The 279,143-nt window shown below is 41.9% G+C and overlaps 9 protein-coding genes across 21 annotated transcripts; 1 reads left to right on the top strand and 8 right to left on the bottom strand.

The window, feature by feature from the left end:
- Nucleotides 1-53,846: 53,846 nt before the first annotated feature.
- rbm6 (RNA binding motif protein 6) lies at nucleotides 53,847-67,156 on the bottom strand. Of its 8 annotated transcripts, none has more exons than XM_079265389.1 (23): nucleotides 67,058-67,156; nucleotides 66,062-66,135; nucleotides 64,333-65,869; nucleotides 64,138-64,227; nucleotides 63,951-64,020; nucleotides 63,001-63,074; nucleotides 58,814-58,888; nucleotides 58,204-58,495; nucleotides 57,894-58,051; nucleotides 57,686-57,786; nucleotides 57,520-57,589; nucleotides 57,355-57,430; nucleotides 57,213-57,271; nucleotides 57,001-57,121; nucleotides 56,541-56,638; nucleotides 55,758-56,108; nucleotides 55,521-55,670; nucleotides 55,335-55,400; nucleotides 54,920-55,147; nucleotides 54,752-54,832; nucleotides 54,578-54,666; nucleotides 54,429-54,480; nucleotides 53,847-54,333 (listed from the first exon to the last, which is right to left on the bottom strand). In XM_079265389.1, the coding sequence occupies exons 2-23, from the start codon at nucleotides 66,112-66,114 to the stop codon at nucleotides 54,238-54,240; spliced, it is 3,987 nt and encodes a 1,328-aa protein (XP_079121515.1). In that variant the 5' UTR covers nucleotides 66,115-66,135; nucleotides 67,058-67,156; the 3' UTR covers nucleotides 53,847-54,237. The 8 variants fall into 8 exon arrangements, with proteins under 8 accessions (XP_079121515.1, XP_079121517.1, XP_079121518.1 ...); XM_079265391.1 differs by having other exon boundaries at nucleotides 53,847-54,330; XM_079265392.1 differs by having other exon boundaries at nucleotides 54,758-54,832.
- Nucleotides 67,157-69,161: 2,005 nt separating this feature from the next.
- Nucleotides 69,162-72,212, bottom strand: LOC306775709 (caM kinase-like vesicle-associated protein; the record flags this gene model as incomplete). The annotated part of the gene is made up of 10 exons (XM_079266192.1): nucleotides 72,109-72,212; nucleotides 71,884-72,015; nucleotides 71,385-71,459; nucleotides 71,124-71,262; nucleotides 70,807-70,927; nucleotides 70,638-70,713; nucleotides 70,403-70,533; nucleotides 70,204-70,282; nucleotides 69,990-70,077; nucleotides 69,162-69,473 (listed from the first exon to the last, which is right to left on the bottom strand). Exons 1-10 carry the CDS (start codon nucleotides 72,201-72,203, stop codon nucleotides 69,162-69,164), a joined length of 1,248 nt encoding a protein of 415 aa, XP_079122318.1. The 5' UTR covers nucleotides 72,204-72,212.
- Nucleotides 72,213-89,951: 17,739 nt separating this feature from the next.
- Nucleotides 89,952-104,852, bottom strand: LOC306775742 (macrophage-stimulating protein receptor-like). 2 transcript variants are annotated; one of them, XM_079266230.1, is made up of 21 exons: nucleotides 104,713-104,852; nucleotides 102,704-103,990; nucleotides 100,689-100,865; nucleotides 100,357-100,476; nucleotides 99,654-99,824; nucleotides 98,679-98,842; nucleotides 96,144-96,273; nucleotides 95,903-96,039; nucleotides 95,622-95,798; nucleotides 95,377-95,473; nucleotides 94,919-95,149; nucleotides 94,621-94,767; nucleotides 94,358-94,520; nucleotides 94,099-94,188; nucleotides 93,643-93,852; nucleotides 93,466-93,546; nucleotides 93,191-93,372; nucleotides 92,976-93,085; nucleotides 92,038-92,203; nucleotides 91,818-91,954; nucleotides 89,952-91,619 (listed from the first exon to the last, which is right to left on the bottom strand). In XM_079266230.1, exons 2-21 carry the CDS (start codon nucleotides 103,904-103,906, stop codon nucleotides 91,400-91,402), a joined length of 4,113 nt encoding a protein of 1,370 aa, XP_079122356.1. In that variant the 5' UTR covers nucleotides 103,907-103,990; nucleotides 104,713-104,852; the 3' UTR covers nucleotides 89,952-91,399. The 2 variants fall into 2 exon arrangements, with proteins under 2 accessions (XP_079122356.1, XP_079122357.1); XM_079266231.1 differs by having other exon boundaries at nucleotides 94,114-94,188.
- Nucleotides 104,853-107,448: 2,596 nt separating this feature from the next.
- On the top strand, nucleotides 107,449-140,644 carry uba7 (ubiquitin-like modifier activating enzyme 7). The gene is made up of 24 exons (XM_079265457.1): nucleotides 107,449-107,576; nucleotides 107,659-107,827; nucleotides 108,268-108,402; nucleotides 108,744-108,850; nucleotides 108,951-109,041; nucleotides 109,390-109,522; nucleotides 109,704-109,801; nucleotides 109,893-110,042; nucleotides 110,189-110,353; nucleotides 110,486-110,590; nucleotides 110,697-110,777; nucleotides 111,260-111,415; nucleotides 112,067-112,232; nucleotides 112,376-112,572; nucleotides 113,214-113,278; nucleotides 114,643-114,853; nucleotides 117,042-117,116; nucleotides 118,432-118,633; nucleotides 118,729-118,820; nucleotides 120,915-121,007; nucleotides 122,183-122,374; nucleotides 136,636-136,734; nucleotides 138,137-138,219; nucleotides 139,711-140,644. Exons 1-24 carry the CDS (start codon nucleotides 107,530-107,532, stop codon nucleotides 139,841-139,843), a joined length of 3,045 nt encoding a protein of 1,014 aa, XP_079121583.1. The 5' UTR covers nucleotides 107,449-107,529; the 3' UTR covers nucleotides 139,844-140,644.
- A 665-nt stretch (nucleotides 140,645-141,309) lies between these two features.
- inka1b (inka box actin regulator 1b) lies at nucleotides 141,310-143,674 on the bottom strand. Of its 2 annotated transcripts, none has more exons than XM_079266200.1 (3): nucleotides 143,583-143,674; nucleotides 143,432-143,484; nucleotides 141,310-142,348 (listed from the first exon to the last, which is right to left on the bottom strand). In XM_079266200.1, the coding sequence occupies exons 2-3, from the start codon at nucleotides 143,432-143,434 to the stop codon at nucleotides 141,428-141,430; spliced, it is 924 nt and encodes a 307-aa protein (XP_079122326.1). In that variant the 5' UTR covers nucleotides 143,435-143,484; nucleotides 143,583-143,674; the 3' UTR covers nucleotides 141,310-141,427. The 2 variants fall into 2 exon arrangements, with proteins under 2 accessions (XP_079122326.1, XP_079122327.1); XM_079266201.1 differs by having other exon boundaries at nucleotides 143,432-143,451; nucleotides 143,583-143,664.
- Nucleotides 143,675-147,461: 3,787 nt separating this feature from the next.
- Nucleotides 147,462-174,736, bottom strand: gnai2b (guanine nucleotide binding protein (G protein), alpha inhibiting activity polypeptide 2b; the record flags this gene model as incomplete). The annotated part of the gene is made up of 9 exons (XM_079266136.1): nucleotides 147,462-147,646; nucleotides 148,449-148,641; nucleotides 148,738-148,891; nucleotides 149,338-149,467; nucleotides 150,831-150,959; nucleotides 153,744-153,904; nucleotides 155,793-155,934; nucleotides 157,617-157,659; nucleotides 174,619-174,736. 8 exons carry the CDS (start codon nucleotides 174,734-174,736, stop codon nucleotides 148,451-148,453), a joined length of 1,068 nt encoding a protein of 355 aa, XP_079122262.1. The 3' UTR covers nucleotides 147,462-147,646; nucleotides 148,449-148,450.
- Nucleotides 174,737-179,213: 4,477 nt separating this feature from the next.
- On the bottom strand, nucleotides 179,214-226,004 carry LOC306775481 (sodium-coupled neutral amino acid transporter 3-like). 3 transcript variants are annotated; one of them, XM_079265921.1, is made up of 17 exons: nucleotides 225,843-226,004; nucleotides 196,365-196,550; nucleotides 195,970-195,990; nucleotides 195,728-195,809; nucleotides 195,517-195,632; nucleotides 192,494-192,567; nucleotides 192,185-192,277; nucleotides 191,204-191,285; nucleotides 186,799-186,881; nucleotides 185,893-185,951; nucleotides 185,400-185,564; nucleotides 185,163-185,242; nucleotides 184,980-185,080; nucleotides 183,931-184,055; nucleotides 183,694-183,838; nucleotides 182,399-182,502; nucleotides 179,214-182,251 (listed from the first exon to the last, which is right to left on the bottom strand). In XM_079265921.1, exons 2-17 carry the CDS (start codon nucleotides 196,466-196,468, stop codon nucleotides 182,147-182,149), a joined length of 1,539 nt encoding a protein of 512 aa, XP_079122047.1. In that variant the 5' UTR covers nucleotides 196,469-196,550; nucleotides 225,843-226,004; the 3' UTR covers nucleotides 179,214-182,146. The 3 variants fall into 3 exon arrangements, with proteins under 3 accessions (XP_079122047.1, XP_079122048.1, XP_079122049.1); XM_079265922.1 differs by lacking the exon at nucleotides 225,843-226,004 and adding an exon at nucleotides 197,941-199,069; XM_079265923.1 differs by lacking the exon at nucleotides 195,970-195,990.
- A 2,937-nt stretch (nucleotides 226,005-228,941) lies between these two features.
- On the bottom strand, nucleotides 228,942-241,377 carry LOC306775654 (RNA-binding protein 5-like; the record flags this gene model as incomplete). Its single annotated transcript, XM_079266113.1, has 23 exons — nucleotides 228,942-229,435; nucleotides 229,554-229,683; nucleotides 229,801-229,901; nucleotides 229,994-230,068; nucleotides 230,157-230,342; nucleotides 230,460-230,543; nucleotides 230,644-230,784; nucleotides 230,923-231,099; nucleotides 231,183-231,271; nucleotides 231,716-231,851; nucleotides 231,957-232,048; nucleotides 233,584-233,650; nucleotides 234,052-234,120; nucleotides 234,208-234,295; nucleotides 234,411-234,508; nucleotides 234,716-234,876; nucleotides 234,982-235,047; nucleotides 235,454-235,514; nucleotides 235,805-235,888; nucleotides 236,587-236,660; nucleotides 237,095-237,164; nucleotides 239,282-239,301; nucleotides 241,260-241,377. The coding sequence occupies 23 exons, from the start codon at nucleotides 241,375-241,377 to the stop codon at nucleotides 229,310-229,312; spliced, it is 2,313 nt and encodes a 770-aa protein (XP_079122239.1). The 3' UTR covers nucleotides 228,942-229,309.
- A 4,558-nt stretch (nucleotides 241,378-245,935) lies between these two features.
- Nucleotides 245,936-277,436, bottom strand: LOC306775147 (sodium-coupled neutral amino acid transporter 3-like). 2 transcript variants are annotated; one of them, XM_079265429.1, is made up of 17 exons: nucleotides 277,237-277,436; nucleotides 262,220-262,405; nucleotides 261,825-261,845; nucleotides 261,583-261,664; nucleotides 261,372-261,487; nucleotides 258,364-258,437; nucleotides 258,055-258,147; nucleotides 257,074-257,155; nucleotides 253,636-253,718; nucleotides 252,730-252,788; nucleotides 252,237-252,401; nucleotides 252,000-252,079; nucleotides 251,814-251,914; nucleotides 250,765-250,889; nucleotides 250,528-250,672; nucleotides 249,233-249,336; nucleotides 245,936-249,085 (listed from the first exon to the last, which is right to left on the bottom strand). In XM_079265429.1, the coding sequence occupies exons 2-17, from the start codon at nucleotides 262,321-262,323 to the stop codon at nucleotides 248,981-248,983; spliced, it is 1,539 nt and encodes a 512-aa protein (XP_079121555.1). In that variant the 5' UTR covers nucleotides 262,324-262,405; nucleotides 277,237-277,436; the 3' UTR covers nucleotides 245,936-248,980. The 2 variants fall into 2 exon arrangements, with proteins under 2 accessions (XP_079121555.1, XP_079121556.1); XM_079265430.1 differs by lacking the exon at nucleotides 261,825-261,845.
- Between the last annotated feature and the right edge of the window lie 1,707 nt (nucleotides 277,437-279,143).

Below are 279,143 nucleotides of genomic sequence, written 5' to 3'. Positions count from 1 at the left end.
GCTGTTTAGCGCATACATTATACTACATATGAGTATAGTACTCATACATGCCTTTTGAGCTGCACTCTTGGAATTAATGGCATTCTTTTCTCCGTGCATCTTTTTCTCATCCAGATCTCCCCGTGCTTGGCTTGATTGTCATTTTCATGCTTGTTTTTTGTTTCTCAGTCTTTTGTCACACAAACTGACTGTGACTCAGCTGGAGCTCTGCGATGCTAAAAATGGGACAGATGCCTTTTTTTAAAAATGACACAAGTTCGTCTCATTGTATCTGTCTCACATGTCTCCTGCCTGGGAAATGTAGGGAGTAGGGCAGCTGTGGTGGGATGATTTGGTATGAATTAAAGCTGTTTCCTAACAGGCTCCACAGGGTCTGATCCTGTACCCTGCTTGTCTGGTGGATTCCCTCCACCAGTATCAACCAGAGGAGAGCATGTATTACGTTACACCAGCTCTTTTTTCGCCCTTGTCTATTTTTTTCTCCTCACAGTAAACTGTACTGCAAACAATAACAGTGGCTTTATATTTAGCATGACTTGGTGGTTGAAGGTGCCCCGGGTTGGTTGAGGGGGGTTTGTGTAATAGTTTTCCCATGCAGCGTTATTGGCGCTGGCCTCCTGAGGGTCCAGTCTGTCAGTGTCATTCTTCACCGGCATCCAGCCACAGGTCTCTGGCAAGAGGGAGAGACTGAAGACAGCAAGAGGAAATGACTGTGCTTTTTGTTCTACACACTCAAATGTGGTCAACTTTTGTAGTGGAGCTCAATCTAAAGTCGCCTGTGGTCTGATAGGGGAATACATGGGACTTTTCTGTTTTTGCCATGGCTCGTTCTTTAATTATTTAAAGAGAGTGAAAACCTTTTCAGTAGTTTCTTGTTTATTTTCCCAAATTCAGTTTGTTTTCATGCTACTGAAAGACTAAGAAGAAAAACGTTTGGCTTTTGCTGTTCCAAAACAAAACTGCATCACAGATTTCCCTTCTTCTTCTGCTCTTTTTTTTCTTTATCATTCATCTCATTCTTATGATTTGTGTGGAAATATAATATAAGGACAAGAACAATTATGAAGTTTTGTGCTATTAAGCTGGCGTAATCGCCTCTACCAGGTATTAGCTGGCGGCATGGCTCTGGTAGTGTCCATCACTGAAATATCTCAACAACTGTTGGATGGATTGACATTGGTTCCCAGAGGATAAATCCTAATAGCTTTGGTGATCCCCTGACTTTTCCTCTCGTGCCACTGTGAGGTTTGTGGTTTTGAGTAACATTTCTCAACAACTATATTGGAGGGATTGCCGTGGAATTTGATACACACATTCATGCCCCCCTCACGATGAATTAGAATTACTTTGGTGATCTCTGACTTTTTTGTTTCCTCTACCTTATTGTGTTTATTGCTGACCAGCAAACATTAGCATGTTAACACAATAAACTAAGATTAACATGGTGAACATTATACCTGCATCAGCATGTTAACATTGTCACTGTGAGCATGTTAGCATGCTGATGTTAGCGCTTAGCTCAAGTACAGCCTCACAGAGCTGCTGGCATGGCTGCACAAATCTTTTTTTTTTAATCTGCTGACAGAGACGGGGTTGTGTGTGCTCCTACAACTATACACTGTTTATAATATAATTTAAAATGCCTGTCATTAATTTACCTTCCATTTGCAACAACTCGCAACTGGACTATGCTATGAGTCCCTTGTCCTTCACCCTTCCCCTTGCTCCCCATCTCATCCTCCTGTCATCACTTGTTTGAAATGCATGAAACAGGTGGCTCAATAATTCAGTATGACATGGGAGGGATGGTGACCAAACAGTTGTGTGTGTGTGTGTGTGTGTGTGTGTGTGTGTGTGTGTGTGTGTGTGTGTGTGTGTGTGTGTGTGTGTGTGTGTGTGTGTGTGTGTGTGAGAGAGAAACAGAGAAAGATGTTCCGTGTGTTCATGAAAGAGAGAGGAAGAAAGGGAGGGGTTGCCCAAAAAAACAAGAACAAAATACAAAGTTGGTTGTTTTGCTGATAATTTCTGCAGAGCATGCTACCACTTTTCTTTCAGTTCTCTCTCAGAGTTATTTCAGATTTCTCTCTCTGCCAAGACTGTCAGAACACACCTTAATTGAATTAAAGTTAATGAAATCCATCTTGAATCAAAGCCTGGCTCTAAAGTAACACAGATGGAGAGCTGGAAGCAGTGACAAATTGGACAGTTTACACAAGACAAAAGCATTCATGACTGTGGCTGTGTATAGCTTAGTTGAAACAGATACAGTGACTTGCAATAGTTAGAAGAAATACTTTCGATGGAACATGAAAAATCCAACAATGGCCTAAAATAAAAGTTGTCTCAGCTCTGCAGAGAGAGAGAGAGCAAATCTCCCTGGACATCTGTGGCCAGAACATCCAGCAGCAGTTGTGTTGTAAAATATCCTGTAGTAAGTTATCTGGAGACAGTATGGCACATCAAGCGCATATTCTAAACTATGTCTTTCTCTGAGGCTTAGTTCTCAATTTAATTAACTGTGAAAATGTTGTAGGGGGGATGCCACAACTGTGTTTGGGTCCCCAGTCAATCGCAGAAGAAAGTCCCTCCGTCTTATCACCTTCTGATTGCCCATCAGCCCTCCCTCTTCCCACCACCCGAGCTACCGACCTAGCTCACACATTTTGTCTAAATTCTGTTTGCAGGATTGTTGTTGTTGTTGTTGTGTTGAATTATGGCTTTGTTTTCATGTAAAAAAACAGAAAGCAAAACAGAAAGAAAATGTCAAAAATGAATACAATGTCATGTTGACAGTTTAATGGTCAATCTCTGGGGACGGTGTCCTGCCTCAAACAGCTGCCAGTAAATGGCACATCTGGCTCCTAATTCTGCAAAATGAAGACGAGCCCACAGCCGAACCGGTTGAGCCAGCAGTCGCCAGCCAAAGTAAGCGAACCTCATCTTGTACTCTGTGTGAAGTTGACAGAAAGACACTTTGGTGTGTGTTTCCAGACCTGCTGCTGTTGTCCACTTTAATGAAGCGGACTGTGACTGCGTCTGTGTGCAGTTTATATGCATTTGTGGAATGGAGGTTCCTTCACGTTGTTGTTTGTAACTCACACAGAGCAGACAGATATTTTATTATCTTAGACCACATGGATACCAGCTTTCAAGTAGGGTAATAATTACTGAAAAAATTGGGCAATACTGGAGGAGCCAGGATCCCATGTGTGTCTCCTCTGTGTGTTGTATTTCATTGTTTCTGTCTCAGTCTCTCTAAATCTGAGGATGAAAAAAAAAAGAAAGAAAGATGTGTGGCAGAGGTTACACAACCTCCCAGCAAGATGTGTTTCTGATACAAACCAACAGGCCAAGTTAGTTCGGCCAAGGCTTGGATGCTCCAGCATTCTTCTTCTGGGCGTATGATGGATGTTGGCCTGTGCACATAGATTCCACATTAGCACATGCACGCTAAAGCGATGTTGACAAATTCGACTGTTGAATAAATACCCTCGCCTCCACAAACGTGGGGCACATTTTCTGCTGAGACACAATGTAAACGGCTCAGCATTTCCAGTATGTGTGTGAGTTTTGTACTGACTGGAAGGACATGAGCATGTGCTGTTATACAAAGCTGACTGGCTAGTTTTCAGAGTTAAATCAGCTGTTTCTGAAAACAATATTTCACTCAAAGTCTGGTGGCTAGCAGTTGAGTTGCGTTGAGTTTGACATGTTCATTCAGTTTTTGTCGGCGGTATCAACATCACTTCCTTATCTGAGACATTCTAACAGACATACTGAGCAGCTAACACACACATTATCCTCACACACACACAGACACATTGACACATTGACACACAGTCACTCTCACTCTGTGCGTAAAGCAGCAACACATGTAGTCAGTAATCTGATTGGAACAGAGGAGACGATCAGACAGACAGCCCAGGGAGCGGTGGCGCCTGTCATGTGCAATGGAACTCATTAAAAGTGAGCCCCAGGTTACACTTTGATGGACAGGGAGACGTCAGTCATCTGCCAACTAGATTAGCAGGGACAGACGGCCCCCCGTCCTTCCTCTCTGCCCCTTGAGAGCCCGCGGCATACCAAGTGGGTCCAAGCACACTCGTATGTGTGCCCCGCAGCCTCCATCAAACCTCTCACCTTGCCAATCGCAGAAACAAACGAGCACATCCACCTCAAATCTGAAGGAAAAACTACACCTGCTGCGTCAAAAGGCAGGTGACAGCAGACCTTTTCCTTCCCTTATTCCTGGTGTATCAGTCTCAAAGTCCTCTCTGAACCTGTACTGCTATATTTATGTGAACATCTGATATAATAATTCATATATCGCACTTCCAGAACACTAAAGTTTTCTTCCCACAGGTTCACTAAATTGAGGAAATGCTATGACTACGTATGTGCATATTTTGGTAATCTCTATTACTAAAATACAGTATAACTTACTAAACTCACACAGTTTAGTGTGGAGGTTTTCTCAGTGAATCATCCTCTGAACACAGGAAGTGATGCATTTTGTATTTCTGGCACTAGCAACACATTTAAAACAGATGCAGGAGGTAGTGGAGCAGAGGAGAGCCGCGCTCAACGTCACGAGGCTCTCTAAATGTAGTGGGCGCCAATAGCTGGTTAGCTTAGCTTAGCATAAAGACTGGAAGCTAGCCTCGCCCTGCATCTCCAATTAATATTATAATGATTAAAACAACAATTTGTGGTTTTATGGGAGCTTGTGTGCAGGACTATTTGGCAAGGAGCAGTGAGACTCCAAGTCACTGCGACCAAGCTTCATATCAGCATAAAAGGATGAGAGTGGTATCAATGGGCCGAAAATAGTCCCTCTTTCAATGAAAAAAAATCATGTGCATCAGTGGAGGAGGGTGGTCTGGGATGTCCAACAGTAGGTTGGTATCATTAGGCCTCCACACACAATCAGTTATCTAAATCAGATCTATCAGAGACATGTGCTCCTGCTTCAATGGAAAGAGCTGGTGGAGCCCTTTTCAATGAAAGCTTTCCTTACTCAGACAGGAGGGGATATACCTTTTAGAAACCCTCTGCTATCATAGAGACACCTGGCGAAGATCTCATCACATCTGTAACATGAATCCCTATTATGGAGACCAAAGGGTACCTGTTCTTACAAGTGTGTTCTTGGGTGAAACTAGCCCTCATAACGGGAAGCAGGATATATGTGCTGAGGCATTGGAGGCCAAAAGAGAAAATCAGCTTTAAAGAATGGAGAGATGAGCAGGCCAGGATTTCTTTATATCCACAGAGTTGATAATAGTTCTAATGTTTTCAGAAATATCAGGGGTCCTTATCTGGAAAATAGGTATAGATTATCACCATGACAATTGACCCCGGCACCTGCTGATACCCAGTGCAGCTGAAAAAGGAAAAAGTTCAATCGTAAAAAATAAAGACAGAAATATACTTTATTTGAATGCTTTTACCAAACTGTACACTTCTACTACCTTTGTCCTTTTATCAGTCTCTTCCTCTTTTCTGTCTTTTTGTCTTACAGGAGAAGAACATGTGCTGTAATCATACAGTGACCTACTGTTTATCCCAGCATTCCCAAGAGTTCATGTCTCCAGCAATAGAGCTGTGGCATGATACCCAGGACTGCGGCCATGCATGGCTCACATTGACAAGCATGCTAGTCAAGGCTGTGCTAGCTTCACTCACGGCAGATCAGGATTCCCAGGAATCTCTGACACGCTGGCTGACGTAATACAAGGTCCATTTGAATGACATCTAAATCTGGGGCTGGTAAAATTGAAAAAACAGTTTTGGCAAAAGATGAAAATAATTCGGGCTATTTACAGAGCTGAGGGTGGGCGCTGCAAAATGTGTCAGTGTTTAATAACCCTCATCGGCATTTTGATTTGTGACAACTCACAGAGATATATGAAGTATCCCACATTTAATCCATGCTGGAGTCCGATCGGCATGCAATGTGTCATGCTTGATGTATCCGTGGTTATAAAGGCCAACAAGACAGATATGAGACAACATCTTCTCCATCCTCCATGGCCAGCGACTTCTGTAGAGAGCACCACTTTTGAGCACAAAGTCAAAATGTCAACTTCTGTCTGTTTTTATCGAACGGCCAGTGACCGAAATGGAAGTATTACAACCCCAAACACCTCAGAGCCTTCTGTTGCTGTATGTTCTCATGATGGAGCTTGTTTAGCACTACAAACCTGTCGACTCAACCTGACTATGTTACATAGCCATCTTCCCATACATGCCAAACTGCTGCCCGTGTGCCGAAGAATACCCCAGACACCGCTCGCAACCTCGTCAGATTTAATTAATGTACCACAGTCATTCAAGTCTCTGTGCTTGTTAGCAGGTGGAGTTCGACAAGACTTCTGTTTGTGCCTAAGAGTTAATAATTGTCTCCAGGTCATTTCTTATTTCTGCGCGTCATGATGCGACATGGTTGAAAGATTTTTAATTATTTGCTGGAAAAATAATGCAGTGTAATATCAACACAATTGTCATAGTAAGTGAAGTAAAACATGTTTTCAGCTTTACGTAGCCTACAATTTACAACTACAACTATACAACTATAACACATTATGAAGGGAAAATTAAGCAATGATTGCTTAACTTCCATTCAATATCAGCGCATCTTTTTAGTGTGCCAAAGCCATACTAAAAAATCTGCAAAACTCAGAAGTTTGACATATTTAGAGGTCCGGGTGCCACAGCAACATATTACTCAAACATCCCGACACTAGCACCAACAAGTCAATGAATTTATGACTCTTCAAATTACAACTGAGCTGGTTGCTGGTTTGTTTTGTTTGATTAGAAACAGAAGATATGTTTTTTGCATGCATCATTTGGTCACTCGGGAAAATAAAGGCATTGAAGTCTTCGTCTATTTGACTGAGGGGGTCAGAGGTTTGCAGCAGTTGATGTGATATTAGCCTACTTTTTCTGAAGGATTGTGACTTTTAGACATCTTTGCAATATGAGCTAGTACAGAACGCCATGCTGGGACTTCCCTCCTGAGACGGCCCGGACCTGGGTCACTGGGCTCTGACACGACCCCTCACCTCTCTAGTACTCACTTGCCCAAAACAATGTTACGTAAACTGATACGTCTGGGAAATGTTAAGCGGCGTGCTTGCTTTTGTCGTTTTCCTTTGAAATGTCTTGAAGATTGGGTGAGGCGTATTCATTTGTGCAGAACATGGTAATTAATTAGTTGAGGTTATTAGTATAATGTGGATTAAATTCAAATGAGCTGAGATGCCTGATGAATGGCAGACTTTGGTGCTTTGTGTAGAACAAGAAATGAGGAGGAGAAGTTGAAGATAATGCAGTGGTAATCACAACAAATTGACTAATCGCTGAAAACAGTAGGGGGAAATCCCACATCCAGCTATTACTGAGGCACCAAGACCATCAGCTGCTACAGTTCTATAGTCCCCTCTGGACTGGGGGAGGAAACCCCTTATTATCCAAACAATAACTATCAGACTGAAAGAAGTTAGGGGGGGTGGTGGGATGCTTTTAGCCAATCAACAAATTAGCCAACCTCACAATGCATTCACTTAGGAGAGTATGTTAAGTCAATACTGTGATCTGCAGGTTTGCATATATAGGAAGGCAACTGTGGGAATTCAATACAAGAAAATGAGGAAGATCAAGCTGTGGTGGTATCCTCAAAGAAAAACAACATCAGCAACAATGATACGCTGCACAAAGGCATCATGCGATTTGCGTCACTGTGGTTTATTGTTCCTTTTTATGACATGCCACTGTGAGGATTTGTGTCTAACTCTGCTGTATTTCCCTCAGTAGTGTCCTCCTAGGAGTCCCGCCCACTGCTGCGCCTCTCTCCGTAACATCCTCAAGGAATGATTCACCTCAGCCCCCATCCTAGTGCAGCCAGATGAGAGCCGCCAGTTCGTGGTCGAGGTGGACGCCTCCGACACCGGAGTAGGAGCGGTATTGTCTCAGCGCTCAACCACTGACTCTAAGCTCCGCCCATGTGCTTTTTTCTCTCGCCGCCTGTCCCCGGCCGAGCGGAACTATGATGTGGGCAACCGGGAGTTACTGGCCGTCAAGCTGGCTCTGGAGGAATGGAGACATTGGTTGGAGGGGTCAGTCCACCCGTTCATTGTATGGACCGACCACCGAAATCTGGAATACATCCATTCTGCCTGGCGACTGAACTCCCGCCAAGCCCGCTGGGCTCTGTTCTTTGCCCGTTTCCACTTCACCATCACCTACCGCCCAGGGAGTAAGAACATCAAGCCCGACGCCCTCTCTCGTCAGTTTACCCCAGACGAGGCTAACCCAGCGCTAGACACGATTGTTCCACCTGCCTGTGTCCGAGGGGTCCTCACCTGGGTGATAGAGTCTGCAGTGCGGGAGGCTCAGCAGACCCAGCCAGACCCAGGAGGTGGTCCTCCAGGGCGTCTGTTCGTTCCCCTTTCCGTCCGTTCCCCTTTCCGTCCGTTCCCGGGTCCAACAATGGGCTCATGACTCCTGTCTCTCCGGCCACCCTGGGATAAGACGTACGATCAACTGGCTCCGGCGCTCCTTCTGGTGGCCATCTTTGGACAATGACACCGAGCTTACGTCTTGGCCTGTACCACCTGTGCGCGCAACAAGTCCTCGCACAGACCCCCTGTCGGACTATTACGACCTCTGCCGGTTCCCCACAGGCCTTGGTCGCATATGGCATTGGACTTTGTCACCGGATTTCCCCCCTCCGAGAGCAACACGGTCATCCTGACCATCGTGGACCGGTTTTCCAAGGCGGCTCACTTTATTCCCCTTCCCAAGCTCCCGTCGGCCCGCGAGACTGCAGACTTGTTAGTTCAACATGCCTTTAGACTCCACGGCATCCCTATGGATATTGTTTCTGATCGGGGTCCTCAGTTCTCCTCCCAAGTTTGGAAGGCATTCTGCCGCAGCCTCGGTGCCACTGCTAGCCTCTTCTCTGGCTTTCACCCCCAGACCAATGGGCAGACCGAGAGGCTTAACCAGGAGCTAGAAGCCATGCTCCGATGTGTAGCGGCGGCAAATCCATCGTCCTGGAGTCGTCACTTGGCCTGGATAGAGTATGCACACAACAGCCATACCTCCACGCCAACAGGTCTCTCCTCCTTCGAGGCCTCCATTGGCTACCAACCTCCCCTTCTACCCAGCCAAGAGGTCGAGATCTCCGTCCCGTCTGTCCAGATCAACCAGCGCCGATGCAGAAGAGTCTGGAGAGAGACTCGTGCCGCTCTACTTCGTTCTTCCGAACAGAACAAGCATCTGGCTGATCGCGCCACACACCCGCCCCCACCTATCTTCCCGGCCAACAGGTCTGGCTTTCCACCAAGGACATACCCCTACGCACTGAATCCAGGAAGCTCTCTCCCAGATTCATTGGCCCGTTCCCCATTGTCTCCGTTATCAACCCGGTCACGGTCAAGCTCAAGCTCCCGCAATCCATGAGGATCCACCCTGTTTTCCATGTGTCTCTGCTCAAACCCGTTCACTCCAGTCCTCTGAACCCTCCGGCCGAACCCCCTCCACCCCCCCCCCCCCGACTCATCGAAGGCGGTCCGGTTTACACGGTCAACCGTCTCCTGGATGTCCGCCGACAGGGTAGGGGTTACCAATACCTCGTGGATTGGGTGGGGTATGGTGTGGAGGAACGATGCTGGGTTCCTCGCTCCCGGATTATGGATCCAGTGCTAATCCGCACATACCATCGCCTGCACCCCGATAAGCCTGGCGGTTCGCCGGGAGGCTCCCGTTGAGGGGGGGGGGGGGATTGTGAGGATACTGTGAGGATTTGTGTCTAACTCTGCTGTATTTCCCTCAGTAGTGTCCTCCTAGGAGTCCCGCCCACTGCCGCGCCTCTCTCCGTAGGCACAGCTGTGCCTCATCTCCGGTGATCGCTTCCAGCTGACATAAATACTCCTGTCACTCTCATCCCAGTTGTCAGTCCGTCCGTTTACCTACCTGGTATTCCGACCCGTGAGTAGGCCCGCTGTTCACTCTCTGAAGACCCGTTACTGACGTTGTCTCTCGTTTCTTCAACCTGCCTGCCGTACAGTGTCGAGCCTCGGGTTTCCACCTGTACGTAGAAACCTTCCAGTTCGTTCCTCGGAGATCAACTGTTTAGTCTTGGCGTTCCTGTGTCGAGCCTCGGGTGTCACACAGACGATCCAGCCTGCCTGCCAGCCGCGGACCGGGCTCTTCCCGGCTAAGGATTCGAGCACGGGGTCGCGCCTCCGTAGTGACGTTTGACAGTTTGCCTGTCGGCTTCGTCTGCCGCTCCACAGGATGGCGGAGGCGTGGAGACGCTCCTATTGACTTTGTCCATTTCCTGTTTTTTCCCTTGACTGAGAGAAATAAACGAACCTTGGTTTTGAAATAGAACTTTGCTGTCTGAGTCTGCATTTGGGTCCGTGAAACACCCCACATCATAACAGCCATGGTTTAATGTCAAATGCAAGTCCTGAAATGCTAACAGCTAAAAAGTCTATAAATGGTCTCCTGATTCCTCTGAGGTGTAAAGTGTTGTTTTCTTTGCTGCATGGATAATACTACATGCCAAATTCATTCAATGTGTAATTTCCCTCCCTCCCAGTGCTAATAGAAACGTTAAGCGGCCTGACTATCTGCATCTGCATCTTTTTCTCATTAAAATTGACTGGGGAGCCTGCGTATACTCACAGCAGCCACAGAGAGGGAGCGATCAAGTAATGAAGCTCCTGCCTCTCACAGGTTGTTGCCTTATACTCGTTTCCCTCATTTGACTGTCACTCAGCGAGATACCACTTTCTGCCTCTCCCCTTTAATCATCTGTCACCCCTGTTAATGCAAAGCGACTGCCAGGGCCATGTAGGAAATCAGCCACATCTTTAGTGTCACTTCTCATTAACATAGGAAGTCAGGTAACAGAGGAGGACTCTCATTTACTGTATATCCACAGGGACCTGGCGGAATTATCTACTTGCAATAAAACCTGCAGTTATGGGTATTTCCTGTTGCATGGCATTTAAAAAAAGAAGAAGTGATATCCTAGATGTAACAGTCAGCCATTAGCTGTTCTGTAATTGTCTTCACACTTTATAGCTCCACACAAAGATCGTTTCTACACCTTCGCCAGCACTTTGCTGTCCCCAGCTCCCACAGTCTTTTGCAGATCTTCCTCTCACATCCAGTACTCAGGGCACAGCTGTTCTCGCTGCCTGCTGTTGGGTTCAATTTTTTAATATTTATGAAGCTTCAGCAGATTCAAGCCTGACACTCACCTGCAGTGCAACGTACTGTGCGTGCGGGAGGAAGGGAGGGAGACCTCGTTCATGTCTGACAGCCCACCGTGGAGACAGAGTTACTGACACACTGATGCTTTAAGTCTCTCCTCCGCCCTCCCTGCATGTATGTCGTCCCTCGGTGCAGCAGCTAAAAGCCCCTGCATGTCAGAGCAGCAGGAGCCCATGTGGGGTGATATGCGTTCACCTGTAGCGGCATCGCAATCCACCGTACACGCCCGACTATTTTTCTCCTGCCTCCAGTCCCAACTGAGTTCTGTTGCCAAGGCGATGTAAACTGTAGGCTACAACACTCTGGGATGCCTCTCTTGCAGTCTGCAGACACAGCGGGATTGCACATATTCTGAGATAGCGTGTCTCCAAAGTGGATTCACATTAAACAGTTCTTGTCATTATTCTGCAGAAACGGTTTCCGACAGGCTTTTATCACTTATTCCATTGAGCTGCTTCAGCTAGAAATTGTGCATGCTGGCTCACACGCTCTCATGGCTCCCTGATGTTGATGTTATTAACAGCTGTGCCTTTCCTACTGTGACTTGTCATAATGTCTGCTGTGAAAAAAATTACCCAAGAAGTCCTTTAAATGAACCAATTATAAGTCATTTGGGTGCCATTTAAAGCGACAAATCATTTATCAAACATATGTGATAAATGATATGATGTGATGAGGATATGGTTAAGGTTTGATAAGGTTTATGCAAAAACACAACACAAAGTTTGGATTAGAAAGAATAAGTCAAGGTTAGGGAAACATTGTGTTTTGGGTTAAAATTGCGATTTCATTCAGGCTTGGGATCTTTAAAACTGTGGTTACAATAATAACCATGTGATTAAGCTAAGGAAACGATCGTGATCATGGTTAAAAGAAAACAAAATGACTGTCGATAGGAAATGGGAATTTTCCATTTGTTGATTTATCCGTCCACTCCAAACTCCTCCCCTATGGACTGCCATCACTTTACTTCCTCCTCCAGATGGACAAGAGTCATAATTCCCCCATCCATTAGAGAGTTTTTGTCACTTGAACTTGTAATTTTGAGACGTTGAAATAACTGATTCTGTCATTTTTTCCCATCAGGACAGTTACAAGGTAGCTCAGCGTCTCAAGCACCATCTCATTCTAACCGTTGCAGCATTTCCCCACCAAATGAAGGTCTCTCCTATAACCCAACCAGGATACTGGTCATGCTCTGAATTGGGGTTATCCCTGCACCCACTCCAGCAGACCACCCTCCGGTTGTTTCTCCTTATGTGCACAAACAATCCTATCTGTTGTGGTAACATTAACAAAGGGGTCGGCTTATCCACTGTGGATTCATCCTGTCATGCCATCACATCCAAGCATTTCTTTACATCAGAGTATCGTCTTGGTTCAAAGTTCAAAAGTTCAAAGTTCAAAGTTGATTAAACCAACTGTTAGCTGTTAGCTTCCTTGACTTTCACTCACTGGCATTAGCTAGTGTCACCAGTCCACTTCATGTGTGCGTGTAAGCATGTTTATCATGATATTTTGATAATCCTGGCTCACATGCACACATTGACAAGCATGCTAGTCAAGGCTGTGCTAGCTTCACTCACGGCAGATCAGGATTCCCAGGAATCTCTGACACGCTGGCTGACGTAATACAAGGTCCATTTGAATGACATCTAAATCTGGGGCTGGTAAAATTGAAAAAACAGTTTTGGCAAAAGATGAAAATAATTCGGGCTATTTACAGAGCTGAGGGTGGGCGCTGCAAAATGTGTCAGTGTTTAATAACCCTCATCGGCATTTTGATTTGTGACAACTCACAGAGATATATGAAGTATCCCACATTTAATCCATGCTGGAGTCCGATCGGCATGCAATGTGTCATGCTTGATGTATCCGTGGTTATAAAGGCCAACAAGACAGATATGAGACAACATCTTCTCCATCCTCCATGGCCAGCGACTTCTGTAGAGAGCACCACTTTTGAGCACAAAGTCAAAATGTCAACTTCTGTCTGTTTTTATCGAACGGCCAGTGACCGAAATGGAAGTATTACAACCCCAAACACCTCAGAGCCTTCTGTTGCTGTATGTTCTCATGATGGAGCTTGTTTAGCACTACAAACCTGTCGACTCAACCTGACTATGTTACATAGCCATCTTCCCATACATGCCAAACTGCTGCCCGTGTGCCGAAGAATACCCCAGACACCGCTCGCAACCTCGTCAGATTTAATTAATGTACCACAGTCATTCAAGTCTCTGTGCTTGTTAGCAGGTGGAGTTCGACAAGACTTCTGTTTGTGCCTAAGAGTTAATAATTGTCTCCAGGTCATTTCTTATTTCTGCGCGTCATGATGCGACATGGTTGAAAGATTTTTAATTATTTGCTGGAAAAATAATGCAGTGTAATATCAACACAATTGTCATAGTAAGTGAAGTAAAACATGTTTTCAGCTTTACGTAGCCTACAATTTACAACTACAACTATACAACTATAACACATTATGAAGGGAAAATTAAGCAATGATTGCTTAACTTCCATTCAATATCAGCGCATCTTTTTAGTGTGCCAAAGCCATACTAAAAAATCTGCAAAACTCAGAAGTTTGACATATTTAGAGGTCCGGGTGCCACAGCAACATATTACTCAAACATCCCGACACTAGCACCAACAAGTCAATGAATTTATGACTCTTCAAATTACAACTGAGCTGGTTGCTGGTTTGTTTTGTTTGATTAGAAACAGAAGATATGTTTTTTGCATGCATCATTTGGTCACTCGGGAAAATAAAGGCATTGAAGTCTTCGTCTATTTGACTGAGGGGGTCAGAGGTTTGCAGCAGTTGATGTGATATTAGCCTACTTTTTCTGAAGGATTGTGACTTTTAGACATCTTTGCAATATGAGCTAGTACAGAACGCCATGCTGGGACTTCCCTCCTGAGACGGCCCGGACCTGGGTCACTGGGCTCTGACACGACCCCTCACCTCTCTAGTACTCACTTGCCCAAAACAATGTTACGTAAACTGATACGTCTGGGAAATGTTAAGCGGCGTGCTTGCTTTTGTCGTTTTCCTTTGAAATGTCTTGAAGATTGGGTGAGGCGTATTCATTTGTGCAGAACATGGTAATTAATTAGTTGAGGTTATTAGTATAATGTGGATTAAATTCAAATGAGCTGAGATGCCTGATGAATGGCAGACTTTGGTGCTTTGTGTAGAACAAGAAATGAGGAGGAGAAGTTGAAGATAATGCAGTGGTAATCACAACAAATTGACTAATCGCTGAAAACAGTAGGGGGAAATCCCACATCCAGCTATTACTGAGGCACCAAGACCATCAGCTGCTACAGTTCTATAGTCCCCTCTGGACTGGGGGAGGAAACCCCTTATTATCCAAACAATAACTATCAGACTGAAAGAAGTTAGGGGGGGTGGTGGGATGCTTTTAGCCAATCAACAAATTAGCCAACCTCACAATGCATTCACTTAGGAGAGTATGTTAAGTCAATACTGTGATCTGCAGGTTTGCATATATAGGAAGGCAACTGTGGGAATTCAATACAAGAAAATGAGGAAGATCAAGCTGTGGTGGTATCCTCAAAGAAAAACAACATCAGCAACAATGATACGCTGCACAAAGGCATCATGCGATTTGCGTCACTGTGGTTTATTGTTCCTTTTTATGACATGCCACTGTGAGGATTTGTGTCTAACTCTGCTGTATTTCCCTCAGTAGTGTCCTCCTAGGAGTCCCGCCCACTGCTGCGCCTCTCTCCGTAACATCCTCAAGGAATGATTCACCTCAGCCCCCATCCTAGTGCAGCCAGATGAGAGCCGCCAGTTCGTGGTCGAGGTGGACGCCTCCGACACCGGAGTAGGAGCGGTATTGTCTCAGCGCTCAACCACTGACTCTAAGCTCCGCCCATGTGCTTTTTTCTCTCGCCGCCTGTCCCCGGCCGAGCGGAACTATGATGTGGGCAACCGGGAGTTACTGGCCGTCAAGCTGGCTCTGGAGGAATGGAGACATTGGTTGGAGGGGTCAGTCCACCCGTTCATTGTATGGACCGACCACCGAAATCTGGAATACATCCATTCTGCCTGGCGACTGAACTCCCGCCAAGCCCGCTGGGCTCTGTTCTTTGCCCGTTTCCACTTCACCATCACCTACCGCCCAGGGAGTAAGAACATCAAGCCCGACGCCCTCTCTCGTCAGTTTACCCCAGACGAGGCTAACCCAGCGCTAGACACGATTGTTCCACCTGCCTGTGTCCGAGGGGTCCTCACCTGGGTGATAGAGTCTGCAGTGCGGGAGGCTCAGCAGACCCAGCCAGACCCAGGAGGTGGTCCTCCAGGGCGTCTGTTCGTTCCCCTTTCCGTCCGTTCCCCTTTCCGTCCGTTCCCGGGTCCAACAATGGGCTCATGACTCCTGTCTCTCCGGCCACCCTGGGATAAGACGTACGATCAACTGGCTCCGGCGCTCCTTCTGGTGGCCATCTTTGGACAATGACACCGAGCTTACGTCTTGGCCTGTACCACCTGTGCGCGCAACAAGTCCTCGCACAGACCCCCTGTCGGACTATTACGACCTCTGCCGGTTCCCCACAGGCCTTGGTCGCATATGGCATTGGACTTTGTCACCGGATTTCCCCCCTCCGAGAGCAACACGGTCATCCTGACCATCGTGGACCGGTTTTCCAAGGCGGCTCACTTTATTCCCCTTCCCAAGCTCCCGTCGGCCCGCGAGACTGCAGACTTGTTAGTTCAACATGCCTTTAGACTCCACGGCATCCCTATGGATATTGTTTCTGATCGGGGTCCTCAGTTCTCCTCCCAAGTTTGGAAGGCATTCTGCCGCAGCCTCGGTGCCACTGCTAGCCTCTTCTCTGGCTTTCACCCCCAGACCAATGGGCAGACCGAGAGGCTTAACCAGGAGCTAGAAGCCATGCTCCGATGTGTAGCGGCGGCAAATCCATCGTCCTGGAGTCGTCACTTGGCCTGGATAGAGTATGCACACAACAGCCATACCTCCACGCCAACAGGTCTCTCCTCCTTCGAGGCCTCCATTGGCTACCAACCTCCCCTTCTACCCAGCCAAGAGGTCGAGATCTCCGTCCCGTCTGTCCAGATCAACCAGCGCCGATGCAGAAGAGTCTGGAGAGAGACTCGTGCCGCTCTACTTCGTTCTTCCGAACAGAACAAGCATCTGGCTGATCGCGCCACACACCCGCCCCCACCTATCTTCCCGGCCAACAGGTCTGGCTTTCCACCAAGGACATACCCCTACGCACTGAATCCAGGAAGCTCTCTCCCAGATTCATTGGCCCGTTCCCCATTGTCTCCGTTATCAACCCGGTCACGGTCAAGCTCAAGCTCCCGCAATCCATGAGGATCCACCCTGTTTTCCATGTGTCTCTGCTCAAACCCGTTCACTCCAGTCCTCTGAACCCTCCGGCCGAACCCCCTCCACCCCCCCCCCCCCGACTCATCGAAGGCGGTCCGGTTTACACGGTCAACCGTCTCCTGGATGTCCGCCGACAGGGTAGGGGTTACCAATACCTCGTGGATTGGGTGGGGTATGGTGTGGAGGAACGATGCTGGGTTCCTCGCTCCCGGATTATGGATCCAGTGCTAATCCGCACATACCATCGCCTGCACCCCGATAAGCCTGGCGGTTCGCCGGGAGGCTCCCGTTGAGGGGGGGGGGGGGATTGTGAGGATACTGTGAGGATTTGTGTCTAACTCTGCTGTATTTCCCTCAGTAGTGTCCTCCTAGGAGTCCCGCCCACTGCCGCGCCTCTCTCCGTAGGCACAGCTGTGCCTCATCTCCGGTGATCGCTTCCAGCTGACATAAATACTCCTGTCACTCTCATCCCAGTTGTCAGTCCGTCCGTTTACCTACCTGGTATTCCGACCCGTGAGTAGGCCCGCTGTTCACTCTCTGAAGACCCGTTACTGACGTTGTCTCTCGTTTCTTCAACCTGCCTGCCGTACAGTGTCGAGCCTCGGGTTTCCACCTGTACGTAGAAACCTTCCAGTTCGTTCCTCGGAGATCAACTGTTTAGTCTTGGCGTTCCTGTGTCGAGCCTCGGGTGTCACACAGACGATCCAGCCTGCCTGCCAGCCGCGGACCGGGCTCTTCCCGGCTAAGGATTCGAGCACGGGGTCGCGCCTCCGTAGTGACGTTTGACAGTTTGCCTGTCGGCTTCGTCTGCCGCTCCACAGGATGGCGGAGGCGTGGAGACGCTCCTATTGACTTTGTCCATTTCCTGTTTTTTCCCTTGACTGAGAGAAATAAACGAACCTTGGTTTTGAAATAGAACTTTGCTGTCTGAGTCTGCATTTGGGTCCGTGAAACACCCCACATCATAACAGCCATGGTTTAATGTCAAATGCAAGTCCTGAAATGCTAACAGCTAAAAAGTCTATAAATGGTCTCCTGATTCCTCTGAGGTGTAAAGTGTTGTTTTCTTTGCTGCATGGATAATACTACATGCCAAATTCATTCAATGTGTAATTTCCCTCCCTCCCAGTGCTAATAGAAACGTTAAGCGGCCTGACTATCTGCATCTGCATCTTTTTCTCATTAAAATTGACTGGGGAGCCTGCGTATACTCACAGCAGCCACAGAGAGGGAGCGATCAAGTAATGAAGCTCCTGCCTCTCACAGGTTGTTGCCTTATACTCGTTTCCCTCATTTGACTGTCACTCAGCGAGATACCACTTTCTGCCTCTCCCCTTTAATCATCTGTCACCCCTGTTAATGCAAAGCGACTGCCAGGGCCATGTAGGAAATCAGCCACATCTTTAGTGTCACTTCTCATTAACATAGGAAGTCAGGTAACAGAGGAGGACTCTCATTTACTGTATATCCACAGGGACCTGGCGGAATTATCTACTTGCAATAAAACCTGCAGTTATGGGTATTTCCTGTTGCATGGCATTTAAAAAAAGAAGAAGTGATATCCTAGATGTAACAGTCAGCCATTAGCTGTTCTGTAATTGTCTTCACACTTTATAGCTCCACACAAAGATCGTTTCTACACCTTCGCCAGCACTTTGCTGTCCCCAGCTCCCACAGTCTTTTGCAGATCTTCCTCTCACATCCAGTACTCAGGGCACAGCTGTTCTCGCTGCCTGCTGTTGGGTTCAATTTTTTAATATTTATGAAGCTTCAGCAGATTCAAGCCTGACACTCACCTGCAGTGCAACGTACTGTGCGTGCGGGAGGAAGGGAGGGAGACCTCGTTCATGTCTGACAGCCCACCGTGGAGACAGAGTTACTGACACACTGATGCTTTAAGTCTCTCCTCCGCCCTCCCTGCATGTATGTCGTCCCTCGGTGCAGCAGCTAAAAGCCCCTGCATGTCAGAGCAGCAGGAGCCCATGTGGGGTGATATGCGTTCACCTGTAGCGGCATCGCAATCCACCGTACACGCCCGACTATTTTTCTCCTGCCTCCAGTCCCAACTGAGTTCTGTTGCCAAGGCGATGTAAACTGTAGGCTACAACACTCTGGGATGCCTCTCTTGCAGTCTGCAGACACAGCGGGATTGCACATATTCTGAGATAGCGTGTCTCCAAAGTGGATTCACATTAAACAGTTCTTGTCATTATTCTGCAGAAACGGTTTCCGACAGGCTTTTATCACTTATTCCATTGAGCTGCTTCAGCTAGAAATTGTGCATGCTGGCTCACACGCTCTCATGGCTCCCTGATGTTGATGTTATTAACAGCTGTGCCTTTCCTACTGTGACTTGTCATAATGTCTGCTGTGAAAAAAATTACCCAAGAAGTCCTTTAAATGAACCAATTATAAGTCATTTGGGTGCCATTTAAAGCGACAAATCATTTATCAAACATATGTGATAAATGATATGATGTGATGAGGATATGGTTAAGGTTTGATAAGGTTTATGCAAAAACACAACACAAAGTTTGGATTAGAAAGAATAAGTCAAGGTTAGGGAAACATTGTGTTTTGGGTTAAAATTGCGATTTCATTCAGGCTTGGGATCTTTAAAACTGTGGTTACAATAATAACCATGTGATTAAGCTAAGGAAACGATCGTGATCATGGTTAAAAGAAAACAAAATGACTGTCGATAGGAAATGGGAATTTTCCATTTGTTGATTTATCCGTCCACTCCAAACTCCTCCCCTATGGACTGCCATCACTTTACTTCCTCCTCCAGATGGACAAGAGTCATAATTCCCCCATCCATTAGAGAGTTTTTGTCACTTGAACTTGTAATTTTGAGACGTTGAAATAACTGATTCTGTCATTTTTTCCCATCAGGACAGTTACAAGGTAGCTCAGCGTCTCAAGCACCATCTCATTCTAACCGTTGCAGCATTTCCCCACCAAATGAAGGTCTCTCCTATAACCCAACCAGGATACTGGTCATGCTCTGAATTGGGGTTATCCCTGCACCCACTCCAGCAGACCACCCTCCGGTTGTTTCTCCTTATGTGCACAAACAATCCTATCTGTTGTGGTAACATTAACAAAGGGGTCGGCTTATCCACTGTGGATTCATCCTGTCATGCCATCACATCCAAGCATTTCTTTACATCAGAGTATCGTCTTGGTTCAAAGTTCAAAAGTTCAAAGTTCAAAGTTGATTAAACCAACTGTTAGCTGTTAGCTTCCTTGACTTTCACTCACTGGCATTAGCTAGTGTCACCAGTCCACTTCATGTGTGCGTGTAAGCATGTTTATCATGATATTTTGATAATCCTGTTGTAATTTGACCCAAATACAGCATTAAATCCTGATTAATTTAGTACACATAGTCATGTAAATACATATACAATAAAGAAATAAAGATATCTACATAACCATTAGCCTTTTGATAGTCATCACTAAGACATGGGCCTGTTGTGTTTTTATGATTAGATCCGAAATTATTGATTCTTACTCTTTTTATTAATTTACTTGTGGATTTTTATAATTTTGTTTCAATCTGATTGTCTTTGTAAATCACTTTAACGTTTGCCATTTTGAAATGTGCTCTATAAATAAACTGTCTTAATAATAATGACAAACTGGCAGATTGAATGGATTATCATCAAAAGCTCATAGTTCAAACCATATAATCTCTTTCTCCCCTGGCATCTCCGGAGATATCAAGGGAACAGCTGTACACGATGATAGGTAATGCACCCACGTTCTTGTGTGTCTTGTTGTGTGTTCAATTCATTCAGAGGTGTGTGTTGATAGTCCTGCAGAGGGACTGAGCTGAGCTACCTACAACACGAGCCTGAAGAATGAGGCAGCTGACACGTCCTGTCTCTGTGACCTCGCACTGTCCTGCCACAGCTAAGCCTGAGCGCAATCACAGCCAAAGCCCTACGCTTCACAGCCAACACAGGAAGCACACACACACACACACACCCGCACACGTTCCAAGATACGCACAGTTCCCCAAACCTTCCCCTTTGGAATACTGTCACCTGTTAGGTGTTTCCATGGAGACCGGGCACACTAATGAGGCAGGGTGTGTGTGTCAGTATGTAAATACTGTGTGTGTGTGTGTGTGTGTGTGTGTTTACATGCAAGGGGGGGGGGGGGGTCATTAGGTAAGGGCAGGTGATGGGAAGCAGCTTGGGTTATTATGCAGAGAAATAAAAAATACACCAAAATGTTTTTATTGCACGTACACATGAGTTACTTCACTAAAAGGTGAATTTTTAAGATATATCATTCACAAAGATATTTGTAAATACTATTTCTGAACTCCATTTGTGACATCAGACCGAATGAATCATACAGCTGTGTGTCCAGAGAAGGAACCTGCAGCTAATTAGCAGTGGAGATAAAGCAGATGGCTCGTTTGGCTGCTAAAATAGGATTTTCACTGACTCCCATGACCTTGAAGACTTTCTGCATTGTCAACAAGCAAACACCTCAAACTTTTGATTGGTCACTGGAGACAGCTACAAAGAAGGATGCAAATAATGTCAAATGTCATACAAAAACGTAAAGGTGTTGGGATTAGCCTGCAGTATTTTATTATAATAATGGCATTTAAATTAAACAATGATAATAATTATGCAGTTCATTTTTTGTGGCATTTAAATCACTGTGTCAAGTGTGTATTCATGCTCCGACAAGGACATGCATTTGTCATCTAGAAGTGTCGACAATGACATGTGGGAGTGGATTAGTGAAGTGCATGGAATAAGGCAACGCATGTTATTCGAGTGGCCTCCGAAGTAAAAAAAAACGCTGGATCGACGAGAAAGTTAACCATCAAGTCTGAACGTCTCACGGTCGGTTTAGATGATCTGATCTTGCAGAAACAAACATCGGATCTCTGACATAAAAAATCCTTTACTTCAGATAACAATGAAGATGTCATTGTTCACTGACACACAGTAAACATATGCTTAATAAATGGGCGAATTTCCTCTTCATTGATTGACCTCTTCAAATCATTTTGAATGATAATACTCAGTGCAAATTGTGCTCTATGTTACTACAGTCACATGTTTTAATTGGTCAGATAGAATTGATTTATTGTTTTTTTAAACCAGCTGCACATTGTCACAGTGACTGTTTTGCACATTCAGCACCTTTCTCAAGCACTGAAACCAGGTCATGTAATCAAAAACCCTGTGCAGAAAGCCCACGGCCCCATTTCACCATCTGTGAAATGGAGGCCCGCCTCCAGACTGGGATGACAGACCCCAGGTGCAATGGTCACAAAACTAAAAACCATATCTCCCCTGTACTCCTTTTGGTTCAATAGAGTTTGTGTGTGTGTCTGTGTGCGTGCGTCCGTACGTGTAGAATGAACTTCCTCTTTTTCAGTCAGTCGGACACCCAAAGGATTTGTGCTCAATAAACTCTCTGCCCTCTGCCCCTTAAAGGAAGTCCATCTGCTCTGGAGAGTGTTGAGCAGCCTCCAGGCAGCTTGTGAGGTGTGTGCGTACTGTACGGTTCACTACTGATGACTGTGAGGAGATTTCCCCTTCCTATAGCGGCACTCTCTTCCTTCCCAGATCCACTCCGGCTCTGTGACATGTTTAGCATTGCTTGTAATTAATGTCTGAGGCGCTGCAACAAGAAGTTCCAGGTAAAGGTCACAAGACCTCGAGGGGAATAATCAACAGCTTAGGAAAAAGACTCACCTCATCCACATCTGTTAGACTACTTTAGACTATTTCTGTTTAAAATTAATAAAAAAGGTCCCATAATTCTTATATTGTTTGAAATGTTCATACATTATAAATGTGTGATATTCTTGGTATCATGTTTAACAGCTGCACCAGTGTAGCTACTGTACAGGTCATCGTAGTTTGTTGTTTCATAAACTTTCTTTAATTTCTTTCATTCATGTTTGTAGATATATTTTCCTTTTTTACTGCACAGCAGCCTGCGAGGACCAATCATTGCCTCACATGTGCTACTTATGCCTAGCTACAGCTACACAGGAGATGGAGACAGCTTAACGTGTCTGTCAACATGAAGGCATTTTATTTGGTGCTCCTAGCATCCCATAATCCCCCCGGATCGTTCAACACACAGCCTGGTAGGGGAAGAGTAGCAGGGAGGTGGTGTTGGCATACCGGGGCTTGTCAGTGTTCATTTCCTGTACATTTAATACTGAAATATGTTCAGTGTCACTTCAGAACCATCAAATGTGACAAATGACATTAATAAATTGTGGAAATATCTGGAAGCATGACCTGTCTCTTTCATGATGACTTGAAACAACAAACTAAGGACTTACAGGAATATAATTAACTTTCTCTATTCTCTCCTATTCAGGCTGCTGTGGTACCAGCGAGTACTCTGACTAATTCAAACCGCTGTCACTGTAGATCTGCTACTCTCCTCTTCCTTGAAAGAGAGTAATGGATCAAAGCCTAATGAGCTGCCTCATGCATTTAAGGAGACCACCAACGGCATTGTTCCACTATTTACTCTCTTTGGTCTGGGTGTCACAGAACAAAAGAATAATGGGATTATAGGGACTTTGTCCCTGTGTGCCTTTGAGAACAAAATGGCTTGTCCACACCAACTGCACCTGGAGGTTTGGACCTTGTAACTAGCTGGCTGTTGACATCTGTTGGCCTTTTGAATCGCTCCTACAATGCAGAGCAGTCTTGACTTTTGCCTACAGCTCTGACCCATAGTGCAGTTCATAATGTTCGAAGAACAACAACATAACTTAAATGTTTAGATGCCCTCATTGGATGGATATTTAACTCGTGTCAGTGTCTCATAATTCCACAAAATTTGGGTTAATCAGTCAAAACTCTTTCACAGTTGCTGATTGAATGACTACAGTTGTATGTACTAAGTTATATACAGTATGAGGAATGTGAACCCATCAATTAAATTATGAATCATGACCTGCCAAACATTAATATTTCTCAAATGTAAAGAGTTCAATATGCCTGAAACAAACTTCATACTACATCATACATACAACATGTCACCTCACCACGTCTGAAAGCATGGCCATGTTTAAAGGCAGGGTGAAAAGCCACCTCTCAGCTGCATCACGCTGCCTCCATGATCTCTCTCTCTGCAACCTTTCTAGCCAATCGCTGCACAAAATCAGTGTGATTACCGGTAACTGTATTTCCATTCAATTGTCAAGCTAATTTTAAGTACATTTTTAGAATGATGCAAAAAACCAAATGCAGATTTGGCCCGTTTCCATCAACTGGTTAGGAGAAAATAAACTAGCGCTGTGCCAAGCGTGAGTATAAACAATGCTTGAGGCTACTCATGGCTGTAATCCACCAGTAAACAGAGTAGTAGAAGTAAAGGTTGCAAACTGGAAAGTCCCCTTGGCCACCTAACCCATCAGGAATTTGTTTCAATTGGGTTTTTAGTTTTAATTGTTCTTTCATGTCAGCTACTATTGGTTATGTTTCATGCTGTCGGGCTTATTGGAACATCAGAGAAGAAACAACTGATTAGTCATGTGAGATAACGTTCGCTACGTAACAATTTATTTGGCAAAGTTGTTTCAATAACCCATTTGGTGCATCTACTCTTTTTCAGCAAAAAAACACCTCAAAACGAGTGTAAAACTGATGATTTATCAAATGTTGCCGTTGCCAGACAGCTTTTCTAATGCGATGCCTCAAAATGTGCATTAAAACTTTGGAATAGAAACATGGTTACAACAGGTTGTGTGCTTGGAAAGTTAAAAAATATACATATATTCTGACTCTATTGACTTGTTCTTGATAGAGATGATACCAACATCTGTATCACAATAAAACAAAATTAAAAATTAAAATCACAATAGAAGGAACTTTTCCCTCCACCCATTCACTAAACACAATCATTGTACATTGAAATATTGCATTTAAAGCTGTATCTCTTATGCAATCGCAAAAGCCGCGGGACATTAAGATAACCCAGAGGCATATTGGTGTGGTAGTGGAAAACCACCTGGGTTTCTCAGCGTAGATTGCTGTTATTATTCAAGCTGCTGACTCGACCACAATCACAGCCGTTTCGGTGCCGTTCTGACAGATTAGGAGAGACAGACCTGCTTCACAGCTATCAAGCTAAAAGGATATTTTCACAGGGGAAAGGTGACCAGTTTAAATGCTCTCCAATCCCCTGCACATGTGTGGTAAAATATATCACCACTGCAAGAGAACTGTCAACCAGTGTCAGAATTAATCAACCTTTGCGACACAGGCCCAGGCACACACACATTCATCTGCACGTGCATGAAATCCAAACAAATACCTTTTAGCTCAGTGTTGATGGAGCTCCTTGTAGATGGGACCCATTTTTGTGTAATGTAGGAAACAGGAATTCGAAATGATTAAACTGCCAAGACAGCGACACACATCAAGTGTGCACTTACATTTGAAAGTTTATTGCAAGAATGTTGGAAACCAGAGGGGCAAGCAATGTTTACTGTAGCACTTTTTCTGCACGGGCAGGAGTCTAAAGGAGAGGGATATTCGTCGGAAGTGTTTACAGCTTTACTGACTTCTCCCCCTGCGCACTGGGGGTCTCTAATTACAGAGTCCACAGCATACTGTCCGTGCTTTCTCCTCCGGCTTCAAACATGATGCTCCATTCACAGTGTATTTAATAGCAGCCACAGCTGTTGCAGCGTCATCAGAGGCTCATCCAGCAGCATGAGGTCAAAGATCAGATACAGCTGAGTTCATGTTTACAGGGACATGCCAGATATTCAAATTCACATTATACAAAGGAATCACTGAGCAATGTTTCACTGAAGGAGGATTACATGATACAGCATATGGTCAAAAGTATCCACATTCATACATTTGGGTAATTTGGTGGCTTCATAGTTTGGGCTCGTTAAAATATGTCTGCGACATCACACACTGATATTTTAGACGATCATGTGCTTCCAAGATTGAGATGCGTTTGAGGACAGACACTTTTTCTGTTCCAACTTAACAATTTCAACTTCCCTGCATGCACAAAGCCAGGTCTATAGAGAAATGTTTTTCGGAGTTAAGTTACAGAACATGACTGGCCTGCAGAGAGCTCTGAGCTCAACCCCAACCAACACCTTTTGGGTTAATTTAATCGCCAATTATACTTTTGGCCATTTGGCAGCAGATATCCCCATAACACAATGATTATTCTCTATCTACCTCTAGTGAATATGAAGTGAAAGGATAAATAGCAATATTCTTTATTTTTGTAACCCATGAAAAGACCAAACCCAACAAAGTGTTAGTCCATCTTTCAGTACTTTCTGACTTCCCCACAATGCCTGTGGCCTTTCGCCAACCCAAGCCCATTTGTTAATGGCACTAAAACATTTCCTAAAACCGCTCGGCATTGTAGTCGTTTGTAAACTTTACTCAAAAAGGAGTAATTCAAGTATTTATTGGGAGATATTTTCAGCTGCGGTTTTGGTGCCCATGTTCATCATATCTTTGTCTTGTTCGACAAATATTGAGATCTATGGAACAGAGGAATACTATTTATTAGGCTTTGGAGGTAGTACTTGTACTAGGGTACTAGGATCAAAGGGTTTTGTTGACATGAAATACAGAATATCATCTTTTAGAAGGTAGTGTATAACACAATGAACAAGTTTGGGAACTATGCAGTCACAAAACTATTCAAAAATTACAGGTATGTGTGATTGGTTGAGTGAAGTGATAACCTCTCTCTGGGGGCGGCAGGAGGAAAAACAACGACTGATCATCAGTGATGGCCGGTCATGCATTCCTGAGAGAAAGTCTATCCAAAAACATTGCTCTGAAGACCCTGGAGTATTCTCTCAAAATGAATAACATGTCTCTCTTGAACTTTGACTCTCTGCCGTGCTGAGCTGTGATTGTTTTTGCCCCTGTTGGAGTATGATTGCATAAGGCCCTTGATTTTAAAACAAGCATCCACTTTCTGTTTGGACACACATGCTGGGTAAGAGGTGATGAAGTGAGGCAATGTTTAAACCTCAGGAGGAAAACACTTTTGCAGCTCCCTTTCTAACTATTGCACTTAGATTTGTAAAGGCATGACACCAAAACAAGAGTGCTCATGTTAATGACTGCAGCTGTCTCTGGGTCAGAATTTGAAATTTTTGAGGGAGCTTCATGAGATTGTTTTTGCAAAACTACAGTGTTTCGCAGAATGCAAGTGAAAGGAAAATGCCTGTTAAAATCCTGACGCATGTCCTTGGCAAATAAAATTAGGGAAATTAGATTACAACAATAAAGCCAATGGTTATCATAGTGGAGTCTCAGGCCAATCCACATGAAATGTCAGCTTCATAGAAATGGCTGAGTGTTCCCTCAATTAGATACATGCTCCGACATTTTTAGCAAGCTGAAATAGTGGTGAGGTCAGGACGGCTTCTACTAAGAATTCAGCTTTCTAAAAGTAATTTCACCATAAAGAGCAAAACATTCTTCATTATTTTGGGGATTTTTCCAGTTTCTATAACACTTGTGTTCATGAGATATTTTGATAGAATTGATGTAAGATGACACAACTTTGTCATTTAAAGAAACTTTGGTCCAAAAAGATGAAAGCGAAAGCTTTTTAATCTTTAAAATCTTTGGAGAGACTCGTAACTTAAAACTACAGCTCCACTGCTGTTGCGATTCTGGGAAATAATGCTTTTATCTGCAAGAAAATCACATGATCCACCGGTGACCTTCAAGCTCACTTGCAGAGTTCAGCGCTATCTCCAGTTTCCAGAAGCCGATTGTGTGTGTGTGTGTGTGTGTGTGTGTGTGTACTTGTCTGTTAAAATGTCTGCCCTTTGACCGCTGCAATAAACAGACTTATTGGGTTATGTCTGTTCCACCAACATGTAAAGGGATCTTGGAGCCTGAGGATGCCACTAACGAAATGGCGAGGGTTGAGGAATTAGGTGACTGGACAGTACTAACAGCAGGAGAGAGAGGGCTTTTGATGAAGATTGATTTTAAGAAAAATGCAGCCGTCTGAGGTGAATAACAGATGGATCCCTCTATTGAAGTCATCAAAACACTGAACAGACCTTGTATTATAGACAGTTTCCAACTGGCAGGAGTAGGATACTCAAAAACAAAATGAACATTTTCACACTGGCAAATCTGCCACTATTCAGTCAGCAAAGTCATGTGATTGTTTGATATTTTGCACAGGTGAGTTGATGAGTATTTGCCACTCTTTTTAAAAGGGGCTTGCGAGTGGGGTCTGCTCCCCATTGAACTCGCATGCTCCTCCAGATGACGTGGCTGCCGCTGAACAAACAGACCCCGCGCCACAGCGAGTGGATTTGTTGTAGAAGCACATTCAACAGCAGCTCATGAGCCTTGGAGAACTTGCCAGATTCCCTTTTGTTTTGGAGTACACAGCTGGATTACTCTGAGCAGCAAAGCAGTGAGGTAGGATTACATTTTGCTTAAAGCTATCCAAAGACAAACCAATGGGATGCTGATTCTAATGTGAGAGACAAATATGTTATCCAACACCAGATGTCTGTAACGAAAGAATCAGAATCAAGGTTTATAGGACACAAAGTTGCTCTATTGTGTCTCAACCATTTGTCATAAGGTCTTTCAGAGCTCCAGTAGAGCTCACCATCCGTGCAAACTTCCCTGCAAGCTTCCGACTTGGCATCCCCGGGGGAGACTTCAACCCATGTCTACACTAATTGCTCATTGATACAGATTGTGATTATCTGTGCTTACGGGGTAATTATGTAGTGTCAGAGTCACTAAATCAGGGTTGGAATGAGGCTATCGCAGTGTTGCCTCTCTGGGGATTAAGGGGGGTTTGTCTGGGCCTCTGCATTATCTCGATTCCTCTGCTGTCCTTATCTCCAGAGCGTGAGCTGGGAGAGAAACAACAGCCGGGCTACAGCCAAAGCAGACAGATAGTTGGAGTGCCAGGCATGCAATGCAAAGACACAAAGTGAGAGAATGATCCCGAAACAGACACACACACACACACACACACACACACACACACACACACACACACACACACACACACACACACACACACACACGGTTTGTCTCTGTTGCTTTTGTGGGAGCCATTATGAACAAATGCCATTTCACACTGAAAGATGACATTTTTTTCTGGAAAAGAAAACAACTCCAATTTAACAATTTAATTCAAATTTGAATTTGGCTCCAGCATCTTTTCAGCCTCTGTCCTTTTAAAAAACAAAATGTGTTTCACCACGCTTTTATATGGAGGCCAGGTCCAACAAATACTGACTAAACTGGTGGTCGACCATTTTATGGCAGGGTGTTTTGACATCACATCATGTGGTATTATATAGAGCCTGTGCAGCCGCAAAACTAGGCCAATGCTGAGCGAGTGCCACAATTGTCTTAGGCTCCATTTGTTAAACCGAATGAGAGCTCACGGCACAAAACAACACCAGCACAATGACCGCAGAGAAAACATTACGCCTAACTCAAGAGTTATTTTGTGCACTACTGTTTATTTAAATGCATAGAGGGAGAGGTACAATTACTCATATATGTTGAAAATGAACCAGATTTCACTTTGCGCCCTATTTACAAAGGCAACCACAATGATTTATTGTTTATGAACAATGAACAATGCTTCCCTTACAATGTCCTTTGTATCCTCTGAGTGTGTGTGTGTTGTATTGGCTCGATGCCATCACTGTCTGTGGTGCCTGTCAGTCAGAATAAGTGAGCCGAGGCCTCTACACAGAAATTACATGCATTCATTATTTAGATAAACAGTCTACCTCTAATTGAATTTTTCATCCAGGGACATTCGACGTGGATTTTATCAATCAGGGGTGGGGTCCTAGAACCGTGGAGCATCATCTGTAATCGCAGAGAAACACTTCTGTTATTTCTAGTGATGATGGGTCCTCTCTCTCTAACTATCGATCAGCTATTTCCACATTTTCAATACATTTTACAAACCGTTAGAAGGGATCACCACTGTTAGTGTCATCATGCACTGTGTTTTACAGCATTGTAAATCTTGATGGAACAGCTGATAAATATGTGTTCACTGTATCAAAAGCTTCACAACTCTTTCAAAAAGGTTTTTCTTTGTACTTTTCATGAAAACATTTTCAGGCCATGAATCTAAATATGGTCTTCTTTTCCCTCTTTGATCCTTTGCTGACTACACAATGGTGAAACTACTGAATTAGGAACAATATGTCCTTCTAAAATGTGACAATTGTGATGTGATTTTAGGGCTGATCTACCCGATTACCAGACAAAACATATCGGACCCTACTGGAAAACCCCAGATAAATTCTATGTTTTTTTTTTATATCCAATGCCAATGTTTTAAAGATTCCCTGTGCATGGCAAACACACGCATTGTACTGTTAGAGAAAGATCAAGGTTATAAAAAAGGAACTGTAGTTAGATTATGACACATTCATTTTAGGTCTGTGAGGGTACAAAAACCCTGATGTACTGCAAGAAATTCTCGTTTGGCATTCGAACATTCAACGTAAATTATGAGGTGCGGAATCATCAAATATGGATTCAATATGGATTCCTCGGATCCCGGGCTGGATTTTACTGTTTTACCAAAACCATTCAATGACGGCATCAAATAAAGAGCTTTACAAATGTCTTGTAAGTTGGAAACGAACCAAAAAAAGAATCAGAGTTATGCACCCCTGCCATGGGGAAAATAATATGGATTCCATATGTCAAAGGTTCCTCTAAATGAAGTCAAAAATGTTTCTCATGGAAACAGAGGACTAGGGAGAGTTTCATAGATGAATAATATTTCTCTGTAAGCCCTTGAACATTTCTGTTCCTGCATCTGTACAATGTCACAGCTACAATTTTTCATGACAAATATCAAGTCCCAAAGTATCTGCTCTGATGACAGAAGCTTCCCACGACCCTGCATCCATTCTTCAAATACTCTCTTCCTCTTTCCCCTCTCAGGTCCTCCTTCCTTCTCTTTAGAGCATTTAGAAAGTGTCTTTTTCTATCTTGGCATTAGCTCTTTCTTGTCTCTGGCAGCAGTTGTTCAGCTTTAATGGGGATCTGGATAATATTGTGGAAAACTATAATGTCACTTGGAGCACATCCACTTTGCTCAAGACATTAGATGAAAGTTGTAACATGTTGAGGGAACTGCACAGCAAGAATTTACACTTTAACCTCCCATGTCTCTGAAGTGAGATGTTAGACCATTTACTGGCAGTCATGTCTTAATAGTGGAAAAAAGCACTCAACCACTGCAGTAACAATGAAGCACAAGTGAATGAGTCGTGATTTGCATGCATCTTTTAACAGCAGCGATGGGAGCGATTGCCCTTAGCATATGTATGTTTGAAATCAGAATGAATACAACTTTTGGATTATGGGCCGTTTTCATTTAGGTCGACCAGGGTCCTGGTATTTTGCATCCTGGCTCACTGGAATGGCTGTGCCACTAAATAGAACGGGATATTAATACATTTGATCAATTGCACTTGTGTGTTATCTGCCATGACATTTCAAAATGGCTGCTGTGAAAAGGTCTTCTGACTTTGTCTCATTTAATGTCTGAATTTAACCTTCATGCATTATGATGACCATGCCATTGCTGTTTTGCCATTTTATTGTTTTGCCATTGCTTTGCACGCTATTTGCTTCATGGTTATTGCTGGACTCTCATCCTTTTTCTCTCTGATCTGCCTTTCTTATCTCCCACTTCAAACAAAAGTCACTCCCCCACAAAAAAAAAACATTGTCTAACAGCCACTAAACATGCTCCTGCTGCTTTCAACTCACTTTTAGCTGCTCCCCCTCCCTTTCACTGTCAATGCACGGAATACAGATTATCAGCAGAGCATCCCTTTGTTGTTGCGTACAGGGAATGGGGGTATTTGAGTTAGATCTCCTGGATAACATTCGGAGCACCCAGATTTCATTTCACGCAAGGCTCTTTCATGCTGACAGAGTTGCTCATACTGGGATGCTGATATTGTTATTATTATTGTTGTGGATGTCAGAGAGGGACGCCTTAAACTCATCAACTTCAGTGTGATACTAAAGAAAGCTTGCAACGTGATGACAAAACAAACGTGTGAATGTAGTTCATGTTTTTTCTTTCTCAAGCTCCCAAGCTGTCTGCCTTTTCATCTGTTTGCTTTACTGGAGGGGGAACTGGGAAAGCAGACTCCTGCAGTCAGACAGCTCAGTGATGTTGTTGCTTTTTATGGCACGATGGACTAGCCTTATCTGAGGCCATTCTGGCCAAGCTGACAGACTGAAGGGGGAGATGTGATCTGGCTTTTTGTTTTGATCTCCTCAGACTTCTTATCTCCGAGTGAGTTGTGTGGAATCCAGCCGCAGACGTAGCGTCCAGAGAGGAGACGACACGCTATGGTTACAGGTTATCATCTCTGCTCAGACACATCCGACCCACCTTGGCACCAGCTCTTGCATTTGCCGTCATGGTTGCCTCTCCAAAGTGTTCCACGCTAAAGCATTTTGGTCTGTTTCGCCATTTTGTTTACTATTGATTGTTTGGGTTGTAACTGCCTTTCTATTTTATTTTAGCGGCACATAGTTCTCAGCGTTCAGAGGAATAGTTTGACATTTTGGAAGATAAGCCTTATTTACTTTGTTCCTGAGAATTACATGAGATGTGAAGATCCAAAATGACTCTCATGGTTGTACAGCAAATAAAAAGTCACAGCCAGCAGCCAGTTAGCTTAGCTTAACATACAAACTGGAAACATGGGGAAACAGCTATCCTGGGGCTGTCCAAAGAGAACAAAATCCACCTACTGCCACCAATTAACACAACTAGCACATTCAATGTTGCTTGTTTAAGTAGTGAAAAAACAAATTCTTCGGTAAATCACAGACAGGTATTTATTTACACAATTATCTTTAATTGTATTGGCCAGTCAGGTGGCACAGTCTACTGTAAGCCATGTGACTGTAAAGTAAACACAATGAGAAGGTCGCCACATGAGGCAGAAACAAATATTTTGGTTAAATAATACATCACCTGGAGAGTGACTGTGAGGTATGATGGCCCACATCACCAGCCTCACATTGCATAAACCAATAACTCTCACCTCCATGTGTAAACCTTCTTAAAGCAATATTTACAACATCTGAACTATATCTCCAAATGAGGATAGTTTATTTTGGATTAAAGAGTGTTGACTAGGCTTCCTGTCAGATATGCTGTCATACATGAGAAGATTGTTTACAAGAGCAGAGGAGGCTCTTCAGAGCTATATACGGCATCTGTCTTCAGATAACACTATTAATAGACCACATTAGTACATATTCTGTATCTTCTTGTTAGAATAAGTAGTGGGCCGTTGGGTGCCTGGTACAACTGATAACGTAATGCACCCTAATAAAACAGGATAGGACTTAAAAGAGAAAGTGTCAGACTACACTTTATGTAGTCTAGTTCAAGGAATGCCCATATTTCACTGATTTCAACTTTCCCAGAGGAGACCTTTAGGGTCATGTCTCAAAGTGGAGAAGATATTTATCCATCCCTGAAAACAGAGGTCATCCATCCGGGCATGCCTCAATGAGGAGCAAAAACAAAACAGTTCATAGCAATCCAGAATTAGCTCATATACCGTGAAGCATATCACTTCACTTCAAAACAAAAGCAGGATCAGAGTGTGAGATCGGGCCGAGTGTCTTGCCAGACTCAGAGCTTTTCCATCTTTGGTCCACAAATGAGTTTCATAGACAAGTCATCACACTCATAACACATGCATTACCAATAAAACAGATTTACTCCCATGAGGAGGGTTCTCATAAATTGCTCAAAAATGAGTTAGAGTGAAAGCATCATTCAGGGATTATCAATATGATGAAGTGTTTTCCATTGTATTCGCCTGCCATTTTCATCCACCCACAAATGCAGGTATGTTGTTTCATCCCCATTCATCTGAAGAGATAAACCAAGCTTGCCCTGACCTGAGAGACATTGGCAGGATTGAATCAGAAGGCTGGCAGAAAGAGGAGGTATACAAGTTCAGTCTGAGTAGAAACTTACTACACTGCCATAGCACACGAGGAGAGATTGTGTTACATTGCAGGGATGAGCAACAGAAGTGTCCTCTTAGAAGTGGCGATGTCCTGCTCTCTTTCTCCGGGGCATTCCACATACACCAGGTCCAGGGAGCGGCCCACGTCAGACGATCTTCTTTCTGCTTCATACACCGCCGACAGAGCTGTCGTCAGAAGGATTTACCAGCGGTGTCTGTGAAACCTGAGAGTTGCTGGACAGGCTTCACACTGGGGGGCAAGAGGTGAGGGAGGGATGGGTTCGTACTGTTGAAGAGGTAATGCACACCTCAAGTAGTAGGGCAACCGTGGCTTGGTGGCTTGCCACAGGGCTGCCTGAGTGTGAGGAAAGCCAACTCGCCGCCCATAAGAGGATCAGATTTCCTCACAACTTGTTGCCCGATGCTATATAAACTCTGGCATGCGGCGTTGACACCCGATCTGGACTAAAAGGGCCGCTTCTCTGCACCCACTGTGTCCCCTGCTCTTTCAAGTCCACTGCCCCCCCACCCCACCCCCACTGCCCAACCCACTGGCATGGTCACCCTCTCTGGGGCCCCCAGTGGAACCTCCACCACACTGCTCTCACTCAATCTCAATCATCACTGCTCTGCTAATGAGGGTCCCAGGGGACAGTCTGCCCCAACTAAAGGGACACTGTGCGAGCAGGGAGTTCCCTCTAGCTACTGAGGGAACCTCCCTCGTCCACTTTAATGTGTCCCCGATGCGGGACAGCTGTCCATCTGCCTGCCAAAACACTCCAAATGTGAACCGAGACATGATGTCTTGACAGGCCCACACACAATCACACGAGCTGAATGTTGCTCTGAAATGGAGATTTAAAGGGGCACTCCATCAATTTTACACAACAAGATCAGTTTACTTGTCATGGGGAGTACCACCCAACATGTGACAACAGTTATGTGACAAGATGTGACAACAATGTTTTCTGATGCTCATAAAGAAAAATATCAAAATCTGGAAAGTAAAAAACCTGATGATGTCATTACAGTTACCTCAGCTCAGGCTTGGTGTCTACTTTTGAACAAAAAGCCCGTGTGACAAATGTTGTATGTGTATTTCGAAAAACATTGAGTCAAGTCAGGATATATTCACATCCGCTGCGTATGGGACTTGCAAATCCTTTAATTTATTGAAGTGCAATTCTAAATTACCAGCGTATCCTTTTAAAGTGACCTCATAATTCAATACATTAGTGGTAATGTTTAATATAAAATGCCAATTTCTCTGTTTACTTCTATGCATTCATATGATATCATGCATTCATTGCATTATGGAATTTTTCAATACAGTTGCACTAATGTTATTTCATCACTTTGTATTTGATTTATGGCTTACACAAAAGCTTATTTTGGGTTTGGGCCAAACATTAAACGTACACTGATTGAGTTTTGTGATTTGGCACCTTGATAGTTGCTGATAAGCATGTCACCAGAGTAAATTGACAACTGTTATTCATGAAGACCGTGAAGGATGTTCATCTTTATAATCTTGCAAACATATAGTAAATATGAATATGTCACTCGTGCAAACAAGCACCTGCATCAACCAAAGCCATTACAAACCATGATTGCCATTAATCAATAAACAACTCAAGGTTGGCCATGCCACGAGCACTGAATGCAGTAATGAGTGCTACAATCATCAATTATTCAATGTTATTGAGTGGGATCTTTGAGGAGAGTTTTCTACTCTCCTTACATCAGAGACCTGGTGAGCTGGCAGCTTCTGAGAGATGTGCACAGTCTGACATGGTTGACTGAGTGGTGGAGAGATTGGACATGAAGTGGGAAAAGAGGAACAATAAATGGCTTAATCCTGGAATAAATTCAGATGTGCAACACACCAGCAATGCCTGTCTCTACATACAAAGAAGTCCTTTAATGAACAAGAGAGTGGAAGACATGTTTTCTGTGCTTGCACCAATGATTTGTAATTTAGGAATTCAAAAAAGCAGCGGAAATTAAATGTTTTGGAGAACTCCTGTGAGTACACAGGCTGAAAATGAACTCGTCTGATGTGACATAGCAATTCACCTGGGTTACTTCTAATTGTTCAACAGCAACTTTAGTTTTGCAGCTATAAGGTTGTTGTGTCAGTGTCAGCTTGAACAATCCTGCCTGTGACCTCCAAGATGCCTTAAGCTCTATGGAGAGTCACTTCAGATGGGGATTAGGACCGGGTGTAGAAGAAGAATTCAGCAACAGGAGACAGCTCTTTTGTTTCAGCGAGCTGGGAAATGGAAAACGACCACATATTTCTGCAAAAGCTGCAAAGAAGCAGAACAAGTGGAAAAAGAGAGAGATTAAAACACTAGAGGGCCCCTCTTTCTTCTCTCGGGATGTTGTTTATATTGTTGACAGGCCTTTTAACCTCCCTGAGCTCATTCTGTGAGGTCTCTTTGGGAGCTCACTTTGCGTAGTCTCCATTCAACCTGTATCCAGTCAAGCAGCTGCATTATTTATGAGCGCTGCGGCTGTTATTCTGACTCCCTTATTGAGATTGTTGGTACCTCATCATGGAACAAAAATAATGAGGGGACAATAAATTGAAGTGCTGTCAACAGCCACTTGAGTGAACAACATGTCAGGTTCTCTTCCCCAGATCCTGATGACATCAGACTTCTCTGTGTGTAATGTGTTTTCCTTTTGGACAGGTCCAACAGATTGGCCTCAAGGCCCATTTCACACTAAGTTTCCATTTCAAGCCCCAGCCCAACCCCCACCTCCTGTATCTGAGTGATGAGGTTAGGTAAAATCCTCAGAAAGTCTTTCTTTTTAATCTTTTGTCATGGGTTTAAAAGCAATGTGACAAAAGTTTGCTTTCAGGGCATAAATTATGTTGGGTCAGGCCAAAAACAGACTCTAATCCACTTGTTTGAAATGGATTGTGAATCACAGTGTTGTGCTGAGATGTTGGATAAACAGGGAAAAGATGCAGTCTCATGCTGAGCCTTCATTGCTTGCATGCGAACTGGTAACAATATTCATCAGACCACCTACGTACAGTGCAGTACATTCCTGTCTTCTCTCATCAACGCGCTTTCTGTCTCCCACACTGTATATACACAGGTAAACAAACACGTTCATGCACATGCCTAAAGATGCACATTGCAAACATTAGAGAACAAACACACACAAGCACACACCTGCCTAGATGTGCAGACGGACTTAAAACGTACTGAACGTTTCTCATCAGGGAAGTGTTTCAGTAGACAGCTGTACATGTATAAGCCATGAGCTCCTCATCAGAGTGTTCTTCCAGATGTGAACACAAATCAGTCACTCAGAGCGGCCCCACTCTCCATCTCCTCACGCAAGCACACAACAGAATGGATGTTTGTACCAAGGGAAATCATAACAGGACAGGACCAAAGCGGGAGCATTATCCCAGTCGAGGGAAAGTTCCAGCATCTCAGACACCTCATTACCATACGTCCATGTAGCATCTGTGCATGACAGAGAATCAGCACACGCAACCAGTCATCTGACCGCATGGTAGCAGCAATGACATGTCCGCAATACCAAAAATGCACAGTCGTTTCAAAGCATTTCCGTATGATGAAATGCATAAGAATAATTGGTGTAATAATCAACAAGCTCTTTGTCCTGTTACTGAATCAGTATTAACTCTTGTCCCGTAACACCTCATCACAATAAACGTCCAGTCACACTACATTAGCCGTAGCTCAATGAGGCCAGTTTTGGGAGTAAAACCACTCTTGCTCTGACTCTTTGACTCCAGTTCAAGCATCCCTCACATTTTCTCACTTGCATGCTGACGGACCAGAACGTGATATGAAACGCTCAACTCTGAGATAGAAGAGGCATGTGTTTCTCACATCTGATGTGATTATCTGCATCTCTGATATCTACGTCGTCTAAAATGAGCATAACAGTTTTTATTTATTCCCAAAACACATGTTGTCTCATTCAAATCTCTTCTGTGTGTTTGATTGGCAACTGAACACGGATGACACAAGCTGTGCTGCCAAACAGTTGCTCAAACCTACAGATTTCTGTTTTAACTTCTAGTTGAGATTAAAGTTTTGAAACATACTAACTGTGTTGGGTTGAATTTTGGGGAAATTTGACACAATGCATCTACAATGTCTGATGGAAAGGTGCAGCCATAAAAACATGGAGCATGGGGTTTGAATAGCTCATTCAGTGTAAACATCATATAGCAGCTGCACCAACTTGATACACAGAGTAATACTGTGTATCTGTGTAAGACAGATATTCTTGTCCTTATCAGGTCTTCCTAAAAAGGGAAAACTGTAAGTTAAGGGTTCATTTGTACTGTTTGAACCATTTACTGGGAGTCTGTAAACTGGAGCTCTTCAGCAGTTTATCGTCTTTTGGCATAAAAGTCACTTAGTTGAAACTACCTCTGTTGTATTTTGATCGGCGTCAGTCTCAAGGAAGTAATAACTGAGCGGGCTCATTTCTCATTCGTGGTTTTGCTCTGGGGCTGTCTGTGGTGCTGCCTGCAGGAGCTTGGTAACAAGCATGAGGACCCTCATAGTCCAGCTCTCCAGCAGAGTGGCATGTGGATGACTTTGCCACAAAAACTCGAGGGGTTCTGCTGGCCAGCCTGCCTTCATTAGCGGAGTTAAAAATTAACCTTCAAAATGTACCGTTGCATCCTGCTCTGCCCTCAGGTCTGTTATGGCTGAGAGGAAGTTGGAGTAAGACTTGTGTCAAATATACTGTCAACGCGCTAAACAGGAACAGCTTGGACACAGCCAAGTGGCAGTCAAGAGTCCCGCTGGGCAGGGAAAAGTTTGCTAAATACCACAGGAAGTGTCGTGCTTGTCTTTGAAATAAAACTGCCTCCTGTCCGCAAGAAAATGTTTTAGTTCCAAGTTAAGCTTTTATCTGATAACATGCCACTGCTGAACTAACAGAATGAGGACCAAACATGTACACCAGTGGCTATAAGACACTGTAGCCTAACTTCACCACTGAGTGAATGGTAGTATTTATGGGACATCTATGTAAGGTAATGTACCAGCACTCTCTGATCATGGTTTCACGATGCAATTTTTGGATTAGCGGTCACTGGATCCAAAGACCATTTGCAATGTGGCATGGACGATATCACTACATGAAAGAGGAAAATAGCTGTCCTGTATGTATTAAGTACCGGTATACACAGTAATCATGATACCCACCCTCCATCTTGCACTGGTTTACCTTTCTCTGGAGACCAGACTCTTGCTCTGAAATACGGGAAGTATTATATGACCTGGAACTAACTCAAAGAATCTGTGGAATTTGTCCAAATGGATATATATTGATGTCAAATGATAGGAGCTGGTCTGAATCAGTCTGTTGGAGTCTAAATCCATTAAATGCAAAGAAGACCAGCTCTGAATAAAAGTCCTGTCTCATCACACAATGCTCAAACTCACATTTACCCCAGATCCCTTTCATGTTAATGTCCACACTGCTTTTATTTCAAAGCCACGTCTTTGACTTTGAGATGAGTCTGAACTCATCTGGACAAACTTAAATAGAAAATGAAGTGAGACCTAAGGCGAGGCCGGCTCACCCAGGTGTCACACCTTTGTGTCCTTAATTTCCTCTGCAGAGCACGTTTGTACTCCGTGTGAGGCTGTTTCACGCCTCCCCCTCTGCTGGCTGGATGCCTGATGAGGTCCAGATGTGGTCCAGATGATGCACGGACCTGAGAGGAGCTGTAGACTCCAGGGGCTCATCAAACTGCCATAGGTTCTGCTCAGTTTGATTTCTGACATGGATTCAGTGCTTGTTCTTCATTTGGTTATGCCCAAACATGATAAGCTACTAAATTATTAACTTGACCTATTCTATTTTAAAAGGGTCATATGAGCCTTTTGTATTCACTCTAAACCCTTTTGTAATTTTAATAAATCCACGAATTTTCATAAAATTGTCATATAAATGCACTCTCAGGCACTTTGGATGGAATATCTATACTTTGTTTGCACATACTCTGTCAGTGTGAGATTTGATGATTAATGCTGTTTTCTGCTTTGGTACAAAAAACAAACAGTGCATGCAAGTTAATCAAATGAAATACAACTTTTTTCAAAGGTTTGCTGGCCATGGGGTCATAGCTTCAATGTCAGAACCATTTTTGTAATTAATTACTGCAATATTTCTGCATATTAACTGGGCAGCTTCATTTTTCAAAGTACCTCTTTAATGTTCATGCTTATTTAGGACCAATCAATGAGACAGATGTATTTGAAAGAAATAATTTGGCTTGTGTAAGTGGAGCATGTCTAGATTGTTGTGTGTTTATTTGCTGGTAATGTTAGCTTTCAGCGCCTCAGACACAAGCAACAGTACTGATCCATAAACCCAATAACGACGTTCAGCCATTTAATTCATGTAATAAATCAAATAAAAGTACTGTTACACTTGGTGTTTGACAGTTTCTGCGTTCCCATTTCCACTGACACATGACGGAGAGACAGTGTGCTTGAGTGTGTTCATGTATATACCAGAGAGGACTGGTTATGATGTTACTGTAGCATTAGTAAACTGTGACTGTGGTACAGTGCAGGCAGTGCAGGCTCCCCATAGCAACAGCTGCATGATGTCAGATGTTGAGCAGAGATTGGACAGATGTGGTGATTTGAAGCGTGCAGGAGATTAAGCATGCAGTCTACAGAGAAATTAGAAATGTTAAGCGAGTGCACAGCGGGACAGCGATATAATTTGAAAAATATGAATTGGAGCTCTGGTCACAGTTTCAGACAATACATGACTTATTTATATGGAATTCAGTTATTTGACTTTTTCTGCAAAGTTTTTGATTTGCCTCATTACCAACCTGTGACATTTGTTATGCTTCTTATCCGTCAGTAAACCTTTACAGGAAATACTCATGTGTCTCTTTTCTTTCTTTTGTTTCACCACAGGTCACAGGTTGTGTCAGACATGCTTAAAGTTCACTTCCAGGCCATGTGAGTTCTTCCAGGCTCAGTCCTCAGCATCAAACTCCATGGACAGTCTCTGGAACAGGATTAGATACACAGAGATATGCTTAATTGCCCACAATTCCGGTCTGCTAATGTGTTTCAAGCTATTGCGTCAGCGAAATGGATCCCATGACAGAAATACGTTTTACAGACTTGAGGATTATTCAGTGCTGCATGGAGAAATGCAGCCTGATTTATCCAATTATCTTTTGTGTGTTGACATATTTCTCATAAGACTCAAGTGAAAGCAGTGGGACAAAGAGATTGTAGCCGTTTGTTTTATTTGTGTCTTTACATGCAAATGTAAAAAAAACAAAAAAAAAACAAGAACAAAACATAAAGAGTTGAGTCATTTGAACCTCTAATTTACACATTTTCTTATTTACCTCAAGTGACAGCTACATATCTGTGATTTCTGCTGACATCCACAAAAACTGCAATAAGGCTGAATGGATCCCAATGATGGTGATTAAACCACTGAAAGGTTCCATTTGAATGACTCAACAGCAGTGTGTCTTTCTGGAGACAATGCCCCGTTACTCTGCATAAACCGCAAACCACACTGAGCAGTTTTCATTGAAAACATTTTCCCAGTGAAAACTGTCTCTTTAAATTCATCCTTCCATTATGTCGAACATATAATTAGTTTGTTCTGTTAACATTTTAATGTGTAACATTAATATGTGCACACATTCATTCAAAAACAGCTTTTTGGACAAGGTACTGACATGACTTTTTTGTGCCCACATAATTTGCCATGAAACTTCTGCTTGTGTTTATTGTGTGAAAATAAGTAAAGCCACGGTAGAGTAAATAGTGAGTAGACACAGTTGAAACAGCTGACAAAGCACAAAGGAATTAGCAATGGGACTAAGAAATAAGAAAGGAAGTAGACTGAGTAGAAACTAGCAGTGTAGTTTGAGAAATGTGTTTTTGTTTCCATCCCAGTGATGGGCAGTTACCTTACATTGGGTAAAAGGCATTAGGTCTTTCCACTCGTCTTTGAAGTGAAAGCAATGGGGCAAACATGAAATAAAGGACTGAGCATCAAATGTCAATGTCCACATAAATGTATGCCTGATGGGCATCAAGGTAAGCTCAAATTCAATTGAAGGCTTCATAATCATGTATTTTGCCTTTACTGGCTGTCCAAAGCTTATCATCCATATGCTTAGCTCACACACAGATGAGGGGTTTTATTTTGTGCACAGAAATCTCAGTAAGCTTAGAAAAATATAAGTAAAGTTAAGTAAATGTAAAGACAAACGATAATGAAAATGTGACAGAAACCTGGTAGATCAGGTAACATCCTCTGAAGATTTTTGGTGATTAGAGCACCTAGAACAAGACTGAAAATGTGGTCTTATTATTCAATTATGAATAAAACAAATTTACCTTTAATAAAAAAACATACATGAAAAAATGTATGAGAGGGTTAAAAAAAAGAAGCTATTTCTTTTCCGTAAAGTCATGAAGTGCAAGCAGCCTGTTAAACATACGACTAAGTCCTTTACTCACAACGTGGCATTGTAGTTTTTAAAATGTTAAATGAGACTGTTCTTTGTTTAAATCTTGGCACATTTAGTCTCTGTTATAGCTGCATGTGGTGACACTTCTTTGGCCTTACATTGTTGTGTTTGGCACCTGATGCACAGAGCCACAGAAACTTAATACTGTGTTGATCTTTCATTTTACCTGAGAAAAAGAAAATTGACTGTTTCCTGTAGGCCAAAAAAAAGGTGAAAATTGTATGAGCCATTGTATTAACAGTTTGCAGAGGCTGAATTTAAAGATATATTACATTACATCTAATATATCAACCACATAGCTTATTACCCAGCACCTCAAAGCGGCTAAGAAAGCTGCCTTTTCCACTTTTCAATCAGAGGTTCTGAAATCTTATCAGCACCTATATCATGTAGTCCACCTTTATCAGCATATAGTCTCCAATATCAAAGCTTTTGTAATGATTGAACACCCAGAGAATCCAGGTAGATTTCTAAAGCAGAGGAGGAGAGAGACAAAAAGTACTGATAATTAATGGCTGTCACGGGATACGGTGTGGATGCAGAACGATTACAGATGACATATAAATTGCTGTGTAATTTCAGATGCTATGGGCGTTTTTCAGTTGGAGCAGGTCTCTTCTTGTACCGTCTGACAGATGATATTCAAATGGCAGCCGAGGCCAGAGGGATAGCATGCCATTGTTGAACCATTTGATATGCCAAGGACATATAATGGTCCGGGCCACATGCAGAACAGCAGATCAAATACCTTCTAGGATTTCAGGAGAACGCAGTGTAACACAAAACAAGACCCGCATCATTATATTCTAGTGGGAAAGTTCACATTGTGCCTTCTGACAGATATGTCAAGAGCAACAACATTTGTAGAACGTAAACTATCTTACCCTTCATTGACTGCATTAACAAACTTGCACAGTTGGTGGATTTGACATAATCCCGTTTGAGGCCATTCATGGTCACTGATTAGTCAAATATGCCCACACGCTTTCTACCAGAGAGCCTCATCAAGTTTCCTTCTTTGATTTATGTCTGAACAGCTGCAGAGGCGGCACGCACACCAGCCAGGCCTGACACAAACATAAAGGTGCGCCTGTAACACAATCGCCTCTGTCCCTCAGCTACTCCAGATACAGTTTGATGATCTATGAAGGTGCTTAGGTTCATGTCAAAGACAAGACATGCGAGGCACTGGGAGTCTTAGCTACTGATATAGTACTAAGTACTGATAATCTCTGTGTTCCTGGAGCATGAGCCCCAAACAGCACACCATGACTTTCACAATATTTTGATCAATAGTCAGAGAAACATGATCACTGAGCAGAATCGAACAAATCCATGAATTGAGGACAGACCACATGTGATGTGACCTTAATGTAAACTTTAACACAAATTCAAACTCGTTGACAGATCACGTGGGGAAAGTATTTGATTTTAAGAGCAAAAGTCATTGAATGCACACATATGTACAGATTGTGCGAGACTGCAGGTATCAGTAGATCAGAGTATCAGTGGTTTAGTACCGCAACAAATAGCATTGTATCAATATCAGAGGAGAAACGTGTTGTACATCTTACAAACTTAATTTTTCCATATTTTACTAAGCTGTAACTTCGGCAAAGCATGCTGACAATGACAATGTTGACATGTTGATGTATGATGGTTGTGTTGCCCATGCACACCATGTTAGTTTTAATGTGTAAGTACGCCGACATTTGCTAATTTGCACCAAATACAAAGTACAGTTGAGGCTGTTGGCAATGTCATTTGTAAATCCATGTATTTGGTCATATGGGAAAATATAAATTTTGACCTGATAATGACGCTAGATTAAAACTCATTAAATCCCCAAAGTCATGAAAATTCATTCTGAGGGAGATGTGTGAATGTATGTCCAAAACGTCATGGCATCCCAAACAGTGTTGAGATATTTCACTCTAAACCACAAATAACTTCATGTTGGCACTATAGGAAAAGTCAGAGGATTACCAAAGCATTAGGATTCATCCTCTGGATTTCATTGCAATCCATCCAATCGTTAAACTATTCCTGGACCAACAGACCAACGTTTCAATAAGAGTTTCAACACAAGGCCAGACCAGACGTTTCATTTTAAGGTTTCTATGTGATACAGACATCCTATTAAATAACTGTGAATCTATAAATCTTCCAATGTCCTAACACGCACAGATGAAGAGGAATCACACATTTAAATTGAATCATACTGCAATCATTGTGGTCCAGATTTGAACATTGATAACAGATTATCATGCGTGATATAGTGGATGTAGCTTTGGTTTTACAGTTTACTGGAATATGTATCTTAGTGTGTGCATGAAGTCGACATAATGGCAGCTACATGGGATCAGATCGAGATGTACTCTAGTGATAGATTTGTACGAGGCATCAACCAACAATTCATAAAGCACATTTAAAGCAGAAATATCTCCATAACCCTGACGTACTTGACTGAGATGCTTACTTTGACATCAGGTCTGTGGGCTACTTTGATAAAGATTTGATGTGAAAATTTGCATCAGTAATTTCTGTTCCATGGTTATGCTTATAGAGACCAGAGCAGGAGACAAGGGGAAATCTCCTCATCACCCCTGTGAAGCCATCAGTCCGACCCTGCTAACAGTTATCAACTGTTGAGGGGCTGTTAGCCCTGATAGGACCACCCACTCTGATCTGGGATTGAGGGTGGGCTGTGTCATGTTGACATACAGCCCCTCCTGTTTGGATGATAGTTGGCAGACTTGGTTCTTTAATGCACCAGCTCTACAGACGCAGTAGACGCACAATCTTTCATTTCTGCTTCGTGAGATTTCAAAGAGAAAAGATGCACCAATGTGACGAGCAGAAGAGAGATGAAAAGAACATGTGGAGGAATAAGCGGCAAGAGTCATGGTGTTGACACTAATTAGGGAGTGAAGGAACTTCGAACTGCAAAAAACACCAGACAAAAAAAGAGTCTGGGATTTCAAAGGTAAGAATCTGAGATCAGATGCAACGGGGCAGAAACAGCTTGAAAGACGCTCTCAGAACAGTTATAGATTTGCATGCCGGCGTTCTGAACGAAGATATTCGAAGACAGAGAGAAGGCCTAACGAGAAGTGACGGAGATGCCTCAAGTGTGCAGTGAGTGTGTATCACAATAAACAATCTGAAGTGGTTATGGTGATGTATTTTAATTCCATTTCAACGGATAAATCAAAAAACATGAGCCAAGAAAATAGTTTCAAAAGGAAGATCAAGAAAGCAGTCAGACTGTGTATAAATATACTTGTTTTCTGCTGTCTGATTATGTAACAATAAAAGAGATAGTCCCTTTATTTTCTTTGATACTTAGACAGTATTTGGGCAAGTGAAACATTTGGTTTCATAAGAAAGGTAAAATACACAAAACAATACTCAAATAGCACCAGATGCACAAATACACGATTGCAAACACATATACACATTTAAGAGACATACAAGTACAAACACACCTGCAGACACAAACACACAACACTGAAACTGCTAAGAAGATAATTAGAGGATATTATCATTGGAATGATTTATTTATTTATTTTCCCTCCCCTCATTTTATGAATTGTATTTATTTACCGGTACTCATTCATACACTGTTCTTCCTTTCTATCAACAGTCCTTTTGTTTGTTTCTATCGCTACTGCAGCCGCAAATATTATCAATGACTCAAATACTTTTATGCCCAGACTGAGTCCACTCAGCTGCTTCCCGACAACAATTATTCACCACACATCTTCTTCTCCATGCACATCTACAGTTCATCTCTCTATTTAAATATTCTGTATACACTCATGTCTGCCATTCCTGTCTTTGTTATTGCAAATACATTATGTATTAAAAATACGTTATGATCAGTGAGTGAGGACCCAAATGCAGGACACTGACAAGAGGCAGGTTAGATAAGAAGGTGTATTTGGTTGTGGATGGCAGACGGTTAGGCTGCATGTGTGCAAGCAGGAAAGTCACCAAGCAACGTGGGGAACACACTAAAACTCCTGAGGCCAGAAGCATAAACTGCTAGCTGAAACAACAACAATAATAATCATCATCATAATGAGAATACACTTTATTTTTAAAGCACTTTTCACACAAGAAATGCAGCACAAAGTGCTTTTCAATAAAGGAAGATAGACATAGAATAAACATAACCAAAACCTTCAGTGGAGGTCATTTGAGATTTAAACAGTGGTGGGCGGTCAGGACCAGCAAAGCCTTCTCTGCTGGCCGAGACAGAATCACAAAGTTATAGCGATATTTTATAATTTAATATTTTCACAAATACACTACATGTATTCTAAATATTTTTTTTCCATTAGCTTATTATCTCATTGCATAGCTACTGTCTTCCTCTGTTGCCCTGCTTCCAGCGCTGCAAATAAATGTCAATTCTGAAAGCAGAATCTGGTGAGGACTGGAGGACAGCCAGGGTCGATACGCTGTAGAGTTGATGAGTAGATTGCTGACAGGTGTGTGCAGAGCAGTGAGAAGTGATAAGCTGATTGATGGCAGGTGTGTAGGTGGACTGGGCCCAGGTTGATGGCAGGACAGGAAGACACACACACACACACACACACACACACAGACAAGCCAGGGACATGGACGACAAGAGGAGTGAGGAACGCTGAGAAACACGAGAGAAGGAGAAGCAAGATACACACAAGTCAGAGCATGGCCACGGCACTGACAATGTACACCTCATTTACAATACTCTCATTGTGAATCAGTAATCACACCCTTTCTACCTTTGTCTAATGGCCTGAAACACCTTGTTAGTGGATTATGACTGTGATACAATCTTAAATGAGCGGGTAAATGCATAGTTCACACTAAAAGCATAACTCAACCAACAGGAAATTGCTGGTTCATTACAATCCCAAGGTGGATGCATTTCATGAAAGACCAATTGCCAGGATCATTTCTCTTCTGAACCTAAGATATTCTCCAGCAACGAGACCCCTGCTGACATGCAGATGCGTCGACACACTTGAGGTTTAACAGGCTCCCATTAAGACACACATTTACAGCACTTCTCTCTTTGCTCTCACACCCACGCGGCATTCAGGGACCGGCTGTCCCAAGTGGCCGTGTTGTCGTCAGTTCACTCCTCTCCTGGGAGGTGAAAGTGTCTCAGATTGAGAGAGGCTCCGTGTGAGGCAGAGAGAGAGATGAGGCTGGTGTGTAGATGAAGTCATTTCAATCGTAAAGCTAAAAAGGTGCAATTTAAATATACTCAGAAAAAATAACCTTACATATGGAGGCATTTAGTTTGGCGCTTTACATCCTTGGCATAATGTACAGTTTGAGGTCTGCATTGTGAAAGACACCATGATTTATGGCCTCCGCTTGTCACCCACTGGGCCTCCAGCACTTCATCTGAAGACAAATGAAAAGACCTCTGTTCCTTTCACATATACAGGATGACTTTGTTATAAAAATGGTGTTTCTTTAAGTTGCTTTTTTCCCCTTCATGCACATATATAAACATTAAACTGATTTGATTTGCAAACTCCATTACATACAGTAGGTAAGCACAAATGGGGACTTACCTATCATGGTGAAAATCAAGGGAAGACAATCACATTTGTACGTTCCCCACCAGCCCTATCCATTCTCATTTGTTTAAGAGTGCAGGCAACATTACAGATTGCTATAATCCCTCAAAGCTGACAATGGTGATATGGCTGTTAATGTTGCCACTGTACTGGTTTGTGCCTCCAGGACAATGAATAATTTGTACAGTCATTTTCACTCGAGGAATTGGCTTCAATGCAGGTGATTGTGTTTCAACAATGCTGTGTATAAAACAAATGCACCGAACGTTTTAAAGCCAAGAGCAGGAATGAAAATATCCTGCAGCCAGCTTAGAGTGGATGAAGTTGTAATGTCGGCTGAATGAGAAAAGGCAGCAACACTACGTCTTCATCTGTTTCCCAACACTGTGCTGATAGGTTTATCAGCTGAAGAAAACAAATGTAAACCCACTGCTGATGAAACTAGCCATGTGTTCTCCGGTTGCTTCCACAGAGGGAAGACGGAGTTGAGGAGAGCTTTTGTTCGGGGGTTAAAAGCTGGTGTTGTGAGCACCTTTCAGCACCCTCTGATTCAGTGCACATTTACAGGGCCCCACTACACAGGTAAGGCCCTGTAAGGTTTAACAACATAGCCATGTTTCTGTCGTCAGAGGTCTACAACCAGGATCTCTGTTCCAGCTGTGACAATGCATACTTGGCATGTAAAACGTTCCTGATACCCTGAGAAATACGGCAGCAGCAAGAGAGGATAATTCTCACTTGTAACTTTCCAGAAGTATTTAGAGGAGGCTCTTCTGCCGTCTTATCTTAAACTGTCAAGGTGTTCCCTGCATAATATTTGTCAGTGAGCAAAAGGTGGGCATATTGGATGGGCAGGGCATTTACACTCCTGACTTACCAGATGTTGAACGCAAAAGAACACCAAGTGCTCCAACCAACTTTCAAGTGGCAATACATTGCGATATATCAGAAAAAGTCAGTTGAGGTTTTAGTCCTGAGAGAATTTGACCTGGATGGTCTGCTACTTTTTCAAGTCAATTCTCAAACAGCATAAAAAAGGCAGAATAATACCAATAAGCACAAGCGCAATCATGCTACAGAGGTAACAGCTGCCAGGTTGCAGTGATGCAGATTGATCCAACTGATTAACTGGATGAAGTAATGCAGGCAGGAGATGATAGATCGAAAGCAGCTAATATGCCATCAGAAGGGACGATTAGAGGTAACATTGTGTAAATGCACATTACAGCAGTAATGGCTGATTGCAAGGACGGTTATTTCCACTTCATGTGACTTGCAATAATAAACTGAGGCAGGGAATTGACCTGAAATGATGTTTCATCCATATGGCCCCCATGTGAAATTCATCAGACATATTCCCATGGGTTATGATTATTACTGGAAAATGTTAACAACATAACTGCCGGCTATTTCCACACCAAATGAACAAAAAAAAAAAAGAAGCCAAAACAATGACACAATTTCCCCCTGATAGAACACGTGCTACCTGGCCATGTCAGTAATTATAGACATTCCCTCCAGGTAATATTGACTCAGTATGTTATTGTTTCTTCCCTCAGCGTTATGGTCGCTCAGCCCTTTGCTCACTCAACCTTATATTACATTAAAAATTAAGCAGGCCATTAATAAATAATAATGTACAAGGATGAGTGCTTGAACTCCACAGCCGTGAGAAATTAGCTGGACAGAACCTGATTCTGAGAAAAAAGGTTGCTCACTCCAGTTAATCAATTAGTTTGGCAAGTTGTTATTTTTGATGTAGCTCTTTGGTTGCTTGAGCACCAAGCTGACTGGTAATTACCACACTAGAGTAATTAAACACTTCATGGTCCTGGTAGATGCAGTCTTCATCATTCTGGCATGTATGTATAGATAGAAAGTTACTCGCTTTTGTGGCGGGGTTTATGCTGCTCGCTTCGGGAGAATACAATGCTTCCTTATTATATTCATTTGACTATGGTGAAAAAATCCTCCTGGTGCGCTCCCACACAACAATTATAGTTTGAATGTATCTAAATATGTTTGTGTCTGGTGTAAGGGTAAATATGAGAACTGGTATAGGATAAACAGACGTGTGTGCAACGGAACCTAATCCCACTATACTATTGGCCTATACAGTATACAAACAAAGATGTTCTCATTATTTTGTCTTATTAGCTCATTATTATAAGCATTGTTATTATTTTTCATCTAATATTTTAGTGCAACTAGATTCACCTGTGTGCTTTTAATTTTCAAATGAGCGAGCAGGGAAGGTGAAGTCAAAGAAGTCTGTGACATTACTCTTTAGTCACTGCTGGCCTATTAGCTGCACCATAACTGAACAAAGCAAAACTAGCATTTAAAACCTTCTTTAAGATTAAGTTTCATCTCAAATATAAAGTGCGGAAAGAGTGCCAGTTAAAGAGTCTTGGGTCTAAACTTTGTCAAGTACATCTATTATTTGTCAGAAGATGATAATAATTCAAAGAGCATTCAAACCAGCTGCGAAGCTTCATGATGGACATAAAGAAGAACTTTCAACTTTATGGCAGCGGGGTTACAGTACGATTATAACAGTGTGAGTGGGTCAGATCTGCTTCACACATCTTTGACAGCTCTCATAGGGAATGTTTTTTCTCAGTGTGTTTACAAAATGTATAGTTGTAGCAATGTGCAAGAAGACTGCTTAGCTGTGAATCATCATAAGTCATCTGTGCAATAATTAAATGAGACAACTGTAAACTACACAAGGCCACAAAGTGTTTTTTTCAGTGTCAGAAACAAATAGATGGAAACATTCCAGATGTCTGTTTTCTATATTAATATACGACTACCGCTGCTGTCATCTCCCCGTCAGTGCTGGAGTGCAGAACCATGACATCATATCCAAATGTTTTGAATGCATATAATGTTCTCAGTGACAGTCTGCCAGTGAAATTGGTTCTGCTATAAGCTGTGCTCTGAAGTACCGTATGTCCCACACCTGACAATCACAAGGACATTTTCAAGATGATGTAATAGATTAGCAATCAATAACAGACATCATTTTTCAACTTATACTTGAAAGGACAAGCCAGATGGTGGAAATTGCTCAGACGAGCATTATTTTCGTATGAGCCTGTGCTGGTATAGTCTCTATTGTGTGCACGGCTAGACCACAAACACATGCTTCTCCTTGAGGGAGTCATTCTACATGAGATATGTTTTTTGATCGTTTGTCATAACGGACAAAGAAGAGCGATGACCACACAGTCATCCAACATGTAAGCATATTGTACAATAATCTGTTTCATCTTTAATACTACGTGGACTTTATTTCATGCAGGAATCAGCTTCTTTAAGCTCCTTCTTTGAAAGGGAAAAAAATGGAAACACTAGACGGTGTCTGGTGACCTGCCTGTCCGTTGGAGTTGATGTAAATGGATGTTTAAAAAAAAATCTCCAAAAGATATGCAAGTCTAATAAGATTATTGATGTGTTTTCAACATTTAGAGCATCTGTGTCCATCTGCAGCAGCTTGTTGTCAGACCTCCATTAAAAGCAATCAAATGATGCTTCTCCCTCCTCTTTTCGCCCTTGTGGACTGACAGCACATCTCAACATCTGAGAGTCCTGCTGACTGTGTTCTTCTTCTGTCTCGTCCCCAGACTGCCGCTAAGAGCCGTCCAGCTGAGCTAATTGGCCCCCCTGTCCACCTTTTTCTGACATTCACGCTGCCTGCAAGCTCTGCCTCCTCACACATGCAGGGGATACTAACACAGCACATTACACATTCATTTTCATCCCGCAGACTGTTAGGACTGGCTAATGACGACATCTGTCACTGGGAGCTGGGAGTGTCTTTGGGGTCTTGTGACAGAATGGAGAAAAGAGGTATGGAAATTAGTCCACATAGATTAACAGAAAATAGGCAGAGATTCCTCCTCCAAATGCCCCCCTTCTGCCATTTGGGTAAAAAAAAGGGAAATGCCAGCTTGTCCCTCACCCGCTGGCTTTTTTTGAGATGTCTACATGAATCAAAATTCTAAGATAATATTGTTGGCACTGTGTTCCATGGTATTTAGTATGTGGATGGTAGGCTAACCTTGGTGTCAGCAAATACTTTTCATTAACTAACAGCAGTTTGTGCTTTCACCAAGACTATAATCTGAAATTTGTATTTCATTCCAGTGTTTTTGACGTATCCACTAGGTCATGGAAAGATGCATGGAGCCTAAGTCCATGTGAATCCTGGTTATAAATACTCTATTTATATGCAAATACACAGATAGTGTGGTGAAATCTGTTGCTCTGAAAATGCATTCATTTGATTGATGTGATATGACATACTGACCTACATGGAATGCAAATATGTGATCAATTCACAAGCAGGATAGACGCCGATTCAGCAGTAATTTAAATGACCTCACATCTAAAATGTGATTAAACCTCAGGTTTCATTTCAGCAAATGTACCAGCAGTCAATTACTGGAACAAACTGACCACGGAAATAGGTAAAAGTTGAATGGTTTTCCTTATTCATGACACTAAATGTGATCCCCTCTTGCCATTAAATTATTGCAGAATCTGGTCAATTATGTTTTCTGTGTGTAAACAGAAAACACATCTTTTCATTAAAACAGCAACATTGGCTCATCTGATAAAGATGAAGCTGATAAAGTATAACAGTAAGAATCAAGATACATTGGATGCATAAAAAAAGACGTCTCTAAGGAGCACAGACATGTACACTTCAATGAGCAGAACAAGTTTAAACTCAATAGGATAATGTTTCCACCTAAGGGAAGGGTGTGATGCAGAGTTTTATAGCTTGTTGGAAAACTTGAAGAATGTGATTCAGACACAAGTTAAATAAAGAGACGTCTCCTTGAATCATGACAACAGCAGGCTGGAGGTTCCACCTTTAATCCTTCCGTTTGTCCTGTTGTGCCCTAGTGACTTCATGTTGTAGTTGTTACTTCTGTTCCCTTCGAGACAGAGTTGAGCTCAAAGTACGACCTGTTTAATATAAATATGGGTTGCTGACTAAGATTTTTACAACTGAAAAGAGAATGCAATGGCATGTTGATGTGTCAGGCCTTCACTGCACATCTGAACCTGCAGATAATCAATGTGGTTTTGTTCATTGTGCTTCCCTTTGTTTTGTTGCCAAGCCACAGAACAAGAGCAACACTACATTGTGAGGCTTTGTTTCCATGTTCCCCTGTATCCTCAGACATAGAGACTCCATGTGCTGTTAATCACTTTGAAAATAATTATGCTCACCTTTTTGCCATTTCATCCACTGCTGGTAAAAAAGAAAGAAAAAAGACCCGTGCGTGCGTGAGGGGGATGACGGCAAAAACCTAGCTACCTGTTGATAAACCTAGGTCCAAATTTCCTCATTTGGTTATTGTCCAAAAGTAAAAACACACAATAGGAGAGATAATTGCTCTTGCACTGATGAAAGGGTTGGCTCCCTGTTCTCCAGTGTTGAGTGTTTCTGCTGTTTGTCAGCGACTGCAGCTCCTCAGGCTCCCCTGTGTTCTTGTTTACTGCTCTCAAAGGAGCTAGTTATGTCAGCACACTGAACCCACGCAATCCTCTACACTCATTGAACCACAGCCATAGAGCAGGTGAAGGCTGGTTCCTTCATGTCAGTGAAGGTCAGAGGAAAGGCTTCATGTTCAAACTGCTGCAGTGCCCAACTGGGGAACATTAAAGCAGCATTTACTAACAACTGAAATTGTAGCTGCAAATGCACAAAGACAAGTTGGCAAGACCTGAATCCATGGGACAAGCTCCGAACTGCATAGACATTCACTTGAAGTTCATCATGTATTGTTCTTTTAACACAAAACAGAGCATGGTCCCTTGCTGCCACTTAGTGGACATGAGGTGTACACACACACACACACACACACCTTACTAAACATATTCTGCAAAAAAACAAAGAGACCAATACCGTACTAGCTCCTGACCTGTATTGTTCCCCATTGACCTCATTCAAGTATAATAAACACTTCAGAACAAGAAAAGTTAGTCCATAATACTTTTTACTTAAAAATGTGTACATAAAACATTGCAATACAGACAAATGAAAAAAAATTCAGTTTTAAAACAAAATGTAAATGTGGCCAGAATGACAGTATCATTTAAAAAAACAAAGACTACCTGGTCACATTTCATGATCCTACATACAGGCCACACATTAAACATGGGCAAAAATAATCAAATAAACACCTTCTGCACAAAATCAAATTTTTTTTCACTTAATGTCAGTGTAGAAAACTGGTTCTACAATGTAGTAATGTCTAAGGCAGAAGAACAGTAAAGACAGTCAAACATGGCATTTCTCAAGCTAAGGTGGGGAAGCGTGTCATATTAACAATTCACATATTATCAAAGTGAGGATGTGTTCAGATGAGATCACTCGAGTTCCTTGAACCGTGCAAACATGGCCTTGCGTACTGCTTGTTTGTAGGTGGTGTGGTCCCAAACGACAGCCTCTTTCTTTTTCTTCTGCTAGAGAGAAAAGTGCAACGAAAGGTCAAAAAAAAAGAAGAAAAAAAACCTAACAAGAAACGCCACATGACATGCAATAAAAGTGCCACACCTACCGGTACAGGTTCAGCTCCTAAACCAGGTCTATCACTGACTTTATTCATCTCCCTGAGCAAAGAGAACAAACAGTTAAGGCCCAAACGTTATACAATCACAACAAATGCTTTGACATCCATTTGATGAAGTCAGTTACAAACACACCCACCTGGAGCCTCCAGCCCAGCTATTGTGATGCTGCGGCTGTTGTTTTCTTCTTTTCGGCTCTGGTGACCTGGAAGGTTCTTTAGAATTCAACTGTGAACGACACATACCGCCTTAAGTGATCAACCGACTAACCTAAAACTCTCCTCAATGTATTTTCTCCACCATATTTATTTACCCGTACTTCTTTTTCCTGGTTCTCCAGTGCCTCTAGCTCCTTCTTTGACCTCTTGATCTTAAGGTGGATCTCCATATTTTGCTGTTGAGAGAATACATCAGAGTGTTAGAGGCTATATTTATAGAGTCACTGTCACCTAATGTTCATACAGAGGTTAATAGCTAGTACTTTGTGCAGGTCGGAAAGCTGCTGGTGGCGGAGCAGAGCGTCCTTGTTGGGGAACTGTCTCCGACACAGCAGGCAGGCCATCTTCTTCCAGTCCGTCAGCTTGGTGTCCGAGTCTTCAGACTGGCCTCCCTGACCGCTTTTAGCTCCATCCTCCTTATCTTCTTCCACCTCTTCATCGCTTCCAGCTGCATAGTCTGACGCCAGCAGACCCAGGGAGCCCATTGGACGCTGCGGAAGCAAACCAAACAAATGTCACAAAGTAAAAATGTATCCAAAGACATGAATAAATAATATGAATTATAATAATTTAAAAAACCACTGGCCACATTAAAAACGTTTCAATGGTGCTATGAAGGAAGTAACCAAAGTGAGTCGGGTACGAGGTACACCACGGGCTGAACACGAGGGTTCTTACCTTTGACTTTTCATCTTTCTTAAGAGGAGCAAGGGGCTTCTTAAAAAGATCATCTGCACCCGATATCTAAGGATGTAAAACGAGAACCGGGACAAAAATATTTACAAGATACAAGAAATAAATACTTCCATCATTGTAAAACATGATGCACAGAATAAATGTGGTCGTTGGAGACGAGTCTCTAACCTTCCTCTCAAAGATAGCGAAACCAGCGTCAGCAGTCTTGGATTGCCTCCTGTCATCGTCCAACCCGCCCCTCAGTAACGGTAACGCGGAGCGAACACCGTCCTTTTGACGATTCTGGATCTTTGCCCAGCGCTCCATATCTTTCATGATCTGCAAACAGCAACAAATGTCTAAACTCTCCTGTTCACACCGCTGCATTTCACATTGTGCGCACTGGTATTGTAACCAAAGTGCTACCTTGACAGCAGCAATACTTCTTGGCTTGTCGTTGTCCTTCTCTTTGTCCTTTTTGGAGTCGTCGTCGTCTTTCCTTTCAGGAGCTGCTGATGAGGAAGTTGGGACAGGCTCCGGAGCAGGGTCGCCATCGGAAATGGAAACTAGCGCTGGAGCTTCCGCGGTGTCTGGAGACTCCGACGCTTTCTTCATCTCCAGAGGAGCATCTGCTGCCGGGTTGGAAAGAATGGCATGGTCTTCAGCGGTCATGATGATAGGTTGGGTCGGTGTAGGACTGCCTCCTGGAACTGGGATGTAAGTCTTTGACGCAGCATCCCAGTACATGTACTCTTGGGTTTGAGCATTGTAGAAATACTATACACAAACAAACGAGAGAGAGAAAACGACAACTTAATGACAACCAAAAATAACTATTTAAGACAAGTGCATAAGAAGCTTAAACTGCAGTCTGGGTCCTTTTACTAAGAAATCATTCAAAACACACTATTATAACATAGTGGCTCCTTGATAGGTTTAGGTTTTTAAGTGTACAAGTGACACAAGTGGAATAAAAGTGTGAGGTACTTGCTGAATGTCTGCAAACTGACATAACATCATAGATGCATGTGCATGCTATAGGATGCAGTTACTTCTGGTTAGATGTGTAGGAGCTGTACATTATTTAATATTATCTGGTAGGTTAACAACTTTTTTGGATATACAATATTACAAACACTGTTTCTCCCTTGCTATCCTTCTGGCCGCTCATCGACCGGACAAAGCACTGGCTCGCTGTTGTATGCTCACCCTAGAGGTAGGGTCGTAGTAAAGTGTTGTCTCAGGATCGTAGTAGAAGCCTGACGTGGAATCGTACAAGTAGTTGGTCATGTCTGGAATCTCAGAGCCTGGAGGAATCGGGACAAATAGATATGACATTGACGTTACATGCATTCATTTGGCAGAGCCCTTTGTCCAAAGCAATGTACAAATGAGGTCCAATCCAACCACAGTGGATCAAGGAGAAGTCCTCGAGAAAAAGTGCCTCAACATTAAGCTCCACGTTCCCCGTCTTATACATTTAGGACCTTTTGTCTGGAGTTCTTACTTTGCTCTGATGTCAGATTGAATTTAAGGTTTGTCACCATTTACTAGTAGTTTAAATCACAACACAGCGACACTGGAGTTGTTCTTACTACAGTGTTGTAACTATACAGACATAACATGATTGACACCTTTTCTGGATTCAAACGCTTAATTGGATTCTTACCATAGACGTAGGGCTGTGATCCATCTGGGGGGACTGTCATCCCAGCTGATTCTGTGGGCACCTGGGGTCCTCCAGGCGGGTAAGAAGGATCCACAGCTGGAGTCTCACTATAGCCAACTCCCTACGAGGCATTAAAGGAGACGTTCAGTTTACATGCACAGCTTTGAGATCTATCCAAGATCACAGGCTTTGCGCTCTGCTTTGTAACCCACCTGTCCAATGATGGGGTCTGATGACAGAGCAGGAAGAGGGCTGCCAGATGTGAAATCACCTGGCGACAAATATCTTTAGGTTTAGTAATAATAAACAATAAACTTAGGGACCAAGATACCAGAATATGTGCCGGAGTCCCACCTTGCACTCCAGCGGGGGCACCAGCAGGTGGCTGCAGAGGTTGCAAGTGCTGTGGAGGTTGTGGGTACTGCTGCTGCTGATGGGCCAGGAAAAAAAACCAAAAACATCGGGCATCCTCTTCTTTTTATATTTTTGTAAAACACCACAATTAAGACCACAACTTACCCCCGTCGTGCTGTTCTCGGGTGGATACCCAAGGATGGAACAGTTTGTTTTATCAAATTCTCTTCTGAAACTGAAACAGACGGGACGATCATCAGGAACAAATGAGACGGGATTTCTCTACGGGACAAAGCGGAAAAACAACCCTTGCAAAAGATGGTTGACTTACTTTTGGTTCTTCAAAGGTTTTGCCACCTCCGCATAAACTCTGACTCCATCAACATAAAGGGGTCTGGGTTTAGTGAGGAGCTCAACCAGACGTGTCACTTGCTACAAAAGAAGACACAATTGGAAGTGCTGAGAAATGACAGGGAGCCTGGACAAAGACGGCTATCACAGACTCGGGGAGAAACTGTGTGCATTCAGATTTTAGATACCTCGTGGGAGTCCATGTCAACAAAGCAGAAACACTTGGCTCCTGGTGGCTTAGCCTTGACTAAGCGAACATTTCTTTCATCCAGATATGCGAAGGGATCCAAGGCTTTCAGGATTGTCTCTACTGTGGTGGTGGGCTTCACATTTTTTATTATCATGGCTGTACAGTGACACAAGGGAAAAGTGTTGTTTACCCGACATGGTTATGAATTACAACAGCACATAACAGATATCTTAAAGTTTATGTTAATGGATTGCTTGTGTTTACGGCTACAAGCTTTGAAGAACACCCAGGAGCTTAAGTCAACATACTTTTGCTGTCTTTAAAAACGGAGTCAAATTGGTGTGAAGCGTGATGAGGAAGGTTGCGGTTGGCCCAAGAATCTGGCTGCTGATCCGTTTCCTGCTGTTGGAGCTGTTGGTCCACCTGCTGCTGCCAGGCCTCAGGGGTCAGGTCGGAGCTACGCTGCCACTGGCCAAGGGGCAATGGCTCCGTGGGAACTTTTGGTTTGGACCCATCTAGGTTGGTCTTCAACTTTTCTAAAGGCTCATCTGGTCTGGGCAACTGGGGCTCCTGGAGTTGAGGTACTTTGTCATCCGATTCCTAATTCACAGACACAGGAAGGTAGGGACACTTAACTGTTGTACGGTAAACAATATGGTGGAGTGATGCTGTACATTGTGAACTGCTGTTATACAAAACAATTACTCCATCCAGGAGTTTCTTTACTGGCAAATACCTGCAGGAAGTGTTCAGTTTGTTGTAATGGCTATATTGTGATGCAATGATACTGTATGAGATAGGTCAAATTTAAATTTAAATAAAGCTAATTTTGTGTTTGTAGCGCCTTGTGACCCAACCATTATTCAAATACTGTTTTTTGTTTTAGAATGTCTGATAAAACATTAAAAAAACACTCACATGAACACTTCTTTCACACTCCTCCGGCTGTATGTACTTCATGGATGCCGTTCTACTGCCAACCTTTAGGGATCCCTGAAAGAAGAACAGAAATGATCCATCAGCATCATACAACATCTGTGACTTATATGTAAATAATACCAATGACACCCAACATGCACTGTGGCAGGTTAAGCCCTCCTCTTCACTGCCGAGGATGAAACGGGCGAACACTTATGATAGTGAGCAAAGCCCAGATTTGAGGATCATGCTTCACACAGGCAGGTCGCCCTGACACTACGCTGAATAGTTTGAAACTGAACTACTAATTAGGGCTGCGGCTAAATTATTTTCAGTATCGACTAATCTGCAGATTATTGTAACAATTAAACAAGTGATCATTTGGTCCAGAAAAAAAAAAACGTCTTCAAATTGCTGGTTTAATCCGACCAAAACACAAAGATAAGCAATTTGCTACACCAAAATACAAACAAAAGCAGCAAATCCATAAAAATGAAATGCAGGAACCAGGGAGTGTTTGGCTTCAAAAGAACTAAAGCATCAATTGATTTGCAAAAGAGGTGCCGGTAGTTGTCTGCAGCACAATCCAAAAGAACACAACTGAACTACATCGTGCAAAATGAGAACCATGCTCTCGGTAGGTGAAGTGTACTAACCAGACTAAGCCATCGCAAATAAGATATAAGCAAGACTAGGCTGCATTACTCTGAGAAATTAGCAGTTTCAAGGGGTTCATGCCAAATCTGTAGCACTGCGCTAAGCATCCATACTTCTAACGTGGGTTGTGCATCAAAAAAGCTGTCGGTGGATAATTCCAGAAAATACCTTATTTAAACAAAACAGATTAACTATTAAAACCATACATTAAGTCGCACCAAAGAGCACAAAGCAAAACATTCATGAGAGCTTCTAAGTGGTGATTTGAATCTTTGATATCAAGATTAATGACCTTGCAACTATCTGCATCATCTAGATTTGATCCTTTGTTTTCAAAGCAACAAAATGCACCAACATTAGCAATAGCAAAGGCAAACAACAAACTGCTACACATTTCAGCAACAATCAACCTGATCCCAACTACCCCGAGCTCACGGGCTACTCCATAGTTCCACACGCATCATCAAAAGCACATCATTTCTGGCCAGTGTTGAAGACTTCGTTCAGTGTCAAGATGCAAAATTAACTCACAAACTGCTCACAGCAGTTGAAAGAAAGTTAGAACTCCTGGTGCCCGACATTCAAAGACGATGAGTTCAAGAGAACACCATCAAGAGGACATTCTGAAGGAAAGTTTCAGATGACTGGAAATGCCATGAACTGCTGGAAGAAGGAATGCCGCAGACACCAGAGTCAACCAGAGTCTGCAGGCACGCCAGCGGCTTTGTGAGGCTCTGTTGCTCATTGTGAAGAAACCCAAACTGCCAAATAGATAAACAACAATGTTGACTTGATGGTCCAAATTGAAAGTGAGGGGGATCACCAAAGTGCACAAAGACCACAAATGTCTCCATCAAAAAGCATGATTATCCATCAAACAGTTATTTCACGAGAGGAGAAGTCAGGAGATCCCCAAAGTTATTTCATCCTCTTGAATGAATGAACATCTGTATCAAAATGTGTGCCAATCCATCAAGTGGATGAAGAGCTGCTTCCCTGGATAAGTCAAGAAGGTAACCACAACCATTAGGATTTGTACTCGGGACATAAGTATCTGCACCACATGTGACGAGAATGCATCGAATAAGCTGTTGAGGCATTTCACCAAACACCAAAAATGTGAACCTCATAATGCCGCCAGAGGAAAAGTCAGAGAATCACCAAAATCAGTAGGCTTCATCCTCTGGGCCCCACAATAATCTGTACAAAATGTCACTGCAATGCATCCTGTAGTTGTTGAGATCTTTCAGTCTGCACCAATAGACTGGCCGTCATCCATAAAGCCACGCCACCGGCATATCGAAATAAAATTTAAATTAAAAACGCAATGTAGACCCGTAACATGGCTGAGAAAACTACACCAAAGTTGTGAGCACTATGCTTTACCTGCCCTCAAATTGAAAAAATATTCTTCTTCAAGGTTACTTTTAATAAAATAAAAAATAAAAAATGCTAATTCTCTCTCTTTTGCAAATAAGAAAACTAAATTTGTATTGTGCGTTTACAGTTAAACTGTAGCTGCAGGGTTCTCACTAATAAGGTCGAGGTCGCCCTCTGTGAAAGAATGCAGCCTTCGCATTCATTTGAATGAGGCCAGTCTAGCAACATAGCAAGAGCCATCGCAGCAACCTCTGACTAATCGCAAGAGCCATCGCAGCAACGTCTGACTATTAGCACGAGCCATCGCAGCAACGTCCGACTATTAGCACGAGCCATCGCAGCAACGTCCGACTATTAGCACGAGCCATCGCAGCAACCTCTGACTATTAGCACGAGCCATCGCAGCAACGTCTGACTAATCGCACGAGCCATCGCAGCAACGTCTGACTAATCGCACGAGCCATCGCAGCAACGTCCGACTATTAGCACGAGCCATCGCAGCAACGTCCGACTATTAGCACGAGCCATCGCAGCAACCTCTGACTAATCGCACGAGCCATCGCAGCAACCTCTGACTAATCGCACGAGCCATCGCAGCAACCTCTGACTATTAGCACGAGCCATCGCAGCAACCTCTGACTAATCGCACGAGCCATCGCAGCAACGTCTGACTATTAGCACGAGCCATCGCAGCAACCTCTGACTAATCGCACGAGCCATCGCAGCAACGTCTGACTAATCGCACGAGCCATCGCAGCAACGTCTGACTATTAGCACGAGCCATCGCAGCAACGTCCGACTATTAGCACGAGCCATCGCAGCAACCTCTGACTAATCGCACGAGCCATCGCAGCAACCTCTGACTAATCGCACGAGCCATCGCAGCAACCTCTGACTAATCGCACGAGCCATCGCAGCAACGTCTGACTATTAGCACGAGCCATCGCAGCAACCTCTGACTATTAGCACGAGCCATCGCAGCAACGTCCGACTATTAGCACGAGCCATTGCAGCAACGTCTGACTATTAGCACGAGCCATTGCAGCAACGTCTGACTATTAGCACGAGCCATCGCAGCAACGTCTGACTATTAGCACGAGCCATTGCAGCAACGTCTGACTATTAGCACGAGCCATTGCAGCAACGTCTGACTATTAGCACGAGCCATTGCAGCAACGTCTGACTATTAGCACGAGCCATTGCAGCAACGTCTGACTATTAGCACGAGCCATCGCAGCAACGTCCGACTATTAGCACGAGCCATCGCAGCAACGTCTGACTATTAGCACAGGTTAGTCCAGCAGAAGTTGCACCTGGCTAAACCTCTGCCGGGCCGACAATGCAACTTCCTCTTCCACGGCCGTGTGGTGATCAATCGATCACATGTACATTCCTGGTAGACTACCGGTACTTTGGATCGCGTCACTCTCGCTCTACCGCTTACACCGCGAGTAAGATGAAATGAACGTCTCTTCCCCCCCCCCTCCCCCATGCACTGGTAAGAAAAGTGTCCAAATCTGCAGTTGCTTCCTTGACAACAGAAGCTTCTTTCGAGGGTCGCACAAAGCAAAGAGGAAACCAATATTCTCTAAGACACAAATACTTGAAAGAGCCGCAAGTGGTAATTTCCTTTGATCCTCTTCGTTAAAGGTTAAATCACATAGGGGTAATGGTGGCTTCACATTAGTACCTTCAAAGTCATCATTTAAGTCTTCCCGATCTCCCCCCCCCCGCAAAATATCTGTATCTTCATGGTTAAATCTATTCCAAGATTAAGCTATTTATAAATTAATTTGGAAAATGAGAACTACTTGGGCAAGTAAACAATGCCAGGGAAAACTGTTGTATTTCTGTGCACAGACACAGTTGAAAGTATTTTAAGTGTTAACAAGTAACCTGAAGTACTGCCATGGCATTGTGGATAACTACTTACAATGTAATTGATGTAAAACTAGGACCAACTGTTGAGGTTTAAAGCATCTAAAAATGTCAAACAACTGACATCTTCATCTTAACCAAAGTAAGCTCACTGAATAGTAACAGCAACCCCTGCCCCGGTTCTCTCCCTCCCCCATCTACTAAATGCCCTCTCAACCCCTCATAATCCTGATGGGAGAGACGGCCTTCGTAGAGTGACGGGGATGGGCCACCTTGTTGGACTCCATGAAGTGGACTGCATCCTCGAGGTTTAAAAACTCCACATAGGCCGTATCGTAGCTGTAACCTGGGGACAGCATTTGAAATACAGATGGGTTTTTGTTAGTCAATGCCAGCAATGACAGTCACCCACTGAAACATGAAAGACAGCAGTTCGTGAATACATCGAGATCAGCGTGAGCGAATTATTCACCTTGACTTACATACATACCTTTTCAGGAAAACACACATTTTGTTTTATGCTTTTTTTGTTCTATTTAGCCTTCCGATGACCGCCGTCATATCAGACTGTCAGACTAAGGCTCGGCTTTATCAAAGCAGATATTCCAAACCAGTGGCAGTGAACGACTGCGTGGTGCTCACCGTGGAGACAGGAAGTTTACCAGTCTTGTTTATATCTAATTAAAAAAGGCACCGAATATCTTTCTGAGATGACCATTTTGATGCATTATGCAAAATTAACAGCATTCAAGACATAATAATATTCACAGAAAAAGTCATGGCATCATCTATGACCATGATGATCCACTGTGGAAAGCACTCTAGAGCAGGATGAACAAAGCACTATCGAGACGGTCTCCATTTCAAGTTTGTGGCATTTTTCAGTACTTGAAGTGTCACGGTGACACATTCAGTGAGTCACTTGTCACCGATCTTTTATAACTGACACGCTCCAACGCTCCTTGTATTGAATCCATGGTGAATCCTCTATTTGACACAATGACCAGAAATCCTCAGATATGAAAAAGGATGGCATAACAACCCCCCCCCCCCTCCCCTCCCCACTGAGCGCGTTCACAAAGACCACCAACAACAACAAAAGCAACCAACAATGTAAAAAAGAAAGAATGCGAAGTTTCGAATGTCGTAAAAGCGAAATGTCGTGAGACAACGTTTGCGATCGACTGCCCCAAACGGCTTCACAAAGAAACGTAATTCTTACCTGGCATAACGTTTTTGATTTTCATCCCCTGCATTGGCACACCGTCACGGACCGCAAAGGCACCGAGAATCTGCCAAAGAAAGTGTCAAAACGGGTGAGCTGTGCCGTGGCTTTCTGAGCAGACTAATACAGACACAGTCTGGTAACCAGAATGATGAACACATGACTTTCCTGTTGGGTTATTTACCTGCTCCATTGTGGCAGTCTTTGGAATACCAATTATGGATATTGTATTGGAGAGTTTGTCCTCCACAGATGCATTCCTGTAATCTTGATCCTTTTGCAGAAATGTTGATTCAAATTCAGGTTATGAAACAGCAAAATATTATAACAAATACAATTTATAAACAAATACTAACACAAAAATAAAAAAAACACTTACCTGAGAACCAGACTCACTAAACTTTGAAGGTGGGATTGGTTTAGACTCTTTGATGAGTTTCTCTGGTGCTTGAAGTGCCTGGTGGTTGTAATCGAAAGCCCTCCCGGAACTGGTTCTGTAATCGATGTCCCTGTAGTCTTGATCTCTCGCCTGCACAGTGCTGCTGCTGCTGCTTTGGAAATCACCTTCTGTCCCCATCTTCCCCCTGGCAGGTCCTTGATTATGTGAGATATCCTTCAGCCCTTCGAAACAATCATTTGGCTTCTGAATCACATGCGAGGGCGGATTCTTCTCCTGGTGGTAAAGGAGCCTTTCGTCACAATTTGACTTAGTCGGCCTATGCTTCGGGTTCCTTTCTCCAAGCCAAGGCTCACCCTCATTTTCTCTCCCACGAGGGCCAGAAAGAAGACTTATTTCCTGGCGTGGATGGTCTTGCGGGGCTTTGCTGGCAATTGATGGTAGATTCATGGCGGGAAAGTGGTCACCATGAGGAAAGCCGACCTCTTTCCCCGGGAACTTGACAGGTGGCCTATCCCTTTGCTGAAACGGTGGTGGATCTCTAACATTCACATCTCGGCCAAAACCTACAGGGAAGCTAGGTTTTGGTACATCGCCCATAGCTTTACCGACTTCTAAGAGAGGAGTCTTCTCCTTTCGACGGTTCTTCCATTCTTCTGCAAGAGTCATCTCCTCACCGCATCGATAATCCATAAGGGGGCTGCCACTTGTATCTGTATATTCTCTCTCTCTGGGTATGTTTTCTGCACGCATGAACTCTGGTCTTTGACGGCCAGCAACATCTGTGGGTATGTTCGATCTTGCCCTGTCCACTGGCGGGACATCGCTGTCTCCAAATCGTAAGGGAGATCGATCCCTACCTCTAAATTCAGCTGATGGACGACTTCTGAAATCCATATCAGAATCAAATCCACCTCTTGGATTGAAAGGTGGCCCTCCTCTTCGGTCGGTGTCCATCACTCTCCTTTCACGTGGCGGTGCGTCCATATTAAAGCCATCACAGTTGTCAACGCCCACTGGGGGCCTGTCACGCATGTCCCTAAATCCATCGTTTCGCTCCATAGGAAACCCTCTTCTTCCATCAATATCGGGATTGTTGAACGGTGGCCCGTCATAATGACATGACTCTCTGTCTCTCATGTCCATAAATCTGCTGTTTGGCTCCCGTGGTGCCATACCCCTCCCTCCCATGTCTACTGAGTTCCTGCCGGGTCCCGGGAAACCAGAAGAATTCATCAGTTTGTCTCTGATGGAAATTTCATAGTGCCTTCTTAGACTGAAGTCCGGCTCTTCTCCAGCTCGGCAAAAATCTCTGTTTTGCTCTCTGTCCCTCATCTCACGTTGGTCCATATCACGCCCCCTGGTGGGCGGCCCATCCATCCTTCTCATGTCCATAGGTGGCATATCTTGAGGTCTTGGGCCCATATGACCCATGGGACCCATGTTCATCCCATCTCCACCTCTATAATCAGGCATGGGACGATCTCTGCCGCCAAACCTCTCTCCACGATGATCACCGCTGGAAGATGTATGTAACAACATATTAGGCAACGGATTTGTTTGAAATGCACATGAGCAAGGAACATCAGAAGTGGAGCCATATAATGCAGAACTGAGAACATTTGATATGCTAAATATGTGCACAGATGCTCAAAATCTCTCTCTCATATTTATATATATGGTTCTAAAATCGTGAATGATGCTCATTTACCGAAAGGGCGGTCCTCCCCGTGGTCCTTGCCCTGGTCCTGGTCCATCCCACATGTTTGTAAGTCAGTGTCTTATCTGGAGGCAAAGTTAAAGGTTTGCATTATTTCCTGGTAGATGAATGCACCACTTTTGACTTTGCAGTGGCAGATATATCCATCACTATAAACTGGAAAGAAATCCACGTTGACTGCACCCAAAATTACGGATAAGAAGTGATTAGAAATATATTAGGGCAGTTCATTTTTTATTGTAGTAGCCCAATATTACAAATCGCATATCTGCCTCAAGGGGCTTTAACAATCGGTACACCACACGACACCCTCTGTCCGAATTGGAGAAAAAAAACCTCCTTTAACGGGGAGAAACAGAAAATACCCCAAGAAGAGCATCGGAGGACTGACTCTCTACCAGGACGGACAGACGTGCGCATGTGCCGTGCGCATGTGCCGTGCGCACAGAATAGACCGACGTAAAATCACAGGACGAGAACATTATAAATAACATTATAATGTAAACATTATAACGAAGAAGTGATAGTGTAATATGTTAGCGAGTGTGTTATTTCTGCGCTTCGGTGACGACACTTAAAAAGATGGCAGCACACGTCACAGCTAGGCTCGTAGCACTGGGTGGTGTGATCGCTAACGTTGGCCCACAGAAGAGTGGCCCCCGCTACTTTAATCTATCACAAGGCCTTTCAATCTACGCCACAACATACATACACGTCGTTGGTGGAGAAAGTGACTGCACTTCAATAAACAAACTAATTTAATGAAACGATCGCGGCGTGATAACAACGTTAGGATGATCACATTAGCGAGCAAAGGCGCATTATTACGAACGTTAGCCCATCGCAGGAGATCATTCACAGGGTGCAGCGGTTGGAGCTAACTTGGCTAAGATTGACGTTTAGAAGCCGGATTATTTGCATCTTTGGATCTTCCACCGGTTGTATATTTTAAAATGATCGAGTGGATGTTGTTTCTTTAAGACCTACCTTGCTTGTTCTTCGAGTTCTGGGTGGATATTGCACAGGATTGTTGTTCAGGTCGTCGATGGCTTCAGGGAACTGACGACAAATGGAGACGAACGTCGGTCTTCTTCTTCTTCTGTTCCTACAGCGGAGACGAATCTCTTTCTTCTTCTTTGTAGCCCAACATACATCAGGCAAATTGCTGCCATCCAGCGGTTATTTAATGCAACTACTGTCACATTCGATTGTACAGTATGCATGGTTCGACCTTGATAACATATTTTTTTTAATCATGCTTTGTCACGCAAGGAGCAATGAAAAATAGTACATACATATATATATATATATACATATATTTCGGCTTTAAATAAACAAATCATAGAGGCAAAAATCAGTGCAAGAGCTTATATTGACATTCATCAAACTATTTCTTGATACACCACAAACCTGTAAAATTGAAGTCCAGATCCATTTTAGTTGACATAACAGTTCCTCTGCTGTCTAATTGGCCACTGTGTAGTTTGCTTAATTTGTTAAAAAAATATTATGGACTATATTAGTCCCTAAAAGCTATAACAAAGGTCTACTTTTGATATGGCTTTTAAGTCTTAGGTGGAAAATATGCACATCTATACATATGTTAAATGCATTATTAATTGTGTGTTAATTGAAAATAACTACACAAAAATCTTGATTTTACCCTCAAAACGTTGTGTTAATCTTGTTTTGACGAACAAGCATCTTGAAGCATCGGTATTGACCAATATTAATTCTGAAATGTTTTCTTTTTTAAATGCTGACCATACAGAAATATATTCTGTAACACTATTCTTAAGAGGACCAAGACTGCTTGCATTTTTCACAATAAAAAAGTGGGATGAAAGTGAAATGGTGGTTGGTAGTGTGGCCTGAGATGTCCCATACTAACACTGTCAGTGAGAGACAACTTGAGAAAAAATGTCACAGTTTCAGCAATATCAGTATTGCTCATTTTATTCATTCACAAGCGTAGTAGCAACCAGTTAGCTCAGCTAAATGTTGCTAAATATACACGTAAATAAAAAAATACACGTTTACAATGCAAAAATACATAATGGTACAGTGTATGGACTCAGCTATGAACTCTGAAATGTTCTTATTACAAGCGACAACACAAGAACACGACAGCTAAAACATCACTTCACATACAACTAAATATTCTTTTCATGTGTTTTATAGAGTCAAACGGGACGGAAAACAAGAATCAATACAACAGCGTAAAACTAAACAAAAGGGCAGCTAAAACGTTGAAAAGAAATCAGTAAGTAATAACATTCAAGTTGTTCCTTTTAAAACATTTCAGCACAGTACATTACTGCAACAAATATGAAGGCACTTTAACTTAAAAATATGCTTTCTTCCTGCCTTAAAATTGTAAGTTGACTGAAGTTGTACTGCACTGAAGATAAATCAGCAGACGTCTGTCTCTTTGTTAAGTGGAATTCCCTAATTGTTGACTGCATCTGTTTGTTACACAATAACTTTTTAGAATACTTTCAAGACAGTCATCAGTGAATCAAAGGTATTTACATTTTTTTAATCAAATATATATAACTAAATGTTTTCCAATTAGAGGCATGATTTCTGAAGCGTTAACACAAACACGCATTTGAATGTAAAGTGTTTTAATAAATTAACGAATTTTTAAAACTTTGATATGGTCAATTAATTAAATCTCTCAACTCATCATTTTAATTCACAAAACAGAAACTCAGGATTGTTATTTCTGAAGCTGAAAAGTAGCAATTTGTTGAAAGCAACAAATACACCTATATACAATGATTTCAAAAAATTACAGTTGTTGTTTTTTTACAGATTTTAGGGAAGAGGAAACAACAGAAGAGCTACTTTGCCACGAGCTTTAAATAGACTCGTACACAACATAACAAGGGAGAGTGGAGAACACTATTCAATAGACCAATCACTACAGAAGGCAAAAATGATGAAATGCATGGTGTTATGAAATAACTCTGCAAACTGGGGGGTAGTCGAACAGCATAGACATGGTATCATCAAGCCACATTTAGTGGCTCTACTGCACATGTGCTTGTTGGTTGGCAAGGGTCCTCTTCTTGTATTTGTTTGATGCCTAGTCTCCCTTTGCTTGTGGCAACATTTGGGGAACATCTCCATTGCACCGCGGCGGTGGCTGCTCTTCCTGTCTGGCCGCACTGGGCAGGGAGAGTGCAGAGATGCTGGCAGTCTGTGTGTCAGGAACCTTTTCACTCACAGCAGCCTTTATGCTGCCAGCAACACCATCACTGCTGCCAGCTGGAGGAGCAGGAGCCCCACCGGGTGCGTCGGGGTCGGCTGCAGCCCCTGCAGCGAGACCAGAGGCCCCAGAATCTCCCGGCTCAGACGCCCGAAGTCTCTTCATGAGGGTGGTCACTCTAACAGCTTTCTGTGAATAATTGAAATATGCGAGGGTCAAATTAAGTGACACAACACATGTTTGATGATTGATCCCGATGCACGCTCTGAGGTAGGGTTCTGACTGAAATTAAAGACATTTTGATAGAAATATGAAGGTGTACAGTTGTTGCTGCTTTGGTAGTGTGCCTCCTTCTTGATCACTAACTTTTTTTGCTATATCTTTTAGGCTAAATTCATAGTATCTATCTCTCTTTCTCTGTGGAATGCACACTTGCTTTTTGGGAAGGATATAAAATAAACCTTGTTTTAAACTTTAAGTCAAATTGGATGAGGGGAAAAGCGTCTGTATGGATAACATACGGAATTGTTACCGCAACTTATTGTACATGTAATGGTTGCCAATGGCAGTGAACACTATGTGTATATTAATATGTATTCAGTTTAGAATGGTGGTAATATGGGACCTGATCATGACCTGATCATTTTGTCCAACATGTGCAATGATATACGAGCAAAAATGTACGAGATATATGAAAAACAATACCTTCCATTTGGCTTTGGCAAAGTTCTTTTCTATTTGTGCACAAACGCCGTCCTTGATGTTCTTGTTGGAAGCAGCATTTCCAGAAATCCTGAGAGAAGGAACAAGAGGATTATTTTTTCCCAGCATGTTATTATATTTGTGGTTCCTGTCTTACAAAGTTCATCACTTCAGTTTTGTTGGTGTGACCATTGATATAATATCTTTTTTTTTTTACCATTCATGGGCAATAGCTTCCTGTGCAGTTAATCGCTGATCTTGGTCCACTTCCATCAAAGATGCCACTAAGTTTTTGGCTGTAAAAAAAATGAAATAAACAACATTTAAACTTGCTTGCCAAAATTCTAACTCTGAACACATCGTCTGTGAAATAGGATTGCATTGATATGCATTTTAGAAAACTAATTATCTCTTACCAGAATCTGAAATGTCATCCCAATATGGTGAGTCAAACTCGTAGTCCCCTGACAAAATCTTTAGGAAAAGATTCTTATCACGATCATCATCTTCAGCAGCATCATCATAGAAAGGAGGGTTTCCAGACAAACTATTGAGTTGGCAGAATGAGAGCATTATCCGACAACATACGTCTTGGTAAAGTCACTTAAATATACATTAGAAAATGACTGTTGTATATTTGTGAACACTTACAGTATATACATGGTGACACCTATGGCCCAACAGTCAACAGGTCTTCCATATCTCTGCCTCCCGACCACCTCGGGAGCTGAGCAGCAGAATAGAAACGTTTGTTTTTATACGACTACACACGTATCCACTGGAGTTAGTTAAAACTGCATTTATGTTTTATGTCACTTGCCAAGATATTCTGGGGTTCCACATGGGTCCTTGATGAGTCCATTTTCCAGTTTTGCCAACTGGAAGTCACTGACAACAATTTTGGAGTGCTTCAAACGATTAAAGTACACCAAGTTCTCCAGCTGTATGAGGAAACAAATACAGGTTAATCGAACTGTAACGCATTCCCAAAGAACAGTTATTTTATATAATACATATATATATATATATATATACACCGGTATATATATATATATATATATATATTATATGTATGTCATATATTGGCCTGGGTAGAAATGCTACTTTTTTTCACTAGGTGTCAGCAGTGTAATATACCTTAAGATTTCTGTGGACAATTTTCAGAGAGTGCAGGTACGCTACAGCTTCCAACACCTGCCTCATAACATTGCTGGTGTCCCTCTCGGAGTAGTATCCTTGATCTAAGATCCAGTCAAACACCTCTCTGCCTGTAGCGCTGGAGAGACGGGACATCCAAATTTAATGCATGTCACTTATTGAATAACAACACAGTCGGGGAAGTACAGTGCAAACCAGTCTGCGCCAACATATATCTCAAGTGCCTCGAATAATACTCACAGCTCCAGAAAAAGGAAGTACTCCTTCTTAGTTTCAAAAGTGTCAACCAGCTGGAGGATGTTATGATGTTTTATCCTTTGAAAAGCAGAAAAGAGGGGGTCAGAGTAATATGAGGGGGATGAGAATAGAGGGAGGTAGGTGAGTTTAAAAATAAGCAATAAGTAGAGTCAATGCGTAGTACAAGCTATAGAGCCATATGGTCTTATGCTGGACATTCAGGTCTGTTAAGGTACAATTAGTAACTGATGTTATTTTCATTAAATGTGTTAAACGTAACAAAAATCGACAACATCATTACACTCCTCCTTGTGCATTACTCGAAGAATGTCCAAAGGCAAAAATTTCAGGATGTTGGTTTTTGAGCTTTTGCACCACACTCTGCTTTGCCTTGAGCTCGACCTGAATGAATAACAATGCTGATCGTTTGTGATTACACTTTGTCTCGGTGCCAGGACAGCTCCTCTCCTCAGGCATCTATAATGAGGAGGACTTCACTTACATCTTTAAGATCATTATCTCATTCTTGGCAGCTTTCCTCACTTTCCTTCCATCCTTTTTGTGGAACTTTTTACAGGTGTACATTTTCAAGGTGTTCCTATCCTTCGCCCGGAATATCTCACAAAACTCCTCTCTGTTGAAATGAGGAAAGAAGACACGTACGTCATATTTTTGGACAGATCTCTTGAAAGTCTTTGCTTCAACATTACAACACAGATGTACTCACGATTTAACAATTTGCCCGAGGTCATATTTGTCGGCCACCTCTGAGGGATTGTTGTAATCCTTCTTCTCCCCGAGTGTCAGACAACCAAATGGCATGGCAGCTCGTGCCCTATAGCCAGGGAATTACCTGCCACAACACAACCTGTTGAAAAATGTGCAACATGTTACGATCACCTGAACAGTAGAGCATAATTTTGACGGCCATGCATCTCCACAGTACAAAGTGGATCTGAACACAGGTGAGCCTCTGAATAAAAAAGCCCACAGAGCTTGAGTTGTGTGCTCATTACTGTATGACGTAAAACAATATTACTGTAAATGTAATGTTGTAAAAAAAGAAGCAGAACTAATTGCTTTCCAGAGAAATAAACTTAAATTAATGGGAGTATTAGAAATGGGGGAAACTGTTGCTCAGTGAAGGCACTTAAAACAAAATGAATGCAGTAAATCAATGCACACATTTATAGGGAGCAGTGGAGGCACATGCTTATTTCTTTCTCTGAAACCTTTTTGATCATACATTTGAGAACAGATAAGTGTAATTGAGCTTGTGGGAGCAAATAATTTCAAATTAACACAAGAGAAAAACAACAACAACAAAAAATGTAATTTTTGAATAACATAATCATCCTTAGTGAACTCAGTCAGACTGCCAGGCTTGTTTCTTTCCACTCTGCAGTGAGTCAGCTCTGTACTGCAGCAGCAGCAGCAGCAGCAGCAGCAGCAGCAGCATTATTCATCTGTCTGCTTTCTACAGGAAAAATATTCAGATGAACTTGACACTGTGCCATTGCTGTAACTTTTGTCTCCTCTTTTTTTATCTTGAAAGAATATGGAAAGTTGTGAAAGCTGGAGGAACAAACGTAGAAGAGTTGTGTGTATTAATTAATGCAAGTCGGGGAAAGATGAAGTTGTAACTACCCATAGTCAAAATGCTTCAGACTAGACCGCAGTTTTCACATTCTCTGAGGTGCTCATCACAATCAACTGACAACTAAATGTTTGAAAATGGAGTCAGCATAATAACTATATGAATTACAAACGATTGCATGATCGCATACAATGTACCCTGTATAATATGCAGCAATATGGATAAGATATTGTATCATAGTGTGCACTTTGAGTTATAGTTTAGTTTAAATATTAATATAGTTACCATAAAGCTCTGCTTTATGGTAACTGATTTGCAACATTGCCCACAATAGATTGATACAACCAGAAATATTACTGTGAAACAATGTTTATGCTATGGTGGAAAAAAATCTATGATGGTAGACTAATTTAGACTAATTTATAATCTCCGAGTATATATTTTATTTTCATCCAACTATACCATACTTTGTACTCAAATACGGTATAAAAAATAACATTTACACTCTCAGTCAAACTGCAAGGTAACACATCTGACTGTATATCTGAACACACTGCAGGATAAATCATTGCATTCAACATAACATTTCTAACTGTAATAAAAAGCCCAATAAATGAAGTTCACCCACATGAAGTCCTTTAACACTTTTTATGCCAATTTCACAGTTTCACTAAATACATAAATGAATAAATAAATAACATAACCCACTGCTTTTTTCCCCAAAATGAAACCTGAAGAACGACTGCACCGTGACCATAGGGGGATGTAACACTGGCTGATTTGCTGTGAGATGTTTTTCTCATGTAGCTTGGGCAATAAGGCCTTCAGTGATTTGAATGAAATGTATACTTCTTCAGTAACATTCTGATACATGCTTTTAGTAAATCCGAGCTACAAGTGAACCATTTCGGTGCAGTCAACTGCAGAAGTGGAGTTACAACTTGAAATGAGGTCGACTCGAATCGCTGCAGCTGCACATCAGAGTACTATATGGGTCCTCCATAGCAGCTAAATATTACGGGTGAAACAGGATGGTTGTATGGGTAAAGAGACCCACTTTTTTGGCAAGCCTCACAGAAGAGAAGGCAGCCAGCACGAGGGAGTGGGAGTAGAAACAATTCTGACTGAGGTGCTGTCTGGAGCCTCAGTCAAGACCCTATCAGAGGCTTTAGCATCCATCGGCAGTACAACAAAGTGGTCTTATAAATATGAAAAAAAATATTTTTTGAAGACTGCACTAAGGAGATGGTCTATTTATGTGCTTTATTACCGTTTATTACTTGCAGGCAACAAAGCAGAAGGTCTCGTGGAGAAGATCTCATGTTTTGTGAATCGAGAGTAAGACCTTTCGTTGAAGACAGCAGGCTGTAGTGTATGCAGTGTGCTACTGCCCACAAGGGGACTCATTACTATATGATCCAGTCGTCTCAGATCTCTGCTGTGGAGCTCATTATAAAAAGTGTTAACTTGTGCAAATTGCTTGGTTATTATAACTTAAGAGAGTTTGTTTCCACTGATGTTCCTCATTTTAGCCTCTTTATTGATATTAATTTAATGGAGCATATCTGTATCGATCCACATACAGCAGGGAGAAAAACATACAGAGTTTATGATTAATGTGGATACAATGCTATACATTAATAACAGGTTATTGAAGTATGTGCTCCAGTGCTTCAGGTCTCTTTCTTCACCTGAAGACAGATTGCATGACCTTTTCTTGACATGGGATAGGTCAACGTGTGTCAGTGTATCTAGTCAAGTCTTTAAACCTGCCAGTCAGTTCGTATTGAATACTTTGTCTTTCAACAATTCCCAGTGGCGTTGGTTGATAATCATAAGACGTTACTACAGTACCTCAACATGTTCATTGGACTGAGAAGAATAATCTGAGATTGGTAACTTTACCCTTTCTGTTATGAAAAGCTGCCAATCCATAAGTATGAAGTGTGAAATGACAACAAGTATGTGCTCAAACTGAGAACTTGTTTCTCAAGGACAGGCATGTCACGCATCAACAGAAACGCTGTGTTCAACCATCTTCTGCCAGAAGATCTGCACAAGCAAAACAAGATACGATTTTAGCACATTTATGGTAATATTTCCATCCATAAGTGCTCATCCCAATATCAAGATCTGTTACTTGCATCTGATGCTATCCAAATTTCTTAGCAAGGCCACATATGTACTGATCTACATTTGGGTTATTGCCAAAGAAAGAGCATCAAGAAGTGACAAACAAAGTCATTTGAGATAAAAAACTAAAACAATCCCCTGCCATGTTCAATACTTACTGTATTGCAAAAGTGGAGCAGTGAATATCAAACAGGTGCTGTATTTGTACGGAGGTAAAATACAGTTTAATGCAAATTAATTTATGTAGTTTGATTTTTTTTCATATTAGGCTACTGATAATCTGAAATTTCAGAATGGAAACCATCAGGTGTTGTCTTAAACTTGGGTCCTGTAATCCAAAATATAAAAGAATAGTAAGGATTAGCCGGAAGTGGTCCAGAAGGAGGTTGACTTGTGTGTTAGTTTGAGAGCAGGTGAGCTCCAATTTTGCCTTTAATTTACATCTCTAATGTCTGTCTGTCGATCACAAAGCTTACCTTCCACAGACAAAATGATTCTTAAGTTAAAATTTCAAACACAAACTAAGCAAACGATGCATACGTATTTTCATGCCACTGATTCATGAACTGTAATGCATGTCACTGCAAGCAGAAACCGCCACTCTTTCTAAGTCACTATAGTAAAAAGTTAACCACACGCCACTTAAAAAATAAGCCAGACTTGCTTTAATCTTTTTGGTGAATTTGGAAGTCAAGTTGGAATAGCCAAAAGGATCAACTCCCTTCTATTCAGCCATTACGTTTATTGTTTAAGTTCATCCCACACAATCATTTTTACTCATGGGCTGTATTTGTTTCCAGCAGTAAAGAACACATTGTGAGTAAAGAGGGTCGGAGAATGTTGCAAACTACTTAAACACGCAGTCCATCTCTTACTGTGGCGCTCTAGTCCAAACAATGATGTATGTCAGAACACCACTTGCCTGATCAAAGTGTGGCGTACAACAGCATGCCCCGTCTGTCCTGAAGAGGAGGGCTGTTGGTCTGGAGTATGATAAGCATTATATGCTCCGACTAAATCACATCCTCTACATGATCCCTGCTAGAACAATACCCACACTCAGCCTAGTGTGTTCTGGCTCTCGTCCTAAATTCACACAACTGTGGCGCCTGGGTAGCAGAATTATTTATTTTAATAATAAATGCCTCACTCCAGTGCCATGATTCTCATTCAGACCAATATAAGCACGTAGATGATGCACACAAGATATGATATTAACACTCCTCAGTCCCTTTTTATCATGCCTAAACTCTTCAAGGTGTATTCAATCTACAGACATCATCAGATTAGTGGTCACATTTGAAAGGGTTTAAAGTTTAAATATTACTCCAAAAGTAAAAGAAATTTCTGAGTAATATTTCTTCTCATCTTGAATGGGCGTCTACACTTCGGTGGCTTCTGTTTCTCAAAAATAACCGCACCACCAAATAGCCAGCTCCCAAAGACATACAATACCCTGCATAACAAGCAGAGTTAAAGGGCGAGACTGATGCAAGACTATTATTCGAATCATCTCCCCTCCCAATGAATCATCCCTTCACCTGTTCTTCTTGGGTGCTTGACTCACAGTGCCACGGTGCACCAAACACCAAACACTGAGAATGATAAGTCAGACACAATTTTGCACGCACTTGTTTTTTCCCCCCTATTTCAAAGCAATCTTAGAGATAGAAGGCTGCAGAAGAAAAAGATAGAGAACACTTGACTGTTGCTGAATCAGGGCTCTTTTATCTTTGCCTTTTGAAAGATCTGAATGAAGTGTTCTTCACTAATGGGAATCTAAACGCTGTTCCAAATTCAGACTGTCGCAGAGCTCGGTATTGCGAAAGCTTAACTATGGACCTTGGAGGATAATGACAAACGCAGAGCTGTTGCATTTGATAATCAGATTTCAAATCTGTATCCAATTAATATTCCAGTAGCATAAAGAAGGTAAAGGTAAAACCTCTTCAATTCAGACTATTTTGTTTTCAAGTAACATAATAATATACAAACTTCAAGAGTCATATTGCTAATTTTTGCAATATGTAATGTTAACTGTGTGTAGGAGTGTAAGAGGACATTCATGAGGTAGCCTGTCAACTGGACTTCCTTAAGCATCTTCTGAATGCAGTTTGGGAACAAGATCCATCTCAAACAATCAATAATAATGGTAGATCACTGAATGAAGATGTAGGTTAAGATTATAAGTTCATAACAACACATGCGGTTTGGTAACATAATCATTATTTTAGCTATTTTAGAACTCAGGTTTGTTGGTCGAAGTCATGTCAGACGGCGGCAGCAGGCCTGAGAGAGCCGAGGATTTGGCAACAGACGAGCGAGTGAACGGCTTGGTGAAAGGGGGCAGATGGTGGTGGTGATGTTCGAGCCAAATTTTAAAGCCTGTAATGCCTCATTCATGGCCTAAATGTTGCACTTTCTAGCTGTGAACACAAAGAACACATTCACACCTCTAATTTCCAAGGACATTATACCAGACTCGAGCAGAAGCAGAGAAATGTGTCCAAAAAGGAAAGGAATATTCTGATGAAGTATCAATCAGACCTTTGTGCTTGAATCTGCTATGCATTGAGTCGACCATTCATCTCATCTTGGGCATCACTGGCTGAGCTGACCAGTTTCTTCTGATGTTGTTTTGTTGCCATGGTCACCAAGTGCTACTGTATGCACCACTGTCTGTGCAGAATAGCTCTCTGTGCACTCAGGGACATTTCTGCCCAAGACCACTGACACTGCATGTGGCTGCAATTCAAACACAGTTTACAAAACAAAATCCAGAATACGAACCAAACTAACAATACAAAATAATAGTTTTTTCATTTATTTATTTTACCATGTCAATCTGAAAACACTGTGTGCCCCAGTTATGTGAACATGGAGCAGCTTATTGTAAATCAGGTTTCCTTGAACATTAGATCTTGTTTAATTCATAAATAAGCCATGCATATTTCCAACAGCATTAACTTTTGTCTACAAACCCCCAACGAAGTGTTTCCTGTTCTCAGTGGGCTCCAACACAAGATTCCTTCTCGTCACATCTACTAACTGGAAGTGCAGCAGGGTTGCCAAACTTTTGGCACAGTTTGCATGCATGTTAGACTATCGATGTGATGCTTTGTGATTGATCTAAGTGCATTTTCCCAGTGCTGAAATTCCCAACACTGGAGCCCTGTGTGTCTCTCTTTTATGGTTTATTCAGGAGATGACAGGCAGCCTCACATCCTGACTTGTCAAAGCACTTGCCCTCCAACCTTCTGGGGTGTATGAAGTATGTGGCTTAGCATTGGCAAAGTAAGTGGCTGTTGCAAACACAAGCTCTTTGGGTGTGAAATGATGACAAATAATGACAAGGAAGGCAAGGACACCGCGAGACTGTAAGACTGAAAATGTGAACTGACGAGGTGCTGCAGTCTGAGTGCATGAGCAGCATTGCCTTATGTAAATCCGAAGCGCAGTTTGAGCAAGTCTGTATGAACTGCAAAGCACAGATTGTGAATGGACTTGTTGAGCGGCTCGCAATGAGCAGAAATATGCGCAAACTTTGGCTTTAACAGCAACACAGGTGTGACCGATTACGGTCTGGTAATGGACTGACAACCTTCGCCGCTCAAGCAGCTGGATAGTTTACACACGGTAGGCTGTTTGCGCATCGCCCAGGTTAGGTTGGTGTTGCAGAAAACTCCTGCAGGCTTCTTAAATCACGTGAGCGCGTCTGATGTTTTAACCCGAAAATGTGTTATCGTCGCAAAAGTTTTCGAAACCAATCACGCGTCCTCCGTTTTCGGATGCGAGGTGCAAGTCAAGACGTCAATTACTGAATGAATGAAGCTCAGAGAACATTCCTCGACATTCTTCACTTCAATCTCATGCTGGTTGAACCAAAGATTACGCAAATTGCGTATACTTACCTTCAATGAAGTAAACTGGTAATAATCAATAATCCAGCTATATCTATTATTTCAGTATTTTCCTGTTGCGGCTTCACTTTTTCTTCCACTGATTTTACAGTCAGCGTGCCTGGAGAGAGATTTCGGATCCTCCAGCATTTCCAACAAGTCAGCTTGTTCACGGGAGTATTACGTGAACGTGTGATGGTAACACTCACAGCGCGCTATGATGCAGGAAGGAGGGGAAGAGTGTGTGCGACATGCGCCACTACAACGCGCGTGTGTGTGTGCGAGTGCGTGCGTGCACAACAGTGCAGCAAATGTTTTGATAATAGTATCGTCATTTTAGCACTTTTACCAGTGATTGAGCAGGGTTAAAAGTTTTATTTTCCTCAGAGTCCTTCCGGAAGTTGGTTATTATCGGTCAACGACACCATTTGGTCCCAGAATAAGAGCATGTTATCGCCCAAAAAACCCTTTTTCATTATTCCTTGCACACTCAAAAGCTCCATCTCGGATCTCTTCCTACGGGACAGATGGCTATGTGGTCATGGGTTTGTTTGCTCGCTGATTTTCAATATCAGCAGTATAGTGGTTCCCTTTGATTTGACAGATTTTTCAACGTTTTCTTCAGATAGACCAAGACAGAGGCAGGATGGCGTGTTGATGTTTATTATAATGAACTTACATTATGTGATTTAAGACAAAGTATCACATAGTTTATCATGAACATTAAATAATAAAAGATAAGAGATTCAGTAACTAGGCACAGCACCATGGGGGCAGGAAGGTAGAACACACTGGTTGACCTTACATAATGCAAGTAAGTTATGATAATACCTGGTCCACGGGAAGAAATGCAATATGTGGGAGAGACAACGTACATTCATTTAAACTGTACTAAAATGAACTGAAACCAGGACTTATTGGAGGGCATGTAAATGCATTTCCAAAGCAGCTTGGACTTGGACTTTAAGCATCTACCATATGACTGAGACATGGACTGTATGCCTTCTTCAGAGTTGATGCATGACATAGAAATGTACCTGTAGCAAAATAAACTAAGTCTCATCATCATTGTCTCCTCTTTAGGTGATGGCTAAGCCCCTGGAGAGGTGATGAAGTGAGGTAGAAAACAACACCCGAATGCACACTCGGAGCAGTTACCACCTTCAACCTCCTCACTGGCAAGGTATGTGTGTGTTTTAACCATGCGTTATGGACGAGACTGCAATGTCCATGTGTCATGGTTCATGGGGCTTTAGTGTATTCTGTTGTAACATTTCTGTGAAAATGTACATTGTTTTGGTAGTAGACAGCATTGGAAACAATTGTTTTATGTTAACATTTGTCTTAGAAATCTCCAAAAGCTATCACAGAAATCTTTAATTTACAGAGACCCCCGTGTGCAGCGGAGCAGTTTCAAGAGGGAAAACTGATCTGACCGTCAGTAGCACGTTGCAATCATGTACAGGTATACAGAGGATATGCTGGGCTTTTAGCTGGTAGGCAGACTCTGTAGCATTAGGCTTATGTAACATGAGTGTCTCTTCCTAAAATGAGTAATGCCGCTAAAAGGCCATTGTGATAACAGGAAAGAGAGTGGTGGAGCATCTTTAACCTGCTCCCTACCTACCCACCAAAACACCTACTCTCTCTTTTCTGACTCCCGGTATCACACAGCTCACCAGAACTCATGGTTGTCTTAGCAATACAGGTTGTGCTGTATCACAAATCTGAGTCCTGGAATCCCTTATATGACCGTCATTATTTTAGAGCGGGAAGTTTATAATCCTCCTCAAATCCTCTGCTGCAGGAGGGAGTCAATCACAGCGGTCTAAGTTTAGGTCTAAATGTGTATTTGAGACATCTGCCTGGGATTGGAAACCTGAATTTGAATGAGGAAAGGCACATTTTAAATTGTTTAAATGTAAAAGTACACTTGGAAATAGAAGTATAACCCATTTGCTAAAGTAGAATGAAAGTATTTATTCACCAAAAGCAGTTAGATGGGGAGTTTGTAAAATCACAAATAGTGCTCATGTACACTCATTTGAATATTCTTCAGATAAAAGGTGAGGCAACTCCATTTTCGGAGACAGCTCCGACATATTGCCAGAAGCACAAATATGTCTTGCACAAGTCATGAATGATAGACGTATCATGACAGCATTAAGACTGAACTCTCCAGCTTCTTCTCTGAACTGCCGACCACCTCATGACTGTATATTGAAGGATTTTTAAAAATTCTGCAAAATATATCTAAAGTCCATTCTCATAGTATGTTTATGTTCTGATAATCTGTGACTTTGCATTTACAACAGCTAAATTGCCAGTGACATCCACCATTTTGGTGCGCTGTCACCATAGTAACAGCCTCTTCAGGGACATCGATATTGCAGTGTTTAGTGCCATATGATACAAATATAATAAAAATCATTTTTGCGCAAACAAATCACATGGCGAGGATTCCTAAAGCAACTTTAGGACCATTTTAAAATCTCTGAGACTCCAGGAGTATTTGGAACATTATGATTGTTGCTCAATTCTAATTAAAACTTTGGTGGCTGAGAATCCGCATCATCATATCAGAGGATTGAATGAGTCTTTAGTCAGAATAACTGTGTATCCCGTGGTCTTTCTCTGGTCTTTGACTCAGTACACTCTACTATTAGTAGATATTCTGTTGCCATTTACTAGGCGCAGTTCTAATTAAGTTAATCTGTTTATCTCAATATTTTAAGATGTGCCATGAAGTCAGTTCAAATTGTTTCAGTCACTTGCATTGCCAGTCATTTGAAAGTAGATCCACATGGAATTTTGACCTTTAACACTCATAGCTGCCTGATAAATGAGAAACTGGTAACTGTTGCTGTTTAGGTGACGCAATATGCAGGATCCCTACACTTCATAATTCATTAGCCATCACTCAAGTCATTTTTTACCACAAATAACTCAGTAGAGATTAAATGATCTCCTAAAAAAAGAAAGCTTTCTCGGTGCCTCCCAATAAAAACAGTACGTCCAATATCCCATGCAGCATATTCCTCTAATTTGATTCACATCCGTTGTAATTATCCACAAGAAAGCTTTTTTAGTCTGTCATACAGTAGAAGTAGATGCAAATACGGAATCTGCGTCACAAAGCTCGCAGGCAGTACCTCACTGTGCGTCTCTGAAACTATCAATGCTCTGCTCATCCTTACGTTACCATGGCTGCATCTAGCATTTGTAAGTCTATGAATGGACTCGAGTGACTCCCCTGCTTCACTGTTTCAACATGTCTGTCTTCTTGCCTGAAATCCCTGACAGTCTCTTCTTGGAGGATATACACACATATGTATGTGTGTGTGTGGTGTATAAACCAGCTTCATAATTTAGACATATTTAAGTTCTGAGATTCATTCTACGTAAAGTCAAGTTTTATTGGCTTTTCAGGCCTTCCTATAACATGCAGCATTTTCCATGAACAAGGAAAAGAATCTCAGGAGCTTAGTGTTATTTTATTCTTGCACCTTTTGGGGTTGTACCCACATGGCTGATTGCACTTATTGTAAGTTACTTTGGATACTAACTCAATAAATGTAATGTAATAACATTTTAGAATGCGAACATTTGTGTCAATGTTTTTGCAAATTCGGCTGCTTGCTTGAGTTGTTTCATCAAGTGTTTTGTGATGAATTCCAACACTACATCTATAAAATAAATTGTCTATTTTGATGGTAAAACTGCTGACAGTGTTCTGTGACTTATCCAGACGTATAACTGTGACACTGTTTCTAGAAAGACATGTTGCATTCGGGACTTTAAAATGGCTGAGAATGGCATTTTAATCACCCCCATTATTGGAAATATATCTCAGAAAGTAAATAAAACCGAAATTTTAGCGAAGTGCAAAAATGTGTTGTTTTTAGGAATGTGGTGCATTGGTCCGTTTAAGAGTAAATCATCTCGATAGTTGGAGAAGTCATGTGGGTCTCTACTGTTTTTCTTCCATACAGGGAGGAGGCACAGTGTCAGAGATGATACTCTCACACTTCAAGCAGAACATTTGGTGCTCTTTTGAGGTTACCATAGCTACCACAACACAGCAAGAGCGGATGTCCATAATGTTGATCAGCTCGTAACAGGTGGTGCATCTCTGGTTTCTGTGTCAAAGCAAACAGACCACAACAAGTCACTTCACTGTGACGAGAAATGAGTTAAATGGTGAAATATCACGTGCAACCCGAGTCCACGACTTTTAATGCAAAGCCTTCACTCAGTAAAAAGAGAACAATTCAACGGTAACAAACTAGTTTAGTCCATGTTTATTGGCTCGTGCTCTTGGGACAAAGCAGGAACAAATAAGTGAACGTTCTTCAAAGGTTTCACGCATCCTTGTAATTACTGTGGTCTCTCTGCTCATGTGGAAAGGCAATTTATCTGAGTTCTCTTGTGCGTCAGAGTTTATGAGGTCTGCCTTTGGGTCTGCACTTTTAATAAACAGTGGTACTCTTTTTCCTAATTGCTGCAGGTTACAACTGATGCATATGTTGTATCCACGGTTTAAAAAAACATATAGCTGTAGCTGATTAGAGTAATGCCAGAATGGTGATGGATTCTTTCTTTTCTGAAACACGATGACTTAACCCTTAAATGTCAAAATGTGAAGTTGCATCATTTTAGATATATAACATTGGATGTAGTTTCTGCTCGTCTCTGAAGTCATTTTTTGTTGATAACCATGTTTAATATTAAGACCTACTTATGTGCTGTGATAATTAAAGTGATTTTACTTTTGACTATATCGACATATCGGTTTAATGGTCACTGTTGATTACTTTGTAAACACTAACTCGTCTTTAATTAATACAAAAAATGTAAAAGTCCAAATTGAAATGCCTCGAAGGTATTTCTACTTACCAGTTTGAAATAACACATCATTTGATTTGACTATGTTACTCGCAGGAACTGGACTTATGCTGATTCTCATGAGAGATGTGGGTCACTAACTCATCTCCATAAAAAGGATGAGCCAAATATGCAATTTGAGTGAGTTAGTGAAAGACAGTATGTTTTCAACGTACCCACAGGAAAGTATTCCCTTTGACGCGTATCCAGTATAGTAATCCTTGAATTAATCATGGGAAGACATGGCCCAGTGTGACTCAGTAATGAATGTTGTTTTCTTGTATTACTCTTCCAAACCAATTTTATGCATTACCCTGAAACACACACACACACGTATGTGAAAGAATTATGAATAGATTATAGAACATGCATAAAGCCGTTTACTAATTTCCAACCATATCGCTATGCCTTCCTACACACCGCTGGTATTAAATGGTGGTTGTCATAGCAACAGGCTCCCAAGCCACAACAGGGCTTTTGGAAGACGAACACAGATCAGCATAACAGAACATCTCACATCCACCTTTTCTGTCAACCAACCTGTCTAAACCCCACTAGCGACAGCTTACACGATTGATTATTGCTTCTCTCATTTAGGACACAATGACACGACTGTTGTTGTCACAGAATAATAACACTAATAGTATCGTTGTATGCAGCATGTTAGGGATAGGTGGCATGGGGGCTCAGTCGCAGTGGGTTGCAAAGCCTAAAGAAGGTGCTGTGTTAGAACCCGATCTAGAAAGCTGGGTTCTGTGTGGAGTTGTGCATATTCTCTCTGTGTCTCGATGGACCAGTTAAAGTTTGAGCATCTTACAAAATTATTATTTCTCTGGGGTTGGTGGTGGAGCTTATATGTTTCAACATTGCGATACAACTTCCCATTGCAGGCTGCAGGCATCCAAGGTGAGCGATCTCCTGATCTTAACTACTTTTATTGAGGGCATTGTTCATATTTAACATATACTGTAGCCCACTGATAATTAAAGATCATTAGTATAGACAGAGTTACTCAGTTAAACAGTTTAAATGAACATTTTATGGATGTTAGCACTTTTGTTGGATTGATAATTAAACTTGAAGAAAATAGTTTGACTGAGCTTTGTAGAACAGTTGATGGCTCAGTGACTGGTGTGGACATTTTTGTTCAATGTGATATGACGCAGACAGGAAATGACTGAAAGTGTTGCCAGTCCATTACTCCAGGCACTGAAACCCATCACACACTGTTGAGCTGTTTCCAGAGCCGGGGCCTAGTGTGAAACGAAAAACTTGACACAGTTTCAGCAAATGTCATTGTGTGATTTTTGCAATCGGAAGGAGTCAAAACCAGTGTATAAGAGGAGGACGACGATAAAGGAGGAATTAGTCCAGCACTAGTTTTTACCTGATTAACCTCTCTGTGTAGTTGAGATTTCTTAGCACTGAGTGGATCAGATCATTATCATTCATTGTTACATTTGTTTATTGCATCCATTTAATTTATCTCACTAAAGCGGGAAAGTTCTTATTGACTAATTAATTTACTTTATTTCATACTTTATAATCCAATCATTCGCAATACTGCTTTCCAGAGAGTCCACAATACAAATATTAAAAACAAACAATAAAACAACAAAAGTGATGATATTTGCAGTTTTTCAAAGTGATCAAGTTTACTTGTGTCCAGATAAGGCGGTTAAAAGTCCGTTTTACAGGCCAGTAATCACATCGCTACATTAAGAAATCGTTCGCTGTTTCAGGAGGTTAGAAATAAAAACATCGCTGTGAACTTATTGTGATACTGTAGGTATCAAAGAATGTTTATGTGTCGAATATTTGTAACTGGTTTACTTTCCTAGGTTGATCATCCAAAATATTAAATTGTGTGTGTGTGTAAATAATTCATTATTTGGCAGGTTCATGCCAAAGTAATGTGTGCAAAGTAGTGCATAAATCACATTGTCCGTACTGTAGGTTTAACAGTATGTCAGCACAAACTACACAATTGTGCTTCTTATCTTGGTGCATACTAACTGCTATGTTTTGAGGTTCCAGCCAAGATTGCTTGCTTTCAACTTTACTTCTTCATGAAACCACTTGCTTCATTTTTAGTTTTACTGTAAACCGGTAATTTCCTTACTTCAAAAATACAATAAAACAGTATGGTTGCGGATTTGTGATACCAGCCATATGTGTACTTGTCTAACCTTGATGAACGACAGTAATGAATTGATTTGAATACATGCCGGTGTTGTCCTACTCTTAATTTCAGATAAATAAGCTGCATGTGGTTGTTTAATAAGGGTAGCATGACTGTGTCTCTTGCAGACAGTGAATACCAAATGCTGCCTTATTTAACATAACCAACTTGCCTTTCTGGAACGTGATAACAAGGGAAAGCCATCAGTGTGCCATGAGTATGGCTCACCTGGATTTTATCCTCTCACCCAAAAATACCATGGGCTGAAGCATTATCCATAAACAACCAAACTGAATGAATAACAGAAAAAGCATTACAGCTATTACTGCCAACACATGAACAAAATCGTTCATCAGGACAGTTACACTGCAAACCACGATGTCATCCACAAATGAGTATGCCGACAAACTAGAGAGATTCCATGTGATGGCATTTTCCATTGTTGTCTTTTCTGCATGCAATAAAATGAAAATGCCACCAGTACTTCCAAGTATTTTAAACTACTTCCAAGTGGTACAATTGCCAACATGAATTAATTGCAGCTAGACAGCTCCTGACATAGAGGTAGCTGAATCTCATTTATCTCCATCGTGTAGGTGCAGTAATTTCACACACACATAAACAATGTTCAACCTATCAATATGAAAGCAAGTTATAACAATGACCAACGTTGTGTGAATCCTTCAGGTTTCTGCCCTCTCCCAGAGAGACACTATCCAGTCTTTTCTCTGCTCGTCCATCATAAGGAACCGGGCAGGTAACATCACTGCAGACTCATCACATCCTGGATGTTTGAACTGGTAGGTGCTGCAGAACACTGTACACCAAAACAACCAGACACAGTTTCCTCCTGCCGGCCATCACTCGGATGAACCGTTCACATCGGCCTATACTAGTGCCAGGAAAATCCCTGGGTAAAAAACCTTATGACACCCAGCATCCACTTCACCAGTAAATACTCACTGTGATATCATCACGATCAATACCAATATAAGCATCTCTGTATACACTCTCGTTACGGTCATATCCACCTTCCTCAGAAACCTGTTTCATTAATCATTCCGTGTTTAATCCAACTGTATAAGTCGGTACATGAACAACAGCAATGAGGACATACAGTTTATATTTATATATATATATTTTCTGTATATTATTTGATGTATATTGGCAACACCTTTAGTTGCATTTGCGTGCTCATCTTGATAACATATTTAATATGTAGAATTTATTCAGCATGTGTGTATAACATGAATCTTTGCAGCAACAAAGTGTGCATTTGTAAACTACAGAATAGCTTGGCATACCGATAACAAGATGGATGATGAAAAACTGTATTTGTTACAGTTATCTGTACAACTGTACAAGGCCTTTTGCCGCTAAAGCACTTTCATTGCTCTGCAAATTTCTGTTTGCCTTTCAATATAATCCCATCTGTGGACACATTCACTGAGAGGGCAGAGACGGGAACAAACATAACACTTCTCTCTATCTGTGACCTTCCAGCTCTTCATCCTCCCTCTGAATGCGATGCAACACTGGAGAAGAGCAAGGGAGAGGGAGGAAGATTGCCTCACTATTCAGGTATCTACTGACGGTACACAAGCTCAAGGACAGCAGATTCAATGCACAGAACAAAAGTGTGAGAAAGGCTACAAACCCACTTGCAAGATATTTCGCACAGGAAGTTATAGGCTTTTAAGAAATAACAGATTCAGCCCATTTCTTAAGAAAATAGTGATTAAAAAAACAAAGGTTTATGAGAAAATGACAGATATGCAAGGTTTGATTTTCACTAAACTCACGAGCAGCAAACTTATTGTTAACATTTACTAGTAATTATAGTCTTTTTGAAGATGTGTTATATATGCATATTTTTTTTATAACCTTGTTTGTTGAGAATTGTATTGAAATGTATTGAATTTAGAATTGTTTGGTTCTCTTATCAAAAGTTCAAATTGATACATTGGTACATTGGTTGACAACTGATCAAATATGCATTATTGTGTTGCATTATTTCACTGTCTCCCTCTGCAGACTTTTTCACACCAAACCTTGAGCAATGTTGAAAAACTTCAGAATATGAATGCATATAGTCCAAAACACCTGCCAGGAAAGGCTCAACATCAGCGAATCAGGCATGCTTCTTTTTTTTCATACTCAAGTTAATTTATACCAAGTGGTGCAGAACATCTGATGCCGGTACTACCACTCATATTTGTGAGCTTCAACATGCACATCCAGATTGCTAAAGCTCCCTCAATCAAAATGAACGTTCATGTTTGGAACTTTAAAAGCAGTGATCCATTGACAATATTACCTCCTTATTCATCACTGTAGTTAAAAAAATAACACATACGCACAGAAGTGGATTTTGAACTCCACTCCACTTTTCTAAGGTCCCTACAGCAATGATTTATAGTTTAAGAATTACATTTTGACAACTACACTAAGAGTGCTAATTCACTGTCCTGATATTGTGTTCTTCCGTTTAGTCTGTTGAGGAAAAATGTGCACAAGTCTTGACAGTAAACAGCTAGACGCAGTTTATTTTCCCTTGCCCAGTTTGTCATGGATCACGCAACAGCTGCTGTATGATATTTGCAGTTTCGCAGATCTCAACCGAACCCTGCTTCAAAACCAGGGCAGTGTGAAATGAAAGTGTAAAATATTTATAAATATATACACTTGAAGACAACAAAAGGAATTTTAGACCAGACACTTTAGGGATCTGCTCTCAGATTGTTTCAGTGCAGATATTCCCCCCTCACTGTGCTACTGAGTTTAGATGGGGTTGTGTGTGTGTGTGTGTGTGTGTGTGTGTGTGTGTGTGTGTGTGTGTGTGTGTGTGTGTGTGTGTGTGTGTGTGTGTGTGTGTGTGTGTGTGTGTGTGTGTGTGTGTGTGTGTAAGTGGGGGAGGGACATATGTGGTGCTTCTGAACAAATAGACCATCTGCGACGTGGTGTAGGTGCTCAGGGACCTCAGGCTTTTCATTGATTCATTGATGGTTGGTTCAATCATTCTTCAATTAAAGATGCTTTCAAGTTGCATCATGGGAATTGCTGGATCCTATGTTTTTGAAACTTGATGCATGCTAGTGACGACACCTCAGGATATCATTGGCCTCTGCTGCTTCAATTTTGACTGTTATTTTCTAAGGTGTCCCTTGCAAGTCCCCCACGTTTATGACAATGTGTGTACTGCTAAATAAATGAAGTGACCCGTCAAGCTAGTTAGAGTTAAGAGCCCAGGAACTACCTTGATGATGTTCTACCAGCACACTTGTTTGTCCATAGTTGACTGAGAGTGTATTGAAAGAGCAGGTACTTTCAATTTAAACACATTACATCCCGTGTTTGCTTTTGCATTACTTAAATTAAATTAAATCTCAAATGCAATGGTAGGTCACTGTAAAAAATATCCACAATTTTGTCTTTCTTTTCGGTATCTAGCTGCAGACATCACCTTATTTTCAAATCCAGAACCTCTACCTGAATACAACAGAGCTTGTCATTATTGGTGCCAACATAATTTTTTTTTTAAGGCCCATAAATTATTCATAGAGAGTATTACAAATGCTAGATACACAGATGAGACAGAAGCCTGCAGTGTTCACTCTGATTGAGCTGACATCATTTAGACCTCTAACAGTGTGTGTTTTTCTTCTCACCCACCTGACCGAGCACAAGGGCTGTACTGGCTCCGACCGATGTCATTTGCTTTGATGATAAGCTTCTAAGGACTTCCGGGGAAAAAAACCTGTTAGGAATTTGAGGTGACTTTCTTTGAGGAAGAACTATCTTGTTTGAATTCTTCTTTGTATAAATTCAGGATACGGCTTGGAAAAACAGGTCTAGGGAGACTTTAGTTAGTTGATACCCTTTACTTGACATGTATTGCATCTGCACAATCGACCATTTGTCAGCGCGAAAACACTCTTTACAGTGAAACCTAGTGCAAAGAAAAATCAGGTGAAGCTTGGCAGGAAGGAGAGAAAATGCAGCAATGACAAAAATCAAGTATGCTAGAACCAAAGTTATTACCCCTGGTGGAAAGCTTGTTGGTCGACATAAATATATATTTCTTGTTAAACCGCACTGCACATGAACCCGCAGTTGGAAAATCAGTGCATACATTCTTAAATCTCATGAATTGTTTAATAGTCTGTGAAGATCATTGTAATTACATGCAGGAAACACGGAGAAATGCACAGTGTGGACAGCATGTTATGCTGTGTTGAAGTGAATGATGGAATGAGTTTGTTCAGGTGAATATATTGTAGTGGTACTGTTTGTGTAACATATTTGCTCTGAGCTATCTGCCGTAGTGCAGCAGACGTCACTGCAGCAGCCATTGAAGCATGCAGTTAAGAAGGAGGCATTGGTTGCCCTCTAGTGATAACGACAGGTACTGGACGTGTTTCTAATCGTTGACATCTGAACAGCACGGACAGTTTGCTGCATAATTCCGTAGGTGCAGAGCTTTTGCCAGAGTATCAATGGCTTGAGTTGTTCTGCATCCAGTAGGATGATTTCACATGCACACGTCCTTTTGTACTAAGTCCACATTCTATAGCCTATATGAAGAGATATCATCTTTATTATACCCCGGGACAATTGTGTAAAAAAAGAAAAGAAAAGGTTGACCCTTGAGTGCATGTCAGCATTTATAGACTGTGTTTAACAGTCCAATGCAATGACTTAGAGACATCAGCACATAGTCTCACATCCTATTCTGTCTGAGAACAATTGCACATTTTACATTCATTTTGTGACACTCCATTTTGCTACAAATAAAACCAGGTAACAAGGATGGGGAACTTCCAGCGTGGTTTTGTCTCAGCTGCAATAAGAGTTTATAGTACCTACAGTGTCTTTTAAATCAGTAGCCAAACCTTCAATGTGCTCAGGTTTGTAGAAAAGTTCAACGATGTATGTGACGCATGATTGGATCCAGGTTACCGTGTCACTTTTCTTGTGTGCTGTCGAACTTTAATCCGGATCCTGCGTTCCCATCGGAGAGTTTATTTCCCGTTGAATCACAGCCGAATCTGTTTATGTTGTGTTCCTGCGTTCCCATCGGAGAGTCTATGCTGCGTTCACACCGGTCGCGTTGATTTTTTGACGCGCGTCGAGATTACATACAAAGTCTATGCACAGACGCGATGAGACTGGCGCGCCGCGATTTTGCAATGGCGCGGCGGACGCTTTTTTGCGTTGGACTTTGGTGTGAAAACACGACCGGCGGCGCGTTGGACGCGATTTTGCAGTGCGTCAAAAAAAATCAACGCGACCGGTGTGAACGCAGCATTAGGACTTTGCACCCTCAGCTGCCATCAGGACTGTCTGAGGCCTCGGCCTCATCTGCAGATCCAGTCAAGGACGGGTAGGGCCGTGGCTGGTCTAAGTTGACATAGTTCACCTTCAGATTGATGTAGTGCTCTCCTTCCAGACTGGACAGGATGTGTTGCACTTCTGTAACTAGGCAGTTGAAGCTAGGTCTGCACTCAGGCTCCGGGTCCCAACATGTCAGCATTATAGAGTAGCTGTGGAATGAATAAATGTGTCAATTAGGGAATGAGCAAGTGCGTCAGTACATATGTGGGTCGGTAACTGAACTATTGGATGCCATTGTGAGTTTGAAAATAATTGATTCAATTGAGATAATGATGATAAGATACTGCAAAAAATGTGTTCAGTCATTGTGGCATGTGATGTTTACAGGGTGCAGTTATGATTCTTACAGAGTATCAGGGCAAAACTGTGGCTGGGGAAGCCGACGTCCCTTCAACAGGTAGTGTGCGATGTCATAGGGGTCCACATTTGGATATGGGCTCGCACCTCTGGTCAACAGCTCCCACATTAAGATGCCGTATGACCACTGGGAAACAGAAATGCAATATGTTGGAGATACGTAATAGTTGTGACAAGCATATTGCAGTAGACTGGAGAAAGAACACTCACCACATCAGACTTGGCCGTGAACTTTTGTGTTTGCAAGCTTTCGATGGCCATCCACTTCACTGGCAGCTTTACCCGTTTGTGATCTTGAATACTGTAGTACTCCTTGTCATAGATGTCCCTTGCCATGCCGAAGTCAGCCACCTTTACTGTAAAGGTTTCATCAAGCCTGAAATAAGAAGGCACCTTAAGAAAACATCTTCTCTCTGCCACTTCCTGTTGAGATGACACATCTCTAGACTCAAGGTGTGCTCAAGAGGTGAAGGCCAGGTGAACTTTAATTTACACCATTTTGGACAATCAGTGTTGATAAGCAGCAGTGAGGTCTCCTTAGAGATTTGCTATGCACAGGTGGGATGCAGAAATAGTGAAATGTGGGAGAGTGGCATCAATTGTATTATCTAATTCTTCTCAAAGAAAGCAAAAAGGTGTTCTAAAAATGTTCTACTATTCCTTGAATATGTTTGGGCAAATAAGCTGATCGAAACAGAAACACCACCAATATCTCAAATATGTATCGCCTTCAGATGGAAAGGGAAGTATATTTATATACAGGTGTACATACAATTTTAAACATACTGTCATACTTTTCATTTGGTGGGATCATCAGAGCAATTTATTTCTTTATCCATTTAAATCAAAAACACTTGAAAAAAAAAAAGTTTAATGCTGAAGAAAAATACAAGCTGCATCAGTAATCTGGTGTATTTATACCCTTTATGTCCCTTTTACTAACTTTGTGATGTTACCTTTAAGGATTAACAAATGTCTCTGTGCTGTAGTCAACCATAGATCGGTACAAACCAAGACTAATATTTCTGGCATATATTATATCAGTAAAGATATTCCAAAACTTAAATACACCTTTATAATACATCACCTCACAAAGGTTATCCACTGACATGCCACAGGCCTGTAATCAGTGTATGATTCACACTCACATGCAGTTACGGGCAGCCAGGTCTCTGTGGACAAACTTCTTCTGGGCTAGATACTCCATCCCCCTGGCAACCTGAAGGCCAAAGCCTATCAGGTCTTTCACTGTCGGGTTCTGTGAAGGACAAGGAAGTATCGAATAGACAAACATACATGTTCTGAAGTATTAAAAAAATACCCGCAAACCTCACGGGCCAGAAAGTTTCATTGCGTAATTTACCCTTTTCTCAGAGCGGATGAAGTGACGCACATCTCCATGCTTCATATACGGTAGAACCACCAGAGGGAGCCCTTCTTTAGGCAGCATGATGCCCAGCAGAGACAGTATGTTGGGGTGGTGGAAACCTTTCATGATGATGCCCTCTCTGAGGAACTGATCCACCTCCCCCAAATCTGTGATCCCTGTTCAACACATACAGATATACAGATTAATCCAACAGCCAGGAGCTCATATGATACTGATTTCATTTATTTAAAAAAAAGGTATTCACATACTGTTCAGTGATTTGACAGCACAGTGGGTCTCTTGATTTTTGCTGTCTATCAGGTATCCATGATAAACTGTACCAAAGTGGCCTGCATGAGAAGAAAATGTGGTCATTGTGAATATTTAGTGCTAAAGTATTGAAAGGAAAGAACAAAAACAACAAATATAAAAGACAAGAGACTTACCTTTGCCAATGATTTGGCTATCCTCAATTCGGAGCATCTCTGCCGGGATCAGGACATCTTTGACTTCTTCAAGAAGTTCAGAGCTCAGACTGACCATTGAGATATTGTCCCGGGACATTAGAGGAATGGACAGATGATCATAGCTGGCAGCATACGCTAAACCGTGGAAGGCCATTCCTCCTGAACCTGATGTTTGACTGGACAGATCCACTGCAGCACACAAGGGAACCATGTCACGAATATGTTGGACTCAACAGGCCATTGCATCTTTTGTTACTTCTCTTAGAAAACAGACTACAGTGTGTGATACAATCTTCACTTACAGTGAAACAAGTTAGACGAGACCATCCAATACTCGGAGGGAAACTGATTATGTTTGTTGAACATTTGTTTAGCAGCTGCTGCTGATGATTAAAAGTTACAGTAAAATGGATAATGAATGAATGAGTCTGTCACCTCGTCTGTAGTCACCTGTCGGAGAGATATCATGACCGCTGTCCATTCGGTTCCGTGAAAACACTGTTGACAAACGACTCTCTATGTTTGCTAAAAGGAGACACGTGATGAATTAAATTACTGTGCAATAAACTATGAAAACATGCCATAAAGTAAGTCAAAAAGGAAACGTCACAGTTGATCAGGTTAATAGTAAACAGGCCATTAGTGCCGGGTTAAAGTTAAATTGCAAGTGTTGTCGATTTCAGGATTTCCTAACCTCTCTTTTTCTTCCTCAAATGGATCATCACAAGTAATGCAAGGCCGGCACCTACTACCAATGCGGCTAAAATGCCCACCACAATGCCCGCAATCACAGTGTTGTTGTTGCTGTCATCGTTGACTACTGTTCCCACACCGTAAACTTCCCCATTCACGGACACCTACAGCAGTGGAACAGATGACGACTCTCGGTAAAAAACATTTAAATGAGTATGAAGTTACTCAGGTTGACGTTGATGATTTAAAAGCAGACTCTCTCACCTCGACAGGCAATCCCTCGCTGGGAATAACCAGGCCTTTAGGAATCCTGCAGGTCAGCTCATTTAACAGAACCTGGGCATTGCAGTCCGCACCCCCAATGGTCATTGTGATGTTCATACATGAACTCACTGTACTCAGTTTGCTGTGCTGTTCATTTGCGAAAAAAAGAGAAGAATGCACTGATATTAACAATTGTGCTGTTCAAGTGTTGTTGGGATTGAGATTTTAATACAACAAAACTTGTTGTATAAATAGATGTGGGAAAAAAACATAATGGTAGAGTGTGTACATTACATACATGCAGTGAAACTTCCGTGTCTCCTGGTTTTAGTCGTAATTTATTGTCATCATTTTCAATGGGAAAGATTTTGGCATCAGGGTGATAGTTGAAACGTTTCTTCCAGAGGTTACTTTTCCCATCCATGTGAATGGAAATATATCCCGGGTCAGACTTTTCTTCTGGCATTTCCTCTGGATAAGCAGGAGCCCAGCACTCCATATATGTGGCATTACTCATGCCGCTGCAGACCTGAAGTGAAATAAGCATATTATGTGTTGTTATTGTTAGAAATCACAACAACAGTTTGTATAAATATCCAGTTTCATTTGAAACTGAAAGAATGAGTAAGACTGGCAACTCATGGCTGAAATCGTTGAATGACCTGGTTTGAAGTTAACTGAAATGAAAGTAGTTTAATTGAATAATGTACTGTCTATACAGACTTACACAAGGATACAATCAAAGTGTTAACTTACTCGAACAATATGCACATTGTGATCTTTGGATGTGTACTGAACCACAGTTTTGTGGGCAGAGTCAAGATTCTGACCTTTTATCACCAGCTTGGAGCCACTGTATAACGGTACAAATGAGCAATATGTTATTATTTGCAAGCATTGTCTTTTTAAGTTTAGGCAATGAAAGGTATTTTTTTACAATGACATCACTTCATTTGGAGTCCAATAATACGACATGAGCAGACTGGGATCAGCGTCCTAACCTTTGGAAACTGCAATCAGGATGTACAGCGGTTATAACAGGATTTCTCTTGTAGGAGAACATCTTGGTGGTCGTCACTTGAAGGTTGTCAATGAAGATTATCACAGGAACCTTCCCAAGTCCTGCTGCAGCTGCTGTGAGGCAGACAATCGAAGAAGTCCCACTTCCTTCAGGAACACTGAAAAGAAAAGAGATAACCAGAAACCAAAACCAAATGAAATGAATGTGTTGTAGAGCATAATTCATTTGTTAGCAAAAGACGAATTATTCTATCTTGCGCACCTTTGGATGTTACAATTTTTGTCAGCAAATAAGATCTTTCTCTGTGTCCCAGAATTAAGATATCTGCCCGTCAGTGTAACCATCGTTCCTCCAAACACAGGTCCATAGTCAGGCCTGATTTCTGTTATGCTCGGCTCCTGGTTAGACAGAGGTGAAAGATTTTCACTAAACAATGTTACATTATATCATTTAGGCAAATAGAGACCATACACAGAAAACTGTTAAATGTTTCCATTCTCACCACAAAAGAGAAGCCAGACATCTGTGCTGTGCCTTCAATTGTGTAGCGGCCCTCCACTTCCCCCTCGTGTATTTCCAGAGTGATGTTGAGGTCCTGGTTTGGCGTGTTTTCCTGAATCTTGCATACTAGACTGTATTAAAGAAAACAAGGACTGACATGTCTATGAATTCAATAGATGAAGACATTCCAACGGCTAGTCAGACAGAAATGAACAGCAGTAAATGTGGCAAAGAGTATTTATAAGTTTCAACAATTTTGTTTAATTTTGCAGCAGCAACAACTGATCATATACCTTTTGCTATGTCGATAAATGTTGAACATCTACCGGCGCTATCTAGAAATGGAAATAGTGTCAACACAGAAAAACTTGACTGGTCAACTCTCACTGAAGAGGACGTCTTAGTGTATTCTGCTCGTACAGACCAGTCCTTCAGTCATATTCATCTAGCTAGAGATGCAGCTATGTGTACTGACGTTAACTGTAAGGATGTGGTGCATAGGAGAGATCTCTGCTTCATGTACAATGATATAGTAAGTGCTCTGTATAAAGACAGCAAGCCCTACTACAAGCATCATAATAAGACCCATAACATCAAACCTGGCTGGAACGAGTATGTAGCTGAGTATCGTGCTGAAGCCTGTGAAGCCTTCAACTCATGGGCTCTAGCTGGTAGACCCAGACAAGGACCAGTGCTTGAGTACAAGAAGCTCACCAATGCTAGATATAAGTATGCCATTCGCTTCATTTGCAAGAATGATCAAGCCATGAGGGCTGACTCCATGGCCAAGAAGCTGCTAAGCAACAACGTAGTTGATTTTTGGAAAGAAGTGAGAGCTCTTAACTGTAAAACATCTTTACCATGCACTATAGATGGAGTTTCAGGAACAGACAACATTGCTGAGTTATGGCAACAGCATTATAGCACCTTATTGAACTGCATCAAAAGTGATTTGTACAGCGTGGACAGTTCTGAGAGTAATGAGTGAATGGCAATTACATCATATGAGGTGCACCAAGCTATCAACAAACTGTCTGAAGGCAAAGCAAGTGGTTTAGACCATATTACTGCTGAACACCTTAAATATGCTAGTCCGAGGTTAGCTCCTCTCCTCGCTATTCGTTTTACTGGCTTCATGATTCACGGCTTGTTACCAGACTCAATGCTGTCTGTTCTCTTAGTGCCAGTCATTAAAAACAAAGCTGGTAAAGTATGTAGCCTAGAGAATTACAGGCCCATTGCTTTGGCCAGCGTCCTGTCAAAAGTCCTGGAAAGAATTCTGCTGGACAGAATACAGGACTTCATCACCTCCACAGATAACCAGTTGGGCTTCAAAGCCAAACATGGCACTGACTTGTGTATATACGCCTTAAAGGAAACTGTAAACAAATACAGAGGTCAAAACTCATCACTTCTTATGTGTTTTATTGATGCCTCCAAAGCTTTTGATCGTGTTAATCACAGTAAATTATTTTTTAAACTGAGCCAAAGAGGTGTCCCCACATACACAGTGAGAATTCTGGCTTACTGGTATGCGCACCAGAGTATGCAAGTAAAATGGGGTAAAAGTGTGTCAGCCCCATTTGGGGTTAGCAATGGTGTCAGACAAGTTCTGTTTAATCTGTATATTGATGATCTGTCCAAGCAATGGAAAGCCTGTAATACTGGGTGCATGATTGGAAATACTCTGGTTAATCACATCATGTCTGCAGATGATCTGGTGATCTTTAGTCCATAGCGCTGGTCTTCAGCAGCTCCTCACTATATGTACTGTGTACGGTGTGGAACATGACATCAAATACAACGCCAGTAAGAGTGCTATCCTGATCTGTCCAACTAAAGAGGACAAATGTCTAAACTTCCCTAACTTCAAATTGTCTGACAATAATCTTGGTGTCTGTAGTGAAGTAAAATATCTTGGTCATTTTTTAACAGAACACATGACTGACGATAACGACATTTCCAGGCAATGTCGTATGATGTCTGCACAAGCAAACAGTCTCTCACGCAAGTTTGGTCTGTGTACAGATGGAGTGAAGATGTCTCTGTTCAGAGCATATTGTACTCCACTCTACACTGCACACTTGTGGTCAAACTACAGAAAAAAGAGTTTACAGAGACTTCAAGTAGCGTACAATGACGCCATGAGAATACTGTTAAAGAGACCGAGATGGAGTAGTGCCAGTGAAATGTTTGTGGCTGCACGAGTCAACACTTTCCAAACAGTTTTAAGAAATCTCATGTACAAATTCATCTGTAGACTGAATGACTCTGTAAATGGGATCATACTTGTTTTAACCAACATAAGGTTTAGCACCACACGCTACCAGTCCCAGCTGTGGCGACATTGGTACAGCTGTCTCTTTGTAAGGCATTGCTAGGCCTATGTACTTTTATTGTTTGTGTCTGTCTTTTTATGTATCCGTCTGTATGGACCCCGAGTCTGAAATAAAGTATATCTGTCTATCTATCACTGTTCCCTCATTAACTGAGAGAATGAACTGTGTCTGACATCGTATGCATGTATGCTACTCACACTTTACTATTGCTCTTAGGCAGCACGGTACACAAGGTCCCAGAGCCCACTGTGATGATGTGGGTTTTGCCGCTGATGATGGCGGGTCGCAGAGGAGACTGAAAGTCCCTGCCACACAGTGTCACTTCTGTCTCAGCACCAGCAGGAACCATTTTAGGGAAAAACTGCAGAGAAAAGGGTTTTCATCCAGAGCAATCAGCGTCTCAGTACAATCAGTACTATTATTGTGATTGGTGTAACTTTATTACGCACAGGGCCTCATGCAGGAAACAATATTTGAAAAAGTCCTCTTATTTTTGTTCATATCCATGATTTGTTCTTCTTTTTGTTAGTACCCGTTCATTCCTGGGATTCACCAATGTTTTCTTATTTTATACTCTTTACGAGTGCTCAAGAGCCAAGATAAGGAAAAACATGTTGTTTTCCATGTTCGCAAATGTCCAATGCAAGAAAACATAAAGAAATATTTCATATCAAATTTAGATTATTATATGTTTTAGAGTAATCATTATTACTGGATTATTACATTTGTGGGCTGAATAAATACTACTGATCCCGATGAAAACTATAAAATCCTCGGATGATATTGTGTGTGTTCAGCCTCTGAATGGTTTACATATCTGCTCTTTGCTCTTTGGTGGCATCCCTCCGATTCTTGGGCATGTGCCAGAGTATTTTCAAACGAAACAACACCTGCCATTATATAGTATTTAGGGGAGGTTACCTGTGCTCGTAAAAAACAATCGGCTACATGCCTCAAATTAATTATCAGGTGCGATTCATCATTTAGCACACCTGGATGAGAGCAGATTTGGATGGTTAAGAACATTTGATGCATCTGGCATTGACTTCTCTCATTTTTTTCTTTTTTTACGGAAAATAAAGGACAAATTGAACTGGATGTTGATGCATGAGGCCCATGGCGTTTTAAACTTCATGCAGTGGCTAATCAGTTACGCCTAGCTGCAGATCTACCTCTGTTATGACAGGTGCACACGAGTCTGCGGTCCACTGAGAGGCACACTCATGCCGCCTTGAGCAGATTCCTGAACACCAGCCACAGTTCATGAAGAGTGGGGCCGTCAAACACATGGAGCACGTCATAAAATGTGCACACCCTGGTCCTGCAGAGGGCACCCTGAACATCTTGATGCAGGAGAGAAGAAGGCGAGGGTGGATTGAGCCAGAAACAGAGAAAAACTGTCAAAAGGTAAGCAGGGAAACATGGATCCTCTCCTACAAGTCAACCCACTGTTCTGCAGAAAAGCATTTCGGATTCATACTTTTAACACAGTTTAGCCTTTTGGCCTAATTAAAGAACAGAATTGATCATGAGTCCTCCAGCTGAGTATGGATGCAGTGCTTTTTGCACTTTATCTCCGTAACTTGAAGATATATCTGTGTTCATTTGTTACTGATCTGATTATAGTGCACGGGTTGTGGCACTTGAACCACTGAATCCACTATCCAATAGATTTGAAATCCTGTTCAACCAATTATCCACTGACAAATGGTTGTAGGTTGACTGTGTGTGTGTGTGTGTTTGCCTTGTGTCTTTGACCATTTTGACTCTGATGAAGACACAGTGGGGTCGAAATGTTGGTCTGTTTGCACTATTAAAGGCTGCAAACCCCCCAAAAAGACAAGCAGTACCTGCAGTGGATATTACAACATGTACCTTATTTCCCACTACGAAGAGAAGTGAATCGTTTGAGTACACATCTGCTGTCCTGGAGACTTGGCTTTCTCCAAGAGAGAAGTTGGCAAAAATAATAGGCCTGTACCGAGCAAGAATCACCTAAACCACACAAAACAGAGAGGTAATGTCACAAGGGTTTTCATTTTTGAGAGTCTTAATATACACCTGCTTCTGGCTGACGTAGAGTAACAACAAAAATTGTATGTTTACACATTTGAAATGATGTTTATTGTGACTACGGAAGAAGACACTTGGTATAATACATTCAAACTGCAGAGGCACACCACTTGATTACTATTCTATGCTGCTACCTGCAATATTCGGCCATCTGAGGTACCAAAGTGACCCAGCGTGTGATTCCCAATAGTGGTGACCAGGACAGCAGTAAAAAGGACGTCTCTCATCTGCGTGTTGAAGAGGTCTAGTCTGAAGTGCGGCTTTGACACGAGAGTGGGTTTGACACTGCATGTGTCATTACCTCCAGAGCTCTGTGCAAGCAGGAGAAAAACATACAGAGCAAGGGTGTTAGTTTTTACATCGACACATCTAAACTATCTGCCTCCGTCAGCATCAGTCTCCTTCTAGGAAGGATGTGCTGTACAGCATCGCCTCCAGTCGTAGAGTAACAAGCTGTGAGAGGAACAAGGTCATAAAACAGCAGTGACTCCGGCTCCATATGTTGACTTGGTGACGGATTCTCAGTGCAGATTGTCATATACTGAAACTGGACTTTCCATAATCATAAAACAGTTGATGAATGATGCGTGTGAATGGTTGGCAGAGTATAAGTTTGGTTGACAAAAAGTAATTACTCAAAAAAAGAGGATATGTTAAATAGGGGTGTAACGGTTCACAAAATCCACGGTTCGGTACGTTTCGGTACAGTAGAAAACTATAAATGCCAGAGAAATGTACTTGATTTTAAAATATATTTATTCATTACAACTAACATCATAAAGTTATTCTTTGACTTTGAACAATGATGGAACTATACCTGAGTGACCCATCTTCTGGGGTGTCTTCTTAGCAACACATAAGCATAAAAAACTAAAACTGCTCCTTAATGTTATGTAGTACTGTTACTTACATCTTGCTTACATCTTGTATCGTTACTTACATCTTGCAAAAGAGATTTTTATCTCAATGGGACTACCTGGTTAAATAAAGGTTTAAAAAAAAAAAAAATTCAAACGTATTCGGTTCGTCATGCGTACCGAACCGTGAGCCTCGTACCGAACGGTTCAATATGAATACGCGTACCGTTATGCCCCTAATGTTAAACTAATGATACACATTCCACTGCAACGCAATTTAGCTGACCTGCCCCATCATGCCCGTTTGTTTCCCACGATTTGAATGTCTCTATATTTACGTCATTTGATCTTTTCAGTCACTTAGTATTCCAGCATTTGAAGCTTGAATACATATGGTATCCATGTTATTTTTTTAGATGCAGCTTTAAGATAGATTCATGAGTTTTTCATTTATCGATTAAGTGAAATATTCTTTCCTCCCCACCCCTCACTTCTTTAATATTATACCCGTTTCCAACTCAAATAGCATGTGTAAAAGCCAGGCACAGTCGAACACTGTCCCTCCCCTTGAAATTCCACCTTTTTATCAGCAGGCTTTATAACTTGTGTTTCTTGGCACACATTCCTGTCGGTGTACAGATGACTGTACAGTTTGAACTCCACAAAGGGGAAAAGACCACACCTTTATCATTGTGTCGAGCACCACAGCCAAATGCTCTATTTCAAGAGGGTGTTTTGAGAGTGAACCCTGCATTTTATTTTAGGTTTATCTTCCAACAATTTTCTCAGTAACTCATAAATGAATTGTTCCGGGCAGGAAAATTGTAGCAACCGGAAGAATCCAACTTAGTCTAATCATTGAGCCTCTAATCTTGATAAAACAGTTTTCATATCAAATCTCTGTGCTGTAAACGGTTGCCACCCATTCACAGAGAAATACTGAAACTTAACAGAGCAGAGAAACAGTGTGGCAATGTGCAGGTCAGACGACTGACTCATCCACCCCTCCCAGTTCTCTGATATGACCTGCTCTCTCACACACCTTCGTCAGGGCCCACAGGCATACACTACTCCAGTCGTCAAGATTTACTTTACACTGTCCATTATTGCTCAAGAGGACGATATAAAACTGTCGGCTGAATGATAAACTTCATTGCTCCGATCAAAGGTGAGTTAATTACACAGCGTTTGTCAGAACAGGTCACTTCCTGTCTGGGCATAGGACCTTTGCACTGTTCCTCTGCTCTGACGACAGTCAGGCATAACAAAAAAAGAAAAGAAGAGTTACTCACTTCATGTGGGCAGCTCTCGCACGGCTGGAAGTGACAGAGACCTCTAGAAAGCTGCTCTGAACCCGACTTGCAGCAGTCCTCCACACCTGCGTCTATCGCTTGGTTTACATAAGCCAAAGGGAAGGCACACAGGGCGGAGTTTTTTTGAGGTTCGCCATGTGCATTCACCTCTGCAAACACCCCAAACAGAATGTCTTTTGTCTTTTTCAACCCCAGCTCTTCTGCCAAGTCCTTCCCCACTCGCCCAAAGTGTGCCGCCTGCAGCCCGTTGTACACAGTGTCTCCCGAATCCTCTCTCCGTCTCCTGCGCTTTGGTTTGTAGCGGCACTCCAGGACCACCTCTCTGTACATCCACACCTCTGGAATTAGTATCGGCAGTCGTCCAAGACGAGTCTGAAAAGCTGAGTTACTCTTGGATGGGGTTTCTCTCTGCAGGGACAGGAAGTAGACGTACTCCTCGGTGGAGAAGCTGTAGATGTAATCGATCTTGTAAGAGTCCCGTAGACTGGGGAGCACTGTCAGGCCATTCATGATCATATGAAAGCCATCTTCAGTTGAAAGTGGCCTCACCACTGATATTGACCTCCTTGGATACCTCTGTGCCACTTCGGCATTGACAGAGGCTGCGATAAAGAACAACGCTGTAGCTCCCTGATCAACGAGGGTGACTTTGGTGCCGAGGGGGCTGGCCAGGCAGTCTGTACAGCTGGTTGGAGAGTTTAGCTCCTTTTTGTATAAGCACACCGGCTCAGGCTTTGGAGAGCCAGTGTCAATGAAGTGACAGATCCCATGTTGAGTACTCCCACAAATGTACAAGTAGGGAGAGGGAAATGCAGAACGATCAAAAAGCAGAACCTCATTGTCTGTATCCACGGGATCCCCAGGATCTATTTCTATGTCACACAACAAACAAGTTTCACAGTCAGGACTGCCAACAGGTCCAGTTTTCACCTTCCAGATTTGTTCCATATCATAGTTGACTGCCTCTATTGCATTCTGACATGCAACATACACGTCTGACCGATTCTCCTCCAAGTTCACAGCTATGTTCTGTATAGGGTTGTCTGTCTGGAAGTGGGGGAGGGAATATTTTACAGAGAAATCCACCAGCCTGTGTGGAGTAGAAGCACATGTGTGCTGTCCCGAGGCTGTTTGTGTTTGTATCCATATGCATACTGTCAGCAAGGCGGCCCAAGTGACCATCTCCACGCCACAGCCCACCGTGATTGAGTATCACCTGGAAGATGCTTTCCTCAAAGAGAACATTCTGGAGAACCAGCAGGAGCTCTGTGAGGGAGAACACAGAAGGAATGTTGAGATTTAACAGACAGTGAGCAGCAACATTTGAATCTCACATTCAACAGAGATTCATTGCTTTTGAAGTGGAAGTGGATACTGTAAACATGCTTGTTTAAACTGAGAAATGCAGCATGGGGAACTGAGGGAAGAGGAAAAAGTATCAGCTGCTGAGCCCCGTGATTCAGTAGATGCTGCTTTTTCAGACAAATAAGACTTGACGTGCACAGATATGGCATAGCTGTGAAACTTATTGGGCTATAGAGCTGATAAAGCCCAAAATAACAAGTTGTAAGAGTCAAGATAAAATCGACTGTGGGCAAGACATGACTTGCTGCGACCTGCGGAGCAACTATGGAAATGTTCAGGCCCCAGAGCCATAGACAGAGTAAACTGAGTAATAGCTTACCCTAAATTAGTCAAAAAGTAAAAATTCATGGGTACTCATTTATGCAAATGATAATGATCCTGTATCAGAATCTGAATACACTATTATGGAATGGAGAACTATTTTAAAATGTCCAAAACTGAGTCCGCTGAGCATTAAAGTCAAGATGATCAGGATCATGTATTCATAATAACTGCTACCTGTGCAGGTAGGCGATGAGCTGTGAATTATGAGAAAATGTGTTCAGTCATTCATTAACATGAACAAATAGATACTAGACATCTTCCATAACAAATCTAGGCTGTTTAAAAATAAATCTTCTTACCTCACTTTGACAAGGGGTGAATGTCGTCGTGACTTGTCCAACAGTCTCAAAATGTGAATTATTTGAGAGATAAATTCCCTGTGTCAGTGAAGGTCCATTCATGGACCTGCAGCAGCTTTTCACTTGACAGCCCCGAAGTCCCACTGGCACCGAGTTTACCCTGATAATGAACTACATCTAGGCTTTGATATAAAACTACAGTCTACAGATGAAAACAGGATCTTACTCACCTTCAAAATAAAAGTGCGCATGGTGGGAGTGTGATGATTAATGATTAGTTTCTAATGCTTTTAGCAAGAATTTGAGGCACCATCTCCAATACCATTGTTCATTTGAATTATGATTTATTACTGATTTGATTTTAGTCAATGATAATAACAGTAATATTTTTTCCCAGAGGGGAAATTCATGTCACAGCAGTGAAATAGTCTGAAAAGGGAGAAACAATATTATGGAGATGGGATTCAAAATAAATTGTATACATTACAATTGAAAACATGATTTTGTTTTACATTACAAACATGATGTGTTGATATCATAAGCCTATAATGATGTTACTGATCTTTATAATTATGCTGTACCAATATTTATGCTGTAACAATTACACACACAGATCATGAAAATCTGACCTTACAGTTTACAGAATGAAGTTCAAGTGACCTTTATTGAAAAATGTAACAACTGAATTCAAACATCCTTAAATTTAAGCAGAACTGTGAGTTTAGGTTTGATTAAGTGTAACATTTATTCAGATTGTCCATATACCTCGTCATTGCCTGAGCTAACTTGGATAGGTTATTTTATTATTTGGCAACTAAATTGTTCCTTTATATTCTACAATTGGATTTTGCCTCCAAGTATAAGTACCAATCAGGAAACCTGTCCTTGAGTAAGATTTAAGATTTATTTTGAAAGTTGAAGACCGGAAATGCTACCGTCATTCTGACCTGCTTGACTGTAGAGTGGGTGCTCTCCTGTCAAGCCGCGCCCGCAATAAGGAAGTTTGAAATAGTTGCGAAATCTGACCGCCTCAAAATATCCTCTTCGTTTCCGTCCCAAGAGTCAAATCATATCAACAACTGGGTTTCCACTCAGGCGGCACTGTGTGGAATTTAGTGGAAAAACGTTCTCAACATTTAAAAGCAGTCTGAGCTCCGCCTGGGGGATTGTTGCCAAGACATGCATTGCTTTCAGATGATGGAATGAAGTTACTCCTCAAATATAGACAACTCCAGCCAGCAAGTTGTGGGAGGAATGTCTCCCCTCTCCAGTCACACCACCTCATATACTGTCAGCAATGTGACCTTTAACAGATAAAAATAAATGATTCACGGAAAGGAGAAAGTAAATAAACTCACTCATGTTGGCTGTAACGTAAAAAAAACAGACTATTCATCATCATAACAAAATGTCCTAGTAGAAAGGTTGTCATTGGTATGATGAAGCATTATAGATCCAACAGTTAAACATCTACCACTGAATCCAAAGGTCGGTAATCACAGACTGTTTGAAAAGTCACCGTTGCCATATTCACTGCCACTAGAGAACACTTTGATAAGTAATGCAGAACCAAAAACATGCATGGCACAGAGAAAACAAACAAACTGTCAAAACACAACAGTGTTAAGGACACCACATGTGTAACTGACTGAAAACCTGGCTCAATCACAGGGAGCAAACAAACATGTGCAATGGGCCTTGCAGCTTAAATCTACATTTGGTCCATACAAGGAATATTTAGTTTTTAAAGCACGAGTATCTCCAGAGATATATTAATGTCCCAGATTAAATTCAAGGAAGAAGTTTTTAAAAGAGTAAACTGCCATAAAATGGTTATTTCTCACAGGTTTAGCACACTTGAAATTGACTGTTTTATGATTCAGTGCAGTCATTTCAGTCATCATGTGATTATTGCATCTGATTTCAGGTTCCTTTTGACATCTCGAAGATGTATGTTCCTCATTCACACACCACGATGAGATAAGTGTGTTCTGCCATAATCACTGCCTCATTTGACACGTCATGAAGAATCATTTCTCGTTACTCCTTGGTATGCAGAACTTTCTTCTGGAGGTTTGTTTTTGTGTCCCCTCACCACACTGAGCTTGTTAAAATGAATGACAAACACATTAAGCAATAGTCCGTTTCATTGTTGTTATCACCACAGAAATGTTAAAGATCCTCCCCCCCCCCCTCAGACATGCGTTTAAAAGAAGAAGAAAAAACTTGCTTTGATGAATAAGCAGGGTATTGTTCTGTCTTTTTTTTTTTTTTACACAAATACATTTTCAGTTAGCTTTATTTTCATAGAAGTACATCTACTCCTTCTACCTAATTAGAAAAATACAGAAGCAGAATAAGCAGACTACAAGTTAATATACAAGAACAAATCTAAAAGGCTTTGGCAGTTACCTGACGACAACAACATTTTTATTTAGACTATCAGAAAGTCTCCACAATGAACAAATACATCAATTTATTAACTTTATCAACTTAAACTTGAAGATGAGGTTTTACTCTCTTCTACTTCCACCAGTTCATTGTAAACTCTAATGGTGTTTCCTTTACAGGAGCAGCTGGTGGTTGCAACCCAATAAACAGTCCCGAGTCGCCCTCTGGTGGCCAGACTAGAAACTATTGCTTGGCACGAGAGCAAACCCAAAGAATCAAGTGAAACGAAAGTGAACTACATTCATGTTAAACCGTCACTTGTCACGCCCGATTTTCATTCTGGTCCTGGTTTGATCTGTGTCAGTCAGGTGTTATTCCAGCTGATCCCTCACTGCAGACTGGTCATCTCATATCGGAGCGCGCGACATGTCAGAAATCGGTGAAATCGATGAAGGGTTCTACTCCAGACAGCTGTAAGTACTACCGACAAATCAATCAGTTTACCTCTGTACCCTTCCGGGGAACAGAGGTTCACTTCATCTTTTACCTGCACAGGTATGTTCTGGGTCACGAGGCGATGCACCGGATGGGCACAGCCGACGTCCTCATTGCAGGCATGCGTGGTCTTGGGGTAGAAATTGCCAAAAATGTGATCCTGTCCGGAGTGAAGTCTGTCACGGTCCAGGATGAAGGCACGGCGGTGTGGGCCGACCTGTCCTCCCAGGTAACAAGCCCTTGATGTTGATCTGTAAATAATTAGAAAGGTGAATCTTTCAGGAGATAAGCTTAACTACGATTTAAGTAAACGACTTCCTGTTCAGGGAACAGCAACTTGCCAAACCTGTCAGTACTTTCGCTTTTGTGTTTGAATATTAACATTACTACATGTCTTGATGTTTAACTTCGCCCATCATACAGGTTAATAAAGCACAGCTACTCTCCTCCCCATCCAATGCTCTAAATGTTTCCATAAAAGGATTGTTAATTAATTCATTTTGAGTTTGATAGTTAACTCCTGATCTTGGCTGTTGACAAAGCATTCAAAAGGTGCTCATGCTAATCATGGAAAGTTGATAAATGACACCTTTGCAGATGAAGACTGAGTGATACCGTCAAGTCGAGTTGAGATTGTCTTGTCAACCTGTAATTTCATTTTCCCACCAGTTTTTCCTGAAGGAGTCCCATCTTGGTCAGAATCGAGCAACATGTTCACTACAGCAGCTGTCTGCTTTAAACCCACATGTGCCTGTGTCGGCCCACACTGCACCACTGGACGAGGACCTGCTTCTGCAGTTTCAGGTGCATAAAGACTAGACTAGCTGCATATTAGACCTTATTGGGATTCTTAAAATGACATCTACTTCTTCTCCCTCATTGAAAAGGTTATGATCATGCAAATAATTGCCAATTTCAGAAGTTTAACTGCTGGACACAAGATGTCTCCAGCATCTTTACAAACATTACAACAGGAAATGCAAATGAGAAATGTACATTTAGAAATGTATCTTGTCAAGTTTGAAACGGTCTTTAATTTGTCTATTGGACGACTTAATCTCTGATTTAGGTTGAGCACAGACAATCAACAGTAGCAACAAGAAAAACACCTTTCTGAGTGGAGGGGGGATTGTCATTTTTTTCAGGTGGTGGTCCTCTCTGACTCCTCACTGGATGATCAGAAGCGTTTTGATGACTTCTGCCATTCACGTGGAATCAGGTTTATTGTAGCAGACACCAAAGGTCTCTGTGGGTAAGTGGGCAACACAAGCTGTCAAAAAAAGAAAGAAAGATTGAATGTACTTAATAATGCAAGGAAAGAAAGAAGTGAAAACCTTGTCTTAAATTTGCAGTCAGCTGTTCTGTGACTTTGGGGAGGAGTTTGAGGTCTTGGACGAGAATGGGGAGGAGCCGGCATCAGCTATGATACAAAGTGTCTCTCAGGTAATGCCCTCCTTTTGCTTTATGGTACTGGCATATTGAAAGCATTTCTAACTTATCAAGCCGTCCATTTTATAACCTGCTTATCTGGCGCAGAGTTGTGTTGGGTAAGATTCACTCCTGCTGGCATTTTAGAGTTGGCAGTTCACAGAAGCTGCATGTCTTTGGACTGTGAAAGGAAACCCAAATATGGACAGGAAGAACATAAATAACTCCACATAGGAGTCTCTGACCTGTCTGGTTCAAATGTAAATGATTCCAGGTTTTCTCAAAGTGTCAAAAATAAGCTCACTTTAAAACACTCAAAGATATCTTTCTAATTTGAAGGTTATCAACATAACTTTATTTTAGGCAAATCCTGGAGTGGTGCACTGCACAGATGACCGGCAGCATGGATTTTCAAAAGGTTCTAAAGTTGTCTTCTCTGAAGTCCAAGGCATGACGGAGCTCAACAGCATCGGCCCTGTGGAGATCAGAGACTGTGGTTAGTGTCACTTTGTTTCTGTACTGTTTCTTCTTTCCTCAGCTGCTGACACCTGAAACACACAGTGTAGGCATGAACCACACTTTGGCAACCCACAGGACACCCATCCATAGTTAACAACGGTCATGATGAGAATTCGTCATTGTCTCACTGTCTGTATATCTATCACCTGTATACCCAGGCAAATACTCCTTCAGAATTGGTGATACATCAGCATTTTCTCAGTATGAACGGGGTGGAGTAGTGACTGAGGTTAAACAGCCCTTCAACCTACGATTCGTAAGTGTCCATATTTAGTTTGAATCTTTTTTTCATTTTTCCTTTTGTACAAGTGTACTCGTTAATGAAATAACTACACCATCAATTGCAGAAATCACTGGGTGAAGCTCTATTGGACCATGAGCTGCTGAAAATGAATGACTTTGGAAAAATACAGAGGCACAATACCCTGCACTTGGCCTTCCAAGCCCTCCACGGCTTCGTAAAGAAAGAACAACGACTCCCTCGTCCTCGGTCTCAGGTCGGTGAAGGTTACGGGATATTACAGACAGTATTCAATTCATTTTACAAAACAAGTTGTATGATTCGTAAAACACATTTCAAGTTAAAATGGTGTAGTATGATCATTAAAGCAGTTTACATCTTGGCACGATCAACCTCACACAGTCAGATGCAGATGCTCTGCTTGCCATGGTGGAAGAGCTGAATGCAGTCGCAAAGCTGGCACAGCTGGATGAAGCTGCTGTGAGAACCCTTTCCTACACAGCCCGGGGTAACCTGGCTCCTATCAATGCTTTCATTGGAGGCCTTGCAGCTCAAGAAGTTATTAAGGTGAGGTCACAGGTCGATGCTTTTGACATTAGTTTCATCTCAATTATACAGAATTCAGCACTTAGTGCGTGATGGTGGTGGCGTATATAGCTGACTATGTTTTGCTCTGTGCACTCTACAACATTCCTGCAGGCATGTAGTGGGAAATTTACGCCTCTTTGCCAGTGGCTATATTTTGATGCACTGGAGTGCCTCCCTGAAGAGGACGACCAGCTGACAGAGTGCTCCTTTGCAGCAGTACGTTAACAGATCGCTCGATTTAAATGAAGCATGCCTACCAATCAGGAACATCTAAATCGACTTTGGTATTTAATTGAACGTTTTTTGCTTTCTTATCCAACAGAAAGGCACGAGATACGATGGACAGATTGCCGTATTTGGGCCAGCGTTCCAGGAGAAGCTTGAAAGGCAGAAGTATTTCCTGGTGAGGGCAGGTTTGGTGTTTGTCCAGCAGGGGGCACACTCTTCGTGGGAATGCAGGAGCTCCATCTGTGTTTACCTTTTTTGTGCAGTGTTAATGATGGCACATGCAGGAAATAGCTGTGATACAGCCAACATTTCCTGCCAGGCCCAGTGCTGACCTCCTGGTGTGCAGTGCCAAGCCCTTTCTCTGTTTCCTTTAAAGGTGTTACTTTTACTGTTGTTTACTGGCTGTATGTGTGAACGTTTTAGAGAAAGTGCATTCATGTGTTTCTTTTATCACCGTAAAAACTGCATGCAAAGTATCAGGAAGTGAAACAAGTAATGTGCAGCAATAGATGAATCCTTTTCTGCTGTGTTGTAAAAGCCTGATGATTTTTTTTTTTTAATATGTCAAATATAGCTTTAATTCAATGGCATTTACTTGTATGGCACCAGCTGATACATACATATAGTCTGACACAATCTCTCCTGTCATTTTTCAAGGTTGGAGCTGGTGCCATTGGATGTGAGCTTTTTAAGAACTTTGCCCTCATGGGGCTCGGTGCCGGAGAAGAAGGCCGAATCACCGTAACAGACATGGACTTCATAGAAAGATCCAACTTGAACCGACAGTTCCTGTTCAGGGCTCAGGATATCGGGGTGAGAAAAAGCACAACATCACGCTCTGTAGTGAAGAATCTCACGGACCATGATAGCTCACTGGTTCTTGTTTGACCTGGTTAAGTGGAAGGGTCAGAGGGCTTACTAATGGGACAGGTGGGGGGGTGAAGGTATTGTGACTGTCTACGATAGCTTGTCTCCGATTACGCATCCACTCGTCATTTATGGCAGCTTTGTTTTGCAGTGTACTTTAGGAGTATATCAGATAGTTGATCACACATGTCTGAGCAAACAACTACCACTGTCTGAACAACTGATGCACCACATCGTTCAATGCAGCTAGTGCGTATGTTGACAAGAAATCCTCAGCTGCTCTGAATTTCTGGAGATATAATGTGCTGATTCTACTGATATATAATAGAAGAACACAAAGTCTTGACAGTAAAAATAGGCAGTATGACTTACCATATTTCTTCTTTCGGTGTTATATTTTGCTCATTTGATGGAAAAGTTTCATACAAGGATCCTAAAACAAATCTGGATTTAGATTTTGTATGAATCAACATTTTATAAAATTCTCCCTCCTTCTGTTGTTGCCACTGCTTTCTGTGTCTGATTTCACCTACATTGCTCACATACATTATCTCCCAGACACCCCACCCCCCTAATTACTCACTTGTCTATAAACAGAAATCAAAATCAGAAGTCGCAGCCAAAGCAGTGCGTGAGATGAACCCACGGATGAACATCATCGCTCGCCAGGATCGTCTGGGCCCCGACAGTGAAGGAGTGTATGATTACAACTTCTTCATGGATCTCGATGGAGTGGCTGCAGCCCTTGATAATGTGGAAGCCAGTGAGGGCACTTATTTTGTCTTCGTAACTATTAATATATTAAGTTCTCGTTACCACAGTATACCAGAGCATTAAGCCCTACAGTACACGATTGACTGCAAATGCTTGGAAACAACATTCAGAATTCCTCTTTTTGCTGCCCAGGGGTCTATCTTGATGGACGCTGCGTTCAGCACCAGAAACCATTGCTGGAGGGAGGAACTTTAGGATGTCGGGGTCATACTCTGGTGGTGGTGCCTCACCTGACACAGTCTTATGGCCCGGACACATCAAGTTCTAATGAAGCCATCCCACTGTGCACTCTCAAGAACTTCCCTCACCGCATTGAGCACACCCTGCAGGTACCATGTCATTTAGCTTCATGCTTGAGTTACACTGATTGAATTCCTAAGTTTTGCTTCAAAACCTACTCTGAATGACGAGAAACAGAAGACATGTCTTACTTTAAGTGTTTAAAATGTTCCGTCTAAGGAAAGACTACTACTTCATTTATTTTGAAGGACAGAATCCTTTCGTACTTTATGGCGGTGTTGCATTGAACTGCATTATATGGAAAGATGTTTTTTAATAATTGAATGCACCTCATTAACATATACGGTGGGGTGAAACATTAGAAACACATTTTTATATAATGTAGTGCAATGCAGCTCTAGAATCCTATCAAGAGTCTGGCCATGCTTGACACAGTGGTGATTTGAGCGAAATGCTTAACTCGGCAAGCTAACCTGCTGATTCTAACATGACATTGTTCAGAAGGTTTAGCACCCTATTGTTCATCATTTTACTGCAGCATGTTAGCATGCTAACATTTGCTAAGTGACACTAAACACAAAGTATAGCCGCAGGTGATGGAATGTCATTTGTTTTGCAGGTATTTGGTCATAAACCATAATATATCTAAACAGGATTTCATGTGTTTTTCTGTGCACTCTGTGTATTCTTAGATTTTCTTTACACTCATTTCGCATTACAATTCTTTCAGTGGGCCAGAGACCAGTTCGAAGGACTGTTCAAACAAACACCTGGAAATGTGAATCTCTTCCTGAGGTAAGACATGATGCCATCGTCATGTGATTTAACTTTTTCCACAACATGTCTTGCCTCTGACAAACGTGAGAAATTCCACTGCTGCCACTTAATGACCACTTCTTGCTCATTTCACAATGCTTTTCTGTTCTTCTACAACACATTCCAGGAAACCTACAAACGCTAATGAAGTACCCGAAGCTCATTATTTTGTTTTATATACAGGGAAACATGTGGTTGGCTTCAAGCAGTAGACTCCGAGTAAAAACTCCACAAACAGTCTGTCATGCCAAGTGTGTACTATGCAATGTATCCTCCACAGCAGCTCTAACACTATTTTCTCCAAAAAACTGATGAAGTCTATCAACTAATTAGAGGTTTTCTGGTTTAGAAACATCTGCTGAATGGAAAAAAAAGAGATTAGATGAATGCAGAAGAGAGTTCTACATCATGTCAAAGGTCTTCGCTAGTGATTGAAAAAAAGAAGAAGCATTGACCGAATTATAATGTAACAGCACGTCAGTGACAGCTCTGAGCCCTCCTAATCCAGCCATGTTTTGAGATGTCTCTCTCTGTTTGTTTTGGTGAGATTTGATGTAATCCCCCCCCCCCCCCCCCTCATTGTAGAGCACTTGCAGACTTTCCCGTGTCTTTAATTAAACAGTTTGGGAAAAAAATCGTGACTAGAACAGAAATGGTCCACACAGCCATTACAATTCCTCACCTTTACGTTGATGTGTGGCAATAAGAAGATGTATTATGTGTTTCTTCAGAGGCCTCTTTGTAGTGCAGTCATGTAAAACCTTAATGGACATTTTCACGGGGCAGGTCAGCTACATGTTGTAGTCTGTTACATGTTAAGACCTGAATGAGGTTATGGAAAATAACCCATGCAGCGCAATGCAAAAACTGTGACGCTAAATGTTCTTGTTTAGACCTGTTTAGGTGAAACTGCACGCAGGAGGCAGATTCCTTTTGTTTACGCAGTACAAGGATGTGTACGGTGAGCTGGCACATGATAATGACGTGTGGTATGGAGTTGCGCTGACCAGCACACTACAAACTTACTAACCACTTCCTTCCCTTTCTATTAATCCTCAGCCAAGCGGCAAAGAAATCCCCTCAGAGTCACTAACAAGACTACACCCTAATTTACAAAGATCTGTTGAGTCATTCCTCCTCGAACCAAACATTTTTCCATGAGGACTTTTTCGCTTTCCAGGTCAAATGTTCTTCCCACAGCTCAAGTCATGCCAGTAAAATGGATGTCTAAGCTTTTTTAGAAATTGAGACAGTACTTGTCTTTTCTTTTGCCACATCATTGCCTTTTGTATGCTGCATGTATGTTATTTGATCAAAATGAATTGCTGCACTCTTTCCTGTAGCGATGAAGGGTTTGTAGAGCGGACTCTTGGCCTTGGAGACGCTGAGGCCCTGGAGGTTCTTGGGGGTCTGTGGAGCAGCCTGGAGGTCACGGAAGCTGGAGGACAACGTCCAACGAGCTGGAAAGACTGTGTGAGCTGGGCACGTTGCAAGTGGGAGACTCTCTATAACAACGATATCCGCCAGCTTCTGCACTGTTTCCCTCCCGAAGAGGTAAAATCACACCAGAGGAAATATAACTCCATAAAGCCAAGTATTGTAAAGCTTTGATTTATGTTTATGGCCACAGAGGGGCACTGTTGTGTTTTTAAGAGTAAGTGTTCCTTGCATTCCAATCAATGAAACACTGCAAAGAGGCATTGGCGAAAAAGGCGTGCCAATCAGTTTTTCACGTTTCACTTCATGGTGTAATGCAACATATTTCCCGGGGCTCAGAGACCACTATGAGCCTCGTCTGAAACCTGAACCACTAAAAACCATCGCTGATAAATATCTCTGAGCGGCTCTGAGGGTTTGTAATCTGGTGAAGCATGCAGACAGTGATGTCACATGTTGCTGTCACACCTGGGGGGGGGGGGCACAGATCAGTAACCCAAACAGACCCTCACTAACCCTGTCCCAGTCCAGCAACTGGCCGTTTATAGCCTCATTAGATGTCCCTGCAGGGTTATAGAAATTCCTAAGTGTGATTTTCTTCCATTCGTGTCTGCTTCAATATTTATAGTAGAGCACTACATTCCCTGTATTTCCCTTGAGAAAAACACAACTTTAAGTATTATGACTTATGCTGATAAAATGAACCATCATGTGTTACAATTAGAATTTTAACCAATCCGGAAAACAGCCGAACATTTTTGTTTATCCTTATCATCTCAACACAACACAGAGAAACTCTTTGGCAGTTATGATTATCATTTTTTACTTCTCTTTTTTCTTCCCCAGCTCTCGTTGTCGTAGCCTATATGAGTTATGGTTTCATTGTCTTCTTGGAAAGTCACTCTTGACCGCAAACTTTCTGAGGAACTACCGGTATGATAAAACCGCTAACGTCAGTTAACGTTCACAAACCAAACTGACGAATATGGGTACACACAAGTATGACAGATGGCCACACATTCAATATAACAGTTACTTTGTTGGGTGTGAACCTCCATATAGAAGTGAGCGTGCTCCTGCATGCGTGTTCAACTTTTACACATGGAACAATGGTTGGATTGGAACCAAAGACATTATGGGAGCATCTTCCATGCAAGGCTCAAGTCTATGCACAAGAGATAAAGATCGAGTGAGAGGCTGTCCAGAATAAGATATGGTTGTACCCCAAATGACATCCAAGATAAAAGGCCTTATATTGTTGATGCAATCCCATTCTTTACAGTGCCTGCTAATGAAAGTACTGCAGTGAAAGACCAAAGAAGAGGGCTGAAACTAGTTGATGGACAATCCGTTAAGTGAAGGCAGTGTTTAATCATAGTCCTTCAAGTTAGTGACGATTTTGTTTTTTTTCTGTACCATAAAATTGTAAATTTAACACCAGTTTTTCTTTTTTATAATGTCCAGACAAAAGAAGTACATTCAATTTTTTTTATTAAATTAATACACTTTAAGAAATAGTACGAAAGCAGGTGTTTCAGTATTGTTTTGCATTCTATAAATCATCAACTATGAAATAACAATGAATAGAAGTCAAATCAGTTTTATTTACAACAGATAATAATAAAAAAGTGTAAATCACAAATTCACCAACGATTTATTAATAAAATAACTGGACCTTGAGGTTGTAATCTTTAAAATTAGTATTCTTGGGCCATGAGTGCACCATATACATTCTAAAACTAAGTGGTATCAACCTTTTCAGGGATCAATCATTGTCGGTGCCCCAAAGCCGTCTGAATCCTGGTTGTGAGAAGGAGAATGCAGCTGATGCCTTTTGGCTGCTTTAGAAAGCTCCCCTGCAGCACCAGTAGGAGACTCTCTCTTTCCCAGCAGATGGACCATTTGGAAACATCAAAGCTCTCCGTTCCTTTGTTCCTTAATCAGACATACAAATTGTGTTGTCAACACACGACTGACAACAATATTAGTGTGGCTGTCTGACGGGACGGTTGTCATCCTCCTGCTGTGTCAGAGAACTGAAGGACCAAGTGATGTTTTATCGTGGAATACATTGAAACGGTATATTGTTTGTGATGAAAGTACACTGCGTAACAATTCCATCTCAAAGATAAAGCTTTTGGAATGAAGAAATTGATCCTTTTTTAATAGGGGACGAAGATCTTCTTGTGGCTGTCACCTTTGCATTTTGAATAACTACGGAGAGCTTTTATAAAAGAATATACTGTTTGTAGACGCAGTATTTTCAGCTGTTGATCATTGTGATAAAGACATTTTCTTCCTTTAGGTGACTGCTTCTGGTCTACCCTTCTGGGCTGGATCCAAGAGATGCCCTCGCCCACTGACCTTCGACCCCAACAGTGTGAGTAGCGTCCGCTCCAATTCCTCCTGCAGTAGCAATCATGAAATGCACCCTAAACCAGTGGACGGGAATGACTGAAAAATGACACAGTATTTGGTGATGACCGCTCGCATTCTTTCGTTATCTGGGCTGATGGTGTCTCTTCCCCACTCTGACCATATACTGGATTCTTATCTGAGCTGTGAATGCCACTTAACCTGCATATGGACAATGAAATGCAGATAATAATCTGCTCTTCACACACGTTCACGTCCTTTGATAGCCAAGCTGATTTCTACATACTCTCAGTTACAAAAGAGGTAAAGCTGATATTAAGCTTCACATACTGTAACGTGGAAGGTTGTAGTGATGCACCGATAGCCGAAAAACATTGACAATTTGCAACATCTCATTGTCTCACACAGAAGATTTGCTTCCCTCCCTCTGTCATTTGACCTCACCTTTTCCACCGTATCTGCACTGTCAGCATTTTTATTCCATCTCCTGTCATCTGAGTTTTATCTCCTTCACAATTCATTTTTGCCCCTCCACCTGCGTGACATGTTTGACAGTTAATGCTACAACTGCAAATGCCAGGGTCAGTGCCATTTTTCATTTATCTAGAAAGCAAAGCGTGTGATACGGTGTGATGTCACAATCTCACCTGTGTTTATTAACAGCACATTTGTTTTGTTTTGGATGTGTTGTCAATTGTCTTTGCATTTTTTGTGAATCAAAAAGTAATTTCTCTGTAAGATATTGTTTATGTTACAAGCTCTTCTATTCTATAATTGCTGTCTGGTTTTATTCATGCCTTGTAAGTTTGAGTATGCAGCATTTGCACACCCTGCAAATCTACTCATCAGTGAAATAAATAAAGGGTTGTGGAGACCTAAAATATCTGTAACATGTAAAGTCCTGTCGTGCCGTAAGCAGCAGTGACTGCAGTAAGATACAATGTGTGTGTGTGTGTGTGTGTGTGTGTGTGTGTGTGTGATGAGAGCGATAAAGAAAGTGACCTATTGTTACAGCTACCTGTTCTGCTCAGGGAAGTAATTTGGACTGAACGCACTACGTTAATATACCTTTTACAAAATGTCCCTTCTACAACTTCACCCTGCAGTTAGGTCTGCTGAGTCAGCGTTAAATAACCAATTTTATTTTAACCTATAGCTTTTTCTTTTCTATAGAAACAAAGAAACAAAGCTGTGTTTCAAAGAAATGCACAATGACATGGTCGTGTTTTAGTATATTTAGTTTCTATATGGACATTGTGTTTTCTGTGAAAACATGACAATAGTTTTATGGCAGTTTGTCATTTAATTCTGTGTTTTAGACTACCCATATGGAGTATGTTGTGGCAGCAGCTAATCTCTACGGGCAGATCTTCGGAATCAGCGGGATAAGAGACGACGCTTCTATCAGAGAAACCTTACAAAACGTCCACGTACCATCTTTCACTCCCAAGTCCTCCGTGAAGATTCATCTCACTGACAAGGAGATGGAGGAGGAGAAACAAGAGGACAGAGATGAAGCCGGTGAGTCATTTCATCTCTGATATTTTTTGGTATTACCTCACTTTCCTCCAGAATTTATTTTCGTAACTCTCGCTCTCTCTGCGTCCTTGCACCAGAGAAAGCCCGACTTGAGGAGTTGAAAGGGAAGTTGGCCTCATCATCTCTGAAAAGCTCATTCAAGCAGATGTACCCCACCGACTTTGAGAAGGTAGGGCATGAGTGCAGTGGCACCTCTGCTGCACGCTCTGCAGAAGCCACAGACAGATTGCCGGCTGAGTGTTAGCAGTGAGCTGCACTCAAATCTGTGGGTGCTTTCAGAATATGCTTCTTTCCCCCCCCCCCCCTCTTCTTTGGGTCCTCCGTGACCCGAATCTGTGCTATTCCTGAACACGTTCATGGAACAGAGCTTGCTTGTGCTCTTTGTTCGCTGTTATAACTCATTGGGGCTAAGATACAGTATATATACTCAGAAGTTTAAATCCTAGATGAAAAGAACACTTCATTCAGCCAGTTCACGTGGAACAAATTCATATCTATATAGAGACAGAGCGCAATTAAGTCCTGCACACACTGCAGGGGAAGACAATTCATCACTCCCTATTGATTTGTATTGTGTGAAGGTGCCTCCTTGTTACTTTCATCTGCTAGCAAACAACAGAAAAATGCCTAAAAGCTGCTGTGTGGTGGGTTGCACTACCAGCAGGGTAGATGACACAGAACTGGGTGCTAAATTTAACCCTTTGACATGCTAAAATCAATCATTTTAAACTAGCTACAGGCCTTTTTTGTTTGTTTCGCAATTTAGCCCTTGATGGCATATTGTGATGCCAATTGTTTTCCCCTTCAGTGGTTGTAGTTTTCATAGTATGACGTGTTCCACTCTGTCCCTATGGGCCTGTGTGAGAGCCTCGTTAGAACACATTTGGTGAAATGCATTACATTTAACAACTGCACGGATACTACTGTCCGCAACCGTGTCGACTGTGTCTTTGAAGTGGCTCCCTGAGCCCTGAAGGTAGATTTCCCTCTATGTCACAGTCTCACCTCACACTCTTTCACACCACCTCTCGCCAAATAATCATTCACTGTCTGGACATTAAATCCTGTTTAGCGCTCGGTTGAAATCTTGCAGGGTCTGTGGGATCCGAGTGTAAAGGTCTCTATTTTCTAAGAAATGATCTGGGAGCGCAGATTAGATCTGCTTCTTCCCAACAAATTCCCTGAACCAGTTGTTTCAGCACAGTCAACTAAGTAAGCAGAGAAAAAACAACTGCCTCTGAAGAGACCTTGTCTGTGTCACGAGGGCAACGATTCTTTCTATTTACATCTCAGCAGAGGGGATACATGAGGTGGACCATGATAAGGAACAACAGAATAATTAACCTGTGTCAAAAAATCATTTGTGGTCTTCGGTGCAGCGTGATGTTCATAAACAAATACAGTTATATCTTGAGCAATTGTGGATGTCTCTTCCCAAATATAGTTTTCATTCTACTTAATTAACCCCTGTGGGAAGGAGACTAATTCAAATCCCCACCTCCTTTACACGCCTTTGCTTTATCTTCATGGAGGTTGGGAGTGTGGAGTTGAAAGGTTTGTCACAGCGACAAAACCTTCACTTCAGGCCCGACGCCTCAACACAGAGCTATTAGAAGGCCAGACGGGGTGCAGTTGCTGCAGAAGTGAGTGTCAGAGGAATTTAGAGAGGCTGTGGAATATGACTCTCAGCCTGAGAGAGGTTCTGGTAAAGCATTTAGTGACTCAGGAGAAGCAGGAATGAAGGTGTATGAGGTAATTCAGGTACATATCAAATGTCATCTTGAATAAGAACGAGATCCCCTAACTACCTTGCTCCCCCTTCTCTTCATTTTCATCCCTTCGTGCCCAGGTCATGCTGTGGATAGATGGAATGTGTGTAGGAGGGTTTCAGATTCATCAGGTTGCCAGCTAGGAGCTTCCTCACACCCCCTAAAGCCATCCCTGAGTGACAGTCCCCTTATTAGTCTTTGTAGAGCCGCGGAAGCAGAGGCATGACCTCACTGGCCATGTCGATCATAACAGAAATCTGATTTCCCCTACATTCTGTTGGGGTGACCAAGTCATTTATTAGAGTGATGTAAGTGACACAACAACAAAGCCTTCAAAGCTCAAAGCAGCCAAACCGAGCATCACACCTCTGGGGATGTCACTTGGCATCGACATGGATGAAAACAGAGATATATTTTGTTCTTGTGTGTCAAGCTTTGGAGTGTGTTATATGAATGGCTCATATACTGTATGTTTAACATCCCACCTGGCACAGGATGACGACAGTAACTTCCACATGGACTACATTGTTGCTGCTTCTAACCTGAGGGCGGAGAACTATGTCATCCCTGCAGCTGATCGGCACGAGGTCAGCATTTTCACCGAGCGCATCATCTGAAAAAATCTCTGTGAAGGGTTAAAAGATATAGAGGCAAATAAGACGGATGAAGCTGAAGTGAGAGGCGGTATAGATTAGAAAAAGCATGAAAAAAAACCTCCCCCTCCCTTGGGGTCATGTTTTCAGTCGTTGCTGCACACACCTGCCCTAAAGCCACAGAAACAGCCTCCTCGCCTATTGTTCCTGGAGCAAAACTAATCACAGCACTTTACCTGACGCCTGGGAGGTGACACCTGAGCCAGGCCTTGTACCGGCCGCTGCTGCAGACACACACAGCCAAGACAATAGAGGGTTACCTGTGTGTAATCATACAGAGATTTCCACATGTGGCATCTTGTTTGGAAATAACTTTACTTTTACTCACCATTTGACCCTGTTCGTTGTATATCTACACTGCAAAACATACATAAGGTTGTGGCAATTTGTCAGTGTCAAGATCATAATAATAATAAGGATATTGCTCCTGTATTGATATATGACATAAAAAGCCTATATTAGATAATCAAATGAATGTGTAATGCAGTGAAATAGTATGCATTAAATACAACAGAAATCTTTACATGTAATGCAAAAAATATATAAATATACATACAATTTCCCTTTTACAGCAAAATAGCATTTTCAGCAAAGTATACTTGAACTATTTATAGTAAAAGTAGTTGTTATGCAGCTGAATCTGTCCCCTGTAATTGTTATATTATGCATTACACGATGCATTGAATACTGATGCATTACTGTGTATATGAATCATTTATGTTTCAGCTGGTTGAAATAAAGCTATTTTTTTACTACTTTGCATCATATTTTATAAGATGACCATTTGTTTTGCATGTAAAACCTTAAACTTCATGTAACTATAGCTGTGAAATGAAAGCAATTCAGTAAAAAGGAACAATGTTTGTCTCTGAAATGTGACCAGCGATGCAAAGTACATACATTCACTCCAGTACTGTAGGCCTAATTTAGTACAGTCTTGAAGTACCTGCACTTTACTTGAGTGATTTCATTTTTTTTGCTGCTTTAAACTATCCTTCCATTATCATGGTGAAATATTGTTAAAAATATCACTACATTTATCTGACATAGTAATTACTTTGCTGTATAAGATTTTACAAGACATATGATGTCTCCTGTCTCCTTCACAGAGTAAGCGCATAGCTGGAAGGATCATCCCAGCCATAGCTACCACCACAGCCGCGGTGGCAGGCCTGATGTGCCTGGAGCTGTATAAACTGGTGCAGGGTCACCAGAAGATCTGCTCTTACCGCACAGCTTATATGTACCTGCCAGTCGCGCACATTGTGTTTTCCCAACCGACCCAGACCAACAACTTTGAAGTGAGTAACGGCTCTTTACACCCACAGACATTTTTAGTTGCAGTCAGTGATTGTGGTGGGTTTAGGGACAAGATTTACAAAGCAGTCAGTCACATATAGGACCTGAGTAGGGCACTCTGTACAGCCTGACAGACTCTTACTGTTTGTACATTTAGAATTTAAGCCGGCCTACTTTGGGGATAAATCAGTTTGGTCCTTTGTAGATCTTTGTCCTTCCTTACTGGCTGGAGCGCATTAAGTCATGAATGTGTGCTCTCAGAGCAAGAGACCACTGTCAACTGTCAATTTCAGGGCAGGTAAGACTTAAACACACCCATGTCTGCTTCTGTGTTTGCACACATTAAGTGGATTTTAAGGCGTCTGTAGCTCAAAGCAAAAGTGACAGGAGCTTATTCTTGGAGCCCTTTCTGGATCAAATCCACCCCAACGTTTTAGGTTCTACCCGGTTTGCGAGGTCATACTAAGTTCTCCATGCTGTATTGGCCTAGCTTTAAAACACAAATGCAAAATGGCTACCAGCCAGATTCAAAAGCCAAGTAACTCTTAGGGTCACATTTTAGGGTCAAGTCAGAGAGAATATCCAGTCAAATAATTTTGCTGCCCCCTTACAGGCCCGACTGCTTCCCCCTGAATATCTCCGCTCTGGAGAAAATCAGATATTGGAGCTGCCCTCGCCAGCTCTCTGACTCCGAGCATTGAACCTCTGACAGACGGGGGTCATTGGGGGTCAGCGGGTGGGGTAGCTGTGTCCTCTGTTACGTGAGGGTGCAGCGGCAGGGAGCTCTGAGACAGTGTAGGTCTGGTTTCAGCTTTGGTTCCAGGCAAAAAAAATGCTACAGCTGCATTGAAGGCTGCTGTGATGACAGAGGCAGCTGTGACTTTCTGTGCAGTTCTGAAGTTCCAGGCGTGCCACCCTCCTAACTTACAAAGACCCCGGTGTTCTCACAGTTGTTGTCTTTACATTTGCTCAGTGAAAGTGTTTGCACATACTTCGGAAATTTGCTGGCCGACGCACAACATTGCTGAACCGGCATGGAACGTTGGATGCACTCAGTGATTGATTGCAGTCACACAGACCGAGTGCCTGACATCATCCTAGCCTGAGGTTATTTACTCAAGTGTTGAATCATTTAGAAAGAGGAATGGGCAGATATTCGATTTTCCAGACCCAGGCCTTTTCAGTTTGGCCTGCAGTGTTGCAGCATCAGCTTTAAGCTGGTGGGGACAAATTAAATGCGGAACACACATGTGCTGTTACACACTTGCTCACAGAAAGAGGGAGGAGAAAGATGGTTGGCTGCCAAAAGTCATCTGAGTGGGAGACGCTCTTATGTCTGCCAAAGAAAACATTTAGTCTTCATTATTAGTTGAAATTTGTCTGTAGCCTTTTTCTATGTAGTGGGTAATCCACATAGGTTTATCTGCACTTTCATTCTGAAAACACATAGCATCAAAAGCTAAGTATCAAACAGCATCAGTACTAGCAGTTGATATTATCACTCAAATTGTATGTTGTGAACACGGTAAATGTGTTGATTATCAGTTCCAAAGTAGAGTCTGACCCAAAAATGCCTTGCCAATATTATCAATTGATATTAGCTTGTCAAAGATATCATTATCTCTATATATGTTGGCCAATACGTTACAAAAGATTGCAGTGTTGAAATACCAAAAGCCACGTACAAACAGTGCTGTCATTAAATGATCACATAAATGTGATTCTTCATTACATTTTTGTGCGTTGCAATGTAGGATGTCAATGAAACTATGGATGGAAACATAAATCATTCAAAATAGCAGAAATTAGTCCACAGTAAGGGAAGCAGAAACGAAAGCAACATAGCTGTTAATATTCTCTTATCTCTCTAATCTGTTTAAGATTAGAGGTTTTATTAGTTGCTGTTTGAAGCAACCTCAGACGTGCAGCTGTTGAATATCACTGATCTGACATGCACAATCAAGAGCTCAGCTTACTTTTTGCAGTGACTTAGACCTCTCCCCTCATGAGATCAGTCTCAGTTCATTAATATCAAGTAACAACACTCACATCTTACTGGTAGTACTGGTGGCCCACCCGGTGTTCACTCAAAGTGGTGTGTGTTTAAACCACCACATCACAGCATTGTCAGATGTGTGGCAGTCATTGTACCGTAACCTGCATTATCACAACTCTGAAGAGGAAAAAATACATTCGTGAGTTGGTTGTTGGGATTGAAGGCTTTTGGAAAAGCTGTTTTAGATGTGGCTGTGTACCACTCTGTCCACAGATTTAGTCTTTAACTAAAATAAATTGCTGCTCATTCTCCCACCGTGCGAACCCTTTTCCAGAAACTGTTGCTTTAAAGCAGCTGTTTCCCAAAATAGGAAGTTCCCCCGGCCTTCCCCCGCTGCTGTTATGGAGGCAGAAATATGTAAACAAATGGGAGGCTGTCCTTGTCTGCTCAACACTGCGATTCTTTAGCATCGTTTTCCTCCTTGTGTTTATGTTTGTCAGTTGGGAGGCCAAGGCGCACAGGCCATTGCACTAGAGGAGTGGCAAGTCTGGCAAGTTCACAGAGATTGGATATCTCTAAAATGACCAGAAATGTTTGCGCAAAATCTGCATTAGACATTATCATATAACCATGAAAAGCTTGATGTTACTTGGGTCAGCTGGTGCTGCCATCGTTTTTAGGCTTGTAAGTCTTTAACGTAATATATCCTACTCTACTGTTGACACCTTATTTGTTATTGTGTTGAGAAGATTTACCGAAACTCTTCCACATGAAACTTTCCAACTCATTAATGAACTGCAAAATACAGCATGACAGCAGAAATATGTTATCATAAGTTCAGTGTTTCTTGTATTGTGCAGCCGCAAATGGGATAATGAGAAATGAATGCTGCTTGTAATGCACTCTCTGTTGTACATTACAGTGCGTAGTTGATGCTATAGCTGCAGGGTCATACGAAGGTCAGACAGTGCTTGTTATTGCAGGAAACAAAACCTCACAAGACACTAAAAGCTACTTCAAGTACAACAAAGATTAATGAGTCCTGCAGCTGTAACTGAGCTGCAGCCTCGGTAAAACATGTGAAGAGAAACATCACCCAAGGCCAGGACAGAGGAGGACGTGTTTCAGCTGGGTATTAAATAGCTCCATCCTCAACCCCTCCAGCAGCTTGTCCAACTCTATGTACCAATGTATGCTGTCTTTACTTGTCTGCTATGCTGCCTGCTGGTTGTGTGCCATGGAAATACTCCCTCTTCCATGTCACAAATCCTCCGCACCCAGCCATAACTTCGTTCATAACTTCCCTTTCACACTCCCATGGTGCCCTCTTCCCCGGCTGGCCCTTTCGGTCTCTAATTGAATTAGCAGTGTTGGAGGCAAGGCTCCTGATCTCAAGGAAGCCGCTCAGAGGTCGATGCTCACACTGGTTCTTTGTTAATTGCCTGCAGAAATGACGGCTATTTCCTGCCTTCACAGGAAGCAGTGTATTGAAAACAGATTTCCCTGTGAGCATTGATGTGATCTTGCTGCATGGTCTGTAGAGCACCAGGAGGAGGCAGGGATTATTCTGCTCCATTCTCTGTGTCGAATACCTTTTCAATCACAGCTTGCTCAGCGAAAAAGTCAGGAAGAAACAAGGATATTTGCACTTTTGCTGAGTGTCCAGGGTGGTTGTATGTTGTTTTACATGTAGAAGGCAAAACCTGCAGCTACTTGATTTGAGCACTTATATAATTGAAGGTCTCACATCTGTCACACACATGACAGGGATTGGCTTAAAGACAGAAAGAGAACACCAAAGGGGAGATTTAGGCTTCCTCACATGTGGTTAAATCTGTGTTGGCCTCCTCGGACTGTGCCAGTAAAGAAACAGGGTGAACATGATCCAAGGCCCTCAGTGCTCCTCTGGGAGCTCCCGCATGGACCTGCATTGTGCAGTTTGTAACTCGAGACCTAGACATGAATAGTGCTCACGGGATAATGAGTAATCTGTGATCAACATAGACAGCTTGTGCCTTCTGTTGTTCTTCAGTGTTATTGTGTGGTTGGCCTTTTGTTTTTAAGTCACGCTGCATTGTTCCATCACTGCTGCTTTTTAGTTCCCCACAGATCATTACTTTCTCATTTGTGTCATCAAAAACAATATCATGTCTGTACACTGGTTGTTTGTTGATGTAGCATCGGACAAAGACTGACGTTATCTCGAGAACATCGAGATAAAAGTCCACCTAAAGATAGCTATCGAGATCATTTATTTAGTAGCATATGTCGTACGGCTCATGAACTCAGCATGCATGCTCCCTATTTAGCCAAATTAAAAAAAAACAGAGGCATATAGTTAGCAGCTCTTTCAAATCATCCTCAACCATCTCCTCATGTCACAGGCCAGAGTCTTAAATGAGAAACACAAAAACAGGATGGCTTTTTGGTTCGACAGGTTGCCCTTCAACTAGCTGAATTAGAATTCAAACCTCTGTGTCTCTACTGAGGCCATATTCAGTTCTCTGAAGTGTCCTTGAGCAAGGCAGTTAATCTATTCCTACTCTGTTGCTCCTGACCTCTCCCCTTCCTGGAGGAGCCCATGCTAAATGGAATAAAGTATTCACAATTTATGGAAGAGCATTTAATACTAATTTGCAGCCCCCTTTGCACAAACAGTGATTGTCCAATCTAGCAATCATAACTGCAGCTCTAGCTTCAGTCTTTAAGCACATCACGAAGCCCAAAGACCCACAGGTGCATTGTGGGACATTTTATCATCGCCTAATACATTTGCAGAATTTCTTCCATGGTCTTTTATTCAACATTTATATCTGCAGTACATGAGAAAGTGTCAATGTTTGTATTGATCTGATAATTGTAGCCTACTTATAACATTGAATCGATATGAAAGGCCAGCGAACATGCTGTTTGTTTTGCTGATGAGAGGAAATTAAAGGAATATGAGAGCCTGAATGTTTTTTTTTTTCAATAACACAAGCATAAAACAAAGTTCTGATTTATCAAACATACAGTATATCTCTTCAAATGGCTGGTTTAATTTTTTTTAAAGTTAGTTCCCATAAAAAAAAGTTGAGGAAACGGTTATGTAGCCATCGACTTCATGTTTAAGATCCTTTTACACGGTTCCCTTCTTGAAATGGGTCAGTTTGAAACATTAAGAGACTGTTTTCAACCAACTCGTCACGCTAAAGTCAGCTTAATCAACTAGCTCGCTACAGCTGATAAAAATTGCTGTCAACGGTTGTCATTTCAGCCAGCAACATCAGCAGAAATTAGAAACGGGTTATCACTTTAAACTGAATGTTCCATGTGAGAACGGAAAGCTTGACGGGCATACCAACAGTGACTAAAGCTGAGCAAACAATCACATACACCACACTTAATGCATGTTTTCACCTAACAAGAACCTCAGAAATTATTTTTACAACCTTCACAAATTTCTGAAGCTAATTTCAATCAAGTATTTTCCAAGGTTTTCATACTTCTGCTGTGGGTTTGTCTGTTTTTCATGCAGGAAATGATAATAAAGTTGACTTTGTGAGGCATTTTCTAAACATAAATTTTGAATCATGTCTGTTTAAATAGCGTAAGAAAAGAGCTTTACATATTGACATTGTGTTGGTTGTGATACCTCAGCTATGTGCTAAGGTTGGGTCGAACTAAGGGTCGATGATATGGCTTTCCATCTTTCCATTTATTTCTCTCATCCATTGTTAGTCCCAGTATTTGCCATGTTTGTCACAAGTTTTTTCTGCAGGCCCGTTGGGCTTAGTGGAAGCATGTGGACGTTATTAGTGGTCTCTGTCCTCCTGCTTTGTTATTCTCTCATTAAAGTACCAAGCGGGAGATGGGCTGCAGGCTTCTCATTAGTGACATTAAATTAAAGTTTCTGAGCTGTTCCTGATGTCATGAGTTTCCAAATTTACACATAAAACTCTGAATTCTAAAGGCATTCTGTCATGTCTTTCTTCCCCCCCCCCCCTTCCTTTCTCGACCAACACACACAGGAACCGTTACCTCATGCATATACACAAACCCCCCCAGCTTGGATCACTGTATGTAAGGATAATGTCACATAGGGCTAATTGTGTCATCTGCTTTGTGAGGCCCTGCAGGAGAGTCTGTCTGCTTGCTGTCTGCCTGCAGACTGTATGTTCTGCTTTATGCAGTGCACATGGAGCACTGACTAACAGCATACACATGGCCAGGTTCTGTGATGGAAATATAAATAAACTGTTTTTTTACTGGTCTTACAAGCCACATGAATGTGCTCATAAAGGAAATGGAACAGTTTGTGTACATCCACAGACTGGGGCTTTAGGGTCATTAATAGCTCCTAATAAGTGTTTGTCATGGATTTTTTTTTGCTCATGTTGCTTAATGAGCAAATTAATGGTTTTGCCTCAATTTCCTTTGTAATGAACGACACAGACTGTTGCACCATTTGGCAACAGTCTGTTTGGCAAAGCTGAGTAACTCAAGCAGTGAAGGCTCAGGCATCTTTATGCCTGGCAGTTGAAATCAAAATGATGTTCCATGTTTACAGTCAAGAGAGGCCCTGCATTGGGCTTATGCTACTGATAAGTGATCACAATTAATGCTGAGGGGGAAATGAATGAATGTATAAGATTTTGTGGCAACCCATCTCATCTCAAAATCATAAAAGTCAAGCTGCTGGTGGCAGGAAATCACAGTCATTAGAATTCATCCCTCTTTTTAAAAAGTCTGAATCAGCACAGTTAAAATTAGGATAAAGCTGGAATTCATGCCTTAAAGTACGCAATGTTTGCTCTCCTGTATCTGGGCAGATGCAGCTTTAATTGGCTGCATTAAGTGTTTGTTATGTGACGGTATGTTAGTCTCATGTGTCTTATTTGTTTGTGTCCAGCATCAGATAACAAGAATTGCACATCAGATTGACCCACAGATATCAATAATGGTGGCAATGGAAGAGTTACATAATTGACTACTGCATTACACCATGTAACCAAAGAGTGGGACATCTGATTACTAAACCATTTAATCAATGGTACAAGCTGGGATGTAGCAACAGGGGACACACTGATCACAGTCAATGTTCAGAGCAGCAAATTGATCCTTGTGAGTGACGCGTGTCCCAAATCCATACTGCATGCCAATAAACAGCAAGTGCTGCAGTAATCACAAAAGTCACGGGGTACGTGTATACAAAAAATCTTTTGCATGGAATAATCAAATAGCCGTCAATTGAAGTCCATTTATGCAATATTTCAATTAACAAGACCTCTGTTTCATCAGTGCATCATTCCATCGTAAAATACGCCCGACCCTCTTACAAAATAAGTACTTAATAAGAAACTTGCATGTATTACAAAGTCTAATGTGTAATCCGTGGTCGTGTGTTGGGACTATCATCAGATCACTTCGAAGCCTTTTGATGATAATTCATTGCTTTATAACTCTGACTTTGTCAATCAGACATTTGTGTGTCTCTGCAGGCTCCAGCATGTTAATGGACCATTTGCAAGAGGAGCATTTTATTGACTCGGTCGTTCTGCCCCAGGTCATTTTCAGTCAGGCAGAGAGCTCTTATCTTCTCATTTGAAAGACAATCACATTGAGATTCTGTTTGCCGTTTTACACGTCAATGGAAGCCTTTCAAAGCTAACTGGCAGCTTTGAGTCTGTGTGTCAAACTCAGCACTCTCCTGAGAAGTGTCTCCTCCTTAACGCTGCACCAGTATAGTCAGCCTTCGAAACATACAGTTTACGATCGTAAATACAAAGTTTCTTTAATACGGATTGTATGCTTTTAGTTTGACGTATTGTTTAAATGTATTTCAATGTCTTTGGGATGCGTGTAAGGCTGGTATCCTGTCAATTCTCTGGGGTGTTATAGACAAATAATTGCAGTGGGCTGGTGGGAGCAGTTGGAGGTCTCAGCCATCTGTTTCTTCATTGCAGTCCAAAAAGGGAGGTGATCAATAGTGACCAGGTAGCAGATGACACTCCCGTTCAGACAAGGGCTCACTTTACATGAGAGTACTGTTGCCCCTTTGTTAAATACAGCAAAACATAAACAAACTGCTCTTCATCATCACTTCTGATTACTATCACCACAAAACAGGATTCACAGATGATATTACGATGGTGGTGTAGTTTACACTGAAAGATTCCTCCACCGGTTTTAGCAATACACTCCTATAACAATGTCAGAGATGGACAGTTGGAAAAAAGATCAAAACCAATGCAGCGGAGCCAAAGCTATTTTCTTTTATGTTCCCCACATTCTTCTTCCTTGTCAAAACCTGGTGCCTGCATTACCTACAATGCAACTTAACCACCAATAGTACTATCAGGGATTCATGGGCGTTATGTTAGTAGCCTCGAGTGTCTAGCTTCAGGCAGAAATGAGGAGCGGGCTAAAGAGTAAAAAGTTGTGGATTGAAATACGTCATTAGGTGAGTCTTGGTTTGCTTGCGCCACATGAAAGTTGTGTTCATCAGATGGATGTAACCCTTTCACTGCTCATCCATGCAATGATGCTGCTTTCATCCACAACACACAGCCATACCGGCATTTCCGCTGAAATTGTAAAAGGTGGGAAATTGAGGGAACAGATTTCCCCTGATTATCGATCCCTGCTCCCATTCACACATGACCCCATGCAGGTCATTTTCCTGAACGTTTCAGGGATAGACGGCATGTGTGAAAGGGACTGCAGTAATCTCATGGAAACAATTTGTGAAAGAGGCTTCAGTGACAGCATTGAGTGGCGCATCAACTCTCTGGTCTCATACGTGCAAACATTGCATCAACATAGTTTAATTGAATTCTACTGTTTCAGTAGAAGGAACATTGCATCCTGGATTTTCATTTGAAGGGATTTAAGATTTTGACTGCTTTGTCAGTTGCAACATCTCATACAAAAGTACCTACATGGTGCATCACTTCATGCGTATCCACAATGATAGGTCTGTATCACTAGTGTGTCACTCCTTACTGAACACACACACAATCACATTCACACAGATATACTGTCATTATCCAGAAGCACTTTGGTGACCTGGGAGCTTCCATCCATTGATGTTGTGATATTATCGGCAATATCACTGCGCATCACCATTGGCTCTGTGCTGTAGGTGACGTAAAGGAAGGTGTATTGATACTGGATGGGTGAAGAGGAAATTTATGGCCCGCATATATTTCCATTCAATGCAGTGGTTGTTTGAAACATACTTCCTAGATTTAGCTTTAAAGAATGCTGTTTACTTTATGAAATGTTGTTTAAGAATCTGAGCTGTTATGACTGAAACTCTGTCTCATACAACACTTAGCGATAACACATATGATTTTACATTTTAAAGAAGATAAAGTGCCAGCTCATGTTTAAAAAAGGTTTTTAAAGGTTAAAAAAAACCCTGACTTCTCCCATTTTCCCAGTATATCTGAAATAACCCAGATGCATTCCTGCTTGTACTGCAATGTACAGTAGTCAGCAGCATCACTACCATATGTTCAGTGAACACTTCATATGAAGGGAAATGCAGCTTTACTTGATGCTGAGTGAAGAACTAATCTAGGATATGATGTCCTGGTGAAGTTAACCAGATTGTCAACAAAAGGGAAGCTAAAGGAGCTTAAGATGAAAATATGATAAAAAGACCACACAGATTCCTCTCCTAAAGCCTCACTTTGAAGCCCTCCAAATGAAAAGCGTTGCCTTTGAAGGAACAGGCCTCTAGCCACAACGGGTTGTACAAATGTTTCCACTGTTGGGATTCTGTCCAGTTAATGAAGCTGAGGCAGGAGCGTGCCTGTTTCTTGTGGCAGACTGCAGGGAGGAGGACTTATCGAGGTTTGGCTGCTGATCCCAGCTTCCTGTCTCCAAAAATGCTCCATTGTCTTAAAGGGCGAGATTAAGAACTCACATTATGATAACACTCCACATGCAGTGACCTGTGCAAAATGACCAGCATAATTGTGTTCCCTGAAGGGGATCGCTAGCTGACTTGGATTCATTTTACCTCCTTATCAGGTTGACTTGGCTGAACTTCCCATGCCCCCACGTATATATCTCAGAGGCGTCTATTTTCTGGGTTCAGTCGGCCTTGTTATCATAAGTGGCTTAAGTGTGTATCGGGTCTTTATTGTGTTGGTAAACTGTCTCTTAATTTGTCCAGAACACAAATCTATTAATGTTTAGTTTGTGCACTCTTAATATTGAAAATACCTTCAACTGATTCTAAAATGTGAATGTGAAATGTGAATTCAAAATTTGGCAAAAAAAGAGACAATATGTTTAACGAAGGCTGTAGCATTAATTAGTAATTAATAAATAAATGAACTACAAAATGATGCTGATTTGAATTCCCTAATACTCTTTGATATGTTGTTTTATTTTGTGGGACCAGGCTGTGACTGTGAGTTATTTTTTACCACCTTATAAAAATGAGACCATTCGGTTATTAATAGCATTTCACCTTATAAAGAACGGAAGCATTTTCTTTCCTCTCTGTATTTACACAGCATACATGTAATGTATTGTGTGTTAAAGTAATCTGCTTCTTTATTCATGTGCAGTTTCACAGCTTTAGAACCAGACAAATGGAAAAGTGAAGGACTGTGTGTGTATTTGATATGCGGCTTATTTAATGGTGAGATTATTTTTGTCCTGGAAGCTGTTTCTGTCTCCATTCACATTTGTCAGGAAGAGCAGGGGAGCTTGACAGGCTTCCTGTCAACAAGAGGAAGTAGCTTGACGTTTGGGCTGTCCATGTCAGATATTCGGGTAACTTATAGGAAAATCTATCATGAGCATAATGTTTAATAATTCAGAAGCCACAAACACTGATGGAATATTCGTTTTAAAAAATACAAATATAAATCCCGTGAAGAAGAGTGAAGTCAATTGTTACAGTATTAAACATCCAGATGATTTGTGTTGCTGTTACAGCAAATGAAAATAATGCTGTTTCCAAATTGTGACTACAGTTGATACGACCACCATGCTCAGGAGAATTTACTGTCCATAGCATCAGGGAAACTATGACGGGCAAGATAGTGAAGTGAGAAGCGGTTAAGGTTTGAAATGTCATTCTGTTCCTTTATTGGAAAGACCAATTGTATCATGATTTAGGGGGAAGTCCAAAGCCCTATTTATAATACAGAGTACAATATGTGGACAGCATATGAGAGATTTGGCCACCCTCCAACAACAGAGCAGACCGAGTATAAACTTAAATGAACACCACCGTGGCTTTAATCCACTCGGGCCCGTGAAGCGGCCGTTTGTCTCGTTCTCATTCTCTGAAGTCGTCCTTAGTGTAGTTCAACCACCTAGAATCCCGATTGACAGACCTCTGGACAGTACATGAACCCAACATACTTGTAGCAAAATATTGAATAAATACTGTATATGAGGTTTTCCTGAGGTTGAAAAACGTGTCAAGTAGGAGACTATTTGTGTCCTTCTATTGCTGTGGTTGAGCGCCAACCATTTCTTATTGGCATAACCACGAGAGACTTCTTTCGAGGCGTTTACCTTGAGGACAATCCCAAAATTCCAGCCTGCCATTTTCCCCATGGACACTCCACTCCACTTTCTATCAGGTGTGATTAGCAACCAAGACGCACTTGCAGGGATTTGTCAATTGTCCGGTCGTCAGCATAACGGATCAGAAAGTAATGCGCCCCTGCAACCTCAACGCAATCTTGCCCGGCTTTAATTGCATGGACTTATGTGATATTATGTAATATTGCTACTGAGCTTTTGCGTTCGATTGGTCTTTTTATGACTGCAGTGTCCACTTTGAGCACGGTTGTTTTTTTCAAGATGTAACAGCGGATAAAGATGTGTCTGCATATTATACAGGAAAAGATAATTGCATTTGAACTTCCAATAAAGCTGATTTTGTGTTATTTTCCACACTGGTAAGTTGGTTCAGTGTTGTTTTAAGAGGGAAACAATAACTCTCTCCTTCACATTCCTTCTCTTTCCCCAGAGATAACTGTTTCTTTGGGCCATTTTAGTTTTTTATGGCTGAGGTTCCATGACAAAAAGAAAATGGAGTTGTGCTTGTGGGAAACCATTTGTAATTGTTTCAGCAGCCAGAATGGTTCCAGCGTTTGTCTCCTCTACTATAGTGTTGAATCGTTGACGTCACTGCACACACGGACTGATGGGGTAGTTGATTGGCTTCAGGTCCCTTCCAGAGTTGTGCGACAGATATGAGAAAGAGGAAGGGAGGGGAGAGAGTACAAATCGCCTGCATGCCTGCTTAGCATTGTGAAAAAATCGACACAAAAAAGCACTCGTAAAAAATTCACGAAACAAAAGAGTTCCTTTTTAAAGTCTGACAATGACTTTGCATTTGCAAGATCATTTTAAACAATGGTCTTTTGTTCTACAAGTGCATTTCATTTAAGGCTTGAGTTCTGTTTTGCCATAGAAAGTTTGAGGTTGGCCTTATAATTCACTCTGCATAAACTAAAGCAGAAACCAACATGACCATGGGGTAAGAAGTGCATCTTGCAAACAAAATGTGCTTTGTCTGAAAATTGGACAAAGGACCTCGACACCCTGTCAGACTTGAGGAGAAGTTTGCCTCGAGTGTGTCTCCATAACCCCAAACCCCATAAGTGGTGGGAGCTGTGAGGGCTAGTCGAAAAGTTCCCCTTGGCTGCTGGAGCAGAGATAATTGGAGCCAGGTTTATCCGGAGTTTTGGTATTCACATCTTGAGCCAAGTTTTGATCTTCACAACTTCTCTCACCAGACAGCGCCTGTGTCATCAGGGTCGTCTGACTACATGACACATTTTGACTTATTTCTGCATGGGAGGGATCCTGACTCATTTCGGGTCAGGTGACTTTTTTACCTTAGGTCCTACATGTGTGGATTAAGATGAGTAAGGTAAACACAGAGTGGCAAGTGAAAACCAATATCTGTCCAGTGACCAAAGAAACAGCAGCGTTAATGTTGGTCTACCTTAAAATAAAAGAGCGACTGAGATGTGAGGGCTGTGACGGCAGTGCTGCAGGGTGACAGTGGAGCCTGAGGCAGAAGAAAGAGATGCCTTGTTTGTGAAGTTTTCTAAATGAATAAATGTTTAAGCTTCATTTAGACTCCCAAGACACTCTCATCACGCTTCTAACATCATATGGTCTTAATGTGTCAAATTCATGTCAGCTATTGGCTTAATCTGAGTTATCCTTTACTTTAAAACAACACTTAGCAACTGTGCACTCATTTTTCATACATACATGCAATACAGTTACTTACATTATCGCTTACTGTTTCGCAATTCTTTTGATAAATCTTTGTCTGTAAAATATCTTTTTTGATATCTCACTTTGAGAAAATTATGTTTTTCTGCGAAACCCAATATTTCTAGAACTATTTAAGTTTTCATTTAAACGATCAGATTAAAGAAATAAGTACGCCAGATCACAAATCTGACCAGATGTTTGATGCCAGCTTTTAGAACTTGGTTTGGATGCCTTTTGTGACACATTTTGGTCAGTTCAAAAATAACATTAATGTTCGATGCACAGCCCTATTATTTACAACGGTCATAGATAAACGTTCTGCTTATTAATAACTCCATGAAAATTGGACAAATTGTGTCAGCACATCGTATATCTATCAGAAATAGACAGGAGATAAAAGCTGCTATTATAGACAGATTATCATTCCTCGTTTAAACAGCCAGATTTCAAGTGTGTCTCTTTAACACAAAGAACTACAGAAAACTCAAAATGACAATTGGCCCCTCAAAGCTCAAACTTCAGCTACTAGAAGTGCAATCTGGCAAGGTGTCTGTTATTTCTCAGCCCAGAGCTAACAGTGCTCACAGACGGTTTTTTTAAGCAGCATTCTTACATTTTTTCTGCAGTTGCACAAATATCATCCGCCCCAAACTGCACTGACGTGGCTGCATGTCTTTTTCACTCGAGCAGGATGATTGTAAAACTGTGAGAAGTCGTGTACATGGAAACTCGAGAAAAGCAAGAGGGTAAGTTCCTCATACATGAGGAAGCCCCTTCTTGACCTCTTCGTGGCTTGTTGGGGTCTACGCTGCACCTCTCTGAGAGCTGCTGATTGTTCTCAGCTGCTTTATAACGGTGATGAAATATGCAGTCCCTCTGCCTCTGAGTGCGCAGGACTCTTGCTGTTGACCCAAACATTTTATGCACACCCCTCACAGAAAGTAGTACTTCATCTGTCAACTTTGTGTGCGTGTGTGTGCGTGTGTGTGTTGGTGTATGTAACGTGTCTATCGGCAGGTCGCAGGAAAGAAATACACCCTGTGGGATGACTTCCTTGTTGAGGGCAGACGCGGTCAGCAGGAAATGACCCTGGGAGATCTGATCCAGTATATCAAGGTATGGCCACCTTATTCCTTTCAGCAAGGACACATACACTCTCCTCACACCCGCTGCTACTTCGTGCATATTTTGTGCATGTTTTAAATTAATTTGTTACCCCTAAACCTGTTCACCTTCCTCCAATGCACACAATGGCCGTTGTTTGAAATGATTGGCCACTTTACACCTTCTATTCACAACTTCAGGACTCTATTCTTCCATCCTGGAAAAAGTTTTTCAACCATCACATTTCTTCCAATGCCTGAACAACATTTGGAACCTTTCCCTCAGTTCATGTGTGTACTACTCATACATGCTCATCTGACACCAGATTCGTTTTGACACGTTAGTTTTTGAGATGTCATCGTGAGTTTAAGAGGTGCTAGTAATTGGATTTTGTTACCTTTGGACAAAGCCAGGCATCTGATTCCCCCTGTTTCAAGTCATTGTGCTAAGTTAGCCTGCTGCTCGTGGTCGTTTCATATTTAGCAGACGGACATGAGAGTTGTACCACCAGTCCTGTGAACTAACTCTCTGCAAGAAAGTGGATACATTTCCCAAAATGTAAAACTTTTCCTTTGAGGCCTCTACTTATCTTCATTCAACCTAGATTTTATGATTCATACGGATTGTGCTTACATGGGTGTACTGAGATCATTTAAAATAGTGTGTCTGTAATAACTAAGATGCTGACTTGCACAAAATTCACACCAAAGTACAAGTCATAGGTGAGAAGATAAACATGTCAGTTCCAATTCAATCTTTCGTCAAAGTCAAAGTGTTGGACAAGTGATACGAATTTTCACAACATTGACAAACGACAAGCTGTCGCATAAAAACACGGAGCAAGTAATTGATTAGAAACTAGATCTGGTGATTGCGCACCATAGTAACCCTGAATACAATGTATATTTATAGAAGATCTCATATCCTCCTCATATCCCAAATGCGACCAGGATACTAGTCTGCATATCCAGTAAAGTGCGAGTAAGTACTCTCCTAATGCTCTTACATATGCAGTATGTCTTTATTATATGACATAGGCCACTTGCAGTAGAAATGCCTGAGCATATGACTCCTAGCTTGTTTTTTTTATACATGCGCCGTCTTGCCCTGAACAGACGTTTGATTTTTTGATTCTGCTGCAGTTTGTTCTAAGGAGGCAAAGGGAAAATAAATTGGCAAGTGATCATATTTGCTCCAGGTTTCGTTTAACCTTTGACTTGTTGCTTTCCTCGTGGTTTGTTTGTGGAGACACTGAAGAGCTTCCTGAACTGCTGAAATAGTTTGAGGCCACAGGTCGTCATCAGACCTTTAAGCACTGCGGACTGCTGTCTGTGTAGAAATGACCTCTTTTACACTTTAACACACTGTTTGTTATATTGCACTGTGCATTTAATTGAATCCTTTCTTTGTGCAGGATAACTATAACCTGAGCATCTGTGAACTCTACTATGGAACAGCTTTCATATACAAGGGGCAAGAAGAGAGGCTCATGCAGAGGTATGTCTAGCTAAAACAAAGATTCAGTGCGATTTCCATATGCGTTGCTCCACATTGCACACAACCCTGCCACATAAACAATCACAACCAGCAGCCTCCCTTTGTTTGTTTAGAGGCTAATGGCAGGATGAGGTGTTTCCTCTGAGCCTGTGAGCAGACAGCCTGTTGACACACTCACATGCACCACTGAACACTGACGAGTGAGACCGATCCTCATCGGGTTTCCGTCTGCTTGTTGAGGACAAGAGTTTAAGAGTAAAATTAGTACAAACCTTTTTATGCTGCATGTCAGAAGCCACGCTGTATGGGCCTGTTCAGGGTTGCGGCACATTGTAAGCCCCGGGGTGTTTGAAATGAAATCAGGCGCCTTGTGCTGTGAACTCTCCACATCAAGAACTGTATCACAGCAGAATACGCACCCTTTAGGGATGTTTCGATTCCAGGAGGAGGAGGAAAACCGTAGTGAATCAGGTTTAACAGAAGTTTTAAAGGCAATGATGTGTACATCGAGATTGTTGACTGTTATTGTTCTTTGCTTAATTCTTGCTGTGATGTCTTCATGTTCATCTTGAAATGTGTATGTCCATGTCTGTTTATGACGCTCCAGCCTCTGGGGAGCTGGTGTTGTTGTTGAGGTGAGATTGAGCGGCGGTCTGAAAGGGGCAGAGTGCTTGGCATGTGGACAGCAGGCCACACGTGACAAATGCCCTCTCCAGCAGTCACTTCCTGTGCAGTCGCTCCCTGCTCCTAGCTTCCTGTGTTGGGCCCGTGACGGGGAACTTAGAACTTAAAAAGTCAGATGCCATTCAAAATCATTTTATTGTATAGTTGCTATTATTTCATGTTTTTGTTGTTGTCAAAAATTCCCATGAAAAGACCAAAGCCAGCAGTGTGTTCTCAATACTTTCCTGACTTCCCTAACCATGTCTGTGTCCCCAAGCCCGATCCTTCCAACTGATGATGTAAATCCTTAGGTCACCAATATTTAGTTTCATTTTTAAGAACAAATTAAATAGTTTCTTAAAACAGCTGGGCACTGTAGTTTGTCTCAAACCTTACGTGAACCGCAGTGAACAGTAAAAAGTAGTTTTGTTGGAGACTATTTTCAGCCACTGATTAATACACCTTTTGTGTGGCTCCTGAGTATTTCCAGCAGCAGAATGGTGTATATGGGACTGACAACAACTATGGTGGTCTATCTGACAGAGGATTACGCTTCATAAAGCTTTGGATACATAAATACTTGATAGTAGGGTGAATTAATTGCTTTCGGTCTTTTCATGGGATTTGTTGATAATAAGAAAAAGCGAATCTCCTTCCAGAAGACACCAATATTCATGGCCTTGTTGATGATGATTCGACACTTTTTAAAAGCTACATTAATGCAAATGTGTGTTAAAACTAGTTCTAATTATAACATTTTAGAATTTGTCATTTTTTTTCATTCATACTCTTCAAGTCAAAGCTGAAATATGCTGTGTATTTTTGCAGTGTTTCTGACGTGGTGAGGATGGTCACCAAGACAGACATCCCTCGACACAAGAAGATGCTGGAGTTGACCCCCTCGTTCACTGACGATGAGGACTGTGTGACAGTCCCACCTATCAGATACATGCTCTTGTGATGCAACGTTTCCACAGTTTCTATTGAAAATGCATCACATGGAACCCTTTCAATGTGACAAAGCAAACTTAACACTCCTGTGACATCACATCAGTTAAAAACATCCTGCTCATGTTGCTTTAGCTGTTGTTTACAAAGATTAATATCTGAATGATTTGTTCCAGCATCTATCTATTTCTTCCACAAATATTTTTGAATTATTTCACTGGCATACTTGCGTCATTTGTTTTTCATTTATCATCACGGAAAGGGAAAAATCCCAATGCACAAAGATTATGATCCCACTTCTCTTTTTTGATTTAACAGCAAAAGCATCAACTTTACAAACTGTAATTTCCTTCATGTTATCGCCAGAAATTTCCATTTGCCAACTTTTGGTTCTCATTTACAAGTAAAATGTGTCTTTCGAGAGGTCAGGCTAAGAGGTTGTGAAGATGCCAGCCAAGGTATATGGATTAGAGGATCTGGAGCTGCCGGGGCAGTACTGGCTTGGTTTCAAGGTTTAATTCAGGTCAGACTGAGCACGACGTTAAAGGAGTGCAGTCTGAACAGGCCATTGGCACAGTAGGTACAGTGCTTTGATGGTTCGGGGGTGCTCTAGCCATCTGGACACAGCTGTCTTGTTTAAATCTCACTCCAAACACACGAGCACCCCCCCCCCCCCCTCTTCCAGAAGAATCCCAGAGCTGGTCAGTGTGGAGAAGCTGGTCTCATCTGCTTTTCCAGTTGGCTGTATTTTACTCTGACATTATCGCTGGAACTACTTTTAAGGGTCTTAAGGGTCTTACCGCACTGTACTTGGGTCTGTTTGAAGGATGCTGTTTCATATAATTCAATAAATGTGTCTTTGAGGAACCATTATATCTGTGTACTTCACTGACAGACTTCAGTTCCTTCACAAACATACTTTACCAATGAGCACACTGCACCCAACCTCCCATTGTAACCAGAAAAGGGTCCTGTTGAATATACTTCGTTTACAAAGCTTAAGAAACGTAACTGTGTGGGTTTTTAATCACATGTTGATAGTTTTTTAAATTTTTTTTAAAGAAATTCAGGACAACCACCACTCCACCTGGCATAATCTTAAATAAGGTGCTGTAAGTATCAAACAGTTAAAACTGATGGAATAGATATCCGCACACTTATTCTATGCAGAATACAATGTATTTTAGCTTTCAGGCTTAAGGACCTGCTCTGATTAAGGTCCTTTAGACCGAAAGCTAAAATAAAGTGTACTCTGCATAGAATAAGTGTGCGGATATCTATTCTATCGATTTTCTTTCAGAAAAAAAGATTCTGCCCCCAACTACTAACTGTGAGCTTAAAAGCTGTCAAAAAATATTGACACCTTTCGCCCCTATAATATCACAACGGCACATGACCGATTGAGAAGACGCTTACAATCTGTCAAACTCAATGACACAATAATAATATTTCAGGCAGGAACAGAAAACTTTCATTAAATCCCCCAAAAAAAACTTTTATTCCAGATGTATCAACATTGTGGACACAATCCAATTATGAAAATAGAACAATTTTATTCTAATTTGTGTTTATGATCAGTCCGGAGCTACAGCATCACTTAAATGTATCCAATAATGTCATTGCATATGATGGGTTGTCGGCTGCCTGTCTTCATTAGAGCAGTGAACTGGTAGAGGTCAGTGTCCGGTTGATGTAGGCCTGTGTGGGACTGGTGAAAGAAGGGTTTGAGAGCCTGGAGTCCCACTGGACAGGACATCCGTTTGGGAGCCTCTGCAGCCCTGCTGAGCCTTGTGGAGTCTGCGGGCCTCTGCCTCACCTCCACACTTTTAGACATTCCTGCCAATCTCCGCCGCATGTTGATCAAAATGTCTTTGGCAAGGCGGCGGCCCGCATTGGGCTTTGGTTCTGCTGGCTCAGGACACTCTGGTAGGTCCATCCAGTTCTTTATTAGGTCAGCAAAGCTGTTGTCCCCAAGAACCAGAGGCTGTCTGTTTCTGCTGCGGCTCAGCAGCGATGTTGTCCAGTCCTCAGGGTTACTGGCCTCAAATGAGGTCCAGCGCTCCAGGCAAGCGTCAGAGGTGGATTTGGGCCGGATTCGGCAAGAAGGTCCTCTGTTTGTGCGGAGGCAGGCGGAGGAGGAGACTCGCACATTCCTGGTCCTCCTTAGCACCACACCTTCATCTTGCCAAGAGGCCTCAGAGTAACCCGAGTCAAAGTCCAGACTCTTTTCACTGCTTGGGGAGCCTTGTGCCAAACGCTCATGGTGCTGATGCGCTTCCTCTTCTTCCAGGGTGCTGGCCAGGCAGCAGGCAGAGTCATACGTACTAGCGTCAGACACACGTAGACGATTGAGTCGCTCTTGCTGTGCCCTCCGTTTGCAGAGCCGTGTGACAGCGAAGGACCGAGGACATGGTTCACTCAGTGGCCTAGGCCTGTTTATCTGCTTCAGGTCCTGCAAGGATCTCATCATGCACTGCATTTGGTCCCGGAGGCAGTCAGCAGAATCTCCTAAACAAAGCTAAAAGAAAGACCCAAAGAATCAGTGAGGCAGACAGAATTTATATTAAGTTAACTCGTCTAAACAAAAAGCTTTGTTCGACTTTTGCAAGAGGCGACAGAGCAGTTAGGCTGGCTTCCAAAATATCCCATCATGCCCTGGCTGGTCTAGCTAAAACACATTTGCCGCTTTTATTTCCATAACTGGGCCAATAAGATTTTTACCAGCTGAGATCACTCTGCTCTATGACCATATAACAAGTGAAGCATTCCTGTAAAACCTCAGAGCAGCTTTATGGAGACCATCCCATGCAGTATGATCCCAGAAAATGAAAAAAGCCGTGGCTCGGAGAACAGGATGCACATTTTACCCTGGGACAAACGCTCCCTGCCTCCTGAAGCATGTTGACTGGACTGTATTATAAAGCAGGAAATGACGGCAACATGTTGGAATTACGGAATTATAATGTTTCAATCATTTTCCAGCCTTCAGATAAACTGAAATCAATGCAGTCCACTTGACGCAACATTTCTTTATATTGTTCCATCCAAACCATTCCTGTGGCAGGAAGCAGACACTCCTAAAAATCCTCAAAAAATGAGTAGCTCGACCTTTTTGTTGTCATACAAGTTCTTATAATATTTAGTTTGTTGAACCACCTTGTCCTGTCAGTGTTTGGCTTGGAGATGTAGGGACGCCACAATGCCATGATGTTGTCACAGCTGTGGGTGCTGAACCATTTGGCCCCTGGGGGGGGGGGGGGGTATGTATCTGACATACAGAGACATCCTCAGTGGGACTCTGTGGTCGGTCTGCACCTCTTAAAATGCCCTGTTCTCCTTGGCTGCCTTCACACAACGAGGCGAAGTGATTCACCCAGTTGTGTGCATTTGGTAAGGACAGTTTGGTTTGAATTGACTGTGACTGTGAGGATTGAAACATTCTTGCTTTCATAAAAAGAACAGTCATTCGAGGAAAAACTTTAAGAGTCAGTACAAAATGTACGCTGCTTGCGCAAAAAAACCTTTGCAATCTCACAATCAAATCACTGCACGCATCTACAAAACATGTCGATATATATTAAAGTACGTGGATAAAACTTACCATCGCTTGTGAGGAAATGCCTGCAGTGAAGTTCAGAATCCTGTTAATTGTTTCTGCAACCGAAAACAATGCATTCGATAAATGGTGGGCGTTTTTCACAATTATTACACTTACACGTTTAGTAATTTATTAAAAGGCAAACAACACTCACCTTTGCATTTGATTCGGAGTTGATGCCAGCACAATCCACAACTGCACACACTTACAGTCAATCAGAGATGGTTTTGTCGCTCTGATAATTCCTCATCTGAGCTGGTTGAAGGTCCGGCAGCGGACTTTAACGATGCTGAGCTTCTCGCTGCAGCAAATCAGCGCAGGGCATCACAAAACCAGCCAATAGCAAGTCGCCTGGAACTCGATACCGCCCTGTGTAATTACAGCGCGTCCTACTGTAACTTTGTCGGGTTTCTCTGGTGACTCTACTGGAGTTGGATGAAAAGACAATTTTTCATTTACACGAAACAGAACATTTTAAAACGCTTTTCATTCAACCATTTAAACAGATACTATTAAGTGTTCCAAACCACTGGCATTGATTGCATTTAATACTTTACGTTTAAGACCACCGCTTCATTTTAATTGTACAATGCTGTGAAGGCCAACGTTAATGCAGAAAATGAAACGCCACTTCTGTAAACAATGTCTTTGCTGATAAGTCTCTGTGCATGTGCATACATGTGTGATTTATTAAAATCGACATACTGCCACCTAGTGGATCTTTGCAGACAAGACCTCTCAGTTTAACATTCCTCATATAGTCTTTGAATAAACCTTTATCTTTTTTTAAATATGAGCAATGCATAAGTCCTTTCTCCATTGTTCTCTTAAGTTGGTGTTTAGAAATACAAACATGGTGTTTTCATTTGAAGATGAGTAAACCATTCATGACTGCGCATCTTCACCTCACATGTTAACACTTTATTGTAACTGTTTTGTAATTCAGACAGTGGTAGGAGAGTACCAAGAAAGTACCAATTCAAAGTTATTTACAAGCAAAGGTCCTGCATTCAAAATCATACCAAAGTAAACGTACAGAAGTACAATGACTGGCAGGGAGACAGAGGCTTCCTGGCTACAGTTGTATCATTATGGAGAGGTAAAGGTCAAGGAGGCTGTGTCATTATTTAAAATGACAACACTGCCAGCCTGCCCTCTATCCTGGGCATGTACACCTCCAGAGTCAGGAAACAGGCAGGAAACATCACTGCAGACCCTTCACACCCTGGACACAAGCTGTTCCAACTCCTCCCTTGTGTACAGCTCTGTACCCAAAACCACCAGACACAGGAACAGCTTCTTTCCACTGGCCGTCACTCTCATGAACAATTAATCAGACCGACTGCACCTCCATTTGCACTGTCACCACCATTCTGCACTAAAAGCCATTGTCCATCGTCATCGTTGTTGTTCTTTGTGTTCATATATATTCTTCGATATATATTTATATTGTACATAGCAGTTAAATGTTTATGTTTGTCTGTTCTAATCTGTTGTCTTTACTGTCCTTGTTTTTATATTTTTCTTGTTTATTCTATGCATGTACGTTGAGAGCAATGTGAAAACCGGAGTCAAATGCCATATGCATAAGCATCCATGAAAGCCAATTCTGATTTCTGTGAAACTTGGGATCCAGCACCTGCCTCAGTTCCAGGAATAACAGGCAGACTCTGTGGTCAATTGTATCATATAAAAAAATGGGAGAATTAAAAAAGAAATAACAGACATGCTCACAGTAGTTGTAGCCTATGAACTGCCTCAAGAAGACACAAACACACACACACACACACAATAGATTTTTATAAGAATAAGCCTTTTCATCTAACTTTGACATGAGACAAAAAAACATTTCTGCCATTAGTAATTCATGAGCCTAACATTTTCGGACGTTGTACTTCTCACTTTAAATTGCTGGTGCAATCGTGTCCCTTTCAGAAGCTTTGTAATCCAGCATGGAACAAGTGTTTTTTTCATTTAACTAATAAATCCAACAACTGTCTCGATTAGTAATTAAAGTGATAAATGTACAAATATACATGAAAAAAGATGTTTATAACAGGACTGTGGATGACATTGTTATACATGCATTATTACAATAGGAGACCAGGCATAGCGAAAAAAAGGCTTGCTTTTCAATGGAGTAATTGAAAAGTAAAATTGAAAAGTAAAATGAAACTATGGAATTTGGAATGGTGTTTGTATCGTATTATTTTTTCATTATTTCTATTAATTTATCTCGTATACTTTTTATATTTTAAGTTGTACAAATGGAGAACGAACGAAAAGTATGGAAATGACAAAAAAATGTAAAACTGTGTCTAGTTTTTAACATTGGAGATACGTTTAGGAATCTCGAGCTCCAAAGGATTAATTGATGTAAAATTTAGTTTTTGACAACAAAACAAAAGTGGAAGTTTATTTTTGCTAACTTTGTTACATATTAACATAAGAATGTATTTTGAACCTCACTTGACACATTTTTCTTCACTTTAACGCCTTTGTTTTTGAACAGTTTCTTAATCAATGATGGCCTGAGCTGTGCATTAATTACACGTTATTTTCTTTTAAGGTTTCTGTGTGAAACTACCACCTATGACAAGTGTGTGCAGCCTCTAGCTTCCATATACAGTAAATACATATTTTTATATTTGATGGGTAGGGTGGATATCAGGGCACTATTAGTGCAAATTTAATTATATCCAAGCAATAGGTGAAAACACGTATAAGCTCACGTATATGAAAAATCTAACTCTGAAAAGTAACCACTAACTATATCTTTTTAAAATAAACAGTGTAGTAAAATATATTTCCCTCTAGTGGAGTAGAAGTATGAAATGGAAACACTCAAGAACCTATAAAACTATACTTACAATACTTCAGTATGCAGAGTTACCTTCCGCCAATGGCTGAATGGCACAAAACAGATTTACGACTCAACCTTAAAGAAATAAAACAATCGACCTCTGAGGTTCAGCTTCTACCATATCGTCCTCTTTCTATATTCGTTTTGGGAGAGTTTTGGTCCAAACATAGCAGATCAGAAGAGCATGTGTTTTATGCATTTTCCTTTGACAAATCACACTGTAAAATGAAAAATCATGTGAGTAAACTTTTATTTACATTTAACAAGTGAATTACTATTATCTTAACATTAGTGACTATCATCCATTTGTCTCTGTGTTGTGATGCAACTTAAATCATTAGTTATGTGAACCGAAGTAGAGTATATAAATAGCCCTAATTCACACTATGGAGATGGCATGTCTCTAAAGAACAAGTGTAAACAGATATCAAGGCACGAACATATGTAAAAAGACTTGGAATGGAACAAATACCACAAAACAATACATGTTAGGAACGGACATAAGCACTTACAAATCTTGCAGATTTCTTAAAAGTGACACATAAGCATTTCTGTTTTATTTCTTCAAAGGAGTTACTTAGGAATGTTATTCAGTTTGTGGAGAGTACAAGCTAATCTATGGACAGTCATGCAGGACAATGCAATATAATACATCTGTGAATATTGATTCTGTGTAAACATTGTACAAAAAAACACTTTCCCTTTATCCATCTCAGTCTCATGCTTGTTTGTTTTCTTCCAAAAATAAGCTCTAGGGTCAAAAGGTTCATAAAATGCCAACATTAGTTAACAGAAGTTAGTTATTTTTATAAAAAGTTGTTTTTGTACTGTCTTCTTACTAAACTGCAAAAGCAAATTAAGTAAAATGAAAACCAAAAAACAACCCGAGAGCTCTGTAGAGATAAAGACAGTGTACAAGTGGTTCTCAAATTGGTTCTTGAAGGCCTTTTGAGGATGAAAAATATTTTTATTTTTCTGAATTTTCATTTGCCAAGTTGCATGATAAGAAAATGGCTTATTATAATGATACGTGTTCCTCTTCCAACAATTATCTTCCACTTGGATAATATTATTTAGGTTACAAATTTAAAAACCAGTAAGGGGTCCTTGGTCAAATGTATATTTACAGGCACTCAGTATGAATAGTATGAGAACACCAAGACCAGTAAGAAATGTAGATATAAAAGGAATATGAACACAACTGATAATGTGATGGTTGCAAATCACTGATTGTTGAAGTTCTTTAAGGTTTCCCCGTCAGGAATCAAGTCTGTTATGGTTTTCATTATGAAAAGCAGTAATCATCACATGGCTGCTGCAGTCTCTCATGCAGTCTGTGTGCGCCAGGCGTTGCCCTGCATGAACAGAAAAACAACAGAAAAGCACCATTACACAAATACAATAAAAATAAAATGAGAGAAGAGCTTTTATTTCACTGTTTTAATGCACAGACTTAAATGTATGTTGACTAATTTATCCTGTTTTGGTTTGACTTGCTACCCCAACACATTTTATTCATTGAGCACAAATTTATAAAATCTCAAATTTGAAAAGGTGAGTGAAACCAGCACAACCAAAGTTAGCTACTTTGTTCCTGATTATAAAAGTTCTGCTTAAAGAACCAAATGCAGTAAGTACGTAGCTCCACACAGTGTTTCTTAGTTGCTCCAGTTCCAATAAACAAGCTGAATAACGGTTGGTGCATTTAGTCATTTTAACAGATTTAAAGCTGCTAAAAGTGAGAAAATTCTCACTTTTAGGATGCCAATCATCTGTGATTGCATTAGGACTGCTACTACATTCGTTATTGATTAATCGGGCAGTTTTTTCTTGATATATTGATTATTTGTCATTGTTTATAATATTTGCTTGTTTCCTATGGAACCAACAGTTCAAAGCACAAAGATATTCTGTTTATTGTGAAAAAGGGAAAAATATAAGAAAAGAAAACCCACCATTCAGGAAGCTAGAGGTTGTTTATCGTTGCATTTTTGCTTAAAAATTCCAAAAAGAATGAATCAATTCTCAAATTGTTCCCAATTAATCTTCTATTGAACGACTACGTGATAAGTTGACGATGCATCTCGGCTCCGAGCCACCTAAAATAGTCTAAAGCCGTTCCATAATGTTTTATATTTCATCGTCCCGCTGTCCTACCTTTAGAAAAGACCACAGTCTTTTAGGTTGTTCTTAATAATGACGTCAGTGACGGCATCGAAGACAAACTGCACGTTCTTGGTGTCAGTGGCACAAGTGAAGTGGGTGTAGATCTCCTTGGTGTCCTTTTTCTTGTTCAGGTCCTCAAACTTGGTCTGAATGTAACTTGCTGCTTCATCAAACTTGTTGGCTCCTGGGAAGCAACATTTTGGAAGGATGAGGAAGTACTTTTTCTTGTGTTGTGATTTGTTAGTAAGTCAACAACCTTTAACTTAAAAGCACTGTGTACCTGTGTATTCTGGAAAGCAGATGGTAAGGGGGCTGCGAGTAATCTTCTCCTCAAAGAGGTCCTTCTTGTTGAGGAAGAGGATGATGGAGGTCTCAGTGAACCACTTGTTGTTACAGATGGAGTCAAACAGCTTCATGCTCTCATGCATTCGATTCTAAAAAAAAGGAGCAAAGTCAGTCATGGCTGAAGTACAACAACGTATCAGAGCTGCCACCAGGGGACAATGTTGTTTAACATTGTACATGTGAGAAATATCCAGTGCAGAGCATCTTTTGGCCAGGTCTCTCCTTAAATTCAGAAGCAGTTAGAACAATTTGGGTAAAATGATTCAAGTCACTTGAAAAACTACTTTTATTACATAATTACACTCCAACGGTTCAACTGTAAATGGATCATTAAAGTCCACTGAGAAAATGTCACCACTCACTATCATTGAGCTATAATAAGAGGAAGGATGGGTGGTTTAAATGCCTTGTAATGCCTTACAGTCTAAACTATCTCGTACCGCAAATGAGCCAAATAGCAGCTTTATGAAGCGAGTAAAGTTGTATCATCCATGAAGATGAAGACACGCATGCTAGAAGGGGGATTTTTCCTTACCATCTCCTCATCCTCAGCCAGCACCAGGTCATAAGCACTCAGTGAAACACAAAAGATAATGGCTGTAACTCCTTCAAAACAGTGGATCCACTTCTTTCTCTCCGAGCGTTGGCCTCCAACATCAAACATTCTGCAACGGGGATGAAGCAAAGGAGATGCATTGTATGTGGAGGAAGGAGATCACAATGAAATACAGTAAGGTGAAGCTGATAGGGAACGGGGTATTGAAGAGGACCGTTCAGAAAGGATGACAGTGAAGAGGGAAGTAAATAGAAAGTTAAGAGCGACACTATCCGGGGATGTACACGTTTTGATGAGGCTTCTTTAAAAACCAATGGTGTGGTGAAGAGGTGGAGAGACGTCTGTCAGATATCTGACTACAGGCGTCAATGTGGGGCTACGAGAGGCAGGCCGGCCTCTATATTACCTGTAGTGATGTGAGGGTCCCGGGACAGAGATTGTAAAGCCATCTGAGGCAAATTTGTGATTTTGGGATATACAAAGTAAATTGAATTGCAAATTGGATATATGCAGAGCAAAGCCCTGGCTTATGGGGAAGCTGAGCACTGTGATCAAAGAGCAACGACAGTCCACCATATCCATTAGCTGCCATATTTGAATGATACAAAGGGCCATTTGCAGTGTTTAGGTTAGCAGACGCACTGAAAAATCGAAATGAAGTCATTGTGAAAAGATTTCCTTTCCATACTTGTTATGGCAAACAGGACAGAATTATAAAAACGTGACTTTCTTCTCATTGATTGCCTCCATGTATTATTCAGGCCAAATATTGAGGCTGTGACAGAAGGTAAATATCAGAGAGTTTATCAAGAAACAGGTCACACCAGAGCCATGTGGCTGACTTTTTCATAATCCAGATCCGTTTCGCTGCTTTGCAAAATGTATTTTACACTTCTCAAAATAAAAAAAGTAACAAAAACAACTGTGATCTTTGCACTTTTATAGGCCATGGTTTGTGTATTCAACGATACGCTATACCAGACTTGGATCTGTTTCAGTATAGGTCCCGTTAGCAGGTGTGGAGGAGGCTTGTAATGGACTGATTCAAATCATACATTTTTAAAAGTATGATGACATACCCGCATTTACTTATATATCCAAGTTGGGTTTTTGCCTTGCTGCGCTCCCAAAATAGCACCAAGGACAGTTATATTTTATTCAGTGTCTGTCATGTTTCATGTGCTCTTGTATGGCTGGTAAGACAAACTGACAACTGGCAACTCATCAGAGATGAGTGAGCACTGGGGCTATACTACCCCCGAGGCTTGTTCATGTCAAATACACCCTCTCACTTTGGGTGAGTTGCTCAGAGTTCCCTGGACTATCACAATGGCTATTTTTGATTTTAAAAAAGGGAGACCGTGTGAGAGAGGAGATAGCTGGGTAATTTCACGGTATTTATTCATTTTTTTGTTTCCAAAGTATCTGAAGTCCATTCACATTGAAATCAGGTCAGTGCTTTATGGCCTTACTTGAAGTGCAGTTCCTTGAAAGTGAAGTGAGTCTCCACAATGCCAGTGGTCTTAACCCGAGTTCGCAGCACATCTTGCTGGGAAGGAATGTAATCTGCTTTAGCTATCCTCTCCAGGTCATTTAGGTAACTAAGAACACGAGAGACAGAGAGAGAAAGAGGGAGGGGGAGAGAGAGATCATGTCATGGTTAGCAATTTGAGAGTGAACATGATTTGCAACCTGCAAGGGAGAGAAAGAAAAGATAAGTCACAGTCTGCATTTTACTGAACTGCCTTGAACTGCTGAACTCTACTGTAGCAGCTTGGTGTTCATATCGTACATTGTTTCCATATTGTTATTATTAAAGTATTGTTTAACCATGTCGGCACAGTTATTGCAGAGTGGCTATGGTTATGTTGCTGGGACTCCACACGTTAACAAATTCCCATGGTTGTCGTAAAGCGGGGCTAACTATAGCACAGGTACAGAAAGCAACTCTGTCTTCAAGGGACAACCTGCAACAAACCAGTAACACCAGTAGCATACCATTGTTAATCCTAAATGGAGCGAGGCCTGTAAATTGAAACAGGCAACTGGAGGACGCAACACATGACATACTCCATTTGATTAAAACATTTTGTAAATGTATGTAATCAAGCAGTCTATTTAAACTTCCAGTGGCCTGCCCATTGTCACTTGCTACTGCTAGCGCTCGTTGCTTTCATAAGTAAGCTCATTCTGACACTTCAGGCAGGCTTGTAGATGAAATGTTGGTGCTGCTGTTCCCCCAAAGCTCCGACAGGCATTCCGCATCACCATTTGTTACATCAGCTATTGGCCTTAAACATGCACTTCTAATTGGAAGCTTTCCTGTCCTGTTGATAGCCGCTTGGGAACCATAGCCTCACTTCCAAAATATCTTGATTGTCCTACTCTGTGAGTTTAATATGCTGATGGGAATTATTATACACTGCACAGCTGTCCTAGCCTGCTGCTGCATATCTGGTGTGTTTTCTGTTTCAATGTATTTATCTCACGATACAATTGTATCTCTTGCAATAGATGCAGGTAGTACCTGGTGTAAAACTCTGTACCTAATACAGTCTCTCTGCTTGATGTATGCTTGCGGGGACTTGTTTCATTTCATATATGAGTGAAAAAAAAGAGAACTTTTCCTTCCTACTGCGATTTGATTAAAATAATCTTAAATTCAATAAGACTCCAAATTGTCCATCAGATTTGCCTCTTAAAAGTAAGATAACGGGGTGTCAGTTACTTGAAAGAGCAGTGTTGCAAACATGTTGAAAAGAACATCACAAAAAGTTACATTTCTCACAGAGGAAAAACACATTAAGTTGTCTCCATTCATAACTCGTTTCACTCTCATATCTGTTTTTGCCCTTTTTCTGTTTTCTGACAGACGGTTGGTCAGTAGGAGAGTGTGGAAGCATCTTCGCCATGCTCAACACAACCTGCTCCACTTACACAAGCATTGCATCGTGATCCAAGGCCAGCCGGGAGCTTTAGTGGCCCAGCCAACCCTCGCTTCACAGACAGAAAGAGATAGATATATATATATACACCATGGGTGTAACGGTACGCGTATTCGTATTGAACCGTTCGGTACGAGGCTCACGGTTCGGTACGCATGACGAACCGAATACGTTTGAATAAAAACAAAATTAAAATAAAAACCTTTATTCAACCAGGTAGTCCCATTGAGATTAAAAATCTCTTTTGCAAGATGTAAGTAACAATAACACATAACATGAAGGAGCAGTTTTAGTTTTTTATGCTTATGTGTTGCTAAGAAGACACCCCAGAAGATGGGTCACTCAGGTATAGTTCCATCATTGTTCAAAGTCAAAGAATAACTTTATGATGTTAGTTGTAATGAATAAATATATTTTAAAATAAAGTACATTTCTCTGGCATTTATAGTTTTCTACTGTACCGAAGCGTACCGAACCGTGGCTCCACTGTATCGTACCGAACCCAACCGTGAGTTTCGTGAACCGTTACACCCCAAATATATACACTGCACTTCAGTTGTACAGATCTCATTATTCACACATCACGTCCATAGATGATAAATAACGAGCCCACAAAACCTCATACTTATTGATATATATATATATATATATATATATATATATATTATATATCAATATATATTATTATAATAACCATCTCATCATTTTCTTCGAGACTAATCTAGGTCTCTGCAAATCTTTCATCTCTGAAGACAAACTATTTTGTTCTCCGTTTATTACATTACAGTATGAAAGTATCAACCTCGGAGAGGTAGAGATACTCACTAAATGAAGGTTATTGGACTATCTTTCTCGTCTCTATAGCTCCCAAGAGAAGCAGTGCATATGAGAGCGGCTGAAAGGACTGCAATATTAGAGCCATCACAACACCCCTAATGGCAGGGGTATTAAACAGCCCTTTCTATGAGAGGAACATAGAATTAATCACCACGACAATGAACCAAATACAAACAAACACCCAAACCTTTATCAGCATCACTTTCTTGAGCGGTTTATACTCCTTTTAAAATAACATTTAAGTGCAGCGTTTCAGTTTTTCAGTTGCAGAAGATGTATACAAGATGAGAAAAAGAGCACATTTGACAGGTAGCTGTGAGGTTTCCAAATTGGCTACATTTATAATGGTGAAACACAGAGTCGGTGTATTCAGGAGCAGATTGCACAATGATTGATGTACAAGCAGTGGAGGATACGCAGGGACAACGTAGTTAATGACAGCCTGAATGTTACAAAAGGGATATTAAAAATGGAGTCAAGCAGGCCGGCGCATGTCTAGAAGGTATTACTACGTTTAAGTTATTTTAGAAAACATTTGTATTTGATGTATTTGATTCCTAAGTGGCATCACAGTATAAAATACACATACAAATTCACACTCACTATGCTGCAGAGTCGTTGAGTTGGTATTCTCGCGACCGTGTAAAGCAACTCTGTATGCCGCTGTCCCCCCACAATCGCTTGATCACGCTGGACAGGTCATCAGGAAAGAGGCCCTGTTCTTCAGCAGCGGCAGACAAGGCGAAAAGCTGCTGGGCATCGTCCTGCAGGGGGCGACAAGGACACAAGACAGGCCCGTTACAATGGGGGCATCGCTGCCAAGACATACATGGAAACTGTTACATCATTGTAATCCACTGTATAGATTTTGGTGTGGACTGAAACGATACTAATAGATCATTTCTTAATACAACACTCGCATGCCCATTGAAAAGGTTTGGATACTTTAGAAGATACCAACTTTATTTGTCTAACACAGACTGCTGAAGCCTCATATTACCTTTGGCTCTACTTTAAATGCATTTTTTGGAGTGAGCAATGACTGTTGATTTTGTCCCTTATGTCTTTTATTGAAATTTCTTTCAGAAGGCATTTGTTTTGCAGCCAGTATAGACAGGAGTAACAACTACAGCGTAGTTCAGTAATATTTTAAGGCAAACTTGTGAACCTATCCATTAAAGACACAATTAATTCAGTTTTGAACTATGTAAATTGAAAACAGTAAACATAGTAAACATAGAATAAGTGATCTACATTATAGCAAATCGGTTAGACTAGAGCTGTTAAAGCGAAAAATAAAGCAAATACAGCTCTTCAAAAACAATCACAATCACTTTCTCAATCATTCGTATTTGGATGAATGCTCAATAAATAATGTGTGGTCATAGAGGGCCGCGTCTCTAAACTACTGCCAAGGAAGCAACGGTTATGATAGTAGCAAAATAAGTTGACTCAAGGTAACAACATGCATGGCAGCAAAACAGATCATGCTTTTTAAATTTGCCTCTATGCTTCTTTCTCTACATTCTCCATCTTCTTGTTGGCATGGAATTTAAAATCTTCTCCAACCTTTTTTCACAATGAGTGACATGATAAAATACAAAAAGCAATAATGAATCACAGATCAAGGGTTTTGGTCAGTTTCTGACTGCAGGAGGGGCTGTTTCCTTGAATATGTTTGTAGTCATCATGAACATGAAAAATGATTCACAATGAAGAATACATTTCACAATTGTTACCGTCTGTGTATTTGTCACATTTGAGGAAAAGAATGGATTTTGGTCTTATGTTCCACGATTGGATCATAAGTTCCTGGAACTCTGCGTGTACAGACTGTCTGTCCGTCTGTATGTGTTCTATAATAGTTTATTAAACGCAATGATGAAATTGTGAATTTGTGTTAATTAGAGCTGCCCTTAATTATTCTCATTATTGATCAATGAAATTGTTTCGATGAATGGATGAAGCATATAATGTAGAAAATGTAAAATAATAATCACATTAAATGTTCAACCCAGAGATAGGTAACAGTACAATGCCCCAAAGATATAAATTATAATCATACAAGTCAAAGAAAATAATCATATCAGTAAAAGAAAAAAAAGTGACACAAAAGCAGGCAGATGCATCACCATCTTGTAATATTCTTTGTTTGCTTTGTTTACACTGGAATATACAAATAAGTAAGGGAGTAAAATGTTTGTTTCAGAGATAATGGGCAACTGAGAGGGACATGGTGTGTTTGTAGAAGCAAAGGCAAACTCTTGTGATATCACTTCTGGGCAAGCATGAGTCTTGAGGGGTGCAACTGATATACAACTAGAAGATGCTGTTGAGAAAACAGGCTTTGTTTTGCTGCGGCCTGAGGGAGATCCTGATCCGTCTATGGTTCGTAAAGCCAACAGAATTCTGCATTCTCACACAATGCAGACTTTTTTTTTAGGCTCGTCAGCTTTCTGCTCTCACCCTTATAAAACAACGGACTTTCAACAATTATCTCTTCATATTTGCAACAAATATGTGACTGGTATTTTATACGATTTTTAAAAGGATGAAAATAAAGAATAATAATGTTAAATCTAGTAGATATGTGGAAATTTCATGTCATAACAAATACAATTGTTTGAGTATCTGTATGCTTGTGTGTCTTACCAATCTGCCAGGGCTGCTGTAGTCTATCTTGAGACTGGCCATGGCTTTAACAATGGCCATAATAGACTGGATGGTATTACTATAAACTACTGCTCGGTACTGCTTGCACTCATCTTCTGAGTAGCCATCTTCATGGATGATCCTGAGAATGAAAAATAAAATATGCAACATCTATTAAAGTGTATATTGAAGGATGTGTTTATTCAAGTCTGTCCTTTGTCTGATTGTAAACACACTAAAACAAACAGTAATGCTGAGAGACACCGTGTAGTAGCAGTGTAACAATCATCTGTGGGTTCATCACTACAAGCAGCCCTATTCACAGACACGTCGTCATTTGATCCATTGCTAAAGTAAAATCATTGATTATATCAGTTTTAAATGCAAAATAGTTTGCCGACAAGTGGGTAGCTGGTTTTGCCACATTGAAATTAAAGTTTCACAGCAGTTTAACTGATTATCAGTGAGTAAATTTCAGCAACATTCGTAAAATCCATCACAAAATAAATTCTAAATCAAGTAATACATGAAGAGTAATAACATTGGGGTGTCCAGGGGAAAGAATTTGACGCTGACAAGTGGCTTTTTTTGTCTGCATACAATTGCTACCTCGTCTACCAAGAAGCAAATACTGTACAGTCTGCACCTCAATTATCATGTCAGCATGCTGTGTAGGATGAGGCGTAGCAGTGCGGTTCACACACAGTGAAGCTCTGCAGAATCCAGCGGATGCAGTATCCTGAGATTACTCTTGTCATGTTATTGTTCAGAACCTGAGAGATAGGGAACTAAGTGTCTGCGCAACCCATCATGAGATGCAATCATCCAGACTTCATCAGGCCGCAGAGGGAAGTGCAGAGAGAGCTTATTGAGATGACCTCACATTAATTCTAAAGTAAAACTCCCGACTGCTTTTAACAGCGTGTTGATGCGTATGATAAGGAACAGTAGTCATTTTTAAGCCGTTTTATGAAAATGGTTGCGTTTTCCCAACTTTCTCTCATGTAACGTCATGTTGACACAGGATACATCACTGTGTAATGTTACATAATAGGCCAGTGTTTCCGTCTTGCGGGCTGATTTCTCTGTATGCCTGTACGTGTTAATAACCTGGCTTCAAAAAGCGACAGACTGTTCCCTAAGCTCATAAAAATAGATTCAATGGCTGGCTAGCCCAGAGGAATGTGAACAATTAAGTAATTTAGGGTCCTGTGTGTGCATGTGTGTGTGTGTGCATACACATATATGCGTGTGAGTGTTCTGATTGGTGCACAGACACTACAACATCCTCTGTATTCACAAACTCTTCATACTACTCTTGTGCTATGAGAAGTAAAAGACAGAAACCAACAGTAGAGGCAATGCTGTCCCCCTAGAAACCAGAAAGGAGGAAGTCTTATTTATTGTATCCAACAATGGCTTCGTGGTTATTGCAAATTATTGAGCTATAATTTCTGATTTAATATGGTCAGTGCCTGAGTCTCTAAGCCAAACGCAGAAGATAAGATTAGTGAGGTACTGCAACTTTTACATTGAGCAGAAACTCACCAGGTGTAAGCGTATGCTCTTGTTTGCAGCTCTGCTGAGTAGCTGGCTTGTTAAACATATCACGATTTAACATGATTATTCTACCTTTAGATTATTTCTAATATATATTATTACTCATCAAGAGACCATAAGGCGAGTCTGTGGCATGTGTGTCACCATCACCGTAGCCAGGTTTCACAATGGAAACACTCATTTTAAAAAGGGTACATAATCCATTTCTGGGTTTAACAGAAGGCCTAAATATAAAGTAAGACGAAGATTGTTTTTGTAACTTACTTCATCTGCTTTACAATGGTGCTCTTCCCAGATTCCCCAGCACCTGTTGGAACATTAAAAGATTAGAGTTACAAAGGAACATCAAGTGCCGGTCACCGTTGTCTTTCTGTGCGTCTTTGTGGGTGGAATAGGGTTGAACTTTGGCTACAGACACCTGAAATGATCATCCAGTTTATAAAAATCCAGGAATATGTGATGAAAATGGGGGGAAATTATGGAAAGTATTTACAGTTCATGGACTGAAATCACTAGTATGAATGGATGACACACGCAAGACAAAGTCCTAGTTCTCTGGACTGAAAATAAAGAATTAATGATACATTAAAATGAAAAATGATCTGCATTTGATAGAGTTTTTTGTTTCTTAGCAAATAAACCTATACCTAATAAATAGTCGTTATCTTGTTGAAATGAAGAAGCCCAACTTTTTGGCACGTTTCTTCTGCTTTTAAGACCATGCCACCATTTACTGTCCCTTGACGCCACCTGACCCAGCCTGCCAACAAACATTAGCCCAGTCCGGAGCTGACAGAGCAAGTGGGACCAGCACTGCTGTCAACATTTATCAAATTCACGCAGAGGAAAGGGGAGCGGTGTAAAAGCAATGTCTGGGGTTGCATTTGCTGTCGTATGAGCCACCACTCATGATTTGCTGAGCGGTAGCTGGTAGTTAAATATCAGGGGATTTGCCTCTATGACAAAAAGTACACAATAACCCGACACACAAAACAAGATTTAACTGAACACAAATAACAGAATAATATATGGTTACATGTATTTTTTCTGGTAAGTTGTTTCATGTTCATCTCTTTGATCCTGTTTTTGTCCTAAAATACCCGAGTGAATCCTGAGGTAGAAGCTTTTCAATCTTAAAGCAAATCAAGATTAAATGATGAACCTAGGCTTCTATTCATTCACCAGCCCAATTCTAGGACCACAATGTTTTATCACAGGGCAAGTCTCTTCTTTTAGACTGCCATTTACTTTCATTTGGATTATCAAAGTTGACTTTTATAAAGATACAACAATATAGCAAAAACACAGCATCAGATTTACAAGCACGTCTTCAAAAATATCCTGTTACAGAATAAAAGGTGAGTGGTGTAAAGTGGAATATTGGTCTCCCTGCAGACACACACATGCGTGAAGGTCAACTTACTGACTCCAGAATAAAAGTCATCCATTAATATTTCAAGCCCAAAGGCAGGTGAACATTTGTGAGCAGCAGTGAAAAAGAAGAGTGCACCCTCTTTCTTCATGCTCACGGTGTGTTTGGAGAAACGGGCAGTGTTATTGTTCTGCTTGTGGGGAGAACTTTTGAACAAACTTTTGATTTCAGGTTATTTTGTCACAGCAGCCAGAGGGCAGTAAACAGTGCCAGGGCGGTGTTGGTCATAAATCATGATAAAAACAAACAAAATATGAATCCCTTTTCTGTGTTACAGTGAAAAACAAAAAGTAGTAGAGCCTAACCAACATGCGTTTCGGTCCATGATACTGTACTTGGACCATAGACCGTATATAAGAAGTAGACGTAGTCGTCGTGACGTCAACCATTGGTTTGTGGACTGATTGCCTCGAGTTCGGCATTTTGGCCATATTTCGATGGCCAAGGAGTGACGTAGAGACGCCGTATACAGCTGATTTGTGATTTTGGGCTGTACAAACTAATTGAATTTAATTGAATCAGTGAACAGCTACCCAGCAGAGAGTATCCAACGATAGTGCTAAACACATTCAGATCAGCTATTATGACTAAATCTGCAGAGTATTCTAAGTGAATAGATGTATCCACCGTACATGAAGGCCTGTACCTCCACAGTGTTGGAGCTGCAATGAGGACTGATTGGTATTACAAAGACCCCTCTGTGTGCTGCGCTGGCAGGGGGGACAAGCACTTTCTTTTTAGTGTCGTTGTGGCAGACCCAGAATGACTTTCTGGCAAGGAGAAGAAGACGTCCTCTTTCTGCTTCTTCAATCCCAACTATTCATACTAGCTCCTGAATTGGTTCTCAGTAAGCGCCAGAACACAGCATTGATAACATGATTTAAGGATCAACATGAACACATCCAGTACTCTCGCATGCCCACTCAAATCAATAACAACATGGCCACGGTCGCACCCACTGGTGATGACACAAAGCCTTCATTCACGGACCGATAAGAGATCCAAAAACTTGGCAAACACATAAACATCCACACAGACTCTCACGGCAGATAAGGTCGATCACCTGTCAACGCATGCCAATCTACATCTCAGCTGTAAACGTGGGCAGTGAATCGGGTTGGTGTTTTCTCTGTTGTAGTGCTGAAACAATTTGATAACCAAGTTGACAGAAAATTTACAGCCACAATTTTGATAATCCAGTAATAAGTATAATTTATTTATCAGGCAAAACAATGTGAGGAATTTGCAGCTTCATTGAAAATCTAAAATATTTGGGGTTTCAGACTATTTGCAATTTGAAAACGACACTGGGGAACTGTGGACATTTTTTTATCAATTATGACATCTCATTGTCAAGTACCGTAATTAATTGTAAAAAATAATCAATATGTCAATGTGTGATAATCATGTAGCTCGCAGGGCACAGATCCCCTTCGGAAAAGCTGACACGGTAGCACCTTAACCCTGGTGTGGAGATACTGAGACAAACCAGCATCTAGCAAACACTGAAAAGCATTAATAACATTTTTAATTAGAATGAGATGCAGGAAAAAAAAAGCTTGAGACGTGACAACACTAATTAAAAGGCAGTTAAAGAAGAAGACAGATAGCAAGCATCGACAGTAAAGGTAGACAAGAGTGACAAATGAGCCAGATATGGCGTGGGAGGATGACGATGCAGAGAAACTGTGAGGCTGTGAGCAGATTGTTGACCATAAAAGGCCCTGGTAAGAGAAAAAGTGGTGGGATGAGGACTAACACGAGTGCCAGGTAAATTAATGAATAGTCATAACAGGTTATCCATCGGTTTTTACATGAATAGAGTTCAGCAGCAAGTTCAGCAACTGTGAGCAAAATGAAAAGTGAGATTGCATGAGTAACATTGAAGTTCAAGCTGAAAAGCATTCAGTGAACAGCAGCAGGCAATCACTTGTTTTGTTCTTGCCTTCTGCGTTACTTAACTGCCAACAGATTGGTTTGCTTCACTTCAAGCAAATGCTAATAGGAGCAAGTCACGGGATGACAGACTGTTTTATAGAGAACTTTGAATCTCCCCATCCCATAGCAGACTGCTCTCAAAAGCGTTGCCACTACATGACCCAGTTAATATATTTACTTCCCAAGAAGCTTTTCCCATTATGGCAAAAACTATTTAATTGATGTATCGCTTTTTGCAGGCTGTTAATTTACGATATTAGTAATTTTCAGGCTTGTGATCCTAAAATGAATCTCTTCTGGTACGCGTCCACGGGATTTCCATCTTCCCATTCATTTGCTGTGTCCTGCTCCGGCTGCAGGCAAAACACACTCGGCACAATCTGTGAAATGAAACCTGTTTGCAGGCAGCATCATTCTGAATCTGAAGGGATAAAACAGGAGTAAGAGTCATGCTAGCAGCAGCAGCATGCTAACATGCTCACAATGACAATGCTAACATGCTGTTAGGCAGGTGTTCACCACCTTAGTTTAGAGTGGTACAAAATGGAATGCCAGTTTATCCTATAGATATTGAAATATTTCATTAAAAATCAAAAACATCAATCTCATGGTGGCGCTAAAGGAAGAGTCAGGGAATCATCAATGTCTGTAGGATTGTCTTAGAACTATGATTGTCTGTGCAAAGTTGTGTGCCAATCCATTGAATAGATATTGAGATATTTTGACATGCTAGTGGTATTTCCAAATTCTTCATCTTCTGGGGACCATGAATGTCATGGCAATCTATGGAACAGTTGTTGAGACATTTCAGTCAGAGCCAAAGTGACCAACTGACCAACATTGGCATATAGCCATGCTGCTGGCATGGGTAAAAAGAAATAATCTCAACCATTTTGAAAGAAAAAGAAAAAACTCACTGTAGCTGAAGTAGAGAAACATCTCAACACAGGCAGCGTCATAAATCCATTTCAAATCCATATCACATCACCCTTGGGAGGCCTATAATCACAAACACTGTGTTTCACAGCCCACTGCGGTGGCCTTTCTTCTGTGGAGACATGGAACACATCTCAGCATATGCCAGCATCATAGGCCATCTATTTTCCCAGTGATTGCCATGAGAGGATGACTCATTGGTCTGGCTGTGACACAATTCCTCCGTCGCTCCCCGTTGGTGTCACGACTGTTCACATCCAACTAGCTTTTACAGCCATTTAAAAAGGTTAACCTCCTCTGGGCGTTGACATTGAGCAGACTACACAACAATGATGCTGTTGCTATTTAAAGCCCTGTCGCAATGTGTACTGAGGGAGCTGACTGACACAAGCTGACGTGAGTGAATACATTTGTAAGTAAAGTTTTCCTCCTGACCCATAATCAAGTGTGTCTGGGCATACAGTATATTCAGTATATGTATAGAGATCTGTTGTAGTGGAAAAATATTCTTACTTCTGTGTGAGGGGTGTTTAATTGCATTTAATCAAAACAGAATCTAGTATTCATTATTAATTAATATATCGAATTGATCAAATGTCTAAGTTTAATGTGGAAGGTGTCACTCGTAGTAATGAACCCACAGAGAAATATCAAAAATAGAAATAGTCAAAAAAAACTTCTAAGTTCATTTCAGTTCTGCAGGGTGTTTTACCGTCTTATTTCATTATTTCAGGTTTATAGACCACAATTTAAAAAGGTGCTATTCACTGGATTGGGAGGGGTGTAACGATACGCGTATTCGTATTGAACCGTTCGGTACGAGGCTCACGGTTCGGTACGCATGACGAACCAAATACGCTTGAATAAAAAAAAATTTAAAACAAATTTAAAAACCTTTATTTCACCAGACAGTCCCATTGAGATTAAAAATCTCTTTTGCAAGATCTAAGTAACAATACAAGATGTAAGCAAGATGTAAGTAACAGTACTACATAACATTAAGGAGCAGTTTTTGTTTTTTATGCTTCTGTGTTGCTGAGAAGACACCCCAGAAGATGGGTCACTCAGGTATAGTTCCATCATTGTTCAAAGTCAAAGAATAACTTTGTTAGTTTTAATGAATAAATATATTTTAAAATCAAGTACATTTCTCCGGCATTTATAGTTTTCTACTGTACCGAAACGTACCAAACCGTGGCTCCAATTGTATAGCTGCCAACTGCTCCTAATACTAGGATGGGTTAAATGAAGAGGCTTATTATCAGTGTGTGCTGTGCTCTGTACATGTATCAAGTTGATTTACATACATACACGTCTAGACTAGTACATCATTTACTTGGTTGATCAGGCTCAGCCTCTGTGTTTGTCTTTGTAAGTGGATACAAGTTATGGTTATATGTGTGTGTGAGAGAGCAAGACACTCATTTAGAAGTGGAACACTTGGTTCTAGTCCATAGCCTTCTGTCGGCAGGATATTAACAATATTCCTCTTTTTCATTCTTTTTGAAATCAAGCCTTTCTCTACCGTTCTTTTATTAGCCCGCAGAATCAGGCTGCCAGGGGGAACAAAGACTTAGATTAGTTTACTGTATCACTACATGCCGGTTCTAGTGGGTAACTGTCAACGAACTAGCACCAGTAGCACAGGTGTTTCAGGCAGCCAGCTCCCTCCTCCAAACCAACCACACGACCCTTTTCACATGCACGGTGGAAAACGATGGAATTTTACATGGCTGGATTCGGTACAGTATGTTTTCGCCTTGAGTGGAACTGTAGGTCAGCAGCCTCACAGGGAGCAGTGGAGCATGCTTTGCTCTGCAGAATATGATGTTTGCTGAAATACTGTTTTAACAGTATTTAATCCTGTTTTACGTGTGCTCACAAGCAGCGTCAACACATTTGTGCCCTCGATGCTCAACATATACCACGCAATCCTACATTCAACATTGCTAAAGAGCATCTTAAAGTCACTGCAGTGTTCTTAAAAAAAACCCAAAGCAGTACATCAAGCAGAACATTATGTGTCGTAGTTTAACAGATTGTAAGCAAACAGCTTTATATATGCCATAATCATTATTACTTCTGCAGCTACCAATTACAGCAAATCGGATGAAAAGAAACCGGTGTAGTTTTTTATTATTTTAATCCTTTTCGATCTCAGTGCATCCTTCAGCCCTATCCATCCATCCTGCGTTAATGCATACAAGCAGTGGGTTGGTGTAACCGGCACTGCTCTTGACTGCTTCATACCTTTCCAATACAACCTTCTAGGTCACAATTGTCAACTCCTCTTCCTTGTTGTGCCTAACAACACATGCAATTAATAATACTTGTAAAAAACTGACAGATGTTATGTATTGCATTTTCTATGTTTAAAACCGAAACAAAGCACAAAGCAGTACTAACAAATGCAAACTTTTTAATGTTTTATACACAAACTGGTTGCAGGATAATTCATGGTACCCATTTGACCTGTTAAAAACCATACAGTAAGATACAGTAAAAACAGTGATGGGTTGTTTTGAAGTATCAGGTATCACAAAGAATACATACCAATCACCTGGATAATTTAGAACTAAATCAATATTTACATAGCCTTGAGTCCTTATTAATTACACTAACCAAGTGAATGCATATTGATCCCCGATAACACTTGATATGTGGAAACCAACAACTTGTATTCGAAAAGAAAGACGTTGGCCTTAGCCACTGTTCAATAGTTTTAAGATGACAATTCCAGATATTTAAGGTGGTATGAAAGCCAGTTAGAACAGGTTGCACAAAGATATTGATCACACTTAGATCATAGACAAAGCAGATCAAAGTCAGTCTAGAGTAGAGGCGTACTGTCCACTGCATCTTTTTGGCAAGACCAGTCCTGCATTGTTGGTTGAAGCAGAGATGGATGGTTAAGGTGACCTCGACTAGTTCGGTCAGGATAGCCCGTTGCTCGGGGCATAGGAGCTGAACAAATCCTCCTTTGCAAGCACTGACGCCTGACCAGTCCTAGCGCTAAATGCTGGAGTTGGGGCAGAGCTCCAGGATCAGACCCCTGGCTCTATAGAGTTTGTTCTGGCTGAATTTGTGTTACTATTATATTGGTGTTATCCGCTAACGGAAAGTCTGTCTCCCGGAGGGTAAGTTAACACACAGCGTACAAACAAGACCATAAAGAATCGCTCTTTGGCATAATTAACAGCAAAAAAAATACAAGTGCGGTATAAGGATTTTAAGCTTAACTACTAAGCTGAATCTATAGGTAAACAGACATATGACAGATAGAAACACAGAACAAATGAGTAAACAACAACTTTGCTGTTAAAATAATATCTATTTCTAGAACCTACCGGTACATTTCTGTCTCACGTCAAATCATGATCGAGAGATCTAATGTCTTTTAAATAACATTCATATCTTTCATAGCTCCTGCACTGGACAATGATGAATTACTGACACATTACTGGCACAGTAATTCAGGCTGGATCCAACCAAATTAGGTGTCCCACAAGAACAAACTAGGGCAAATAAAAAACGAGGGCATTTTTTACACAATTCCACTATGATAAAACGCACACTTGCAGACATCTTTCTCAATCCTGCTTGAAATGGCAATACTGAGGTTTTCAGACATGTGAGAGCACAATACCAAGATGCAGAATTTACATATTTTTTATCATTATTAATATATTTGGATCAGATGTAAATTGGCCATTACTAGCAAGCATAAACTCCAATGTCACTCTATCTCTCACCATTATCTGTTATGCTTGAATACTGTGTGTTTCTCATTTGCTTCACACTGTTTTACATTATTTTCCCTTAATAATTTAGCATGATGCTTTGCAGATCATGGGATATAGGATCTTTTTTTTTTTTTTTTTTTAAGTTCCTTGTTTATCTGCCCTCAAGTGATAAATTCGAAATTCTGAGTATATCTAATGCCTCCACATCGCTCTCAACGTGGCCAAGGCTGAGCCGGCGGCTTGCAGCCGACAGTACAGACAACAGGCAATAGTGGTGACAGAGTTAGCAGTGTTTACCCGAGGGGAACCAGAGGGTGGGTGCTATGCTTTGGCAATGATGTCGGTTGGGACAACGCTATCAGCTGTAGCCGCAGTATTTGCGGATTAACGTTCACTAAAAGCATGCACTGCTGGCCCAAATACGTAAACAAAGCACAGAGAAGTCCGGATTACAACTCATGCAGTGACTACATTCTCTGCTCAGGTAGACACTACTCCGCTATATCTTTACATTGTAAACGGTTGTTTGCTGTTACATCAATGCTATCGCATAGGTAACCTTTAAGTTACAATCAAACATTTACAGACATCTTTATGACTTTTGTTTTATCACCTGGTTTCTTTAATGCCAAAAACAACAACTTCAGATTCACCATTGTTAAGAGAGGGTAAGAGAGTCAGAAGGTAACTAAAGTTACACTAAAATTAATTTGTTTTTATATTTTTGGTCACACCACATTTAGCTGTACTTATTATCAACTCAAAGTTGTCATGGCTAACAACAAGCAGACACAAGCAACATTAGCATTCCTTTGAGTCACCCGACAAATCTAAGTCCAATATACAGTCTCATTTTAACTCTGTTTTGGTCTCCACCAACACTTGGGGAAATATCTGGCATTAAAACCAAAAAGAATGAAATACGCTATAAAGCAGTGATTCTCAACTGGTGGGTCGCGACCCAAAAGTGGGTCGCGGACCCGTTTTCACTGGGTCGCGGGCCTTTGCCTGACAAAAAAAAAAATTTTAAAAAAGTGATTTTATTTTGAAGGGCATTTTTTATGCAGCGGAATTATGACTTTGTGAGGAATTATTCCTGCATTTACGGCACTTGTGCAGGAAAACCACTGACACTGTTGTGAATCACATCACGTGATGCAGCGCAGCCAATCAAATAAGAGTATTCTGAGTTTCCTGACTAGAGTGAGATATACACACACACACCGTGACACACGGGGAGAGACGAGGATACAGAGAGCAGAGCAGGACTATTGAAGTGTGAAAGTCAAATCATAGGACGATTTCCAAAAGAGAATATATCCAGAGAGACCAGAGTCATTAGACGCTGACTGGACAGACTCATAGAAGTGAATTCTTCCAACACTACTTTCTCTTCTTAGAAGATGAGAAAAATATAATATCGTGGCTTTTTCACTTCACCCTGAATGAACTGAATTTAAAACTGCAGGGTAATTCAGTGAAAATAATTGATCTAAAATGAATTTTGTCACGCCATTTATTCTTTAATCCAGCCGTTATTTTACTTGAAATGAGAAGAACTTTTATTTACAGACAGACAGACAGACAGACAGACTAAATCTTTGTGTAGTGGGAAACTGTTACATGGTTTGTGTAACACATTAATTTGATCCATTGTTAATATAAATAATTGCAGCTTTAAATTTAAGGAAAGTAGAGACGAATCACGAGGGTTTCCATAAATTAATTTGACATTCAAACAAACAGCAACAGAAAATTGCCAGTTTACGAAATATGGTGCGTGTGGTTCCTACATATAATCAATTAAGATACTGCTATGTTAGTCCAAGCACAACAACTCCAAGAAAAAAATCATTCACCAGCATCGGATACTAAATGTGTGACTGTTGTCTTTGTGTATAGAACATAAACAGACACATTTATGACATTAATTGTTACCTAGATACAAATAATAGTTCAGGATTTTGTCACGAGACTATTTTTGGACAACTTTAGATAACGTTTTTGTAATTTTGGTCTTGATAATTGAAAAAGAATAGTTCAAACAACCTCAAATCTGTGAAGACTAAATTTAAAAAAATTATAATAATGATGCACTGTGTTGGCAAGTAATATTCAGGCCACAATCAGGTGGTGCTTACAGATTCTTATCTTCATAATGTTAAAATAGAGTTATTGGTTTACCAGCTAATCAGATGTATTGAAGCTGAAGGATTAGTGTTCCGTCAGCGGTAAGACTCAAATTATAATCACTTGGAACACGGTTGGCTTTTCTTTTCAGAGTATGACAGGAAAGCATAACACACTACTACTACTACTACTACTACTACTACTACTACTACTACTATTATGACTGAAACCATTATTTTAAGCTGTTTTGACAAAAGCCAACCCTTTCTTGGCAACACATCTCCATCTGTTACCTCTTGTGTGAACTTGTTGTTTGTATAAAACATGGCTCTGAAATATCTCAACAAGCAGTAAGTATTGACTTGTTCTACATTCAAATATATTCACTGAAACCATTTTAGCCCCTGCAGTTTTTGCAAAATGAAGAACGAAAAATCTATGAAGGCAAAGGTGTCATTCAGTAGGAATGTAACCATGGCAACCAGGCAGAGAGGGATGAAGACCGGTTCATCTTTGTGGCTCCAAAATTCAACATGCTCAATGCACTCATGATGTCACTTTTCCAGTGCAAACACACACAGTTAAAAAAAAAAACCTTTGGGAAATACAGATTTTATAGGATTTCGCTACATGGCGAAGACATCAGGCCTCTACAGCATAAGATGTGTCGTGTGAACAGATTATGTGTCGTGTCTTTAACCTAAAAACCTAAAAAAACCTAAAAACAACATCACAGTGCCTCTGCGATGCAGGTGCTGTCCATGTTTTTCCAGATGACACCAACTAAATCCCATTGACCACACAGCGCTCCTCCTGGTCTTGCAATTCCTGCCTTTACATAACGCACATCCTCTGTTGGCTTGTGTCTCATATTAAGAGTCGTCATCCTGGAGATTAATGTACGAGCTACATCGCAGACTCAGGAGCTACTTTGCCCTATTGAGACTATTATCTTGCCTTCGTTTACTTCTATATAGATAATTTTTGTTCTTCGTTTCAGGAGGTTTTGATTGTACCACTGAACAAATTAAGGTAACAATGAATACAGGGATGTTTGTGGAGAGGTCCATAAATCATATCTGATCACGCTGACATTTAATGTGCTCACTGCCCTTTAAAGTGTTCCCGACATCTTTTCCTACTGCAATTAGTTACTCACACCTATTTTCACAGTGAAAATGATCTGCAGAAAGGAAAAAAGCTCCCGTTTCATCTTGTTTACAGTCCAGGATCCAGAGTTGGTAAAGTATAAATGCCCTATTTACAGGGCAGAAGTAATAAAGTGTTCAGTTAGTGAACAGTGTAAAATGTATTCATTATTTAACTTTGATAATGTCAAACTTGCTGAAATGATTATTCCATTAATTGATTAGACAGTTGGTGGAAAATAATTAAATAACAATTAATCATCTAAACAATTATTAAATTATCAAACAAATAAGTCTAATGTTCTCTGGTTCCAGCTTCTCAAATGTAAGAATTTGCTGCTTGCTTGACTGTTGGCCAGTCAACAGACAATTTGAAGACGTCGCCTTAGACTTTGTTATTACCGTTTATAGACTTAACAATCAATAGATTAGATTAATAGTTGAAGAACTCAATCATTAGTCGGATATCTTGAGGCTTTATCTGATTGGGAGATCATTTCCACTCAGTGGTGTTTATCGCTGTGTGATTAGCCAGATTATGTTCCCTTGTTTTCTGTTGGCGCACACATCACGTCCTTGCCAGCTTAAGTTTTAATATTAACTTCCTGAATGTTGGATATTGTTGATTTCTTCATCTGAGACGACAGAATGTCTTTTTCTTGTCTTACATCCAGTACCCCCTACATCAACGTCTTTGGTGTCAAGTGTAACTAATGTGTGAGGAATGATGTTGACATCGGTAACTTTTTGGTACCAACACAACTTTGCTGCTTGCTGAGGCACTCTTGCACTATTCACCTTATGATTGACTGAAATATAAAAAGACAAGAAGGGAAAGAGATAAAAGAAGCCTCCTAAATTATAAATGTGGGGGGGGGGGGCTTATAGTGGAAATGTGTTTGAAACATGAAAGATTGGGAAGGATCAAGTTTGCCATCTGCACCGAACAGGATTGAAAATTGACTTTTACTTTGCATATATGCTGTATTCGTGAGCTGTGATGAATAAGTAAATTAATTAAAAGTCAATTAAACATAGATCTCATCTAAAACTTCCATGACAACTTCAAAGGCAGCAAATAACGACTGTATAACAACTGCAGGTATCACAATGTCAACAGATATATTTTCTGCAGCAACAGAAATTGCAGACTTATTGTAAATTACTTCAAAATCACATAAAGGCCTGAGGGCTTTATTCACTCTCTTTCATACACACAATCCAATCTTCTGTACACCAATCCATCACTACGAGGACAAACTACCAAGAGAAAGATTTCAAAATGAGTCAATGAAAAGAGACCTTCTTCAGCAGTATGTATCAAAATTGGGCAAAGATAAGGGAAGACGTGAAAGTGACCGGTGCATGCTAGCGTTCTAAAAACAACAGGAATATAGTAATTGTGGTTTGGATAATTGGCCCACTTACCAAAACTATCAGCAGTTGGAGACTTGCAGCTCATGGAGGCACTTGAGATGCTTCGCCTTATAATTCCAGAACTCAAACGGTCATCTGCACAACAATGGGCACAATGTAAACAGGAACTGCTGCTAGCTAATTCAACATACTTTTAATGGCACCAATTTGCCAAAATGTAAACGAATATAGGATTACATTAAAACCCACAGCATTACTCATTGACTCCATAGTAAAATTGTACTTCCTGTTTACAAACCCTCAAAGCATTATCCTAACCGTAGTTCTTGAATTTAAAACATGATTATCCCCATATATATATATATATATATATATATATATATATATATATATATATATATGATGGTCCATGTTTTGCTTGTTCAGCACAACAATACCCTCGCATTTATTGAAGAATTAGTGGTATTCAGCAGAGACATGACAAATTGTGCATAAGTATATTCTTTCAGTTTCGTGGGTAGCTGTGAAGTTGTCATCTCTGCATGGACAGTCTCACCCTGAGCCCTCCTCTCTGTCAGGAGAAGTGAGTCATGTCTGAGAAGCACTATTATTATCGTTGTCTGCCTGGGGTGGGAATTAGAGATAAGCTGCAGTGGAGGACTCATTTCAGAGAGTAAGGAAGTTGGGAAACAAAATTACGCAAGTGTATCCTCACTTCAAATCTCTGGGTGAAAATGTGTGACAGGGAAACTGAAACTACCCCTTAAGATAACTTTTAAAAGTGAAATTTCCCTCTGATAACATGATAGTAATTGGATATGATTAATGTGGCAGATAATAGTCTCATGCGCTTAAAGTCAATACTTTCTGATTACTGTATGACAGCTGGCATAGATTTGCTTATGATAAGGGATGCACCTTAATTGGTTGTTATTGATCCCAAATGCAATCAAACAACTAAGAAGGTTCAGGGGTTTAATTTCAGTTTGATTTACTCACTAATTGCTCTGTAAACAGTGTTTTCTTACTCTCCAGCCACCACAATTCAGAGGAGAAAAGATTTTGAAGCTTTACCGACAGCAGCAGCGAGTGCTTCCTGAGTTTCCCCTCTAAGGCTAGAGATGGCAGTTAGTCTCCAGGGCTGGAAATAAACACTGCAAACCATTCTGTACCTTTTCTAAAAAACATATAGTACATTCAGATTACATACTCCCATGTATTATATAGTTTTGATTACAGCTGTTTATTTATTTATACAATATTAATAATACTGCAATTTACATAGAATTCTTTATTATAAACAATTACTGTAGAAAGCCTGATAGCCGTTTTCATGATACTGGGCTATCGGTTTGTTCTTATAGTTTGCCCAAACCAAAATCCTTAAATGGAATGTTTACAAAATCTACGTCATAATACAGTTATTAAAAATCTCACAACTGGGAAATAGTGATATTTAAAAACCATTTACCAGGGGTAAAGTGCTCAATCATACCGTGATATGTGATACCAATCACATATATGGTTTGTCCGTCCAGAACTGGGAGTGAGTTAGTGCAGTCGGGCCAGTTCCAGTTCTGCCGTGCCCCACCAAGCAGAAACTGACAAGAAGCACCAGGCACAAAGACAGATTTACTCTCTACGAAGCAATACCTTTCAAGAGAAGAGATTCTATTCAGAATATGATGAAATATTGCAAAAATGTTATAAAGTAGACAAAGTTGACGTTGCCGTTATTGTGTCGGAAATAGAGAAAAAGACTAACTTCTTCTGTAAACAGCGCCCTCTGATGAGGCCGTGCCCTGAATGCAAAAACGCAGATGTATGTACGTGTATACTGAAGTAAAGTGCTGATGAGCCTCACTTCCCGAGATGCCGCATCATAGATTTATCATCATGAGTTTTTGTTCCTGCTGCCAGGTCCGATAAAGACGTCGAGTCAGTCAGTTGATCAGAGAGCTTCCGAGTATTGCACAACATGGTGAAATCTTACAACACTGAAAGTGGCGAGAGAAGCGTTTCCTCTGAAGCCGTCAAGGTTTCTTTTTAGCCCTGTGCTGATATGAGGCTTAAAGTATCATCCCAGCCAGTTAGAGGCCACGTGAAAGCTCTTTGTCGAGAGAGTTCATAAACTTTGTTCTCCACATAATTTGATCCTGACGTCCCTAGACCTCGCTGACACTCATCATGAGCTTTAATTAACACAAATCAGACACCTGGGAAGGAATCAGGTTGTTTTGCACTTTGCGACCTGAACATAATCGTTGGCAAAGAGAGAACTTACTCATTCAAGAAAAATAAAATGGCACCGGCTTTTTAGTTCCCTCAAGAAAGAATGAAAAAATAAAACCACTTGGCCGAATTCCGTAAAGCCATTAAAGCATCTTTTGTGCTTCAGTGGCTGCCATCAAGTGACTCGTCTTCTCTTTGCCAAAACATGTTGGTATCTTGTCAAACAGAAACAGATACACAACATAAGCCGTGTCCTTAGCTCTACCTGTAAGTGGCAATAGTGGGATTTGAAATGTTGTCCGTTTACACTTTAAAGTAAAAGTCAACAAGCAGCAACATCCTCCATCTTCTTACTGCTTTCAGGAAATGGCCACCTGGAACGAGCCAGAGGGTGCTGTAAGATATTATTTTTCTTGAGTGATTCTATTAGTATCTGTCCTAAGGCAATGACTTAATAATACATTTTATTTATATAGCGCTTTTCATGACACTCAAAGACACTTTACATTAATATTACGATGGGGGTGAATATTGGTGTGGATTCAAAAAGTTATTGTCTCGTGTTATGTATGAAAATCTTCAGACAGATGTTTTCTAAATACTGGACACTGTGTCAATAAATAACTTCTCCCAGTTAAAGGGGCTATGTTAATTGAGATGCTTTATTTCAGTTGAAGGAATTGTTCAAACTCTTGGGAAATACTCTTATTCACTTTCTTGCCAAGTGTTGATTAGGAAGATTGATACCACTCTCTGTTGAGCCGGTGGCTCGCAGCTAACCGCGCAAACAACGAGAAAAGTGCTGACAGAGCTAACGGTGTTTACATGAGGGGAAACCGACGGGTGGGTCCTACACTTCCATGGTACAGATGTTATCAGCTGTATGAGAACAGTGCAGAGCAGCTAGCCAGTGGTGCACGCTCACATTCACGAATATGCACTAAAAGTACACGTGGCCAGACCGGCTATGTCATCAAAGCAAGGAGAAGCTCCAGTCCGCTTCATCTCAACAGTGCAAATAGTTGTTCGCTGCACTATTAATGCATATGAATCCCGTATATTGCACCTTTAAAAAAGTTTGTGTTTGTGTGTGAAGAAGAGCAGATTGAGAGTGGCTGCCATGAGAAATTATACAGCGTATAAATATTCATCAGTTTACAAGTGGAGTGAAAAACTGCAGGATAATACAGGTTTGACTAACAGATGCCTTAGAAAATGAATAAATAAGTTTGCACCAAAGAGAACATATGGCGGAAAGACATTTATGTTGCACAGGGAGCTTTCTGTCTCGAGATAAACTTGATTCCCCCTCAGCTTTTATGAAGATTCTCTCTCACAAACAAGTTTGTTTGAAGGCTGAAAATCAATGAGCGAATATTAAAAACAGCCAAAACAACTAGCAATGATGCAACACCTATCTGGACCCATTCCTCTACACCTCATCAACTCCAACCACACCCAGCACACCCACCCACCCACACAGGTTTTAGATGGGTCAGCTGTTAGTGGAGTTGGATGCTCATTTAAACGATAAGAGAAAGAAAGAAATCAAGAACAAGATGATGTCAAACACAAACAGCTGAATTGGAGAAGAGGTAGAGACAGAATGTGATAGTGAGTGGGAGGGTGTGTGTGTTTTTGTCGTTTGTGTACAACAAAAAAAAGAGTGAAATGCAGGAGAAGGGACAGGGTGAGTGTTTTTCCAGCTCCAGAATCCATTTAATTAAAAAATTGCTTTTTTCCCCCACTGTTGTCAGGGGACAAACGGGGAATGTTCGTTGGAAAAAAAAAAACAGACTGATGTGTATTTAAGAGTGAGGTGCTGAAGTGTAACCATGATCATGTTCAGTCACAATCCTCAGGTTTGATAGACTGAATTAAGCTTCCTGGGCAAAACGCCAGCTCAAAGCTCTGAGAAGCTGTGCGGCATGTTGACGGGATGATATCTGACTTATCTCCAAGTATATGTATATGGACACTTGCGTTGGCTAATTAATAACACAATTACAGGCAGAGTTTCAATAGGACTACACGAAGATATGAGCATTGAAATGGCTGATTTGCACAGGCCCCTGAGCAATTATGGAGGTTTGTGGCCCTGTTGGACTTGGTACTTGGTCAAATCTAAACTTAATGTATACTTGCAAGTACAATTACATTTTTTTCCTTTTAGAATGTTTTCACTAAAACATAATACTGAGCTGCTTGGTTAATCATCAGATTGTTTTAATATTGAATCAGTTGGTCTGCAGTTGGATTTACTGGATCATACTCTAAAACTGTGCAGATGTTTTGTTATTGGCAGCAACAAGCCACCAGCTGTGACCTACCCAACAGCAGCAGTTTCACTTCTCGGGCTGCCTTCTCCCCGTCCTCTCGGAGGTTTTTGTCGATCATCTTTGACCTCTCTGCGGCAGCTTTATCCTCGGCGCTCACTGTACAACCCATGGCTCCAAACGCAGGAGCCAATTGCGAGAAGAAAAAATGCTTCAATGCTGATCTCAGCTGTACAAGCAGATGCTCAAGAATGGAGCAGCTCCTGCGTCCAGCACTGCCTTCGAGGAGCGGCCGATTCCAGAGGTTTTTTTAAACACACGTGTGAAGTCAATGTCCCCGCTCTCCTGTTCAAGCAGGAGATCAAAGATGAAGCAGATCTGCAGCCAAATAATTTGGTTTATTACACCAGGCTTTTTAGCACCACTTGGCCGTGCCGCACCGCTCACAGCCCTCCGTCCCGCAACCATTCACAGGACGCATGTGCTCGCTGCTCCGCTGCGGACCGCAACACTTGTCTTATCGGCCTGGTGAGCAGCGCGACTACTGCAGTCCTTTTCCGGTGCTCCTCAGTTATCCTCCTCAGATATCCTCCTCAGTTATCCTCCTCAGTTATCCTCCTCAGATATCCTCCTCAGTTATCCTCCTCAGATATCCCTCTGACGATTGGAATTGGTCGACCAGTCGCATCGACTCCCGTTGCGCAACTTCTTCTTCTTTAAAATTGATTGGCGGGTCGCAACCAACTTGTATAGGTGCATACCGCCACCTACTGTACCGGAGTGTGCAGTTTCAGGGTAACCTTTTCTTCACTGTTTCCACCTAAATCCTACGGTCTAATCCCGTTTATTTAAGAAATCGCAACAGTGCTCTGCAGCACTCCCGCCATTCTCCGTCCACTGCCAGAACTCCCTCCAAACTCCACTTCCGTCCCAACTGACATATGTTTTGCTTCAAGATGTTCCTGTCTGAATTGTATCTTTGACATTTCAGGATAACATGCTCCACGTCTTCCGTAACATTACAAATAGTGCACTTATCTGAGTCCATTTTTGCCATTAAATACAGCGTTGAGTTAAGTCCTGTATGTCCGAACCTTAACCTTGATATTATGACCTCCTCTCTTCTATACTTCCCTTTGTATGTCTTCACATTTATGGATTTCTGAATGTTATAATAATGTCTTCCTTTGTTATCATTGTCCCACTTCTTCTGCCATAACTCCCGTCCTGCCTCTCTTATGAATGCTTTAGCTTCCCCCTTTCCAAAAGGAATTTTCAATATCTCCTCTTTTAGTGTTAGTGCTCTCTTTGCAATCATATCTGCTCTCTCATTGCCCTCCACACCTACATGAGCAGGAACCCAGCAAAATTGAACATTAATTCCCAGTCTTTGAAGTCTCAACATTATCAGAGATATTTCCATCACTAAATCCTCTCTAATTGTTTGTTTTGTCTTCAGGCTGTTTAAAGCTGCAGCAGAATCTGAACAGATGACCACTCTCTCAGGCCTGACCTCTTCTACCCATTGCAGTCCCAAGATTATTGCAATAATTTCCGCTGTAAAGACAGACAATCTGTCATTAATTCGTTTGCATATTGTCACACTAAATTCTGGTATGAATACCCCTGATCCCACGTGTCCATTCCCGTTATCTTTAGATCCATCTGTATAAATCTGCATATAGTTATAATAATTATGATTGATGTATATTTGAGTCTGATGTCATACAATTTTCTTTCCATCCATTTGTTCCTCTCTTCTATGAGTGTTAAATCCACATTGTGCACTGGTAGTATCCACGGAGGAACATTTCCCCATATTACATTGGGCCCATACTCTAACCCAGTTAACCCGTATTCTTTGGCTATTGCACTGATTGTCCAACCAAACCCTTTGCCTTTACTTTGGGTGTATTCCCAGCATTCATACAGCACATTTGTTACGGGAAGTTCCTCTGCAGATCCCTTTAACTTCACCCAATATGCCAGAGCTAGTTTTGCTCGTTTTAGGCTTAATGGCAGTTCGTCGGCTTCTACCAGAAGTGCGTTGTTTGGGGTAGATTTAATTGCACCTACACTAAGTCTGAGAGCTCTGAACTGAATTCTATCTAATGCTAGTAATGTACTCTTGGCAGCTGTTCCATAAACCATACATCCATAATCTATACCTGCTCGTATAATAGCCCTATAGATGTCCATTAGTGACCGTTTATCTGCTCCCCATTGATGTGGGGAGCTAACTTCTGTATGTGCTGCTAAAATTTCTTCTTTTCTCTGTCTGTGCCTCTCGTGTAAATGACTTCTGCTATGAACACCAAATTTCTCTTTTCCCAATAATTCCTGATATCTCGTGAAACATTTCCATAGATAGCTTTTTACAAGGATTATAGAAGTTCACTAACTGTATATCTCCTCTTGGACTACATACTTCTATCATAACACATTCATACTGTTCTGGAACATTAATCTTTCTATGTGCTAAGTTATCCTTGATAAATGTTACACACCCTCCACCTTGTTTTCCAATTCTATCACATCTGACAGAGCTGTATCCTGAAGTGATAAAGTCCAACTGAGGTTTTAACCAAGTTTCTTGAATGCAAATAACATCTGGTGTAACTGTCAGATCAGCTACAACCTTCTTGAATTCTTGCCCATTTGCAATTAGACTTCTGGCATTCCATTGTAGGATATGCAACACCATTATGAGGTTAATCACCCTGAGCCTGTACATCATAGTTGGGAGGGTTCAACATCTTGTGAATCAGATCAGCCTTAACTTCTTTAATCCCCAGTATCTCTATGGCTGCCTCTACGATTGTCTTTATTCTGTCACTTTTTCTTTTTTGTTGAATTGCCAAATTCATAGTTTTGCAGATGAAGGCCACGAAACAGATTTTATCTACAATTAGCGTGTCCTCATTTATCTCTTTTATGCATGGATTTAACTCTGTTAGACTCTGATCTAGGACAGGGGGAAGGTCCACAGGAGGTTGTCTCATCCCAGCTTCTCTTATATCATTCCTGTGGCTTTCCCTGGGTGTAACTTTATCATTTTCCTTCACTTTTTTAACTGCTTCCGCATAAGACACTTGATTAAGTATTTTATATTTCTGCACTTCTTTTGCTTGTATTTGAACTGGGCATCCTCCAAAAGCAGCGCTGTGTTCACCGCCGCAGTTACAACATTTTATTTTTACATCTTGACCACATTTTCCGTATTCATGCTCGCCTCCACATCTTGCACATCTCTGCTTACCCTTACATTGCCCTGCAGTATGTCCCATTCTTTAACACTTGAAGCATCTTAAAGGAGCTGGAATAAACTCTTTTACATCATAGCTCATATATCCTATTCTTATTTTCTTAGACAAGATCTTTTCAAACTCCAGCAGCACTGATAGGCTATCAGTTTTCCATCCATTTCGATTGATTTGCAGTCTGGAAGCTTTCACTACCTTTCCTCCTTTCACTTCCTTAATTATCTCATCTATGGACACTGACAATGGCACATCCTGTATAACACCTCTCAGCTTTGAAACGCTCCCAGGAATATGACAGCTGGTCCTTTCTCCATTCAAAGTTTCAGCTCCGAGGATCTTCTCTCGTTGCCTTTGATCTGTAGCAAAGATCAAAAGACGCCTGTTGCTAAAAAACTTGGCAAACTTAATCTTTCCTATTTCCTTCTCTATTGCCTTTGTCAGTTTTAACGGGTGATAATGGGCCCCTTCATTCTTAAACGCAATCACAACTTTCCATTCAGTTGAGTCATCCTCCTTCCCCACACCTGATCTAGTAGCCTTCACTTTTGTGTAGTGATTTCAGCAGTGTGGTGTGTGGACTGCAGTGGGCGCTGTGCCAACTTCACTCCTCTGCATCTCACATGGACGAAAGAAACGCAACGTATACATCTGTCTGAGCTGCTCTCTGACTGACTGAACTGCGCAGGAGTAGGTTTGTCTTGGAGGAAGCAGGACGAGCTGTTAATATGGCTAAAAGGTCTTTGTGTCACATGTTAAAGAAATAGCCTTCCACACAATCAAGCTGGCTGACAGCGCCACCATATGGACATAAATAGACATTTTCTCTGGCGGCAGATACTGGGCCAAATGCTCTGGAAAGCCATGAAGTGAAAATGATAATAAATGATATGTTTAAATAAATAAAGAAATAAATATATGTTTATCAAATAATTAATATATATTTATATAATACGAAATGCAGCTCAAAGTGTTTCACAAAACAAAACCGAGGAAAAACAGGCCATTCTAACAAGAGTTAATATTGAAATATACTGAAAAAAGAAGGGTTGTAAAATAATAAACACAAACAAATTAAAATTAAATAATTAATTAAATAATTACAGTAACAACGGTTTCATCCGAAATGTCTCCCATCGCCCCAATTCATTCAGCCACAAGTACATGTGTGTTGTATTCTTTAAGTCTTAAAGTAAGGTCAGCAATGAAGGATCATTATGACCTAAATTAGTGTTTTTTTATGTAAACACAACTTAGCCTCGACAGATTGACACCATAAGAACACTGACCAGGTATAGAAACTCTGCGTTTAAACCTACTACACAAATGCGTTTGGGGATGCTTAAATAAGAATTAGTTTCAGTGAAGGGGAAATGATGACAATGTAAAAACATCTACAATTATTTTATTGGCAAACTAAAACTGTCCCTGCTATTTACACTTTACAAGCTATTGTAAATATGCATCACAAATATAAAAGGTTTACATTTATATACATTATTTATATAAAGCCACTTCTTATTCACCAAAATTCATATACCATATTATATTATAGTTGTGTCATTTTCATAAAGCTATGTCTTGAACAACAGCTGTAATAAAATATCACACAGATTTGTTTAGGTACAAGAAAAATGCATATTTGATATACGGCGTCTGGTATTAAAACTGTGGTACCTGTTAAAAGGTTAAGGCACTTTAAAGCAGTATGTAGTCAGTTCTCGTTTTGGCATGATACCTTTAAGTGAATAAAAACTCTGTTCACTAAACATGCCAAAACTAAACTTTCATTAACACCACTACAACCACTGTAAATACATGTGGAAAAGCAAGGGACGGAGGTTGATATGTGCATAAGTATTTCCGACTTATTCACAATTCATCGGTAAAAATCAAAACTGCTAAAGGAATAGATACTTTATAAATATATTTGGAGAAGTAATGATTTACGCAGGACTGTTACGAAGCCTGAAACTTGCGATACAATATACCTTTGGATAAGAGCAGAAAATATTTGTGATAAAAGTTTTGTGATAAAATTTATTTTTATTAAAAGTTTAAACAGTTTGTGTTGTTTTTTAAATTGTTAATTTGTGATTTATATATAATGAAATGTAATTTGTAAAAAAAAAGAAAATAATGTATATGCATGTTGTTGTGCTTTTGTGAGTCTCAAAATTCACCTGAATAATGAAAGTATCCATGAATGTGTCATCACTGACAGATCACCACAACAGTAATGTTTGAAATATTATTTCATGTAGCATCTTTTAAAGAAGGGCTTCATAATACTAATGTTAACTATAGCACAGAATGATACTTCAATACACTTCACTGTAAGATCAAAATACTACAAACCAGTAAGCTGTTACAACAGAATCCCAAAAGCATAATACATCTTCAAATGAAAAACACATGAACTCCCACCAGCGGGTTCATCTTTACAACTCATGTTGCATGGACAAACATTGTTCGAGCTCAGGTGGGTTCAACCAAATTATTTTTAAAAAAATCACATTTTCTAACCGATCCAAAGTGGTGTCTAGTCAAGATAGTTTTTTATTTTTGTTTATTTGCATACGTTTTTAAGATATGTACATTGCTTAGGTGTCCACATACTTTTGTCATTATAGTGTAACTCAAGACCTGAGCAATTACAACCAAAACTACCGGTATCTGCATGGCTGGAAACCATGTTTCAGGTGAGCCCTATCTCCTAAAAATTACGTTCCCCCGAAACTAAAATGCATTCTCAATTACGTTTGACCATAAACGTATTTTCTCCCTGAAACATATTTTCTCCCTGATTACGTCCCTGTCCTTACTCTTACCCTCACCATAACCACTAACCATAACCACGTCCCCCCGTGCGTGGATCAGCGCATTTCTGCCGGAGACAGGCGGCGTGTTGCGGTCGTATTCTGACCGCATAATAGGGAGGAGAGGCGGTGGTGGAGAGGGAAAAAAGGTTCGTGTTAAAATGTTGATTTGAAACGTATTTTGTAATACGTCAAACACAAACATAATCAGGGAGAAAATACGTTTATGGTCAAACGTAATTGAGAATGCATTTTAGTTTCGGGAGAACGTAATTTTTAGGATTCAGGGTTGTTCAGGTAGGTGACTTCCAGTTAGTGAGCTTTAGAAGGTCTGGAAGGCGTTTAGCCTTTGTAGTGATGTATCAATCGTCTAATCTAACAGTTTATAAGTATGTGAATAAGTATATTTTCACAAACATATCAACATTCAGTGTGGGAAAAAAGAGATTTCTGAATTTTAAAGGGGGTGTCTAGAATTTAAGAGATTTAGGAGCTAGACTCACATGTGAACTGTCCGTTTAAAACTTGAGCTGTTCTTGGTTTATATTCAAGTAGTCACAGTTTGGCATACGTGAGCTGAAAGTTCTGCAAGGGCATGCATGAAATGCTAAGATCAAGCTCTTTGTATTTTATAAAAAAAATCAGAATATCATCATTCGTAACTCCTTCCATTATTTATGTACGGTAAGCTAAAACAAAAACTGATATGCGATCAATTTGGATCATTGCCTTTATCATATACAGTAGTTAAATATAGTCCATTTGAAATTAATAGTGTCTCAATAAATATACAATCCTGTTGCTGTGTGTTTGTGTGCTGTTCCAAATGCTATAAGGCACCAAGGTTTCTGAAGAGAGTTAGCAGATCTGGAACAAAAGCTTAGTGGGATGCATTACATAACACCGCCACAGACCATGAAATGAAATATCACCTGCACTCTAAGGCCTTAAAGCACTTTTTTTGTTTTACATTACATCATGATGGACAGTTCCGAGAGCAGCTGGTCAGGATGAAATCATCTGACTATTCTCTTTTGTGTGTCTTATGAAAAATAATTGAAATTGGTGTGAAAAATAACAAGTTATTTCTCATGCATATCTTCATGTATTCCCGTCTTCAGCCTAACAGACGATCATGCCTTCTGTTTCTGTACAGTACCAGCTGCAGTTGTTTGTGTGTCAATAAAAAGGAAGCAACAGGAAAGGAGGACCCAACAGATGGTAATAAAAAAGCCCCTGTTTAGTCCTGATTATTCATACAAATTGCATTACGTGTTGTGTTAAATGAATTATGTCGTTATGCAAGGACTTTGTTCACAAAAAGCTAATTTAACTCGATCAATTACAGTGTGATCTCAACCGACATCCTATACTGTATATTTTGTTACAAACCCCTGCAGGCTCTGTGCAGCCCTGTAGCGATCCCACTGAAGTGACAGTGTTCCCTTTACATTGACCAGTTATTTTCCCCCTTTCCAGAGCTCACAAACACCGAAGCAGCATCTAGTGGCCTCCAGCAGCATGGCCGCCCCCTGAAGTCCAGTCGATGATTATGAAGCTCAGACTCATTAACATGAAAATGGCACCCAAAGCTGCAAAACAGGCCGCCTAAGAACGAGGGGGAAAGAGCACATCGATGGCATTGATGCTTAATTATCAAGAACACCATTCCATGACAATAGCCTTTATCACATGGGATAATCACCAACTAAGCATAATGAATGACTGAAGTGGGGAAAGATTTCAAGGCCTCACCAGTATCTTAGGAACAGAGTTCATGGGTTCATCTTCATTGGGAACAATGCGGATGTAAAAGACAGCAGGGAAGATGAAAATGAGGCAGGGAGCCGACGTTGCGCCTGTAAGGAGAACGAGGAAGGGCTGGTGAAAAACAAAGCAAATGGCACTGCAGCGATATGAAGACAAAACATTTGGAAGTCTAATTATAATCAGTTTGTAAGTAATGAGTAACATGACTCAACACTGAGAATATTTTAGCAATCTTACCAAGTTTTGTTGAAATGTTATTTTTCAGGGTGCTTGATGCATCATTTGTTGTTGGTTTTTTTGTTTGTCATTATATTTTTTTCTATTATTATTGTATTTTATTTGCCCATTACTGGGCAACAAGTGTTGCCGTCCTCTTAATTTGTTCCTGCATCTGATTTTTTTCTTCTTTTCATTCATGAATTATTTATTTAATGACCCAAAAAAAAGGTTTTGAAGAGAATACACAGCATGTTAAATATAGTTTACAGTGATAGACAGAGTGATACAGTGGTGATAGAAAGTGAGGGAGAAAAAACAAAGACAGGCCCTATGCACCCCCTGTGAGTTAAAACTAAATCAAAAACGCCCCAGAAGGCTTGCTTTGCGAATTATATTTTCATTCAGATTTTTTTACATTCATGATTTTTTTCTTCATATCAGATTCACCTGTTTTTTAAATTCAAAATTGAAACAGACAAGTTTCAGGATTGTAAGCCCTAACAATATCCAAAAGTTGTTGCAAACAGCTCCATATATTGCGTCATCTGCATGCACATGTTTGTCAAAGCAGAAGCTGCCTTTGAAGATGCCCGTGGCGCTCTTTCGACTGCAATTTTTTCAAACTTTGACCTCTAACCTTTGAAACACGAGGACAGAGCGTGACAATAATATTGACTTGTTTTTCCGTGAGCAAACATGCTCTGGTAAGGTTTTTTTGTTTTGCTTTAATGTTTTTTTGTGTGTGTCAGAAATGTGAACGCTTGAAATACAACAAACACTGCTAGATCAAACAAGGGTTGTACACAGCGACAAAATAAGTAACTCATCATAATGACATCATATGTAGAATATCTAGTCGAATAAATCCAGACAAGTGGATAAATAAGACCTGCAGGATATGTTGTTTCCTATCATTGTTGTAATGTTTTTTAGTGATATATATGATATAGCATATGTTTGCTACTTGTCTGCAACTTTTAAGTCTGTCATGGTGACAATGTTTCTGTTTTTCTACGATACTTTTGATACAATTTCATCTTTTTGTACTGTGCTGTACTAACCAATGATGCCGAAGATGCCTAGAATGTTGGGGGCAAATATCACCAGCATATTGATGATGCTGAGCAGAACGACAGCAATGGCAATGTGACGCAACCAGTTGAAAGACTTTGTGGGGAATGCCATATGCTGGATGGCTCTACGTACCTGTAGACAGAGCAGACAGAGGATTCAATGAGGAAATAATACCACGATATCGTCATTGAGAAACACAGGGAACAAATCAACAACAAACTTACAGGGAACAACACAATAGGGACGGTCAGCGTCACAGCCGTGAGGACGGCCACTCTCACACACAGGATCAAGGTGTCGTAAGGATCGATCCGGCTGTATGTGTGCAGCAGTTCAGGCTCCACATTGCCTAAAGAAATATGTGAAAAATAGATACAGAAAAATGTACTTTCTTGATCTCATGTGAACTTCACTGAGTAATAATCTAATGTAGCACTGGCGAGCCACAAACTCTAGCTTGTCACCACAAGATGGAGCTTGTGCTCTACGTGGAGGATGAGACACTCTACCAGGCTCTGTTTTTCGTCAATGCAGAAAAACACTAACCATTAATACCGCATATTATTATATGACTCAACAACATGCAGTAAATTAAAACCATAGATTAGAACATTTGTTTAAAATCTGAAAATGATTACATATTTAATCTAATTGCTTCTATTGCATTTTGCCACAAAACATATTTGAGCATTTTTAAAAGCTGCATTATGGCAAGATTTTCCTTTATGTACTATAGTGTTCTATATAAAGCAGAATCCCCTCATCATAATAACGGGCCCTGTTGATTCCTCGATTTGGACAAAATTATTGCTCTTTTTCTCTTTTTTCTTCTAAAAACAGCAGCAAAACAAAGTATTTTTTATATTACTGTGACCTAATGTCCGTCCCGTTCTTGTGAACGCAATATCTCAAGAACACCTTGAGCACATTTCTTCAAATTCGGTGTAAACGTCCACTTGCACAGATGAACTGATACGATTTTGGTGGTCAAAGGTCACTGTGACCTCACAAAACACATTTTTGGTCATAACTCAAGAATTCATATGCTTTTTATGACAATTTCACACAAATGTCTAACTGGATAACATTATGAAGTTATGACATTTTGGACAGACATGGAGGTAAACTGCAACATGACTGGTTGACGAATGCATACAATCACAAGGCGATAATTCTAGTTTAACAAAAAAAACCATCTCTCTTGTTTTCCTGAATATTATTTTTCCAACGATATTGTAAAGACAAACTCCCAAAAAGTAAGAACTCTTCTCACCATAAAAGGTCAGGTAGCCAAAGAGCGCTGCCAGAAAGTACATGATGTACATGACAAGGATGGAGATGTTGGACACCTTCTGCATCTTCTTCTGCGTTGGACTGAAATCAGACAGTTGAAAGTCATTTGAATGCTCCATTATGCAATGACATGTAAAATATATGCAGGTGAGGGGTGACTCACTTGCGGAGCTCGGTGTAGATGGGGAGGACCTCAGGGTGGCAAACAAAGGCGAAAGCCAAGATGGGGATGGTGTATGCTGTCTGTTAAGAACATATTAACAGGTGACTTTCTATGATTAGAAGTGCAACCGAGACTCTCAAAATAAGTGTGGGAACTCTGCAGACATCAACGTTTCTTGCTTTACTGTTTGAAAACAATCCAGATAAGCAGACTGTGTTTTTCAGCTCAGCCGCTTACCTGTGAGTTCATGGTGATCATGCGTGGGGAGCAGTGGGAGTCAATGTCTTCGTGAACCAGACCATTGTTGTACTCGTGGCCGTGGCTTGAGACATTCAGGGCAGCAGTAGTGTTGGCTGAGAACTCTTCGAAAGGGCAGGGGATCTGAAACTTCTTATAGATAACCTGCAGGGGATGCGGAAAATTGAAGAAACTAACAGGTGGAATCGAAGAAAAGACGTAACCACGAACAAACCAAGGGCTCAAAATAACCACTGCCTACGTCAGGTTAGTGTGACTCAGTCTCTAAGTACTTAGGTTTTACATTTAACCTTTGATGTGCATTGAGCAGGTCTTATATGAGCCTTATCAAACATAGCAAGACACCACCAAAAAATGAGATGAGCGTGGGAAGAAAGTGATTAACGTGCCAAGATGACATGCCAGAACAAATTAGTCTCCTTGTGAAGAGTCACTGTGATGATGTTCTACTATGTGAGCAGGACCAACTTACTGCAGAGAGAAAAAACACCATACAGCTGAGCGAAAATCCACTGGTATAGCCGAGGTAACCTGAAAATGAAGAGGAAAAGACAGTTAATGTTAGAGCTCCTGATCCACTTGGCCTTCATGTGTTGTTTGTGACCACTGCGATCTGTAATAGTTACACAAGAAAAGCTAAGAGTCAGACGAATGACCTCACAGCACTATGGGACCAGAAAGAGCATGTTTATATTATATTCATGGATAGTTCAGAGGGAGGGATCAACTCAGAGAAAATTATGTCTAATTGGGCACCTACTGTTCCCTCTGCCAGAGGTCGGACTAAGACACACTAACTGCTTGACTCTGAGGTAACTGCTGCATGAAAATGCGCTTACCTAAGCTCAAAGTCAAAAGAAAAAATAACTTTAATGAACAAGTCCTAAAGATAGAACATGTTCCTGGAAAGAGCTAAACTACAAATGAATTAACTTCAGCTTGAGGATCTTCCGCTTCGCAGCAAAGCGTGTGTAAAAACAGACTGATAGGCAAAGAAGTGCAAGGACGTCATTGACTTATAGTCTCTTAATATTAGGAGGCAGGAACTAAGCCCAGTAACAAAAACTGGAACTTTTGGAACCACATTTCCAACACATAAAGAAAAGATAAACAAAAAGCTGTGGGTGACAATATAAAAGCACCTACCATAAACCAAAATGACGTTTTGACTTACTGTGTGATTATTTTGACCTACCATAAGTATTTTTACTATGCATTATTTTGGGCACTTGGGCAGATCTGGGCTTCCATTGAAACTAGACCCCAGTGGTCAAAATGCAGGTGAGTTCCTAAAGATGTCCCTGGAAAAGTTCCGGTGGTGAAAAGAACCACAAATGTTTCCCTTGCTTGCAGCTCCAACTGCACTAGTTCTACTCACCGAGCTGTTTCATTAAAGCCAGGGGCAGGATGATACTGGCAGAGACCATGATGACCAGGTAGTTTCCATTCAAGTACCACAGACTGTTTGGAGAAAACTATAGTTTACTTTGGTGAGCTCAATATTTCAAACATTGGCACAGAGAGACACAGCACACAGAGAGACGGGGACAAAATTACAGCGGAAAATGTGTTAGATGGTAAGATATGGTTGAACATATTTTGTGAAACGTTAGTACTACTTTCTCTAAAATCACAAAAATCGACTGGTCCAAACGGATGACGTGCTGCATTTTGCCTGACCAAACAAAGCAACCTGCTGGGAACATCCATGGCCACAAAAACTGTGGGAAAAACATGTGTGCTTATGTTGCTCTCGACAGAAGTACTGGAGTAGACTGTATGTAACTCTGAAGATTCATGCGGCTGTTCACAGTTGCAGAATAGGAAAACAGTGGAGCCTCATCAACACAGCACCAAGACAAGACGTCAGTAAACATTACCAGCTTATTCCATCACACCATCGTCACTTATGTCCCTTTAGTTGTGTCACATCAACCCCACAACAAACATCTCCATTACTCACCCGAGACCATAACAAACATATTCAATCTGGTGACGGGTTAATTCAAAGGGTGGCATATGGTCTCAAAAAAGTATAAAATGCAAGTCTCCTTCAAAAACAATCCAAGGCACATTGTAGGGATTGTGCTAAATTAAAATGCCTTTACCCAACAGTGCAATATGTATTTAAAATGACCTACGCATTGCGACCGACATGGGTCTTCATCTGGGTCATTGTCTGCAGTAGCTTGAACCGATAGGGGGACCATGCTGCTGTTTCATCATTGGCTATATGTGGGCACCATTAGACAACGTCCTGTGAACGCCGTTCATAAAACACAACACCCTCACATAACCTAAAAAGCCGCCACAACATGTATATGTGTCTTTTTAACACATGTTTCAGTCCTTGAGGTGGGCAACCACCAGTTTACTTAAAGGAATAGAAAAGACAAACGCCCCTTGTGTGTCTTTTTCAGGAAAACAAATATACATTTAATTAGTAGCTGTAGACCTGGGATGAGCACCAGCAACAGGAAGCTTAAAGAAATAATTGTCAATCATCAAAGACCACTGTCTCCTAAATCCTGTGTATAGAACAGTCTTTGTGTCCTACAGCCCCCTTTTTAAGCTGCTAAACATGTTATTCTTAACCGTCTGGACAAAACACAACCAGTCAACTGTCTGCCATCGCCCTACAGTGATCTATGAGGCTAGCTCTGTGTGTATGTGGAACGTGGAGGAAGTCAGGCACGTCACAGGTCATGTGTCCTCTTACGACATTTAGCCAGTAGGCCATTTGAGACGATCAGCTTTCTGCTGTGATGCGATTCCAGAGCTGCTGAGGGAAAGTCTAATCTAAAGTCAAACAACACCAATCCAAGTCAAGTGAAAAGGGGTAGGGTTAGTTTGCATAAGCAAACTGCAAGTGCTGCACTTAAACATTTTTATTTGAGATGTCTTAATGCACAGCTGGGTGTTTGCAATGTATAGTTATCAAATATGTAAGATGGGTGGTTAAGAATGGCCTATAGCACTGTTTTATTATTCCTTGGATTTTACAGTGTCAATGATATTAGCTTGTGATGTGAAGTTATAATAGAAATATTAGCAGAAATAATGTGATGAATCATAAGTAACAGAAAATTGTGATCACTGACAGAATTCATTTTATCCTATTCTATTCTGCTTTTACATTGAAACTGTAAAATGTCCTGATATATAGCACATATTTAGGTCGGAATTTTTAAATAACCAATTTAGGGGATCCTATTGTGTTATTGTATGTGTTTGTATATAAAAAATAGTCTTTGGACGATACAGAATTCTCTAATTCTTTTAGCTCCCAAATATTGGGATTGCTATGTTGTAGCTGCATCAAAAGTCTTCATGGAGTCAAGTGTCACAGTACAGCAGTAAGTCCAAGTCCATGTCTCAATCTTAAATTCTAACTTTTCTGACTTGGTCTCAAGACGACAGTTCTGAGTGAATTCCTCCTACTTCCAAATATCTGACCCTCTTGTGTGACCCCCCCCCAGCACCACCTCCCGCTCCTCAGTACACCCTGTTCTCCTGATGCCATGGATCTGAAGAGAAACAGGCTCATTGAGTGGAAACGAACAGTCTGTCTTGGTTGCTGGGTGCCAGCCCTCAGCTGACCTGTCCTTATGCTCGACCACGAAATTTGGCACCCATGTTTAACCACCTGCTGCTGTCATTTGTAAGTGCGGGTGTGTGTGTGCTTGCGTCAGACACAGAAAGAGCATGAGTCACAATGCTTGTGAGTCAATTTCGATTGTAGCTAAGCCCCTGAAATGAACACACGCAAACATAGACATGTGCATTACTTCGTCCCACTCTAAAATGACTCAATGATAAAAGGTAGCGTGCCCTTTAGAAGGCTTAGATGTCAGAATTCTTTCTAAATGGTATGGCATAAAAAATGTAAAAACACACTCTGCTGAGTATTGTGTATTGCATTGGATGCATTAGAGCAGGGGTCGGCAACCCGCGGCTCGCGAGCCGCATGCGGCTCTTTAGCCCCTCTGTTGCGGCTCCCTGAGTCTTTGTGCAAAAATAAATTTAAAATGTTTTAAAAAATAATTTATTTTAATGTTTTTTGTCAGTGGACACTCTTTAAAAGGGAACACCTCATATCTTGGAGTTTGAGGTGATACTGTGTCAAGGAAAATAAAAAACGTTTTAATATTTAGTCAACTAAAATGTGCGTCACATCCTATTACGTCGCCGTCAAGCGCCTTCCCCTGCAGGTGGCTCGTCGTGATTGCAGACTCGGTAAGGTTATCAATGGATAAATCCAAAAAAAGAAAACTCCTGGAAGAAAATAGAAAATAGAGAATTTAATTCTGCGTGGACGTATTTATTTGCGTTCACTGCCAACAACGCTGGCCTACCTGTATGCTTAATATGTGGCGAGAAATTTGCAAACAACAAAAAATCGAATGTTGAAAGACACTTTCAGACCAAACACACAGCATTTGCTGAAAAAGATCAAGCTGGAGATGCGCCAAATATCGCTCCCGCCTCACAGATGACAGCCAGCAGTCCTGTTTGAAGCTGAAAGTCACATCTTACAGCCCTGACATAGAGAAACTCTGCAGCGATGTTCAGAAACAAAAGTCACATTAAACAGGTGAGAACACTATCATTTAACAGGCTATTATCTTGGAGAAAAATATTTATTTTAGATCCTGAACTGATGTAGTTGTTTTTATGTTCAGACGCGACGGTTGATGGCTGTACGTGTCTGAGGAAAGAAGAGGATGACATCGCACTGAAATGGACTTTAGTATATAATACAAACTGCCTCTTTTTTTATCTTCACTCATTTTAAGATATTAGGCTGCAGCTATATGTTATATTTATTTCAAAGTCAGCTACTTTTTATTTAATATTTTTTCCACAAACATGGGGAGAGGACCCAAATAGACTTGACTTGTGTTTGATTCACTTCTGCAGCTATATGTTATATTTATTTCTAAGTTATTTCCCACAACTATGGGGAGGACTCAAGGCCTGCATAGTTCTGTGTTTAGTTCTGTGACCTCAATGTAGGCCTACACATGCCAGTGTATTTTTTTTCTCCTCTTCATGAAAGTTAAAATAGCAATAAAATGTCAATAATGTCTTTATTCTTGTTCTATTATTTCATAAATACAACAAACTATAGTTTTTGTATGTATAATATAACTATATATAAAACGTATATAAGCTGTGATATCTAATAGCTTTTGCGGCTCCAGACACATTTCATTTGGTGGAAAATCGAGCAAAATGGCTCTTTGGACAGTAAAGGTTGCTGACCCCTGCATTAAGGCAAGGCAAGGCAAGTTTATTTGTATAGCACATTTCAACAACAAGGTAATTCAAAGTGCTTCACATTAGAGGATGGTCCAGATGTTTAGCTTATTTTTTTAATCTTTAAGACCTGAGATGTTTTAAGAGGGACTGCTGCAGTCGCTGCAATCCCTTTTCGAGCACACGGTTTGTTTTTAGATTCGAACAGGCAGAGCGTCTGTGTCTGTGGCAAGACTCTGACGTGAGCTGACAAGCGCTGAGGGTTTATGTGTGTACACATAACTGACAGATAGTACTCAACCGAGGGCCCCCTGCAGATCAGCCAATTACAGGCTGCCATTCTCATCACACCCCCACACCCACTGAATCAATAAATCGTGCAAACTATTCACTGCCCACATAGTCTGCCAGGCCCTTCGGCCTTGCACACAGTGCCTGAGCTGGACAGCAGGCAGGAGTTGAGTGCCTTTCACTCGCAGCACAGAGGTTTTGATGTTGAAAAGCGCTTAAGTGATAAAACTCACTCAGAGTTGGGATCCGCCTTCAGGAAGGTTTGGATGACCAGCGGTAACTCAGATTTAACAATGTACAGGTAACTGGAGATAGCTGTAACAGACGAGACAGAGAAAGGGTGAAAATGTGGCCAATCATGATTCGCTAAGCCATGTCACATTATGTTTGTGTAAGTGACAGAGCAGTAGCTACTATTGAGGACACTGAGGTCATGTACTCGTGTTTTAGCAGCATGGGGGAGGTTACTGTCTACAGTTTAAAATAATTAACACATAGCGGTAATTTATCGGCAGATTGACACTGTATATTTAAAAGACTTAGTCTGACAAAAAGGCCAGAATTGTATTGCTTTCATACAACATTAAGACTGTCAAGTTGGGGAACATAAATATACTGTTTCAGTCATTTTTCAAGCAAAATTTCCAAACATTGCCAAGCTTCTCCAGATTGTATCTCTTTTTCCTCCCAGGATTATTGGCATTTTATTGGCACTATTTTGATATAGTATTTGTATTATAGCCATGACCCTGGAAAGTGAGTTACTGGTTTCAGTGAGCCAATCACAACACCAATCAACGTCAATCCATGTGTAGTTATTGCACCTACTTAGGGCTACTCATGAAAACCCATGCATTAAGTTTTTAAGCATTATAAATGCAACCAACTTAAATCATGTTCATCGTGCCTCTAATGTGTCTACAAAGCTTTGGTCAGAAACAACCAGCCATACATGCGGCTCAGTGAGTCGGTGAAACTGTTGTTATTGCCAGCAGACAGCAGCGGGAAAGCAGCTATTCACCAACACTTCTCCTGATCTTTGCTCTTAGTACATCCTCATGTTCCGGCACATACAGCCAGGAATACAAGTCACAATAGTAACGGTTTGAGGAATGTAGTTGTGTATGTGGTTGAGTGGGGAATATCATCATAACTCGTGTATTCTACTACAGGGCATCCACCAACTGAATCACAAAGTCACATTGGCTCCTCACCTCCAATATTCTGCAGGGTAATCGCTATACCAGCAGCCATTTTTCCAGGAGTACCAAAGGCCCTGTACCCCAGCTCTTCATAAGCTCGAATGCCTGTAAACAGTAATACTCACTCAGTTATGTTTGCTGAGACCTCCCTTTGAGCAACAAAACAAATTACAAAAATGTAAAATAATAAACAAATTAAAATGTTGTACAACTGTGACTGTTGGGTGAATGGGTTAAATGTATCAGATGTTGCAGAACTGTTTTTAAGTACATATCCTTTTGATTTCTTCACAAAAGGCAGAGACATGACACAAATCTTACCCACAATGCCAGAGGATTTCAGCAGGAGATGAATGGAGTAACATGACATGGCTGCTACTGCAGTCAGGAGAAACCTATCACACAATTCAGAAGGAACAGTCATATACTGAAGGTTTATATATGTCAACCGTGTATTTCACCAAATTCTACATTGCTTCTGGGATTATAATCCTGCCCTTACTCTTCTGACCATTTCCATGCACATTACAATAAAACAGTCGTGATGTATTGTGCATGTTCTTAGATGCTACCGCCAATGTGACATCATTTATTTACACAATTTATTGTTTGACCTGACATTGTGTATTAATGAGAGAACAAAAAACATTTCACTAAGCCTGGGAAGTTGAACTTCAGTAGTGGCTGATTTTTCACGTCACTGTCCCGCCTTTGCATGACATTTGACAGCTGATGGTGTTCATTGCTTGAAAATGTTGATTGTACAGTATGAATGTTTATTGTACAGTATTATTGTGAGACTTAACCAAAAGTTGAGGCAAATGTTCTGCATTAAAGACGAGGCATTCTTGTAATAATACTTGTTTTTTGAATATAAATGCTCCCGATTGATTGACCTCAACAGTCCTACACATGGATGAAAACCATATTTCCCACAACCCGAGTTGCAGTGGTCCTCCTACAGAGTCAAGTCAGCAGGGTTGTGAGGTCAGCATTATGGGTCAAAGGTCGATCCAAAATCCATCCCCTTTCTCAGACCTTTTCCCAGCATTTCTGTACACTCTGCATTTCCTATAGCCACAAAATAGCGAGAATACCACTGGCCCTTGTGTGTAGGCAGAGGGATGGAGGCCGAGCCCTCACATTACACTGAACAGTCATTAGCAGCATTACAACTGTCCAACCTCCCTCAACTCAAAAACAAGCAGTTAGTTGATCTGCTTTTTAGTATATTACATTACTTGTGTCAATGAAGAAATATTCTTCTCTGGATCCTGATGCCTACTTGACTGCTCTATTTCTGTCTCACTGGAAACAAGCTGGCGTGGAGTGAGAATGTCTATTTGTATCTCTGCTGGTGGATCAATGGTTCTCGTGACACTATCGGCTATAATCTCCACCAGAGCCACAATGAGGGGAATAACGTTTGTAGCACAAAGAGCCACTGAGGCAGCAAGGACCAAACATATAGACTCTCGAGCAAACATGTACGAACAAAGATGAATAAACATGCTTTGAATCCAAAACACAAAAGTGACTATGGGGTCAAATATTGCAGATATTCTTAGCACATGACGCTCTGAAGCATGTGTAACAATACCAATGCAGTCAACTAGGTGACATGTATCAATGCTTGATGGTCTTCTTTTAATGAAGTGCTCGTATAGAGAAATTAATCCCCCAAGAGTGTTTCTCTTGAAATAATACATCAATAACTGGGCTCATGTGCCTGGAAAGCTCTTTTGTTTGCTTTCTAGGAATTACACTTTTGAAATGCCTCTGGTCTAGTCCGTTCAAAAGAGCCACTTGCCTTTAATCGCATCAGAGATTAAACAGATTTTAAAAAGCAGTGCTGTCTAATGCATAAAAACACAGACTTAAAGCAAGACAAGCATTACACTGAGATACAGTGTAATGATAATAAGATATATGGATAACATAGAAAATAGTGAAATGCAAATTAACACCGGCAATCTATAATGCTTTAATACTGATTGTAATGTAGCCATACTACTAATACTAATAATCTCCATATGTCATGCTGTTAATCATACTAGAGGATTATATCTGGTGACTCAATCAAACCTACAGTTTTTCAATAACTCTCAAGTCTGTTTTGTGCTTCTTAGAACAGGCATAATGTCTCACTGTGTATTGGCCTTAAATACAAGCAGTTCACCATTACATCTTTGTTTAACTTTGACATGCACATGCTGTTTATTGAATGTTACGTTTGAACTAAGTTGTCATGATATTAAAGACTGTTAACCTGCAGGTTGGTTGCCTCAGGTTGCTTTGAAAACTCATGTAAATATAAATTTCTGTTGCACCTACTGCCATAGCAATGATAAGATCCCCAAGCATATATGGTTAGAATAACTCTGCTCTAATTCCGAACAGGAATTTCATAGGAAATTACCTTTCAGCCTCCTTCATGAGAGGAGTTGAATCTATTACACTGGGGCCGTTCTAAACCTAAGTCTCGCTACTTGCTCTCTGCAGCTACGTAGACACAGACAACGTGACCAAGACAACCAGGGTCACGATCTGACACCAACATTGTGGTAAGAGCAGAAGGAAGTACACGAGCAATCCAGATGCCTCACACAGGGTCTGGAGGATCGGTTATTCTGGGCTGTGGCCTTTCTGGGTTCTGTATGTGGCAACGGGAGCGGGGATGGGAGCTTTGAAAAAGGTATGAGTAAAGATGAGCATATCATGGTACACGATATGTTCCAAGAAGTCATGACAGATAGTAAATCACTCCTGTAAGTAACTGGCACCACTCTGGCCCTCAATCGTACCACCAAAGCAGCTCACTCCTCAAGTGTAATCCCTAAGGAAGCACATTAGAGAATCTCAGGATTCTATAATGCTTTTGGCAAATAGTTTGATAGTTTTTTTTACCACTCTGAAGTAAATTAAACTAATAGGATGTTGTAGTCATGACCACCTAAACCGAGACCAAGTCATGAGCAAGACCAGAGTGTATCGAGGCTGAGACAAGACCAAGACTTTGAGGGGGCAGGTCCGCGTCAAGACCAAGACCATACCAGTGTGAATCCCACACTGCATACACTCCTACGGTAAAATGTGAGACATTGACACTCCTCAAATGGACCTGAAAGATCCACATTCCCATAAAAAAAACACTCAGATGAAGATTCCTCTTCATTCTTATCTTTTATTGCCATATATACTGTGTGTGTGTGTGTGTGTGTGTGTAATGAAACTGACAACAATGCAGCATTGAAACCATTGACATAACTGACTTTGCCTGTATGCAGGTTCTAGCTCATATTTTGTAATTTGCCACCAGTTGATAAACACACTTATTTACTCACAAGAAGAGGAGTATGCCAGTGTTGGCCATGGCATACGCCAGTCCCAGGATTCCACTGCCCATAATAGCATTACCCAGGTTGAAGACGGACATGCCAAAAGACATCTTTCCTTCAGACTAAGAGGGGGAAGAAACAAGAGCACACAATAAATGTACAATTTGAAAAAGCATAATCCTCACTCTGTTGTTTTTTGTCTGTAAACTTGACTCACATCTTTGAAGCAGATTTGTTTTTCTCCCTCCGCACTGGGCAAAAACTCCTCATTCTCCAGTCCTCCATCATTATTATCAAATCTACAGGGCAAAGTTATAATTGTCAATGGATGTTCTCTCTATCTATCTCCTACAACTGTGCACATATCTCCTGTAGACTTGCTTATTTTCCTGTATCATCATATGCATGGAAACAAATATGCAGTTTAAAAAGTCTTCGTACAAAGCTGCACAGACATACCTGACTGTTTGAGTGCCATTTCTGAATAAGGATCCACCCGATGACGTGAGCAAAAAACAAGGTGAACATGTATTTAAAAAAAGTCAAGTTTATGTAGGATGTAAGTCATACTGTATGTTCCTCGCCACATCCATTATCCTGGTCATTATTAAATGATAAACTCTTATCACAAGGACAAAGGTATGTATGCAAATCAAAGCGTCCAAAAGTGTCTTTGTTTAGTTAACTTAAACAACAGTTGTTTGAATAATCCAGGATGTGCTTTCAAATATAATACAGAAAGATAAAATGTATAAAAAGTGCAAGGCACATGCTGTGTTATAATGACATTAACAGTATGTAAACGACAAAGGGCAGCCATTCGTCTGTGTTTAAAATGAAGGGGGAATACTCACTGATCCTCTTCTGGCAATGTCTTCATTGGCATCCCTAAGTCACCTTCGAGGTCGTGACTTTTCCCGTTGGATAAGATGTTCATCTCTGACTGAGTTGGTTCCATAGTCCAAGTAGGAACTGATTATTTTTGGCTTGTATGTATACAATGAAGATGATCCTTTATAGTTGCTCAATATCTTGAACATCTGGGACAGAGAAAGAAAGGACATGAATTATTACATACAGTATAGGTCATGTAAAAAGTCAAAGGCTCTCTCCAGAGCCATTGTTTGGTTTGCCTGTATTTGCCTTTTTTTTTGCCAAATTGCCAAATTATTTACAATTCATTTTCAATTTCAAAGAGCAGTGTTCTATCTAATAGCTCAAGGTTCTAGTTTTACTGTACCTACACTTCTGTGAACTCTGCGGTCAATGACGGACGTCATGAAGCCTTATATTCAACATGTGTCTGTACAACATCTGGGTAACGATGACTCAGTTCTACTGTTGACACCGGGACTTCCAACACTCGAGGCCTGACCTCATTCTCTCACTCGTCCAATCTGTTCACTGAAACTTTTGCAATAAATACACCAACATGAACGGTACGTACGTAGCTGGAAGTGATCAAAGGCTGAGGTCAAATGTTGGAAAGTATGGCACATATTTTGTGCTGTCCAGAATTTCAGTACTGAGCCAAGCAAACAAGTACAGACTACATGGCCAACGGTCAAAGTCTGCTTGAGTTTTTTACTTTGTTTGCTCTTGTCCGTTGAGTATTTAATGTCACAAACCTGCAGATTCTCAGTGCTACTGTTCACATCCCACACAATGACGTGGTGGTCTTTAGGACGAATATAAGCACAACGTGAGTAAACCAAATGCTAAATCACTCACAACAGCAGGCCTCAAATTACTGAGAAAGCCGTTTGCAAAACTGTTGTTACCGTATTACTATAATCATACAATTCAACAGTATTTTTCCTTAATGAGCATGGGGCTTTCTGTAACAATAGTTTGAGGAGAAAGAAGGTATATTTTTGTCAACCGATGAATCACTATAAAACTATGAAGACTTCTGTGGGAGAATTCACATCACTCACATCCAATCAAATTATCAATAACTAAGAACTATTAATAATATGTGATTGCATCACATAGCGTTGCGTCACACCCAAGTGACATATTGAATAGTCTTCACCAGAACTCAGAGAGACAATGTGGTGTTGTTTGCTGTTTCCTCTGTGACAATTGTACAGCAGCTCAATTGTGTTCACGGTGTCCTCTCAGCCAAAAGATCCCTATTACTGCTATTCAATTCAATTCAATTCAATTAATTTTTGTATAGCCCAAAATCACAAATTACAAATTTGCCTCAGAGGGCTTTACAATATGTACACGTTTGACATCCTCTTGTCCCGGGACCCTCACATCAGAACAGGAAAAACTCCCCAAAAACCCCTTTAACGGGGAGGAAAGAGGAAGAAACCTGTGGGAGAGCAATAGAGGAGGGATCCCTCTCCCAGGATGGACAGAAGTGCAATGATGTCATGTGTAGAACAGGATAGTGAATTACAACACATTCAATGTAATTACAGCACATTCAATGTATGACACAGCCATGACAGGAGGCAACACCTGGTCCAGGTAAACCCGGATACACAGGAACCTGTGAGGCGAGAAAGCACAGAGACTCTGGTGAAGAAGCCGGTCAATAATGTGCATTAATGGTATCGGTAGTATGAAATAGTAATGTGAGTAATAATAAAAGTGATATTAGCAGTTGGAGTCAGCAGGGCCATGGTAGGAGGAAGGACCAGGGTCCCGATGAAACCATGCTCCATGGAAACCTGTGAGGAGAGGAAGCACAAGGACTCCGGGGAAGAGACAAAATCAGTACTGTGCATTAATGGTATCGGTAATAGGGTTAATAATGTTAACAATGAAGATCGTAGTAGGTGTCAGCAGGGCCATGGCTGGTTGAAGAACCAGTGTCCAGATAAAACTGCGGTCATCCTGTGAGGCGAGAAAGCACAAATACTCCAGGGAAGAAGTAAAGTTAGTAATCAGCATTAATGGGACATCAATGCATACAGACGGAGGTGAAGAAGAGGAGGAGAGAGGTGCTCAGTGTAGGAAGTCCCCCTGTAGTTTTTGCCTATACCAGTTTGTCCATGGGCCGGTCCAAGGCAAGCCAGAGCCAGCCCTAACTATAAGCACTATCAAAGAGGAAAGTCTTAAGCCTACTCTTAAATGTGGTGAGTGTGTCTGCCCCCCGGACTGAAACGGGAAGCTGGTTCCACAGAAGAGGAGCCTGATAACTGAAGGCTCTGGCTCCCGTCCTACTTTTTAAGACTCTAGGAACCACAAGTAACCCTGAATCACTGGATCGCAACTCTCTAGTAGGGCAGTATGGTACTATAAGCTCTTTAAGATATGATGGAGCCTGACCAGTTCGGGCTTTGTAGGTAAGTAAAAGGATTTTAAATTCTATTCTAGATTTTACAGGGAGCCAGTGCAGAGAAGCTAATACAGGAGTAATATGATCTCTCCTCTTAGTTCTTGTTAGTACACGAGCTGCAGCATTCTGGATCAGCTGGAGAGATTTAAGAGACTTATTAGAGCAGCCTGAAAATAAGGAATTGCAGTAATCTAGTCTAGAGGTAACAAATGCATGAACTAATTTCTCTGGATCGCTTTGAGATAGGATGTGCCTGATTTTTGAAATATTACGTAGGTGAAAAAAGGCAGTCCTAGAAATAAGTTTTATCTGAGAGTTGAAAGACAAATCCTGATCAACGGTAACTCCAAGATTCTTGACGGTGCTGCTGGATGCCAGCGCAATGCCATCTAGAGAAACTATATCATTAGTTAACTGATTTCGGAGGTGTTCTGGGCCGAGTAGAATAACTTCAGTTTTGTCTGAGTTTAACATCAGGAAGTTGCAGGTCATCCAGGTTTTTATGTCTTTAAGACACGCTTGCAGTTTAGCAAGCTGGTTGGTTTCGTCTGGTTTGATCGATATATATAATTGAGTATCATCTGCATAACAATGAAAGGTTATAGAGTGTTTTCTGATAATATTGCCTAAAGGAAGCATATATAAGGTGCTATTCACACTGTTGAAGAGGGCCATTGATACAAGGACACTGCAGCTACAAAAGAAGGCCGAGTAGAATAAAACAAAGTCCCACTGCACAACATAAACACAATAATCAGGCACAGATGCCAATCAAGAAATGAATAATTTCCTCCAATAAAGAAAATGTATTTAAACCTAAAAAATATCATCTAACTTCAATGAGACCTTCCATTGCCACATCTATTCAGTCATTTTATCTGCCCTAAGTTAACATGTCCCGTAACATAGCAACACATAAAAGCCCCTAATGTCAATACTTTCTGTTGCAACACCAGACTTTGATAATGATCATTTCCAGAGAAACTGGGGGTAAAAAATGTGCCGCGTAACTCATTCTGAAATGAAGTTCATCGTGTTTTATATTTTTGCATCATCAGTGATAAACAGGCTTATTTTAAGCGTCACATCAAGATATTGCTCCAGTCTTCCCCACTATAAATTATAAAAGATGTGCCTGTTGGGGCCTCCAGGAGAATCCAATCACTGTTTAGGTGCTTTAAAAATCAGAAAAACACAGATGAGCTTGGAGCCACTAACGTTTACAGTAAATACAGTAGGAGGCTCATTATGAAGTCTCATGATGTTGCCGGTGTTCTGCCCATATGATCACTGTTTTGCACTGTTTACCCTGACAACAGCTACGCCTTGAATAATGTTTGAATAAAGAATTCTGGACACTACTGTTGCAGTGTGTACTGACAGGTAGAGCTCAGGAGGCTTATTCATCTTTAACTCTGACCCAGAGCTCAGATTATGACATCGTTAAGGCAGCCATCTTGCGTGCCTATGAGTTGGTCCCTGAGGCCTACAGACAGGGGTTTAGAGGGTATCGTAAGGTGGAGAAGCAGACATTTGTGGAGTTTGCTAGAGAAAAGGAAATCCTTTTCACTAGGTGGTTCACATCACAAAAGGTTGTGACCAAGAAGGAACTTCTGTAGTTGATTATTCTGGAAGAATTTAGAAAAGTGGTGGCCATCTATCTGACTGAGCAAAGAGTGACTAAAGTGGAGCAGGCCGCTGTGCTTGCTGATGAGTATGTCTTGGCTCATAAAACAGTCTTTAGTGGTAAAACTGGCGAGACTAAGAGCTTAGCCTCTCCTCACACCTTTTGTTTAAGACCTGGAAGCAATGGGTCTCCTTCAGTTCCCATTAGGACTTGCTTTTATTGCAAAAAGCCTGGTCATTTCATGGCAAACTGTCACGCTCTCAACAAAACGTCAGAAGGTACTAAGCCTGTAGGGCTAATAGCTTCAGTACCACAGCAGTTGCCCTGTGTAGTTGGTCCTTGTCAGACCAATAAAAAAACGCACTGAGCATGACTTCTTTGCACCATTCCGTATGGAGGGTTCAATAGCAATTTCTGATTCTGAGAAGCTCATCCCAATTCGCATCTTTAGGTATACAGGAGCCTCTCAGTCCTTGTTTTTGGCAGGAGTTTTGCCTCTCTCTCAGAAGACCTCCACTGCAGTGCTTCAGTCCAAGGATGTGGGATGAGGTGGCGTAAAGCCCCATTGCATGTTGTGTATTTGCATTCTGGGTTGGTTACAGGCCCTGTCGTGGTGGCGATTCGTCCCCAGCTTCCTTTAGGGGGAGTAGACCTGATTTTGGGTAATGATTTGGCTGGAGGGAAGGTGTTTCCTGCTCCCATTGTAGTGGATAGACCACCAGGCTCCGTAGTTGACAATTACCAGAGTGCTGATCTGTCATCTCGGTTGCCTAAAGTCCTTCCTGCTTGCATTGTAACTCGTGCCCAGTCAAGAAAGTCTGAAGATATAGTGAATTTATCTGAAGTGGCTCCACCTGTTGACAGTAGAGGCTGATCCTGATCCTTCTGTAACTTCAGCCCAGAAGGCTGACCCTCCTTTGGCCAAGTGTATGGCAGCAGTGTTGCCTAAGGATGAGAGTGGTACTACTCATGCCACTTTTACTGGGAGGTTGGTATCCTCATGCGTAAGAAGGTTTCTTCTGTTAAAACAGCATGGTTTTGGATGACACCCTTATGGCTGTCATCTTAAGGAAGGGAGTGTTACATATGGTTCTATGTCCTGCTGTGAATGATTGTGCTTGGGTGTGTGCATGTGTGTGTTGGGCTCTGGCCATATGGCTTAAACATGTGCTGTGGACAAAGACAATCAGGCCTTCGCTTTTTCAAGCAAAGATCTCATCCTGACTTGTAGTTTGAGGAGAGCAAAGGGATTTCACACTCAGGTGTGAATTCCCCCCCCCCAAATAACCATGGTAACCGCGGCAATCTCATTGGCCGAGAGCCAGGCGAACCCAGGACCCCTGTGGTTCGACCCCTGTTCTATAAAACTATCTGCTTCCCCCAACTCAAAGCTTTCCCCCTTCGACCTCGGTTGAGTTAGGAAGCACACAACCGCTCTCTTCGCCCGGACCCCCCCCCCGTCCAGGCCACAGAGAATCCAGCTTTTTCCCGTCGACCTCCGTCGAACAGGGAGCACACGCAAACGCTCTCTTCGCTCGGACACCCCCGTCCAGGCCACAGAAGAACCAGCTTTCCCCCTTCGACCTCGGTTGAGTTAGGAAGCACACAACCCCTCTCTTCACCCGGACCTTCGTCCTGGACGCATGAAGACACCTCGGCCTCTCCTCCCCCCTCCAGCACGCACGAGGCCACGAGGAAACAACGGCCCTTCTCCCCTCATCAAACCCTGACAAGCCGTTTCGCTGGATGAAACAGCCCGCGATAACGAATCTGCTTCAGTGATCAGTTCAGCGCTTTTTGCTCCTTTTCCTTTTGGTGCACACATTCCGGCGAAGGAAAGACGACAACGCCTCCCTCCTTCACCGACGATTCCCGGTAAGACGCACGGACCACGCCGTCAGCCGAAGTTAGATCACCCTCCCTGCCGCGAGGACAGATCACGTCTGCGTTTGCTCCAGAGCGAGCTGCGCCACGACAGACCGAAACAGCGCCAGCTCAACGCCGCGCTGAGAAGCACCCCCCCCCCCTTCCTCTCGAAGAAAAAGGACAACTTTGCTCACGAACCCTTCAACGTTGCAACGAAGCATCTACAAGTAAGATTCTTGGCATTTGGGCATAGCTTAGCTTAAATTAACTTAAGTTTAATTCAGGCCATTCATTTATATGTTGATATTCCCGTGTTTTTGTGTGTTTAAGACTGTCGCGTGATATTGAGGTATTACGCAATCATTACGGAGCAGAGAAGCTCCGCTGTATGTGTGTATCAACTATGACTATTTGTTTGGGATTTATTTGATTATTTGATTCATTGTCTTCCACTCCGTGTGGAAGTTCTCTTTTCATTAACTCGACTCGGTGAGTGAGCTGAGGTGCGTGGCTTATCACGGCATAAGTTACCGGAAGTTCAAAAACGACAGCGGTATATTTATGCATGATAGAACCAGCACTCAGGCTCCCTACCACATCGCACGCCGAAGCGTGATTCACTTCGAGTTCTCGCTCCTTTTTTCTCTTTCCTCCTTTCACGAAACACACGTGAGTACATACAGCAGCCTAACTGCCATTTTGGTCCGCATCACTCGACTCCGCCATCTTTGTAGTTTTTAGCTGTAGTTCTTAAGGCCCCTCCCCTTTGGCCAGCGTCACTCGACGCCGCCATCTTTGTAGTCTTTAGCGTAGCTGTAAGACTCCTTCCTGTTCACCCACAGACCCACACACACACATACACATACACACACAGACATACACCCTCATCCACTTTATTCATTCTTTAGTTTAGGCATATAAAATTGTATGATAACGTTTGTTGGTTGCAATATTAATTGATTTGATCATTTATTATTTTGATTCAATAAACTCTGTTATACTTTCAGGAGCAGTCGTCTGTGATTACTTGTGCATATGTATTTGATAAGACTGTATGTAGTAGCCTGTGCTCGAACTTAAAAACCTTCACTGTCACTGAATGTATAGTCATACGCAGACTATTGATATTATGAGTGACTACTAATTATGAGACTTAGTTTTATCGTTTGGTTATTGGTCCCTGTTCGCAGGGTGGTGCCCCGTTTATATTAATAATCATTAATAATTGTTACATACATCAATAATTCTATTGATGTCAAGAATTCAGTTTCTTAAATGCTGATAACCCAAACACGCTCCTTTAGTTCCCAACATAATGGTGCCCCGTGTGAGGCTACGTTATTCCAGTTTTGTTACAGTATATATGCACATTAATCCATAATTATTTTTGAATAATTAATTTTCCAAAAAATATTTTTTTTTCGAAAAATTATTTTTTCTTCTTCTTTTGAATGATCCAAATTCCTGAAACTTATTTCCCAAAATAGGTAGGCTTTGATATTCAAAATCTTTTCTTATTGTAATTAAATTTTTGATTTTAAATCCAGATTTTTAATCTTAATCTTTAATTCCCTTCTCGAAATTTTATTTCGTTTCCAGGTTTAATTATTCGTTTCATTTCTTAAACTAACAGCCAGCTGTGTAGTAGATTTGATCGTTTTATTTGTAATACCTTGCTTGTTTTCTTAAATCCCTCCAAAGAAGTTACACACAGCTGTCACAGGCCCAAAGTGCTAAACCACATTAGCATTTTCGCACCTCTGGCTGCAAAGCAGTAGTGATACCTCAGAGCAGCAACCGTAGAAATGTAAGTCACAGAGCTAGACATTTCACTGTGCGCCTGCATGAACCGTAACACTAACAGTAATTAACATCTAACAGTAGAAATCCTAAGTTACAGAACTAGACATTTCACTGAGAACCGTAAACACTAACAGTTTCCGTTCTAACACTAGGGAATTAACAACCACTGGGAGTCGTGCTCATTAGAGAGAATGAGCGACGAGAAATTCCCCATTCCTGGAGCTGTAGCTCCAGAAGACACCGCATTACGAGATGCGGTGGCTGATGTCCTTGGACTCACAGCAAAGGAAAGAGAGTACTTTGAAAAATACACTGCTGTCCTATGCGACGAGCAATTAGAGCAGCTGGTGGCTTATGTAAATAACCCAGCAGGTAACAGAGAGCGCCTGATTCAGGACGTAATCGGCGAAATACTGCTCATCTACCATCAGAAAATGCAGCTGCAAGCTGCCCGAACCCGGGCACAGAGCGACGAGCAGCAACGCGAGATCTGGACACTCCGAACAGAGGTGCAGGAGTTGTCACGTGACTGTAGAGCCCTACAGTCAGAAAATAGTAGCCTGCGCAGTGACCTCAGAGAGGTCAACCTAAAACTCTCTAAAGCATCAGAGAGTGGTGACAAACTGAAAGCGCTTCAAGGTGTTCCAGCAACCCCGGTAGGTACTGCTACCCCCTATCGAGCCTTTCAGCCCAGTCATTTCTTGGTCTCGGCTCCCTCAGTCCCCGAGACCCGAACCACCTTGCATTTCTTGAAAGCGACATCCCCAACCAGGAGGAGAGAGGACCAACACCAGGTCCTAGTCGGCCCAGGTGGTTTCAAAACCACCTCAGGTGAACGCAATCCTCCACGCGGTTCACGCGCGCGGCAAGATCTGACCCCATCCCCCTCAGGGAGGGAGGATGATAGTCGTTACCACCATCGCGAGTATGGAGACTCAGACGACTCGGACGGCTCAGGCCCCTTCAACCTTGGAGGCCTGCGTACTCGACAGATTGAGTCTCTGGCAAAAGACGTAGAGCGCTTCAATCCCGATAATTACGACTCGAGCATCGATGACTACCTAAGGGAGATCGATCGCTGCCTCCTCGACCTATCGTGCCCCTCATCGCGCGAAAAGCTAAAGCTAGTGTGGAAAACCACTGCGCGAAGCGTCCACGCTTTCGTGGAAACGCTCCAGCCGAGCATCCGCGACTGCTATTCATCCCTTTGTCACGCCCTTAGGGAGGAGTACTCCCTGTACACCGACCCAGCTTCTGCCACCCTCTGCGCCTTTGCCATTTCCCAGGAAAGGCTAGAGTCTCCGAGAGACTACTTCAGGCGTTTTAGATCTGCGTACTTCCAAGGACGTAACGCCCCAGGTCTAGAAGAAGACCATGCCTTCAAGTCGCTATTCCTGCACAATCTCCACGACAACGTGAGATACGATGTTACTATGCACTGCAGAACGAGTAACCTCACCATGCCAGAGATTAGGAAATACGCGCAACTTGCATGGGAGCCACGCGGACGGCCGACAAATCGGTACGAAGACACCGCCATAGTCTTAGGCATCCAACAGTCGAGCGACTCCGACCTAGCGTCGGAAGACGACGAGAGGACTTGGCCTAGCGAGCCCTGGTCACCCCCGAGGAACAAACGACCCTGGCGGTCAAAAGACCAACGGAACCAGGGGGGTGAAAGACACCCTCAAGGTCAACACATCAGGTAACGCTGACTCGCAGCCCACCTGACTAAGCCGAGTGACCTTTCCCCCTGCTGCCAAGTCGACGTGGTAGGGGGGGGGAAAGAGAACTCAACACACTTCCGGAAACGACCACTCCCATTTCGCACCTCGTTCTTCAACCTTCTTGGGCGACCTTGTTCGCAAAGGCAATGCCCGTTATGTATATATCTATACATATTCTTCAGTCTTACTGGGGGGTCATAACACTCTTGCTCTACCCGACTCCGGGTCAGAAACGAGCCTCATGTGTTCCCCCACCTTTTCGCATACACCTCTAGGGTGCCACAACCTTAGAGGCCCTTCGAGCACCCCTTCGAGCACCCTAGCTCGTAAGACCGTTTGTCAACTAAGCCTTGTTCTCCTGCTCTGTCAGCATGAGCCACCTCCAGCTTGTTCAACGAAGCCACCGCCTTCTTTCAGCCGAGTCATCGGCCGGTTCTGTCAAGTCGCCAGTGCCGTAGGTAACTGAACTTGACCTGTGCGCCGGACCTGTCTCCATCTCTAATTAGGAGGGTGGGGGAAGGGAGATATCACCAGCCCGCCATGACACACTCCAGAGTGAAACTGTTCGCGACGTTTCCCTGAGTGCTGGCGGTAATGTGGGATATCTGCCCTCGCCACTTGAACAGCGCGAGGGGGGTGGGATCTCTGACAACAGAAACTTAGAGAGATGCACTTCACAGGAAGTACACTCTAATCTCGCCAGTGCCGAAACCAACCGGCAGAATGGCGGCTTACTATTGACTACTAACGTTTAACTGCATGCTCCAACTCACCCTGTAGACATGCACTAACCGCTAACACAGCCAACTTCAACCAGAACAGTTGCATGACCTGACAAACCATTGTGACTGTAAACTGATGCTCCACGCTCATAGAGAACCCTTTGCATGCTTTATAGACTCTACCAGAAGTAACCAGAGAAGACATAACCTCTGCCGTAGCAGTCAGATTTAACCCAGGACCTCATCCGAGAAGGCTCAGCTGTCAACAGCGGGAGCAGCGAAAGACCAGCCTAGCTAGTCACACTAGCCGTGCTAAGAAATCTGTAAATCTGCTACCACTACTGTTATGCAACCCTCACAGGTACCTCTGGCCTATAGTCTTGGCAACGCAACTCCAATATCGATAGATTCCAAAACTTAGACACAGGACTCGCTCTAAATCTACCGATCAGAGAGAGATAGACGCACATATCATGTACTAATAGATCCAGAAGCGACAGACTAACTGGATTCCCTCCTATTCATAACACCACGTAGCCAACCTACGACTGCTCCGCCGACGGACTCCAGTCCTGTCTAGGAGTTGAACCAGTAACCACTGTTTGCCCCTCACCTGCTTCTTGTCTTTCTATTCTTTCCTTCTCTCTCTTTTGTTTTGTTTATTTGGGTTGTTACTTTCTTTGACACTGTGCCACAATGCTAGATTATCACAACATCATAATAGCGATTGAATTATTTGGGAATAATGTTTTGCTCACCTATGATTTGAATTGTGTATGATAGTAGATGTAGGTAGAAGTAGTTAAAGTCATCTGCCCAGATGCCACCTTAGTCATCTGCCCAGATGCCAATGAACTCTGAACTTGAACACCATGAACTTGACCACTATGAACTTGAACTCTATGAACAATGAACACTGCCTGTTTTAACCACTGCTTTTGGTCTCAGGAACACTTGGACTGTCTCACCTCTTCAGGTTTCCCCACCACATGGATGCACATGCCAGCCCTTGGTTTGCTCTAACGACCGAAGCCAACACCTCGCTCTTCAGAACAAAGGGGGGATGTTGGGCTCTGGCCATATGGCTTAAACATGTGCTGTGGACAAAGACAATCAGGCCTTCGCTTTTTCAAGCAAAGATCTCATCCTGACTTGTAGTTTGAGGAGAGCAAAGGGATTTCACACTCAGGTGTGAATTCCCCCCCCCCCCAAATAACCATGGTAACCGCGGCAATCTCATTGGCCGAGAGCCAGGCGAACCCAGGACCCCTGTGGTTCGACCCCTGTTCTATAAAACTATCTGCTTCCCCCAACTCAAAGCTTTCCCCCTTCGACCTCGGTTGAGTTAGGAAGCACACAACCGCTCTCTTCGCCCGGACCCCCCCCCCGTCCAGGCCACAGAGAATCCAGCTTTTTCCCGTCGACCTCCGTCGAACAGGGAGCACACGCAAACGCTCTCTTCGCTCGGACACCCCCGTCCAGGCCACAGAAGAACCAGCTTTCCCCCTTCGACCTCGGTTGAGTTAGGAAGCACACAACCCCTCTCTTCACCCGGACCTTCGTCCTGGACGCATGAAGACACCTCGGCCTCTCCTCCCCCCTCCAGCACGCACGAGGCCACGAGGAAACAACGGCCCTTCTCCCATCATCAAACCCTGACAAGCCGTTTCGCTGGATGAAACAGCCCGCGATAACGAATCTGCTTCAGCGATCAGTTCAGCGCTTTTTGCTCCTTTTCCTTTTGGTGCACACATTCCGGCGAAGGAAAGACGACAACGCCTCCCTCCTTCACCGACGATTCCCGGTAAGACGCACGGACCACGCCGTCAGCCGAAGTTAGATCACCCTCCCTGCCGCGAGGACAGATCACGTCTGCGTTTGCTCCAGAGCGAGCTGCGCCACGACAGACCGAAACAGCGCCAGCTCAACGCCGCGCTGAGAAGCACCCCCCCCCCCTTCCTCTCGAAGAAAAAGGACAACTTTGCTCACGAACCCTTCAACGTTGCAACGAAGCATCTACAAGTAAGATTCTTGGCATTTGGGCATAGCTTAGCTTAAATTAACTTAAGTTTAATTCAGGCCATTCATTTATATGTTGATATTCCCGTGTTTTTGTGTGTTTAAGACTGTCGCGTGATATTGAGGTATTACGCAATCATTACGGAGCAGAGAAGCTCCGCTGTATGTGTGTATCAACTATGACTGTTTGTTTGGGATTTATTTGATTATTTGATTCATTGTCTTCCACTCCGTGTGGAAGTTCTCTTTTCATTAACTCGACTTGGTGAGTGAGCTGAGGTGCGTGGCTTATCACGGCATAAGTTACCGGAAGTTCAAAAACGACAGCGGTATATTTATGCATGATAGAACCAGCACTCAGGCTCCCTACCACATCGCACGCCGAAGCGTGATTCACTTCGAGTTCTCGCTCCTTTTTTCTCTTTCCTCCTTTCACGAAACACACGTGAGTACATACAGCAGCCTAACTGCCATTTTGGTCCGCGTCACTCGACTCCGCCATCTTTGTAGTTTTTAGCTGTAGTTCTTAAGGCCCCTCCCCTTTGGCCAGCGTCACTCGACGCCGCCATCTTTGTAGTCTTTAGCGTAGCTGTAAGACTCCTTCCTGTTCACCCACAGACCCACACACACACATACACATACACACACAGACATACACCCTCATCCACTTTATTCATTCTTTAGTTTAGGCATATAAAATTGTATGATAACGTTTGTTGGTTGCAATATTAATTGATTTGATCATTTATTATTTTGATTCAATAAACTCTGTTATACTTTCAGGAGCAGTCGTCTGTGATTACTTGTGCATATGTATTTGATAAGACTGTATGTAGTAGCCTGTGCTCGAACTTAAAAACCTTCACTGTCACTGAATGTATAGTCATACGCAGACTATTGACATTATGAGTGACTACTAATTATGAGACTTAGTTTTATCGTTTGGTTATTGGTCCCTGTTCGCAGGGTGGTGCCCCGTTTATATTAATAATCATTAATAATTGTTACATACATCAATAATTCTATTGATGTCAAGAATTCAGTTTCTTAAATGCTGATAACCCAAACACGCTCCTTTAGTTCCCAACATGTGTGTATTCTGTGTCTTTTGACTTCTAGGTGCAGCTCCCTAACGAGTGATTGAGGGCACCTGGATGAGGATGTGGTTTACCTATATAGTATGGAGAACCAGATCCTGGCTGGCCATAAGGGGGCCACTAACAAGAGTCTGTGGCCCTGTTGAAGGACTCTGAGAAGTGTTGGCAAGATCAGAGGGACCGGTGGAAAGGCATAAAGAAGCCCCTCTGGCCACGTGTGAGCCAGGGCATCCTGACCCAGAGGACTGGTCCTCTCCGTCAGGGAGAACCAATGGGGACAGTGGGTCGACATCTCCGAGGCAAAGAGATCCACCTCTGCTCTGCCGAAGAGACCCCAAATGTTCTGCACTACATCTGGATGAAGCCGCCACTCCCCCGGTGGAGGCTTGTGATGGGACAGGAAATCTGCGACCTGGTTCCGTTCCCCTGGTAGGTACATTGCCCGAAGGCTGGTAAGACGAGGGGCAGCCCAGGTGAGAAGGGCACGGGATACCCGTAGCAATTCTGCAGATCTGGTGCCCCCTTGATGGTTTATGTGAAACACCGCCGAGGTGTTGTCCGACCGGACAAGCACATGCTTTCCCCTCAAGTATGGCAGAAAATGTTTGAGCGCTAGGTGCACGGCCCATAGCTCTAGAACATTGACATGCTCTATGTGGTCCTGAGCAGACCACTGCCCCTGAGCAGTCCTGTTCTGACACACTGCACCCCATCCTGAGAGGCAGGCATCTGTTGTGACCACCTCTCGGTGGAATGGGACCGAACCCATGGGGACACCGTTTGCCAGGTATGCTCTCTCCCTCCATGGGGATAGAGCGAGTAGGCACTGCTCTGATACTACTATTGCCCTGTGTCTGTGCCACTTGGCATCCAAGTGAAAACTGTTCAGCCATCTCTGCAGGGGCCGCAGTGACAGTAACCCTAATGGAACGACCGCCGAGGCAGCTGTCAGTTTGCCCAATAGGCTGAGAAAAAGAATGTAGGGCACCCGCCTGCCCCCTCGGAAGGGAGAGAGGTTGTGGACACCTGGAGGATGTCGTCCACCCGTCGGGGTGACGGACAGGCACTCATAGTGACTGTATCCAGAGCCACACCAATGAAGGTTATACTCTGGGAAGGGCTCAGGGAGCTCTTCTCCATGTTTACCCTGAGGCCCGACCGGGCCGCGTGAGAAAGAAGGCGAGCAGTGTCCTGTGCCGCCTGAAGCCGGGATGGCACACAGATCAGCCAATCGTCCAAGTACGGCAGTATTTTCATGCCCTGTGATTGCAGGGGGGAAAGGGCAGCAGCGACACACCTTGTGAACACCCGTGGGGAGAGGGAGAGCCCGAATGGGAGCACCCTGAACTGGAAGTGACCGCCTTGAAAGGCGAAGCGTAGAAACCGCCTGTGGTGAGGTACAATGGGAACATGGAAATAGGCATCCTTCAGGTCGACAGACGTGAACCAGTCTCCCCTGGAAACCGCCCAAAGGATGTCTGCTGTGGTCAGCATGTGAAATGGTAACACCTTCAGGAACTTGTTTAGTCCCCTCAGGTCCAGGATTGGGCGCAGTCCGCCGCCTCTCTTTTTCACAAGAAAGTAAGTTGAGTAGAACCCCCCGGGCTGTGACAGTGGGTCCACCCTCTCGATTGCACCCTTGACCAAGAGTGCGGCTAACTCCTGGTTCAGGGCTAGGGATTTTACCGGATCGGTGATACTGGTCACTTGTACCCCCGGGTTAGGGTTGACACCACCCAGGGGTCTGAAGCATGAGCTGCCCAGTAGCTGATGTGCTGCTGGGAGAAATAACCGACAGCCGGCCGGGAGACATCATCTCCTGTACCCCCTGCCTCTCGAGGCTCTGGGGAGGGCGCCTGGTAGTCCCCAAGTCCGGAGGTTGTCTAGGGGGAACGTAGGTAGGGTTTTGTGGGTAGCGGTCCGGCCTCCCAGCGGTATGCTGAGGCCTGTGGCGGCTACTGGGGTGAGCTGGGGGCTGAAAATGGCCCCGGGGGGATAGAGTAGCACACCTACGTCTGCAGGGTGCGGGCATGTCCCTGCGTAGACCAGAAAACTGCTGCCTGGTCTGGCTAGCCTCAACAGTCCGCTGAAGCGCCTGTATAGCAGCTGACCCAAACAGCTCACCCGGTTCCACTGGGATAGTACGGAGGGTCCTCCTACATGCCTCAGACAGGGGTGACTGCGCCAGCCAAACCTGGCGGCGAGTCTGGACCAGGGTGGACATCAGCCGTCCAAGTTCCCTCGACATGAGCGCAAACGCCTGCAGTGAGGCATCACTGAGGCTGGTCGCGGAAGGGTCGGAAGTAGCCTGCTGCAGAGAAGCTGAGAGGGCAAGCATGAGGTGGGAGAGGGAGTTGCCAATACGACCCATGCATGCTGCTGTGTCATAAGCCCTGGATAACATGTCATCCGTGACCCGACATTGGGGTCGAGGGCACCTGGCATCGGGCCTCAGGGTCTCCTCAGGGGAAACTATGAGGGACGCAATAGTCGGCTCAACAGCTGAGGCCAAACTTTGCCGCGTCCTGCATGGCCGCCAGGGTTTGGCCCTCTGATGTAAGACGGGACAGAGCCCCGGTGTCCCTCCAGCATGCATGTAGCTCCCTCAGATATTCATCGGCGGGAGGAACAGCAAAGGTGGTAGGGGCGAGAACACGCCTGAAGAAGGCACTCGCAGGCTGGGGTTCCGGCTGCTGCGTATCTAACTGCAGGCGTGCCATTGCCATGCGAATGACAGACCCCATGGAGCTATCGACTGCACCTTCCGAAGAGCCCTGAGCTGAGGAATGGGAGGCAGGTCCAGAAGCATGGGAGGGCCGCTCTTCACTGTACTCAGTAAAGAGCGTGGCTGACGCCGCCAGTGACATCACGTCCTCCTCTGAGCAAAGCTCAGCCGCGGGTGGATCTGGTGCTTCAGCCCCCCCTACACTAGGTTGGAGGGCCAGTAAAAGCGACTTCATCTGAGCTAGCTCGGAGGTCAGCAGATCCACTCTAGAAGACAGCCCGCTGGGTTTAGCCCTCTTGGAGGGAGCCCCTGCGGTTTCTGTGGCCCTGCGCTTGGAACGGGTAGGTAGGGCTGGATTCAACTGACCCGAAAGGGGGAGGTCGACCATACCCGTCAGGTGTTCCGCCTCGGCGAGCCTAGCAGTCCTTACTGCTCGAGGCATGATACCACAGTTCATGCATGGGTTCTCAGAGAGGCCCTCCCTCAGATGCTCGAGGCCAAGGCAAGCGGGGCAGAGGTCATGGCCATCATCAGGCTGCAGAGGAGCCATACAGGTCCTACAGACGGGAAAGTCAAACATGGCCGACTCTCTAGGCCAGTCTGAGCGGATGCTCTGCTGAATGTTTGAGAACGGCCGGGGACAGTCAGTGAGAGGGGAGCGAGGACACTCTTCACTAAGATAGTTGCTGCCGATATTGGTGTCCCACCAGTTAGCTTGAGCGAGAGCACTCTGCCACTGTGGAAACAGGTCAGGAGAACAGTCCTTCTAGTGAGAGGGGAGCGAGGACACTCTCTTCACTGGGATAGTTGCTGCAGATATTGGTGTCCCACCCGCTTGAGCGAGAGCACTCTGCCACTGGAGATAGGTCAAAAACACCATCCTTCTAGTGAGAGGGGACTAGGATAGTAGATAGCCGATAGACAGTTGCTGTAACTCCTGGTGTGCTACCCGTTAGCCTGAGCGAGGGCACTCCGCTAACTGTGATATCCGCTAACTGATATGGCCGTAATGTTCACAACAATCAATGGACACAATCAGAGTATTTAGCTTAGACACACCCGAGTATCAGCTTAGTCTAATAAGCCGGAGCGAACGCTCTGCTAACTGATCCGGCCGTAATGTTTACTGTGAAGGGCGGCCCGACAGCGTACTCAACGCTCACGTTAGCACGCCACTCGATTAGCTAGAGCGGAACGCTCTGCAAACCGAGGAACAACAACGAACAATGGTTTCAAACAATGTCAGTCGATCTCACCGATTGCTGCCCATTTGGGTCCGCCAGACTAAGTCTGGGGCTCGATGGTCCGCACGGCACAAACGCCGTTCCCTCCCAAGAGGGACCGCTTGTCGCAGCCTTTGGAGGGCGAAGATCCGCAACCCCGACCGGTGGTCACAAGGCTACCGCGACAAACTCTAATACATCTTGCTCGTAGGCAAAAATATATATTTTTTCTACTACCATGGTAGTCAACCTGCGTAGCGAGAAGAAAAAAAGGACTGAACTCAGGATGACACCGGAACTTATAGACGACGGGAGTCATCTGAGGTCACGAGTGACTTTGTTGATGTAAATATTCGACCTGCGCATGCGCGAGACGGAAGATATCCAGTGTTAAGCACTGCCTCTGGCGGTCAGTAAGGATGAAATAGAACCACTATTTACAGATATGATCCGTGTCCATGTGAAAAACTGCATAGAGCATATCCTCTTTTACTGAGCACCACGGGAGTCCCCTTACACTCTTACACCTCTACTGCAGCCCACTGTGTTATATAATAAATGAGCCCCAAAGGAGCATAAGAGTGAAAGGTCTCATTCTGAGTAACTGGACTAAAGTGACATTTGAAATCTTTGAACAGGTGGGAAGGTGAATAGTGATTAACTGTTAGATTTTTCCATCTGTTGGACATTAATGTAAGAGAATCTTTATAAAAACACTTTACTCCCACAATTATTTCCGATCTCTTCTCGTGTCAGTTGGACATGAAACAGGGCAGGCACGGGACAAGTGGGGCCACAGTGGGCGCAGGAACAGGCACGAGGTTCAGTCAACAGTGCCTGACAGCACCAGCTCATCTCAGCCACGTGCTGCTGGGGACAGAGGAACACATGCTCATGTCCTATGTGATGTCGGCCAGCACCTGAATCACATATTCTGCTACGTGGCAAAGCAGGCTGGTTTTTATAATGGTCAATTTGTCATGAACTACAACCCTTTTAAATGCTCCGAACAACTCTTTAGGTCAAATGAACAACAATCTGGAGCAGTGAATTGTTTTTGTTGTTTGGATATTCAATCTGTAATAAAGTATTCGTTTTTGGAATAAACACCAGCTATTTCTCTGTTCTCATTTGGAGAATGTAAAGAAAGGAGAGACTTGTTATGAAAATATCCATATATGCAAGTCATTATAAAATTCAAAATAATTCTGAGAGAAAGATAATTAATGTAATAATACACAAAAAAAATACTTTCAATCACAACTCAAACTATATAACTGTATAAAAATTTAACTTCAACAGCTTTGATACTGCATCAAATAGTTGAATGAAATAGATGATGTCATTTCACCTGCTACGGATCGATCCGTGATCCGTTTGGATCACCCCTCACGGTTCGGATCACCCCTCACGGTTCGGATCACCCCTCACGGTTCGGATCACTCGTGAACCGCGGATCAATCGAGTATTTATTTATTTATTTATTTTTTACAGTGTAATCATAGTGTGTAAAGTTCTACTGCTGCTGTTCCTTTTCAAGTAACAAGTCCCCGAATATCAATGCAGAGTGTCAGTGAACAGATATAAAGCAGTAGTGTGTTCACGTGAACGGAGAAGCTTAGAAGCATTTAACAGAAGAACATCTTTGTCACAGGCGTTGAATCAGTGAAAGATCAAATCAAAAGGGACAAGGAAATAAAGGAATCTCCCATAAGTGGAAAGCAGTGTTCTTTATGCCACAAAGGTCATGAACTGGAGTTCTGCAAGCTTATGAAACAAATGTCTCACAAAGAAAAGCTGGACTTTTTGAAGTCTAAGGGCTTGTGCTTTGGATGTTTGTCACAAGGACACATGAGTAAAGGCTGTCAACAGAAGCTTACCTGTCAAATATGCTCGCTCAAGCATCCCACTATTCTGCACATAGCCAACAAGAAATGTGTTCACTCAACTGATGAAAGTGAGAACAGCAAGCTATCTGATGCAAACTTGTCTTTCACTATAGACACAGAAACATGTGGTTGTACTGGGGCCGGCAAGGCGGAGTGTGTGCTTTCAATTGTTCCAGTCAAAGTGAAGTCTGTGAAAGGGAACCGAACAGTTGAGACATGTGCGTTCTTGGATCCTGGCAGTACGGCAACATTCTGTACAGAAGACCTGATGCAAGACCTGAAAGTAACAGGAAGAAAAGCCAACATCTTCCTCAGTACTATGGGACAAAAAGGACCAGTTCGAACACATGTTGTCATGGGACTGGAAATCAGTGATTTGGATGGGAACAATTTCTTGGAACTCCCTCAAGTTTTCTCACAAAAAGAGATACCGGTCAAACTGGAAAATATTCCACAGCAAACCGATGTTGACAGATGGCCATATTTGAAGGAAGTTTGTCTCAAACAAATCAACACAGGCATTGGATTGTTAATCGGAACAAACACGCCCAAGGCATTGGAGCCGTAGAAGGTCATCAATAGTCAAGGAGAAGGTCCTTATGCGGTGAAGACCATCCTAGGCTGGACTATCAATGGACCTTTGAGCAGAGCAGACACTGGCAAAGGAAATACTCACTGGCCACAGGTGACTGCAAATAGGATTTCTGTGTAAAAACTAGAGGAACTCACAAAGCAGCAGATGAAGCATGACTTTCCAGAGTCTCGACAGGCTGAAAACTTGGAAATGTCTGGTGAGGATAGACAATTCATGGATTCTGTGTCACAATCGGTGAAGCTAATAAATGGACACTACAGCATAGGCATGCCGTTAAAGAAAAAGGAAATAACATTTCCAAACAACCGTTCCGCAGCAGTACAGAGAGCTGAATCCCTGAAACGGAAGCTTATTAGGAATGAGAAATTCCACCAAGACTATGTCAAGTTCATGGAGGAAACACTGCAGAAGGGTTATGCAGAACCAGTTCCCACTAAAGAAGCCAACGGGAACGGTGACAGAACATGGTACATTCCTCATTATGGGGTCAACCACCCAACAAAGAAAAAGATAAGAGTTGTGTATGACTGTGCAGCCACGTTTCAAGGAACGTTTCTAAACTCACAGCTTTTACAGGGACCAGACCTTACAAGTTCCCTCATCGGTGTGCTGATGAGGTTCAGACAGGAGCCAGTTGCTTTCATGTCTGATATTGAAAGCATGTTCCACCAGGTAAGAGTTCCTGCTGAAGACTGTGACCTGCTGAGATTTATCTGGTGGCCACAAGGGGACCTCAGTCAAGAAGTGAAGGATCACAGAATGACAGTTCACTTATTTGGTGAAACTTCATCTCCAAGTTGCGTGACCTACGCGCTCAGGAAATGCGCTGAAGATAATCAAGCAGACTTCAGCCCAGACGCAACAAACACTGTGCTAAGGAGTTTTTACGTCGACGACTGCTTGCGGTCTGTTGCAAGTGAAGAGCAGGCAGTTGCTTTGATGCAGGAGCTGAGGACCTTGTGTGCATTAGGGGGTTTTAAACTGAACAAGTGGATCTCCAATAGCCGAGCTGTGCTTGCTTCTGTATCTGAGGATGCCAGCGAAATGGGTTATGGCACAGTCACATACCTGCTTTCAAGAAACCGCCAAGAGCAGTTACACTGCGCTTTCATCATGGGAAAGGGTCACGCCCCTAAAACCTGTCACAATACCACGACTTGAACCCACTGCTGCAGCTGTAGCATCCAAAATGGACAAGATGATGAGAGCGGAACTGGATCTGGATCTCAAGGAGTCTGTGTTCTGGGCCGACAGTACTGCTGTTCTTCACTACATCAAGAATGAGAAAACAAGATACCGTACCTTTGTTGCAAATCGGATTGCAATGATTAGAGATCAGTCAGAGGTTTCTCAGTGGCGGTATGTTGGCACAGCAAACAATCCAGCAGACTTTGCCTCACGAGGTCTCACTATGGATGCCTTTTTAAAGGCAAAGACTTGGATAACCGGACCGGAATTTCTGGCAAAGCCTGAAGCAGACTGGCCTGACATGCCAGACAGTACATGTCAGCCTCTTTTGAATGACCCAGAGGTCAAACAAGCCACGGTGTGTGCTATTACAATGGAAGAGAACATGGATGCAACCTCTAGGCTTCTTCAGCATTTCTCAAACTGGTTTGACCTAAAGAAAACAGTTGCATGGCTTCTCAAGCTGAAGAACATACTTAAGATACTCGTTCAGAAGAGAAAGGACTTAACAACCTCACTGATGAACAGGAGTATGGATGAGAAAGGCCAAAAGACAATGTAGGACAGCGGAGGCAGAGTTCGCCAGGTCCAGGTGAAAACCAGCACAAATGTTCTTCTTAACAAAAACAAGAAGTAATTGTTTTTGGTACCAAGGACGAACAATTGAAAATCACCGCTCAGCTTCAGTCACTGATGTTAAAACCCACAAACCAAGCCAGAAATCTAGGTGTAGTTATGGATTCAGACCTCAACCTGAACAGCCATATCAAGACAATTACAAAATCAGCCTATTATCACCTGAAGAATATATCAAGGATTAGAGGATTTATGTCTCAACAGGATTTGGAAAAACTTGTCCACGCATTTATCTTCAGCAGACTGGACTACTGTAACGGTGTGTTTACAGGTCTCTGTAAAAAGTCCGTCAGAAAGCTGCAGCTGATTCAGAACGCTGCAGCTCGAGTCCTCACTAAGACCAGGAGGGTGGATCACATCACTCCAGTTCTGATGTCTTTGCACTGGCTTCCTGTCCAACAAAGAATTGACTTTAAAATCCTGCTGTTGGTTTACAAAGCACTGAATGGTTTGGGACCAAAATACATCTCCGATCTTCTACTACCTTATGAACCATCCCGACCCCTCAGGTCGTCTGGGACCGGTCTACTTTCTGTTCCCAGAGTCAGAACTAAACATGGAGAAGCAGCGTTCAGTTTTTCTGCTCCACATATCTGGAACAAAGTCCCAGAAAGCTGCAGGTCTGCTGAGACCCTCAGCTCATTTAAATCAAGATTGAAGACCTTTCTGTTTGCTGCTGCCTTTAATTGAACCACGTTCAATTAATATATTAATCAATTTCCTGCATTTCTGCATTTTACTACTGCATTTTATTTCTTACACTGTTTTTTAATTGTTTTTGAAATCTCCTTTTCTTTTGCCTTGTGTTTTGATGCTTTTAATGGTTTTATGTGAAGCACTTTGAATTACCTTGTTGTTGAAATGTGCTATACAAATAAACTTGCCTTGCCTTGCCTTCTGAGACCTGTCACTAAGATCTGCTTATTGCTTGAAGGTGACATGTAACACTTTTGACTCTCGTCCACAAAATGGACATAAAAGCGTTCATGAAAAATGATAATGATTACTGGACGTTAATAGAGTTCCTGGTTAATGGAGTTCCATTTAAGGTATTGCTGACATTGGTCTTAGTTTTGCCTTTGTATTGTGCTCGCACTATGGCTCTTTATTAATGTGCATGAGAATAATTGTTTTGTTAGCCAGAAAGACAATTAGGGGCCGGAGTGTGAGAGCCATTTTGTATTCTTAACAGTTTTTGTATTTTATGTTTATTGCAAAAGTATGTGTGTTATGCTCTTTAGAATGTTTACCATATAACAGAGTTAAGATAATTGGTCATGTTGTAAAATGTGTGCTTTGCCCTTTGAAGTTAAAAGGCTCCTCTATTCTGTCCTGCTATTGGATATTTATTGGTTGACTCCTTTAAGTGAGTTCAGTGTAAGTTAGGCTTTGATGGAGCAGGATGTGGAGCAACAATTTTTCTGACTGCAGATTCTAGATTACAGATTCTAGAACGCAGATTATCGACTTTTTAGTTATAGCCAGTGTTTTAGTACTCCAATTATTACGGAAATTGTTTTGTTTATTTTTTACATGGAATAAAACTACTTTTAACTACGAGCTACGAGCCTCATCTTTGGACAGCTAGCAAGAAAAGTATAGCCTGCAAGAGCACGTAAATTGGACATGGTAGTCTACGCGAGTCAGAACCCTTTACATCCTGCAAGAAGTGGCCAAGAAGGACGGTCAAATAAACTGCCACTACAGTATGTTCAAGTTCAGCCCCACATATTATGAGCCCCATGACAAGGACAATAATAACCTCTGGAGTGTCTGACACTTGGGCTGAGTCAAACGCAGATATTCACAAGTCTCTTCAGTGTGACAGAGGAGAACAGCTGGCTGGTTCCCACATGGTTAAAACATCGGCGTCCACATGCCGCGCACCTGTCCAGCTTGTGCTCAAACTCTCAGCCACTTTGATCACTGCACATGCTGGGGTCACTGGCCGCAGTCGAGCTTATCTGCTCGTTCTCCACTGTGATGAACCCAGCATGACAACCCATATGGGTTGGTGTTTAGATAGGGGCCAAAGTCAAAAACATGTCCCCCTCAGCCACCCCACCTTAAGTACACACACTGAAGTTCTCTGGACAGTCGATCTGTATCCCAGAATCTCTGAGGTTTCCAGTCTTAATATGGTTGGTATTTAAAAATATTTTTATAATTTAACTCTAAGAGCCTTACACTTGGAAAGTTACATGTTTTTAGAAGTACAACTACAGTTTTCCATGATGCCCACTCAACACCTGCATTTAAGCAACAAGGGGTTAAGTGTCTTATTTCACACAATCTGTCCAACAGTTGTTTCACAGGAATATACACATTTCTACACCCACCGTTTTCTAAGTAAGTCAAAGACTGAAACTGGCAACGTGCAGGGTACAACACATGGTGCCGATCCTCATCAAGGTAAACTCAAGATAAACTCATCAAGCAGTCTGCATAGCAACGGCTATGTGGCGGTAGTTTCTCTAGCTGTTAGCCGATAGCCAAACACACCATCAAAAACTCTGAAAGCTGTATTACCTTCACTGTGTCACTAGTTGGCCCCAGTGTCCGGGACCGGATATGAGCAGTGAGTGAGGAGTCATGAGAGGTTCTTCAACATGCAGCTATAACTGACCACCCAAAATATTATGCAGTTTGATGCAGCAAAGAATGTGAGATTGGCTGTGGACAGACACAGAGGTGCACTCTTACTCACGGACACCCTCACTCACACACGCAACTGATCGCATTATCCTCCTGGCGGAGATAATAATAATAATAATAATAAAAGCAATAATAATAATAATAATAATAATGGAACTAGTGCAATACAGTTTGGTTATGGAGTGATCTTTTGGTCAATAAAATGTCAATAAAATATCTTTACAATTTCACTAAAAATTACAATTAGCCTAATTGATTCAAAACAGTTGATTAATTTATTGTTGATTGACGATTAATTTCACCCCTAAATGTGCCACTCATTTCATATTGTTAGTTGAAATAGTAGATGGTATTCAACATGATAAATATAGACAAGAAATAGCAGGGCATTCAAATCACTGGCACACATTCATTTATGAACACAGCTCAAAGAAAACATTAAGAATCACAAAAACACTGTCTCTCACTCATGAAGAAGAATGAAGGGGGGGGGGATAACATTTCCTCCAAGCCAGTATTTTAAGGCAATAACACAATACCACATGGAACAGGCTCATTTAGCAACGAGTGCGCAGCATTAACTTCCCACACAGGGAGCTCTTCTTGTATATTTAGCCGACAACAACAATGGCAAAGCGCTTTAAAAAGCTGCTACTGGTGCTGTCTATATTAGGCTGTCCTGACGCAGACCAAATTGTGCCATTAGTGTGGGTCGGATATGATTTTGGTGGTAGGAGGAAAGGGAAACTGTCTTTGCGTTTACTCGATGCCATGTGGCTTAAGTCACTCCCAGCAAAGTAAGGTATAAACTGAGTACACGACAGGAAAGGGATTTTCTTTTTTTTACTAATGTAGCAGAAGGGAGCATCTGTGTCCCTTTAATTGCCAGGCCAATCGCAGTGGGCGGGCATCGCATAAATGCGCCAGGGATCCCCTCTGCTCCCTCCTGACGTCAAACGCGTGTCCCGCTTCCGGTTTGCCGGACATCCGCCGCTGTGCAGACTATCTCTGGGGCTCCCCTCGTCCTGCACAGGTGATTCACCTGCGGAGCTGTCGGTGAGTCTCGATTGGGTCCTGATTTAAATATACTCGTGTTCTGTTAGTGACAGTGCTTTGCTTGTATAGCTGCCGGTAGCTACGCTACATGCCCTCCTCCCCCCCCTTCTGGAGCCGACGCACATTGCCTGATCGGTAAGGTGCTTTTATTCTGTTAGTTTATATACTTTGTGTTACTTATCCTTTTATTCATTTTTTGCTATCCCGTATTACAGGGGACTTTTGGTTGGGTTCAAGCGGAACGCCGCCAGAGCTGCGGCTACAGCTAACTCTGCGTAAATTAAGGACGCTGCTGTTTTGTGTACCGTGTTTTGTCTATGGCCTGGGTTCAACTAACTGCGTTGGCCTACGGGGATTGGTGTACTTTGACCGGCGCTGTGTCGCCTACAGAGTCTGACGCTGCTGTTATCAGCACTGCGCCCCTGTCTTGTGCTGTTGTTAGCAGCACCCTTGTTTTAATGCACCACCTCTTTTTAGCCTGAGCCATTCACTTCGTGTATTCTGACCAACGGATGTGAAGGCCCACTTTGGCTTTTAGTGTATAGATTGGGTTACTGATCACCCCCCGTGGCTGATCAGCCAACCCGAACTATTATTGTTGTTTTCCTTTTTGCTTATTTTTGTTTTGTTTCCTTTCTTGAGAACCAGAGCCTTTTTATAATTGTGTTCTTTGTCCGAGTAGGAGCTGCTAAGCCAAGGTGGTGGGGTTGGCTTTCCAGGTGGTGGTGTCTCCCTTTGTGTGCTGTGTCGTTTGGTGTGCCCCGGGTTGAGACCCTCACGTGTGGTTGTGTGTGTGAGTGTTGTGTACACGGGTGATCGGGGTGCCTCCTCTTTCGGGATCCTCACCTGCGCTGGTCCACCTCGCCACTGGTAAGCCGCAGTCCTCCTCTTTTTAAATGTATAACGGCTCTCTTAGATTTTGTGTATAAACTGTAAACAGTGCATTGTTTAGCAGAATAAAGATAATTTTGTATTGGAACCACGTCTCCTGCTCATTTGTATAATGAACCTGAGTGTCTTTGGTACCCTGATACAGATCAGGGGAAAGTGAATCTCTAGGTGCAACTCCTAGGGTGGCGTTGTTGTGCGCTCTAAAACAGTTCGTCCAAGTATCGCCACATTTGGCGTTGTTGGCAGGGTCTACTTTTTGAAAGCAGAGACGTGTGTTCCATTTTTTTTCTTTGTTTCCTTGAGTAAATGTTATTTGGTGTATTGTGTGTTTACTTGTGTACTTTTTATTTATTGGTGAAAGCAAAACAGCAGCTGGTTCTTTGGGTTTTTGAATGTAGCGGGTTCTGGTAAGGTGTTCGGCTAGCCTATTTTAATTTTTTTTCCTTTCCTTCAGTGCTACTCCACCCCAGTATAGAGTCCTCCTTCCCTGACCAATTTGTAGTGATGGCGGAAGATCTGCAAGAGTTGAGGGACTTAATTGCCCAGTTGACAGCAGATAATGTGAGACTACGCCAGGAACAGACTTCCACCCTCCCTGGCTCTAGTGATATGCTCTCTACTTCTGTGCCACCGAATGCTCCTGTCACAGAGAGGCTAGTGTTCATGCCCCGAGACAGGAAATGCCCTATGTTTAGAGGACGGTCAGGTATAGGGTTGAATGAGTGGATTGAGGAGGTGCAGGCATGTATGAGGGCACGAAGGTTATCTAATTCCGATCAGGCATTCTTTTTATTTGATCACTTAGAAGGAGAGGCACGGGAGGAAATAAAATTTCGCTCTAGTGCAGAACGAGGGGATCCAGACCAAATAATTGCTGCGTTACAGGAGGTGTACGGGTGCTTCGAGTCATATGTAGCCTTACAGGAGGCCTTCTTTTCTAGACGACAACAAGATGGCGAGACCCTACAAGAGTTCTCCCTCGCCTTGATGAGCAGTATGGAGGCTGTAAAACAGCGCGCGCCTAGCGAGATGCTAAATGCTGAAGTGTTGTTGCGAGACCAATTTGTGGAGCACGTTCTAGATGGTGCACTCCGCCGTGGCTTAAAACAGTTTGTCCGTGGGAAGCCGACCGCAACTTTGCTTGACGTCAGGGGGGAGGCAATTAGGTGGGAACAGGAGGGTTTGCCAGGTAGCATGAGAGGCCGAAGTCACTCTGTTCCCTCTGTCCTTGGTATACAGTACGGCGTTCATGGTGGTTCTCCGGGGATGGTTAACTCACCCCAGCTGCCCGAGATGCTTGAAATGTTGAAGAAGCAGCAACAACAGCTAGATCAACTTACTCAAAGCATTGCTCTGTTACAGAACTCCCAACCGCGCAATCGTGCACCTTGTCAGGGCCCCATCATATGCAGGCGCTGTCAACAGCCTGGTCACTTTGCCAGAGAGTGCGACGGGTTTCGCATCCCTCCCCACCCTCCGTCCTCGCAGGCCCCGCCACCATCTGGTAGGCAGCCCTATTCAGCTCAGGCTTCGGAAAACTAGCACCCACCGGACTGCAGAGCCACAGTTCGGTTGGGCCCTCGGCTGGCTCCGGGTTTGTTTTATGTGGTGCGGCGGACGCCTCAAAGTTGATGTCCTCGTGTCCACATGTTGATGTGGACATGGGTGGAATTAAGGTGCCTTGCTTGGTGGATACAGGATCCATGGTGTCTACTGTCACAGAGAGCTTCTTCCTCCAGCACTTCGAGCCGTGGGGTCAAGAACGACTCCAATCTTGTCACTGGCTGGAGCTTAGAGCCGCTAATGGGTTGCCCATTCCCTACATTGGTTACCTGGAGCTAGATGTGGGGCTGTGTGACAAATTGATGCCACGCTGTGGGGTGTTAGTCGTAAAGGACCCCCCGGGTGATTTGTCCCGTTCGGTGTCTGGTGTGTTGGGGATGAATGTGATTCGCAGGTGCTACAGAGAGCTCTTTGGGCAGTATGGCCAAGCTTTGTTTGACTTTCCCCCAGTATCTGGGGCACCAGAGTCTCTCGTGCAGGCGCTGCAAAAGTGCCATCGTGCCAGTGTGCAGGCCCCGTTGGGCGCTGCAGGAAAAGTGAAGATCCGGGGTAAGAAGGCTTGTCGTATCCCAGGTGGCATGATGCAGGTAGTGGCGGCTACATGTGCTGAGCAGTACTCTGGTGCCACTGTGTTGTTCGAACCCTCTGACACTGGCTTACCTGCTGGATTGCTTGCGTCACCTGCCTTGGTCCGTGTGATAGGGGGCACAGCCTACATACCGATTGTTAATGTAGGATCCACTGATGTGTTGCTTTATCCCCGCACAATTGTGGGCACCTTGGATACTGTGAATGTTGTCAGTCTGCCCACAGGAGTTACAGAGAGGTCATCTAGTGTAGCCACAGTGGCATCTCAGTCTGTTGGTCCAATGGTGGATGAACAGCTGGAGGCCATTGACCTGTCTTCACTGTCTGCTGAAGAGAAGGATCAGGTGAGGTCCCTTCTTGGGAAGTACTCCTCAGTATTCTCTGCTTACGAGGGGGATTTGGGTTGTACCAACTTGATGGCGCATGACATTCCGCTCTTGGATGACATTCCTGTAAGACAACGCTACAGGCGTATCCCTCCATCAGAGTACGAGGTAGTAAAAGAGCACATCAATCAGCTACTGGAAACGCAGGTAATCAGGCGTCATAAAATGTCTATTTTTGATTCAGTGACGAGAACTGCTTGTGAAAAAAAGAAAAAAACATGTCAACTGAAAGTAGGAAACATTTGCGCAACAAACAAAGGTATCTGCTTGTGAGTCACACATTGGCCACGTAGACTAATCCCATTCATCCGGCGGGTTCTTTTACCTGTTGCATGACGAACTTAACCTGCAAGCTGATCCGACGTGTAGCTACTCGAGAGACTCAAAAATGCAACACGAGTGCTCAGACAATGGACAATTTGTCAGTGAGTCCTTAAAGCACATGGTCCTCACATCTGGAGTTGGCGCTCACTGCGGGAGGACCAAACATATACCATTCTTTCTTCATTGATCACCCCTCAATAGGAAGCAAAACTATATGCCTATAGTGTGCCATGTGATCATATAGGCTACAATATTCATAATACCCTGTCTGTTTTCATTATACCCATTACACCCCAGTGTGATTGGGAAAAATCATATTACATCCAAGGTTTTACCATACTACTTCACCTCAACCTTTCAATAAAACCGGTTAAACACAAACATCATGTCAAAGACAGCAGCAGCATCTCAAGCAAACCATCTTTTTTTCTGTTTAAAGAATCCAATTTGTTCTTACCAACGGTTCTTGTCACGAATCTTCCAAATGAATTCCTGTGATGAGTGCGAGTAAATCTGATGGTCAGAATCTGTTTCTCCTTGCGTATCGTCTCTTTCTTTTTCTCAGTGAAGGTGGAAGTAACTACCTTCACTGAGGTGTGCGTTTTCTATACGCACACCGTCGCTCTTTAAGTCAGCGGCAACAAAATGCGCTCTAAGAAATGGAAGGCATTGTAAAACCCTCTGAAGCTCAACTGTGGGGGTTGCATTAGATCCGCCTCCTTCACCACCGCCCCCTACCCCCTCTATATCTGCGCTGGTGGGTTCTGCATAGGTGAGAGAGATAAGAAAATCAGAGGTTGTGGCAGCGGTTACACTTTCCTTTGCCATGAAATAACTGAGCATATATGGGAGTGATAATGCGCACAACGGTGTGAAAATACAGTGCGTAAAACAAAGCGGTATCATAATGGAGAGAGTTGTAGTCAATATCGTTGTCATCGTAGTGGGAAGTAAATAATTAAAATTTGAATAGGACGTTTTTCCCTTTCTCAGATGATTCTACTTCTCTCTACCTGGTGCATCTGATCCAGCAGCTCCCAGCACGGGGCAGCCTGAGATTTGGCAGCCTGAGATTTGGCTTCCCCCTACTCACTCATGAGAGAACAAAAACTGCTTGGACACGGAATACTGATGTGAGGAGGTCAGCCTTCACCTCTGTCAGACAAATACCATGTAATAAATGAATTCACTAATTTATTTAAATTGCACAGTTGCACAGCAAGCTCAAAGCTCAACCAAAGTCCATACAAACAATGATGAAGATGGTTATGGAATAAGGCATATATGAGTTCACCAAGTTGGGAATATTTACAATTAAAGTATCAGCAGTAAATAACTTTTCTCACATATACATCAGCATAGAATAGAACTGCACTGTCCAGTAAAACTGTTTGTAAAATAGTTTTTAGCCCACCAAAACATAAGCAGCACTAAAACATGTAACAAACAGCACAAAAGTCCCACAGAAATACAAATGTAAAACGTAAAATAAAGTACAGTTTGATATTCAAACCCATGACTGACACTGATGATTACATATACACATATTCAATGTCTTTTACCACAGTAGCTTAAAGTGCCCAGCACAAGTTCACCAAGAAGCCACCAAACAGAAACTAGTCTATATTCATTGGAGTGGATAAGTGTTTCTTCTAGCGACCTCTAGAGGCCACGTTGGCTTGATGAGGTTTGAGGATACTAATGTTCAACAGTTTACATTTAATATTTGTTTACACCTCCATCAACTGGGCCATCTCTGCAGAGAAAGGGCTTAATGAGTGGTGATCTTCACAGACAGTGACACTTTTCTTCTGAGCTTTCAGATCAATAGACTCACTGTCTAATGTCAGATAATGTCAGATAATGTGCATGTCGAGTGTTTTTTTGGTGTGGCATCTTAACTCAGCCTGAGAAACTCTAAAATAATTGATCTTTATACGCAGATTCCTATTATTACATACAGTACTTATCTTGCACTGATCATCAGTGTAAATAAACAGCAAAAGACTCCAATGGATCGCTTACGTTATTGCAGAAAAGTGCCTCAAATGAATAGACAGAGAGCACCAGCACCGTGACAGATATGGTGCTATCAGTGATTATAATGGGGTTGAGCAGGAAGCAGGACATTCAACCTCTTGACATAATGTGTGCTAAGACCTGCAGAGACGCTCACTCCATTTATCTATAATGACTGACAGTGTAACACAGTCCTGGATTCTGGTTTTCCTGCTTTGTGTCACTGGGCAAATATATTTTCTGTGTCACATTCAAAAGGAGATTAGAGTGCAAAGTCAATAACCGAATCCACAGGATCTGAAAAAGATTTGGTGTCTGGGTGAAGATAACCTGAGCAGGGTGAATGCCACTCAGGACATGGCATTCAACAGGTGTCCTCTTGTGGAAGGGCGCCCTCACTACTACACTGACAACAGCTGAACAGAAGACATGCATGCAGCAAAGCTTTGAAGAATGGTTGGATGAAGCATTCAATTAATTAACTATCGTGAAAGTAGCAATTCTACAGTATAAAAATACTCCTTTACAATTAAAAGTTGTGCTTTCAAAATTTCACTTAAGTCAGAGTAGATGTAACAAAATGTACTAGAAAGCAAAATAACTCATAATGCAGAGTGGCTACTGTCAGTGTTATACTATATTAGTTTTTAATAAGTTAAGCAGTACTTTAATGTTGTCATTGGTCAAGGTGTAGCATATTGTGATTTAATATACTTCTGGTAGTTTAATCTGTAACAATGGATTATATTTTATTCAACTGATCATGTTTTGTTTGCAGACAGAAGAACGTCTCGTCTGTCTGCGTTTTCTGCCAAACTCAGTGAAGCAGGTCAGTTCTTCTAAATGTTGAATGAGGACCTCTGTCTTTTGTGGGAACCCTTGCTGTGTCTTCTAGGTTTTTTAAATGTCTGATAGTCACACAACATGAGCTGTTCTATGCTCAAACCTTTGGATAAAACACCTGCATTCAAATGTTCCCTTGAGGAACAGCAGAGAAGAAATTTAAGCGACACCCATTTTGTCTTTAATCTCACCAGATAAGGAGGTAGCCGATAGAGGTTTAGGCACAAGTCGACTAAAAACGTAGTCGAGATTAAAATAGACTATTGCAGTCCAATATCAGAAATCACCAACCACCTGCATATTCACCAGGCATTTTGTCCAGTTGCAGGTTTTATTATATATTCTTCAAAAATGCAGCAGTGTAATTTTGCAGTGCATCATTGTAGTCTCAGAGTATAATTCAAAGGTTTTTTTCCCCCACTATGAGAAGCGAGCTCAGATATACATATTAAGAATGATTTTGCTATGCAGGATGCACACAAGACTTCAGTCTGTAAGTTCTGATAGTGACCATGTTATTTCACTACTCTTGCTTTTTAATAAATTACAAACGGCACTGTAACTAGATATTCTACATCAGGTTTAAAATATAAATATATATGATGAAGATTACACCTCCTCCTTAATAATACATCCATACTTTGTTAAATAATATTTCTGCCATGGGTGATAAAATATGATAAAGACCATCATAAACCGCTTATTTCATTTATTTTCTGTATAAACAGACAATACTTTTGTAAAAACTGTACATTTCTTTTTAACATGCCGAGACAAAAAAAAAAATTGGCATCAAGATGGAAGAAAAATGTAAACAAGGGAAGTAAATTTACTTTGTCTATGTACAATATATAAATTATATTATCTTCCATCTTAAGCCTCCATTACAGATTTGTTCTATCATCTGGTTTAACCAAGTTGACAAAAGGCATATAGAGTGAAATCAATAAGGGAGATCGTCTCTTATGCTTCACTGGTCATTGATGATGCAGACATGATGGAGCTCTCCTTCAAAAACAATCAAATCATCTTCATGACGATTAATCACTTGAGCTCGACGACTCATTCCAATTCAGTGAAGCGAGCAAACATGGCTTTGCGGACTGCGTCTTTGTACGTGTCAGAAGCAGAGAGGGAGTAGTTGGTGCCTTTAGTACCAAGTCCAGCTCCTTTTGTTCTCAACTGTGCCTGAGGAGGAAAAACACAAACTTTACAACTCAGCTAAAAGTAGTTTAGAGAATTATACAGTTGCTGATGCCAATGGGTACCGGTAACTCCCCGACAACTCCAGCTGATTGTCGTTTACCTCAATAGGCGTAGTGATCCCCTGCTGGTTGCGGCCGAGACCTTTACCCTCCTTCCATCCCATGGCCTGCAGCATTTTGTTCCCAATATTGTCACTGTTCAGACCGTCTTTAGTGGGCTGCTCATAGTTACTGCACACAAAAAGGCACATTTTAATGCTTTATATATCACAAAAAAACAAACAACTAGAGCTCTGCAGGGACCGCAGCATTTTACTCAAATTGGGGAATTAAAACAAAGATCCTTACATGACGGGTGCTGGTTGGCTGAACTTCTTCTTTTTGGGTGCTGGAGGTTCAGGGATGCCATATTTTTCTCTCCTCTCAGCCGCACGGTCTCTATATTTCAGCTAATCACCAGCAGGACAAAACATTTTAGCGTCAGGAACAACAGGAACACTTTGACTCACTAGCAGCTGGTTAATTCTGTATTAAGACGAACCTCAGTTTCTTTTCTCTCCAACTCTTCCAGCTCTGCTTCGGTCATTTTGGATCGCTGGAGAACCTCCAGGTTTTTCTTGGAAAGACGAGATGAATATCTCAATGAATTATTGGTCTTTTTTTATTATTCATTTTAGGCCTGAAGACAATATGTGTGCTGTTACCTTGTGGAGGTCAGAGAGTTGCTGATGTCGAACTAGACTCTCTTTGTTGGGAAACTGTCTCCTACACAGCAAGCAGGCCATCTTTGTCCAGTCGGTCAGCTTGTCCTGGCCTCCATCACCAGCATCCCAATCTGCTACCCCTTCCTCAGGGTCACTGTCTCCACTGTAGGCTGCCACAAGGCCACACTAACCACGCCATGGACAGATAAAGGCAGTGAATATGAATACATGCATTTACGATGCAATTAAAATAGCTTTGACAATAATTGCTTGAACACGGCAAAGGATGTAGGAAACACTCACCTTGGAACTCTTGACTGAGCTGGTTGGTGGCTCCTCCTCGGGGCCTCTTGGCACCTCTGGCATGAGTCTCTCTAGACTGCCTGCCTACTAAAAGAAAGAAAAAAATAATAAAAATCAATCAATCCATTTAGGATATTGAAGTCTAAAGCTCTCTTTGATTTTAGACATTATCCCACTGGTGTACCTTCTTTTCAAACAGTATGAAGCCAGCATCAGCGGCGGCTGCCTCCTTCCTCTCTTCTTGACTAACAGGCTGAAAGCCACCCCTGAAGTTGTCTTTGTGCTTGTTGAGACTTTTAGCCCACCGCTCCATGTCTTTAGCAATCTGAAAGAATCAAACCGGTTTGAACACGAGAGCTGGAAGTGCAAAATATTCAGAAAAGGCTCCACAGAAGTTGAAGTAGACGAAGCGACATGCTTTTAAAAGACAATATGTTCTGATGTAGAATTCACATCACAATACCTGCTGAGCAGTCTTGCTTTTGGGCTTTTCCTTTTTCTCCTTTCCCTCTTTAGATTCTTTGCCGCCTGCTGCCGCGTTATCATTTAGTGCAGCATTTGCGTCGGTTGAGGCGGGTACGTACGTCTGTTTCTCACTGTCCCAGTACAGATACTGCTGGGTCTGAGAGTTGTAGTAATACTGAAAAGCACATAATCAAAACAATATGAACTCCTGGGACTCTCACCAACACGACTCACACGTGGTGGCTGTGCACTACTTACATGAGTGTTTGGGTCATAGTAGAGGCCAGTTTGAGGATCATAATAGAAGCCAGAGGACTCATCATACTGATAGGTGGATGTGTCAGGAGCTGTTGAATATAAAAACATACAATTACTGGATCAAACTGGACAATCTTTGATACATTTCCATGCAATTAAAAACTAACATTTTAGTTTCCAATATTACACAATCTACAACAACAAGTGGTCCCAGCCCTACTTCTCACTAAACTTTCCCACTGAAGTCATTCTAAAGGCTGCAGCCTTTTATTCCTTTGAGCTCTAGCGGTAATCCCAGGTACCGCTACATGGTCCACACATTCAGTCATAGACTAGTCGTTGCCGTCTTGTATGAAAGGCTTATTATTAAACTACAGACAGAACCAAATTCTCGTATCTCTGTCTTTCAAGCTGTAACCAGGAAAACACTATAATATAACAGATGTACATTACAGTGACCTCAAGAGGATGATCTCTTTATGTGCATCACACTTCAACAGGGACAGGTGGTAGGGGAGCTAGTGTGCTCATACCAGTACAGGTGTCAGCTGTCTGTCCTGAGGCGGTTAACGTACTGGCAGCAGCTACAAGGCCAACAGGCAGAGAGTCCCTGCCTGAAAGATGCCCCATGTGCGCTTTAGCTTCCAACTGCTGGGCAAGTGACAATGCCTGCATGTAAAGCAATAGTTATTTAGAGATTATTACAGCATGCATTTGAATACCACAAAAGCACTATAGCATAATTAGACAATTAACAACAAAAACGCATGTTACCTGAACAGCAGGGTGAGCGATTATATGGGGTTGGTAGACTTGTGAATTCTGTGCCATTCCTACTCCAGCTGGAATCTTTACACCCGGAGCCGCTACAATTGAAAACACAAAGATCCATAACAATGTTTCCAACAGTTAACATCACTACAAAACCAGAGTCAATGTTTTACTTTGTTCAGAGTCAGTCTGTGCTTGTTGCTTCGAAAAGAAAAGCTTTACTTACAGCATTGCTTTAAGAAAAACAAAGATATTAGGATAAACGGAGACAGTGAAGTGAGTGCTGCGTCGCTTGCTGTGTGTGAGAGAGAGGGTGGACTATTGCACAGTGTTTCTATCATTTTTTACATAATAATTTGGATGTCACGTTACAAATGAAGCATTGAACTATTCGGTAGAGCCCGAACAAATTGATTGCTCACTTGATTTGTTGGCATTTAGCATTTTAAAAACTGCATTTTCACTCCAATCAACAACTTAATTCCCGCACGCACCTGTGATAAACGTATGGTAGTCTAGCAGAACCATAAATTACCTTCAGAAAACCTCAATCATTGCTTTAAGCGTAAAAAATTAAAAAAACAAGAATTTGATACAACTCTTATATCAGCCGAGCTTACTTCCCACGATATGCAGCGACAAACTCTGCTGCATATCAAATCAAGAGCTTCCTAAATGAACAGCCAGCCACTCGAGGCTTCCAAAATATTTTGGCTTAACTTTTGGGAAGATGTCATGCAGCTGTGCTTTCACGCTGCAGCTGCAGTCCAGATTAAAAGATATCTTAAGCAAGACGAGAATGAAGTGAATTCAGATGAAGAACCCAACTTTAACTTTAACTCTTATTTTGATGCAAAGATTAGCAGGAATGTAGCAAAACATGGAAGTGAAAGCAGTGCTGTTTAGTTAAATGTGAAAGTGCAATTAAAATATTTTGTCCCTAAAAATCAGTGAATAATTGTGCAAACAAAGTGTGATCCAATATCGATCAAAAATAAATCGCGATAATCATTTGGGCCATGGTGCGGACCTACTAAATACAAACTAATATAATTTTTTTCCAATATCATTCCATAATTAAGAGTCAGTAGCTGCACCAACATCTATTTAACGCCCAGGAGACACTGCCTGCATGAGCAGGGCATGTGCGTCGAGGAACCTCGTTTTTTTACTTCAGCGCCCACATGCTGAAGTAGATCCGGTACGGCTCGGCTGCATCTCTTCTACAGATTCAAGGTCCAGTTAATTTATTCGCTGCGTGCCTTTCACACACACACCAGACAGTGAAAATGATCGTTTGACAGCATAATGACTGTACCAGCAATATTACTACAGTTTTGACGACCATGTCTGTAGAACATGTCACAGATAAGAAACAAGTTCATCTTTATTTTTAACTCAACACTTCCTGTTTCCATTTCTAAAGAAAAGCCACCTAGAGCCTTTCTGTGAACAAAATCCCTTCATTTGTTAACACAAGGCTTATATTCTGAAATATTTACAGGACAGTGTTGCAGTGGCTCCATACACGGAGTACCGGCTTTGAAGTGTAGTTCAGCTAAGCAGCCGATAAACACCGTTCACGCAGACAGTGTCTCGCTTTGACGTAAGGCCTGGAAGCATTTCATACCTCCTAGTATCCCGTTTCCCTGGGAGGTGCTGGCTCCCGCTGCTTGCTGGTAGTACGCCTGGTAGTCCTATTGAAGAAAGTAATTTGTTGAATTACATAGTTCATTTGGGAACTTCAGTGGTACAAAAATACCTCACTTAAGTCAGTCTTTACCGAAAGGAAGCTGTAGATACTTGCAGATGTAAATGTTTTCTTCGTATTTAAAATATGTAAAGCACTGTTATGATATACAGGTACAGCCTTATCTCTTATCTCTTATCTGCAGTATATATATTGGTCAGTAAGCTTGACAGCGGTGAATCAAATCAGGACATTTATTTCTGTGTTGCCTTCTATAGCTGCCACTAGATTTACAAAAAGATTGACTGAATGCATCTTTAAACTAAACAAATTGAAAGACATTGGAATGTATCTGCTCTTAAATTACAGTTAATCAGTTACAACGTTTGCTTCATTTGTTCGACTGACCTGTGACATCGGCAAATAGCCTTCTTGCAGGTAGCTGTACTCTGACATTCCCTCTGAGCTCTGCTGAGGCTGAGAAGGTAAAGCGTACGTTATGAGCCCGTTACGCTGACGCAGGGAGACCATAAGTCACAGGACATTGACAGGAAATGGACCTACCTGACTTGAGGACCACTGGGCTGCAGCAATGGCTGTGCTGGCCACAGAGAAGGCACTGACACGATTCCCATCAGAGAGTAAAAGGTCCCTAAAACAGCCAAAGGTTGATTCCCAACTTGAATTTGAGCATTGCTGTATCTCAGACGATATGCCAGGTAAATCTTTTCCCAAAATGAATGCACATTATACACTATTATACTCACTTTCTAGCACTCTTAGCATAATCCACCCCAATTGTTTTTCCATCCAGTTTGAGAGGCGGCTGCAGTCCCTGTAAGATGGTTAGCAGCTGAGAGGCCTCCTGTGAAAAGGAGGAAATTCAATTTGAAGTGATATGCAGGCATCAATGAGATAGCAAGTTCATTAAGGAGAAAACTTAAAGACAACCAAGGAGTAGCAGTAGAAAGCCCAATGGAGGCCCCTGATAAGCAGTTATAAATGATGACGCTAAATAACAATAAATTGAGACAATGTAATAATCTGTTTTACATGTCAAAGAACGTCTTACCAGAGGAGAGGACAGCTGTACAAAGGCAAAGCCTCTGTTCTGGCCCGTCTGCTTGTCCTTGATGAGGCGAATGTTGTTCGGTGAAAGGTTAGCGTACGGTGCCAGGGATGTCAAGATGGCTTCCACAGTGGCCAGAGATGCAACATTTCTCAAGATGATCGCTGTGCAGGTCAAAAGTCTATATTTAACAACAACCTACCATGGATAGGGACACTTTTCGTTCCAAACTAATTAGGACGTTGCGTCTGTAAAAGAGAAGTCCTTACTGTCGCCATAGAAATCTCCGCTGGGTTGAGTTTCGGAGACTCCAGTGTTATTGCAGGCTTCACTTTCTGTTGAGAGAATAACAGAGAAGTAAGAGGGGCATTAACAGAATGTTCCGAACTGTGCAATTAGAAGAATCAAAACTGGGGTATACGGTGAGAATTGTCAAATCGGGTCACTGTGTTATAATGAGTTAGTATTTCCAATATCAGCCTATTTCATGAACTCCATTGTGTTTTGTCCCCACTTTGGATTATTGACAGGTAGCAAAAAAAAAAGAAAAAAAAAAGGCATGCTGTTTTCAATCTATGCAGTTTACCTACGTCGGACAGTTACAACACTTATGAATCCATATCATTTGGTTTACTGGGCCTCTACAACACCAACAAGAAACTTTGCTTTGCATCCCAGCACTGTAGACTCAGGCTGCCAGATGTCTGCAGTCAGCGGCCTCTGGTTGATTTAACTACTTACCGGCTTTGGCTGCTCCACACCTGAAGCACTTCAGCCTCCTCCGGAAATTGTACAGGCCACACTGCAAGTAACCGTTCACATCATTTTTATTATACACCTACTAAAGCCCTGAACAGTGCTGCCTCAGAAAACAGGCAAGCTATATTGGTGCAGCATACCATACTTACCTGAGACACAACCTAATCGTTACCGCTTATTCAAATCTAGATGCACCACAGAATAAGCTGACTGCAACAGTTGTAACGTGTGGGCCTAAAATATGTACTTATAGGCGCGTGTGTGTTTGAAGTGTTCTGTAGTAGCATTTTTGGGATATTGCAGCCATGAAACCAAGACGGATCATTAACTTACAGTGTTGCAGAGCCAGTCTTCAAACTTGTTTCTGGGATGACTGTAGTGCATGTCCACGCTTTTGCCTTGGATGGTCAGACATTTCTGAAAGAGGATGACAAAAGTCACTCAAGCATTCCTGGCGAGTATCAATCTCATCAATAGAGCAAGCAGTGTTGGAAGGGAGAGGAGGGGGAGAGGGACCCCCAACAGACAGCCTTTGTGTTAAAGACAAGACAGGCACATGATGTATATGTGAGCATGATGTATAGAGGGGTTTAGGTGTTTGGGACCCGAGTGCTCAGGCTGAGCTGGAGCAGAGTGTACAATGTGACCCTAACAGACATGTTGACTGCTTTAAAGAAAAAGAAACAAAAGGAAGATTAAAAAGAAATGTCCTCTTCTAGTTAGAGGTAGGCTTAAAAAGAATAGGCTGAGCTTAGATTCAACTCTGAAATATCATTGCAGATGCATCAGCTATCAGCAAGGTAAAGATAGTGTAATCATTGTCTTAAATGCAGATTACTTCAGGAGATAACCTCAAAATATGAGTCCAACTGGCAGCTTTTATGCTACTGCCATTATAGTTAATTAAACAAAATATTTGTTACAACATTAAGTTGTAAATCACTCATATTATAATCTCTACAAATATACAAATCAAACCTTTTGCTCTGTGGCATACAATCCATGAGGTTGTTTGTTTTGTTTCCACACTACTTATACAATGCACTATGGTTGCCTTTTGAGTTATTTTTCCAGATCCCCAAGATTAAAACTAGACTTGGCGATTGTGAAGCAACCTGATTGGTCTCAATCCATCGGGTAGCATCTTGCAAGTGATAAAAGTCCACGAAGGCGAAACCACGGCTTATACCTAGAGACAGCATTCAAATATAGACGGGAGGCGTGTTAGTTAAGAGTCCATGGGCATATTATTCAAACTCTTCCACAAACTGCTTCACGACCCAGGCCCTGTTTGGTACACAGTAGGCCACTCCTTAGGAGTTTTACCATAGCAAGAATTCCTGCTGAATAGCACTTTTTGAAACACACTCTACAACAAAGTGTGTCTGCCAATTGAACTTCTGTTTAAACTGATATTGCAGCTCTTACTTACCTTTAAAAGTTCCACAGTGAACTGAAATGTCTTAAATCAACATTTTGAAACTTTTTTCAAGTACCTTGATAATATTCTCTCCTAGCTGCTATGGGAAAATGGGTCTGAATGGAAGCAGATTTGCCCTACGGTCACAGACTTGGGGGGGGGGGGAGGAGGAGGTAGAGTTCCGTCATATATAGAGTTCTCACCGGTTTTCTTTTTCATCAGCCTGACATCCACTGGCTGCGGTCCTTCCAGTTGGTCTATGGCAAAACAAACCTGAACAATGTGCAGATGGTGTTAATGTTCTGATTCTGCTGCGAGCAGTCTCTGTCCTCACTTCAAATCTCTGGGTGAAAATGTGTGACAGGGAAACTGAAACTACCCCTTAAGATAACTTTTAAAAGTGAAATTTCCCTCTGATAACATGATAGTAATTGGATATGATTAATGTGGCAGATAATAGTCTCATGCGCTTAAAGTCAATACTTTCTGATTACTGTATGACAGCTGGCATAGATTTGCTTATGATAAGGGATGCACCTTAATTGGTTGTTATTGATCCCAAATGCAATCAAACAACTAAGAAGGTTCAGGGGTTTAATTTCAGTTTGATTTACTCACTAATTGCTCTGTAAACAGTGTTTTCTTACTCTCCAGCCACCACAATTCAGAGGAGAAAAGATTTTGAAGCTTTACCGACAGCAGCAGCGAGTGCTTCCTGAGTTTCCCCTCTAAGGCTAGAGATGGCAGTTAGTCTCCAGGGCTGGAAATAAACACTGCAAACCATTCTGTACCTTTTCTAAAAAACATATAGTACATTCAGATTACATACTCCCATGTATTATATAGTTTTGATTACAGCTGTTTATTTATTTATACAATATTAATAATACTGCAATTTACATAGAATTCTTTATTCTAAACAATTACTGTAGAAAGCCTGATAGCCGTTTTCATGATACTGGGCTATCGGTTTGTTCTTATAGTTTGCCCAAACCAAAATCCTTAAATGGAATGTTTACAAAATCTACGTCATAATACAGTTATTAAAAATATCACAACTGGGAAATAGTGATATTTAAAAACGATTTACCAGGGGTAAAGTGCTCAATCATACCGTTAAATAATCGACACAAGTCATCACCACTGTTGTAAAGTTAACATAAGTACAATATCAGTCCCTCTTTAGCTAGCTAGCAACATGTGTAGACCCTTGCACCATTAAAATAAACAAATGGGATGCTTATAGGGGCCCTGGCCATCAGGCCTCACGATCTGAAAGTTCACGTTGAACGCGGGTATACACACACACACACACACACATATATGGTTTGTCCGTCCAGAACTGGGAGTGAGTTAGTGCAGTCGGGCCAGTTCCAGTTCTGCCGTGCCCCACCAAGCAGAAACTGACAAGAAGCACCAGGCACAAATACAGATTTACTCTCTACGAAGCAATACCTTTCAAGAGAAGAGATTCTATTCAGAATATGATGAAATATTGCAAAAATGTTATAAAGTAGACAAAGTTGCCGTTGCCGTTATTGTGTCGGAAATAGAGAAAAAGACTATAACTTCTTCTGTAAACAGCGCCCTCTGATGAGGCCGTGCCCTGAATGCAAAAACGCAGATGTATGTACATGTATACTGAAGTAAAGTGCTGATGAGCCTCACTTCCCGAGATGCCGCATCATAGATTTATCATCATGAGTTTTTGTTCCTGCTGCCAGGTCCGATAAAGACGTCGAGTCAGTCAGTTGCTCAGAGAGCTTCCGAGTATTGCACAACATGGTGAAATCTTACAACACTGAAAGTGGCGAGAGAAGCGTTTCCTCTGAAGCCGTCAAGGTTTCTTTTTAGCCCTGTGCTGATATGAGGCTTAAAGTATCATCCCAGCCAGTTAGAGGCCACGTGAAAGCTCTTTGTCGAGAGAGTTCATAAACTTTGTTCTCCACATAATTTGATCCTGACGTCCCTAGACCTCGCTGACACTCATCATGAGCTTTAATTAACACAAATCAGACACCTGGGAAGGAATCAGGTTGTTTTGCACTTTGCGACCTGAACATAATCGTTGGCAAAGAGAGAACTTACTCATTCAAGAAAAATAAAATGGCACCGGCTTTTTAGTTCCCTCAAGAAAGAATGAAAAAATAAAACCACTTGGCCGAATTCCATAAAGCCATTAAAGCATCTTTTGTGCTTCAGTGGCTGCCATCAAGTGACTCGTCTTCTCTTTGCCAAAACATGTTGGTATCTTGTCAAACAGAAACAGATACACAACATAAGCCGTGTCCTTAGCTCTACCTGTAAGTGGCAATAGTGGGATTTGAAATGTTGTCCGTTTACACTTTAAAGTAAAAGTCAACAAGCAGCAACATCCTCCATCTTCTTACTGCTTTCAGGAAATGGCCACCTGGAACGAGCCAGAGGGTGCTGTAAGATATTATTTGTCTTGAGTGATTTTATTAGTATCTGTCCTAAGGCAATGACTTAATAATACATTTTATTTATATAGCGCTTTTCATGACACTCAAAGACACTTTACATTAATATTACGATGGGGGTGAATATTGGTGTGGATTCAAAAAGTTATTGTCTGGTGTTATGTATGAAAATCTTCAGACAGATGTTTTCTAAATACTGAACACTGTGTCAATAAATAACTTCTCCCAGTTAAAGGGGCTATGTTAATTGAGATGCTTTATTTCAGTTGAAGGAATTGTTCAAACTCTTGGGAAATACTCTTATTCACTTTCTTGCCAAGTGTTGATTAGGAAGATTGATACCACTCTCTGTTGAGCCGGTGGCTCGCAGCTAACCGTGCAAACAACGAGAAAAGTGCTGACAGAGCTAACGGTGTTTACATGAGGGGAAACCGACGGGTGGGTCCTACACTTCCATGTTACAGATGTTATCAGCTGTATGAGAACAGTGCAGAGCAGCTAGCCAGTGGTGCACGCTCACATTCACGAATATGCACTAAAAGTACACGTGGCCAGACCGGCTATGTCATCAAAGCAAGGAGAAGCTCCAGTCCGCTTCATCTCAACAGTGCAAATAGTTGTTCGCTGCACTATTAATGCATATGAAGCCCGTATATTGCACCTTTAAAAAAGTTTGTGTTTGTGTGTGAAGAAGAGCAGATTGAGAGTGGCTGCCATGAGAAATTATACAGCGTATAAATATTCATCAGTTTACAAGTGGAGTGAAAAACGGCAGGATAATACAGGTTTGACTAACAGATGCCTTAGAAAATGAATAAATAAGTTTGCACCAAAGAGAACATATGGCGGAAAGACATTTATGTTGCACAGGGAGCTTTCTGTCTCGAGATAAACTTGATTCCCCCTCAGCTTTTATGAAGATTCTCTCTCACAAACAAGTTTGTTTGAAGGCTGAAAATCAATGAGCGAATATTAAAAACAGCCAAAACAACTAGCAATGATGCAACACCTATCTGGACCCATTCCTCTACACCTCATCAACTCCAACCACACCCACACACCCACCCACCCACACAGGTTTTAGATGGGTCAGCTGTTAGTGGAGTTGGATGCTCATTTAAACGATAAGAAAAGAAAGAAATCAAGAACAAGATGATGTCAAACACAAACAGCTGAATTGGAGAAGAGGTAGAGACAGAATGTGATAGTGAGTGGGAGGGTGTGTGTGTTTTTGTTGTTTGTGTACAAAAAAAGAAGAGTGAAATGCAGGAGAAGGGACAGGGCGAGTGTTTTTCCAGCTCCAGAATCCATTTAATTAAAAAATTGCTTTTTTCCCCCACTGTTGTCAGGGGACAAACGGGGAATGTTCGTTGGAAAAAAAAAACAGACTGATGTGTATTTAAGAGTGAGGTGCTGAAGTGTAACCCTGATCATGTTCAGTCACAATCCTCAGGTTTGATAGACTGAATTAAGCTTCCTGGGCAAAACGCCAGCTCAAAGCTCTGAGAAGCTGTGCGGCATGTTGACGGGATGATATCTGACTTATCTCCAAGTATATGTATATGGACACTTGCGTTGGCTAATTAATAACACAATTACAGGCAGAGTTTCAATAGGACTACACGAAGATATGAGCATTGAAATGGCTGATTTGCACAGGCCCCTGAGCAATTATGGAGGTAGTTTTGTGGCCCTGTTGGACTTGGTACTTGGTCAAATCTAAACTTAATGTATACTTGCAAGTACAATTACATTTTTTTCCTTTTAGAATGTTTTCACTAAAACATAATACTGAGCTGCTTGGTTAATCATCAGATTGTGTTTTAATATTGAATCAGTTGGTCTGCAGTTGGATTTACTGGATCATACTCTAAAACTGTGCAGATGTTTTGTTATTGGCAGCAACAAGCCACCAGCTGTGACCTACCCAACAGCAGCAGTTTCACTTCTCGGGCTGCCTTCTCCCCGTCCTCTCGGAGGTTTTTGTCGATCATCTTTGACCTCTCTGCGGCAGCTTTATCCTCGGCGCTCACTGTACAACCCATGGCTCCAAACGCAGGAGCCAATTGCGAGAAGAAAAAATGCTTCAATGCTGATCTCAGCTGTACAAGCAGATGCTCAAGAATGGAGCAGCTCCTGCGTCCAGCACTGCCTTCGAGGAGCGGCCGATTCCAGAGGTTTTTTTAAACACACGTGTGAAGTCAATGTCCCCGCTCTCCTGTTCAAGCAGGAGATCAAAGATGAAGCAGATCTGCAGCCAAATAATTTGGTTTATTACACCAGGCTTTTTAGCACCACTTGGCCGTGCCGCACCGCTCACAGCCCTCCGTCCCGCAACCATTCACAGGACGCCTGTGCTCGCTGCTCCGCTGCGGACCGCAACACTTGTCTTATCGGCCTGGTGAGCAGCGCGACTACTGCAGTCCTTTTCCGGTGCTCCTCAGTTATCCTCCTCAGATATCCTCCTCAGATATCCCTCTGACGATTGGAATTGGTCGACCAGTCGCATCGACTCCCGTTGCGCAACTTCTTCTTCTTTAAATTTGATTGGCGGGTCGCAACCAACTTGTATAGGTGCATACCGCCACCTACTGTACCGGAGTGTGCAGTTTCAGGGTAAGCTTTTCTTCACTGTTTCCACCGAAATCCTACGGTCTGATCCCGTTTCTTTAAGAAATCGCAACAGTGCTCTGCAGCACTCGCGCCAGTCTCCGTCCACTGCCAGAACTCCCTCCAAACTCCACTTCCGTCCCAACTGACATATGTTTTGCTTCAAGATGTTCCTGTCTGAATTGTATCTTTGACATTTCAGGATAACATGCTCCATGTCTTCAGTAACATTACAGATAGTGCACTTATCTGAGTCCATTTTTGCCATTAAATACAGCGTTGAGTTCAGTCCTGTATGTCCGAACCTTTACCTTGATATTATGACCTCCTCTCTTCTATACTTCCCTTTGTATGTCTTCACATTTATGGTTTTCTGAATGTTATAATAATGTCTTCCTTTGTTATCGTTGTCCCACTTCTGCCATAACTCCCGTCCTGCCTCTCTTATTCATGCTTTAGCTTCCCCCTTTCCAAAAGGAATTTTCAATATCTCCTCTTCTTTTAGTGTTGGTGCTCTCTTTGCAATCATATCTGCTCTCTCATTACCCTCCACACCTACATGAGCAGGAACCCAGCACAATTGAACATTAATTCCCAGTCTTTGAAGTCTCAACATTATCAGAGATATTTCCATCACTAAATCCTCTCTAATTGTTTGTTTTGTCTTCAGGCTGTTTAAAGCTGCAGCAGAATCTGAACAGATTACCACTCTCTCAGGCCTGACCTCTTCTACCCATTGCAGTCCCAAGATTATTGCAATAATTTCCGCTGTAAAGACAGACAATCTGTCATTAATTTGTTTGCATATTGTCACACTAAATTCTGGTATGAATACCCCTGATCCCACGTGTCCATTCCCGTTATCTTTAGATCCATCTGTATAAATCTGCATATAGTTATAATAATTATGATTGATGTATATTTGAGTCTGATGTCATACAATTTTCTTTCCATCCATTTGTTCCTCTCTTCTATGAGTGTTAAATCCACATTGTGCACTGGTAGTATCCACGGAGGAACATTTCCCCATATTACATTGGGCCCATACTCTAACCCAGTTAACCCGTATTCTTTGGCTATTGCACTGATTGTCCAACCAAACCCTTTGCCTTTACTTTGGGTGTATTCCCAGCATTCATACAGCACATTTGTTACGGGAAGTTCCTCTGCAGATCCCTTTAACTTCACCCAATATGCCAGAGCTAGTTTTGCTCGTTTTAGGCTTAATGGCAGTTCGTCGGCTTCTACCAGAAGTGCGTTGTTTGGGGTAGATTTAATTGCACCTACACTAAGTCTGAGAGCTCTGAACTGAATTCTATCTAATGCTAGTAATGTACTCTTGGCAGCTGTTCCATAAACCATACATCCATAATCTATACCTGCTCGTATAATAGCCCTATAGATGTCCATTAGTGACCGTTTATCTGCTCCCCATTGATGTGGGGAGCTAACTTCTGTATGTGCTGCTAAAATTTCTTCTTTTCTCTGTCTGTGCCTCTCGTGTAAATGACTTCTGCTATGAACACCAAATTTCTCTTTTCCCAATAATTCCTGATATCTCGTGAAACATTTCCATAGATAGCTTTTTACAAGGATTATAGAAGTTCACTAACTGTATATCTCCTCTTGGACTACATACTTCTATCATAACACATTCATACTGTTCTGGAACATTAATCTTTCTATGTGCTAAGTTATCCTTGATAAATGTTACACACCCTCCACCTTGTTTTCCAATTCTATCACATCTGACAGAGCTGTATCCTGAAGTGATAAAGTCCAACTGAGGTTTTAACCAAGTTTCTTGAATGCAAATAACATCTGGTGTAACTGTCAGATCAGCTACAACCTTCTTGAATTCTTGCCCATTTGCAATTAGACTTCTGGCATTCCATTGTAGGATATGCAACACCATTATGAGGTTAATCACCCTGAGCCTGTACATCATAGTTGGGAGGGTTCAACATCTTGTGAATCAGATCAGCCTTAACTTCTTTAATCCCCAGTATCTCTATGGCTGCCTCTACGATTGTCTTTATTCTGTCACTTTTTCTTTTTTGTTGAATTGCCAAATTCATAGTTTTGCAGATGAAGGCCACGAAACAGATTTTATCTACAATTAGCGTGTCCTCATTTATCTCTTTTATGCATGGATTTAACTCTGTTAGACTCTGATCTAGGACAGGGGGAAGGTCCACAGGAGGTTGTCTCATCCCAGCTTCTCTTATATCATTCCTGTGGCTTTCCCTGGGTGTAACTTTATCATTTTCCTTCACTTTTTTAACTGCTTCCGCATAAGACACTTGATTAAGTATTTTATATTTCTGCACTTCTTTTGCTTGTATTTGAACTGGGCATCCTCCAAAAGCAGCGCTGTGTTCACCGCCGCAGTTACAACATTTAATTTTTACATCTTGACCACATTTTCCGTATTCATGCTCGACTCCACATCTTGCATATCTCTGCTTACCCTTACATTGCCCTGCAGTATGTCCCATTCTTTGACACTTGAAGCATCTTAAAGGAGCTGGAATAAACTCTTTTACATCATAGCTCATATATCCTATTCTTATTTTCTTAGACAAGATCTTTTCAAACTCCAGCAGCACTGATAGGCTGTCAGTTTTCCTTCCATTTCGATTGATTTGCAGTCTGGAAGCTTTCACTACCTTTCCTCCTTTCACTTCCTTAATTATCTCATCTATGGACACTGACAATGGCACATCCTGTATAACACCTCTCAGCTTTGAAACGCTCCCAGGAATATGACAGCTGATCCTTTCTCCATTCAAAGTTTCAGCTCCGAGGATCTTCTCTCGTTGCCTTTGATCTGTAGTAAAGATCAAAAGACGCCTGTTGCTTAAAAACTTGGCAAACTTAATCTTTCAATTTCCTTCTCTATTGCCTTTGTCAGTTTCAACGGGTGATAATGGGCCCCTTCATTCTTAAACGCAATCACAACTTTCCATTCAGTTGAGTCATCCTCCTTCCCCACACCTGATCTAGTAGCCTTCACTTTTTTGTAGTGATTTCAGCAGTGTGGTGTGTGGACTGCAGTGGGCGCTGTGCCAACTTCACTCCTCTGCATCTCACATGGAGGACGAAAGAAACGCAACGTATACATCGGTCTGTCATCAGTCATCGGTCGATGACTGACTGAACTGCGCAGGAGTAGGATTGTCTTGGAGGAAGCAGGACGAGCTGTTAATATGGCTAAAAGGTCTTTGTGTCACATGTTAATGAAATAGCCTTCCACACAATCAAGCTGGCTGACAGCGCCGCCATATGGACATAAATAGACATTTTCTCTGGCGGCAGATACTGGGCCAAATGCTCTGGAAAGCCATAAAGTGAAAATGATAATAAATAATATATATTTATAAAATAATTAATATATATTTATATAATACGAAATGCAGCTCAAAGTGTTTCACAAAACAAAACCGAGGAAAAACAGGCCATTCTAACAAGAGTTAATATTGGAATATACTGAAAAAAGAAGGGTTGTAAAATAATAAACACAAACAAATTAAAATTAAATAATTACAGTAACAACGGTTTCATCCGAAATGTCTCCCATCGCCCCAATTCATTCAGCCACAAGTACATGTGTTTGTATTCTTTAAGTCTTAAAGTAAGGTCAGCAATGAAGGATCATTATGACCTAAATTAGTGTTTTTTATGTAAACACAACTTAGCCTCGACAGATTGACACCATAAGAACACTGACCAGGTATAGAAACTCTGCTTTTAAACCTTACAAATGCGTTTGGGGATGAAGATGGTATATTCCTACAAGGATCAAATGTGGAAATGTCCATTCAATTTAAAAAAAAATCTGTTAAGTTGCATACAAATAAAAATCAACACACACAAAACCCATATGATTGAAGTTAGGCTGATTTGTTCATTTGCGCTTAAACACAACAAGCAGAAAAATGTGCTGCTTAAATAAGAATTAGTTTCAGTGAAGGGGAAATGATGACAATGTAAAAACATCTACAATTATTTTATTGGCAAACTAAAACTGTCCCTGCTATTTACACTTTACAAGCTATTGTAAATATGCATCACAAATATAAAAGGTTTACATTTATATACATTATTTATATAAAGCCACTTCTTATTCACCAAAATTCTTATACCATATTATATTATAGTTGTGTCATTTTCATAAAGCTATGTCTTGAACAACAGCTGTAATAAAATATCACACAGATTTGTTTAGGTACAAGAAAAATGCATATTTGATATACGGCGTCTGGTATTAAAACTGTGGTACCTGTTAAAAGGTTAAGGCACTTTAAAGCAGTAGGTAGTCAGTTCTCGTTTTGGCATGATACCTTTAAGTGAATAAAAACTCTGTTCACTAAACATGCCAAAACTAAACTTTCATTAACACCACTACAACCACTGTAAATACATGTGGAAAAGCAAGGGACGGAGGTTGATATGTGCATAAGTATTTCCGACTTATTCACAATTCATTGGTAAAAATCAAAACTGCTAAAGGAATAGATACTTCATAAATACATTTGGAGAAGTAATGATTTACGCAGGACTGTTACGAAGCCTGAAACTTGCGATACAATATACCTTTGGATAAGAGCAGAAAATATTTGTGATAAAAGTTTTGTGATAAAATTTATTTTTATTAAAAGTTTAAACAGTTTGTGTTGTTTTTTAAATTGTTAATTTGTGATTTATATATAATGAAATGTAATTTGTAAAAAAAAGAAAATAATGTATATGCATGTTGTTGTGCTTTTGTGAGTCTCAAAATTCACCTGAAGAATTACTGAAAGTATCCATGAATGTGTCATCACTGACAGATCACCACAACAGTAATGTTTGAAATATTATTTCATGTAGCATCTTTTAAAGAAGGGATTCATAATACTAATGTTATAGCACAGAATGATACTTCAATACACTTCACTGTAAGATCAAAATACTACAAACCAGTAAGCTGTTACAACAGAATCCCAAAAGCATAATACATCTTCAAATGAAAAAAAAATGAACTCCCACCAGCGGGTTCATCTTTACAACTCATGTTGCATGGACAAACATTGTTCGAGCTCAGGTGGGTTCAACCAAATTATTTTAAAAAAAATCACATTTTCTAACTGATCCAAAGTGGTGTCTAGTCAAGATAGTTTTTTGTTTTTGTTTTATTTGCAGATGTTTTTAAGATATGTACATTGCTTAGGTGTCCACATACTTTTGTCATTATAGTGTAACTCAAGACCTGAGCAATTACAACCAAAACTACCGGTATCTGCATGGCTGGAAACCATGTTTCAGGTGAGCCCTATCTCCTAAAAATTACGTTCCCCCGAAACTAAAATGCATTCTCAATTACGTTTGACTATAAACGTATTTTCTCCCTGAAACATATTTTCTCCCTGAAACATATTTTCTCCCTGATTACGTTTGTGTTTGATGTATTACAAACACGTTTCTAATCAACATATCTTTGCCATACTCTACTCTTTATTATTTTCCTGTGATCTGCCTTGCCTTTATTTACTGACCCTAACCCTGTCCTTACTCTTACCCTCACCATAACCACGTCCCCCCATGCGTGGATCAGCGCATTTCTGCCGGAGACAGGCGGCGTGTTGCGGTCGTATTCTGACCGCATAATAGGGAGGAGAGGCGGTGGTGGAGGGGGAAAAAAGGTTTGTGTTAAAATGTTGATTTGAAATGTATTTTGTAATACGTCAAACACAAACATAATCAGGGAGAAAATACGTTTATGGTCAAACGTAATTGAGAATGCATTTTAGTTTCGGGAGAACGTCATTTTTAGGATTCAGGGTTGTTCAGGTAGGTGACTTCCAGTTAGTGAGCTTTAGAAGGTCTGGAAGGCGTTTAGCCTTTGTAGTGATGTATCAATCTTCTAATCTAACAGTTTACAAGTATGTGAATAAGTATATTTTCACAAACATATCAACATTCAGTGTGGGAAAAAAGAGATTTCTGAATTTTAAAGGGGGTGTCTAGAATTTAAGAGATTTAGGAGCTAGACTCACATGTGAACTGTCCGTTTAAAACTTGAGCTGTTCTTGGTTTATATTCAAGTAGTCACAGTTTGGCATACGTGAGCTGAAAGTTCTGCAAGGGCATGCATGAAATGCTAAGATCAAGCTCTTTGTATTTTATAAAAAAAATCAGAATATCATCATTCGTAACTCCTTCCATTATTTATGTACGGTAAGCTAAAACAAAAACTGATATGCGATCAATTTGGATCATTGCCTTTATCATATACAGTAGTTAAATATAGTCCATTTGAAATTAATAGTGTCTCAATAAATATACAATCCTGTTGCTGTGTGTTTGTGTGCTGTTCCAAATGCTATAAGGCACCAAGGTTTCTGAAGAGAGTTAGCAGATCTGGAACAAAAGCTTAGTGGGATGCATTACATAACACCTCCACAGACCATGAAATGAAATATCACCTGCACTCTAAGGCCTTAAAGCACTTTTTTTGTTTTACATTACATCATGATGGACAGTTCAGAGAGCAGCTGGTCAGGATGAAATCATCTGACTATTCTCTTTTGTGTGTCTTATGAAAAATAATTGAAATTGGTGCGAAAAATAACAAGTTATTTCTCATGCATATCTTCATGTATTCCCGTCTTCAGCCTAACAGACGATCATGCCTTCTGTTTCTGTACAGTACCAGCTGCAGTTGTTTGTGTGTCAATAAAAAGGAAGCAACAGGAAAGGAGGACCCAACAGATGGTAATAAAAAAGCCCCTGTTTAGTCCTGATTATTCATACAAATTGCATTACGTGTTGTGTGAAATTAATTATGTCGTTATGCAAGGACTTTGTTCACAAAAAGCTAATTTAACTCGATCAATTACAGTGTGATCTCAACCGACATCCTATACTGTATATTTTGTTACAAACCCCTGCAGGCTCTGTGCAGCCCTGTAGCGATCCCACTGAAGTGACAGTGTTCCCTTTACATTGACCAGTTATTTTCCCCCTTTCCAGAGCTCACAAACACCGAAGCAGCATCTAGTGGCCTCCAGCAGCATGGCCGCCCCCTGAAGTCCAGTCGATGATTATGAAGCTCAGACTCATTAACATGAAAATGGCACCCAAAGCTGCAAAACAGGCCGCCTAAGAACGAGGGGGAAAGAGCACATCGATGGCATTGACGCTTAATTATCAAGAACACCATTCCATGACAATAGCCTTTATCGCATGGGATAATCACCAACTAAGCATAATGAATGACTGAAGTGGGGAAAGATTTCAAGGCCTCACCAGTATCTTAGGAACAGAGTTCATGGGTTCATCTTCATTGGGAACAATGCGGATGTAAAAGACAGCAGGGAAGATGAAAATGAGGCAGGGAGCCGACGTTGCGCCTGTAAGGAGAACGAGGAAGGGCTGGTGAAAAACAAAGCAAATGGCACTGCAGCGATATGAAGACAAAACATTTGGAAGTCTAGTTATAATCAGTTTGTAAGTAATGAGTAACATGACTCAACACTGAGAATATTTTAGCAATCTTACCAAGTTTTGTTGAAATGTTATTTTTCAGGGTGCTTGATGCATCATTTGTTGTTGTTTTTTTTGTTTGTCATTATATTTTTTTCTATTATTATTGTATTTTATTTGCCCATTACTGGGCAACAAGTGTTGCCGTCCTCTTAATTTGTTCCTGCATCTGATTTTTTTCTTCTTTTCATTCATGAATTATTTATTTAATGACCCAACAAAAAGGTTTTGAAGAGAATACACAGCATGTTAAATATAGTTTACAGTGATAGACAGAGTGATACAGTGGTGATAGAAAGTGAGGGAGAAAAAACAAAGACAGGCCCTATGCACCCCCTGTGAGTTAAAACCAAATCAAAAACGCCCCAGAAGGCTTGCTTTGCGAATTATATTTTCATTCAGATTTTTTTACATTCATGATTTTTTTCTTCATATCAGATTCACCTGTTTTTTAAATTCAAAATTGAAACAGACAAGTTTCAGGATTGTAAGCCCTAACAATATCCAAAAGTTGTTGCAAACAGCTCCATATATTGCGTCATCTGCATGCACATGTTTGTCAAAGCAGAAGCTGCCTTTGAAGATGCCCGTGGCGCTCTTTCGACTGCAATTTTTTCAAACTTTGACCTCTAACCTTTGAAACACGAGGACAGAGCGTGACAATAATATTGACTTGTTTTTCCGTGAGCAAACATGCTCTGGTAAGGTTTTTTTGTTTTGCTTTAATGTTTTTTTGTGTGTGTCAGAAATGTGAACGCTTGAAATACAACAAACACTGCTAGATCAAACAAGGGTTGTACACAGCGACAAAATAAGTAACTCATCATAATGACATCATATGTAGAACATCTAGTCGAATAAATCCAGACAAGTGGATAAATAAGACCTGCAGGATATGTTGTTTCCTATCATTGTTGTAATGTTTTTTAGTGATATATATGATATAGCATATGTTTGCTACTTGTCTGCAACTTTTAAGTCTGTCATGGTGACAATGTTTCTGTTTTTCTACGATACTTTTGATACAATTTCATCTTTTTGTACTGTGCTGTACTAACCAATGATGCCGAAGATGCCTAGAATGTTGGGGGCAAATATCACCAGCATATTGATGATGCTGAGCAGAACGACAGCAATGGCAATGTGACGCAACCAGTTGAAAGACTTTGTGGGGAATGCCATATGCTGGATGGCTCTACGTACCTGTAGACAGAGCAGACAGAGGATTCAATGAGGAAATAATACCACGATATCGTCATTGAGAAACACAGGGAACAAATCAACAACAAACTTACAGGGAACAACACAATAGGGACGGTCAGCGTCACAGCCGTGAGGACGGCCACTCTCACACACAGGATCAAGGTGTCGTAAGGATCGATCCGGCTGTATGTGTGCAGCAGTTCAGGCTCCACATTGCCTAAAGAAATATGTGAAAAATAGATCCAGAAAAATGTACTTTCTTGATCTCATGTGAACTTCACTGAGTAATAATCTAATGTAGCACTGGCGAGCCACAAACTCTAGCTTGTCACCACAAGATGGAGCTTGTGCTCTACGTGGAGGATGAGACACTCTACCAGGCTCTGTTTTTCTTCAATGCAGAAAAACACTAACCATTAATACCGCATATTATTATATGACTCAACAACATGCAGTAAATTAAAACCATAGATCAGAACATTTGTTTAAAATCTGAAAATGATTACATATTTAATCTAATTGCTTCTATTGCATTTTGCCACAAAACATATTTGAGCATTTTTAAAAGCTGCATTATGGCAAGATTTTCCTTTATGTACTATAGTGTTCTATATAAAGCAGAATCCCCTCATCATAATTACGGGCCCTGTTGATTCCTCGATTTGGACAAAATTATTGCTCTTTTTCTCTTTTTTCTTCTAAAAACAGCAGCAAAACAAAGTATTTTTTATATTACTGTGACCTAATGTCCGTCCCGTTCTTGTGAACGCAATATCTCAAGAACACCTTGAGCACATTTCTTCAAATTCGGCGTAAACGTCCACTTGCACAGATGAACTGATACGATTTTGGTGGTCAAAGGTCACTGTGACCTCACAAAACACATTTTTGGTCATAACTCAAGAATTCATATGCTTTTTATGACAATTTCACACAAATGTCTAACTGGATAACATTATGAAGTTATGACATTTTGGACAGACATGGATGTAAACTGCAACATGACTGGTTGACGAATGCATACAATCACAAGGCGATAATTCTAGTTTAACAAAAAAAACCATCTCTCTTTTTTTCCTGAATATTATTTTTCCAACGATATTGTAAAGACAAACTCCCAAAAAGTAGGAACTCTTTTCACCATAAAAGGTCAGGTAGCCAAAGAGAGCTGCCAGAAAGTACATGATGTACATGACAAGGATGGAGATGTTGGACACCTTCTGCATCTTCTTCTGCGTTGGACTGAAATCAGACAGTTGAAAGTCATTTGAATGCTCCATTATGCAATGACATGTTGTAAAATATATGCAGGTGAGGGGTGACTCACTTGCGGAGCTCGGTGTAGATGGGGAGGACCTCAGGGTGGCAAACAAAGGCGAAAGCCAAGATGGGGATGGTGTATGCTGTCTGTTAAGAACATATTAACAGGTGACTTTCTATGATTAGAAGTGCAACCGAGACTCTCAAAATAAGTGTGGGAACTCTGCAGACATCAACGTTTCTTGCTTTACTGTTTGAAAACAATCCAGATAAGCAGACTGCGTTTTTCAGCTCAGCCGCTTACCTGTGAGTTCATGGTGATCATGCGTGGGGAGCAGTGGGAGTCAATGTCTTCGTGAACCAGACCATTGTTGTACTCGTGGCCGTGGCTTGAGACATTCAGGGCAGCAGTAGTGTTGGCTGAGAACTCTTCGAAAGGGCAGGGGATCTGAAACTTCTTATAGATAACCTGCAGGGGATGCGGAAAATTGAAGAAACTAACAGGTGGAATCGAAGAAAAGACGTAAGCACGAACAAAACAAGGGCTCAAAATAACCACTGCCTACGTCAGGTTAGTGTGACTCAGTCTCTAAGTACTTAGGTTTTACATTTAACCTTTGATGTGCATTGAGCAGGTCTTATATGAGCCTTATCAAACATAGCAAGACACCACCAAAAAATGAGATGAGCGTGGGAAGAAAGTGATTAACGTGCCAAGATGACATGCCAGAACAAATTAGTCTCCTTGTGAAGAGTCACTGTGATGATGTTCTACTATGTGAGCAGGACCAACTTACTGCAGAGAGAAAAAACACCATACAGCTGAGCGAAAATCCACTGGTATAGCCGAGGTAACCTGAAAATGAACAGGAAAAGACAGTTAATGTTAGAGCTCCTGATCCACTTGGCCTTCATGTGTTGTTTGTGACCACTGCGATCTGTAATAGTTACACAACAAAAGCTAAGAGTCAGACGAATGACCTCACAGCACTATGGGACCAGAAAGAGCATGTTTATATTATATTCATGAATAGTTCAGAGGGAGGGATCAACTCAGAGAAAATGATGTCTAATTGGGCACCTACTGTTCCCTCTGCCAGAGGTCGGACTAAGACACACTAACTGCTTGACTCTGAGGTAACTGCTGCATCAAAATGCGCTTACCTAAGCTCAAAGTCAAAAGAAAAAATAACTTTAATGAACAAGTCCTAAAGATAGAACATGTTCCTGGAAAGAGCTAAACTACAAATGAATTAACTTCAGCTTGAGGATCTTCCGCTTCGCAGCAAAGCGTGTGTAAAAACAGACTGATAGGCAAAGAAGTGCAAGGACGTCATTGACTTATAGTCTCTTAATATTAGGAGGCAGGAACTAAGCCCAGTAACAAAAACTGGAACTTTTGGAACCACATTTCCAACACAAAAAGAAAAGACAAACAAAAAGCTGTGGGTGACAATATAAAAGCACCTACCATAAACCAAAATGACGTTTTGACTTACGGTGTGATTATTTTGACCTACCATAAGTATTTTTACTATGCATAATTTTGGGCACTTGGGCAGATCTGGGCTTCCATTGAAACTAGACCCCAGTGGTCAAAATGCAGGTGAGTTCCTAAAGATGTCCCTGGAAAAGTTCCGGTGGTGAAAAGAACCACAAATGTTTCCCTTGCTTGCAGCTCCAACTGCACTAGTTCTACTCACCGAGCTGTTTCATTAAAGCCAGGGGCAGGATGATACTGGCAGAGACCATGATGACCAGGTAGTTTCCATTCAAGTACCACAGACTGTTTGGAGAAAACTATAGTTTACTTTGGTGAGCTCAATATTTCAAACATTGGCACAGAGAGACACAGCACACAGAGAGACGGGGACAAAATTACAGCGGAAAATGTGTTAGATGGTAAGATATGGTTGAACATATTTTGTGAAACGTTAGTACTACTTTCTCTAAAATCACAAAAATCTACTGGTCCAAACGGATGACGTGCTGCATTTTGCCTGACCAAACAAAGCAACCTGCTGGGAACATCCATGGCCACAAAAACTGTGGGAAAAACATGTGTGCTTATGTTGCTCTCGACAGAAGTACTGGAGTAGACTGTATGTAACTCTGAAGATCCATGCGGCTGTTCACAGTTGCAGAATAGGAAAACAGTGGAGCCTCATCAACACAGCACCAAGACAAGACGTCAGTAAACATTACCAGCTTATTCCATCACACCATCGTCACTTATGTCCCTTTAGTTGTGTCACATCAACCCCACAACAAACATCTCCATTACTCACCCGAGACCATAACAAACATATTCAATCTGGTGACGGGTTAATTCAAAGGGTGGCATATGGTCTCAAAAAAGTATAAAATGCAAGTCTCCTTCAAAAACAATCCAAGGCACATTGTAGGGATTGTGCTAAATTAAAATGCCTTTACCCAACAGTGCAATATGTATTTAAAATGACCTACGCATTGCGACCGACATGGGTCTTCATCTGGGTCATTGTCTGCAGTAGCTTGAACCGATAGGGGGACCATGCTGCTGTTTCATCATTGGCTATATGTGGGCACCATTAGACAACGTCCTGTGAACGCCGTTCATAAAACACAACACCCTCACATAACCTAAAAAGCCGCCACAACATGTATATGTGTCTTTTTAACACATGTTTCAGTCCTTGAGGTGGGCAACCACCAGTTTACTTAAAGGAATAGAAAAGACAAACGCCCCTTGTGTGTCTTTTTCAGGAAAACAAATATACATTTAATTAGTAGCTGTAGACCTGGGATGAGCACCAGCAACAGGAAGCTTAAAGAAATAATTGTCAATCATCAAAGACCACTGTCTCCTAAATCCTGTGTATAGAACAGTCTTTGTGTCCTACAGCCCCCTTTTTAAGCTGCTAAACATGTTATTCTTAACCTTCTGGACAAAACACAACCAGTCAACTGTCTGCCATCGCCCTACAGTGATCTATGAGGCTAGCTCTGTGTGTATGTGGAACGTGGAGGAAGTCAGGCACGTCACAGGTCATGTGTCCTCTTACGACATTTAGCCAGTAGGCCATTTGAGACGATCAGCTTTCTGCTGTGATGCGATTCCAGAGCTGCTGAGGGAAAGTCTAATCTAAAGTCAAACAAGACCAATCCAAGTCAAGTGAAAAGGGGTAGGGTTAGTTTGCATAAGCAAACTGCAAGTGCTGCACTTAAACATTTTTATTTGAGATGTCTTAATGCACAGCTGGGTGTTTGCAATGTATAATAATCAAATATGTAAGCTGGGTGGTTAAGAATGGCCTATAGCACTGTTTTATTATTCCTTGGATTTTACAGTGTCAATGATATTAGCTTGTGATGTGAAGTTATAATAGAAATATTAGCAGAAATAATGTGATGAATGATAAGTAACAGAAAATTGTGATCACTGACAGAATTAATTTTATCCTATTCTATTCTGCTTTTACATTGAAACTGTAAAATGTCCTGATATATAGCACATATTTAGGTCGGAATTTTTAAATAACCAATTTAGGGGATCCTATTGTGTTACTGTATGTGTTTGTATATAAAAAATAGTCTTTGGACGATACAGAATTCTCTAATTCTTTTAGCTCCCAAATATTGGGATTGCTATGTTGTATCTGCATCAAAAGTCTTCATGGAGTCAAGTGTCACAGTACAGCAGTAAGTCCAAGTCCATGTCTCAATCTTAAATTCTAACTTTTCTGACTTGGTCTCAAGACGACAGTTCTGAGTGAATTCCTCCTACTTCCAAATATCTGACCCTCTTGTGTGACCCCCCCCAGCACCACCTCCCGCTCCTCAGTACACCCTGTTCTCCTGATGCCATGGATCTGAAGAGAAACAGGCTCATTGAGTGGAAACGAACAGTCTGTCTTGGTTGCTGGGTGCCAGCCCTCAGCTGACCTGTCCTTATGCTCGACGACGAAATTTGGCACCCATGTTTAACCACCTGCTGCTGTCATTTGTAAGTGGTGTGTGTGTGCTTGCGTCAGACACAGAAAGAGCATGAGTCACAATGCTTGTGAGTCAATTTCGATTGTAGCTAAGCCCCTGAAATGAACACACGCAAACATAGACATGTGCATTACTTCGTCCCACTCTAAAATTACTCAATGATAAAAGGTAGCGTGCCCTTTAGAAGGCTTAGATGTCAGAATTCTTTCTAAATGGTATGGCATAAAAAATGACACAGATGACAGCCTGCAGTCCTGTTTGAAGCTCAAAGTCACATCTTACAGCCCTGACATAGAGAAACTCTGCAGCGATGTTCAGAAACAAAAGTCACATTCAACAGGTGAGAACACTATCATTTAACAGGCTATTATCTTGGAGAAAAATATTTGTTTTAGATCCTGAACTGATGTAGTTGTTTTTATGTTCAGACAATGTAGAAAGTTAAAATAGCAATAAAATGTCAATAATTGTCTTTATTCTTGTTCTATTATTTCATAAATACAACAAACTATAGTTTTTGTATGTATAATATAACTATATATAAAACGTATATAAGCTGTGATATCTAATAGCTTTTGCGGCTCCAGACACATTTTATTTGGTGGAAAATCAAGCAAAATGGCTCTTTGGACAGTAAAGGTTGCTGACCCCTGCATTAAGGCAAGGCAAGGCAAGTTTATTTGTATAGCACATTTCAACAACAAGGTAATTCAAAGTGCTTCACATTAGAGGATTGTCCAGATGTTTAGCTTATTTTTTTAATCTTTAAGACCTGAGATGTTTTAAGAGGGACTGCTGCAGTCGCTGCAATCCCTTTTCGAGCACACGGTTTGTTTTTAGATTCGAACAGGCAGAGCGTCTGTGTCTGTGGCAAGACTCTGACGTGAGCTGACAAGCGCTGAGGGTTTATGTGTGTACACATAACTGACAGATAGTACTCAACCGAGGGCCCCCTGCAGCTCAGCCAATTACAGGCTGCCATTCTCATCACACCCCCACACCCACTGAATCAATAAATCGTGCAAACTATTCACTGCCCACATAGTCTGCCAGGCCCTTCGGCCTTGCACACAGTGCCTGAGCTGGACAGCAGGCAGGAGTTGAGTGCCTTTCACTCGCAGCACAGAGGTTTTGATGTTGAAAAGCGCTTAAGTGATAATACTCACTCAGAGTTGGGATCCGCCTTCAGGAAGGTTTGGATGACCAGCGGTAACTCAGATTTAACAATGTACAGGTAACTGGACATAGCTGTAACAGACGAGACAGAGAAAGGGTGAAAATGTGGCCAATCATGATTCGCTAAGCCATGTCACATTATGTTTGTGTAAGTGACAGAGCAGTAGCTACTATTGAGGACACTGAGGTCATGTACTCGTGTTTTAGCAGCATGGGGGAGGTTACTGTCTACAGTTTAAAATAATTAACACATAGCGGTAATTTATCGGCAGATTGACACTGTATATTTAAAAGACTTAGTCTGACAAAAAGGCCAGAATTGTATTGCTTTCATACAACATTAAGACTGTCAAGTTGGGGAACATAAATATACTGTTTCAGTCATTTTTCAAGCAAAATTTCCAAACATGGCCAAGCTTCTCCAGATTGTATCTCTTTTTCCTCCCAGGATTATTGGCATTTTATTGGCACTATTTTGATATAGTATTTGTATTATAGCCATGACCCTGGAAAGTGAGTTACTGGTTTCAGTGAGCCAATCACAACACCAATCAATGTCAATCCATGTGTAGTTATTGCACCTACTTAGGGCTACTTATGAAAACCCATGCATTAAGTTTTTAAGCATTATAAATGCAACCAACTTAAATCATGTTCATCGTGCCTCTAATGTGTCTACAAAGCTTTGGTCAGAAACAACCAGCCATACATGCGGCTCAGTGAGTCGGTGAAACTGTTGTTATTGCCAGCAGGCAGCAGCGGGAAAGCAGCTATTCACCAACACTTCTCCTGATCTTTGCTCTTAGTACATCCTCATGTTCCGGCACATACAGCCAGGAATAAAAGTCACAATAGTAACGGTTTGAGGAATGTAGTTGTGTATGTGGTTGAGTGGGGAATATCATCATAACTCGTGTATTCTACTACAGGGCATCCACCAACTGAATCACGAAGTCACATTGGCTCCTCACCTCCAATATTCTGCAGGGTAATCGCTATACCAGCAGCCATTTTTCCAGGAGTACCAAAGGCCCTGTACCCCAGCTCTTCATAAGCTCGAATGCCTGTAAACAGTAATACTCACTCAGTTATGTTTGCTGAGACCTCCCTTTGAGCAACAAAACAAATTACAAAAATGTAAAATAATAAACAAATTAAAATGTTGTACAACTGTGACTGTTGGGTGAATGGGTTAAATGTATCAGATGTTGCAGAACTGTTTTTAAGTACATATCCTTTTGATTTCTTCACAAAAGGCAGAGACATGACACAAATCTTACCCACAATGCCAGAGGATTTCAGCAGGAGATGAATGGAGTAACATGACATGGCTGCTACTGCAGTCAGGAGAAACCTATCACACAATTCAGAAGGAACAGTCATATACTGAAGGTTTATATATGTCAACCGTGTATTTCACCAAATTCTACATTGCTTCTGGGATTATAATCCTGCCCTTACTCTTCTGACCATTTCCATGCACATTACAATAAAACAGTCGTGATGTATTGTGCATGTTCTTAGATGCTACCGCCAATGTGACATCATTTATTTACACAATTTATTGTTTGACCTGACATTGTGTATTAATGAGAGAACAAAAAACATTTCACTAAGCGTGGGAAGTTGAACTTCAGTAGTGGCTGATTTTTCACGTCACTGTCCCGCCTTTGCATGACATTTGACAGCTGATGGTGTTCATTGCTTGAAAATGTTGATTGTACAGTATGAATGTTTATTGTACAGTATTATTGTGAGACTTAACCAAAAGTTGAGGCAAATGTTCTGCATTAAAGACGAGGCATTCTTGTAATAATACTTGTTTTTTGAATATAAATGCTCCCGATTGATTGACCTCAACAGTCCTACACATGGATGAAAACCATATTTCCCACAACCCGAGTTGCAGTGGTCCTCCTACAGAGTCAAGTCAGCAGGGTTGTGAGGTCAGCATTATGGGTCAAAGGTCGATCCAAAATCCATCCCCTTTCTCAGACCTTTTCCCAGCATTTCTGTACACTCTGCATTTCCTGTAGCCACAACATAGCGAGAATACCACTGGCCCTTGTGTGTAGGCAGAGGGATGGAGGCCGAGCCCTCACATTACACTGAACAGTCATTAGCAGCATTACAACTGTCCAACCTCCCTCAACTCAAAAACAAGCAGTTATTTGATCTGCTTTTTAGTATATTACATTACTTGTGTCAATGAAGAAATATTCTTCTCTGGATCCTGATGCCTACTTGACTGCTCTATTTCTGTCTCACTGGAAACAAGCTGGCGTGGAGTGAGAATGTCTATTTGTATCTCTGCTGGTGGATCAATGGTTCTCGTGACACTATCGGCTATAATCTCCACCAGAGCCACAATGAGGGGAATAACGTTTGTAGCACAAAGAGCCACTGAGGCAGCAAGGACCAAACATATAGACTCTCGAGCAAACATGTACGAACAAAGATGAATAAACATGCTTTGAATCCAAAACACAAAAGTGACTATCGGGTCAAATATTGCAGATATTCTTAGCACATGACGCTCTGAAGCATGTGTAACAATACCAATGCAGTCAACTAGGTAACATGTATCAATGCTTGATGGTCTTCTTTTAATGAAGTGCTCGTATAGAGAAATGAATCCCCCAAGAGTGTTTCTCTTGAAATAATACATCAATAACTGGGCTCATGTGCCTGGAAAGCTCTTTTGTTTGCTTTCTAGGAATAACACTTTTGAAATGCCTCTGGTCTAGTCCGTTCAAAAGAGCCACTTGCCTTTAATCGCATCAGAGATTAAACAGATTTTAAAAAGCAGTGCTGTCTAATGCATAAAAACACAGACTTAAAGCAAGACAAGCATTACACTGAGATACAGTGTAATGATAATAAGATATATGGATAACATAGAAAATAGTGAAATGCAAATAAAGCAATCTATAATGCTTTAATACTGATTGTAATGTAGCCATACGACTAATACTAATAATCTCCATATGTCATGCTGTTAATCATACTAGAGGATTATATCTGGTGACTCAATCAAACCTACAGTTTTTCAATAACTCTCAAGTCTGTTTTGTGCTTCTTAGAACAGGCATAATGTCTCACTGTGTATTGGCCTTAAATACAAGCAGTTCACCATTACATCTTTGTTTAACTTTGACATGCACATGCTGTTTATTGAATGTTACGTTTGAACTAAGTTGTCATGATATTAAAGACTGTTAACCTGCAGGTTGGTTGCCTCAGGTTGCTTTGAAAACTCATGTAAATATAAATTTCTGTTGCACCTACTGCCATAGCAATGATAAGATCCCCAAGCATATATGGTTAGAATAACTCTGATCTAATTCCGAACAGGAATTTCATAGGAAATTACCTTTCAGCCTCCTTCATGAGAGGAGTTGAATCTATTACACTGGGGCCGTTCTAAACCTAAGTCTCGCTACTTGCTCTCTGCAGCTACGTAGACACAGACAACGTGACCAAGACAACCAGGGTCACGATCTGACACCAACATTGTGGTAAGAGCAGAAGGAAGTACACGAGCAATCCAGATGCCTCACACAGGGTCTGGAGGATCGGTTATTCTGGGCTGTGGCCTTTCTGGGTTCTGTATGTGGCAACGGGAGCGGGGATGGGAGCTTTGAAAAAGGTATGAGTAAAGATGAGCATATCATGGTACACGATATGTTCCAAGAAGTCATGACAGATAGTAAATCACTCCTGTAAGTAACTGGCACCACTCTGGCCCTCAATCGTACCACCAAAGCAGCTCACTCCTCAAGTGTAATCCCTAAGGAAGCACATTAGAGAATCTCAGGATTCTAAAATGCTTTTGGCAAATAGTTTGATGGTTTTTTTTACCACTCTGAAGTAAATTAAACTAATAGGATGTTGTAGTCATGACCACCTAAACCGAGACCAAGTCATGAGCAAGACCAGAGTGTATCGAGGCTGAGACAAGACCAAGACTTTGAGGGGGCAGGTCCGCGTCAAGACCAAGACCATACCAGTGTGAATCCCACACTGCATACACTCCTACGGTAAAATGTGAGACATTGACACTCCTCAAATGGACCTGAAAGATCCACATTCCCATAAAAAAAACACTCAGATGAAGATTCCTCTTCATTCTCATCTTTTATTGCCATATATACTGTGTGTGTGTGTGTAATGAAACTGACAACAATGCAGCATTGAAACCATTGACATAACTGACTTTGCCTGTATGCAGGTTCTAGCTCATATTTTGTAATTTGCCACCAGTTGATAAACACACTTATTTACTCACAAGAAGAGGAGTATGCCAGTGTTGGCCATGGCATACGCCAGTCCCAGGATTCCACTGCCCATAATAGCATTACCCAGGTTGAAGACGGACATGCCAAAAGACATCTTTCCTTCAAACTAAGAGGGGGAAGAAACAAGAGCACACAATAAATGTACAATTTGAAAAAGCATAATCCTCACTCTGTTGTTTTTTGTCTGTAAACTTGACTCACATCTTTGAAGCGGATTTGTTTTTCTCCCTCCGCACTGGGCAAAAACTCCTCATTCTCCAGTCCTCCATCATTATCATCAAATCTACAGGGCAAAGTTATAATTGTCAATGGATGTTCTCTCTATCTATCTCCTATAACTGTGCACATATCTCCTGTAGACTTGCTTATTTTTCTGTATCGTCATATGCATGGAAACAAATATGCAGTTTAAAAAGTCTTCGTACAAAGCTGCACAGACATACCTGACTGTTTGAGTGCCATTTCTGAATAAGGATCCACCCGATGAGGTGAGCAAAAAACAAGGTGAACATGTATTTAAAAAAAGTCAAGTTTATGTAGGATGTAAGTCATACTGTATGTTCCTCGCCACATCCATTATCCTGGTCATTATTAAATGATAAACTCTTATCACAAGGACAAAGGTATGTATGCAAATCAAAGCGTCCAAAAGTGTCTTTGTTTAGTTAACTTAAACAACAGTTGTTTGAATAATTCAGGATGTGCTTTCAAATATAATACAGAAAGACAAAATGTATAAAAAGTGCAAGGCACATGCTGTGTTATAATGCCATTAACAGTATGTAAACGACAAAGGGCAGCCATTCGTCTGTGTTTAAAATGAAGGGGGAATACTCACTGATCCTCTTCTGGCAATGTCTTCATTGGCATCCCTAAGTCACCTTCGAGGTTGTGACTTTTCCCGTTGGATAAGATGTTCATCTCTGACTGAGTTGGTTCCATAGTCCAAGTAGGAACTGATTATTTTTGGCTTGTATGTATACAATGAAGATGATCCTTTATAGTCGCTCAATATCTTGAATATCTGGGACAGAGAAAGAAAGGACATGAATTATTACATACAGTATAGGTCATGTAAAAACGTCAAAGGCTCTCTCCAGAGCCATTGTTTGGTTTGCCTGTAATTGCCTTTTTTTGCCTAATTGTAATTATTTACAATTCATTTTCAATTTCAAAGAGCAGTGTTCTATCTAATAGCTCAAGGTTCTAGTTTTACTGTACCTACACTTCTGTGAACTCTGCGGTCAATGACGGACGTCATGAAGCCTTATATTCAACATGTGTCTGTACAACATCTGGGTAACGATGACTCAGTTCTACTGTTGACACGGGGACTTCCAACACTCGAGGCCTGACCTCATTCTCTCACTCGTCCAATCTGTTCACTGAAACTTTTGCAATAAATACACCAACATGAACGGTACGTACGTAGCTGGAAGTGATCAAAGGCTGAGGTAAAATGTTGGAAAGTATGGCACATTTTTTGTGCTGTCCAGAATTTCAGTACTGAGCCAAGCAAACAAGTACAGACTACATGGCCAACGGTCAAAGTCTGCTTGAGTTTTTTTTACTTTTGTTTGCTCTTGTCCGTTGAGTATTTAATGTCACAAACCTGCAGATTCTCAGTGCTACTGTTCACATCCCACACAATGACGTGGTGGTCTTTAGGACGAATATAAGCACAACGTGAGTAAACCAAATGCTAAATCACTCACAACAGCAGGCCTCAAATTACTGAGAAAGCCGTTTGCAAAACTGTTGTTACCGTATTACTATAATCATACAATTCAACAGTATTTTTCCTTAATGAGCATGGGGCTTTCTGTAACAATAGTTTGAGGAGAAAGAAGGTATATTTTTGTCAACCGATGAATCACTATAAAACTATGAAGACTTTTGTGGGAGAATTCACATCACTCACATCCAATCAAATTATCAATAACTAAGAACTATTAATAATATGTGATTGCATCACATAGCGTTGCGTCACACCCAAGTGACATATTGAATAGTCTTCACCAGAACTCAGAGAGACAATGTGGTGTTGTTTGCTGTTTCCTCTGTGACAATTGTACAGCAGCTCAATTGTGTTCACGGTGTCCTCTCAGCCAAAAGATCCCTATTACTGCTATTCACACTGTTGAAGAGGGCCATTGATACAAGGACACTGCAGCTACAAAAGAAGGCCGAGTAGAATAAAACAAAGTCCCACTGCACAACATAAACACAATAATCAGGCACAGATGCCAATCAAGAAATTAATAATTTCCTCCAATAAAGAAAATGTATTTAAACCTAAAAAATATCATCTAACTTCAATGAGACCTTCCATTGCCACATCTATTCAGTCATTTTATCTGCCCTAAGTTAACATGTCCCGTAACATAGCAACACATAAAAGCCCCTAATGTCAATACTTTCTGTTGCAACACCAGACTTTGATAATGATCATTTCCAGAGAAACTGGGGGTAAAAAAAGTGACGCGTAACTCATTCTGAAATGAAGTTCATCGTGTTTTATATTTTTGCATCATCAGTGATAAACAGGCTTATTTTAAGCGTCACATCAAGATATTGCTCCAGTCTTCCCCACTATAAATTATAAAAGATGTGCCTGTTGGGGCCTCCAGGAGAATCCAATCACTGTTTAGGTGCTTTAAAAACCAGAAAAACACAGATGAGCTTGGAGCCACTAACGTTTACAGTAAATACAGTAGGAGGCTCATTATGAAGTCTCATGATGTTGCCGGTGTTCTGCCCATATGATCACTGTTTTGCACTGTTTACCCTGACAACAGCTACGCCTTGAATAATGTTTGAATAAAGAATTCTGGACACTACTGTTGCAGTGTGTACTGCCAGGTAGAGCTCAGGAGGCTTATTCATCTTTAACTCTGACCCAGAGCTCAGATTATGACATCGTTAAGGCAGCCATCTTGCGTGCCTATGAGTTGGTCCCTGAGGCCTACAGACAGGGGTTTAGAGGGTATCGTAAGGTGGAGAAGCAGACATTTGTGGAGTTTGCTAGAGAAAAGGAAATCCTTTTCACTAGGTGGTTCACATCACAAAAGGTTGTGACCAAGAAGGAACTTCTGTAGTTGATTATTCTGGAAGAATTTAGAAAAGTGGTGGCCATCTATCTGAGTGAGCAAAGAGTGACTAAAGTGGAGCAGGCCGCTGTGCTTGCTGATGAGTATGTCTTGGCTCATAAAACAGTCTTTAGTGGTAAAACTGGCGAGACTAAGAGCTTAGCCTCTCCTCACACCTTTTGTTTAAGACCTGGAAGCAATGGGTCTCCTTCAGTTCCCATTAGGACTTGCTTTTATTGCAAAAAGCCTGGTCATTTCATGGCAAACTGTCACGCTCTCAACAAAAAGTCAGAAGGTACTAAGCCTGTAGGGCTAATAGCTTCAGTACCACAGCAGTTGCCCTGTGTAGTTGGTCCTTGTCAGACCAATAAAAAAACGCACTGAGCATGACTTCTTTGCACCATTCCGTATGGAGGGTTCAATAGCAATTTCTGATTCTGAGAAGCTCATCCCAATCTTTAGGGATACAGGAGCCTCTCAGTCCTTGTTTTTGGCAGGAGTTTTGCCTCTCTCTCAGAAGACCACCACTGGTTGCAGTGCTTCAGTCCAAGGATGTGGGATGAGGTGGCGTAAAGCCCCATTGCATGTTGTGTATTTGCATTCTGGGTTGGTTACAGGCCCTGTCGTGGTGGCGATTCGTCCACAGCTTCCTTTAGGGGGAGTAGACCTGATTTTGGGTAATGATTTGGCTGGAGGGAAGGTGTTTCCTGCTCCCATTGTAGTGGATAGACCAACAGGCTCTGTAGTTGACAATTACCAGAGTGCTGATCTGTCATCTCGGTTGCCTAAAGTCCTTCCTGCTTGCATTGTAACTCGTGCCCAGTCAAGAAAGTCTGAAGATGTAGTGAATTTATCTGAAGTGGCTCCACCTGTTGACAGTAGAGGCTGATCCTGATCCTTCTGTAACTTCAGCCCAGAAGGCTGACCCTCCTTTGGCCAAGTGTATGGCAGCAGTGTTGCCTAAGGATGAGAGTGGTACTACTCATGCCACTTTTACTGGGAGGTTGGTATCCTCATGCGTAAGAAGGTTTCTTCTGTTAAAACAGCATGGTTTTGGATGACACCCTTATGGCTGTCATCTTAAGGAAGGGAGTGTTACATATGGTTCTATGTCCTGCTGTGAATGATTGTGCTTGGGTGTGTGCATGTGTGTGTATTCTGTGTCTTTTGACTTCTAGGTGCAGCTCCCTAACGAGTGATTGAGGGCACCTGGATGAAGATGTGGTTTACCTATATAGTATGGAGAACCAGATCCTGGCTGGCCATAAGGGGGCCACTAACAAGAGTCTGTGGCCCTGTTGAAGGACTCTGAGAAGTGTTGGCAAGATCAGAGGGACCGGTGGAAAGGCATAAAGAAGCCCCTCTGGCCACGTGTGAGCCAGGGTATCCTGACCCAGAGGACTGGTCCTCTCCGTCAGGGAGAACCAATGGGGACAGTGGGTCGACATCTCCGAGGCAAAGAGATCCACCTCTGCTCTGCCGAAGAGACCCCAAATGTTCTGCACTACATCTGGATGAAGCCGCCACTCCCCCGGTGGAGGCTTGTGACGGGACAGGAAATCTGCGACCTGGTTCCGTTCCCCTGGTAGGTACATTGCCCGAAGGCTGGTAAGACGAGGGGCAGCCCAGGTGAGAAGGGCACGGGATACCCGTAGCAATTCTGCAGATCTGGTGCCCCCTTGATGGTTTATGTGAAACACCGCCGAGGTGTTGTCCGACCGGACAAGCACATGCTTTCCCCTCAAGTATGGCAGAAAATGTTTGAGCGCTAGGTGCACGGCCCATAGCTCTAGAACATTGACATGCTCTATGTGGTCCTGAGCAGACCACTGCCCCTGAGCAGTCCTGTTCTGACACACTGCACCCCATCCCGAGAGGCAGGCATCTGTTGTGACCACCTCTCGGTGGAATGGGACCGAACCCATGGGGACACCGTTTGCCAGGTATGCTCTCTCCCTCCATGGGGATAGAGCGAGTAGGCACTGCTCTGATACTACTATTGCCCTGTGTCTGTGCCACTTGGCATCCAAGTGAAAACTGTTCAGCCATCTCTGCAGGGGCCGCAGTGACAGTAACCCTAATGGAACGACCGCCGAGGCAGCTGTCAGTTTGCCCAATAGGCGGAGAAAATGAATGTAGGGCACCCGCCTGCCCCCTCGGAAGGGAGAGAGGTTATGGACACCTGGAGGATGTCGTCCACCCGTCGGGGTGACGGACAGGCACTCATAGTGACTGTATCCAGAGCCACACCAATGAAGGTTATACTCTGGGAAGGGCTCAGGGAGCTCTTCTCCATGTTTACCCTGAGGCCCGACCGGGCCGCGTGAGAAAGAAGGCAAGCAGTGTCCTGTGCCGCCTGAAGCCGGGATGGCGCACAGATCAGCCAATCGTCCAAGTACGGCAGTATTTTCATGCCCTGTGATTGCAGGGGGAAAGGGCAGCAGCGACACACCTTGTGAACACCCGTGGGGAGAGGGAGAGCCCGAATGGGAGATACCCTCCTACATGCCTCAGACAGGGATGACTGCGCCAGCCAAACCTGGCGGCGAGTCTGGACCAGGGTGGACATCAGCCGTCCAAGTTCCCTCGACATGAGCGCAAACGCCTGCAGTGAGGCATCACTGAGGCTGGTCGCGGAAGGGTCGGAAGTAGCCTGCTGCAGAGAAGCTGAGAGGGCAAGCATGAGGTGGGAGAGGGAGTTGCCAATACGACCCATGCGTGCTGCTGTGTCATAAGCCCTGGATAACATGTCATCCGTGACCCGACATTGGGGTCGAGGGCACCTGGCATCGGGCCTCAGGGTCTCCTCAGGGGAAACTATGAGGGACGCAATAGTCGCCTCAACAGCTGGCATACGGGTGAGGCCAAACTTTGCCGCGTCCTGCATGGCCGCCAGGGTTCGGCCCTCTGATGTAAGACGGGACAGAGCCCCGGTGTCCCTCCAGCATGCATGTAGCTCCCTCAGATATTCATCGGAGGGAGGAACAGCAAAGGTGGTAGGGGCGAGAACACGCCTGAAGAAGGCACTCGCAGGCTGGGGTTCCGGCTGCTGCGTATCTAACTGCAGGCGTGCCAGTGCCATGCGAATGACAGACCCCATGGAGCTATCGACTGCACCTTCCGAAGAGCTCTGAGCTGAGGAATGGGAGGCAGGTCCAGAAGCATGGGAGGGCCGCTCTTCACTGTACTCAGTAAAGAGCGTGGCTGACGCCGCCAGTGACATCACGTCCTCCTCTGAGCAAAAATCAGCCGCGGGTGGATCTGGTGCTTCAGCCCCCCCTACACTAGGTTGGAGGGCCAGTAAAAGCGACTTCATCTGAGCTAGCTCGGAGGTCAGCAGATCCACTCTAGAAGACAGCCCGCTGGGTTTAGCCCTCTTGGAGGGAGCCCCTGCGGTTTCTGTGGCCCTGCGCTTGGAACGGGTAGGTAGGGCTGGATTCAACTGACCCGAAAGGGGGAGGTCGACCATACCCGTCAGGTGTTCCGCCTCGGCGAGCCTAGCAGTCCTTACTGCTCGAGGCATGATACCACAGTTCATGCATGGGTTCTCAGAGAGGCCCTCCCTCAGATGCTCGAGGCCAAGGCAAGCGGGGCAGAGGTCATGGCCATCATCAGGCTGCAGAGGAGCCATACAGGTCCTACAGCCGGGAAAGTCAAACATGGCCGACTCTCTAGGCCAGTCTGAGCGGATGCTCTGCTGAATGTTTGAGAACGGCCGGGGACAGTCAGTGAGAGGGGAGCGAGGACACTCTCTTCACTAAGATAGTTGCTGCCGATATTGGTGTCCCACCAGTTAGCTTGAGCGAGAGCACTCTGCCACTGTGGAAACAGGTCAGAAGAACAGTCCTTCTAGTGAGAGGGGAGCGAGGACACTCTCTTCACTGGGATAGTTGCTGCAGATATTGGTGTCCCACCCGTTAGCTTGAGCGAGAGCACTCTGCCACTGGAGATAGGTCAAAAACACCGTCCTTCTAGTGAGAGGGGACTAGGATAGTAGATAGCCGATAGACAGTTGCTGTAACTTCTGGTGTGCTACCCGTTAGCCTGAGCGAGGGCACTCCGCTAACTGTGATATCCGCTAACTGATATGGCCGTAATGTTCACAACAATCAATGGACACAATCAGAGTATTTAGCTTAGACACACCCGAGTATCAGCTTAGTCTAATAAGCCGGAGCAAACGCTCTGCTAACTGATCCGGCCGTAATGTTTACTGTGAAGGGCGGCCCGACAGCGTACTCAACGCTCACGTTAGCACGCCACTCGATTAGCTAGAGCGGAACGCTCTGCAAACCGAGGAACAACAACGAACAATGGTTTCAAACAATGTCAGTCGATCTCACCGATTGCTGCCCATTTGGGTCCGCCAGACTAAGTCTGGGGCTCGATGGTCCGCACGGCGCAAACGCCGTTCCCTCCCAAGAGGGACCGCTTGTCGCAGCCTTTGGAGGGCGAAGATCCGCAACCCCGACCGGTGGTCACAAGGCTACCGCGACAAACTCTAATACATCTTGCTCGTAGGCAAAAATATATTTTTTTTCTACTACCATGGTAGTCAACCTGCGTAGCGAGAAGAAAAAAAGGACTGAACTCAGGATGACACCGGAACTTATAGACGACGGGAGTCATCTGAGGTCACGAGTGACTTTGTTGATGTAAATATTCGACCTGCGCATGCGCGAGACGGAAGATATCCAGTGTTAAGCACTGCCTCTGGCGGTCAGTAAGGATGAAATAGAACCACTATTTACAGATATGATCCGTGTCCATGTGAAAAACTGCATAGAGCATATCCTCTTTTACTGAGCACCACAGGAGTCCCCTTACACTCTTACACCTCTACTGCAGCCCACTGTGTTATATAATAAATGAGCCCCAAAGGAGCATAAGAGTGAAAGGTCTCATTCTGAGTAACTGGACTAAAGTGACATTTGAAATCTTTGAACAGGTGGGAAGGTGAATAGTGATTAACTGTTAGATTTTTCCATCTGTTGGACATTAATGTAAGAGAATCTTTATAAAAACACTTTACTCCCACAATTATTTCCGATCTCTTCTCGTGTCAGTTGGACATGAAACAGGGCAGGCACGGGACAAGTGGGGCCACAGTGGGCGCAGGAACAGGCACGAGGTTCAGTCAACAGTGCCTGACAGCACCAGCTCGTCTCAGCCACGTGCTGCTGGGGACAGAGGAACACATGTTCATGTCCTATGTGATGTCGGCCAGCACCTGAATCACATATTCTGCTACGTGGCAAAGCAGGCTGGTTTTTATAATGGTCAATTTGTCATGAACTACAACCCTTTTAAATGCTCCGAACAACTCTTTAGGTCAAATGAACAACAATCTGGAGCAGTGAATTGTTTTTGTTGTTTGGATATTCAATCTGTAATAAAGTATTCGTTTTTGGAATAAACACCAGCTATTTCTCTGTTCTCATTTGGAGAATGTAAAGAAAGGAGAGACTTGTTATGAAAATATCCATATATGCAAGTCATTATAAAATTCAAAATAATTCTGAGAGAAAGATAATTAATGTAATAATACACAAAAAAAATACTTTCAATCACAACTCAAACTATATAACTGTATAAAAATTTAACTTCAACAGCTTTGATACTGCATCAAATAGTTGAATGAAATAGATGATGTCATTTCACCTGCTACGGATCGATCCGTGATCCGTTTGGATCACCCCTCACGGTTCGGATCACCCCTCACGGTTCGGATCACTCGTGAACCGCGGATCAATCGAGTATTTATTTATTTAATTATTTTTTACAGTGTAATCATAGTGTGTAAAGTTCTACTGCTGCTGTTCCTTTTCAAGTAACAAGTCCCCGAATATCAATGCAGAGTGTCAGTGAACAGATATAAAGCAGTAGTGTGTTCACGTGAACGGAGCAGCTTAGAAGCATTTAACAGAAGAACATCTTTGTCACAGGCGTTGAATCAGTGAAAGATCAAATCAAAAGGGACAAGGAAATAAAGGAATCTCCCATAAGTGGAAAGCAGTGTTCTTTATGCCACAAAGGTCATGAACTGGAGTTCTGCAAGCTTATGAAACAAATGTTTCACAAAGAAAAGCTGGACTTTTTGAAGTCTAAGGGCTTGTGCTTTGGATGTTTGTCACAAGGACACATGAGTAAAGGCTGTCAACAGAAGCTTACCTGTCAAATATGCTCGCTCAAGCATCCCACTATTCTGCACATAGCCAACAAGAAATGTGCTCACTCAACTGATGAAAGTGAGAACAGCAAGCTATCTGATGCAAACTTGTCTTTCACTATAGACACAGAAACATGTGGTTGTACTGGGGCCGGCAAGGCGGAGTGTGTGCTTTCAATTGTTCCAGTCAAAGTGAAGTCTGTGAAAGGGAACCGAACAGTTGAGACATGTGCATTCTTGGATCCTGGCAGTACGGCAACATTCTGTACAGAAGACCTGATGCAAGACCTGAAAGTAACAGGAGGAAAAGCCAACATCTTCCTCAGTACTATGGGACAAAAAGGACCAGTTCGAACACATGTTGTCATGGGACTGGAAATCAGTGATTTGGATGGGAACAATTTCTTGGAACTCCCTCAAGTTTTCTCACAAAAAGAGATACCGGTCAAACTGGAAAATATTCCACAGCAAACCGATGTTGACAGATGGCCATATTTGAAGGAAGTTTGTCTCAAACAAATCAACACAGGCATTGGATTGTTAATCGGAACAAACACGCCCAAGGCATTGGAGCCGTAGAAGGTCATCAATAGTCAAGGAGAAGGTCCTTATGCGGTGAAGACCATCCTAGGCTGGACTATCAATGGACCTTTGAGCAGAGCAGACACTGGCAAAGGAAATACTCACTGGCCACAGGTGACTGCAAATAGGATTTCTGTGGAAAAACTAGAGGAACTCACAAAGCAGCAGATGAAGCATGACTTTCCAGAGTCTCGACAGGCTGAAAACTTGGAAATGTCTGGTGAGGATAGACAATTCATGGATTCTGTGTCACAATCGGTGAAGCTAATAAATGGACACTACAGCATAGGCATGCCGTTAAAGAAAAAGGAAATAACATTTCCAAACAACCGTTCCCCAGCAGTACAGAGAGCTGAATCCCTGAAACGGAAGCTTATTAGGAATGAGAAATTCCACCAAGACTATGTCAAGTTCATGGAGGAAACACTGCAGAAGGGTTATGCAGAACCAGTTCCCACTAAAGAAGCCAACGGGAACGGTGACAGAACATGGTACATTCCTCATTATGGGGTCAACCACCCAACAAAGAAAAAGATAAGAGTTGTGTATGACTGTGCAGCCACGTTTCAAGGAACGTTTCTAAACTCACAGCTTTTACAGGGACCAGACCTTACAAGTTCCCTCATCGGTGTGCTGATGAGGTTCAGACAGGAGCCAGTTGCTTTCATGTCTGATATTGAAAGCATGTTCCACCAGGTAAGAGTTCCTGCTGAAGACTGTGACCTGCTGAGATTTATCTGGTGGCCACAAGGGGACCTCAGTCAAGAAGTGAAGGATCACAGAATGACAGTTCACTTATTTGGTGAAACTTCATCTCCAAGTTGCGTGAGCTACGCGCTCAGGAAATGCGCTGAAGATAATCAAGCAGACTTCAGCCCAGACGCAACAAACACTGTGCTAAGGAGTTTTTACGTCGACGACTGCTTGCGGTCTGTTGCAAGTGAAGAGCAGGCAGTTGCTTTGATGCAGGAGCTGAGGACCTTGTGTGCATTAGGGGGTTTTAAACTGAACAAGTGGATCTCCAATAGCCGAGCTGTGCTTGCTTCTGTATCTGAGGATGCCAGCGAAATGGGTTATGGCACAGTCACATACCTGCTTTCAAGAAACCGCCAAGAGCAGTTACACTGCGCTTTCATCATGGGAAAGGGTCACGCCCCTAAAACCTGTCACAATACCACGACTTGAACCCACTGCTGCAGCTGTAGCATCCAAAATGGACAAGATGATGAGAGCGGAACTGGATCTGGATCTCAAGGAGTCTGTGTTCTGGACCGACAGTACTGCTGTTCTTCACTACATCAAGAATGAGAAAACAAGATACCGTACCTTTGTTGCAAATCGGATTGCAATGATTAGAGATCAGTCAGAGGTTTCTCAGTGGCGGTATGTTGGCACAGCAAACAATCCAGCAGACTTTGCCTCACGAGGTCTCACTATGGATGCCTTTTTAAAGGCAAAGACTTGGATAACCGGACCGGAATTTCTGGCAAAGCCTGAAGCAGACTGGCCTGACATGCCAGACAGTACATGTCAGCCTCTTTTGAATGACCCAGAGGTCAAACAAGCCACGGTTTGTGCTATTACAATGGAAGAGAACATGGATGCAACCTCTAGGCTTCTTCAGCATTTCTCAAACTGGTTTGACCTAAAGAAAACAGTTGCATGGCTTCTCAAGCTAAAGAACATACTTAAGATACTCGCTCAGAAGAGAAAGGACTTAACAACCTCACTGATGAACAGGAGTATGGATGAGAAAGGTCAAAAGACAATGGAGGACAGCGGCGGCAGAGTTCGCCAGGTCCAGGTGAAAACCAGCACAAATGTTCTTCTTAACAAAAACAAGAAGTAATTGTTTTTGGTACCAAGGACGAACAATTGAAAATCACCGCTCAGCTTCAGTCACTGATGTTAAAACCCACAAACCAAGCCAGAAATCTAGGTGTAGTTATGGATTCAGACCTCAACCTGAACAGCCATATCAAGACAATTACAAAATCAGCCTACTATCACCTGAAGAATATATCAAGGATTAGAGGACTTATGTCTCAACAGGATTTGGAAAAACTTGTCCACGCATTTATCTTCAGCAGACTGGACTACTGTAACGGTGTGTTTACAGGTCTCTGTAAAAAGTCTGTCAGAAAGCTGCAGCTGATTCAGAACGCTGCAGCTCGAGTCCTCACTAAGACCAGGAGGGTGGATCACATCACTCCTGTTCTGATGTCTTTGCACTGGCTTCCTGTCCAACAAAGAATTGACTTTAAAATCCTGCTGTTGGTTTACAAAGCACTGAATGGTTTGGGACCAAAATACATCTCTGATCTGCTGCTACCTTATGAACCATCCCGACCCCTCAGGTCGTCTGGGACCGGTCTACTTTCTGTTCCCAGAGTCAGAACTAAACATGGAGAAGCAGCGTTCAGTTTTTCTGCTCCACATATCTGGAACAAAGTCCCAGAAAGCTGCAGGTCTGCTGAGATCCTCAGCTCATTTAAATCAAGATTGAAGACCTTTCTGTTTGCTGCTGCCTTTAATTGAACCACATTCAATTAATATATTTATCAATTTCCTGCATTTCTGCATTTTACTACTGCATTTTATTTCTTACACTGTTTTTTAATTGTTTTTGAAATCTCCTTTTCTTTTGCCTTGTGTTTTGATGCTTTTAATGGTTTTATGTGAAGCACTTTGAATTACCTTGTTGTTGAAATGTGCTATACAAATAAACTTGCCTTGCCTTGCCTTCTGAGACCTGTCACTAAGATCTGCTTATTGCTTGAAGGTGACATGTAATACTTTTGACTCTCGTCCACAAAATGGACATAAAAGCGTTCATGAAAAATGATAATGATTACTGGACGTTAATAGAGTTCCTGGTTAATGGAGTTCCATTTAAGGTATTGCTGACATTGGTCTTAGTTTTGCCTTTGTATTGTGCTCGCACTATGGCTCTTTATTAATGTGCATGAGAATAATTGTTTTGTTAGCCAGAAAGACAATTAGGGGCCGGAGTGTGAGAGCCATTTTGTATTCTTAACAGTTTTTGTATTTTATGTTTATTGCAAAAGTATGTGTGTTATGCTCTTTAGAATGTTTACCATATAACAGAGTTAAGATAATTGGTCATGTTGTAAAATGTGTGCTTTGCCCTTTGAAGTTAAAAGGCTCCTCTATTCTGTCCTGCTATTGGATATTTATTGGTTGACTCCTTTAAGTGAGTTCAGTGTAAGTTAGGCTTTGATGGAGCAGGATGTGGAGCAACAATTTTTCTGACTGCAGATTCTAGATTACAGATTCTAGAACGCAGATTATCGACTTTTTAGTTATAGCCAGTGTTTTAGTACTCCAATTATTACGGAAATTGTTTTGTTTATTTTTTACATGGAATAAAACTACTTTTAACTACGAGCTACGAGCCTCATCTTTGGACAGCTAGCAAGAAAAGTATAGCCTGCAAGAGCACGTAAATTGGACATGGTAGTCTACGCGAGTCAGAACCCTTTACATCCTGCAAGAAGTGGCCAAGAAGGACGGTCAAATAAGCTGCCACTACAGTATGTTCAAGTTCAGCCCCACATATTATGAGCCCCATGACAAGGACAATAATAACCTCTGGAGTGTCTGACACTTGGGCTGAGTCAAACGCAGATATTCACAGGTCTCTTCAGTGTGACAGAGGAGAACAGCTGGCTGGTTCCCACATGGTTAAAACATCGGCGTCCACATGCCGCGCACCTGTCCAGCTTGTGCTCAAACTCTCAGCCACTTTGATCACTGCACATGCTGGGGTCACTGGCCGCAGTCGAGCTTATCTGCTCGTTCTCCACTGTGATGAACCCAGCATGACAACCCATATGGGTTGGTGTTTAGATAGGGGCCAAAGTCAAAAACATGTCCCCCTCAGCCACCCCACCTTAAGTACACACACTGAAGTTCTCTGGACAGTCGATCTGTATCCCAGAATCTCTGAGGTTTCCAGTCTTAATATGGTTGGTATTTAAAAATATTTTTATAATTTAACTCTAAGAGCCTCACACTTGGAAAGTTACATGTTTTTAGAAGTACAACTACAGTTTTCCATGATGCCCACTCAACACCTGCATTTAAGCAACAAGGGGTTAAGTGTCTTATTTCACACAATCTGTCCAACAGTTGTTTCACAGGAATATACACATTTCTACACCCACCATTTTCTAAGTAAGTCAAAGACTGAAACTGGCAACGTGCAGGGTACAACACATGGTGCCGATCCTCATCAAGGTAAACTCAAGATAAACTCATCAAGCAGTCTGCATAGCAACGGCTATGTGGCGGTAGTTTCTCTAGCTGTTAGCCGATAGCCAAACACACCATCAAAAACTCTGAAAGCTGTATTACCTTCACTGTGTCACTAGTTGGCCCCAGTGTCCGGGACCGGATATGAGCAGTGAGTGAGGAGTCATGAGAGGTTCTTCAACATGCAGCTATAACAGACCACCCAAAATATTATGCAGTTTGCTGCAGCAAAGAATGTGAGATTGGCTGTGGACAGACACAGAGGTGCACTCTTACTCACGGACACCCTCACTCACACACGCAACTGATCGCATGACCCTCCTGGCGGAGATAATAATAATAAAAGCAATAATAATAATAATAATAATAATGGAACTAGTGCAATACAGTTTGGTTATGGAGTGATCTTTTGGTCAATAAAATGTCAATAAAATATCTTTACAATTTCAATAAAAATTACAATTAGCCTAATTGATTCAAAACAGTTGATTAATTTATTGTTGATTGACGATTAATTTCACCCCTAAATGTGCCACTCATTTCATATTGTTAGTTGAAATAGTAGATGGTATTCAACATGATAAATATAGACAAGAAATAGCAGGGCATTCAAATCACTGGCACACATTCATTTATGAACACTGCTCAAAGAAAACATTAAGAATCACAAAAACACTGTCTCTCACTCATGAAGAAGAATGAAGGGGGGGGGGGGGATAACATTTCCTCCAAGCCAGTATTTTAAGGCAATAACACAATACCACATGGAACAGGCTCATTTAGCAACGAGTGCGCAGCATTAACTTCCCACACAGGGAGCTCTTCTTGTATATTTAGCCGACAACAACAATGGCAAAGCGCTTTAAAAAGCTGCTACTGGTGCTGTCTATATTAGGCTGTCCTGACGCAGACCGTGGGCTTCTATTTAAAACAAATTGTGCCATTAGTGTGGGTCGGATATGATTTTGGTGGTAGGAGGAAAGGGAAACTGTCTTTGCGTTTACTCGATGCCATGTGGCTTAAGTCACTCCCAGCAAAGTAAGGTATAAACTGAGTACACGACAGGAAAGGGATTTTCTTTTTTTTTACGAACACAAGCTACCTAGAAATAGACGACATAAAATGTCGATTTTTGATTCAGTGACGAGAACTGCTTGTGAAAAAAAGAAAAAAACATGTCAACTGAAAGTAGGAAACATTTGCGTAACACACAAAGGTATCTGCTTGTGAGTCACACATTGGCCACGTAGACTAATCCCATTCATCCGGCGGGTTCTTTTACCTGTTGCATGACGAACTTAACCTGCAAGCTGATCCGACGTGTAGCTACTCGAGAAAGACTCAAAAATGCAACACGAGTGCTCAGACAATGGACAATTTGTCAGTGAGTCCTTAAAGCACATGGTCCTCACATCTGGAGTTGGCGCTCACTGCGGGAGGACCAAACATATACCATTCTTTCTTCATTGATCACCCCTCAATAGGAAGCAAAACTATATGCCTATAGTGTGCCATGTGATCATATAGGCTACAATATTCATAATACCCTGTCTGTTTTCATTATACCCATTACACCCCAGTGTGATTGGGAAAAATCATATTACATCCAAGGTTTTACCATACTACTTCACCTCAACCTTTCAATAAAACCGGTTAAACACAAACATCATGTCAAAGACAGCAGCAGCATCTCAAGCAAAACATCTTTTATTCTGTTTAAAGAATCCAATTTGTTCTTACCAACGGTTCTGGTCACGAATCTTCCAAATGAATTCCTGTGATGAGTGCGAGTAAATCTGATGGTCAGAATCTGTTTCTCCTTGCGTATCGTCTCTTTCTTTTTCTCAGTGAAGGTGGAAGTAACTACATTCGCGTTTTCTATACGCACACCGTCGCTCTTTAAGTCAGCGGCAACAAAATGCGCTCTAAGAAATGGAAGGCATTGTAAAACCCTCTGAAGCTCAACTGTGGGGGTTGCATTAGATCCGCCTCCTTCACCACCGCCCCCCTACCCCCTCTATATCTGCGCTGGTGGGTTCTGCATAGGTGAGAGAGATAAGAAAATCAGAGGTTGTGGCAGCGGTTACGCTTTCCTTTGCCATGAAATAACTGAGCATATATGGGAGTGATAATGCGCACAACGCTGTGAAAATACAGTGCGTAAAACAAAGCGGTATCATAATGGAGAGAGTTGTAGTCAATATCGTTGTCATAGTGGGAAGTAAATAATTAAAATTTGAATAGGACGTTTTTCCCTTTCTCAGATGATTCTACTTCTCTCTACCTGGTGCATCTGATCCAGCAGCTCCCAGCACGGGGCAGCCTGAGATTTGGCACCTGTTAAGAGGGTGGAATGTGGTGAGCTTCCCCCTACTCACTCATGAGAGAACAAAAACTGCTTGGACACGGAATACTGATGTGAGGAGGTCAGCCTTCACCTCTGTCAGACAAATACCATGTTATAAATGTATTCACTAATTTATTTAAATTGCACAGTTGCACAGCAAGCTCAAAGCTCAACCAAAGTCCATACAAACAATGATGAAGATGGTTATGGAATAAGGCATATATGAGTTCACCAAGTTGGGAATATTTACAATTAAAGTATCAGCAGTAAATAACTTTTCTCACATATACATCAGAATAGAATAGAACTGCACTGTCCAGTAAAACTGTTTGGAAAATAGTTTTTAGCCCACCAAAACTTAAGCAGCACTAAAACATGTAACAAACAGCACAAAGTCCCACAGAAATACAAATGTAAAACGTAAAATAAAGTGCAGTTTGATATTCAAACCCATGACTGACACTGATGATTACATATACGCATATTCAATGTCTTTTACCACAGTAGCTTAAAGTGCCCAGCACAAGTTCACCAAGAAGCCACCAAACAGAAACTAGTCTATATTCATTGGAGTGGATAAGTGTTTCTTCTAGCGACCTCTAGAGGCCACGTTGGCTTGATGAGGTTTGAGGATACTAATGTTCAACAGTTTACATTTAATATTTGTTTACACCTCCATCAACTGGGCCATCTCTGCAGAGAAAGGGCTTAATGAGTGGTGATCTTCACAGACAGTGACACTTTTCTTCTGAGCTTTCAGATCAATAGACTCACTGTCTAATGTCAGACAGAGACACAACTGATGGCTTGACATTGGGGGAATATCGTTTAAAGAATACCAATATTAACTAACACACTGTTGAGCTATCATGGTGTGGTGGGTCCAACTCCCTAAATGAAAGGGTGCACAACTGATGACCCCATGCCTGCAAACACTCTCAGCATCATATTGAAACATTTTCTTTCTATGAACATGATTACGGTAATGTGCAGGTTTTTGACGCCAAAGGGGTTTCTAGTTAGTGGGTATAGTAAGAGTAATGCCACAGCAGTACAACAGCTGGACAACATGAGCAGGTAGATGAAAATGACTATCAAACCAGTAGGGCCAACGAGCCCCCCCCCCCCCCCCCCCCCCGAAAAATATAAGCATCCAGCACAGCAGTCAAGTCCTCTTTTAAGGTGTTCTCTCTCTTTATAGTTTTCATTCATGTGTGAGTTCATGCAGTTTAAATGAACTATAAATGTGTGTAAGACTTGTTAACAAGCTTAACCAGTCTGTTGTGGTCAGTGCACTGTA

This window comes from Melanostigma gelatinosum, assembly GCF_949748355.1.
Source record: "Melanostigma gelatinosum genome assembly, chromosome: 3".
Taxonomy (NCBI): domain Eukaryota; kingdom Metazoa; phylum Chordata; class Actinopteri; order Perciformes; family Zoarcidae; genus Melanostigma; species Melanostigma gelatinosum.
Note: the sequence above shows the minus strand (reverse complement) of the source record. Positions and strands in the feature narration are given on the sequence as shown.

Bases quoted from the DNA above. Each gene is read 5' to 3' on its own strand.
- rbm6 (XM_079265389.1), bottom strand. From the start codon at position 66,114: ATGTGGGATGGACCAGGACCAGGGCAAGGACCACGGGGAGGACCGCCC. The intron at 64,021-64,137 runs GTAAATAACCCA...TTTCTTTGGCAG, and splicing joins AGACTGCCACAATGGAGCAG to ATTCTCGGTGCCTTTGCGGT. The intron at 58,889-63,000 runs GTGGCCCATCCC...TTCTTCTTTCAG, and splicing joins ACTTCATGGAGTCCAACAAG to GGATCCCTAAAGGTTGGCAG.
- LOC306775481 (XM_079265921.1), bottom strand. From the start codon at position 196,468: ATGGAACCAACTCAGTCAGAGATGAACATCTTATCCAACGGGAAAAGT. The intron at 186,882-191,203 runs GTGAGTTTTATC...TTCTCCAAACAG, and splicing joins AAGGCGGATCCCAACTCTGA to TCTGTGGTACTTGAATGGAA. The intron at 185,081-185,162 runs GTGAGTCACCCC...GTCTGATTTCAG, and splicing joins ATCTACACCGAGCTCCGCAA to TCCAACGCAGAAGAAGATGC.
- uba7 (XM_079265457.1), top strand. From the start codon at position 107,530: ATGTCAGAAATCGGTGAAATCGATGAAGGGTTCTACTCCAGACAGCT. The intron at 108,851-108,950 runs GTAAGTGGGCAA...TTAAATTTGCAG, and splicing joins GACACCAAAGGTCTCTGTGG to TCAGCTGTTCTGTGACTTTG. The intron at 136,735-138,136 runs GTATGGCCACCT...TTCTTTGTGCAG, and splicing joins ATCTGATCCAGTATATCAAG to GATAACTATAACCTGAGCAT.
- LOC306775147 (XM_079265429.1), bottom strand. From the start codon at position 262,323: ATGGAACCAACTCAGTCAGAGATGAACATCTTATCCAACGGGAAAAGT. The intron at 252,789-253,635 runs GTGAGTAGAACT...GTTCATTTTCAG, and splicing joins GGCTTTAATGAAACAGCTCG to GTTACCTCGGCTATACCAGT. The intron at 251,915-251,999 runs GTGAGTCACCCC...GTCTGATTTCAG, and splicing joins ATCTACACCGAGCTCCGCAA to TCCAACGCAGAAGAAGATGC.
- LOC306775742 (XM_079266230.1), bottom strand. From the start codon at position 103,906: ATGGTCACTTGGGCCGCCTTGCTGACAGTATGCATATGGATACAAACA. The intron at 100,477-100,688 runs GTAGCAGCATAG...TGTGTGGTTTAG, and splicing joins CAGATGGCCGAATATTGCAG to GTGATTCTTGCTCGGTACAG. The intron at 94,521-94,620 runs GTGAGAGAGTCT...CCACTGCTGTAG, and splicing joins GCGAGGGATTGCCTGTCGAG to GTGTCCGTGAATGGGGAAGT.